This window comes from Polypterus senegalus, chromosome 10, assembly GCF_016835505.1.
Source record: "Polypterus senegalus isolate Bchr_013 chromosome 10, ASM1683550v1, whole genome shotgun sequence".
In the NCBI taxonomy this organism is placed as follows: domain Eukaryota; kingdom Metazoa; phylum Chordata; class Cladistia; order Polypteriformes; family Polypteridae; genus Polypterus; species Polypterus senegalus.
Genome location: NC_053163.1, coordinates 125,488,733 through 125,727,858, shown reverse-complemented (window position 1 = coordinate 125,727,858; position 239,126 = coordinate 125,488,733). Strand labels below are relative to the sequence as shown.

The 239,126-nt window shown below is 39.6% G+C and overlaps 2 protein-coding genes, 1 long non-coding RNA gene and 1 other non-coding gene across 8 annotated transcripts in view; 2 read left to right on the top strand and 2 right to left on the bottom strand.

The window, feature by feature from the left end:
• Positions 1–2,081: 2,081 nt before the first annotated feature.
• LOC120537529 (serine/threonine-protein kinase PAK 3) lies at positions 2,082–182,180 on the bottom strand. Of its 2 annotated transcripts, XM_039766538.1 has the most exons (16): positions 181,971–182,180; positions 158,930–158,971; positions 67,189–67,385; positions 58,296–58,396; positions 55,638–55,791; positions 52,072–52,109; positions 44,157–44,303; positions 41,708–41,885; positions 40,764–40,827; positions 37,550–37,598; positions 33,838–33,950; positions 30,886–31,003; positions 20,155–20,254; positions 14,014–14,210; positions 10,406–10,543; positions 2,082–2,734 (listed from the first exon to the last, which is right to left on the bottom strand). In XM_039766538.1, exons 3-16 carry the CDS (start codon positions 67,361–67,363, stop codon positions 2,645–2,647), a joined length of 1,662 nt encoding a protein of 553 aa, XP_039622472.1. In that variant the 5' UTR covers positions 67,364–67,385; positions 158,930–158,971; positions 181,971–182,180; the 3' UTR covers positions 2,082–2,644. The 2 variants fall into 2 exon arrangements, with proteins under 2 accessions (XP_039622472.1, XP_039622471.1); XM_039766537.1 differs by lacking the exon at positions 158,930–158,971.
• Positions 182,181–195,624: 13,444 nt separating this feature from the next.
• On the top strand, positions 195,625–195,788 carry LOC120538406. Its single transcript, XR_005635454.1, has one exon. It is a non-coding gene; the product is annotated as a U1 spliceosomal RNA (small nuclear RNA).
• A 9,402-nt stretch (positions 195,789–205,190) lies between these two features.
• LOC120536404 lies at positions 205,191–210,062 on the bottom strand. The gene is made up of 3 exons (XR_005635109.1): positions 209,868–210,062; positions 207,614–207,660; positions 205,191–205,240 (listed from the first exon to the last, which is right to left on the bottom strand). It is a non-coding gene; the product is annotated as an uncharacterized LOC120536404 (long non-coding RNA).
• A 9,020-nt stretch (positions 210,063–219,082) lies between these two features.
• Positions 219,083–239,126, top strand: part of kif4 (kinesin family member 4) — a 69,720-nt gene continuing 49,676 nt past the window's right edge. Inside the window, exons 1-9 of one of the 4 annotated variants that reach the window (XM_039766534.1) lie at positions 219,083–219,272; positions 222,922–223,054; positions 223,990–224,104; positions 225,784–225,974; positions 226,049–226,138; positions 226,657–226,823; positions 233,649–233,743; positions 233,833–233,952; positions 234,963–235,138. In XM_039766534.1, the coding sequence (XP_039622468.1) occupies positions 222,932–223,054; positions 223,990–224,104; positions 225,784–225,974; positions 226,049–226,138; positions 226,657–226,823; positions 233,649–233,743; positions 233,833–233,952; positions 234,963–235,138 (1,077 nt within the window). In that variant the 5' untranslated portion in view covers positions 219,083–219,272; positions 222,922–222,931. Of the gene's footprint in view, positions 219,368–222,921; positions 223,055–223,989; positions 224,105–225,783; positions 225,975–226,048; positions 226,139–226,656; positions 226,824–233,648; positions 233,744–233,832; positions 233,953–234,962; positions 235,139–239,126 lie in introns of all 4 variants that reach the window. The other 3 variants (XM_039766536.1, XM_039766533.1, XM_039766535.1) reach the window with 3 other exon arrangements.

The window sequence follows — 239,126 nt, the reverse complement described above, 5'->3', positions numbered from 1 at the left end:
TGAGGTGCTGGGTTTGTGTTCAGTGGCACCTAGGAGGGCAAAAGATGTCATGGGAAATGCCTCATGATATAAGGTTCAGGACATTCATATAAAAGTAATGTTTTCTGGCAAATTTGCAGGCCATTTTTTGCCATTAGATGGTTCAATGAATAATATTTTCAGGCTTTTCAAAAAGCATGGAGATAAAGGAATGAACATGAGCTCAGTTAAAAAAACAAAATGTAGGCTGAACTGGATTTCAGGTTTAAATGAACTCTTCATCATTCTCTTTGTCTTTTGCTTTCATGATTTGTTGTATCCTATACGATTAAATAAATAACACTTTTGAGAGACAGTGCAGTGATACGGGTGAGAGGATTTCTTGACTGAATCTAAAATTCAACTTTTCCTGACATTCTAGGCACCTAATTTGAAAATAAATATGATCAGGTCTACTATTACTTTTCTATTTGCCATCAACTAACACCCAACAAATAAGGTTACTTTTATTTTGCGTGGTATTTTTACCAGGCGATTCTCTTCTTAGATTTGCTTGCTCAAACAGAATCAAACTGTATTAATCTCTACACATACAAATACATTTAATTAAAGCACAATAAGGGGGAGTGTTTCCTTTTTAAGTGAAATTTCTGAAGATCATAGTTGCCACTCCATAAACTGCAATTTCAAAGAAATTTACTTTCTCTATAAACATGAAATAAAAGATGATTCTTAAAAATGAGCGCTTCCGTACCATTTTGTTCGTTAGGAAATGTATTCAGACTAATTAGGCTACAATCTCCCACCCACCCCACACCATTAGAAATGTTATAACAAAGTGCCCAGTGATATCTTAGAACATCATTTCAGATTTCAAAAAAGGCTGCGATCAGAAAATAAAAATTTGCTTAATTACAGACTACCTTGGCACAATTCCATAATATTTCAAACATTGAGCAAGCAGCTGGCCACCATTATCTCAACAGCTCAGTGCGGTAGAAGACAGAAGTTTTGTGTGCAGAGGGGTTGGTTCACCGACTTCCTATGAATCAAAAGTGCCTATCAAATTCTGCGCTTTTAATGGCCTAATTAGAATGATTAATTGCTGAGAATTGGGGCCACTGCCACTTTTTATGCTCACTCTAAATGTTCATCCTAACATCATAACATAATTCACTTATAAATCCAAACTAAGGATGGAGTAGAGAATACAAATGGGCAGCACCAAAGCGCCACATGGAATGCCAAATTATCACGGATCCCACATGAACATGAATTATGTAAAACTCACATTATAACACAAAGCATAAGCTTTTAAAAAATGTGACTTTCTTACGCTGTGGGTATCATCGTAGCAAAACCTCTAAACATGAGTAACAGAGTTACAGAGGCTTTGATCTATTATGCCATTAAAACTTTACGCATCTCCAGTTTCTTAATTGTTGAACAGACCAGATCCCTAGAATCCTAAGACAATCAATGTAAATACTAAAAAAACTCTCTTAAAGCATAAAAGGTTAAGGGAGCTTCCCAGGAAAAAGCAAAAGAAATTATCAGGGGATATGACATTTCAGATGTGAGAGACGAATATAAAGCTGCTGGTTCATGGAAAAACAAAGTAGACTAAGAGCCTCATTATCTGCCGAAGAACAGCAAATATTTGCCACACTCGAAACATCACTTCTTCCCTTGCGGTCCCAACACCACACATTTTCCCTAATATCTATAAAAGTTTTCCTTGTATTATATCTGCTTTATATGTACAGGAAGAAGTCAAACTCCATTCCCCAAAAGGTTGACTCCTGCTGCTAGATGGCTGATTTGAGCTCCCACCTGCATTTTGGAATGGTGGCCAGATCTACAAAGAGTGGATGATGTCTCCTTACGTCACACTGGCATCATTATTATTCAGTGAATATGAGCCCAGTGAACCCTGACATTTATGATGTCCAATTTCATAAATATAAACCAATCACTCTGGGCAGTCTCGCGCTTGGGGAACAAATTTTCAGTTTCTTATGGAGCACTTCTAGGCCATGTGACTAACTGAGGTCAGCTTCAGCAAGAAAAAATATATCACAGCAATAAGAAAAGTGACTTCGGAGACAGCAAACATAACTTTTACAGAAGTCACCACATTATGTAACGCGAGACATGACAATCACTCATCAAGAGCGTCACGTTCACCATTCGGCCGCAGCTGCTACAATGCACCAGAAAAAGAAGGCAAGTTAGTTCATTCATGTTCCATAAAGGCAAAATGTCTGGACGAACAGAACTTTGGGAGTAGGAAGTAAACCAAGGCTGCCATCATCTGCATCCACATCACAAGATCAAAGGACACCTCAAGTTCTTGGAGAAAAGTTTCGGCAAGTGAATGGCTGTAATAACGAGGATTTCTCCTCTTTCCTTTCACAAAATAAACGTTCAAGAGAAGACTTTAGGAACCATTTGGTTCATCCAACTCAATTGACTCTCAGGGAAGTGAGAAGTTCCATACATGATGTCCTATTAACAGAAGAGTGGACAAGGCAGTGCTCCGATTGTGTTCTCCTTATGTTGTCCAGTTGTCTTTCACTCCCATGAAATTGACAACATCAGGGTTCCGCCATAAGGCTGAGTGTTTTTCTGTCCGGTCAAAATTTCTTTTTTATTTTGTTTCTTGTTAGCGACTGCTATTTTTTATGGCTTCCTTTGCAGCGATAATCAGAGGTGTCAGGCTGGAGAGGGGCTTGGCTAACTTCAAGAATGGATGCTGAAAAAAAAAACAAGATCAAACTTTAGCAACAAACTATTGTCGTTAGAGTCTTTCCAGAATAATTAATCTGTAAAATCTACAATAAATGAGCAGGTGAAATGTCAGGAAGCTGAAAAGATTTTTAAAAGGCAAAACAGGAGAAACATGTAAAACAGAAAAGGGTCAAAACCAACAGATCGAAAAGTGCCGAAAAAACAAAGCCAAACAGTAAGATAATAATTGAGGTCAGAAGGACAAAACAAAAGTCAGGAAGCCAAGAGACTAATGCAGAAAGCAGGAAATGTTCACAAATAGTTTAGTAGTTTTTTTTTTTTCATATCTGCAGCAGAGATAAAGACACGGTGACGTGAGTGGCTATTTAAAACCCCTGCTGCAATTACCAGCGGGTGACACACTTGAAAGCCACACCCCTCTATGATATTAAGGGTTACCCTAGCAACAAGAACAAGCTGCGGCGCATTCAAGGTACATGAGACGCCTGCCGGGAGAAATAAAATTTAAAAATATAACAGCAGGGATGAAAAGACAGTAAAGAACAAACTGAAGGCAAACCAAAAGCAAGTCAAGTCAAGTCAAGTTTAGGATGTCACTGTGCATTGGAGAGATTCCGAAGGACTGGAAAATGGCAAATATCATCCCATTATATAAAAAGGGTGACAGGGCAGATCCAAGCAACTATAGGTCAGAAAGCTTAACATGCATCACAGGAAAATTAATGGAAGGAAGTATTAAGGATAAGATTGAGCAACACCTGGCAAGTACAGGAGTTATTCTGAACAGTCAGCATGGGTTCAGAAGAGGGAGGTCGTGTTTTACTAACATGCTGGAATTCTATGAGGAGGCAACAAAAGGATACGATCAAAGTGGAGCTTATGATATTATTTATCTGGACTTTCAGAAAGCATTTAATAAGTTGCCACAGGAGAGGTTGGGCATCAAACTAAAAGAAGTGGGAGTTCAGGGTGATGTTTTTAGATGGGTGCAGAATTGGCTCAGACACAGGAAGTAGAGGGTGATGGTGCGAGGAACCTTTTCAGAATTGGCTGATGTTAAGAGTGGTGTTCCACAGGGGTCAGTGCTAGGGCCGCTGCTTTTTTAATATATATATATATTTCTATCTAAATCATTTATATAAGTAACAAGCTGGTTAAGTTTGCAGATGATATCAAGATAGGTGGATTAGCTGATAATTTGGAATCTATTATATCATTACGGAAGGACTTGGATAGCATGCAGAACTGGGCAGATTTGTGGCAGATGAAATTTAATGTCAGTAAATGTAAAGTATTACACATAAGAAGTAAATATGTCAGGTTTAAATACACAATGGGCAGTCGGAAAATCGAGAGTACACCTTATGAGAAGGATTTAGGAGTCATAGTGGACTCTAAGCTATCGACTTCCTGACAGTGCTCAGAAGCCATTAAGAAGGCTAACAGAATGTCAGGTTATATAGCACGACGTGTGCAGTACAAGTCCAAGGAGGTTATGCTCAACCTTTATAATGCACTGGTGAGGCCTCATCTTGAGTACTGTGTGCAGTTTTGGTCTCCAGGCTACAAAAAGGACATAGCAGCACTAGAAAAGGTCCAGAGAAGAGCGACTAGGCTGATTCCAGGGCTACAGGGGTTGAACATGAGGAAAGATTAAAAGAGCTGAGCCTTTACAATTTAAGCAAAAGAAGATTAAGAGCTGACATGATTGAAGTTTTTAAAATTATGAAGGGAATTAGTCCAGTGGATTGAGATTGTTATCTTAAAATGAGTTCATCAAGAACACGGGGACACAGTTGGAAACTTGTTAAGAGTAAATTTCACACAAACATTAGGAAGTTTTTCTTTACACAAAGAACGATAGACACTTGGAATATGCCACCAAGTAGTGTGGTACACAGAAAGACTTTAGGGACTTTCAAAACTCGACTTTTTTTTCGAGGAAACAAGTAGATATGACTGGTGAGCTTTGTTGGGCTGAATGGCCTGTTCTCGTCTAGAGTTTTCTAATGTTCTAATGGTAACATGCGTTGCCGCACCCACCACATGGCAACCCCCCAGGCAGACACGCGGTCCAGTCCCACCCAGCTTGTAGTAGCAAGGTATTACATGGGGGACCCCTTGGCCTGGTCCAGCCACTCCGGTCCCCAGCAATGAGGATCCTACAAACCGGATCATCCTTGGGGAATCGCGCCACATGGCCGTAGTGCCATAACTGATGCTCCCTCACAATGCGGGTAATGTGACTCATTCAGGACTCCATGAGCAACCGCTCATTCCACACAAATTCAAACCAACGGTACCCAAGGATTTTCCGGAGAGACACAGTACCAAAGGATTCCAGTCTTCATCTCAGGTCACTGGATAGCATCCATGTCTTGCAACCATATAGCAAAACAGGAAGCAATAAGGGGCCTCATGCATAACGCATAAATCTGTGCTTTCACCAACTTCTACGTTCTTCCTCTCCATAAATCCTGGTTAGCGTGAAAAGTAGCGCACGTGCATGTGCATGCTGTCCCGCCCCAACTCCTCCCAGAATTAAGCCTCTTTGAATATGCAAATCAATATAAATAGCCCTTAAACTCAGCATTCTGTGAAAAGACAATGGTAAAAGCACAGGGGAAAACAGAAGAACTTCAGCAAATACCAAGTGGAGGCAACAAAAAAAGCACTATTTGTTGGTTTAAACAGTGGTATAAACAACAAAAGGAAGTTGATCAAGTGACACAGAGTGTCGGAGAAACTCGAAAGCTTAAGTTCACAAAGTCACACAGTGCCCGAAATAAGAAAAAAAGATGTCAGATATCAAAGCTGCCATGAAAAGGCGAGTGTTAGCCCACCGTCTAAGTGTCATATGAAAACTTATTAGGATACAGAGAAAAAAAAAAGGCACACAGTGAGAAAAAAGCACGAAATGTCAACTTTAATCTCGAAATTTCCACTTTAATCACACAGTTTATTTTGTCATTAAAGTAGAACATCATAAACTTAATTTTAAAATTATTTAATTTACTAGTTTCTCAAATCCCATCGTAACTAAAGTAGCACATCAAATGCTTTGTTTTGTATTTGGTTTTCTATGTGCTCTATGTGTGTGAATCACTACGTGTTTCTTGAATAGGCTTTGTCTCCGACAGGACACAGAATCCATTACATTCATGATATTACAGCTCTCTTAATAATTAAAATACTGAGATGTATACTTGATATCATTTTCATGATTATAGGAGTTAAAGCATGTTATTAAACATGAGTACACGGTGGCACAGTGATTGTTCATGTCTCACGCAAGATGCTTGCTGCACCGTGCAACCTTCGGTGAAACAATTTATTGCAGCAGTCCTGTCTCTTTCAAACATACTAACCTCCAATTCCTGTCCTTCCTTTTCTTTCTCCAAATACCCAATCGCCACACAATCAGGTCTGTAACAGACGTTAAGCCATCTGTAAGCTGAGAACGCTGATTCATCAAAACTTTTAAGGAACATTGAAATATCTTCGTAATACATGTTTAATTATTCTATCCATCTATCCTTCCAGTGTCGCGCCAGTCCCAGCAAGAATACAGCGTGAGGCAGGAACAATCTGTGAACGGAGGGCTGGCTCTTTGCTAGCACTGCGACACCGTGTCCTTACATGTTTAATTATTAACAATATAGATTATTTAAATGAAGTTAAAGTTTAATCTGTATAATATAATAAATATATTTTGCTGCATTTCATCTTAAAAATGATATTGTCATCATATGTAGATACGTGCTTTATAAAGTGGCTCAGGTTGTGCAATATTATAACTGTAATGCAAGTTTACAGTGAGGTAATTGTACTAATAAGTACAAAGAGTTCTACAAGGAGTACTTGATGGACTGATTGAGTACGTTTAGAGTTCTTGGGATGAAACTGTTTCTGAACTGCGAGGTCCGTGCAGGAAAGGCTCTGAAGCGTTTGCCTAATGAGAGCAGTTCAGTAGGAAGCATGGCTGAGGCAGCGTGTGCTTGATGTTGTATACTGATAATTCTCTTTCCGATCAGCTGCTGTACAGCTGTGATTCATACTCAGATGCAGTGATATAAATACTCCTAGTGGTACAGTGAGAGTAATATGGAAAAAGATGACCCGATGTGGCAACCCCTAACAGTTCAGCTGAAAGAAGAAGAAGAAGGTGCAGTGAGAGTAACAACGTTAAAGCAGCTATGGTATTTGGAATACTTTGGCTATTCCGTGGACCATTATATTGTTACAGGTTAATTACAATCAGATGCCTTAAACTAATAAATAATATGCAGTTAATTTCAGTGTATTTATAAAGCCGCGTCAGGGATGTGGATCTAAAAAAGAAAGGGAAACCACACTTGAGCAAAAATGCTGGGTGCCGCCAGTTTTCAAAACCGAGCAGAGAACTTGCGTACACCAGAGTTTTAGCTATTGTGAAAGCGCGCATGGCCTTACGCCAAGTTTAGGTTTTATACATTGTGATTTGAGCATGGAAACGGGAGTATGCAACATTTTTGTGTGTATGCATCATTTATACATGAGGCCCCAAGACTTGGACCTTTGTCCTTTTGCAGAGATATCCGGAGCGCCACACACCCCTTTCCAGCGACCTCTTGACCCCCCATGCTCTCCCAATCTGTCTACTGACTTCATAGGAAGACTCACCAGGGACATGAATATCACTGCCGAGGTAAGGAAACTTACAAAAGCAAGAAAGAGAAATAAAAAAACAACAACAGGCAAAACAAATCTACAATTCCAACAAAAAGTATAATTGAAATAAATATTCCTCTGTAAATTGTTGTTTTGTTATTTACAGTATACATTCACCAAAGAGCTAATCACCTGATGATCACCTTCAAACCCTTTAGAAAAGCAGACCTTTGTACCAACGACCGTATATGAGTGTTGCCTGTCTGCTCATTGGATGAGGGCTGCCTATAGACAGATTGAGAAGCTGTGATCCAAAACACAGGGGAGCACCTCATGTCGCAGGAAGGGTCTGGACCAATAGCTACATTCAGCAGGGATGTACCCTGCTTATACAGTATACCAAAGGAAGTGGCTCAGCCATAATGCTCAGTGCTTTTTCAATAGGCTACGTTCTAAATTTTGATTTTACATTGGTATATTCTAATTCAATTGATCAAACAGTGAAAAGGTGTTTGGTGTTAAAAAAATAATCTGTTTCATCATTTTCTGACCTGTTATGACCTGCCGGAAATGACAGGTCGTGAAATGATGTTGTGTTTAGTTGATGGTGAAGGCCTTAGACAGGTAACTAGCAACATATGTGAAAATGGTAAGAAAAGCAACAAAAAGAGTGCTGAAAAAGATAAGCATTGAAATCGTGATAAATGACAAGAGCAAAACGCAAAATGTACTAGATGACCACAGCAGTTACTGCTGATTCCTCAGTGCTAGAGAGACCAGACTTCAACCCCCTGCCCAGTCACTTGTTGGTGTTTCTTTAGAAAGCCCAGTTTCCTTCTACATCACGAGACATACATGCTAGTTGAATGGTTGATTCTAATCTTGTCTGGTATGGTTTTGTGACTGCGGTGGGCTGGCGCCCTGACCGGGGTTTGTTTCCTGCCTTGCGCGTGTTGGCTGGGATTGGCTCCAGCAGACCCCCGTGACCCTGTGTTAGGATATAGCGGGTTGGATAATGGATGGATGGAAGGATGGTTTTGTGAATGAGTGCGTCCTGTGATTGTCTTGTGTTGTCTGCTATCCAGACTCCATATTCTAGTATTGGATCCAGAATGCATTGGCTGGAATTTCCCTTAAGCCTCACTCAAGATTAAGCATTGGATCCCTTCAGGATGAGTGTGGTGGCACTGAATGCTTTGCTTTGATCTTTTCAACAACAAGCAATGCCAAATGTATTAGATTAGCGCCCTCTGGTGAGCAGCACTAAAACTGTCTTAGAGGTTCCTCTGCCTCCTGTCCACTTATTCACAGAAATTAAAATAATAGGAATCTTAACTGCTTTGGTAAGGTGTATTAAGACCCAGACTCCTCATTATGTAATTATATTTAATATTTTATATCAATTAATTTGTTTTATGTAACTTCCAATAGTAATTTATGCAATATTTGATACAAATTAACCAAACCAATGTATGAAGCACACTTTTACATCTGTGCTTTTACTCCTCAACTGTGTTCACACCAAGCGGTTTATCCCAAATTACTCCTTTAAAAGAATACTTACCCTGTGTACTTTTAGCAATGGCCAAAAAAAAGTAATTTGATGTTTTTATAGAGAATTGAGATAACAAACTTTCTGATAGCATGAATAATGGACCAAAAAAAGCAGTATAAAAATGTCACTGAAAAAATTCCCATGTTACTCGAGTCACACAATTCACATGACAAGTCATTCAGTCGTAGGGCCAGAATCGGAAAAGTGCATGTATTTTTTACTACAATATTGTTAATTGAATAACTCCAGAAAATGAAAGCAGAACACACAGAGAAAACACATTTTAGAATGGAACACAGGACTCTTGACCAATGAATGAGGGGGGAAATTCAATTCAAAAGTTCGATCCCACGTGTTTGCATTTCCTCTGCATGCACTGGTCTTATTTTCCTGAAGTTACCATTTCTGGCTGAAGTGTTCCTTTAGCATTTTACTGCATCTCTTTCAAATTTATCATTCTGAAATTAAATTTAACATTATAGATTTGCTCTTCCTAAACTCTCTGTAAAAATGATAGTAATTTCTAGATCCTAAATGGCCTTCTTTATTCAGAATACTGCTGTGATTAATGCAGATGATTGTTCTTATTGGTAACTTGGCAGATTACATCTATGAATTTTTCTTCCTACGTTCTACCATGTATTTGGGTTCTTCATTTCATATTTGTGTAATTTTTAGCTCCCCATATAATATTACAGTAACATCCTTGGCAAAGTCTATAAAGCTGATTACTGACACTACTTTTACGTTCTTCTATCCCAATGTTCATAGGTCTCCTCCTCAACCCTACCTCACATCACAGTGGTATCAGGCGCACTGTGTAGCTGTCTGAATTTGATGACCCTGGTCAGCGTGCAAACCTCTTACCCTGCGCCTTTGTCCAAGAACTTAATTGGTTGCTTATCCCTTCACAAATTCTAGTGCTGCTACATCGTTTTGCACCAAGAAACCAGATTTGTGCATTATATTCTAAATTTGGTCTCTTAGCACATTATTGAGTATAACTCCCCTTGATTTGTATCAAGATGTAACTTCAGAAGTTTGGACTTCTGGGCTGAGTATCTATATTCAAAAGGATTAGAAACATTATAGCATTTGAACTAATAAATAATAAGAGCAATAAATCAACACAACCACAAGAGACAACAGGGTCAGATTCAGAGAAAGAAAAAGACAGAAACCAGAATGAAGATGGACCACTAAACAGTCTTACATTACACTTCTTAAACTGAAATTGCCAAGCTTGTGTGAACTGCAGTTTTCGATTTGATATTATAACATACTGTATGAAAGAAGACATTAAAGAATTTACTAGTGCTGATATATTTCAGCTTAATTAATGCACTTTTTGCAAGAATTTCAAATAACTACTATTGATCAGTTATCTTTATGTCATTATGTTATAGATTAGATGAATGTAATCCTGCACTGCTAAAAAAAAAAAAATCTAAAACAAATTTTAAAAGTTACCTGTAATAGTTCTTTAGCAGCGCCTCTTCTGTCTACATCCATTTCCAAACAGCGGTTTAAAAAATCTCGAAAAACTGCTGATAGTCTTTCTGGGTTCTGCAGCTCTGGCGTCCCATTAGTAGCTATTAGATACAAGGCCTGAAAGATCAAAGGAATTATTATTATTATTATTATTATTATTATTATTATTAAGCATTAAAAAACAATTTTGGTACTTGGAGCAGGACAGGCTTGGCATGGTGGAATCATCCAAGTTCAAGGACTGGCTTCAGCACCAGTTCATCTGGGGCCTCATGTATAAACGGTGCATACGCACAAAAATGTTGCGTTAAGAACGTTTCCATGTTCAACTCACGATGTATAAAACCTAAACTTGGTGTAAAGCCACACACATTTCCATGGTAGCTCATACCCTGGCGTACGCAAGTTCTGCGCTCGGTTTTGCAGACTGGCGGCACCCTGCATCAAAGCAGTGCTACTGTTCGTGTGTTGGTTACCCTTTGTTTTTTAGATCCACATCCCTGACGCGGCTTTATAAATACACTGAAATTAACTGCATACTGTTTATTAGTTTAATGCATCTGATTGTGATTAACCTGTAACAATATAATGGCCCACAGAATGGTCAAACTATTCCAAATGCCATAACTGCTTTAGAGTTGTTACTCTCACTGCACCTTCTTCTTCTTCTTGTTTCAGCTGCTCCCGCCACATTGAATCATCTTTTTCCATATTACTCTCACTTTACCACTCGGAGTATTTATATCACTGTATCTGAGTGTGAACCACGCCTGTACAGCAGCTGATTGGAAAGAGAATTATCGGTATACAACATCTAGCACACGATGCCTCAGCCATGCTGTCTATTGAACTGCTCTCATATGGCAAACGCTTCAGAGCCTTTCCTTGCGGTTCAGAAACAGTTTCATCTCAAGAACTCTAAACACACTCAATCAATCCGTCAAGTGCTCCTTGTAGAACTGTTTGTACTTATAAGTACAATTACCTCACTGTAAAGTTGCGATACAGTTATAATATTGCACAACCTGAGCCACTTTATAAAGCGCGTATGTACATATGATGATGATATCATTTTTAAGATAAAATGCAGCAAAATATGTTTATTATATTATACAGATAAAACTTTAACTTCATTTAAATAATCTATATTGTTAATAATTAAACATATGAGGACACAGTGCCGCAGCGCTAGCAACAATCTGGCACTCCATTCACAGATTGTTCCTGCCTCGCTCTGTATTCTTCTAAACACTGCCAGGGATACCAGGGGCCATGACCCAGCCGGGACGTCATGAGGGACCGGATGTGGGTCTGTGCCCACCCTGGATCACGTGGGGGTTGCCTTCCGGGTTGCTCTGGGGGCCACGGGTACAGGGCATGGAAGCTCCACCCTGTAGGGGCCTGTGGTCACCGCCAGGAGGCGCCCCAATGCCTGGTCCTGGTGTGGCGGAAGTGCTGGGGGAAAGATTTAGGACGGCGCCCGGAGAGCAGCCAGGAGGACAGCCGGCACTTCCGCCACGCTGGGGCGTGGCCAGAGGAGGAATGTCGGGAACCATATAAAAGGGGTCGTCTTCATTCATTCGAGGCTGGAGTCGGGAAGAGGAAGGACGAAGCACAGAGGAGGTGTGGAGGCGGCCCGAAGAAAGGCATTGTGAGGCCAGGACTGTGAATTGGGGTTTGTGCACGTGACTGGGTCTGTGTGACCATTTAACTGGGTCTGTGTGACCATAACTATTGTTGTAAATATTGTAAATAAGCGTGTGGTGGTTTGAAAACAACATGTCCACCTGTCTGTGTCCAGGTCAACTTCCTCAACACTTACTATGAAGATATTTCAACATTCCTTAAAAGTTTTGAAGAATCGGCGTTCTAAGCTTACAGATGGCTTAACGTCTATTACAGAGCTGATTGTATGGCGCTTGGGTATTTGGAGAAAGAAAAGTAAGGACAGTAATTGGAGGTTAGTACGTTTGAAAGAGACAGTACTGCTACAATAAAGTATTTCATCGAAGGTCACGCATGGCGCAGCAAGCATCTTGCATGAGACATGAACAATCACTGCACCACTGTGTTCCCCTGTTTAATAACGTGCTTTAACTTCTAGCATCATGAAAATGATATCACGTATACATCTCATTATTTTAATTATTCAGAGAGCTGTAATATCACGAATGTAATGGATTCTGTGTACAGTCGGAGGAAGAGAAAGCCCGGAAAGCACGTAGTGATTCACACACATTGAACACATAAAAGATCAAATACAAAATAAAGAAATTAATGTGCTACTTTAGTTACGATGGGATTTAAGAAACTAGCAAATTAAACCATTTTAAGATGAAGTTTATGATGTTCTACTTTAATGAAAAAATAAACTATGTGATTAAAGTGGAAATTTCAAGATTAAAGTTGACATTTCGTGCTTTTTTCCCTGTACCCTAATAAGCTTTCATATGACACTCCGATGGTGGGCTATGACTCACCTTTTCACGGCAACTTATCTAACAACTTCTTTTTTATTTCGGGCACTGTGTGACTTTGTGATCTTGAGCTTTTGAGTTTCTCCGACACACTATGTCAACTTCCTTTTGTTGTTTATATCACTGTTTAAACCAAAAAATAGTATTCGCTGAAACTCTATTTTCCCTCGTGCTTTTGCCATTGCCTTTTCACAGAACACAAAACTTAAGTGCTATTTATATTGATTTGCATATTCAAAGAGGCACAATTCTGGGAGGAGTTGGGGTGGGGCAGCAGGCGTGTGCACGTGCGTTAATTTTCACACTGACTGGGATTTACGTAGCGGAAGAACGTGGAAGCTGGCAAACACAGAGATTTATGCGTCTGGATTTTTTTGTGTGTAAGCACATTTCCGCTTTTGTGCTTATGTCATGTTATAGTGCAAATTCTACACACATCGTTATGCATGAGGCCAATGGGCTCTCGGTTTATCACACAAGTTTCTTTTTGTTCATTCATTTTCCACCGCTTATCCAAGACTGACCAGTAAAGTCAAATTAAGCAATTTTTGGCTTTCTCTTTATTGACACCCAGAGTGAATGTCACAATTTCCACAGCCATTTATGAATTTATGATAGCATCCTAGGGAAAATAGTGTGGCCTGAGTATTTAATGAAAGAGACAGAGAAGATTGGTGGCCATTTGTGTGGGTGATATTGAGCTGCTTCTGAGACAGTCAGCCTCTGCAATAAAGTCCATGGGAGAGCCAGGATTTCCTTTGTGTTGCCATTTATATCTGATGCATTGCATTATCTTGCTTATCCCTCCCATTTTTTTTTATAAAAAAAACATTTCTAACATAATACTAAACTACTTTTCATTGTCACTAGGAGGTGCTGTTTCACAATGCAAAGTCAAATTTAACTATCCTGTTTACCATATTTAAATAGTTTTGAACTTCACTACATGTTTCCCTCTTTATCTTCTTTTGTGTAATACAAAAGTGAATATTATAGTTACATATTTCTGACAATAGGCAGTGGGTGACCCCAATGTTGTACTTAGTGTTTCCTTAAACTTTATATGGCAGTAATCTGAATTAAACCAGAAACATGAAGATATAATCTCACCCTGAGTGGATTTTCATTAAGATAAGGTGGCTCTCCTTCAATCATTTCTATTGCCATGATACCTAAAGACCACACATCAACCTTTGGTCCATACGCCTTTCGGGTAACCACTTCAGGGGCCATCCAATATGGTGTGCCCACCATAGTGCTGCGCTTACTCTGTTCAGGAGTAATTTGGGCACAGAAGCCAAAGTCGGCTGCAAAGAGATAGAAAATACATGTTAACAATATGCTTCTAGTAAAGTGAAATATTGTGTCATTGCACAATAGTTTGTCACTCACAAAATTAATTAAGCAAATACTCCATTAGGATATGTCATTGTTATGAGTTTTTTCCACATCACTTACCATACAGTTTGTTGCTATTGTCTGTTTAATGGTTAACATGGATTAAAAAAAATAAGGAGCTTGCTCTCCATTTCTGCTTCACAGCTCCATAAAACTGATTTCTTATTCTCAACTGATTTACTGCTTAAGTTAGCATCAGAATGCAACCAAATGTAAAGGTATAACCAGGAGAGGCATTGGCTCAAAAACAGAAGAATAACAAAGAAATCATCAAACCCAAATTGTAACCCAAGAAATCGCAATCGAAATACAAAAGTACAAGGTCAGGAGTTGAGAAGTCTATAAAGGTAATAATGATAATAAATCCATAACAGTACTCTACTTAGTTAGTGGATTTAGTAATTAGAATTAATTAGAAATTTGTAAAGTTTATATTTGTATATACCTGTGAACTTGTCAAAGGACTCGGTGCCTACATTCAGTGAGGAACACTAAATAAAAATACACTGAACTGAATTTAGTTGAATTCATAACAGATAAACACATTTGTATTTAGTAATTATAAGGACTCAGCAGTTACAAGACTCCTTGGACAATGTGCTTAAGTTTTTGGGGTCCCCTAATTCCTTGTGGCCACAATAGACTGGTGCCCACTTCAGGGCTTGTTTTCTGTATCTCAAGGCTGACAAGATATGATCAAATGCTTCACAACCCTAAAGAATCAGATCATTATTGGATATTTTGCTTTTGAAAATAATGGCAGAATGAGAGCATAGCTTTGCTATCAGGTTTGATTCCAAGCTGTAGTGTTTTTTAAACCATTCTTCTATTTATGATTTAATTCTTCTTTACTTTCTGATCAAATGCTGACGTGGCCTAACCTTATTACTGTCTTCTTCCTGATAGATAGATAGATAGATAGATAGATAGATAGATAGATAGATAGATAGATAGATAGATAGATACTTTATTAATCCCAAGGGAAAAGTCATAATTCATAGTCTGCCATCATCACATTTGTATTCCAAAGCCATGGGTGAAGAAGCCGTTTTGTGTAGAATTGGGACTTCAATATACCTCTAATACACATACCTTATTTGTTTTGCTTTGAGATTCAGGCATCCTTGGTATACTGTATACAGTAGAATGCCTGATGTAATTTTTGATTCTAACATATTGTGTAACACAGAATCACCTAATCAATATTATTTGAGTTATTTGAGTAGTACAGTTCTCTTTTGATTATTTAAATGATAAGAGTTCAAGTATCAATGTTAAGAAAAATCTGTCTGTCAATCTAGATATGACTGTAACGATTAACAGTATTTTTTAATATGTGAAATATGTGAGGAGTAGGAATGTACAGTAGTGTTGGAATCGAAGTGGAAGCATTATTTTGTAATATTTCAAGCAAATGTTTGAATTTATGTGTGGTGTATGAAGAACATACTAGGGGAGGAGTGCTGGTGAACTAAATTATATGTATCAGGTATTCATCTGATGTGCGGAGTAGGTGGAGTGTAGTGGGGCGTTGTGCTGGTGGTGAAGTAATTTATTTACAACAGATACAATCTGAATTTATGTGCAGTGTAGGAGGAGTGTACTGGGGTTTGATATTGGTAATGTATTAAAATTAATATTTAATTATACTGCACTAGCTATGTAAACCCATGCTATTTAAAAGCCCGGGGTCCTAGAAACTGTTGAAATCGTCAGAAAAAAAATTGAAATGTAGAGATGTCAGGTAATTGAAAGGAACTACTCTCTGCATATCTCTCTTAGGAGGTTTTGTTTTGCCAACATGCTCGAATCGCTTGTGCATTAGCAGCTAAGTGACTTTATCTTTCTTCTGAGGTTTCATTTTGTCAACGTGCTCGCCTCGCTTGTGTATTAGCGGTGTGAAGAAAAGTAAAAGGAATACCGTTTTGTCGATGTGTTTGCCTCACTTCTGTATTAGCGGCTAAGCGAGTGACTCTTTCTTCGGAGGTTTCATTTTGCTGACGTGCTTGCTTCGCTTGTGTATTAGTGGCTAAGCAAGTTTTCTGTTTTCTCTGAGGTGGAGAACTTACCCAGACTTCACCTCTCTCTTCCGGGACGGACAGACACACACACACACACTTCCACGCGTAGACGTCTATATATAAGATGTGTGGAGAACAAGACATCTTATTCATGAAATTCATTTGAAGGAAGAGAATATGTGTATATGTACTTATTTAGTGTTTGAAATTAATTTTCTTTACAATATGTATTAATTATATTTTGCTTAATATTTAATAGTTTTGTTCTTTTGTTGTTATTTAATTGAATAAAGATTGTTTAAAAAATCTACCTAAAAAATCTTTCTAAAAAGTGAATGCAATCATTCTTTAATTTATTAATCATCATACAAATACCTTACTGATGGCTTGTATTCATATTTTCTACTCTACACTTTGTTACCATGCTGGGTTCCCTTGGTCCCTGTGTCTAATCTGCTTGTTCTTCTTTTTCTCAGACTACTGTCATTTCCTCCCTCATCCCAAAGACTTGAAGTTTAGGTTAACCGTTGACTCCGAACTGGCGCAAGTGTGTGAGTGACCGTGCCTCACATGGCCCAATATGAGTGAGCTCTTGGTGTTAGAAATAAACGTAAATCATTTGTAAACTAGCAAAAAGGGAGAGTCTGGTTTCATTAAAGCAACATTATCTGTATTGCAAATCAATTTGTTAAAAACTGTGGACAAGTTCCAAGTGTGGTAACATGTAATCACTTTAAGATTGTGTTTCTTTTATTACACTCATTCTTGATGGTTCTTGCATGCATTTATTTGTTTGATCATAGATGACTTTTCTTGAAACTTATCTTTATCTGTATTCTAAATTTTGTTTTGCTTTTTTTTGTTTTTACTAATAATAATATGAAATAAGTCCTTTGTAGCCAAAGCAATACACTTATCCTCCTTTTTACCAAATTGGCTTGACAAGCCAAGGGTTGCTTTTAATGTAAACAGACCTGAACTTGAGACACTGGAAAACCTGATCCTCTCATTCGGTTTGCCAAGAGTGTTGTGAGCCTCCAAAAGAAGTAAAAAGTGCAGCACCAGAACATTTTAGTCCAGCGACTCAGTCAGGATATAATAAATGGACACCCTATTTTGGAGTACAGCTGAGGGAGGATTGCTATCTATGAACTCAAAATTTATGAAGCTACAGAGATCAGGTAGGGTTGGTGACAGGGAGCCTGGTATTGGTAATGGCTTTTCTTACTTTTGTGTTGTGCTTGGCTAATTATTAATATAAATTCGCTTACATCAAAGGAACATTTGCAAGAATCTGTGAACTCTTACTGAGGGGCACCTTGAGCTTGTTAAGCCAGACGCACATTGAGGTTTGGTATTTTTAGCAGTAACCTGTTTATGCACAACAACAATCTCTTCAAAATCTATTATCTTCTGAGATTGTGGTTTGATTGAATAAGCGGCTCCAGGAGAAATTTTGGGACTTAACATGAAAAGAGAAGTATCTATGTCCCTAAAAAAATACTTCCCTAAAAACAAGGCAAATGACAATTTCATTATTATGAACCAGGAATGTGTCCTTTCACAGATGGCTTGAAAAACTGAAGCTGCCATCACAATGGATTCACTCTTAATGTGAACGTCAATACTGAGCCTTAGTATTTATCACATTGACTGCTCAATCAGAAACAACATATCACATTGATGGTCCTGCAATGATTTTAGCAAAGCTCTGTGATTTCTGGGGGCCCATACTCCCACACATCTGCTCAGATTATGACCGGTACCATTCTGCTTTAGTACATGTTGTACGTTGTGCTTATATCTAATATTTATCAAACGTTATCTGACACAGTTGCATTTTCCCATTGATTTATCTACTAATCTGTGTCTACTGTTATTGCACCATGCACAATACCATTTTTGCATTTTTGATGTGGCTGCATTAGTGGGACTAACCTGCAATTGCTGAGCGCTTTGAGTAGTGAGAAAGGCGCTATATAAATGCAAAGAATTAATATTATTATTATTATTATTATTATTATTATTAACAAAATTCACTTTTCGTTGTTTTGTAATTTACAAAGGCAACTGGCTCTTGGCTCTGTGACTCTGTTCTATTGATGTCGGCTACCAACCCACACCATTTGTTCCCCTCTGCGGTATCATTCTTTTCAAGTTAAATGGGAAATGGTTCTTTGTACAACAAAGTAAGATAAGAGATGTGTCAGGTGTTTATGAAAGGAGGATTTATTGGCAGGTAAGAAGACCTTGGGATAAATAGTGGTAAAGGATTTACTGAGGTGCCACCAGATAAGAGTTTCTTATTAAACAGCGGTTCATTGATGTATTTGTGGCAGTCAGAGTACAAGAAGACATAATTAAACCTTGACAAGGTCAGAATACACCATAGGCAATGGAGAGGAACCAAAGGAGCAAGCAAGGAGGTTGTCAAAAACAAGCAAGGTTTCAAGCACGGAGAGGTCATAAAAATGACATGATCGTTAAAACAAAAGAGGGGCCAAGAACACAAACAGAGATATGGTATTTAAGGTGTTTCAGTGACATTTTTTCTTGTAGTAACAAACTCCGTCACCTGTTCAGGATGTCACTAAGCCTGCAAAAAATGCTGCTGCTGCTGCTGTGGAAAACATCCTGTGTTGTTTCAGCTCCAAAGTAGGCCGGTGACTCTTCACCTAATGACTAAAGACCAGAGGCACTTATGTAACACTTCATGAAGACCTTTAGGAAGCAAGTCCTGGAGTATAAGTGTCCTCTTATGAAGGAACACTTGGACACCACTGCAGTATGGCTATCGGACAAAGGTTGGAGTGTAAGATACAATTATATATCTGCTCCACAAGGCAGCACTGTGAGAATTAGGCTTTTTTGATTTCTCTAGTGCCTTCAATGCCATCCAGCCATACCTGTTAAGGGGTAAGCTCAGACATATGCAGGTGGATGAGCCTGTGGTGTCCATGATAATCGACTCTCTGTCTGGCAGACTGGAGTTTGGGAGACTCAAGAAAGGTGTATCTCATAGTTTGTTGTAATATTTATGTATTGATTGATTGACTGATTGAATCATTTATTGAGCATCTGTAAAAAGCCACATTTTCCCCTGGGGACAAATAAAGTGCTATCTATCTATCTATCTATCTATCTATCTATCTATCTATCTATCTATCTATCTATCTATCTATCTATCAGGAAGAAGACAGTAATAAGGTTAGGCCAAGTCAGCATTTGATCAGAAAGTAAAGAAGAATTAAATCATAAATAGAAGAATGGTTTAAAAAATGGACAATTATTTTTTTTTAAAAAGAAGAGAGTAAAAATAAAGGTGGTCGTTAAGCACAATCAGGGTTTGAAATTGTAAGAAGCTAAAAACGATACAGAATTGAACAAAAGCACAAAGAGCTCAGTCACTGAGTATCATCTGATTGACAGGAGCCTTCAAAATTACAAAAGGAGGTAGGTGAACACAAGAAGGGATGATGAGCGACAGACATTGGAAAGCATGTACAGTTGAAGAGCAAGGGAATGGGAGGGATACAATATATTGACAAGGGGAAAGCATGAAACACTTATAGCATGAAAAATGACATGCATTAAATAATGTTTGTGGAGCCACATCCTGCAAAACCCTTCATAGTTACAGTATGTACTACCTGAATATTCCAAGGTTGCTTTGAGTCTTTCAGCCATTATTTTGATTTGCAATGGAGCAAATACAACCCATTGTTTGCTGCAGTATTTTTAGCCTAATACAATTAATGTGTTGCTGGGACTTATCCTGATTAAGCAGAGTAATATAATAATATTTTGTATTCATTTTGGAAGCTTTACATACTTAATTTCACCGATCCATCCATTCCGAGGAGTATGTTGTCACTTTTGATGTCTCGATGGATCACTTGGTTGGAGTGCAGAAAGTCCAAGGCTTGAAGACACTGAAATGAACATAAGGTAAAGAAAATTAATTACAGATCTGCTAAATCTTATTCAGATCAGGCATCCCCCACCTACCTATCTAGACAGCAAAGAAGTAAAAGGACTCAATGTGAGGAAGCAGTCACTCAGAAATACTGAGATATGCTAACAGTTAGCAATCCTTCACTGTAGCAATCGATATGCAATGTATCACTGCTCTATTGTCTGTGGACGCAGCTATTTTGATATGAATATATATATATATATATATATATATATATATACAGTATATATATATACAGTATATATATATATATACAGTATATATATATATATATATATATATATATATATATATATATACACAGTGGTACCTCGGTATATGTCTGCTTTGGAATAAGTCCAACTTGGTATACGTCCTGTTTGGACACGAAAAATTTTGCTTGGTATGCGACCTTTGTTTGGAATACGACTCGCGTGCTACCCTTGTTTACCTCTGCCCACGAGCGTCAGTGCGCCAGATGCTAGCATTCAGTGAACAGCCTGCGCTATAACTCTCTGTGAATTTTCATGTGTGTGGTATAGCAGGTCCCCAGCTCCTGCAAAGGCCAGTATTAAAATAAATAATCACCACGTTCGCGGCTTGGTGAGGGGGCGTGGTGGCTCTGCAAGTGGTTAGTATTGGTTAGTATTGGGCTGAAGCGGTTCTCAGGGCGATTCGCGATGTGGGCGTTTCTCACCTAAGTGCACAGGTGACAGCCCATCTGCATTCGTGGTTGTTCCTGGGGCTGCTGATTTCAGCTGCCATGCCCTCTTGATAAACAGAAGCGTGAGTTGGCTAGAAGGGGAGGAAAAAGGAAGAAAGAAAGAAAGAAAGAAAGAAAGAAAGGACGGGAGGTTGTCTGCCTGAAGGTGTCTGCCTGTCTGTGTCCGGGTCATGTTCCACTATATATATATATAAGAAAGAAAGAAAGAAAGAAAGAAAGAAAGAAAGAAAGAAAGAAAGAAAGAAAGAAAGAAAGAATGGACGGGAGGTTGCAGGAGAAAGGAGGAAGCAGGAGATAGAGAGAGAGAGGGAGAACAAGCGCGAGCGCAGAGGCAGGCTCCCACTGCAGCTGAACAGGTAGCCTGGGTGTTGGGCCGACACCCTGGGAATAGTAGTAGTAGTCACTCCCGATGAGTGATCATGGAGCGGAATTGACCGAAAGGAGGTCGCTGTGGATCCCAAGTCGCTGTCAGGAGGAGCCTACCGGAGCAAGAGATCGGAGAGGTGACCTGAACAGCTGAAGTAGGCAGAGTGAAGGTCAGCTGCAAGTGGGGCGACTCCCCTGTTGAGAAGCCTTGTTTTGTTGATTGTTTTAATAAAAGCACTTTGCACTTTTTCACCATCCCGTACTTTGTTGTGCCTCACTGCTAAGCTTATCGGTAACATTGCCAACAGTGTAGGGTTCAAGGGCTCCCGGACCGCAGATGGGAGCATACAGCAAACCTGCATCATCACAATGTGATTTTGTGTTTTTTCACATAAATTTGAATTGATTGTTGAAAAGTATGAAGATGACATTTGTATCCGGGACATGGCTGCTGCATACCGTATGCCTGAGAATGAAGGTTATCTATTGTGAAAAACAAAGACATTATTAAAAAGTAAACTCAGGTTAAATTTTCATTTATTTCTTCTAATTGCTTTTGTATGTATGTATTTTAGTATTAAGCAGTGTTTAAATTTTATACAACCCCATAAATGTATAATATGCCAATAACAATAGGATTTTTTTTAATGGGAACAGATTAATCATTTTTCCATTATTTCTTATGGGAAAAATTTGTTTGGTATGCGTCCTGTTTGGTATAAGTCCAAGGACCTGGAAAAGATTAAGGACGTATACCGAGGTACCACTGTATATATATATATATATTGTTGAAGATGGCTGGGGTGGCGACCCGGCCGGGATGCCAAGGAAGACCGGAGGAGGGTTTACACTTTCCCCAGACCATGTGGGGGCGACTGCCCTGGTTCCTTTGGGGGCCATGGGTACAGAGTTTAGAAGCTCAAACTTGTAGGGGTCCGAGGTTTCCACCAGGGGGCGCCCCCATGCCTTTGGAGCCCTGGACCTCTGCACTTTCGCCACACCCTGAAGGACCAGGGGGAAGAGCAATGGGAACACCCGGAGTGCTTCCGGAAATACAGCCAGAACTTCTGCCACACTGGAACCCACCTGGAGCACATCCAGGTGCTATAAAAGGAATGCCTGAAGAGTGAAGGCATTTGTGTTGTGGCCAGGACTTTGGGGACTTTTGGGGACTGTGGAGCACTACTGTAAATAGTAGTATGTATAATAAACGTGTGTGGGGTGTCTGCCTGTCTGTGTCCGGGTCATGTTCCACTATATATATATATATATATATATATATATATATATATATATAGTGGCAGTAGGGGGCGCTAGTGCTCCCTTGAACCCTCAGGTATGACTCCAAACACCAGGTAAAAGTCCAAGACGTTTTATTATTTTCTTCAGTGCACCAAGCACCCTCCACACTACTCATATACAATAAACTCACTATAATAAACACAACACTCTCTCCTCCTCGCCCAGACACTTTGCTCCTCCACCTCCCAGCACAGCTCAGTGTCTGGACTGAGGCACTGTCCTTTTATAGTCCCTGACCCGGAGGTATTCCTGTCCCGACAGTCCATAGTTCCTTACTCCTTCCGGGTCAGGGCAATCAGTCCTTTTCTTTAACCCGGGAGCACGTTGTTCGTTCCTGTCACGTGACCATGACGTACTCCCGGGTCATAGGGCATAAAAGAGCCCATAAGCCCCCCCACAGCAACTCCTGATGGCCCCCAAGGTATCCAGCAGGGTTGTGTAAAAATACTACAAGGTCCATAATGCCCTGCTGGACCTCGGGGCATGATCCTGCTGTTGGGAGAGCTCCTCCTGGCGGCCTGGGGGTGCGGACCGGCATGGAAAGCCGGCAATCCTCCACAATATATATATATATATAGTGACGCATGAGCCCCTGTCTTCCACCCCAAAAACACAAGGCTGAGTCTCAGTACTTTGGCAAAGCCAGCTTTTATTCAACTTGAAACAGGAATAGCAGGGTTATTTATTACAGTGGGAGCTACCTTTCTCCTATACACAGACAGAGCAAAAAGGCATAGTCGGGGTCAGGTCAGTGGCCAAGTAATACTATTTCCTGGATCACCCATTTGCAACAGGCAATCTCGATCAGCTTGTAGTTGTTTCCAATGCTGCTGTGCTGCGAACCTGCGGTTGCCTCTGCAACTGACAAGCAGTCTTCTACAGAAGCGGCAGTTGTGCTTCGGTGTGTTGACCCATTGGGGGGGGCTAAAAGTGTTCAGAAACCCCTATATATATACGAGACAAGACTTTTTTGAAGAGATTTTTTCAAGTCCTGTGAGACGAGACTTTGGCCATGACATTTTTTCAACTTAGAATCTATGGTTCCATAACAATTAAAGTTACGACAAATTCAATTTTAAAAAAACCACAATTTGGCCAGGTGTATATTTATGATCACAGAAAAGCGATGCAACATAGAATCGAAAGAGTTAAATGATCCTTTACTCTTTCCTTTGTTTTTCCTCGATGGCGAAACAGGATGGTTGTATAATATGAAACACACAAAATTAGATAAATGAATAATACCCACACGATATTTAAGGTCAAAGTTAGAGATATGATCCAATGTATTTAACCCACTTCTGCCATCTCAACATCTATTGTAACATTACATTATTAATGCGTATATAAAAGTCAGATTTATACGTCTATTCTTTATTAAATTGAATCAAGCAAAACTTAGAAAGGAACATATGCAAGGTCTCGTTGATCACATTCACAATTCAAATATGGACCAGGGATTTTCATGAATTAAAAACAGATAAAGACACCTGAGGAATGAGGCATCACAGGGATAGGACATGCATGATCATTCTTAAATGTTTGTTGAGGTTAGTTTTCCAGCATTAAATATGGTACCAGCTGGTCCACAAACTTTTCTCCTCTTTATAAATATATACAGTATATGTTTTATCACAAAATCCTGTTAAATTTATACGTTTGCACAACAAAACAAAATGTGTGGATATATATCATAGCCACTGTAGATTCTGTTATTTAGTGGCAGGCATCACTTTTTCTATTTTTTTCACAAGAAATATAAACATCTTCTGCTGTACTGTATTAAACATGATGATATTTGCCACATTTTAGTAATGGATGTGGAGAAGATATGCTATACAGTAAGCATTCATTAATGCCGTGCTCATAATAGAACTTTTATTACTTGGGAACAAAAATAACTAACAATTTCAGCCTATAAATAATATAATAAGTACAACACTTTTAAAAGGATACACTTTGCTGACGTGCAAAAAAGTATTAAATATGATAGTTAATGTCTCTGTAAAGCAGTTTGTAAATCCCAAGTCCACATTACATTCCCGTATTTCACTGTAAACCCTGGCAGGTTAAGTGAAGAGCTGAAGATAGCAATAAGCAGGGGACAGAATCGTTATCGTTCTAATTGACAATACGTTATCTGAGCTGCTAGGCTACACTCAGCTATAAAAAAAGAAACAACAAAAAATAAAATAGAAAACCTGCAATTTCACAATAAACACAAAGTGTGGATGATAACTGTCCACCAAAGTGATTGTCTAAAAAGATGTCCCCTGCTGTTATGGAAATTAAAGCAATCAAGCCAGCCTTGTTTTAGCACTTAAACTGTGTCAGAAAAAAAATTTAACACGACATAGCAATTTGTAACAGAGAGCAGATGTAAGCACAGCAAGATGGCATGACTGAAGCAAATCGTGTGGCTCAAACTGTCAAGTCATGTCAGATTTTCATAACTGACATGATTTCTGCATTAATATTTCTTTTTAGTGAATACAACTGTCACGTGCGTGTGCATGGAGGACAGCATATGGGCTTTAGTAAATGTAATTGCCCACCGAGCGAAGGGTTGGTACTGCTTTCTGATCCTTTCTCTCTTCCTCCCTCTGCAGACCAGATGAATGATGACCCTACCATCACTGAGGTCTGTCTTCCTGAGCCCAGCCATTCCTACCATCTTCCTTCATAAACTCGCAAACCAGTTACTTACTTCTGTTCTATTTGGATTTGTGTCTGTAAAGACATCACTGCAACTAACTGCAAGTTAATTCTTCACAACTGTCAAATTATATGGGGCTACCAAGGTGGTATCCCAAATCTTTATCTGTGTTTTTGTGTCATTTAAAACAGCATTGGCAAACTTTTTTTCTTGATTAAAAAACCAAATTAACCCACTTCTATTAGCAGATGAGAACTGTACAGAATTTATATCAGAACAATTCAGTTTCTTTCTAGACAAATATATCCTCAGAGGTCTCTGCAGGAATACTCTGGGAAACTCTAAAGGCCTTCTTAAGAGGACAGATTATTTAATATCTTTCCCACAGAAATAAATTAGAAACCAATAAGGTATCAGAGCTAACCAGCGAAATTACTAGAATAGATCAAGAACATGCCAGGTGTCTAAGTGAAGCTCTTCATAGGAAAAGACAGGCTCTACATTCAGAGCTCAACCTCTTAACAACCAAAGAAACTCATTTTTAAATCAAGACATCATTACTATGAACATGGAGAGAAAGCTAATAAGCTCTTAGCTCAACAAATCCACAAGCAAGAAGTTCTCAATACAATGCCAGCAATCACCGACACGAACGGAGATAAAATCATTGACCATAAAAATATAATGCACACATTTAGAGACAACTATAAATCCTTATATTCTACTGAGTTCAAAGAAGACAAAACACAATCTAATGCATTTCTGGATACATTATAGATACCAAAAATAGATACTTTTATTGCAGAGGAACTGGATAAACCTCTGGTGCTATCAGAATTACTAGATGCTATAAAGTCACTTCATAGCGGGAAAGCAGCAGGCCCTGATGGCTACCTTGTCGAATTTTGTAAGAAATTATCCACTCAGCTAGCTCCCCTCTTAAAAGCAACATTTACAGAAGCTAGAGACAATCAAATTCTACCTCAAACTCTTCGTCAAGCATTAATCACCGTCTTTCCTAAACAAAACAAGGACTTTTTACAATGTGCATCATACAAGCCAATTTCACTTCTGAATAATGATGTTAAGATACTCTCCAAAGTCCTACCTAGAAGGATGGAGAAAGTGCTGCCTTCGGTAATATCACAAGATCAAACTGGATTTATTAAAGGCTGACACTTAGCTTCCAATCTCCGACACCTGTTTAATGTAATATATTCACCTACAAAGTCAAACACCCTGGAGTTATTATTATCGTTGGATGCAGAAAAAGCATTTGATATGATTGAATGAAACTACCTTTTCACTACATTAGAGAAATTTGGGTTTGGCCCGAATATTTATGCATGGATCAAACTACTGTATACCAATCCAGAAGCCTCAGTTTGTATTAACATTTGCTCAGACTACTTTAAACTACATGTAGACCATGGTAAAAGACAAGGATGCCCCTTGTCACCACTGCTATTTGCAATCGCCATTGAACCACTGGCAGTTCATTGTCGAAATGCTTATCAGATAAAGGGGATTATCAGAGAAGGTCTGGAACCGAAAATTTCTATATATATACGGATGATATGGTTTTGCATATATCAGACCCACAAAATACTGTGCCTTGCAGCACTTATAGAATTTCAAAAGATCTCTGGCCTCAGAATTAATTTGAATAAAGGTGTGCTCTTTCCAGTGAATTCTCAAGCATACAATATTAGATTGGACAGCTTCTCTTTTATTATTGCCGATCAGTTTAAATACCTACGGGTAAATATCACAAGTAAACATAAAGCTCTTTATCAACAAAATTTCGCCGTCTGCATGGAAAAAATTAAGCAAGACTTGCATAGATGGTCAACCCTCCATCTCACTCTAGCTGGAAGAATTAATGTTGTTAAGATGAATATCCTTCCTAAGCTTATTTTTTATTTCAAAACATTCCAATATACATCAATAAATCATTCTTTAAGCAATTAGATTCAACCATAACCTCATTTATTTGGAACAAACATCCACGTATTCAAAGAGCGACCATAACAAAGACCTAAGGCAGAAGGTGGCATGGCTCTACCTAACTTTCAGTTTTATTACTGGGCAGCAAACATACAAGCTATAAAAACCTGGACACAAATAGATGAACATACACAGGCTTGGTCCGCAATAGAAATAAAATCCTGCAGTACTTCTTTATATTCCCTGCTTTGTGCCCCAATAAATGCAAGTTATCGGCAATATACTAATAACCCAATTGTGCTTCACTCACTCAGAATATGGAATTAATGTAGAAAGTATTTTAAGATGGAGAATCTTTTATCTGTGGCATGAGAACCACCTTTTTCAACCCTCGCAAACATATGCAGTTTTTTATATCTGGAAAACATTTGGGATTGAATTGTTTAGAGATCTTTATATAGAAAACATTTTTGCATCCTATGAACAATTACATTCCAAATTTAAATTTCCAGCAATAAATTTCTTTCGCTATCTTCAAAGACATATCTATCTTCAGAAACTTTGTCAAACAGAACCTGCCCGATTTTCCCCATCTCCCACCTTCCTCTATGCTGGAACAAATATTGCTCAGTCTTGAGGACTCAGACAGCATTTCTGCAATATATAAAAATATTTTACAGTTCCTCCCTTTCAAAGATCCAAGAGGACAATGGGAAAAGGATCTCTCACTCAACATATCAGAAAAGGAGTGGAAGGTAGCAATGCAGTGAATTCATTCAAGCTCCATATGCGCAATGCATATAGTTATTCAACTCAAAATTATATATTGAGCACATCAGTCTCACTTAAAATTATCCAAAATGTTTCCAGGGCAAGATCCAACCTGTGAACATTGCAATCAAGCTCCGGCCTCACTGTGTCACGTGTTTTGGGCCTGCACCAAGTTAACATCATTCTGGAAAAAAAATTTTAAGTGCCTTTCAGACAGCCTTGGTGTCACAATCCCTCCTAACCCATTAACAGCTGTGTTTGGTGTTTTTCCAGATGGGCTTAAAGTGCAGAAGGACAAACAAACTGTGATTGCCTTTACTACACTGTTGGCAGGCAGATTTATTTTGCTAAACTGGAAGAATCCTAACTCTCCTCTTTTAAGTCAGTGGGTAACTGATATTTTATCCATCCATCCATTCATTATCCAACCCGCTATATCCTAACTACAGGGTGCAAGGCAGGAACCAATCCCGGGCAGGGCGCCAACCCACCTCAGGGCACACACCCACACTAGGGACAATTTAGGATCGCCAATCCACCTAACCTGCATGTCTTTGGACTGTGGGAGGAGCACATGGAGGAAACCCACGCAGACACGGGGATAACATGCAAACTCCATGCAGGGAGGAACCGGGAAGCAAACCCAGGTCTCTTTACTGCGAGGCAGCAGCACTACCACTGCACCACATGCCGCCCTCAAAACAATTTATGAAATACATTTAATAAATGTAAATATTACTTAGAGCTTCTATTTTGAAGGTTATTTTTATTTTATTTTCTGACTCCAATTTGCTTTGACAATGGGTGCCCACATTTTGTGGCATTTGTGTCAACTGTTTCTGTGGAGATTCTCCCTTGATGCACTAGGGCTGCACTAGTTGTGATGTCATCGGTGCACTGGTATAAAGATTCCCCCAAAACAGTCACCTCTATCAAAGATTGGACCAAACCTAATGACTCTCTTTACTTGATATTTTGATTATTGGTTATTAAAACAAAGCTCTGCCTTTTGTCTCTGATTTTTGGTTTATGATCTGACATTCTCTGTTTTGACTTTTGGTCTTGACCCTCGCTTTCCCTTGACATCACTCCCATTTTCTGAATTGACTGCAGTTAGTACACCCCCCTTCTTTTATGATTTTCTAGACCTTTACTTTTTAATTCCTAGTTCTTGAATGCGTTGCTTTTCTTCCTGACCTTTTATATAGACCTCTAAACCTGGAGGCACAACCAAGTTCTACAACAACTGGCAATTACCCTGAAAGCAAGGTGATCTTCCACCAATGCCCTCTCTCCCCCGATCACCAGATTTGTAAACACCATCCCCTTTGTAACACCAGGACAACCTCCAGTGAAACTGTCTACAAGAAAGGACCCGATTCTGCTGGGGACTGCCTGGGATTGGAAGATGTAGGTTGATGTAAACGAGAAGCTCAATTTTCTGTCAGAAATAATTAGGCTACATCCAGTCTTAGGCCAGACCTGATCTTGGGGTCAACCTTGCAGAAGTTCTTGTTTTAATGTTGTTAACTGTACCATAGGACACAGCAGTTGATGATGCATTTGAATGCAAAATTCTTAGGTATGCAAACATAGCAGCTGAGGCAGAACAACACGGATGGCGTACCCAAAAGGTCCCAGTAGAGGTAGGCTGTAGAGGGTTTGTAGCCACGTCAACAACAAGGCTTCTGAAGGAGATGGGAGTACGAGGAAAGGCCTTCAAACAAGCCATCAAGTCACTAGCTGCCACATGAAGCAGTAACTGGATTTGGCTGTGGAGAAAGAATCCAAACTGAGCTGAAAATGACAAGGAAGGGTCTAAAAATGGAGGGGACCGCACCTGGGACACCAGGTGTTGCTATTGAGCCCTATGGAGGTGTCATATCAACGAAACACCTGATGACCCCAATGAAACAATTATCCTATTCTCATTCAAGTCATCAAGAAAGTACCCAATATTGGGATTGTAATATCAAGTCCTATGCGCTTGATCTTGTTCTCATTTTGGTATTGTTGATAGATCTGGTGTCTTTTTGGTTTTGACCTCGGCTAGTTTTTTGACTTCTCATATCTCCTGGTTTTCTGATAAAAATCATACTGTCTCTTTACCAATCAGTAGATTTTGTTGTGATATATCACAATGCCATCCCTCACTTTACGCAGAGTTCACAGGATTCAAAGAGTTGGAGTTATCAGAAACCAGAAATCTTGAACACAAGGAAACTGGAAATGCCAGAAAGTGGACACTTGAGGATGGAAACCAACCTTTGTATGACAAATGAAAGGCAAGTTTGGATTTAAACAGTAATTGTATTAATAATGCAATGTACTAGTGGCAGAAGTCATCGTCAGAAGAATGGGCCATTGATATATACAGTATATACGATATGAAAAGCTGTATTGGCCACACTTTTTGGGACTCTGAAGGAGGCCATTTATCAAGACATACAGAATACACTTAGAGGGGAATAACAGCATCCAAATAGTAACACTGTCAGGGTCTCCCCAGGTTGGTGATAATCCTTCATAAACTCCAAGATGTGGTATAAGATTGATAATAAACACAAAGTCTGAGGAGGAATTATAATTCTTCTTAAGTAAAGAAAGAGAATCCAAAAGAGGAGTGAGAGATGAGGGACATGTCTTTTGTTTAACAATCCTTTCTTCCATGTAATTATGGAATTGGACATCTGTTTAGGAAAGCCAGTAGCACAGGCTTCTCTTTTTTTTTCCTTTTTTTAAATCTCAACTTTTATTAACCTGGGTGTGAGGTAAAAGCTCTTCATTTTTAAAGATGGTACCATGCCCATTCCAAAATCTTTAAGAAGAAATGTATTTTTACCTCTCTGCAGACTGCTGCAATCTGTCCTTCGTCCATGCATGTCTCCGTTACCACATCAGTGAGTGAGCCCCCTGCTAGGTACTCCATAACTACCCAAAGCTCGTCTCCAACCAGGTAGCTGCCAAATAGATCAAAGGACACAAACAGTAGTGACTTATCTATCAATATGTTCAAAATGAAAAGCGGTAATCTGTTCTGGCATGTGTAGACTCGACATTGGGTTCATTTTTAATTGTAGGGGGATACACTTACTCGGTGATTTGACAAGGACAGCTTCATTGTGAATGTAATGCTTTCACCAGGTTTGTGGAAATGTTCTGCACAGAAATTTCTTCAGGTTCAAATCCAGTTTTACAACACTAAATTCCCCTATTGAGAGTGCAAGAGTAGGCGTTTGGGTTTTTTACACTCAGTAATCTACCCTCCATTATGAATCATGGTCAATCTAGTTTATAGTCACTGGGAACCAAAACAGGAATCAGACTTGGATGGACCACTGACCTATCATGAAAACACAGACACTCCCTCATTCAGGACTAACTAATTTAAACTTCATATGGCATGTTGGGGAAAATCGGACAGATAAAAGGAGAGAAACAGAAAAATACCATGCTCCTTCATCCCACAGATTTATATTATATATTGGGCCTATTAAAAGTATTCATCCTCATGGAAGTTTTGACATTTTCTTGTCATAGAACACTGAATCACCAAGGATTTAATTTGGCTTTTTTGACGCTGATCAACAGAGAACGATGCTCTAATGGCAAAGTGAGAAGAGACTTCTGAAATATGGTCAGCATTAGTTGATAGCTGAAGTATTCTCCAACTTCAAGCCGGTATTTAGTAGACACACCTCTTGCTGCTACGTCAGCCTTGAAATCTGTGTGCTCAGGTCTCTATCAACTTTGCACTTCTGGACACTGCCATTTTCCCCAAATCTTCCTTGCAAAACTGCTCAGGCTCTGTCAGGCTGATTGAGAAGCCTGAGTGGACAGCCTTTACTAAGTCCGGCCATAAATTCCAAATTGGGATGAGAAGCTATTCCTGTGTAGCTTGGCTTTATGTCTGAGGTTATTGTCTTAAGGGAAAACAAATCTTTCTTGTAGACTGTATCATATTTTCTCCTTCTTTGGTTTCTGCTGCATTCGTTTTATCTTCAAAAGCCTTCCAGGGCCTTCTGCAAATCAGTATTGCCACAGGGTCAGGTTACCATCACCAATGTCTCAAGGTGGGGTTGGTGCGTTTTAGATATTCTACAGTTCTTTGCATATCCAAATATGACATTTAGTTGAAGACCAAAAAGCTCACATTTGGTCTCATCAGACCATAGATCCTTCCTTATGCTGACTTCATGGACCTGCATGTGCCTTCTGTCAGTCTCTGCCCATTTTTTTAACAGTGGTATTCTCTTTGCCGCACTCCCATGATGCTATGACTGGTGAACCACACAGGCAACAGTTGTTGTATGCACAGTCTCTCTAGTCTGAGCCGCTGCAGCTTGTAACTCCTTTAGAGTTCTCCTCACTCTCTGGGTGGTCTCCCTCACTTGTCTTTCTCTTGCTTGATTACTGTTTTTGTGGATGACCTACTGTAGCAGATTTATAGACATGCCATTATCTTTTCATTTTTAATGACGGATTTAACTGAACTCCAAGGGATATTCAGTGACTTGGATATTTTCATGTCTCCATCCTGACTTTTCACAGTTGCTTTAAGTGTTCCTTTCTCTTCATTGTGTATATTAAGCCACCATACTGACTCACCACAAGCTGGACCTTCCAGATAAGTAGACCTCCACTGAGCCAATTATGGCACTTCTACGGCCAACTTTCTATACCAGAGATTATTTATACCTATGCAATCAATTGTTTTGTGCTTTATATTTGTAATTAATTAAGACCAGGCATGTCCAACACTGGTGGGGTGCAGTGGCTGCAGGTTTTCATTCTAATCCTTTTCCTAATCAATGAGAAGTTTTCACTGTTAATTAACTCCTTTTCCCTTCATTTTAATAGCCCTGTTTTTAAGGATCCAGTCCACTGAATTGATTTGTTTCTTCATTAAATGGAATCCAAACTGAAATGAGATGTGAAACGAGCTAACAGATGACCAGCTAAATTAGAATGTCAAACTCCAGCCAATTTCACTCCAACCAGTTTCTTAATGAGAAGCCAATACTTGCTGTTAATTAAAGCCGTTATTGAATACCATAACTTGTTGCGGCTGATTTTCTAAGACCACTGTCAAGATGTTTTGGTGACCTGCAGACCAACATATCTGAGGCCTTCACCTTTCGGTTAGGTGGTCATTTGGCAGCTTGTTTTGTCTTTCATTATTGTGTGGCTGCTCATTAAGGAAAAAGAAACACCTAAGGGGCCTGAGTCATGTCAATTAAAACTAAGGCAAAAGAAGTTAACCAGCAGCAAAAACAGCTCACTAATTAAGAAGATGGTTAGAATGAAAACCTGCAGCCACTGTGGCCCTTCAGGACCGGAGTTGGGACACCCCAGATTTAGATAACTTAGCAGAGATCTGAAAATTGAAAAGAGCTTTTTTTCTGTTGATCAACATCAAAAGAGATTAATTAAATCCATTGGTATTCAATGTTGTATAACAGTAAAATATGAAAACATTCAAGGGCATGACAGGCACATATACAGTATATATATGGTGTGATGTAATGGTTAAGGCTTTGGACTTCAAACCCTGTTCTGGGTCTGTGTGACCCTGAGCATGTAACCTGACCTGCCTGTGCTCCAAAAAAAAAATATAACCAATTTTATCATAAATTTTGTAAGTTGCCTTGGATAAAGGCGTCAGCCAAATAAGTAAAGATGTACTTGTGTGAATGGAAAGCCTTTGAAAGAACGGGGAAGACTGAAGAGGCTAATAATGCAATGAAAAGTGTGACTCTGCAGTTAAAACCATACTCCAATAACAACATCTTACCTGTCTAAATAGTTGACGATGTTTGGGTTTTTATTTTCCCTCATCACAAGAATTTCATTAATTATCAGCTCTTTCTTCGGCTGTTGTTGGAGGTTCATCTGTTTTATAGCCACCTGAAATCAAATTGACATTAAAACGTTTCACTCACTCCTTTTCCAGATTCACTTTTTTATTCTTATTATGGTTAAAGATGTGGTTAAACACCATTTTAGTGTTAGGACACTGCTCAAAAACGATCTACCTCATTCAGTTCTTTCTCACTTTGTGCTATCAGAGTCATCCTAAAACACTGAACACATTTCTAAATTAGAGAATAGGCTGCAATAGTTTCAAGTAAATGGTGAGATCCAGTAGAAGCTAACAAAATATCAATTTTAATATTTCATTTTCTGTAAAATGTTGCCATTTTTAGAATTCACATAAAAATCCTTCACATATTTCAAACCCACAAGTTAATTTTGTCAAATGTGTCTTGTTCAAGTCAAGTTCAAGGGTTTTGCTCATCAGTTTTCCCAGGTCCCACCTCAAATGGCCCCCTATCATCGACATCCAAAGACTTTTCTGCTTGTTTACACCCTCCCTCTCACTATGCCCATGCACATTTACAGATTTTATTATTTTGTCATATACCTCCTGTGGTCTATGGCCGGCTTGCCATCCCGACCAATATCCCCAGGCCCCCAGATGGAGCCCTCCCTGCAGTATGGAGGTGCCCCGAAGACCAGCAGGGAATCATGGACAATGAAGTTTTTATCCACAACCCTGCTGGATACCAGAGGGGCCACAAGAGGGAGCTGCAGGGAGGGGCCAAGAGTCATATGTGCCCTATAACCAGGAAGTGCGTCATAGGCAGAGCGACGGCAGAAGTGATGTACTTCCGGGGTAAAGAAAAGGACTTGTACCTGACCCGGAAGTGATAAAGAATCACATGGACTGGGGATTGGGAACACTTCCGGGTCAGGGAATATAAAAGGACTGTGGGAGCTCCCAGACGGCAAGCTGAGTTGGGTGGTAGGAGGGCAACGCGTTTGGGAGTGGTGGAGGATTGATTACTGAGTATTGTATTGGTTTTGATTAATGAGTATTGTGGAGGAGAGGGTGCTTTGTGCACGGTACTGTATGAATAAAATCTACTTTTGGACTTTCGTCTGGTGTCTGGCGTATTGGACAGGGGTTCAAGGGAGCGATACTGCCCCCTATCTGTCACACTCCACATAAATGTTTAACTGGAGTGTACTCCCCCCATACCAAGGGTCATCCAATTTTCAGGTTTTCTTGTGACTTATCTTGCAAAACACAATAATAGATTTCAAGTTATGTCCTTTTTTGTGAAAACATTCAAGCAAATCTTGGACTTTAGTATCAAAGTCTCTTATGAGCGCTTCACTTATGTTAACATTGGCAAATTTTTTGTGAAGCTGTTTTGACATTTTCCATTAATAATAATAATTAAATACGTGTATATAGCACTTTTCTAACCTACTCAAAGCACTTTACATAGACAGGCACCACCAATGTGCAGCGTCCACCTTGATGATGCAATGTCATTCTTGCTGCAGTACTCTCACCACACATTAGTTACTAGATGGTAAAGGGGTGAGAGATACGGTCAGTTCAAGACAAGAGATAATTAGGGGCCAGAATGACCAGGCCATGGTGGGAATTTAGCCAGGACATCATGAAACATCCAGCTCTTTGTGATCATTTATGACCACAGAGAGTCAGGATCTTGGTTTTACATCTCATCCATTTTTATAGCACAGCGTCCCTGTCACTGCACTGGGGCATTGGTATCCACATACAGACCTAAAGGTGAGCGTCCCCTGATGGCCTCACCAACATTTGTTCCAGTAGCAACTCAAGCTTTGGTAGATGGTCTACTATCCAAGTACTGGTCAGGTCCACACATGCTTAGCTGTTCTGAAGTGCAGGTTGTATGGCTGCTATTCTGCTCCTGAAAGATGAGTCCTTAGAAACAAAGGGAGTCTCGACATGGGAGATTTCTGCATTGAATCAGTCAGGATGTCATCTCCATGACAGCTTCCGCTTCAGTCCCCAAGACTGACTTACTGTGTGACCCAGAAGAAGTCACTTATAGTATCCAACATGTTTTCTACAACACTGTATACATTTGTAACAACTCTCTGTATGTGCACAGTGCCTTGAGGTTGTGCTCACTATCAAATGGCACACGTGTTCTCTCTGCCTTTCTCTTTCTTTCACTTTATAATTTGACTACATTCCCTTCTTGAGAGATGAGCTTTCAACCTTCAGACATTCACATTCCAGACTTAGCTATCAACTGGCCTGAGGCAGACATGTCCAGATGACTTCTGTACTAACCCCTACTCTCTCTTCTGTTTCCTTTTCCGGTGTCCTTTTGGTGGTGGTGATGCTCCAACAATGATGGATGGATTAAAAGCCAGAAGTCTCTATGACCATCTACATCAAGTGACTCCATGAGAACCCTAACTACAAAGAGGACTATTTCATTTATGTTAGGTAGAATGCCCAGATGCAGATTTAATTTTTTTCTCCAGCCGTCTGGGTTTTTTTTTTTTCTGTCCACCCTGGCCATCGGACCTTTCTCCTTTTCTATGTTAACTAATACTGTCGATTTAAATTTCTTATTTTGTCTTTTATTTTTCTTTTCTTCATTATGTAAAGCACTTTGAGCTACTTTTTGTATGAAAATGTGCTATATAAATAAATGTTGTTCTCTCTGGAATTCATTGCAAGATACAAAGAGGACTTGCAAAGTCATAAATGGGAGAGATGGGCTGGCATCAGAGCTGGCAGGCCAGTATAATGGAAGGACAATAGGAGAGTGATCCACCAGTACAGAGGATCTCTTTGGACACCTGCAGGGCTACACAGCAGTTGTAGTTCTGACAGGCATCCCTTTTGGGGCTCTTGGGTACTGCTGGAGGGAGATGTTAGGAGGAGGTTCCCATGTCACGTGGATGTGTCGCCTAACCTGGAAGTGCAATACTGATGGTCCAGAAATACTCCTGAGTCCAGAGTAAAAGCAAGCCTCTCCACTTGAGCTGGGTGAGTTGGATGTGGAGGAGGAAAACATGAGATGGTAGGAAAAGGAGGAAGGACAGAAGCAGAGGGAATTATCGCTGATTTTGTATATTGTCAGCAATTTTTTGGCCTGTGTGTAAGGTACTGTGCTAAAAAACGAGCCTTTGGGACTAGAACGTGTGCCTTATTCTGTTGTGTTTGAGGTATGCGGTTTAAAACGCCCTCCAACGTGCCACAACATCCAAACTAATACAGCTGCCCCCCTTATATAAATTGTAGTCCCTATATTACTATTTAATGTTTCCCAGATTTCATTTTGTGATCTTGAATTAGTGGCCTGCCAGTTCCTCCTGACATCCCTCTTTATGTGGTGCCCCTCGAGGTTTGCCTTTAATTCCACCTTTTGCATTTACAGGCCATATTCACCCCCTGATGATCCCTGTCAACCAATAAGGTAGCTTGTGGAGGGATTCTCTATTCACCAGTATGGCCTTCTCCATCTTTAAAGTACTTCTCGATATTTGTCAATCCCTGAACCTCAATCAACCCCCAGTAGCACAAAAATATAGAATATATATGATTACAGCTGACTGCATAAAAACAAAACAAGCTTTACATAATAACTTCTCAACATAATAGTAACGCAACAGTAAAGTCCACTAGAAATTAACAAAACGCCACTTACCTCTTGTCCGGTGGCGATATCTATTGCAGTGTAAACAGTTCCTGATGCTCTAAAAAAAATATCAAAGGAACACTTTTTATTATTTCAAAAGATACAACCATTCATCCACCCATTTTCTGAATCTGCTTATTTTATCATCCATGGACACATGGAGGCAGAACTGATCCTGGTAGGGCTGGATAAGCAAAAAAAAAAAAAACAACCCTGGAGACGATGCCAGGCCATCTGCCTAAAGTAAACTTTTATTTTAATGTCTACTGCAAATCATTGTATATAGCTAGTACTGTGTTTCATTTCTTAGCAGCATCATAAAGTGCTATATATGCTGTCACGCACATGCGTTTGGGAGGCATCTTAAGGGCTCTGGTGATTGTAATAACCCGCCGAAGCAGGGGTTGGCGCTGTGTTCTAATACCTTCTCCCTTCCTCCCTCTGCAGAATGGAAGACTGACAGCCATTCTATTTCTGATGGCACTTCTGTGGTTTGCTCTCCTGGAAACCTCCCCTTCCTGCCTGGAATTCATATGATTGAAGATTTGGCTATTTGAAATCAGTTCTATATTGGACTCCTGTCTGAAAAGACAGCTTTTCACCTTTGTAAAAAGGATCATGTTGTTTTTATTTATTTACATTATATGGGGTCATTGATGCACCACCAAACCGTTTTCTATCTTTGCTTCTTTTCTTACAACGCTCACTGATCAAATCCTTACGACCACTATACTAATACTGGTTATAGGGTCTCCTTTTGCTCTCAAAACAGCCTCACTTCTTCATGGCATGGATTCCACAAGACATTGGAAACATTAATTTGAGATTCTGGTCCATGTTAACATGATTGCATCATGCAATTTCTGCAGATTTGTCAGCTGCACATTCATACTGCAAATCGTCTTTCCTACCTCATCCCAGAGGGGTTCTTTTGGATTTGGATTTGGTGACTGGGGAGACCTCTGAAGAACACTGAACTCACTCTCATGTTTGTGACGGCTTTTGCTTTGTGACATGCTGCATTATCTTTCAGGAAGTAGCCATTAGGAGATGGATAAATGGTGCCCATGAAGGGAAGCAAAATGGTCAACAACAATTCTAAAATAGGCTGTGGCATTCAAGTGATGACTGACTGGTATTAATGCGCCTAAAGCGTGCCAAGAAAACACTTCTCACACCAGTACACCACCATCACCACCAGCCTGGACTGTTAAAACATGAGGACTCAAAATTCTGACCTTACCATCTGTGTGCCTCAGCAGAAATCAAGCCTTTGGCTGTCCAGTTTTGGTGAGTCTGTGACCACTACACTGCACTGTTCTTGGCTGAAAGGAGTGAGACCCAACATCCATCTTAATGTTCTGACATGCTTTTCTGAGTGTTATCTGAGTTACCGTAGCCTTTCTGTCAGCTTGAGCTAGTCTGGCCATTCTCCTCTGACCTCTGGACTGTCACTCACTAAACTCTGGAAACTGTTATGTGTGGAAATACCAGGAGATTAGCAGAAACACTCAAACCAGCCTGACTGGCTCTGACAATCATGCCATGATCAACTTCACTGAGATCACATTTTTTCCCTATTCCGGTGTTTGATATGAATTTTAGCTGAAGCTCCTGACCTTCGTCTGTATGATTTTATGTAGTGCACTGCTGCTGTGTAATTGACTGATTAGATAAGAGCACGAAAAAGCAGGGAGCCTAATAATTTGTTCAGTGAGTGTATATGCAATATATGGCAAGTTACCTATGGTGAGAAAAATCATTAATTATTATTGGATATTTATCAAAAATATGTTCATCTTATTTCAAAATGCTTATTCCTTAGAGGATCACAGTGGAGTTGAAGAAACTAATCCTGGCAGCAAGAGATAATTTAATTAAAATGCAGGCCTAACCCATAACATCAACCAAACCATTGCCATCTACACAATCAGTCTGCCTCAATTCAGCGTCAGCATCAGAATAACTTGCGTATCTTGAAGATATAGGTTTATAGGTTGATAAGGTCATTTATTGTCATGTGTACAGGGTACAGGGACATTTTTACTTGCATGTGCTAATCAGTATACGACAGGCTGCCACTTTTCTGCATCACGATTAGTGCTGTAATTACTATTATATTCACATTTCCAAACCTCAGTGAAATTTTAAAGCATCACTGATCTTAAGAACAATGCATCCACTGCATTACACTTTTGTAACTCTGACGTTAGCAACCAAACAACGCATCGCATGTCAACAAAAAGTGGCCGTGCTCACATATACGGTAGTAACTGCCAGCATGTTCACAGTCAAGACCACAGACGACAACATTCCAGGCCTGCAAAGCTATTGATCGGTGAAAAGAATTTTGAGCAACACGATGAACGCTTTCACCACCATATTAGCATGAGAGTAAATGAGAGCAAATGAAGGAAAAAAACTGCCATGGATATAAGGGGTACAAGTCACATCCACACAGAGAGTGTCCAGTAGAAGTCACAATAACCCACTGAGCTGACCTCCGCATACTCAGTAGGTTCATTTAACATAAATAACCCCTTAACTTCAGTGTAACTCTTTAGGCTGGAAAAAAAAACAAAAACATTTGACATTGTCATGGATGGCTGGGGCCCATGCCTGACCGAGACGCCTCTGCCTTGGAAGGTCCAGAGGAGCAAGTGTGGACAGAACATCACTTCCCCTGGAATGCTAGATGACAGCCCCCCTGGATGGCAGCAGTACCTCAGACTCCCACAGGGCTTCATGGGATTTGGAGTTCATTACAGCCCTGTTGAGAAACGGGGGTGCCGTCAGGGTGTGCTGCAATTATTCCTGAGCCTGTGTGGGCAGTTCTTCCACCACACCCAGAAGCGCTGCCGGAAGTAGGTCAACATGCATCTGGAGCACTTCCGGGTGACCTATGTAAGGGACCAGCAGTCAGGTGTTAGTGGACGAGAGGAGTGATGGAGATAGAGAGAAGAGAAGAGGAGTAAGAATTGAGGTGTGTTTTGTGCTTTGAGGACTGTGTTGTGTGCTCATGGGAACGGGGAAGATGTTCCACAAGAGCAAGGAATAAATAAAAAACGTGTGTTTTTATAAGTGTGCCTCATGCGTCTGTCAGTGTCGGGTTAAGCGCTGGTATAGCGCCATCTGCTGTCACAACAGACACTGGCTCATTTTCCTTTCTAGATAAAGGACCCTAACGTGTTGGTTTTGGGAAAAACAAATAATTAAAACTCACCCTTGGCCAATCTTTTCAAAGCGTGTGTATTTCTTTTTGGGGTCACCAACGCTCACTATGCTTCCTGAAACAGAACATAAACAGGTTAAGCCAGAACAGTTTTACAAACAATGCAGTTGCTATTCATTTACATTACTCTTTTAACTATTTATTACAAAATAAAGAGAAAAAGAACCTGCCCCCAAACCACTTTGATCCTTTTAAAGAGAAGGGCCATAAAAGATGTCGGCAGCAGCTCAGAGACATTGTATTGATCCAATAGGCAGCAAAGTGTTGAGTGTTACAACACTGATGAGAGCAACATTTATAGATAAATTAGACAGACACCATTCTAGGTAAGCACTTCCCAGTTTTGGTTCTGTGCCCTTCCATCCTATTGGCTCTTACTGATCACTTCATAATAGACAGAATTAAAAGAAAAAGCAGGAATGATTTTGTTGAACAAGTAGTGCATAATGAATGCTGCATTGTGACAGACAAAGGTAGAAGTGATGTTCAGCATTTGTGCAGAATTCCAAGAGAAAATCAAGGAAAACATAGCTGCTCCAGCCATTGCTGATAATTAATAGGCATTTAGAAGTAACAGTAAGAGTTCTGTAATGTTTGGTTGTTTGTGTATTGTATCTGTGACAGGTGCTTAAATGTCTGAATGTTTCCTAATCTCAAGTTCACAGATGCTAGATTAAAAAAACCACACATCTGAACGATACGTAAGATTTCTGGTGATGTTTAAGCCCAACCAGGATAACCAAAAAGCAGAAAACAGACACAAGATGACCATGCAAACTCCATGCACACTGCTTGGGCCAGGATTTGAACTCCTGATTCTGGAGTACAAACACCTGCACCTCCATGTTTATTACATTCAAGGCTTCGCACAGATGTCTGGGCCTTTTAAAGAATTAAAGAAGAAGAAAGAAAACATTAAAAAATCATGAACTTACGTAATCGCTCTAGAATTTCTTCATCTGTCATCTTGGACTTTTTTCGTTGTCTGTCAGTGTGCCTGTATAAACTGCTCATTGTGCTCGTGTTCTGGGGCACTGAAGACACTGGTGAAGTTGTGACCTCTTTCACGGATGCAGGTGGGGTGGCAGGTTCAACAATGGAGCGGGTGTATATCTGGAAGAAAGACCAGCGCATTGCTGAAAAAAAACTGGCAAGCTCAACCCACCATTGGGGCTGTAAGCTAATTATAGAAACAGGGACATGTTGTATCTTTTCATCAAAAGCAGCAATGAAAGTATATAATATAAATAGTACACACAACATTTCCAAATAATAGATAGTCCTCAAGTCTTAAACTTTCAATTCTATAGACTAATGGTAAGAGTAAAGCAACTTCACCCAGGTCTTCGATCATCTTACCTCGTCAGAATGTCAGCCCAACTCAAAACTAACCCAGCATTCTTTGTTCTGTGCAGTACCGCGCTGGGGATCATAAGAACATAAGAATTTTTACAAATGACACGAGACCATTCAGTCCATCAGGCCCATTTGTTTAGCTAATAGCTAAGCTGTCCCAGTATCTCAATTTCTCATCCAGATTCCTCTCAAGCGTTGTCAAGGTTTCTTCTTACTACTTGTCACGGTAGGTTGTTCCAGATTCCCACAACTCTTTGAGTAAAGAAGTGCTTCCTGGCTTCAGTTTTAAATGCACTTCCTCTTAATCTCCACTGATGTCCTCAAGTACGTGATTCACCCTTAAGCTGAGGGAACTCTTCTGGATCTGCTTTATCAATGCCTTTGAAGATTTTAAATACCTTGATTAAGCCCCCATGCAGTCTCCTCTGCTCGAGTTTAATTCTAAGGGTCTGTCAGAGTAGCACTTGATACACCTGTTGTTCTCACCTGCACAGCTTCAAGTGCTATGTTTTTCTTGTACTGTGGTATATGAGAAACCCTCTGCTTTTTATCTTCCTACTCTTAAGTGGGTCTTTATATTAATTTATATTGCTTAAATCCATTTACAATTCATTCAATATATTTTTCATTTCCACCTAATGGCTTCATTAGGCTTTATTTGCCACATATCCCCCAAATCTAGAACCTTCTATTGACTGTCTTAACTTAGCTGCTTCATAGATATCAACTAATCCATCTAACTCAGTGTCTTCCGCAATTTTAACTTATTTGTAACTTATTCGTTGCATATTCCTCTTGGCAGCACCTGTGAACAGTCCCTAAAATGAAAATAAAGCTGAGGAGTCCAAAGGCATATAGCAGAAACACAAACAAACATACGGCCACATCAGGGTCCAAGCTCCTGGACAGGGTGGCTGGCTCACTTTCTTACCTCTTCATATCTCTACTGCACCTCCTGATGCTTCCACCTGTCATTTTCTTCTCCACTCTGGTCACTCTTCTTCCTGCTCTTACCAATACCAAACCTTCTGACTTTAAGCTCTAAGGCTTTAATGCTTTATCACTTCAAAAGGGGGGCTTTTAAGCCCAGGCCAGGCAACACTTCAAGGACAGGCCTATAGAATACTTCAAGGATCAGGAACTGCTGGGGTTAACCTCCTGGAACTCCTCCTAGCAACCCTTTAGCATGCTAGGACACTGGCATACAGTGGGCATTGTTGGGCTTGGGGGACTCCCAAACTACATCATGTGGTCCTCTGCTGTCCTCCATGTATATTTACAGTCTGTCACAGGAATAATTAACTAACTCCAGAGCATCATCCACTTTAGAGGAGCATCGCATCCCCTAATGGCAGTGGTGTTATGTCACAGACAGTATTGCTACTGCCAGTGCACTTACAGACAGGTCATCTTGTGTCAGAACTTCTGTCCTACCTACGTTTCAGTATTTAGCCCACAATTGTGTCCATGCTGGGCCCTCTGTTCAAATCTGTTTCTTATTTGATGTTAATTGCAAGTCTGCAGTTGACCATCATCTGCATAAGCAAATTATTCACCTTTTTTCAAGCCAATTACTCTATAATGCAGTCTGCGCACTGCACCCAGAATCCCTGCTGGTGACGATGATGTAGCTAATTATCTGTCCTGTCTTTGTCTGTCTTGCACTCACCATACTTGTAAGACTCAAGTACTTCTGTCAAAGTGTGGCAGTGAGAGGTGGACAGAAAATAAGGGAGCACCTCATTACGAGCCGCTTATTGGACTGTAGTAAGAAGTGTGTACTCAGTGAAGGGCGCAATACAAGAATACTTTGAACTGAATCAGATTAATTCAAAACTTATTTTTTCAGTCAATCAAATTTTCATACATTTAGGAAATCTAAATAGTTTTCATATTAGTCAACAATATTGTTTTGAAATATTCATGTTCTCATCGTCACCAGCAGCACTGGCAAAGAACACTTATTTTAAATTTTAGCACACAGCTGTCTTTAAATTGCCTCTAGAAAGTTTAACAGCATTTTTTTACCGATTTGGTGTGCTCAGGGCGTGGGGCGATAATGGGTGGTGGCTCATTATCATCATCATCTTCTTCTTCTTCATCATCATCTTCATCATCATCTTCTTCTTCTGACACTGGAGGAGCAAGGGGGGGCTCAGATGCTGTCTTTGTTCCCTGCACAAAAATGAATGGAGTTAGTGATTGTTGACTGACACCGTGAACTGACCACCAGAGGACGGCAAACAGTAAATCATCCATCCATTTTCTTAACACGCTTGCAGAAAAGCATATCAACGCTTTGAGAAGCAGAGCAGGAGAAGATACCAGTTCACTGGACTATTCATTCACACTCACTTGTTTCACATAAATGTGGAGTCATTGTTTAACCTAACCAGCACCTCTTTGAGATGAGGGAGGAGATCTGAGTTCCTGGAGAAAACCCACAAAGAGACACGGGCCGACCAAGCAATTGAATTCATATTCCTAGAGTTGTGAAAAAGCAGTGACCACTTTGCAATTATTAAAATATTCGAAAAAGTTTGACAGGAACAGGCTGTTCAGCCCAACAAAGCTTGCCAGTCGAGTTTTGAAGGTCTGTAAAGTCCTACTGTCTACCACACTACTTTTTAGTTTATTCCACATGTTTGTGGTTAGCTGTGTGAAGGAAAACCTCCTAATATTTGTGTGAAATTTATCTATAACAAGTTTCCAACTGTGTCCCCGTGTTCTTCATGAGCTCACTTTAAAATAACAATCTCGATCCACTGGATTAATTCCCTTTATAAATTTTAATACTTCAATTAGGTCAGCTCTTAGTCTTCTTATGCTTAAGCTGAAAAGGTTTAGTTCTTTTAATCTTTCCTCATAATTCATCCCCTGTTGCCCTGGAATGAGGCTATTTGCTCTTCTCTGGACCTTTTCTAGTACTGCTATGTCCTTTTTGTAGCCTGGAGACCAACACTGTACCCAGTACTCCAGATGAGGCCTCACCAGTGCAGTATGAAGGTTGAGCAGAACCTCCTTGGACTTGTACACCACACATCGTGCTATATAACCTGACATTCTGTTAGCCTTCTTAATGGCTTCTGAACACTGTTTGGAAGTTGATAGCTTAGAGTCCACTATGACTCCTAAATCCTTCTCATAAGGTGTACTCTCGATTTTCCAACCACCCATTGTGTATTCAAACCTAACATTTTTACTTCCTATGTGTAATACTTTACATTTACTGATATTCAATGTCATCTGCCATAAATCTGCCCAAGCCTGTATGCTATCCAAGTCCTTCTGTAATGATATAACAGATTCCAAATTATCTGCTAATCCACCTATCTTGGTATCATCTGCAAACTTAACCAGTGTGTTACTTATATTCCTATCTAAATCATTTATATATATTAAAAATAGCAGCGGCCCTAGCACTGAGCCCTGTGGAACACCACTCTTAACATCGGCCACACATTAGGGCGCTAGATGACCTAACATTGTGTTAGCCTTCTTAATGGCTTCTGAACACTGTCTGGAAGTCCACTACAACTCTTAAATCCTTCTCATAAGGTGTACTTTCAGATTTCAGACCTTCCATTGTGCATTCAAGTCTAACGTTTTTACTTCCTACGTGTAATACTTTATAGTTATTTAAATTTAATTTCATAATTGGGAGCTCCCTGCTTACAACATTTGTGCCCCTTCCTATTAATAAACCTTTACACTGTTGACCTTTAAAGTATGTTGAATGCTAGGAATTGTATCAAGTAAAATTTACACACTAGTTCTTTACCACTTACAAGTGAGTCGCCTGACAGTACTCAAATCCCATGCTTTCCTCCTAAGGAATGAACGCATATGCCCTCACTTTCTGCTAGTGCTAAGGCTTAACTCTATGAGTGCTATAAGGTGTTCTATCCCATTATTCTTTGTATGCGTTAACATCTTCCCATAGAGGAATTGCTGTTATCTTTTACTATTTGCCACTGCAACACCGGTTATTTACTTATACACCTGCTGGTTTCTGCATGTACTTTCTGCGGTTTTTGCCCAGCACCACAGATGTACAGTTTTGAATACAAGTAACCTTTCCTCACTATTTTCCAAACACTCCTGTGCAGGCAAAAAAAAAGGAAAAAAAAATCTTCCTAAGGAGTTCTCTATTAACCTTGCTGCGAGGAGACCACCTCTCATCCAGACATTGCGGGTTTGCAACTGATCAACAGTTCATCACAGTGCAATCTGTGAACTGAGATGCTTCGTGGTGTGAGTTGATAAGGATACACTTGATGACGAGGATGGGATTTACACTGTGGACAGGTGGAGTGTAGTGGCAGTGTTGTACAGAAAAGGTGGGGGCTGAGAGAGAGAGAGAGAGAGAGAGAGAGAGAGAGAGAGAGAGAGAGAGAGAGAGAGAGAGAGAGAGAGAGAGAGAGGGAGAGCTCAGCTGACATGACCAGGAAGTGACCTGCTCAGAGTTTAGAAATAGTCCCTGTAGGGGCCGAGATTAGTAGTTCTCCTATTATTATTAGCTGATGGTGCAATAGACTGCTTTTGAGCAAGATGCTGTGGGTTTGTGACTCTCCACCAGCAATTCACCGTATTGTGAACTGTAAACTGAGATGCTATGTGGTGTGAGTCCATGATGAGGTGGACAGGAGGCGTGTAATGTCAGTGTTGTGCAGCAAAATGAGGGGGCAGAGAAAGAGAGAGAGGGAGCTCAGCTAACATCACCTGGAAACGCTCCTCTTGCAGTGTTCAGAAATGGTCTCTGCAGGGCCTTGTGGGGCCAAGACTTTGAGTTCTCCTATTAGCTTACTTTGCAATGCGTTTCTGAGGCAGACATTGCAGGCTCGTGAATGACCACCAAGAGGTCACCATAGTGCAAACTGCAAACTGGAATGCTTTGTGGAGAGAGTCTACAGCAATACACTTAGCGATAACGGTAGGATTTGCACTAAGGACAGGTGGAGTGTGGTGGTATGTTTACGTAGAAGAAGTGGGAGCTGACATTGGCTGACAGTGCTCACAATGTTCAGAAGCATTCTCTATCCAACTAAGACAAGATGTTCTCCTATTAGCTCACGCTGTAAAAAGAACTGGCAATTGTACCACATTACATATCTGCAAACTAACACATTTTATGGTGCGAGTCCTCAGTAATACAGATGCATACATACCACTTGGAATCTAAATGAAAACATTCATTCCTATGTGCTCTTTCCATCTTTCATAACTGCAAATATCAGTTTCTCTGGATCTCCCATGATTCTTCCTGTCATTCATTTGGTGTCATGTTCTTTATTGTACTGTATTAAAGCCAGATACCCAATCACCAACCACATCAAAATGTACTGTTCACTTCAATTTCTCTTTGCCTTGAAAGAACTTTGTTTTAATGTCCAGTTTCTTCCCTAATTACTCAGACCAGCTGCAGCTTTTCTGATCAGCTGCCCATTTTTCCTATGTGGTTGCTGGGTTATGGCCATCCTGATGATAATGAAGGATTGTGTATGTTTTTCAGTCCTTGAGGGGTGTTTTCTTAAGCAACATGAGACCCCAAAGTATTTATGTTCTGTGAATCACAGTCAGAATCCACACATCATCACTGATAAAAAAGCCAGCTAATACTGTTTTCTAACCAAGTGATCATACAGCTACCATAAAACAACTACTTGTAAAGTTTTTATTTAATAAATATGGACTGATTGATACTTTTTTATTGTTTAAATATTGCCCCTAAGCTTAAATATGGTATAAATCTTGTTTTAACTGTCACAAAGCATAGCATAAAATTCTCTGAACTTTCTTAATGCCAGTCAGAAGCTGGCGACTATTCTAGTGGGAAACTTTCCTGGACAGGGCGCAAGGGCCTACACATCCTGACACTCACCAATCCACCTAATTAGTATATCTTAGAGGTATGTGGAAAGAAAACCCAGATAGATATGGGGAGAATATTCAGACTCTACATGGACAGCAAGCAGGCACAGCATTCAAGGCCAGGATGCAGAATCTGTGAGGTGGCAAAACTACCCGTAGTAACACGACTCTCAATCATAGCAGCCTTATTGTTTTCAACAGGCTATCTGGACAATACAATTGAGAGTTTAACAAATAATAGAAAGAAAGTTTAAATATTGGATAATATAAGGAATGACACCTGCTGCTCATATTCATATTCATCCTGGCGTGAGCGAGTGTTTGACTAGACAAGTACACCTGTCACACTGTAAAGCAGGAGCTTAGGAGGGAATGAAACCACCTGTGGACCAGCAGCCCAAAAGCTTGCTCAATCTTAATTTTCAGTATGAATGCAGACTGTTAAAGCATGACTTTATGATAAATTTGACCTTTTGGGTTTAAGCAGGAGGTGTCGGAAAGTAATTACCAGAATGATAATTTACTTGTGGCAGCCTGGAGCCTGTAAAGCTTCAGGCAGTGGCTATTATTGTTATCTCCTGAAGAAATGTGTTTTTGGAGCTCTGGTTTACTCATTTTTCAAGGCTGTCTCATATGTGAAGACGGAAAGCAGAATGTTGAGCCTTACATCACTGTCATTTGTTTCTCCTTAGAATACATGTGATATTCAGGCACTTTCAATGTTTGAAGCACATACACTCACCAGCCATCTTATTAGGTACACCTTGCTAGTACCGGGTTGGACCCCCTTCGGCCTTTAGAACTGCTGCAATTCTTCGTGGCATAAATTCAACAAGGTGCTGGAAACATTCCTCAGGGAGTTTGGTCCATATTGCCATGACAGAATCACGCGGTTGCTGTAGATTAGTTGGCTACACATCCATGATGTGAATCTCCAGTTTCACCACATCCCAAAGGTGCTCTATTGGAATGACATCTGGTGACTGTGGGGGCCATTTGAGTACAGTAAAACTCATTGTCATGTTTCAGAAACCAGTTTGAGATGATTTGAGGTTTGTGACATGGCGCGTTTTCCTGCTGGAAGCAGCCATCAGAAGATGGGTGCACTGCATTCATAAAGGGATGGACATGAGCAGCGACAATACTCAGGTAGGCTGTGGCATTTAATCAATGCTCACTTAGTACTGAGGAGCCCAAAGTGTGCCTGGAAAATATCCCTCACACTATTACACCACCACCACCACCAGCCTGAACCGCTGATACAAGGCAGGATGGATCCATGCTTTCATTATGTTGAAGTCAAATTCTGACCCTACCATCTTAATGTCACAGAAGAAATTGGGACTCATCAGATACCCCAGCATTTACCCAATCTTCTATTGTCCAATTTTGGTGAACCCATTCAAATTGTAGCCTCAGTTGCTTGTTCTTAGCTCACAGGAGTGGCACCCAGTGTGGACTCCTGCTGCTGTAGCCCATCTGCTTCAAGGTTTCACATGTTGTGCATTCAGAGATGTTCTTCTGCATACCTCGGTTGTAACGAGTGTTTATCTGGGTTACTGTTGCCTTTCTATCAGCTCAGACAAGTCTGGTTATTCTCCTCTGACTTCTGGCATCAACAAAGCATTTTCACCCAGAGAACTGCTGCTTACTGAATATTTTCCCTTTTTCAGACCATTCTCTGTAAACCCTAGAGATGGTTGTGTGTGAAAATCCCAGTAGATCAGCAGTTTCTGAAACACTCAGACCATCCTGTCTGGCACCAACAACCATACCATGTTCAAAGTCACTTAAATCGCCTTTTTTCCCCATTCTGATGCTAGCTTTGAACTTCAGCAGGTTGTCTTGACAATGTCTACAGGCCTAAATGCACTGAGTGGCTGCCATGTGATTGGCTGATTAGATATTTGTTAACAAGCAGTTGAACAGGTGGACCAAATAAAGTGGCCAGTGAGTGTAGCGTGACAATTTCTGTGAGAGGCTTACCAGGATGGTGGAGGCACAGTGTTTCAGGTTTACTTCAGTAGCTTGTGTACAAAAGGTATAGGGGATTTTGTATTTTAATGTAAAGGTGGACTTTGCTTTTTTAATGTAAAGGTGGGCTTTGCTATTTTTCAAAAAGGTTTATGATACAAATTTAACTCCATCTTATTTGTTGAAGATATATCATTAAACTTTATGTGCTAAACTTGTCCCTCAGTTAAGGCCTTTCCATTTATCCATTTTAATGGACACCAGGTGGCGTTCCAGCCAGTATGGTAGGTGCAAGGTCCCTTACCCAGCCACAGGACCAGTTTATTGGAAGGATAACTAATTACATGGACAATTTGTTCCCTGACACAATAGGTGGCAATCCTCGTGGACTACGGTGCCTGCACAGATACCCGCGGGGCAGGCTGGGAATTGTAGTCCAGCAGCGCTGTCCTGTGGTGTTCCATCGGGGCTGCCAGGGGGAACTGCAAGGACAAATTGTCCCCACTTCAAAGAACCTCCACCTGACCCAGAAGTATCTCCAGCCTTTACCGTCGTAACACCGGAGGTGCTCCCGGGTCTGGCATAAAAGAAGCCGCTTGACCTCATCCAGTTGGAGTTGGGAGAGGAGCTGGACAACACTCACCTGGAGGAATGGAAAGAGGGAGAGAGAGAGATAGAAGGAAGGAAGGAAGGAAGGAAAGGAAGAGAATAAAAGGAATTGTGCCTGTGCAGTGTTTGTACATCACTTGTACAGATATTTGTTAAAATAAATCATTATTTGAACTCATACTTGTATTTGTGTTGGTGTGTTGGAGGTTTTGGAGCCTTGGTGGCACTCCCTTGTGCACCAAGTGTGCACCAGGCAAGCGCAGAGGTGCCCCAAGGTTCACTGCTGGGTCATTTTCTCTTCTCTTTCCATACACGACCTTACTAGGCCCAGTCATCCAGTCCCATGGTTTCTCTCATTTGTGCTGTACTAATGATACGCAGCCGTATCTGATGTTCTGCCCAGAGGACCACATGGTACCAGCTAGAATCTCTGCGCTTCTCACTGAAATTGTAACCTAGGATGATGGAACATCATCTCCAGCTGAACCTGGTAAAGACAGGCTACTTGCTATTCCAGCTTGTCTGTCTGTTTAGCACCCCATCTCTGTTCAGCTTGGCACATTACCACTGACACCTGCCAGGTCTGCATGCAACCTTGGGGTTGTGATCGATGACCTTTTCTAACCATGTCACTTTTAGTCTCGCAAATTCACTATATGCAGCATCTACAAGATCAGACCATATCTGACAGAGTATGCAGCACAAATTCTGGTCTTTTCTTTGGTCTGATCACATCTAGACTACTGCAACTCTGCTGGCAGGAGTCATCAAGTGTCACCAAGATGATTCAAAAACCAACAGCATGTCTGGTTTTCAACCAGCCAAGGCTGGCACATGTCACTCCTCTTTTCAGATCATTACTTACACTTCCTATTGCAGCACACATGAAGTTCAAGGCCTTGATGCTTGCCTATAGAGTAGTCAAATGAATCAGCACCTATGTTAATGGGGACACTTGTGAGGTCTTGAACCTCTCAGGTGAACTGATGAGTGGCATCTGGTGATGCGACCTTTGCATGGCATCAAATCTCAATCCAGACTCCTTTCAAGTGTCCCTCCTAGCAGGCTTCCCACCTCCTCATGAACTGCTGACTCCCCAGTGTGTTTAAGAAGCTCCCTTGTTTGGTGAATTTCTATCTAACTGATTAGGAATTTGTAATCTAGGAAGTGTAATTAGCTTGTGTTTTGTGCTCAGCCCTTCACTTGTGATAATCATTTTCGTACCCTTGGTTAATGTTTACTCCATTATGTTGCATCTGTTAAGCATATAAATTTCGACATAAATATAAATGAGACTAAAACTCTGTGCTGCCGCAAAAGGCTTCCTTCCACCAGTGTTAAAAATCAGTCAATTCACTGAACTGTCTGTCTTCACTTACACATGACTCGTGCTATCAGTGATCACTGGATACTTCAGAACATTTGTATTTTTCTGTGTTACATAATTAAAGTGACAACAAGAGAGTAGTTGAGGAAAAACAGAACTTACCAGAGCATTGGACGCTATATAACCATGAGCTGACTTATCTGAAAAATAAGCAAATAATATTTATTACAAGTCATATACATGGATTTGGCATTGGCTGTATTTATTTATTGTAGTCATTGTAAAAGCAATAAGATAGGTCATTTACAAATTTCCAGTGAAACAATTGCATGTCCTGTCATCAAGTGGTACAGAAATGAAATATTGCAGTTTATTAAATGCTTGGAGCTGATGAGTACTGAAAGCCGTAATTATTTTATTACACAAGTCAACAGTTAGAGGGCTAAGGTTTAAACAAAATATACATTTATTTGCCTGAAGATCCTATTTTTGGTCAAGAAAAACAGGATGGAAATTCCATGACACATTTTATAACACAGCAGCCAAAGACTTTAAACAGATCTGCACAACTAGGTCTATAATGTTTCAAACACAGCTTGGACTGTTTCAGCCAGATTTTATGACCTCACGTAAATTTTCATTTTCACTTTGCGCAGCGTCCAGCACTACTGTCTGCAGAATGTCACTGCGTAACTTAGATGTTACAAGGTGTTCACTTTGAGAATTTATTTCTTTTAGAATTCATTTTTCTAAGCAAAAGTATACATAGCAATAAGGGTTTCTTTACGGCGAGTACATTTCTGTGCAGTTACCATTGCAGTATAACTCTTCCTGATCATTCTGAATATTTATTCCATGGTGCCACAACACTATTTTGTTTTGTGCTTGGACATTGCCATGTTATCATTGTCGTTAATGGTACCATGGTATGTGACCCCTTAAATACTGGCCTGGCGTTTCATTCCTATCCATACTCAAATGAGCGTAGTGCTAATTTTTTTCTCAAATTTCAGAATTTTTGGTTTTCCGACTGACTTTAATTTCTGATTAGCACTTAGGCTTTGCTGTAAAAGTTTTCATCTTCATGATTTGAACTTGTTTCTGGTTTTGACCAGGTTTCATCTCCTGCTCAGCCTTCGGGCAGAATATTACCAGCAATTAAGGCTCCTTCTTAACTTTACTGCTTTTATTGTTAAATTGTTGTTGCTACACCACAACTGGCAAATTGGAATTGAAGTGGTCTTAGCTTGAGCTGGATGTCCTCTTATCACTAAGATTTATTAGTTTTTATATGTTCTGCCACCAGTAATATCAATCTCTACACTTTGCAGTCTGAAAACCTCATAATCTTTACCTCTTCACTCATTAGAATGTCAGTCCTAAAGACGATTGGAGCGAAGAGTTCTAAAAGAGAAGCTTGGTGAATGATTTAACGCAATTCTAAAGCGGGGTGTGTGATATATGGCTGGCAGTTTATCCCGGCCAATACCCCCACGTCGCTAGATGGAGTCCTCCCTGCAACAAGAAGATGGCCCGAATTCCAGCAGGGCATCATGGACCATGGAGTCTGGCTTCACAGCTCTGCTGGATACCGTAGGGGCCACCAGAGGACGCTGCAGGGAGACATGAACATTGTTCACATTATAGCCCTGAAGGGCAGAAGAAAAGAAGTTTTCATCTGACCCGGAAGTGCTATGAAATCCCATGGACTGAGGGACAGAAGCACTTCCAGGTCAAGGAATATAAAAGGACTCTGGGAAAGCCCAACAGACTGAGCTGGAGTTGGGAGGAAGTGTGACGGAGCTGCTGGGTGGAGAGGAGGATTGTTTATTATTGTTATTATTATTGATTTATTATTGTGTATAGTGGAGGTGGAGGTGCTTTGTGCACAATCTTTATTTTACCTGGTGTCTGGACGTGTTGTCTGTGGGTTTCACGGGGCAACAGCGACCCCTGCTGTCACAGGTGAAATAAAAAGCAAAAGGATCTTCAATAGGGAAAAGCAAAATGATGTGCGCTAAATCCATCCATTTTCCAACCCGCTGAATCTGAACACAGGGCCACTGGTGTCTGCTGGAGCCAATCCCAGCCAACAAGGCAGAAACCAATCCCGGGCAGGGTGCCAACCCACAACAGGACACACACATACACACCCACACACCAAGGCCAATGTAGAATCGCCAATCCACCTAACCTGCATGTCTTTGGACTGTGGGAGGAATCCCACGCAGACACAGGGAGAACATGCAAACTCCACACAGGGAGGACCCAGGAAGTGAACCCAGGTCTCCTAACTGCGAGGCAGCAGCGCTACCCACTGCGCCACCGTGCCACCCGTGCACTAAATTAAATTATCAAATAGAGAAAATAAAATGCACTCTGCTTACATCAAAATTTGTGTTGTTTACAAGAAAAGGGCATATAGCACTTGTGTCGAAGTGTTTTCATGTATTCATTCTGCATGCATGTGTCTGTATGTCATGTAGAATTTAAAAAAAAAAGATATTTATTGAAAACAAATCACCAGAAGTGCATGAATTCTCAACTAGGCTAAGAAAATTGCAAAGTAATGGAGGTTGGGGGTTTTCGCACGCTATAGTTTACCTGTGAGGAAAACAGAGTAATGCGCACAATGGTGCGTTTTAAGGTGTTCATGTGGAAAATAGGCAGCATGTCACACTTTTATAAAACTTACTACTTTCATCTGCAGTAAAGAAAACAAGAGGCATAAACAGAACTGATCTTCCTGGTGGTGTGGTGTGGTGTAGAAAAGAACGCAGGTAAAGACAGAAATGTGAACAGGGCTTTAGGGATTAGTATCTATCCCACTTTAAAACCCTTTGTATGGGAAATCACCTGATAAATTCATGTTAATGTCACTTTTGCAAAATTGCATGGAAATCGAGACTGTTTCTCTCATCATTAATGCTCAAGAAGTCACATTACTGTTAGCAGACTCACATGGCCACCCATCTGCTTACTGACTGTGACTATACAGCTGCAGGGAGTCTCTGCATAGGGCGGATGCTGAACGAGTGTCATTATAGAATGACAAGGACAGAGGAAGGTGTCCTCATAATGGGATGTGTAGAGCACATAAGGGGTACCAGCGGATCACTCAATTGTAATGATTATGTCAACCTCATCACTTTGTGTTATACTCTACTATTACAGTTTTTTTTTCTTGTTTTTTGTTTCGTCTTATTACATTTTCTTGTATTAGGAATTTGTCAGTTTTCACATACCCCGAGCACAGGGTCAGCCATTGTACAACACCCCTAGAGAAAGTGCAGGTTATAAGGGCCTTCCTTAAGGGCCCAGTAATGTAGCATCTCCTTTGTCTGTAACAGGGATTCAAACTGGCAACCTTCTGGACACCACTGCGGATCCTTAGGCTCAGAGCCACCACTCCACCCAAACTCAATGTCTCTGGGAGTCTACTACCTTTTCAGAGAACTATTACTTTTGTGATCATTATTCATCTCATGGTAATATCAAGTGCTCCCTTGTAAACACACATCGGGTTTAGTATAAAAGTTATGTAAGACTTGTTTGATACAGAAATCCATTATAACACTCCTTGGCATGCTGTGGGCCACTTGCTTTGTCCTTTCCTCATAAATTGCCTTTGCCTTGATTGATGCAACAGACCAGTTAGTTTCTGAATTTGGGAATGGTAAAAACATGTTACAAAATATCCTGCACATAGACTCAAGCTCTATAGTTACCTCCAGAGGTAAAGCTCATGTATTTCTGATTATTCACAGTCTCTTTGGAATCGTAGAACTTGAGGACATCAAGCACAGCTTGGGGGTTCTTCTTCTGTTCCAGTTTTGTTATGTTGGATGTTTGAAGTAATCTGGCCCACTGTTCTGGAATCCCCTATTTGAAAATAACAAATAGTAATCATTTTATCTCCTATCTCTAATTTACTCTTATTTATTCTTCTATTCTCTTGAAATAAAGTACAATAATGGTTGTTGGACTAATTCAGTTATTAGGAAAAACTGGGCACATAATGAATGACAAGTTTCAGCTCTTCTGTATTAGCTATGTAATTGAAAAAATGAGTTATTGCATTAACAGATTAAGACCCCCACCAGGCTCCTGGGGGTCATACGCAGATTTTTATACTTTATGAACGTCACATATACAATTAAATGGAGGGTGGTCTCCCTCAGATATTTAATGGTGAGTTCACGCACTGCGGCTTTAGTTTATTTCAGACAACCAGCTTAAATTTCTTAAACTTCTTATTTCAGATAATATTTTAATGCTGGACACTTTTCACTTGATTCAGTCAGATGGAATAGAGGAGGCAAGAGGGGGACTGGACATGAGTGAATGAGTAATGGGAAAAAGTGAGCGCATTACAGTTTGAACTGAAATGTTTTATCCAGTAATTGAAACTGGATTTGTCCAAAGTACTACCTTGGGAGATAAGATACATCACCCTCATTAATGTTTATTGACTCAAGAACAGAAATTATTCACTATGTGCTACTCTGGCCTTAGAATGCTGTTGACTTAACTTGGGGGTTAGGGTTAGATCTGACCGTGCCTTACCGCCACCTACAGGCCTGTGATTAACACAGCAGCTCTCTTATTTAAGCCAGAAGTTCTTATGTGGGTGTTGGGTCATTCTTTGTTTGGCATAAATGTTATATATTATTTATTTATTTTATGTTATATAATAGTTTCTTGAACTTCTGTAAAGTTTTAACTTACCCTTGGAGACAAATCTGTTTATCTATCTATCTATCTATCTATCTATCTATCTATCTATCTATCTATCTATCTATCTATCTATCTATCACCCACTTACTGTGCAATGTTACATTTTTTGTCTAGAAACCTTAGCCTACAGTTTGTTGTTCATATGGGCCCCCGGTACTTATAGCTCTGCCCCTCCTCCATGACCTCCCCCAGTATGGTGACTGGTTTTTTGAGGCTTCTTGGCACACCAGCAGTCCACCACCAGTTCTAATAGACTTGCAGGTTGCTCTTCCCGCACCACAAGACAAAGTCTTTCACAGCCTTCCTGTACTCTGACTCGTCTCCATTATTAATGCAGTCTACAATGGAGGAGGTATCTGAAATACTCTAGGTGGCAAGTGCTGGTATTGTGCTGGAAGTCTGCTGTGTACTGAATAAACAGGAAAGATTACCGGACAGTTCCCTGAGGTACTCCAGTACTAGTACACCCCTATTTCTGACACACAGTCCCTCAGCCTTACAAACTGTTGTCTGTTGGTTATCCAGGAGGTTGTGGGGGCACCAAGATGCATAGCCTGGAGCTTTTTCCCAGTCAGTGATGCAGAATGGTGTTAAAAGCACTGGAAAAATCAAAGAACATTATCCTGACTGTGATGCTGGTTTTGTCCAATTGAGAGTAGGCGTATGTAGATCAGAGCATCCTCCATCTGTCTGATAGCCATACTGCAGAGGATTCAGATGTTCTGAAACCAGTGGTCATAGATGGGGTCATAACTGTTAAATGTTCAAGGACAAAGAATTGATTGACTCTCCTATATTCACATAACTCAGAGAATCAGAGATTCAACTTCTTGTTGGATTCTCGTTTTAAGTACCTTAGATCAAACTTTCTTGGGGAGGAAGTATGTTTGACTCCACTGTAACTGTGACACATGCTTTCGCTTCCCCTTTACAAAAATGGGTCCACAGTCCCAACCAGCCAACCTAAGAGTACTGGTCTCACCAAACGTCTTCTTCCTCTGGGCTCTTACTTACCAACACCATACCTGCTGCAAGTCTTCACTCACCAGTCCCTCAGTGTTACACCTAGAGACCATCCTGCTAGGATTTCGTGAAAGTGTTCTTTCATTATAATATTCACCAGTAGATTGTACAGTTTCCACAGTCACAAATGCTGGTGAAATTCTTTAAGATCTCTTCATGAATTCTTAGTCTCTGAGGCTTCTCCAGCTACTGCCCTAGAAGTCTAAGTGAAGTGACTACCAAGAGGTGAACAGTTATTTAAATGTGCGTCAGTAAATTCAGTACCAAGCGTTATGAACTCTGCCCAACAGTTGTTCAGCACTATGGCTGGTTTGGTCATTGTCTGAGTGGAAGGTTTACATTCTTCCAGAGTTTTGTGGGTTTGCTTCTCCCTCATAATGTGCTAGTATTGTATTTATTATTATCTCTAAAGTAGTCTGGCATAAGGGACCATGGGCATTCGAGTGCGCATTCAAAGTAGAAGTTTTGCTGAAGTAAGCTAGGCCTTCCTATGGGACTGCAATGGATAAAATGGTTAGTGAAGCTATTAGGGTCATGGATGCCATTTACTAAGTCTAATTTTAAAATGTAATGTATAATTAAACTAGCGTTTATATGTTAATTGAAAAAAAGTAAAAGGGACATACCGTGAACTCTCCTGTCACTGCATCAAATCCCACGTGAATAGTGTGCTCAAAATCAGAAGGAAGGGAAATCTCAGGGCGTTCTTTTTCTTTTTTCTTGTTTGCTACAGAAAATATACAGACGTTAACTCATTATTAAGAAATACGGCGTAAAGGTGCAACACCACAATACAAATGATAATGAAGGAAAAAAAGAAAAGCAGAAACAGTGAGCCTTCATTTTATAAAGGGTAAAGATTTCTCTTTATACAGCTGGCAACAAGGCCTATTTGTACAAATAAATAAATATGAAGTGAAGCATCTGAACTTGCTAATCTCCTTTGTTACTGTGCATAACTGACACAATAGTCTATTCTTAAACCCACTTAGTCCAGTTCAAGGTCAGAGGAGACCGGGGTGAGCCCAACACAGGACGCCAGTCCTACTATGCATAAGTGTCCTGTGAATATAATAAGCAAGCATAATTATTAACAAGTTGTAGATGCCCCAGAGGACGTGTAGACTTCCTGCCCAGGATGGAGGCAAATCACTTACCCAGCTGGGACGCCATAATGGAAGGTTGAAATAAGTGGGGGCAATACCCTGCTGAGATTCCCATCATGCCTGGGATGCTCAAAGACGTCAAGAACTAGCAGGAGAGCAATTCATCCCCCACCATTCTAGGTGACAGCGTCTCTCATGTAGGGTCCCAGTCTGGATACTCACAGGGCTGCATGGGAACGGAAGTCCAGAAGTGCAGCCTTGTAGGGTTCCCAGGGGGACAGTGGAGGGCACTATGTGACCTGCACCAGTGCAAACATAATGTTGTTCTGCTCAGATATGATTTTATAAGGATAGATTCGTCCTTTAACATAGATATTGGGAGCACCACACACTCCTTTCCAGTGACCTGTGACCCCCCATACTTTCCCAATCCGTCTACTGACTTCATAGGAAGAGTCACCAGAGACATGAATGTCACTGCCAAGGTAAGTAAACCTCTCAATAAGGGCAACACTCTTTCCACAGACAGACACACTGCTGATGGCTGTGCCCAAGAGGTCATTAAAGGCCTGGATGTTGGTTTTTATCCAGGACACTCGCAAGCCCAGGCACTCAGACTCCTCACTCAGTCTCTTGAGAGCCCCGATCAGAGCCTCCATTGACTCCACGAAGATCACAGCATCGTCAGAAAAGTCAAGATCTGTGAATCTTTCTGTTGGTGAAGAAAGATTTTGTAATTGGCTGCACCATTACTAACAAAACATAACCAGGAAAGCATTAGAACATTAGAACACTCTAGATGAGAACAGGCCATTCAACCCAACAAAGCTCGCCAGTCCTGTCCATTTAATTGCTCCAAGATAACATCAAGTCGAATTTTGAACATCCCTAAAGTCCTACTGTCTACCACACTACTGGGTGTCTTATTTCAGGTGTCTATGGTCCTCTGTGTGAAGCAAAACTTCCTATTTTTTCTCCAGCTGTCTGGAGTTTTTTTGTTTTTTCTGTCCCCCCTGGCCATTGAACCTTACTCTTATTCGATGTTAATTAATGTTGATTCATTTTGTTTTCTTATTGTGTCTTTTATTTTTCTATTCTTTATTATGTAAAGCACTTTGAGCTACTGTTTGTATGAAAATGTGCTATATAAATAAATGTTGTTGTTGTTGTTGTTGTTAATGTTTGTGTAATACTAGGGTGTTGTACCGTGTTAGCCATTATGAATGTAGAGAAAAGCCAAGCAAAATGACACATTTTATTGGCTAACTAAAAAGATTACAATATGCAAGCTTTCGAGGCAACTCAGGCCTCTTCTTCAGGCAAGATGTAATACAGAAACTGAAGTTCCCTTTGTTTATATCCACACACTAGGACAAGAAACAACATTGGTAAATCTTTAAATGAAAAATCTTAAATGTAAAAAATTAATAGATTCATTCAGGCTAAGATTCATTTAACAAGAGAGAGAAGAACAATGTATGGTTAAGATCTTTGGATAAGATAACTGTCCAACAAAGTCCTTTGAAGTTTGTGATGAGTTTTTCAATACAATGTGGGTCTGTAGACAGGTTGTCTGTGTCATTCTGAGAGATGCAAACAGTCCTCATACCTGGCTATAAACCTCTTGTCTTTATTCAAGACATGTTGTAATGTATTAAATTTTAGCATGAGTTTAACTTCCCATTCTGTTCTCTCTTGCTGCGTTTTGAAGTTGCCCATAAGCACTGTGACTTTAAAGTCCCTCTCACAGTGTCCATGGCTGTTGAAGTGGGCCACTACAGGAACATCTGTGTTTGTCCAGTTTCTCCCACATAGAGTGCAGTGTCAGGACATTTCATGCAGAGAATTAGGTAGACCACATTAGATGATCAGCAGGAAAATGATCCCTTTATGTGATGTTCAAGTCGGCAGTGTGGTATAACTATACGGTCTGTATTGTAGATGTGGGCACACGTTTTACATCTTTTCTGTAGTCAGGGAGATGTGCCATTTTCTGCTGGTTCACTTAGGGAGCTTCAGACAATTAGTTTCTGAAGGTTTGGTGGTTGTCTGTATGCCAGGAGGAAAGGTTTCATAGTTTGGTCATTGTTTAACATTGGCTGAAGTTTTTATATTTTTCGAAGTGTTTCAAGATGTGGGTTGTAGGTGACAACAAGGGGGATGCGGTTCTTGTTGTCTTTGTTTTTATATTCCAGAAGGTTGTCTCTGGGTATGGTAGTAGCTCTTATTTGAGTGTCTGTTGTTTTGGAGGTATAACCTTGTCTGATGAAATCTTGTCTGAGCTCCTGCAGTTGTTGATCCTGGTCTGTCGAGTCTGAGCAAATATGATTGTACCGTATTGCTTGACTGAAAATAATGGAGCGCCTTATATGCTTGGGGTGGAAGCTGCCACTTCTTAGGTAGGTCCGTCTGTCTGTTGGTTTGTGAAAAACAGAAGTTACAAGGGTGTTGTTTTTCAGTTGATCGGTGGTGTCAAGGAAGCTGACTTCTGTTTTTGAGTAATTCAGCTTTAGCTTTATGTTGGGGTGAAAAGAATTATATTCATTATGAAAATGGACAGGGTCCTTCTCACTGGCAGTCCAGATTATGAAGATGTCATCTATGTAACGGAGATACAACATTGGTTTACGATGCACATTGACATGAAATCTTCCTCCAATTTTGCTATAAATAGGTTTGCATAGTGAGGTGCAAACCGACAGCCCATTGCCCATTTGCTGCAAGTAGAAATCTTGTCCAAAAGAGAATATAGATTGTGTCAGAGTGAATTTGATCATTTCTATTACTGACTTAGTGGGTAAATCATGTTGTCTGAGGTATGTTTCTTAATGTTTGTGTGAAATTTACCCTTAACAAGTTTCCAACTGTGCCCCCATATTCTTTTTGAGCTCATTTTAAGTAATATTTTTAAGATAATAATATTAGCAAGATCGAGTTGACTGAGTTGCCAGAAGCAGAAGCACAAGGATTTTATTAAAGGAAAGGGCAAAGAACTCCAGATAAGTGTTTCAGAATATGTTGTCAGGGATGCCAGGGGCAACGACCCGGCCGGGACGCCGTGAGGGACCGGAAGAGGGTCAAAGCCCACCCTGGATCACGTGGGGGCCGCCTTCCTGGTTGTTCTGGGGGCCACGGGTACAGGGCATGGAAGCTGCACCCTGTAGGGGCCCGTGGTCACCGCCAGGAGGCACCCCAATGCCTTGGGGACCTGTTACCCCAGCACTTCCACCACACCAGGAAGATTTAGGACGGCACCCGGAGAGCTGCCAGGAGGACAGCCGGCATATCCACCACGCTGGGGCGTGGCCAAGGGAGGAATGCCGGGAACACCTGGTGCTCATCCGGGGACTGCATAAAAGGGGCCGTCTCCATTCATTCAGCGCTAGAGTCGGGTGGAAGTAGGACGAGGCAGAAGAGGAGTGTGGAGGCGGCCCGAAGAAAGGCATTGAGTGGCCAGGACTGTATATTGGGGTTTGTGGTGTGCACGGGACTGTGTCTGAGTGACATAATCTTTGTAAATAGTGTAAATAATAAACGTGTGGTGGTATTTAACAACATGTCCACCTGTCTGTGTCTGGGTCAGCTCCACAATGTCCATCTCTAGTGATGAGTAAAACAATTTGTGTGAATATGAATTTGCAGCCCAGTTCAATGTTTCGCTTTGCAAAAAAATGAGTAAAGCAAATGGTGTTTTGCTTCCAGCAGAATTTGTATCATTGTCACAATAAGAATGATTTATGGTTTCTATCTGAAAGGTTTTGCAAACATTAATTCTGAATGTGTCTGCTTGTTGTTTAGTTTTTAAGTAAAGATATCTGGTGAAAAAAAAGCTCAGTTTATTTTCTGTCATGTGTAGACATTTTGTTGAGCTACCAGATGTATTTCTGTTAGTACAAACTCCACTTGGCCAATTATAATGACAATCTTGGTGACAGCAATCCTAAAGATGCATCTGAGACAGAAAAGAAACTCGAACTTCCACAGCACTTGAAGCGTACCTGTCATCGAGATCTTCTGCAGGAATTTAAGAAACATGAAAGGTGGGTTGCTAGTTAATGGCGGAGCAGCCTCACATGTAGTGAATTTTTCTGTGGAGAAAACACAGTGATGTGCACCACGGTTTCATTTTTAGTGTTTCATCGTATGGAAAATATACAAAAAACGAAATGCACTTCCCTTCAGTGGTGTGAACAAGGGACACACAGAGATTTGATTTGAGAGGTGCGCTACAGATAACACGCATTACACGGCTGCGAAAAGTACAAGTGTCACAATCTGCTTGCAAATGTAATGTTTTCTTGATTTCCAGTTTAGGATTTCATTTTAAAATGTATTTCTGTAATTAGTTTTCAAAAATTCTCTCATTTTTAAGGTCCTAAAAATATTTTACATTTTTCTATGACGCCATTTTGTTTCTCTTAGATGTCACTATTTTGTGCAGTGTTGTTATAGCAGGTGCTATGGGTGACATCCTGGGTCTTGCTGCACACGTTATCAGGGGTCAAGGATATAAACGGCAGCTCCATGTACTTCCTGGTATGTGAGACTTGATAACAAACCTTTCCCTGTTGATGTGCACATGCATGTTTGATGTTCTAGTTCCCCAGAATCCTTGCTTTGGTTTTGTTTATGACAAAAAAGTATCTTAAAAGATAGGATGGATGTTTGGTTAAAGAATTTTAGTCTTGGCTTGTGGTAACCATTTTTCTTGTGAACATGCAATAGCTGTGTGAAAGTGTAAAAGAGGCTTTACCTTTTGATTTCCACCCATAGAAGCTTTAAAATCTCCAAAAAACTTTTTAGTGAGTTTCACATTTTACAAGTATGACACAAATTTTAGTGTCAGTTATGCAAAACTGTATGTACATTGAAACGTGCCTGTTTCGTTCATCACTGCTCTGTTTTCAGAAGAAGACGAGAAATGCCTCTCTGAGAACACACCCAAGATGGTCACCAAATGTACATCGCAGTTTGCCAGGCCCAGTAAGGTTATGAACAGTAAAGGGGCCGTCTCATGGGGTCAGCTGACCCTAGTGTGATATACTGTAAAAGGAGCCATTTGCTAAAGTCAGTCAGTTCACTTCCAGCACTTCATGGGAGCAGATCTCCACCCTGGCTCACCTAAAAGGGCCTTGTAAAAGGATCTTTTCCAGCCTGATAACCTGGAGAGAGATATATGGGGGCTTAATTTGTTTTGTTTTTGTATTCTTTTATAAAAGAAAACTCTCTTGAAAGAAGTCATAAATACCAGTACTCTAGATAACCTAGAAGAGCAGCTGCTTGTGCTTCATTTTTGCCTTCTCATTTTGACCTTAATAAAAGGCCTTTCTTTATCCTAGATATGGAAAACCAAGTGAAAGCCTGGTTGGTAGGACTCCCACCTGGACAGCATGTATCTTTGTAAGTGCAGTATTGCAGAATGTTTTCCCATTTACGTTACATTTTGCGTTTATGTTGTATTTCTGTGTTTTCATGCACTGGTCTCTTACATTGAACTGCACTCAATAAGAATAAATTGAACTGAAAGCGATTGAATTTAGAGCTGGCATCACACGCACAACATTATTAGATACCCCCTGTCATTATATTCTCTTGCGGCTGTAGCAGGCGCATCGCAGTTTTACAGCTTTACAGGATGGGCTGCCAGGTTCACATGGCTCAATTTACACATATTAGACCTGCAAATATGCTTTCACACTAACAGACAATTTTAGTCCCTTTTCTTGTAACAGTTCATATTGGAAAGACATAAAGAAGCAATAAACACCTAATAAAGCATTGAACTATACCCAGTCTTCCTAAATGTTTCTCTATTCATGCATTCATCCATCCATCCATTTTCTGAACCCATTTTCTCCATTAAAGAAAATGTCACCCATACTTGGGAGTGTGTGACCACCCAGGAATGAGAGGGCTTGGATGGACTTACACCAGCACACATGCTAGCTTAAGAAATGGTATTTTTTGTACCCAGTTTCTTATCCAAAATCCCTTGTTACTTTAAAGGTTTGCATTAGCGGTATAGTATTTTAAAAGCATCCACAGGGTGTCTGAGGATTATTGTGTGAAGGAACAAAGCCAGGAGCTGACTATTAAGATGAAAAACGAGGTCAGAACTAGCAGAGGGTCAAAGCTGGGGTAACAAGTTGGCATAGCTGAACTGAAATCAAAAGGACAAGCTAAAATTATAGTTCAAGGACAAAAAGGAGGCCGTAGAAACATTTTTTTTTAAATCCTACCACTAGGCAAATTTTGAAAAATTAAAAGATTCACAAAACCTGGAGTATCTGCTGAGAGATGTGTTTAGGCCACCCTATTTAGACATCACATCCTGTGACATCATTAATGAATGTAATCAAGTGACCAAATTCAAAATGCCAGTCAGTCTTTTTCAAATCCACTTAGTCCTGAACAGGGTCACAGCAGGGTGCTGGAGCCTATCCCAGTATAGAGTGCAAGGCAGAAACAATCCCTGGTCAGGGTGCCAGTCCTTCATAAGGCAAACACACACACACATACACTCTCCAACAACACACTAGGGCCATTTTAGTATCAACAGTCCACCTAAACTGCATGTTTTTTGGATTGTGGGATGAAGCCAGGGCACCCAGAGCAAACCCATCTAGACACGGGGAGAACATGCAAACTGCATGCAGGAAGGACCCGGGACATGAGCCCTGGTCTCCTCTCTGTGAGGCAAATTCAAAATGGAATTGTGGTAAGTATAAAAATAAAATGCTAGCAAAAATCTACTTTTTATTTTCAAACTAAATGTAACACTAATGTTACATTTTTAATCTATCTGTATGCATGTAAAATATGACCATATTAAACGTAGTGGTCTGTGCTATTCTTTACAGCCCAATGTGTACTGCTCTGAATGAGAAAAGCAGAAAAAGATTTTGAAAACGACCAGGAGATAAGACTTGACATGAGGGGCAGGCAAGATTCATAACCAGAAAGTCAATAACATGACTATAAATGTTATGCATTTACTGTACTTTGTGTGTTTAATGTTATATTGTTGCTCTTGTTCATTATGATTTATTGTTTTTCCTCAGTAATTTTTAGTTTCTTTGGTTCCATATGTGATTTTGTCATTGTGAAGTGTCATTTTATATGTTGTTATATTCCTTGTTCTTTATGGATGGGACCCAAGGAGGTGGGGCCACCCTGACATCACCATTCTTGGGTCCCTCCTCAGGCTATTTAAATTAGCGGAGAAGGCTCAGGAGTTGGGAATCATTCAGGTTTCTATCAGTATTGTGGTTACTTGTTGGAATTTCTTGGATTTTTGATAATGTTAGCAGGTAGCATTAGGGATCTGGCTGAAGTCAGATAAGCATCTGCTGGGCCGACCTGCTCTCTGTCTTGTTTTAGGCGGCCTGACACCTATTTTGTCTTAAAGGAAGCTCCAAATCATAATGGTCAAAGCCAAATACAAAACACCAAGTTGTTGTTAAAAACACAGAGCACTTAACAAAGAAAACTTTCACAAAATACACATGTGCAAATCTCTTCATTTGTCTCCAAAAACTGAGATAAATAAGAAGTGTTCATCATGCCCACAATTTCTGTGATGTCACTTCTGGGTTTGTTTACTCAGCAACATAACAACAACAGCTCCATACAATGGTAGCACTCACAATAAACAAAAAAACGTTATGGAGAAGAAAGCAAAATAGTTTAACTTTTTTACAATACTGTCTGGATGCAGACAGACTAATGTCAAATTCAGAACCATAGAGAGGCAAGTATAGTGGATGGACTGTATAATGGATGAAGCAACCGCTCCGGGATGGTTGATGTTTTCTTTCCCAGTTAGAAGGCCAAAAGAAGTGAGGAACAATGGGAGACTGTCAAGTAAAAAGGTCAAGAAAAAACTACAAATAATTACCAAATGAAGGATTAAGCCTCATTATCAAAGAGACTCAGGCCCCCTTTGACCACACTTTCCACAGTGTGATGTATTTGCTAACCTCTCATAACTCTAAGGCCAGTGGAGATGCACTGATGTGCCACACCACCGTTAGTCTTTCTTAAAGTCATTGTGGCCGGTTTAGACCCTCACTCCTCACTATCAGAATAAAGTAGGTTCAGCCCAAACCATCTTGAAGCGTTACAGCATTAAATCAGGTGAAAACAGTGAGAACAGAACAGTAGGATTTCTCCTGTTCTGATGTTTTGTATTTAACAAATTCAGTTAAACAATAATTTTACTGCTAGTAAATCAGAAAACAAATCTGCATTCAATGTTTTTACTTTAACAGACCAATATGTAAAATAAAACAATTCAGTTCTAAGATAACTGACCAGAACTGCAAAGACATCTCTTCCGCACTCCTGTTTTAAGTGTCAGTCATTCTGCTGTGGACTTTGAGCTGTACATCAAATATTAAATACAAGTGCTTACTTTTGTCACCACCTCCTGGGAAAATGGAGCGGAGTCTGGCTTTCTTATTTTTCTCTTCAGGTGCCATTGGAAGAGGCTTGGTGCTGTGATTGGATGCGGAAGAGTCTCGATTATTACTGTTCATTCTCAAGGGAGGGGCCGGCGGCTTCTCTTCAATATCGACACTATCAGACATCTTTAGTGGCGCTCACAGTATCCTGTTACAAGAAGGAGAAACACAGTGTATGTTAGTCCAGTGCCAAATTGTTTTTAAAAGCAGTCAAAGATTCTTTACAGCTTGTTTGATGCCTGGGCCAAACAAAAAACGCTTAAGGCAAACTACAGGGTCTGCTATGAATATCATTTGGTTGGTATAGGGACTAGGGGGTGGTGGAACTAAAATCATAAGGTTGTTGCTTGGAGCCAATTAAAAAATCTATCTATCTATCTATCTATCTATCTATCTATCTATCTATCTATCTATCTATCTATCTATCTAGATAGATAGATAGATAGATAGATAGATAGATAGATAGATGTAATTGACTGGCTGACTGACAAGAAATTCTTGGCTATTTGCAGGTAACCTAAGGAACATATCTCTCTATTTTAAAAGAAAAACTTGAGACAAGACTATTGCCAAGAGATTTTTTCAAGTCCCGCCCTCCTCTCAACCATTTTTCAACCAAACCCACGGTCTTCTCAGGTCTCATTCCTGTGATTGGTTTTGTTAGACACAGTTCCTGTGCTCTCAGCTCTTATAAATTTTTATGTTTTCCTCACTTTAAGTTCCAAATAAAAAAAGACTTATTATGTCCAAGTTTTATTGAAGAATTTCATTTCGAAGAGTTATCAACAGAAGAAATGAGTGCATGGGCCATCCTAGCACTGAGAAACTGCAAGTTTAAAAAGTATTTGCGTGTTAATTTCAAAGCCAAACAGAATGAAGACATATAACTTAACGGATGCAACATGAAACATAATTTTCTTTCAATTTACTACATTTTACTATTTTTTACTTTTTAATTACTTGCTGTAATGTAAAATAGTTTTATTATGCATATGCAGCAATTCCCATGAAAAATAACAATCTGTTTAAATTGTACATCTGCTTGCCCTTACGCGAGTGGCAGATACGCAAAGTGGCTAGCACATAGCACCCATCCAGGGGTTGGCAAGCGAAGCGAGCAGAGGGCAAACCCCCTAGTTTTTCAATAAAAAAAATCCAACCTCACCAAAAAGTTAATTAAATCATGAACAAAATCATCAATCCCCATATGTTATAGTCAGAAAGTGCCATCTTAGTGCTGGTCTGAAGCAGATCTAGAGTAGCACAGACAGGGCATGACCAACTGCAAGTCAGCAGTATTATGGTTCAGGTCCCAACTGTATCCTTTTCTTTTTTAACTTTTTATCTTATTTACAACTCACATACCAAAACAGATGTAATTGGATAAAGCTACATGTTTGAGTGGCTGACTGGTAAGAACTTCTTGCATATTAGCATAAAATCTAAAGCAAAGCAGTTTCAATTATGGATCAGTCTCAAGGCTCTGAGGCACACAAAGTCCAAAAAATTAATTTAATAGTGAAAAAAGTGTGATGATGCTTTGCATTTCATAGTCAGAAAGGACGATCTTAGTGCTGCTCTGCAACAGGTTCAGAACAGTGCAGAGGGCAGCATGTCTGGCTATAAGTCGACAACATCATGCTTCCAGTCCTGCCTCTATCCTGTATTTTTGGTTCTTAAACAAGATATATGTAAAAGAATAACAATCAAAACTACATAAGTGATACCAAAAAACGAATTGTTTATTATTATAAAATCTCATAGAAAAATGTTCTCCCACATATCCCACAAGATATGCACAGCGATCCGCCTTTACTTCTATCCTCTTCTTACACAGTATATTAAGATGTGCATTTATTTATATCATTTTATTGTCTGAAAGCATAACAAAATATTTTCATTTCCCTTGAACTTTCTAATGCCACCTTCTTTATTCTGTAATATTAAAGTGATTACATTCTCAATGTCCCTGAAGAAATCAGAACCTTTTCCATCTTTCTGTTTCCTGTATTGTTTTTTATTAGGTAATGTCTGGGTGTTTGAAATTATCACTCCAGTTATTAAGTATGTTATTATTATTCTAGAAATTTCTCATTTATGATATTTACTATCCTGATAACTATGTAATCCATTCCATAAAAAGTTAAATGATTTGCAGAATCCAAGCTTTAATTAATACTAGTATCTGCTGTATGTATTAGTCATGCGCTCTGACCTGTTGGGAACATCTCAGGACAACAGACATGAAGCACACCTGCACTCCACCCCAGTCCTTGGTTATATTTAAAGAAATGCTTTCTGACAGGGTTCCTCTTCAAATATTTTTTTTCTCCTCATCAAATATATATATATATATATATTGGAAAAGATGTTGACCAGAATATACAATAATTACAATAAACTTTAACTTGTCAAATTTTGTGAAATCATCATTCTGTCACAAAATGGCGTGGTGACCCCTAATGGTCAAATAAAAATGAGTACCTGTATACTCTATGCAAAAATCCCAAATTTTATTCATTTTGCATGACAAAAGAAGTCCACTGAGGCCTGACCTTCTCACTGTTGTAAAGCTTCATCACTCATGCAGCTCTGGGAATTTCCTTGCACATTTGATTAGGAGGCTGCCTGTTAAAATGACACTCGTATTGACCATTTTCTATTACATTCCACACCTGCCTTTGTTTCAGCTGTAGACTACACTCTTCTTCCTGCATCTTCTTTTTATCTTATTTCCTGCTAGTTCCTTTACTGTATATTTTACAGTTCATTTCCCTTATTATGTACACTACAATAGACATGTTCCTGTTTTTAATTTTCTTTATAATCTCTATGTTGAGATTTAGTAAAGCAGAGCAATAAAGTAATACAGTACATCACGTACACAATCCTGTATACTGTACTGTAAATTTCCATTGTTGGTGGACTCACTATCCAGTAAGGCAACTTCAGTTATTTCCATTGTAGAGCTCTTGAGTAGAATTTTTCACAAGGGCAAATAAGGGCAAAATTTAAACTAGATAAACAATAATAAATATATACGGTAACTCTGTCAACAGTTTTGTTGTAGACATATACAAAGAAATACAGTGAAAAATCAAGAGCTTTTATAAAATATGAATTATATGTACTGTATAGAAAATGTTTGTTGTAAGCAATCTCACTGAATTCTCTGAAACTCCCCATTATTGCACAATTGAAGGGAGTGCTGAGATGACACCCTTGCTGTGCACAATGATTTATAGCACAAATGTGAAAGTCTGTATTATTTGAACTCCCTAAGGTTTTATGGTTTGGGTTCACCAGTTTCTCCAACTATAATTTTTTAAACAAATCAAAACCTACAGTATGTGGTGTGGTAAACAATTAATCCCAGTCTATTAAAAGCTTTTTCTGTATCCTGAAATAAGAACATGTCGGGGTGTTTCAGTGTGGATGAATGTCTACCCTAAATAAATCATACTTTGTAGGGAGTGTGAAAATACAGGAAAGATGGTTAGAATGTGTAACTGCTTTAGCCAGAATATTTGGGTTGGTGTTTAGGAGAGAAATGGGTCAATATTATTCATAGTTTAAGAGTTTACTTAAAATAGTTTATTTACTTTGTTCTTTGATAAAAACTTGACAGATTGCTTTTTGTAGGACACACTTTACCAAAGTTTCTTGATTCACTAATAGAATTATTGATGAAAGTTTTAAAATAAAGTGTAAGTAAAATTCAGATGGGTGTCCATTTGGATTCATCCTGCATAGTTTTTACAATGCTAAGCTTGTGAAAGAATTACTAATTGAACTAATGTTGTTGGTATTTGATCTGGGAGTGCTGGCAGGTCACATCTTTTAAGGACAGTTTATTACTTACTGATTAATATCATACATTCTGATGATTCATATGATATCTACATGTCATTTTTGAACAAAAAAACACTAATATTATGAAATTTGGCCATTTCAAAAGAACCCTAGTTGTACACACTAGCTCAACACTTTCACCCCACAGGAAGTGGTTTCCTCTCAAAAGACAAAATCACAGTAAACTGTTCATGCCACTTGGTTGGTTTTGTTTTGATATACTTTTGTATTTATGTGAGAACTCACACTAGTGGATAGAAAACGTATCCTTACCTCAAGAAACACTAGGAATATACGATAAAAAGGCCATAACCCTTTTGTCGTCACAAATATGCATCAGAAATTTAGAAGGCAAAGAGGACGGAATCAATGAGTTTATTATCTGGTGGAGCTTCATGTTCTATTGCTCCATTATAAGTCTATCTATCTATCTATCTATCTATCTATCTATCTATCTATCTATCTATCTATCTATCTATCTATCAAATAGTACCTTTCCTATCTATCTATCTATCTATCTATCTATCTATCTATCTATCTATCTATCTATCTATCTATCTATCTATCTATCTATCTATCTATTTATCTTTCTTTCTTTCTTTTATACAGTACTTTTTGTACCTCTGTTATTTGTTTACCAACTGTTGACCCTATTTTGTGCTTTGTGGTTTCTTCCTCAAATGCACTTTATGCCTATTGCCACCAATCCACTCATCCAGTGTCCACACATACAGTATGATTCAATGATACGAGCTGGACTTTTCTGATGTCTTTAAAAATGTTGAACATCTGGATTAACTCCTTATGTAACCTTTTCTATTGAAGACTCCAGGGATTCAGCTCTCTCAGCCTGTCACACGCAGACATGCCCTTTAGTCCAGGAATGCCCTTCGTTGTTCCTCCCGGCATTTATTACTTGTACATTACACCTTGGGCACCGATCTTTAGTGACATGTCAATCACTGTGATTTCTGTAAGGCTGAGGATGACAGCTACCCCTGGAAACAGAGCAGGTTGACAGGACCTTGAATGGCTTTATTCACCAAGGGAATATTCATTAAGATAAATCCACATTATAAATGTCATAATAACAAATACATACTAAAAGGTTAATTGCAGCTGTTTTGTGAAAGGCAGAGAGAAACCTGGCATTCATTATGGACCTGTGACTGAGACAATCAGAGTTCCAACTTAGAAGTGACTTTTGTTTTGCTCACCTCAGATGCCATTATATTACACCCTTCTGTGCCTTTTCTTTTCAACTTTAAAGTGCCACCATTAAATGGGGTTACCACTGTGGTACCCCAACTCTCTGTTCTGACTCCTCTCTTTTGTTTTTACTATATTTACTGTATATATATGCACACCTTTACTTACCAAGGCAGCACCCCTCGGTGTCCATAGCACACTTTCAGTATTTTTAATCTTTTCTGTAATGGCAGAGGGGGACACCTTGGTGTCCATGGTGTGCTTTCAATACTATTAGACTTTGAGGATGGGGGGTGTCCAGGGCACACTGTGTCAATGTTGCACCTTCAGTATTATTAGACTTTGAGGATCATCCCCCACGCTGTCTGGATGGCACACCCCATACCTTCCATAAACGGCACCCCTCGGCTAATGGAGCCCTAGGAGGTTGTCTATGTCTCCTAATGGATTGACAGCCTCTGCAGAGAGGAGTACTGGCTGCCTGAAGCCTGCCCTTCCCTGCTGCCATCAGATCCGCATCTCCTGTGCTGCTCATGTGTACCATTTGCACAAAGTAACGGACTCACCTTAACTGCAGTGCACATGGCTAACTAAACATTTTACATTTTATAAGACTTACAGTGTTTTGATTTTAATGGATAAAAACATTGCACGTCTAAATCTTATTCTTTACAAACCTCTTTATTAAGAAGCTGTAGGTCACTATGACCAAAAGTATCAACCTAACTATCAGTACTTTGATTACAATTCATGGCATATCTAACTTCACTCCTTCTTAGTTAAATAATAAATTATCATCATGCCACATATTCCTTATAGATGTTTTATAAGTAAAGATTGCTGCTCTTCAAAGTATAACCTACAATATTTATTGATAATAAAGATAAACCCGGCCTCAATACGATCCTGAAGTATGAAAACCTATCACATCCCCAGATCAGGCAGGGTCATAAATAATAAATAATACACCTTCTTGAAAATGGTGGCCCCGTCAAAGGTTGATTGCAGCAACACCTAAGGAGACAAGAGGGAACTCTAAGAAGGCAGCTGGACAGCTCTCACCAACTGTGGAAAAGCCTTTCAAGTTTTTGGCAAATTGAAAAAATGACGTTGCCCCTATAATTAACGATCTCTAGATTTCATTTCTCCTGAGCTTCACGTAAACAATATTGCTTTTTTTTTTTTCACGAATCAACAACACCTGCCATTTAAATCATGCAGTCACAGCATTTAAATCACGTGATCGAAATCCGATGTTTTCATTGGTAGGCGGTCTTTCCTCATTGGTCAGTGGAGTTGCTTGGTTTTTGTTTTGCAGTATGTAAAATTCTGTGTACATGCTAGCATCTTCTGTCGTGCTATGACTGGAATGAAGAGATATTTGGCCATCACCACTACCTTCGGGAATGACTTAGTAACTCCAAAAACTAAAAAAACTCAATTTTGAAAAAAATATCAGTTACTAGGTTTTTCTATTGCATGTTGGAGCTTCCAAAATAGATCACTCACTACAGAAATGACCTTATTCTGGGGTAAAAAAAACAGCTCATCCTCACTGGCAGCGGGAAAAGATCCAGAATTCAGAGAGAAGGGGAGATAATGGAGAAGGGGCTTGTTTTGTGAGTGGGTCGTAGTTTAGGGTGTGTGGTTAAGTGGTCCAGCCATTCGACAAAACAGGCAGGGAGAAAGGACCTGTGTTAGGCTTTATTGTTTGCCTCTTTGTTTTTGTCTAAATAATTTGCCCCTTTGGTACCTCTTCCTGATATTTATTTTTTATAATGAACATATTTTTGTCATATTGTGGTCTCCCTGGTAGTAATGTAAGTTCAGTGTCCACCATTGTCCACAATATCAACCCACAGTCTGAATCTGCTTATTTGAATTTAAGACCCCAGCCTTTTATTTTACCACTGGTTGCCAGGCAGAACCCAACACTGGACGGAGTACTACTCTATTATGGGACCCCTACGCTCAGCTTTACTGAGTCACCAATTAAAGTAATCTGCTCGTCTTTGCAATTTGTGAAAAACGTGGAGTGCATGAAAAAATCTACAAAGAGACATGGAGAATATATTAACTCCACAGAGAAAAGCCAAGCAAAATGACACCTTTTATTGGCTAACTAAAAAGATTACAATATGCAAGCTTTCGAGGCAACTCAGGCCCCTTCTTCAGGCAAGATGTGTCATTTTGCTTGGCTTTTCTCTACATTCATAATGGCTAACATGGTACAACACCCTTAACTCCACTGAGACAGCCAGGAACTCTGGAAGTGTGGCGCAACAGCACTAATGATGGTGCTGCCCTTAAAATATGTCCAAATGACTCATTTCATTTAAACACATCAAATTCCAGGCAGTGTGATATAATAGCAGAGGCGCTGGACGGTAAAGCACAAGAGTTCCTCACCACTGACTCACCATGCGGCGCAAGCAAAGTGATTAGCCTTCCAGTATGCAGCTCTCTTTTAGAAAATCTGAAAAATGAGAATACACACGAAAAAAAAATAATAGGCAGTGGCCGCCATGTGCTCTGCATTGACTAAAACACGCACAAATCTGACTATCTGTGCGGCCTTCTCCAAAACCTGACTGGGCTACAATTGCAGAAATTCACAAACATGTCTACGCCGTGAGTCAGTGGAAATGGCGAGCACTGCAGTCAGCAACAATAGCAAGTGCTGCTTGAGCCTGCAAAGAGAAAGAGAGAAGGAAGCCGATCCAAACAATTCTTGTTTTTATTTAAGGAGCGGCTGGTCATTGATGATCTGCTCGTTTTCACTTACTACTCCTCCTCCTGCCATCCAGATTCACTGCCTGTTAAAGCAGATGGGTGCAGACAGTTGGGGATTAGCTAAGCACAATACAATGAATGTTGAATCCAAACCTGAATGAGAAGCCAGTCTGGCACACACACCCACACTCATTCATTCTGGTCCACTGTAGGCTCACTGCTCTCACTTAAAATGTTTTAAGATGATAGAAAGCTTTTCAATGTAAATTTACATGACAGAGCAATCTCAACCCACTTGATCGCAGTCAGAGTCAAAGGTGCTGGAGCCTATCCTGGCAGTAGAGGACAGGAAAACAGTGTGACATACAGCACATTCACACACACACGCCAATTTGGAACAATCAAAAGAGATGTACAATTTTATATAAATTACATTACACTGTTAGAACCGTGGTGAAGAAACAGGCAAATAAATGGCTTGTGACTGACATAAGCAAAGCGGCACCCATGCAGCAGGGAAGCAACAAGTGCAACACACCAACAGCGTGACAGGAAACAGACACAAAACATACAGTGGGATGCAAAAGTTTGGGCAACCTTGTTAATAGTCATTATTTTCCTGTATAAATCGTTGGTTGTTACGATAAAAAATGTCAGTTAAATATATCATATAGGAGACACACACAGTGATATTTGAGAAGTGAAATGAAGTTTATTGGATTTACAGAAAATGTGCAATAATTGTTCAAACAAAATCAGGCAGGTGCATAAATTTGGGCACCACAAAAAAGAAATGAAATCAATATTTAGTAGATCCGCCTTTTGCAGAAATTACAGCCTCTAAACACTTCCTGTAGGTTCCAATGAGAGTCTGGATTGTGGTTGAAGGTATTTTGGACCATTCCTCTTTATAAAACATCTCTAGTTCATTCAGGTTTGATGGCTTTCGAGCATGGACAGCTTTCTTTAACTCACACCACAGATTTTCAATTATATTCAAGTCTGGGGACTGAGATGGCCATTCCAGAACGTTGTACTTGTTCCTCTGCATGAATGCCTTAGTGGATTTTGAGCAGTGTTTCGGGTCGTTGTCTTGTTGAAAGATCCAGCCCGGCGCAGCTTCAGCTTTGTCACTGATTCCTGGACATTGGTCTCCAGAATCTGCTGATACTGAGTGGAATCCATGCGTCCCTCAACTTTGACAAGATTCCCAGTCCCTGCACTGGCCACACAGCCCACAGCATGATGGAACCACCACCATATTTTACTGTAGGTAGCAGGTGTTTTTCTTGGAATGCTGTGTTCTTTTTCCTCCATGCATAACACCCTTGTTATGCCCAAATAACTCAATTTTAGTTTCATCAGTCCACAGCACCTTATTCCAAAATGAAGCTGGCTTGTCCAAATGTGCTTGAGCATTCCTCAAGCGGCTCTGTTTGTGCTGGTGGCGGAGAAAAGGCTTCCTCTGCATCACTCTCGCATACAGCATCTCCTTGTGTAAAGTGCGCCGAATGGTTGAACGATGCACAGTGACTCCATCTGCTGCAAGATGATGTTGTAGGTCTTTGGTGCTGGTCTGTGGGTTGACTCTGACTGTTCTCACCATTCGTCGCTTCTGTCTATCTGAAATCTTTCTTGGTCTGCCACTTCGAGCCTTAACTTGAACTGAGCCTGTAGTCTTCCATTTCCTCAATATGTTCCTAACTGTGGAAACAGACAGTTTAAATCTCAGGGACAGCTTTCTGTATCCTTCCCCTAAACCATGATGGTGAACAATCTTTGTCTTCAGGTCATTTGAGAGTTGTTTTGTGACCCCCATGTTGCTACTCTTCAGAGAAAATTAAAGGAGGAGGGAAACTTACAATTGACCCCCTTAAATACTCTTTCTCATTATAGGATTCACCTGTGTATGTAGGTCAGGGGTCACTGAGCTTACCAAGCCAATTTGAGTTCCAATAATTAGTTCTAAAAGTTTTGGAATCAATAAAATGACAACGGTGCCCAAATTTATGCACCTGCCTGATTTTGTTTGAACAATTATTGCACACTTTCTGTAAATCCAATAAACTTCATTTCACTTCTCAAATATCACTGTGTGTGTCTCCTATATGATATATTTAACTGACATTTTTTATCGTAACAACCAACGATTTATACAGGAAAATAATGACTATTAACAAGGTTGCCCAAACTTTTGCATCCCACTGTATACCATATGTACTGAAACGCGAAAAATCGATCATAAAATCAAACCCCAACATATATGTCCATTCAAAAATACAACACTTAAATTTTATTTATTTTTTAACATCTTCTTGCCTTCTCCAATCTCACACCAGTTTCTCAGACACATTGAATTTTGTTGCAGCAGCGCAGTTACCAATTTCTTTTGCCACTCTTTAACAACTTTTAATTTAAAACAAGCTTCATATTTTCTTCTGATCGAGAGTTCCATCGTAGATAAGGGATGCTCTTACAATAAAGGTGTATGACGGTGTGAGATACAAAAAACACTAAACAGTGCAAACGTTGCTTCAGAATAGTTTGGGTATTACCGTGTGGTCACGTAGGCACAATACATCCATCCATTATCCAACCTGCTATATCCTAACTACAGGGTCATGGGGGTCTGCTGGAGCCAATCCCAGCCAACACAGGGCTCAAGGCAGAAAACAAACCCCGGGCAGGGCACCAGCCCACCGCAGGGTGCGCGCACACACACACGCACACACACACGCACACACACACACCAAGCACACACTATGGTCAATTTAGAATCGCCAATCCACCTAACCTGTATGTAAAAAAAAATGCAGTGTATTCCGTGGTTACTCTCTCAGGTGGGCATTAGCATTGCATAATCTCTTGGACCAATAGCGTGTTTTCCACATTCGACTTATACAACCGACATTATAAAATATGAAAAACTATACGGTAAAATCAAGCTCCAACTTATCTGCAGGAGAACTTATCCACAAGTATATATGGTAATTGTCAAATTAATACAAGTGTTCAAGGAGACAAAAACTGAAGAATCTCAGCGGTAGAGCTGTGGCCTCGCAGTAAGGAGACCCGGGTTCGCTTCCTGGGTCATCCCTGTGTGGAGTTTGCATGTTCTCCCCGTGTCTGCGTGGGTTTCCTCCGGGTGCTCCGGTTTCCTCCCACAGTCCAAAGACATGCAGGTTAGGTGGATTGGCAATCCTAAATTGTTCCTAGTGTGTGCTTGGTGTGTGTGTGCCCTGCAGTTGGCTGGCACCCTGCTCGGGGATTTGTTCCTGCCTTGCGCCCTGTGTTGGCTGGGATTGGCTCCAGCAGACCCCCGTGGCCCTGTGTTAGGATATAGCGGGTTGGATAATGACTGACTCACTGACTGACTGTAGGTCTTGACATTATCATCACCCAAACCAGATTTTAAGATGGGCATTTGAATTACTGTGTGTGGGCACTTGTGAAGAATCAAATTTACTTTTAATTAACATACCTGACATACCCCATGGCTAGACATCGGTTTTAGTAGATTTTCATTACATAGAATGGCCATACAAAGTATTTGGCCTCTTTGGGCAGGACAAGCCATTGCCACTGTATCAAGAGGCAAAAAGCAATTAACCAAAGAGGCGCATGCCAAAGGTGCGACAACCAAATTTGAACTGAAATTGGTAGAATACTTACCTAGTCTGACTTTTTCTTTTTTAACTTAACAATCATTTTAGAAGGATCCATAGAATTTGGTTTTCACTTTGAAATAAAGTTTTTCATGGTGATTAATAGTGTAAAATCCAAAACTGAAAGAATTAAGATTATTCACTATAACCTGATTAAATTAAAAGGGAAGTAAAGTTGGGGAGCATGCACTGGTACAATGCGTTGCCGCACCCACTACACGACGATACAACTTGGGATCCCAGTTGGCAACCCCCCAGGCAGACACACGGTCCAGTCCCACCCTCCGGAAATGACATCTGATGATATCTGCTGTAGCCAGGTGTTAGGTGGGTGACCCCTTGGCCTGGTCCAGTCACTCGGGTCCCCAACAATGAGGATCTTATGAGCCGGATCACCCTCTGGGCAACGTGCCACATGGCCGTAGTGTCGTAACTTACGCTCCCTCACAATGCAGGTAATGTGCCTCATTCGGGACTCCATGAGCAACCACTCCTTTGACACAAAGTTAAATCAACGGTACCCAAGGATTTTCCGGAGAGACACCGAAGTACCAAAGGAGTCCAGTCTTCATCTCAGTTCACTGGATAGCATCCATGTCTCGCAACCATATAGCAAGACAGGAAGCACCAGGACTCTAAAGACTTGGACCTTCGTCCTTTTGCAGAGATATTGGGAGCGCCACACACCCATTTCCAGAGACCTCATGACCCCCCATGCTCTCCCAATCCGTCTACTTACTTCATAGGAAGAGTCACCAGAGATATGAATGTCACTGCCAAGGTAAGTAAACCTCTCGACAAGGTCGACACTCTCTCCGCAGACAGACACACTGCTGATGGCTGTGCCCAAGAGGTCATTAAAGGCCTGGATGTTGTTTTTTATCCAGGACACTCGCAAACCCAGACACTCAGACTCCTCATTCAGTCTCTCGAGCGTCATTATCAGAGCCTCCATTGACTCTACGAAGATCACAGCATCGTCTGAAAAGTCAAGATCTGCGAATCTTTCTTCACCAACAGATGCCCCACAGCCGCTGGACCCCACGACTTTGCCCAACACCCAGTCCATACAAGCATTGAACAGAGTAGGAGCAGAACACACCCCTGACGAACCTCAGAGTCAACTGGGAAAAACACAGAGGTCCTGCCTCTACTCTGCACAGCAGTCACAGTACCAGTGTACAGGCCGGCCATGATAGCCAGCAACCTCGAGGGGATCCTGCAAACCCACAGGATGTCCCACAGGGCAGCTCAATCTACTGAGTCAAACGCTTTGTGAAAATAAAATAAGGGAAAGTAATGATAAAACCAAAATATGTTTTATCACAACTTTATTTATACAGGACAAAATACAAAGCACCTTTTTCTTGTTCTTGTCTCTCACCACTTACATCATCGCTCTCGAAAGAATTTAAACTATTATGATAGCATATCTCGTTCCATTTCACAGCATAATAAATATATTCTTAATGAAAATATACATATTCCCGTAGTCTCTTTTCATAATTCAGATCTTGCTCTTTTTAAAATATTGTGCCAATGTCGATTTTACCTACATTTATCTTTGATTAATGAGTATTTCCCAGTAAATGCCCTCTTTCCCATTCCCTCTTCCATCTCTCCTTACCAGCTGTGAATTCCCACTTCTCCATATCTGTCTTTGCTTTCACTTCTAGCTCCTTTTCCAAACTCTTTAGTACCCAACTGCACACCGTTTTTTGCTTTATCAGAATACACCTGGCATCCCATATCCTCTTCTCTGCCAGAGTGAAAATTATCCATATTAACTCTTTGAGGACTAAACATTTTTTTCCAAAAAACACAGTTTTCTGAAAAGCACACAAAGCAATGGTTTCACACAGAAATCAACATAAAATGTCTGTTGCTACATGTATTGGTTGCCTGGAATACAGGCTGTCTTCATGTGGCAGGAGACGGGGCAGCAGCGGCGGTCATAGTGCATCGCTATCTGGTCTGTACCTCTTGTCACTGATAAGTGGCGGTCCTCCCAGGTGAACATTGCCATAGGCACATCAGCTACACAAACCCACTCAGCACCATGACCAGCTGTTGCTAGTATCTCACATTCATTTTCAATCACTTTTCAAAATCAGAGTCTGATAAGTCAGAGTCTAATTCAGCAATAAAGAGCAAAACATCGCCCATGGAGTGTTTTGCTTTACATATTCGCTTTGATCTTGCCATTTTTGCCATTGTTTGCTCCTTTCAACTTGCGTGAGCGCAGGGAATCTCGGTCAAACCAATGAAGTTAGCATTCCTCCTAGCAATGAGAGTCCAACTAAAACATAACTGTGGGTTTTGCCACCGTTTACTGTTGATTACCACCGTCAAACCCTCCTTTTGACAAAAGTTGACATCCACCTTTGAAAGAGTTCAAAAAGTTTAATTTGAGTTCCTACCATTCCCCGCTAAACCCTCACGTCTCGAAATGAAATCGTAAGACAAATCAGCCAAATCCTTGACCTTTACCATTAATCCCTCGACATCAGCCCACCCTCCTTGTCCCCAGCTTCACTTCTGAAACACGTGTCTAACTGTTTTTACCTGTACACGGTCCCTGTCTAAAGACCCTCTCCCTACCACGTAATTTCCCCCAGACTATCATCCAATTTAAGTCCTTTAAAACATTTTCCAGCATATGTATGACTTACTAGCATAACACTTAGTGTCTGAAATTGACAAACTATGATTATGTAGTCCTGAATCATGAAGATGCCCATGGCTAACTGTTTTGATCTCATTGTATATTCTGAGAGCACATGACTTCCTGTCTCTCCTCTATGACTTAATGTCTTTTTCCCATGAATTATTATTGTTATCACAGAAGACACGGTAGCTCATCCTTTCATTTCCAGCAAAGAGACAGTAAGTTGAGAGGAGACGTCCTAGAAGGTGATTTTTCTTTCTCTCCTACCTGCATCTTTTTTCTGAACAAATGATGACACTCGGCTTGTCACCGTGAAGAATGCATTGAGGTGGCGCACACTTATTTAATGACTGCTCTTCTCAATTTCTCTTACCTGCTGACTCAGTGAAGTCCCCAAGGTACAAATACTTCCACATATTTGCATGTACAACATCAAGTGACAGCAATTTAGCACTGCATTCATATTGTAAAACACGGCACGTATCAAAAATAATATTTACCCCGTGTAACGTCTGTCAGCGCTCATTACCCATAAATGAATGGGCCATGCCTTACTTCTTTTCTAATAATGGCTTGATAGCGACATCTCGTAAAGTGAAGTTAGTCTGTGATTTTCTCCGAGCTCAAATATATTTATTTTCTCTTTAGAAGGAAAACTTGCTCTTTTTTTGTCTGGTTGGTGTGCCGTTTTCTAGCAAAAATCAATGAGACTGCTTGCTTTGGTTCAGGATCATTCATGTGAAAATCTGAAATGTTATCTGGTCGACTTGAAATTGAGGCCAATGAAGCTGATGTAATGGAAAGTTGTCTGGGTGACTAATGTGCAATGAAGGGGGTGACTTGATGGCGCAGTGACTTCTAAAGTACTTCATTGCAGCAGGTTTCTGTTACTATTAACATTTCATTAACCTCCATGTTTAATTTCATTTCATTTCTAGGAATGGTTTGCTCAAGACTTGGAATCTAGTGCACCCCATGTATTAGGTAGGTGCCATGAGAAAAGAGAGAGGAAAATCACAAACAGATATCGATAAGTAAATTCAATGAATGGTAAGGAGGCAGTCAGATTCTGAATGTTAGTAAAAAACAATCACATCCTGTCCAGGGTTGGCTCCCATCTTGTGTCCAGTGCTCACAAGATACGTATTGTTCTAAAGCAGATCTAAAATGGAGGAGTGTAGTGAAAAAATGAAGAAATGTATTAGTCTTGATACTTTTCCCTAACTGAAGAACCCCTTTGATATCAGCAGTCACTCTCTTTTCATTGTCTGTTTATTTTCCTGTGGTCCTCAAGTCCTCGGTTGGCTTGAGTCTTGTGTTTCAGTTTGGCTTCTTCAAGATGGGGTCCTAGGCTGTAGTCTAAGGTGCGCCTCTTTGTTGGACACCAAAACAAAAGCATCAGCACATCAAGCTCATGCCTTTATCCAAGGTGACTTACAGCGTCTGAGATACAATTTCTTGTACACTTCCAATTGGAGCACAGGCAGGTGACGTGACCTGATCAGGGTCACACAAGTGTTGTGGTGCCCCGTGCAATGGCACACAGAACTGTAACCAACCGACCAGGGGATGAGGGAATTGAGACACAGATGATAATGACTGTTAAAAAAAAAAAACAGAATTCTGATTTATTCTAGAAGTGCCGATAACTATTTATAGTAGTGTCTTGGAAAATACATACGGTACAATGCAAGAACATTAACAGAATCAAGAAAAATAAGTGCAGGTGCTACATACAATAATTACTTCAAAGCAAAATGTGATGAGAAAGCCCAACAAAATAAGCAATAAAGCCTTTTCTTCTTCTTTTCTTCTTCAATAAACAAATAACGAAGGGTGGGCAGAAAAATAATCAAAAGCAAAAAAGTGAAAAAATAAATATGCACAATGAGAATAATAAGATATGAGCACCCACAAGCACAGTTTACTTTCACCCAAAAACACGTTGTGGCAGCTCAGCCCGGCTGGGTCCCCCCACAGAGTGGAAGGATGGGAGAAGGCAACCTCTCTGGGACACTGTTTCCCCCCAAGACATTAGATGGCAGCTTCCCTGCAGTGTAGCGGTGCCCTGGATTCCCACCGGGCACCATGGGACATGTAGTTTTATACCACAGCCCTGCTTGGTACCGTGGGTGACGCCAGGGGACACTGCGAGAGAACCTGGGGGGGTCATATCTTCCCCATAGCCCGGAAATACAAAGTCACGAGGACGTTCACCCCAAAGTATTTTCCGGTCTGATTAAAGAACTTGAGTTCTCCTTCTGACCTGGAAGTGCTGGCAAGTCACGTGAAAGGAAGAACAGAAGCACTTCTGGGTCAAGGACTAATTAAAAGATTGTTGAAGACCCAGCAGGAGGCCAGAGTTGGGTGGAGGTGGACAAAGCTTGCTGGGAGGTGTGGAGGAGAACATCAAGAAAGAAAGAGAATTATTATTGTGTGCTTATTGTTTACTTGTCTGTTTATTGGTGGCTGTGGTGTTCAGGGCACTGTACAAGAAGAAAAGAATTAATAAATATCTTTTTGGTGCTTTTACCTGGTGTCCCGAATGGCTGTCTGTTGGGTTTAAGGGGCAGCAGTGACCCCTAGTATCCACAACACATATACAAATCAGAAGTAAGTTGTACTTACTATATTACATTTACAAACCTGAGCACTCTATTCTCTGCCCTACCAAGTCAACAGTAGAGAAGCATCTGCAAGCTCGAAGACCAGTCAAAAGTGACCTCCGGTGGTCTCAACTTTGGTTTTAGGCTTTTGCTTAGCCAATCATTTTTTACATCTTCCCCAAAAGCAAGCGATGTTGACTCAAGTTCCCTGTGTACTCCTCTGCTCAGGTGCAGTTTCACGATATCAAACCGTTACCTTTCCCCAGTAATTGCAAGTAAATCTTTTATTTTGACGGCATATTTTCTACTTGTAACGTCATTTATTTGTGTCAGCGTAGTGGAGGTGCGGAGGTCCACAGTTGGAGTCTATTGGGCTTGTTCAGCACTACACGGTGAACTTTCACCAAATTACTTTCTCTATACACGTATGTTCTGTCTGCCAGTCACCTCTTAAACTCAGCGCTCTACTCTTTCCTTCCAGCAGCGTCTTCGGGCACACTCTTTGCTGTCAGAGTGTTTCAATCTGAAAGCACTTCTATGGACAAAATCACAACATCGGGCACACATCTCTGCATAGCACCCATTCAAGCCCAGAGAATCCGTCTCACTCCCTGGCCTTCAAATTAGTGGGATGACTCGGAAGGGGACACCAGACTTTGTGCAGCTTTACCCCGCCACTGCATTCTCCCTCACTAGAGCACTTAAATAACAACTAAGTAACTTTTTCCTCTATTACTATTTAACTAAATATGATGGGCTATAATAAACACTACTTCTAAATTGCCTACGGACTTGGCTTATCTACAAGTGTCATTAGCAGGTGATGAACCCACAACTTCATGGCTTGAAGTCCAAAGCCTTAACTAATATGCCACACTGCCAACCAGTGACATTGGGAGGGTTATATGAGGTAATAGCTGTGCAGCAGTGGGCACTTCCCAAGGACTGTATCTTCCTCCTCTGCAATCTATAAACACAAATAATTAAACATTAAGAAAATGTATGCCTAATGCAGCTGGGGAGATGTTTGTGTAAGAAGATACCATCAATTCCCTTCCAAAAGTGGTGAATCTTGCTATCTAATGCACTCCTCTTGAAAGCCATCAGTTCAGTTAGAATCAAAAAACAGTGAGCAGGCAGCTTCTCCTAAAGCAGCACCACCCCGGCTCAAGTAAAAATACTGCAGCTCAGCTTCTGCGCCAGTTAACATGCGGAGAATTACTCAGGCAGCCAAATACCGTTGTGGAAAAGAGAAACGTGCTTTGACTTGGCAGCTTTAAGAGGCCTGCAAGGTGGGCATTCCTTGAAATTCAGTGCCTATAAGTGAGCATGGGAAAGGTGCTATATAACTAAAATGTATTATTGTCATCATCATCATTATTATTATTATTATTATTATTACTATTATTATTATTCACACCTTTGTTATACAACATTGAATTATTATGAATTTCATTTGGCTTTTTTTAACACTAATCAACAGAAGAAGACAGATCTATGCCAAGTGGTCATTAATTACAAATATAAAACACAATTGCATCGGAATTTGCCCCTTCAAGTCAGTTTTTAGTAGAGGTACCTCTGGCAGCCATGACAGCCTTGAGTCTGAGTGCACAGGTTTCTCTCTCACAATGAGCTTTACACATCTGGACACTGCACTTCATTACAAATCTTCTCAAGCTCTGTCAGGCTTCATAAAGCTCACATTGAACAGCTTTTTTTAAGTCCCTCCACAAATTCTCAGTTGGATTGTGATCTCAACGTTGTTAATATTATTGTTTTTAATCCATTCCTGTGTAGCTTTGACTTTCTGCTTCATGTTGTTATCTTGCTAGAAAGCAAATATTCTCTCAAGGTGCAGGCTTCTTACAGACGGCATGAGGATTTCTTAAATCCTTACGCTGGCTCCCGGTTAACTTTAGGGCAGATTTCAAAATCCTCCCTTTAACATATAGAGCATTAAATGACCAAGGTCCGGTTTACTTGTCTGAACTCATCATGACTTACAAACCAGAGTGCACATTAAGATCTCAAGATGCCGGTCTGCTTATGATTCCAAGGATTAATAAAATAACAGTGGGAGGTCAAGCTTTTAGTTACAGGGTCCCTAAACTGTGGAATGGTCTGCCTGCTACTTTAAGAGATGCCCCTTCGGTCTCAGCTTTTAAATCCTGGCTGAAGACTCACTACTTCAGTTTAGCACACCCTGACTAGAGCTGCTGATTAACTGTACAGACTGCATCTCTGTTGTTGGTCATTAGCACTAAAACATAAGTAACATGATACCTCTAATTTGTTACTAACCCTCACCTATTCTGTTTCTCTTCTCGGCACTCAAATGTGCCACTTGGTGTCACTGTCCACCCGCCAAGTTGTTTTGCCTGCCTAAGGTAAAGTCATCTCTGATGGAGTATTGCAGGAATCATCGAGTGGAGTGGTCCTTTCATTGGGTTGGCTGTGGAATGGGCAACTGGGAGAGGCAGCATGATGGCCGAGGTCTCTAGGACTCTGAACAAATCCAAATCATATTATGTGATATCATCTACTGTTAAATTCTGCTCTGTACTTGTACTATTTTAATTTTACTGTAAAATTGTATTGAGGATTACTTGTGTCCTCTTCTGTGTATTGTATTGTACTGACCCCCTTCTCTTTGACACCCACTGCATGTCCAACCTACCTGGAAAGGGGTCTCTCTTTGAACTGCCTTTCCCAAGGTTTCTTCCATTTTTCCCTACAAATGTTTTTTTGGGAGTTTTTCCTTGTTTTCTCAGTGAGTCAAGGCTGGGTGGTTGCCAGGAGGCAGGACCTGTTAAAGCTCATTGCGGTACTTCTTGTGTGATTTTGGGCTATACAAAAATAAATTGTATTGTATTGTATTATGTGTTTGTTTTATCTTGGTAGAGTAATATATATTGCTCTACTTTCCCCTATTGTATTATTAATATGTAGCCTTAGAATGCCTAATCTCACAGATTTACCACTGTATATAACTTATCCCCACCTTCCCTTCTATATCTATAACCTCAGGCAATTAGATGTAGTAAAAAGACAAGCAGGAGTTAAGTTACACATAAAATAATGTATTACTGATAATATTCATAAATAATAACAAAATGCAAAGTGCATTTGAATATTGGCAACCATACAACCTGATAAAATGGTGATGTGTAATTCAGGTGGCACACAGACTTGTAGTTACTTAATGTCTCTAGTTAAGGCATCATTGGTGCTCAGCTTTCAACCACATGTCTGTTCAATATGGCTGAAGCTGTGCTCCTGATTGTGTTGTCTTCAGTTCATGGTGTGATGGTCTTCTTCAGTTGTTAGCAAGAGAAAGATACTTCTACATCATCACAGGTTAGCAAGAGAGATGCTTCTTCATCATATGTTGGTTAGAGAGAGAGAGAATGTGGTTGAGCAAGCAAATTTATAGGTTTTCTGTCCAACTCCCTACAGCCAATAGGATATCATGGTATTTGAAGGCCTCTGAGACAAGCCAATTCCAAACAGCCATACCTCAGACCAATGGGTGAAAGAACATCTTATCTCCTGCCTCCCCAAGACCATATATTAATAATAAGTTAACCTGGCTTTGTGTGGGGAATGGGAGAAAAGACTAGCAAAGAAATGCTCATCAAACCGGTTTAAGACACATCCCCCAAATCCTGTCATAAAATTACAAAGAAAAGTCGTAAACTATGGGGGCAAACAAGAATGCTTTTCACCAAAGTAACACTAAATTACATTGCTTTGCCTAGATTACAAATAAAGACATACAAAACATTTATCAAGTTATATGCAAAATCTCACATCACAACAGTGTTTTTTTAAAAATATGCAGATGCAAGTTGGTCTCATCTGACTATAAGACCTTCTTCCAGCTATCTTCAGTCTCCCATGTGACTTCTTCTGAGGTGTCATGTACGTCTATCTCTTTGCCATTCTCTAATAAAGCTGTGACTGGTGAAGCCCCCTAGCAATAGTTGTTGTGCTTTCAGTGTTGCCAATCCCATCCACTGTAGCGTGTAACTCCTTAACATCTCTCAGAGGTCTCTTGGTAGCCTCCCTCACTAATCTTCTTCTTGTATATTCACTCAGGTTTTGTGGACATCCTGCTCTAAGCAGATTTAGATAGATAGATAGATAGATAGATAGATAGATAGATAGATAGATAGATAGATAGATAGATAGATAGATAGATAGATACTTTATTAATCCCAAGGGGAAATTCAAATAATTCACATTTACAGCTTTATTTAAGTGGATTCCAAAGGGATATTTGCTGGCTTGGATATTTTCTTGTCTCCATCCCCTGAGTTTTTATAGAGGAATGTTTTTCTGTTTTTATTGCTCAGGTTAGGCCATCATACTGACTCTCCACAAATTGGGCATCCTAGATAAGGGGCTAAAGCTTTATAATGCACTGGTGAGGCCTCATCTGGAGTACAGTGCAGTTTTGGTCTCCAGGCTACAAAAAGGACGTAGGAACGCTAAAAAAGTCCAGAGAAGAGCGACTAGGCTGATTCCGGGGCAACAGGGGTTGAATTATGAGGAAAGATTAAAAGAGCTGAGCCTTTCCAGTTTAAACAAAAGAAGATTAAGAGGTGACATGATTGAAGTGTTTAAAATTATGAAGGGAATTAGTCCAGTGGATCGAGACTTATATTTAAAAATGAGTTCATCAAGAACACGGGGACACAGTTGGAAACTTGTTAAGGGTAAATTTCGCACAAACATTAGGAAGGTTTTCTTTACCCAAAGAACAATAGACACTTGGAATAAGCTACCAAGTAGTGTGGTAGACAGTAAGACTTTATGGACTTTCATAACTTGATTTGATGTTATTTTGGAGGAATTAAGTGGATAGGACTGGCAAGCTTTGTTGGACTACATGGTCTGTTCCCATCTAAATCTTTCTAACGTTCAAATGTTTTAAAAAAAGGGCATTTATATTACAATCAATTGTAACTCCAGACAGTTGATTGCCACTGAACCGATTCTACCACAGTTGGCTTCCCCAGTGATGACTGAGGTGTGTCACATTAAAGGGGGTGAATTTGCATGTGATCAATTATTTGGTGTCTTGTATTTATAATTCATTTAGTTCACTTGGCAGAGTTCTGTTTTCACTTTGACATTAAAGAGTCTTTTTCTGTTGATCAGTGTCACATAAGCCAAATTATATTCACTGTGATTTAATGTTTTATAACAATAATGTGTGAAAACTTTCAAGGGGGTGAATTATTTTAATCGGCACTGTAAGTAGTGTAAAAGCGGTCAAGGAGAATTCGGCAAATTGTCAGGGTTAACAATTCCTGGATGGGAGGGTAAAATAATGGAAGATACAAGTGATGACCGCACACCATGACAATATGTTCCCCCAGGCTTCAGGGTAGCAGCACCTCTCTCTGGCTGCTCCAGTTTGGAGCCTCACAAGGATTGTCTGAGAATTTTTGCTTAGATATTTGCTCCAATGAGGACCTCCGAGGCTACTAGGGGGGGCTTTAGGGATGCTGACTCCCTGTCCTTTAGAGACTCAGTCTGACCTGGAGGTGCTTCCAAGCTATGCTCCTAGTATGTCAGGAGTACACATGGGTTATGACTGGGCCAGAGGAGAAATACATGGTGAAGACTGTGGTTTAAGAAGAAGAAAATGGGTTATACTGGCTGGAATCCATCTTAATGAAAGGATAAGCATCTGTGTGTCTGTCTTTGTGTCCGTCTGATTGCTATGTGTCTGTCATTCCAAAAGAAGGTGCATCACAAATATTAACACTGTTTTTTACGAATCCCATACCAAATGACATATAACAGAGAAATAGGTATTGCATGGGGGACTGTAAATGTTAACATAGATGTCTATGTCGATTACTTAAATTTCAACCCTTAGACCAGTAGCACAGCTAGATATTTAATAAAGATATCATTATCAATAAATCCTGGACTGGTGCAGTTGTATCCTAGGCCACAGGTGTGTAAGACCATCCCAACGTGACACAATAGATTAGAGAGGGTGGCCTGCTCTGTTCAGATAGGCAAGGTGGTCCTTGCCAGCAAAAAATAAGTGAAAATGACCTGAAGCAGTGACATGAGCTTTTTAAAATTTTAACTAATGAAAAAAATGTTTCAAAATGTTTGGATGAGTGTGTGAGTCGCATCACTGAAGTGCTGATAAAAACATAAGATGGCAACCTCATTTAAACCAGCTCAGGGTCCAGAGCCTATCCTGAGAAAATTAAAAGCAAGGCCAGAAGCAAGGTGGACAAGGTGCCAGCCCACCAACCTAAAGTGTACATCTTGGAGGATGTGGGAGGATAATCAAAGTATCCAGAGAAGGTGTAAACACCAAACACACAGCAACTCTGAACACTGGATCTGTGACCTACCAGCCATATCCAATGCTGAAGACATTTTCAGAACCTGTCACCCCCCAAAATAAGTGAGAGCTGGCGGAAGCGTTCAGTGCAAATGTGTTTGGGTCACTTTGTGACTCTTCAACCCCGGGAGTGAACTTGGCAACAATAATAAATATTTATAAAACAGCCAAAGCACCAGCCTGCCTCTCCAGAGTGGGAAAGATATTCACATTTAAAATTAGTCCTTAGCATTGACAGAGTATACAGCTTGCATTTTAATTCATATGCAAAGTAGCGAACAATTAAACATTTTTATTTTATAAGTAGCTAGCGTGCTTCCTTTAGGATTTACACAGTGCTTATGATACTTCACAGCCACTGCGCTCTCCTAAACTGTAACTTCTTGTATGAATTTGTGTGTATACATTAACATACTTTAGACATCACCGTCGTTCCTCTCAGTATAAGCTGTAACTTTGTAAACGTGGTGGCTTCCTGTCTTGGCTCATCACTGTGGAGATTTTCCAAATTGTGAAATGTCCGGCTGACTTTCATAATTATATCTAAAATTAAATTATCACTTATGACCTTGACCTTTAAAATGTAATTATCTGTCCTGTTAACAATACTTCTTCCGATCATTATTTAAATGCATTTGATCTGCTTAGGTAAAAAGCTTCAAATCCCTCAATCCACTTACTGAATCTACTTAAAGAAATACTCCATCCCAAAATGATATTTTTTATATATTGTATTTTATATATTACTTATGTACTTTGCACTGGTGGCTGAGAAAAAAAATGTATCTCATGTTTTTAGGCTGAATGGAGTGAAAAACGTTTATGATATAAGAGAAGCCAATAGTGACCAAGGCTGTGCAACTGCAAATAATGTGAAAAACATCCATGGAATTAAAAAACAAAAAAACAAATCTCAGTTCACTCGTGTCTCATAATCTACATGTCAGTAGCCCAGATTTATGCGCAAAACATCCAAAGTGCACGCATATTTGAGAAAGTATTGTTAAACAGTTACTTCTGGAATAATTTAAAGTGGGACCACATACAAATGATGAATAGCACAAGAAAAGATTATGTAAAAAAAAAAAAAATAATAATCTAATAGCGATAATAATATATACTCAAATTTCACATTATTCTTTTTATCATTTTAATTCAAAATAATACACTTATCCTGTAAAAGTGCGTTTTGCAGTGGTCATTGACAAAAGCCAAGCCACTAGGAAATGCAATACTTTGCTTATGGACAACTGTGTATAGCATGTTCACAAGTAAGCAGCTCCAGTGACCTAATAATATTATTACTTATTATCTGACTGACACTTTTATCCAAAGTGACTTACACAACATTTGAGATTCAATGAGTTACGTTTGTTTGGGTTTTTTTCCCCCAATTGGACCACAGACGGGTGAAATGACTGGCTTATGGTCACACAGTGTCAGCCTTTGAGGTCCAAAGCCTTAACTACTACACCACAATACCTGCCAATAATATAAAAAAATGTTGTATACAGAAAAGTAGTTCTTACCTAGTTACAAAGTTACAGATAATACTTCTGATACACTCAGTTAACCAAAGGCACTATAACTGAGGACCATTGCCTTATGAAATTTCCCATATATATATATATTGTGGTGGACAGCCGGGGCCCTTGCCTGGCCAGGGCACCTCTTCTGTATATGGCCCGGGGATTAGCATGGACTGATCAGTACCTCCCCCGGGACGCTAGATGACAGCCCCACTGGGTGGCAATAGTGCCCCAGATTCCAGCTGGGCTCCATGGGACATGAAGTTCTCTACAACCCTGTTGGGATTCGGGGGTGCCATTAGGGGTCACTGCAGTGGTTCCTGAGCCCATGTGTGTGGTCCTGCCACCACACCCGGAAGTGCAGCCAGAAATCTGTTATCAGCTTTCTTATCCAAGGGTCTCTTTATATTCAGTATTTTTGGTTTTGTTATCAGCTAAGAGAATGTAGCTGTGATCTTTTTGCCAAAAATGTAAAAAGTTGGCAAGGTATGTCTGGCCAACCAGATGGTAGGTGTTTTCCAAAGTCAAATGTTGCCACTTTATCTGATCGCTTTCAGCTCTGATGGGAGAGCATGGGGAGAAGAGCATGTGGCCGTGATATCTCTGCCAATAAGTATCTACACTCTAAAACACTCATAGCTGTGATCTCTCTCTCTCAAAAATGTCAAACGTTACTCTTTAACAATCTCTAGATGATAATGTCTGCTAAACAAACAGGTATCACTAGCTAAGTGGAGGCAAGGTACGCTACAACAAGAGGTAGAGTGATTCAAACAGAGTCTGTTGTGTGAGTGAGGATGGCCCCTCACACTCCTGACGTCACGCTTCCCCCTCCCCTCGGCCTACAGCCTGTCTTTTGGATTCGTACAAATAAATCGGTGCCGCCGCCAAAATCAACCGGAATGTTCAAGCAAATTATAGAAAAAAACCAGATCTATATCCATTAAGTAGTTCTCTCATGAAAGCGGACAGACATACAGACTTGGATTTTATATATATATATATATATATATATATATATATAGGGCGGCACGGTGGCGCTGCTGCCTCGCAGTTAGGAGACCTGGGTTCACTTCCCGGGTCCTCCCTGCGTGGAGTTTGCATGTTCTCCCTGTGTCTGCGTGGGTTTCCTCCGGGCGCTCCGGTTTCCTCCCACCATCCAAAGACATGCAGGTTAGGTGGGTTGGCGATTCTAATTTGGCCCTAGTGTGTGCTTGGTGTGTGGGTGTGTTTGTGTGTGTCCTGCGGTGGGTTGGCACCCTGCCCAGGATTGGTTCCTGCCTTGTGCCCTGTGTTGGCTGGGATTGGCTCCAGCAGACCCCCGTGAGCCTGTATTTGGATTCAGCGGGTTAGAAAATGGATGGATATATATATATATATATATACAGTATATAGTGATTTATGAGTTACTGTGTTGCACCCAAAAGATGAGGCTGAGTCTACAGACTTCAGGAAAACCAGCTTTATTCAACTTGAAACAGGAACAGCCAGCTTATTTATTGCAGCAACAGCTACCACTCTACTACACACAAACACATCAAACGGCCAGGGTTGGGGCCAAGTTACAATGTTCTCTGCATCACCCATCAGCCAACAGACGCATTGTGCATGGAGACAGTGAGCTTGCAGTTGCCTCTGCGATGCTATGAGCCTGTGGAGTGCTGTAAACCTACACAATTTCTGTCTAGGATCATATGGACAAGATAAATTACTTAGCAACCCAAAATTCTGACCATGGGAAACCCCCAGTGGGTTTGTTTTTCTTTACAGATTGCACACCAGTGCCACCTGCTGGCTCCCAGTAAATGAAACATTCAGAGTGAAGCCCGACTAGCAGACAAAACGACCAGAGTTTAACATTACCTACCAGGGCAACATGGTGTGCTGCTTCTATCTACTGTAATATAAAAAGGAGTACTGTGTACTTTTGCAGGGCCGTATTGGATTAGGCTTGATTGAGAGTGGAAGGGCAGCACAACACAGAAACAGGAGAATCAAAGGGTGGTTGTTTAACACCTGCTTTGCCAGCTTTTCTTCATAATGTAGGCACTACAAACTGCCCACCTTGAACTAAGAGCACAAGTCAGACATGACAGCATTTATGTTGTTTTCAACCCAGCAAAAGATTACCGCAATTTTGGAATCCAATCAGAATTTTGGACCCCAAAAAGAATATATCCTTGACTCATGAGAGCAGAGACATTGATAGAGAGGAAGTTTGGATGACAGATGGGACAGCTAGCAATAACAACATGGTCAACATTTAAATAACATATAAACCTTAGCTTTCTTTCTGTAACCCACTTAACAAATATAACTGGGCAACACTGAGCATTTCAGCTAGTATATACAGTATATAAAGAAAGAGATACATAAAAATCTGAAATATGCTTGTAGCTCCACAATTTGACAGTCAGTTTTATTTGTAAAGTGCCATTTAGGAAAGGAGAACTTGTGCTATTTCAAGGTAAAGACCGCATCTGAAAAGTGATACTTGATGATCACAGCATCAGAGAGTGGTGATTTATGTCAGCTTGAGGGAAAAAGCAATTGTTAAACCAGTCCATCAGTTGTTTATTGATTTATTTTCTTTAATCGTGCCTTTCCTAATTTAGTACCAGAGCATAATTTCATATAAAGCAATCAGTCAGCAGGACGGTATCATAGGAGGAAGCGCGCAGTTCAGTAAAGTAATTTTACATAGTGCCTCTCAAAGAGATTACTATCATAAAATTCTTAAGGAATCCAAAGTGATACCAAACCTGTCAACTGGTGTCTTCCCCAAGGAATTCCATCCCAAAGTACCCAAAAACTGCCAAGATAAAAATATCAGACATACTGTAAAGTCTCATTTTGTCACAATAAGAAGGCAGAGGAGTTGTGTAGTTTAATGACTTAGTATCAGTTAATCTCATACTAAGTTACTTTTGTAATCTTGCAGGAATTAACCACTAGTTCAGGGTGTCCCCCCTTACACACACACACTTAGCCCCTCTGGGCCAATTTTGAGCCATCAGTCAACCTCATATTAGAATAAGAGGAAAACTTGAGTACACGAAGTAAGACCCCCAAAGACACTCTGGGAACATTTAAACTCCACACAAGCCTTCTTAGAACTCAAAAGCAGCAACCCCTATGATACTGTGCTGCCAGTACTATATCTCTCTATTATAATAAAAAAAATCTTGGAAAGAGAGACGAGATGTGACCTTTTCAGAGAGATACTTTCATGTCCCACGAGATGAGACTTTGTGCCAAGAGATTTAACCAAGCCTGGGGCCGGAAATAAAATACAAAGAGTAGATGACAAAGTAGAACATTGTAAAGAATTCGAAAACACTGGCACGATACACATGCAGAGCAGGTAAGAGATAATGGAAGTACGAAAATTCTAAAGTCTCCAAAAAAGGATAGGAAAGATCGCGTTAGCGCAAACAAACGGAAATTATTACTCAGTGAAATAACGGAACAGCGAAAAGAGATCAAATATATTGTTTGGATTTAAACTTTAAGTCAGAGACTTGTAGATCATCTAATTTGTGTTGCCATCAGGGACAAATAGTGTTTCTTCCCAATGAACAGGCATATTGCCAAGAATTAAAAGACTTGTTGTTTGGTGAAAGTGAAATCCACATGCGCTGTCATGCTTGGGTCACAGAGTTGCACAGATGCACAGGAGATTTTAGAGACAGAAACGTTATTCAAACACTTCAAACAAACATAAGTCTCTTTCAGGAGTGAATTGACCTCCGTGTGTAGTTGGAGGGGACAGTTCCGTCTCTCAATTAAAAGAATAGAAAATCTTCCTCTTCATAGGGGCGTGCCTCAGGAGCGGGACCCCCAATGTTTGGACGTTTGGTGGAGAAGAGAGTCAAGGCAGTGAGAGAAAAGGATAGCTGCTGTACAGGCTTTTAAAAGTTCAAAGCGCCGTGTGAGCCAGCAGCTGATCGAGCAAAGAGGAGGTAAAAAAAAACTGGATTTGTTTCCCATTGTGTCACCATTTAAGAGGGGGCTTCGGAGGAGTGACCATGTCTCCTTGGGGTGCATTCAGCCCCCCCGCTTCACAACGGAAGCGTCAGAGATGCAAAGTGGCTGGCGCGTAGTGCAGGATTGATGTGGCAAGCAAAGCAAACAGGTGGCAAAGCCCCCTAGTTTATCAAAAAGAAAAGTTAATTCAGGTTTTGTCAGGTACAGTAACATGTTGCAACGCAATAATGTCTGGAGGTGTGGGGTGTACGGCAGCCTGCTACAATGTGCCCACTTCATTTATCATCATTTCACTGGGCATGAGTCATTTAGCTGTTCATGTCACCTATACATTGTCTGAGTCTATTTATTCCAGTTCATGATTACATGATGGTAGAACATATCCCAGCAGCGCCAGGCAGAAAGCTGGAACCAGCCCTGGACAGAGTACCAGTCTAATTTAGGGCACATTTATCAGTGCTGCTTTGAAATTGAATGGATACTGAAGCCACAGCCAGGTAGGAGATGACCTCAGCTCTACCAATGTGTCCATCCCTGATTTAAACCACGAATATTCGACACAGCTGGGGACCATAGAGAATGTGGATATCACTGGGCTGTAAATGCAGAGTTGTCTGGCAATGCCAACTACGGAGCCACCCTGATTTAATCTCAGGTATTCAACTCAGTGGGTGCAGGCCTACCTCCCTCTTGATGCCCATTGATTTTTGTGATTGGCTTAACTTGAGAACTTGAATCTGGTTATCTGCATTCTTTTTCCATCCTAATGGTAAATGTACAATTTCTTGAATTCTCACTTTGCTTCTTTCATGTATGGTATACTCAAAATGGTGCTAACTGTATGGCTGCCTCAAAAAAAATAGCATATCTAACTTTTTTCTGCATAGGAATTCCTGTTTGCTTTCACCTTTGCCATTCTTGAAGGGTGGGGACACTCACTAATGATAGGACTAGCTTGCTATATGAATAAGAAACTGCTCACCTGAATGCTCCCAATGCCGTTCACATTTCTGATGAATATCTGCTTGTTCTGGATTTTCTTTCCATGTCTCTTTGTTTCATAGGAATGGAAATTTACCAACGTGGTGTGCATTTCATCAGTTTCGGTTTGATGGCCAACTGCTTCTTTTGTTCCAACACCTTTGAAACAGAGCCTGTAACGTGATATGTGAATTTAACACTTTCACTACCATCAGGGTCATCAGGGGAGAGTGCTAAGAAAGTAGCAAGGATGGACGGCACTTTAATCAACCCTCTGGGAGACTGAATCCAGGAGAGGGGAAAAGGTCCTTAACTGGACAGGGGGCTCCAGGTGAATGGATGGGCATCCTGACCAAGAAAGAGGAAGGTTTCTTACCCAGCCGGGAAGCCCCAGGTGGTTGGGTGGCCATCTCAACCAAGAAAAAGGAAGGTTCCTTACCTCCAGGTGGATGGACAGGTGACCCGGCTGGATGTGTTTTCAGTACCTTTCCTGGCCAGGATAAAATGCAAGGACAGGGAAGGACTGTCTCTGGGTGCTGTGTATTCCTCTAATATGCTAGGGAGCAGCTTCCTTCTGGCAGTGCTCCCATTTATACTCCCACTAGGCATCTTGGGACATGTAGTCTCAGAAAAACAACCCTATCGGGGTGTGTGGGTGCTGCCAGAGGGAGCTATAAAAAAGGTGCCCACCTCAAAGGAGGTTCTGCCTGACCCAGAACTGTTGCCAGGTTGTAGTAATTTGACACTCCTGGGTCCTGAGATAAAAGGAGCCATCCGGCCTCATCAAGGTGAGCTAGAGTCGGGTGGAAGGTGGACAAAGCTTGCCTGGAGAAGCGACAGAGGATTTATTGTGGAAGAAAGTCCGTTAAAGGCATTGGATTTAAATTAATTGCTTTTCTTGAAGCCTTTTGACTGTGTGACTGCACTTGTGTTCTGGGTTTGAGGACCTGTAGTGCCCTCTAGTGTCCACACCTTGTATGTCATTATAGAGAATTTGTTCTTGCTTTTAGTGAAAAGGTTTTCAAGTTTTAAGCTTGTGGTATACGAGACCATCTTCTAACAGTGAACCCTTAGTGAAGGAGCACAACCAAGTGCATCCTGGGACTTAAAGACATGTCATAATGTGACAGACTCAAAAAAGTAAACCTATTTAGTCTTGAGCGGAACAGACTGCATGGGGATCAAATCCAGGTATTTAGAACCTCAAAAGCATTGATAAAGTAGGTCCAGCAACATTGTTCAGGTCAAGGGTGAATCACATACTTGGGGACATCAGTGGAGATTAAGGGGAAGGGCATTTAGGACTGAAGCCAAGAAGAACGTCTTTACACAAAGAGTCATTGGAATCTGGAAGAAACTACAGAGACATGATATTAAAAGAAGGAACCTTGACAACTTTTAAGAGGAATCTGGATTATGTTGGGAGAGTTTAGCTCAGGGGTGTCCAACACTGGTCCTAGTGGGCTGCAGTGGCAGCAGGTTTTCATTCCAATCCTTTTCCTAATCAGCAAACAGTTTTCACTGCTGATTAACTCTTTTTCCCTTCATTTTAATAGCCCCTTTTTATAAGAATTCAGTCCTCTGAATTGATTCGTTTCTTCCTTAAATGGCAGCCCAACTGAAATGAGATGTGAAACGAGCCAACAGATGACCAGCTAAACTGGAATGCCAAACTCCAGCCAGTTTCACTCCAACCAGTTTCTTAATGAGAAGCCAATTCTTGCTGTTAATTAAAGCTGTTATTGAATATCAGGACTTGTTGCTGCTCTCATTCTACCACAGCAGACTGTTGATTTTCAGTTTTTTCTAAGACCGCCGTCAAGACGTTCTGGTGACCTGAGCAGACCCACATGACCAAGACCTTCACCTTCCCTTATTTTCAGGTTAGCTGGTCATGTGGTGGCTTGTTTTGTGTCTCATTATTGTTTGGCTGCTCATTAAGGAAAAAGAAACAACTAAGGGGTCTGGGTCACGTCAACTAAAACTAAGGCAAAACAAGTTAATCAGCAATGAAAAAGGCTCACTAATTAAGAAGATGGTTAGAATGAAAACCTCCAACCATTGCAGCCCACCAGGACCAGAGTTGGACAGCCCTGGTTTAGTTATGAGTTAGTCACACAAGCCTGATGGACTGAATGGTCTCCTCTCATTTGTCACATTTCTTATGTTCTAAGGCAGGACATCGCCCTGAATCACAGTAGCCACTCACATTCACACCCAAACAGGGCCATGTAATCTAACCAGCATGTCACTGGATTGCAGGGGAGACCCCATGCAGACAATGGGAGAATGTGTGAACTCCACATAGAGAGCAACAAGGTGCAGAATTTGAACCTGAGATATTAAAATTGGGAGGCAGCAGTGCTAACCACTGTGTCCTTATAATTGCTTGACTGGTGAATGTGTCCTGAGAAGATGTGCTTACTTGTTGTGAAGAAGAACAAATAAACAATGAATCAAACAGCAGGAAGAGCTTTGGAGGGGTGAATTTTTCTTTCCTTTTCTTTACTTTTGTGACATCAAGCTGCCAGTCTGTTACACTTATTTCTGGGTCGGACACTTTTTTCAGCCCTTATCTAAGTCACTCTTCCTGTCCGCACTCCAGATGTTAGATGACAGCACTGTTTCGCTAATTATCATCTGTATTTAAAGAAACTCTTTTTACTTACCCGTCACTCATTTGCTGAGTTCACCCTGAGTCTGTCATTCTGATGCTTTCTTCATTCGTAATCTCTGATTTATTACTTTTCTCGTGTTGTTTGCTTTTGTTCCTGCACTTCCTTGAAGGTGTAATACCTTCTGATTATTTCCATGCATGTTCCAGTTTCTTGTCTTCAGATTCTCTTTATTTTTCATCAGTTTTCATCTTCTCTGCTTTTCAGAGGCAAGCACAGAGTACACAGACACTCAGATGAAGAGAAAAATGCTGAATATATGTTGATGACTCCCAATTAACGGCACAACCGCCCTCACCGAAATGCAAAGAAGCGGTAAATGGTAAGTCCTGAATTTAAACTTTGTTTTTGATCCCAGTTCTCTACCCCTGTAGAAGTTTTATAGTGATGTCAAGAATTGCAACAGCCCAGAAAGTTAACAAATGAATGAGTAAAGACACACTGGAGGGAAGAGAAAGTAAAATCTTTCAGAAGAACAGGATGGGTTTAGAAGGAAGTAGATGAGACATTTTGGATTTTGTTTCTCAAAGCAAGATCCCAAAGAGGAAGGAGCTGATATTTTTACTGCATGGATTCCCCTCACCGATCCCAAAGATGAGAAGGCTAAACCAGTGTCACATTATGCAACTTCTAGTCATTGGCTATGTCAGACTTGTTGACGGATTTTGCTGATCTAATGGCTGGACCGTGTCAATGTACATGACTGACAAATGCTGGGCATGCCAGATTTAGCAACCGTGTTGTGACCCTCTAGCCCAATCTTAATCTCCCCTTTGTGCCAAAAAGGCAATAAACTGGCACCTGAAAGAGTTGGCGCTGTATGAAGGATTAACAGGTGAGTTCAGTTTGTAATCTCTGTCCACTTTATTGTTTTTAATTCTATTTTGTTGTGGTACATTTCACGCGAGACATCAGACAGACAAGCGTCTCTTCTGTTTTCAAGGTCCAAAACACCCACACTCCTTATTCCTCGTCACTGCATTGTACTTCTGGGTGAGTGCTAATTGCCTGTCAACTCTCGTGCACACACACATGGCCCACCTCTATGACCTCTAAGAGTTTCATTTTGTTGGAGCAAGTAGCCAGGTATGTCACATTATGTGACCGGCTTAACGCATGCACTCTTTAAGATTATGTAAATGAAAGCTTGAAATGAAAATCACTGGAAAAGTCATCTAATGTGACATGGCTTTAAACTGACTAGAGACTCTGAACTGTCCCCAAATGACTTACTGTGGACGTGTGCATGAGTTTGCCATTGAGGAACTGTCACCCATTCTAGAAGGGGTTCATGCCTTTCGCTTAATACTGCTAAGATAGGCTCCAACTGCCCACCATCCTAAAACTCGATTTAGCGTCTTCAGTGAAGGGATGATTGTATGCTGCTCCCCAGCAGCTGAACAGACGCCACCTTTGATGCATTTAGACTCCTTAGGTTTTTTCCTTTCCTTTTCCTTCCTTTCCTTACCTGGATTTAAAAATTGAGTGACACCTGCAAATCATGTCAACTAAAACGCAAACATTCTTCACAGGTACCTGTCAGAATTTATGTGACGGTGACATTTCCAACTAGTTTGTTTTCCTGTCTGTTTGAACAAACCTGTCTTTATGTGTTGCTCATTATGTAATTAGTCATTTGTACAGTTTGTATCTGCATTTAATCTGAGGACTTGTCATGGCGCTTTGTGCCTGCACTCAGTGAAAATCCCAAGGGATCACAAAAATCACAACAATAGACTAAATTGAGTTGAATTTTCTTCACATGTTCCACCAATTCATATGTTGCAGTCTCTATATTTAGTTATTTAACATCTTTATTCAGACTCCGGCTCCGTCCACATGGAGGACGTTACCTTTTCGTTTTTAAAAATAAAACAACTTCCATCCATGCTAGCGTTTTCACATCGCTTACGAAAGTCTAAACTAAAACAACTGAACATGAGTATGATGTGCATGTTCTCCTTCAATGGACATGCACACATCTGCAGAAAAATCCTTGCAGAAATGTAATGAGCGGTAAATTATTTACTTTTGGAGTATGCTTGCAGCAAGCAAATTCTATCTACAAAACACATTTTAGATACCTGCAGGTAAGCAACACAACAAGTGCCATGGACAGCAACTCCTTTATGTCCGCCATGTTGGAATATCATTTTCTTCATCTGAGCATGAGATGTTGTAAAGTACCATTTAATAAGCACAAACAAATCAGAGGGTGAGTGGAGCCTGTGTCTTTTGAAAACTGTGTTGTCACCCACCCACACTACGATGCTGAGGCTGCATTTTCAGAAGTATTCGGTTCTGAAGAGCACTTTCACAAGTCTCCACTTTGAGGGAAGAAAATGCTTGAGTACTGTGGACAAAATGCGTAAATGGAGAACGTTCTGATCCAAATAAGTCCTCCTTGCCCACCCTGGATCCACCTTACTGTTATATTTCATACCTTTGTTGAACTCCCCCACAAACCATTGCTGCTATGTTATCCTTTCATTCATTTTTCAAGTTGATGAACCGGTCATGGTATGTCATTTTCTAATCCACTTAATCCAGATCAGCATTGCGTGATGGCTCTGGAGTCTGTCCCAGCCAGTATAGGGTGCAAGGCAGGAACACACTCTGGACAGGGTGCCAGTCCATCAAAGAGCGAACACATACACACACACCAAACATACACTAGGGACAATTTAGCATCATCAATCCACCTAACCTGCATGCTATTGGACTGTGTGAGGCAACTGGAGCCACCAATGGAAACCCACACTGACACGAGCAGAATGTGCAAACACTTGATAGATACTCGAATCTGGAACCAATGTAGAAAGCATTTTAAGATGGAGAAGCTTCTATCTGTGGCAACTCTGCAAGAGAACCACCTCTTTCAACCTTCGCAAATATATGCAGTTTTTAATATCTGGAAAAAAAATTGGAATTAACTTGCTTAGAGATCTTTATATAGACAACGTCTTTGCACCCTATGAACAATTACATTCTAAATTTAACATTCTAGCTACACATTTCTTTCACTATCTTCAAATCAGGAACTTTGTTAAACAGAACCTTCCAGATTTTCCTCATCTTGCACCCTCATCCACGCTGGAAAAAATATTGCTCAATCTCAAGGACTTAGACACCATCTCTACAATATATAAAATCATTTTACAATCCCTCCCTTTCAAAGATCCAAGAGGACACTGGGAAAAAGATCTCTCAATTAATATATCAGAAAAGGAGTGGAAAGTAGCAATGCAGAGAATTCACTCGAGCTCCATATGCACAAAGCATACAATTATACAACTTCAAATTATATATCGAACACATCTGTCTTGACTAAAATGTTTCCAGGGCATGATCCAACCTGCGAACATTGCAACCAAGTCCCAGCCTCACTGGGTCACATGTTCCGGGCCTGCACCAAATTAACATTATTCTGGACAAAAAATTTTAATTATGACAGCCTTAGACTCACAGTCCTTCCTAACCCATTAACAGCTGTGTTTTTGGGGTTCTTCCAGAGGGGCTTAAAGTGGAGAAAGACAAACAAACTGTGATTGCATTCACTACACTGTTGGCACGCAGACTCATTCTGATAAACTGGAAGAACCCAAACTCTCCTCTTTTAAGTCAGTGGGAAACCGATGTGTTATACTATTTGAAATTCGAAAAAATCAAATACTCAGTTAGAGGATCCGTACAGACTTTTTTCAAAACATGGCAGGATCTAATCAGTAATATTTTAAAATAAGTTCATAAAGCACAGAGAATTTATTAATTTAGGTATTTTTACAAGCCTTAAATTTTACGCCGTTCGGCTTGCTCTCTCTCTCAGGGGTGGGGATCGATCTGTTCTTAACTCAATTTTTCTTTTTGTAAAAACTTGATTGCTTTGTATGGATTGCAATAAAATTAATAAAAAAATAAAAAAGAATGTGCAAACTCTGTGCAGGGAGGACCCAGGATGTGAACTGAGTCTCCTTACTGCGAGGTGGCTAAGCACTATCCCTGTACGCCATGTTGCCATGATTAATCTGTCTATTCCAGGAGAGTCAGACACAAAGCAGAACCGACTCTGGAGAGGACATCAGTCTGTAGTAGATCATAGGACCCAACTTAAAAACACACATCTCATGGCAGGACAGGCCAGAGTACCCAGAGAGCTTCTATATTGACACAGGAACCCGTGGCAGGATTTAAACCCAGCCTCCAGAGTCTTGGGCCAGCAGCATAACCCATGTGCCACCACACAGCCCGCTGCTATGTTAGAGAAAGTCTGGTTTCCTCTGCAATCCCGAGGTGAGGGGGGCTTTGAGTCTTAATGCATGTTACATCACATTCAAGGTAGGAATGTGCAAATCTACGTACATCGTGCGAATAATCACCCTATTCTGAGAGGCAAAGATATTTCTTCAGTGATTGAGTCAGCAGAGTATACCAGCACTGATGTGTCTTACTTCATTTCAGGCCATTTAATTAGCATTTTCCTCAGGCATTGATTTATTGGAGATGGTTTCATTTTTTGCTGCCTGAACCGCATTTCACTCATTAGCGCTGGAGGTGTTACCGCTGAGGCTTACCTTCTGGAAATAATTTCCAAGCATTGCCGATTTTGTTTGTATTTTAATCCCACGTCACTGGATGCTTTCGACAGATTCACACTTGACAATTCTACAGGTCAGTTTGCAAGCAAATAATGAAAACCTTGGTGAACACATCTTACAAACCAGGCAGTTTAGTTAACCTTAGCATTGCTGGACCTGAAACTACACTACACTGTGACATAAAATAATGCTAGCGACACTTTGTTATCTAATAAATTCACAGGGGCTTAGGATATGATGAAGGGCCAGAGTAGTGCTGGAAGTGGCATAGCTCTAGGACTTTGCTTCAGACCCCAGCTGGTGTGTCTTCTATGTGATGTTTGTATATCCTTCCTGGCTCCTCTATGGATTCTGTTCTTCTGATACATACGGTATCATATAAGCTGCTCAGTATCTGCCTATTAGCTTGCCTTTTACTGGACTGGTAATCCATTCATCATTTTGCCTAGTGTATCTTACTACCAGAACAAACTCCAGTTAGAGGTCTCTAAATTTAAAAAATGTTACTCCTGCCCACATTCTGGGCTATACAAAAATAAATTGCATTGTATTGTATTCTGTAGTTTTCATCTCAGTCCTGTCTGCTGAAACAGGACCAACATCATCTCCACCTGTTCCTGTCTGCGTAAATAAAATCATGTGCTGTGCTGGCAGGTTTTAAGTCAGACCCCACAGACAAGCCCCTAAATATGCAGCATAAATTCAATAAACTGTTAGCCAGAGACCATATCTTACTGACAAAAATCCTGAAAAAGAAATCCACACTTTCTTTGTTGACTTTTAGGTCATGTGTCACTTTTGGAACTGCTGTGAATATCAGTGGCAAAAGTGCATGAATTAAGACTCAGACCTGAGATGGGTTACATATGGCTATTCTGCAGAAAAACTTTTAAACATCAGTTACAGCAGGTAACTTCTGGGTTCCGTTATCATCAATGGAAATGTAAAAAATATCTTGCATATCAAGGTTTAAGAGTGTTTCAAGGCAAGGGATACCATTTTAGCTGCTCCACCAGCACACACTAAGGTAGATACAGTGTCGGGGTGTGACAGGGGCGTGTCCAACAGTCTGCAATCTCATTGGCTGCTGGGTTGGCACATTCCACTTAAAGCAGCAAGGTGTATCTCAGCAATATTCAGACATAAGTAGCAAATTGGAAAATTATCAGTCTGTCTTAGGCGTTGGTCACACTACTTTGTTCTCATTTCAAAATGACATTTTTAAACCACATCTCTCTGTCCATACTATCATTTTCATATCATTTATGAAAATATCTCCATCCACACTAAAATGACTTAAAACACATATGACACAGATGTTTGCCTACACTGGGCATGTGCAAATTTGGAGAAAATCCCTGAAGGGATGGTAACTCTGTCGGCCACAGCAAAACTGTAGCAACCAGTAAATTATTTGCATTTTGCCAATGTATCAGCATTTAAATTACACAAAATGCAATTTAGGTGCATACAGATATGCAACACAACAAGCAACTCTTCTCTGGCAGCTTTGTTAGAATGTGGTTTTCATCCATGAAGGGTAACCAATCACATAATAAGATGTTGAAATGAGCAGGGCCCAATCAGTGAAGGACTGTGTACTAAGCACAAACCAATCAGAGTACAATTAGAGTATAAATTTTAAAAAATTGAATTTTTAACCATCTACATTACAATACTGAGGCTAAGATTTCAGACATATATGGGTCTGGAGAGCATTTTGAGAAATTGGGTTAAAAACACAAGGGTACTGTAGATGAACTACAAAAGTCATATCCATCCATCCATTTTCCAACCCGTTGAATCCGATCACAGGGTCACGGGGTTCTGCTGGAGCCAATCAAAAGTCATATCTGTGTTTTTAAATTAAAATGTAGTAGTGTGGACAGGACCCTAGCCCTGCAACTTACAGTAGTCCTTGAGCATTCGAGACATAAATCTAAAATGAATACCCCACTATAATAAGTTAAAACAGGTCCTGCCAGATTACCTCAAGGACAAAGGGAGTTTAGAAAGGAGGGATAACTGCTCTGTTTGAATGGTAATCAATACCTGAAACTGGGTACTGACTTGTATTGGTATATACTGTATGGCCTTCCACCCATTTCTTGTACTCTCTTTTCAAATTACAGCATCACAGCATCATTGGGTGCATGGCTGGAAACACTAGTCCATCATACCTGTGTGTACGCACTCATTTTTGTGTGTGTGGGGGGGTTGTTGTTTGCTTTTATTTATTCATTTATTAATAATATGTCAAATTTTTATTTCCCCTTGTGGAAAAATAAAGTATAATCTATCTATCTATCTATCTATCTATCTATCTATCTATCTATCTATCTATCTATCTATCTATCTATCTATCTATCATATAGTGCCTTTTATCTATCTATCTATTTTGATGGATGGCCAGCATTTCAGTCTGGCTGGGACGTCCCTCAACTGAAAGAAAGAGGAAGAATAGCCTTTTCAGGGCACTACATCCCCCGAGATGCTAGATGGCAGCTCCCCTGGACGTAAATGGTTCCCTGGATTCCTGCAGGGCAGCATGGGACATGGAGTCCATTTATTCAGCCCTGTTGGGTGCCGTGGGTGCCGCCAGGGGGAGCTCACCAAGAACTTGGGGACTATTCCTGTTACACTAACCCAGAAGTACTTTGGAGTCACGAGGACAGAAGCCCACAGTACTTCCGGGATACTTAAGGAAGGAGAATGCGGTGTTTGACCTGGAGAAGGAGTACTTCCGGGTCATGGACTATACAAGGACTGTGGGAAACCCAGCAGGTCAAGCCGAAGTTGGGAGGGAGTGTTACGGAGCTGCTGGGAGTGGAGAATTGGTTATTGTTTATTTGTATTATTGATTATTGTTTATTAGAGAATTGTGGTGTGTACGGTGCTTTGTGTACTATTATTGAAGAATATTATTAAAGAATTATTCTTGGTGTTTTAAACGTGTGTCCTGGACGTCTGTCTTGTGGGTTCAATGGGGCAACAGTGACCCCTAGTGTCCACACTATCTATCTATCTATCTATCTATCTATCTATCTATCTATCTATCTATCTGTCTATCTATCTATCCCAGAGGAGAGAGAGAGGTTAGGATACAGTGCATTGCCACACCCACCACATGACAAACCAACTCAGTATCCAGATTAGGACCCGAGTGTAGCCATGCAATGGGTGATACCTCAGCAACACACTAGTTCAGGTGGTGGCTGGAGTGTCAATTCTGCAACTAACCACCAAGTTTTTCCCTACATGCAGGGACCCTTTTGGCATTTATGAGATTCAAACCGGTAACCTTCCAATTGCCAGTGCAAATCCCTAGCCTCAAAGCCACCACTCCACCCTATCTATACCGGGCCAGCTTAAAAATGACAGTGACTCTGACACACATGTCTTTGGGATATAGGTAAAAAAAGGAGACATGGAAGAAATATGCATTGTCACACATGTGCTGTAAAATTTGCAAAATTCACACAAACAGTGGCCAGGCCCAGGTCCCAGTTAGCGACACAAGGGGCACGTTTCTGCTGCGTGAGGACCAGCAGATGGGCTGATGTTGTGGTGGGACTGTAAACAGTGTAAGGTATCCTTGTTTGAAATGTTGCTATCAGTGAGGCAATTCAAGGGTCTCCTATCTGAGTGGCTGTTAACATTCAAGTAGAAATGCACTTGCGTTCATCTAATTAGCCAAAATTATTGCAGATTTTGGATTAGACGTTATGTTAATATAAAGCAGATTCTATGGCTTTCCAGTTCCCAGCAGTGTCCTACAATAATCGAAGTTCTCTCAATGATTCTCTCTAGGGGGTGACATAATTATGCATTACCATCTTTAGCGTTGTGCTGAGCTTGGACGGGTACTGCAGACAAAGGAGGGTGCTACGTGTCGAAGGGTAAATCCTCCCAAGACTCTGATGATAGCAGAAATGTCTAACAGGAACGACACACAAAAAGAAATGAAATTCCTCAGAGGGCTGTGAGTCCTTAAATCAGGGAAAGTGTCCTTACAGGTACTGTACATACTGTGGGGCACAGAAGGAAGACAATGGCAAAGGGGGTCATTGGATAATGTGATGGAAGACCCCTAGTCTAATACGGTCCTGTACAGTGTGTTTCCTGAATGTTATGGCAGTCAACCTACCTGCAGGATGCCATGGTTCTTTAAAGGTGAACTGGAGCTTGGGGCTACAAAAGCACATTGGGTGACCAAGAGAGGTAGCAGGGGTTATTGAATACTCGTTATTTGTTCCTTTGTATTATCTTTATTGTACTTTATTAAGAATAAAAATGTCTCTTCTACTTGATTTTAGCTACCTTAGTATGTACTCTGCATTCAGAGCAGTGCAAGAGAACCCCATTTTCTTTCAAACGTGCCACGGCTTTGGAACCCGTTTTGACTTTCAGCTTCTGTGTGGCGTTGGCTGTAAATGACTGAATACGAGTGTGTATGTGAGTGTGTGATTAGTGGATATTAGTGCTCAATGTAGCCAAAACAGACCACCCAGTATCCTGTAACGTGTAGGCAAAAAGGTTGAATAACTGGATCTCAGCAAGGTGCAGATGAAGGCCTGTGTGCACTCCATGACATAACTCAGGGAATGAGCACCGAGAGAGGAGACAAGACCAGGGACAGCAAGCTCAGATGTGTCCTTCCCCATCCAGACAGTGGAAGAGAGGCAAGAGAATGTGGTGGCTTTCATTTTTGGGCAAGCAAACAAGCCAGCCAGACCATAAAGAGCAACCTACAGTTACAGAAGGCCCAAAGGGATGCAGCTTATTTTATTAGTCTTTTTATTGATCTTATCTGCGTCTTATCTTTTCTGTGTGCTTGCCTCATAAGGTGAAAAAAGAGATTAGATTTTTATCTGCTGTCTGGCTACTCTACAGAGGCATGCCAATGCTGCCAGCGGGCACCCTGCCACAGCAAGTAAAGTCACTTTGCTTTAAATAACACTGAAGCAGGAATTAAAGTAGACAAAACTGTATGTGCTGAATGGCCCCCGCTTATCTTTAATGTTAGTGAAAATGTGTTGCACAAGATGAAAGATTATACACATAAACCTTTATTTCTTTATTTGCTTTTTTTGGTGGACAGCATCCTACTCTCTGTGGTCTGTTTAACACCCCTGGGTAACATTGGGTGTGACTGATGAGGTCAATCCACCCAATCCTTGTATGATTTATTCCACTTATTCCAGGTCCAGAGCCTATCCCAACAGCACTGAGGTGGAGTCCAATTCATGTTTAGATGTAAAGTTCCCAAATAGAGTCTTAATATAATCCTTCTTAAGGATATTTTGCCGCAGAAATGGTGTATATAGGGTGGTCCAGATCTAATTATGGAATTTTCATTACGCTATAACTTATTAAGTTTATTACATTGAAAATCACCCGAAAAAACCCAGACCATCGAGAAGTGTGTGAACTGACGACATGAATAATCATTTTTCCGCCGAACTGGAATCGTCCCCGCATAAATCAAAGTCATCCAGACGATCTGGATCTGCATAATTAGATCTGGACCACCCTGAGGAAAATGGCCAGGTTTTAAATTGTCAGATAATATTTCATAGAGTATATTTTAGTTTGTCAGTTATTCATAGTGGAACTCATAATATTTCTACTATGTGGTAAAGAAAACAAGGATGCCATCTTAAAAGGTTAGATTGAATTAGATTACATAATTAGCAATAGATAAGAAGGAACTTCTTGCATGATCCAGCAAAACAGAAGCAACATAAAAACATAAAATACAAAGATATTGACTCAAAGTACAATATAAGACAACAGCATAAAAACGTTATTTTTACCACGGTTTACGGAAATTTTGCCCCCCACATCATTTTGCCTACATGATATTTCTCCCCTACCCCAGTAACTTCTAACAGCCACACCCAGACGTTTTGAGCGTTGGAAGTTTCTAGAAAAAATAAAGCGAATCATCGTTCTCCGCGTTCAAAACTGACTTTCTTAATTTAAACATTTTTGTAGCAAAATAATAAAAAAAAGCTAGCAATAGTGCATCACTTAAATGAAACGCTCTGTAAACATATATACATTTTTATTTCGATTAAACGAATCCAAAAGACTTTACAGTGGAACACGTTGATCTGTGAGTGGCATAAGAACACTACCTGAGTGAACCTTTTTATTTTCAATGTTGGGTAAGGTTTATTAAATTTTTCATTGCAATTATAGATACAGTATGTACATAAATACTGGGGCAAAACATAGTGGTGGCGAAATGTGTGGGAGGGAGTGTGAAAATTACCAGGGGTGAAATGTGCAGACGTCCATAAAGGGTTGTAATACAAATACAATAAATCAGTGTTTCATAAATTAGGGGTTATGAACCAAACTCTGAAGTGGAGTCGTGAATCACTACAGTACTGAATAACAAAGGGTCACAAACAGTTTGTGGAATAACTTGCAATGGGTCGCCGAGAGCAAACGGAAACTGCATTCCCAACCCCAGGACAATGGCTGGTGACGAGTCTCCAAGGTTCAAACCCCCCACTTCAAGGCCGATGACCGGCAGTGATTCTCTTAGTAGGATGGATCCCTTAAATGACGCTCTGTGGTAATCGCAGGTCCCAAAGACACATAAAAGGCAAAATTGAGTCGTTAGATAAAAAGGTTTAAGAGCTACTGCAATTAAAGAATAACTGTAGTAAATTGAAGTTTGTTTTTATTTCTGGAGTGAAATTAGGGATGTGGAGAGGAAAGCAGGAAGTAAAGAAGAAAGTGAATTAAGAAGATATTTGAACTGACTGAATCTTTTTAAATATGTAAAATGGAGGATTACATTAAGACTCCACTTGGGTTTTCACCTTTAAACATAAATTGGACTGTAACACAAAAGGAGCAATTCATAATAATAATAACTACACTTAGCGTTCTTCACCAGATAGCTGAACACAGCAGTGATATGAGGTGAGGCTCAAATAAGCATCCAGTTGCCTGCCAGTTCAACCAGATTCAAGTATTAAGTTAATGTCGTAAAACTTAGAGTGTTTAAAGACCCTCTTGTCTGGTGAATTTCAGTCTAATTACTGTTAGGTTTTGTAACTTGGGAACTGTAAAGCTAGCTTGCATTTTGTTTCTGAGCTCCTCAGTTGTGATAATCATTTTTGTACCCTTGTTCTATAACACTTGTTTTCCAAACAGTCCCCAGACTGATGTTTACTCACTTACTGTATGTTGACCTCTTTTGTAAGGATAAAAGCGTCTGTGTATGTATGCATCGCCAAGCACACCCAAATACGAGACGTCTTCAGGATATCAGAGAGGTAAGCAATACCACCCCAGGATAACAGGTAGTGCTCTAGCTTATGCAACGTTCTTTTCCATTTAGAGTTCAGAGGAACATCAGCCAGTAGATGAGTGACTGCACTTCTGAGTTCTCAGTGGCCAAGTCCTGCAAAACCACTCCTTTACTAACTAACTAACACCGGAAGTAGGCAGCCAATTATCAAGACTCAGCATGAGTAAGAGAAACTCTCAGGGGCACTTCTTTCTTTTCTTGCTACTTTAGTACCCTCATGTGCTAAATATTTTTTCATCTGACCTGATTAAGAGGAGGTCCCCTGGTTCTCAAAACCTTACTATTGTTTCTCCAACTCCTTATTCTTCACAGTAAGTATATATATATATATTTATACATTTATAGGGTTATTATTGTGACATGTATAGAGCTTGCATATGCTAATTAACATGCAACAAATAGCCACTCTCCAGAGCGGTGATCAGGTATGTGTCTGTATATCTCTCTATATATAAAATGTCTACTTAACGGATTTAGATTGGGTTTTTTTTCAATAATTTGCTTTAACATTCCGGATGATTTTGCGACTTCTCTCATTGCACTATCATAGTTCAGCAGCCACACCGATTTATTCGAGTGAATCCAAGAGACACGCAGTGGGCCGAGGGGAGGCGGAGGTGGCGGGACCTCAGGAGTAGAGAGCAGGGGTGGGGCCATCCTCACCCACGCGACAGCCTCTGTTCAAGTCGCCCTACGTCTCGCCCCATGTTAGAGCGTACCTTGCCTCCACTTAGCTAGTGATACCTATTTGTTCAGCAGACATTATCATCTAGAGATTCTTAAAGAGTAACGTTTGACGTTTTTGAGAGAGAGATCACAACTATGTGTGCTTTAAAGGGTACCTGCTTATTGGCAGAGATATCACGGGTATGTGCTTTTCTTCCCACGCAGGGGATGCTCTCCTGTCAGAGCTGAATGCGCTCAGATACAGTGGCAACGTTTGACATTAGGGCATACCTACCTTCCGCTTGGCCAAAGATACTGTGCCAACATTTTTACATTTTTGGCAAAGAGATCACGGCTACATTCTCTCCCCAATAGCAAAACCAAAAATATTGTATATCAAGACACACTCGGATAAAAAAGCTGTCAATATAAATTCTTGTCAATACAAATTATTAATTTTTTTTTATTTTTTTAATGATTTTCAAAGTTTGTCCTGTTTCACTACTACGTGAGCAGAGCCGCAGAGGACAGCTAGTATATATAATATATATAATATATATGGTGCCCCGAAGACCAGCAGGGAATCCTGGACAATGCAATTTCTATCCACAGCCCTGCTGGATACCATGGGGGCCGCTAGAGGACGCTGCAGGGAAGAACAAAGATTATTTGCCCTACACCCTGGAAGTACGTTCCAGTCACATGGACAAGAGGAATGACGTGCTTCCGGGGTGAAGAAAAAAAATTTTTATCTGACCCAGAAGTGTTCCTAGTCATGTGGACAGAGAGGGCAAAACACTTCCGGGTCAAGGACTATAAAGGACTGTGGGAAATCCTCAGACGTCGAGCTGAGCTGGGTGGAAGGGTGGCAAAGCGTCTGGGAGTGAAGGATTAGTTTATTGTAGTGTATTGTATAATTTATGAGTATTGTGGAGAGGAGGGCGCTTTGTGCACTGTGCAGTATAAATAAAGTCAACTTTTGGACTTTTAGCACGTGTCTGGTGTCTTGGACAAGGGTTCAAGGGAGCGATAGCACCCCCTATCTGTCACTATATATATATATATATATATATATATATATATATATATATATATATATATACTGTATACATGGGCTGGGCGGGCATCCTGGCCAGAAGAGGGAGCAGACCTGGAAGGACTGGAAAGGGTGGATGGACAGCCCATTAAAAAGAAAAGATATCGCTGGGATTTCTTTATTCCCCCAGCACGCAGGATGGCAGCAGCCCTAGTTATCAGTGCCCAGTAGGAATTCAGCAGGGCATGTTGGGAAATGTAGTCCGGCAGGGCAGCCCTGCTAGGGTCACAGGTTACAGCAAGAGGGCACTGCAGGGAGACAAGCTCCCTACTGTAATGGACTTCCATGTGACCCGGAAGTATTTTGATCAGGTAATTATTTATTCAATTGCTAAAATGGAGGCGTACATTTTAGCATTGGGATCTTCTCTCTGTCCACCCTGAATACCTGAATTTGAGAGTCTCATTAAAAGCCTTGACATAAAGCCCAGCTCAAAACATGTCGGTCAACTCAGCAAAACCATCATTTAATACCTACAAGTAACACTGTGGTCATCGAAAGTGACCCTTAATCACTGATAAGTGTCCTCACAACCATTTGGATTTTTATATGCAATCAGCTGACATGTACTGAACTCTTTGGATCTTCCCCACAATGACTTCTTCCTGAAAAGAATCTGATAATTACTTAACAAATGATTGCAGTAGACATTTTGCTCATGGAATAAATACTAAGTAACCGAGATCTTTTGGATTATTGTAACATTTTTTTCATATTATGTTTATCCATCCATCCTTTATCCAAGCCGCTACAGTATATCCTAACTACAGGGTCACGGGGGTCTGCTGGAGCCAATCCCAGCCAACAAGGCCAGAGCACCCAGAGGAAACCCACACAGGGAGGACCTGGGGAGCGAACCCAGATCACCTTACTGCGACGCAGCAGCGCCACCCCTGTGCCACTGTGCCGTCCTATACCATGTTTAATGTCAGAATATTTACTTTCATTTCTTAATGGTGATATGTTTGTTTTTAATTATGGATGTCTTTGAACATTGATTAGTGATTAGCTCCGAACTTACAAATACAGTGAAAATAAGTTCTCCTGTTTGTTTTTATAATTGATATAGAATATACAATAACTACTTTACTGTGGTGGGCTGGCGCCCTGCCCGGGGTTTGTTTTCTGCCTTGCGCCCTGTGTTGGCTGGGATTGGCTGCAGCAGACCCCCTTGACCCTGTAGTTAGGAAATAGTGGGTTGGATAATGGATGGAATACCTACTTTCTCTTCCTTCTATCTGTGTATGGCTGTGTATGGATGACATTTTAGATTTCACTAATTTGAATCTTATCAGATAAAGCTAAAAGTGCAATCAGGTATACACAAAATCATGTTATTTGTCCATTTTCGCATCCTTCTTTTGTGCGTGCAGTCGTTAGCACTATGTACCCATCCACCATGACACAGACGTGCAGTTCCAGGTAGTCTTCAATTAATTACTAGTAGGTAAGCTGGACATGAAGCAGGTGCTGCGAGCTAAGATGGAAATATGTATTGTTGTCAGTTAGCACATTGTTTTAATGACTAATTTTCGTAGAGTACAAATTACTTCATATAGCTCAAAAGACTTGGAGGCAGGTGAGAGATCATAAACTGGGTGCCAAGCCTGTGGATGACATGAGTCCTTATTTATATAGAGTGTTGCATCAAGCTAAAGTACAGAAATAAATAGCAGTACACTTTCATTTTTGGTTAGCATGCTCATAAGCACTTAAGGCATCCTTCATTGCACACACGTTGCCATGGTGACAGCTCCCATCACGACGTCTTGGATGCACCTTTGGAATGCCTCATTTATTGTGTGAATGTTCTTTCTCACCTCCTCCTGAAAAGAAAGTAAATCTGGAATTTCTTCCAGTTGCTCTGTAGGACTAGCTTGGGGACATAAATCTCAACCCAGTGTGCCCAACGAACATGACACATAATTCAAGCATGTCGCTTTCCACAGGGACGCCTCATTTACCGATGCTGCTTGATCATTAGGAATCTATTCAAATTCATAAAATGTGAGTGAGATTTTCCTTTTAAAAAAGGACATCTTGGTTGGCTAGAGCCAAGTACATCACAAATCAAGAATATCATGCTTGGCACTTCATTGAGCCAGGGCATAAACCTGACCTCCAAAGTGAAAAATGAAGATTCATTATACATAATAACATGCACAATGCCTGACATGAAGCATTGCCTGCAGGACGTAGCCTTAATCCTTTAGCAAATTTACAAAGCCCAAGGACATGAAAATTAATTATTTTGGAGAACACTTTGATCTTCATCTGTATTTTTATTTTACAGTGTATGTGAGGACTTGTTTGATGAGCACTACTTAGCCATGCAATCAATATTTGATTTATACATTGCTCTGAATAAATGAACAGTCGTGTCACCCCAGAGCGAGGCACCGGTGTTTGCGCTGCTCCCTCACAGACCCACATTTCTGAATTCAAAGTTCAGGTCACTGGCTATGTGGAGTTTCACCTTGTGCCCATGAGGATTGTTTTTCTGGATATTCTATTTTTGCATCTACATACCAACAACATGCAGTTACAGTGGATTCAGAAAGAATTCAGACCTCTTCACTTTCTGCACACTTTCTTGTGTTGTAGGTTTACTTTTAAATGGAAACATTTGCCAGCTTTCCTACTCAATCTAAACCACAAAACAGCCCATAATGAGAAAGAGAAAACATATTCCCAGAAAGGTTTGCAGATTAATTAAAAATCAAAAACTGAAATCTCTCATTCATGTAAGTATTCAGACCCTTTCCTGTGGCACTCCAAATTTAATTATCCTTGCAATGTTTCTACGTAAATCTTGACTGGAGTCAGCCTGTGGCACATTAAATTGATTGCGCATAGTTTAGTGGCTTTCTTTAGATAGTTTTAAACCATGTAGTTTAGGCAGATGTTTGGAACTACCAGGAGTCTACCAAGAGTTGGTTGTGGGGTAACACTGAGTAACCTGGCGAGAAGGACCTTTCTTAGGAAGGTGACCAAGAACTCAATGGTCACTCTAACAGAGCTTCAGATCTTCTCTGCTGAGATGGGAGAACCTTTGAGGGCAACAACCACTCCAGCAGCAGTCCATCAGTTTTTTTTTTTCCTTCTTCATTTGTGGGTGCCATGCAAGTGGCAGCCTTTTACATGTATGCTCTCTCTATTTGTCATCATCTTTTGGGACAACTTTCTTTTTTTTAGATTATGAACCAATTTATTTAATTATTATTAACTAGCTGAGTAAGTCCATGCTGTAAAAAGCCCAGGCTCCTAGAACCCATGGATTCTGGTACTTCAATCAATCAATCAATCAATCAATCACATCGGTTGTGTATTAGCAGCTAAGCGAGTTTCTCTCTCCTCGGAGGTTTCGTTTCGCCGATGTGCTCGCCTTACTTGTCTATCAGCGGCTAAGCGAGTTTCTCTCTCCTCGGAGGTTTCGTTTCACCGATGTGCTCGCCTCACTTGTCTATCAGCGGCTAAGCGAGTTTCTCTCTCCTCAGAGGTTTCATTTCACTGATGTGCTTGCCTCGCTTCTGTATTAGCAGCTAAACGAGTTTCTCTGTCCTCTGAGGTTTCGTTTCGCCGATGGGCTTGCGTCACTTGTGTATTAGCAGCTAAGCGAGTTTCTCTTTTCTCGGCGGATTCACTTTGGCGATGGAGTCGATTTCTTTCAGCTTCATGTTGTAGCCTCGCACATCCGGGCCAGACAGACAGACACATACACTTCCACACATAGATGTTTATATACTGTATAAGATGATAATTATGAGCTGTGGCTTCTGGCTTCTGCTACAGTTAATCTTAAATTAATTTGTAAATTAAAGATATGCTTCTGTCATCATAGACTCAGACCAGAGCAGTCATCCCATATCAACTGCTTTTTGGAAAAGGTGGGAACTTGAAAGTTATCAAAGCATGAACATAGAAGATTGGAAGAATCTGACAGCTACCTATGTCTAAAACATCAGAGAATGTAGGAGACTCTGAGCACATAAAGTGGGAAATATTAAATGTTCCCCTACTCAGCTGTTAGCTGTGAGATCACCGATGATTGTTGCGTTTTATATCACAGCTCGTCCAAAGATGGAACAAATATGGATCAAGGAAAAAAGTAAGGTGGAAAGGACTCAGAAGTCACCTGTCCCCATAAATATGGAATGTTTCATCGCTTTTAAATAAGTTGGATGAACTTTTATGTGTCATGGCAAGTCACAGACTGTTCCTGGTACTGTGGTATTTGTTAATTGTAGAGGACTAGCTCAAACACGTTTTGGATGCGATTTGCAGATGGAGTGGTGGCTCTGTGGCTAAAGAATCTCGATTGGTAACTTGAAGGTTGCAGTAGCAATCCCAGCAGTGATTGAAGGAGTGCTACTCTGTTGGACCCTCGAGCAAGGCCCTTAACCAATTGCTCCAGGAGTGCTATGCTCTGTCCCTAAAATTCTGAGTAAGCTGGGGTATGTGAAAAAGTGAATTTCCCCTTGGGGATTAATATAGTATACCAAAAAATAAACTAATGCAGGACAGTTTTCATTTGGTATGATCAGACAGAGTGATAAAAGCAGGAGAGGGTCTGAAGACTTTTGAAGGACATGCCAGCACATTACAATTAAAGCTGATATGTGTGATCCAGACTTTGAAAAATGAACTGAATTTGTCCACGTTACTGCCTAGGAGTGGTGGCATCATCCTGTTGATGTCTATTTCTAAACTCAGCAACAGAAAGATGAATAATTCTGAACCAACAACTAATGGCATGTTCCTTTTTTTGGACACAACAAGCTGGACGTGCTTTACTGAAATGTTAACATCTTCAAATGAACATCTGACCCAGCTTTTCTCAACCTTTAAGTATTTGCAACCCGAGTTTTCAAAACAGTTTTAATTGCGCCCCCCTAACATTTTTTGGAAATGTAGATGCATATTTTATTATACCTACTTAACTTTTATCAACATTTATCTAACTCTATATTTATTGTTCTAGTATCAGAATGTAGTTTAAGTTCATTTGTTTTCGTTTCAACAGATGTTTTTTCATATTTTTGATTCTTGTTTTCTTTTTTTCACATCTTCATGCCCCCCTTTTTGTTACTTTGCGCCCCCCTAGGGGGGCCCGCCCCACAGGTTGAGAACCACTGGTCTGACCATCTTACTGCCACCTATTTATTGATTGCACCAGTTCTCCAGTATCTAAATCAGAAGTTCTTATGTGTATTTAGGGTTTAATGTTTGCTTTATTATTTAATAGCTGTCCCTCCACGGCTCCACCCATGTAGTAGTGAAACAGGACAGTTAGGGGTTCTCCCTACTCCTGACGTTATGCTTTCTCCTCCTCTCAGCCCACAGCCTCTGTCTCAGATTAGTGCGAATATATCATTCCTGCAAGCAATCTATTATTCTTATCGCAATGAGAGAAGTTGAAAAATCAAGCAAATTATAGAAAAAAACCCGATCTGAATCCGTGAAGTAGTCCTCTCATTCACTAGCTAAACAGATATAAGATATGCCCCAAGAATGGAGCGTGAGTGAGGAGGGCGCCACCCCATGGCCTGCTGCATGTCTCTCGGATTCTTGCAAATAAAATGGTACCGCCAGCGAACAATGATACATAGCTCAATGAGGTCGCAAAATAAACCAGAATGTTCAAGCAAATTATAGAAAAAAAAACAATCTAAATCCATTAAGTAGTTCTGTCTTGAAAAGTGGGCAGACATACATACAAACAGACACTATGTATAGAGTGTGATATATGGCCGGCCAGTCATCCCAGGCAATAGCCCCGGGCCGCCAAGTGGAGCCCTCCCTGCAGAATGGAGGTGCCCCGAATGCCAGCAGGGAGTTATGGACAATGGAGTTTTTATCCACAGCCCTGCTGGATACCCGGGGGCCGCTAGAAGGTGCTGCGTTTTCCCTACAACCCGGAAGTGAGTCCTAGTCACATGGACAGAAGAAATGACGAGCTTCCGGGTTGAAGAAATGGAGTTTTTATCTGACCCGGAAGTGTTACTAGTCACATGGACAGAGAGAGAAACATTTCTGGGTCAAGGAATATAAAAAGGACTGTGGGAGATGCCAGGGTTGAGCTGAGTCAGGAGGAAGGGTGGCAGCATGTCTGGGAGTAGGAGGATTGATTATTGATTGGATTATTGTGATTTATATGAGTATTGTGGAGTGGGGGGTGCTTTGTGCACTGTTGTGTCCAAATAAAAATTATTATTGGACTTTTACCTGGTGTCTGGTGTCTGATCTGGGGGTTCAAGGGGGCGACAGGGCCCCCTATCTGTCACAAGAGATATAACATTTATAAATTTCGCTTTCTCTCTCTCGAACTTTGGTAAAGATATAATTTCCCCTTGGAGACAAATAAAGTATGTCTATCTATCTAAACAGCATTTAAAGGATTCTCTGGACTGATAAAACAAAGATTAAACTTTTTGAGCAGATCTCCAACCACAATGGCTGGCAAATACCAGGCACTGCTCGTCACCTGCCTAATATCACCTCTACGGTGAATTATGGTAGTGGCAGCATCATGTTGTGGGGTTGCTTCTCAGCAGTAGAGACAAGGAGCCTGGTCAAAATTGAGGGAAATGCTAATGTAGCCAAATACAGAGAGGTCCTTCAGGAAAACCTGCTCCAGAGTGCACATGATGTCCGACTGGGGTGGCAGTACACCTTTTTAACAGAATGACCAGAAACATACAGATAAGACAAGGATGGAATGGCTTTGGGACAAGTCTCTGACTGTCCTTGAGTGGTTCAGCAAGCGCCCAGACTTAAACCCCACAGAACATCTGTGGAGAATCCTGAATATGGCAGTTTACAGACAATCTAATGGACCCAAGAGGATCTGCCTGGAAGAATGGGATAAACTGCCCAAATGCAGTTTGCACAGCTTACTCTCCATAGAGACTTACCTAAGGAGACTCAAAGATGGGTTTCAATACTTATATGAATAAGAGATTTTATTTACAAACCTTTCTGTTTTCACTTTGTGATTATGGGTTATTGAATGTAGATTGATGGCACAAATAGGAAACTTATCCAATTTTAAAATTAAATCTACAACACAATGAAGTGTTCAGAAAGCAAAGGGGTCTAAATACTTTCTGAATGCCCTGTAAATAATTGCCCATTGTACATTTGTTTGATGTTGATGAATGTGCCTGCCATACCGTAGATTAATGTTCTTTCCATAGCTGCCTCTCGCCTTCAGATAGATTCTGATTCTTGTAAACCTGAGCTCGATTAAGTGGATTTATCAATGGCTGGATGGAATTGCTTTCTCCTGCCATATCAGTAATGGGCAAAAGGCAGCAACCAATACTTGGTGGGACAGCATGACTCTACATGTCACCCTCAAAGACTTACACACACACACACACACACTCACTCATAATGGAGATTTAGTCATCAGTTGTACGGCCTGCATGACTTTGAACTGAAGGAGAAATACACGGGGAGGCCGCCACAGCCTAAAATGCAACATGGAGCCCAAGCAATGTGAAATGGCGATGTTACTAAAGTCGAGTCATTCACCCTTCCTAATAAAATAAACTGCACAGTGAAAAAGCTTATGGAGCTAGAACGTTTGCTAGGAGTGGACCTGGAATTATGACCCCTTTAAAGGAAATGTCAGGAACAGACAAGATCTGAAAGTAAGAATGGGATTAAAGGGTTCATAATAACATACATGTTTATTTTATACAGTGCCTTTCTTTGATAGTGCCACCATAACACAGCAGCGTACAAGTATAGAGTGTGAGTACAGTTAATTATGGTTATTTTTGCAGCTGAATCATCTGGGTGACTTGTTTAGGGTCACATATGAGTCTGAGGCAGGAGCCCTGATGCTCCGTTTTAGCTCCCCTTCTGACACTCCCCTGTTCTTGGTTGTGCATTCGATTTACAAAGAATTTAATTATATTCTCTCCTTTGACACACACTTTGTGAAAGTACTTACAGCAATACTGTAATCGTTGTGTTATTTAAGATAGAGATCAATTTATTCAATTAATGTTTAAAGTAAGTGATCAATCATTTTTTTAATTTTTATTGCATCTTTCACAGAGAAAGCAATCACAAAGTGCTTTGTAATGCATATAACATTCAGGAGTGAGCATAAGCAAAGCAGTAAAGTGGTAAATAATAAAGAGCAAACAGAGGTTGTGCCTCCCATGAAGCTTAAGGCACTCGATTGACAATGTGGGGGTTGGGGTATCCCGCAAAGTGCAAAGCACTGTGAGGAAATGCTAGACGATCAATGATCAAGGGGTTTGGGGGATTGGAGACCCCCAGGACCAAATGGTACCAGTGCTCCACTGAGCAATGAAACACAGCTGATGAGCTGCACCACACAGTTAAAATTGCTGCGCTACTGCCAGGACCGCAAGCAGGAGAGGTGGACTGAGTGTAAGCATCCAGTTTAGTCTCCCTTATATTCCCCGCCCAACAGCAAAAATGTCAATTAAACATTGAAATCAGTGACATTTCATGACCAGGTCTGGAACAGAAATTACTCTAGACTTCGCCCTTCTGTACAGGCAATTGTAAGGTCCAAATTCCGTTCTCTTAAAAAGAGTAATTCGCCTTTACAAACCCACAAGAACGCACATTTCTACGGCTCATTCCGGTGACAACAGTGTGTACAATGCTCTCATAGAACAGGCACACTAACTAATAAATGACCTCCAAATGATGGCACACTGTAAGTCACTGATTGCACAATGATAAACTTGGACAATGTACCTCAGTCAGTTTTGGTGCATCATGACCCAACATTCTTGTTTGTCGCTCCCCATTTTGCACTGGGGTAATGAGATCCACACAGAGACCATTAGGTAACACTAAATGCACAAACAGTGTGTGCCATGTAAAGTGTTTATTGCAGGTTAACACTATTTAGTATGATGTTTTGCATCACACTTTACAAAATCTGTTGTGGCGAAAAATTCATCATCAGAAGGCTTTTTACCTAAAAATAAAGGCTATTAGGACTCGGGATAGACAGACAGAGTTTTAAAGCTTTATTGCAATAAAACAACACAAAAATAACAAGGACTCAATCCAATACGGCCAATCTGTGCTGAGCCCCGAACATTTCAGCAATCAAAGTTTTTATAACAATTTCTTATCATTTTGACCTCGTTCGATTAGCTCATTCAGCACCTGGCTATACTGTCTATTGTTCACTCTAGTTTCTGTTTTGCTTATTCTTGATTGGTTCTTCAACTGGGCAGATGTTCTTTATTCCATATTTGGTCTTTCATGGTGTCACTTCCTTCTCTAGCCTTTCAAGCTATGCTATAATGGTGGCCTAAAGCTAAGCTTTAATTAAAAAGAAATATAGTATATGCTTTCATTTAATCATTGTTTGGCATGCTTGATTTGTCTTAATTTCTACACTAAAGTTAATTTCTAATATATTCTTCTAATATTTTTGCTAATGTCTAAATTTACTAAGGTTTTCTTTCATGCATTACATCAGTGTGACCTTGCTTACAGCAAAAGCCTTTTGTTGCCTTTCTGCTGATTTATCAACCCAGCTGGTTTCGTTACGTGCCTTCCAGAGCCATCTTCTTTGTGGTATCGTTCCTTTAGCTTCCTAGCCTTGGACACAGGTGTTCTCAACCTCTTATCCTGTTCTAGCTGGTTTCTGTACGTCATTTTTTGTTCTTTTTCCTGTACGTTCTCACACTAGTCATTTCTGCTGTAAGCTTAAAAATAATGTAATATAACTGATTTTTTAGTTAACTATTTGCTTGACCTATCTTATTTGCTTAACATTTTAATTTATGCTTAATCTAATGTTTTCGAAGCTTTTAATTACTTTTATGGCTCTTTATGTTAATTTGCTATTCTCTATGCTAATATAAACATTTTCCTTCTACAAATCACAAATATAACTGAACTAGTTTGTGTTTGTCTGTTTGTGGTTCTTTCTGAGCTTGTGCTTTGTGAAAATGCTGCACTTGTTAACCCATTGAAATATATTAATCTTAACTTTTCTTATTTTTATTGTAAATATCATTTTACACCTGTCGGGTTCTAACCCCCGGAAGACATCAGGATAAGGGAGGGATAAATGCTTGGAAAGATCTGACGTGTTGCCTCCTGCTGGTCACACAGATGCAGCTCCACTCTGCAGGTAGATTGCTGCCAAATGTCCATGTGTGATCGTCACACATTTCATGAGCATCTCACTCCGTACACCCCTTATAGAGATTCATCACGCCTGTTCTGTGTTCTCCATGCCTTTTTAAGAATAAACACAGAGCTTACTTTTCCATTCAAGCAGCGTAAAGCAATTTCAGTCAAATGTTCATGTAGTAGGATTACCAAATGTTGCATTAATGCTGGTTATAGTACCATTTCAAAAATGTGATACTTACTTTTTTAGTAAACCACACAGCACTACTTTAGTGTCTGCTGTCTCACATTATGATTAATTTCACAGTCACAAATGTTCTCCATATGTCCATATTGAAGACTGGCCACACTTTGGGTCATCTTCTAGAGACATCCTGCCATAAAGCAATTCTGCAGCCAATCTCAAGGCTGTGGTTTATTAGTCGTGGTACAGAGTGGCTAGTGGGAATGAACTTCTGAAGAGGTTTTATTCTCTAGTTTTAGTAAAATAACAATGGAACAATACTTGATTTTGTGATTTCCCACAGAAACAGTAAACCTACACTATAAACTATGCCAGAATCATGTAATGCACAATTTTAGCAGACCTGGCCACTCACAAGATCAGAATTGCACAGTGACCCTTTCAAATATAATCACAAAACTTTTTGACCCCCTCATTCTTGTTATTTGCACACACTTGCACCTTTTAAAAATATATAGAGAGAAATAAAGGCTATGAGAGAAAAGGGCAATCATCATCTGTAACAGAATAACAGCAACAACAGCTCGAGATATTCAAACAATGAGATTCATTCAATCAAAGAGACAGTGAAAGAATGGACAAAAAGAATAAAATAGCAGAATAAACCCAGATGAATCTCACTGCACGGGCCTACACATCAGATGAGATGTTCTGATCGTTTACTTCAGGGGTGGGCAAAGTCAGTCCTGGAGGGTCGCAGTTTCTGGAGGTTTTTGTTCAAACCCAGTTGCTTAATTAGTAAATAATTCTTGCCAATAATTTAATGTCATGGCTTGTTAGTGCTCTAACTCTGCTATGTCAGGTCATTCTCATATCCTAGATTTTCTTCCCCATTCTAAGGATATCATCCAAATGATTTGAAGGTGGAGGAGTAATTCTCAGTCCTTCACTTTTTTCTCTTCACTTTCCTTCCAAGTATTTAATTAAACCCAATAGTGTATGATAAATACACACAGGTGTAAATGGAGACAAGCTAAATGGAGAAATGCTGCTCTCTTTTGTCATTTACATCTTATTGCTAATAAGGAACAATTAAAAACTGAGAATACAGCTGTTTAAGGCTAAATAAGCCATAAGTGTCCAAAATCTTAATGAGCGAGACAACTAAAATGGAGCAGAAGTGTTACTTGAGCAATCCGTGCTTCTTATTAAGCAGTTGGATTGGAGCAAAAACCTGCAGCCACCGCGGCTCTCCGGGAATGACTTTGCCCACCTCTGGTTTATTTACTTACAAAAAAAAGACGTCAAGCACTGCATCAATCTCCAATCATAGAATAATTTTTAAAAAACTCCTTTGGCAAGTCGAAGCGTCCGTTGTGAACATTTCACTGTCAAAGCAGCAAGGGTTTTGCAGATCATTCGGGAGGCTGCTTTTTTAAACATAATGGTATTCAAACACGACATCTGGACTATCGTGGTGTGGCCTTATACTACAGAAACCTCTGGTAATCTGATCAATATGGCCAAATGCCTCCAGGCACCGTAGGCTTTGATAGGTTTTTTTCAGGGGCAACCCAGGTAATTGTAGGAGGACCTCTCATGGGGGCCAGCGGCCTGACCTTCCTGACATACAGCTGACTGATTATCTCAATTGGATTAGCGATAATTTCATTAACACAATACACGGAAATAAAATGTGAAATCCGCAAAATGATGTAACAACATATTTAAAGCACAAGCCGTCCATTGCACACAGTCTTAAATTGCTTTACCCTGCTTTTTCATGTTTTGCTAATTAATCAGCTCCATTCTCCCTGCACATGTCTTACAAATTTCAGTATGCATCAGTCACATTACACCTGCTTGTATTTCTTTAGGAATGTTGCTTTCTACCTACTGGATATCTGGAAAAAAAACCTTACTGATATTTGCAGCAAGATAAGATAAACTATAAAATAAAAGAAATGAAAAGGAAAAAGTCCTCCTAACCTGTCATTTTAAACAAATGAAATTGAACATTAAAGCAGCAAGAAAGCAGAGAAATGCCCAGCAGACCACAAGTTGTCTTTTCTCGAGAGCCTGTGTTATTGAAAATGAAGCAAAACGGTTCACTGGGGAGAAATGATGGACTTAAATGTTGGGTTTCAATATATACCAGCAGTTCATCTGGATTAGCCACTTTTTAATGAATCAATCTTTGTTTTATATAGCACCATTAAGAGTACTGAACATTACAATGTACATTCCAGGACTGACAAAATTACAAAACATTAACAAATGTAAGAATAGACAGTATAATATTGGGAAAAATAAAAGCTGTTATTAGTTATTATGGATGTTAGCCTTTACAAAACCTGCCTCTGATGTATTATAATAAAAGTGAGTACAACCACATGACGGCCTCTACCTATAACCCCAATGAAGGAGCTGCCACAAAAGCTTATTGCAGAGCCGACAAGGCCTGACGTTGCTCTTCTAATTCTAGGTGGACTACCTATCCAATCAGACTAAATACTAAAATTCCAGAGGGTTGGATTATGACTAGTAAAATGGACAGTAGGGGGAAATCAGCTCATAACCAGGGAAAAGCAAGGAGTCCGAATATTGAGCAAGAAAGCAGAGAATACTAAATGACAAATCCAAAATGCAAAACAAGAATCAAGAACAAGAAAACAAACCTAACCACATTTACATGTATTTGCTTGGCAGACGCTTTTATCCAAAGTGACTTACAAAAGAGGTAAACACAGTCGAGTAACATTAGGCTGGGGCCTGTTTGTTCAGCAAGTTTAGTAGGACAGGTAACAGAAGTTAATTGCCACAAGTGAAAAGATGTACAGCAATAACTAATAAGTTTACAATCATAGATTAACAATCGATAAAGCAATTTAATGTAATGTAAATATAACAACAAATCTATCAACATTATAAAAGAGTAAAGTTATTTTTTCAATTGATTCTTAAATACATTGAGGAAATCAGCAATTTGGATGGAGGTGGGACTTGATACCACTACGCTGGCAGACCTGAATGAGCCACAAGGAGCACAGCACCTTACCAGTGTCTCCATATACTTAGGTGCTGACCTTTTGACTGCTCTGTAGGCCAGCATCATGGATTTGAACTTAATGTGTGCTGCTACAGGGAGCCAATATCGCGACCTGAAGAAAGGAGTGACATGTTTCCATCTGAACTGGTTAAATACAAGACGGGCCGCTGCATTCTGGTCCATCTGCAGTGGTTTCATAACAAATGCAGGTGAATTGCAATAGTCCAGAAGTGAAAAGACCAGAAGTTGTGCTGCATACTCGGTCAGCAAAGGTCTGATCTTTTGAACTATAAACAGTCTGTTGGTTTCCATGTATGTTAATCAGTTTCAACTTTGTTTTTTTGTGTGCTTTAACAAATCTGTATATTTACATGTACTAAATTTGTATTAGTGGCACGGTGGCGCAGTGGTAGTGCTTTCTGCCACACAGCATGGAGGCTTGGGTTCGCTTCCTGTATCCTCCCTGTGTGAAGTTTGCATGTTCTCCGCCTGTCTGTATGGGTTTCCTCCCACAATTCAAAGACATGCAGGTTAGGTGCATTGGCTTTTTTAAATTGTCCTTGGTGTGTTTGTAAGTGCCCTGTGGTGGGCTGGTGCCCTGCCTGGGGTTTGCTTCCTGCCTTGCACCCTGGGATTGGCTCCAGCAGACCCCCAAGACCCTGTAGTTAGGATATAATGGATGGATAATTCTGTATTAAAGAATCAAAAACATTTTACTTGAATTTTAAAATTTTGTCAAGGTGGCCTGAGCTGAACTGAAGGAAAGAGCACTATACAAAAATAATGTGAATTGGACTGAAAAGCGCCTTTTTGTTTCCTGATAACTAGACAAAAAATAATGAAAGAATTGTTGTAAATGTCAATTTGACGCAGTACGTGGATGCCAGGGCTTGTGAGCCTCTATCTTATATAGGTGGGCCAAAATGGCATATTCTTCCCTGAATCTCTGCCAGGTATAATGGAAATGGAGGAACAGAATTAGGATCCAGGTCATCCACAATATGTCACATGACTGACAGAAAGCAGTGACCATAAACAATATGCTTGAGACATTAAAAGACTGCCTCAGAGTGGCATCAACCATGTAAATGTAACATTTAACATGTTTTATACATGTATTTTAATGTATTCTTCATTTTTTATTATGCGGATTCTGTTTGATGGTTTATTAATAATTTTGATTTGATTTTGTTTCTTTCCTTCGTTTTTTTTGACATAGTAGGATGTGTCATTTGACTGTGATTTTGGCATCAATGATGACACAGGAGGTGACAGTGTAACTATGGAAGCGTTCTTGTATGCATTATCTCCCAGTGGATTCATGCCTTGAAAATTAAAACTCTATAAAGTGATAGCTTCTATACCAAGTGGGCTGTAGTGTCAGGTGTCATTTTTGAACTTCTTTTCACTTTCAACTTTCGATTCTCAATTTGCCTGCATAGTTTGCATATCAGGTCTGTCAGTTCTCTTGACTTTGACCTTTACTTTCCCTTCCTATGATTTTTCGCACACCTTTGTCATCTTCTGGTTATACGTTTCTCTTCTCACAGTAATCCTCCTCAATAATAATAATCTTATATATATAAAAGGTACAAAAATGTGTGTTGAGCTTACAGCAGAACCACTGAGGAAAAAATACAATGGTGAAATGAAGCAGTATGCAAAAATAAAGTGAAACATTAGCAAGAATACATGAAATAATTGCGATAAGCAGTAATGAAGTCTGTCAATCCAAACAGAAATCAGAAGATCTGGTAACCCATTCGCTGTGGTTCTGATTTTCTTGGCTTTGTATTATTTCTACAACTACATCAGAGTGGACATCTGGCTATTGCTTTCAACCATTCAGATTGAAGTGAGCTCCTGACCCATGTGCTGTACACTTCTAACTGGGTTATTTTGTTCTTAATCGAGTCACTGAATTATTTGGGCTTTGTGATCCATCCACCACTTTGTGAGTCCACCCTCAAGATAAAGCTGAGCTCTGTGAGGAAGAGTCATTTCAGTATGGAAGAGTTTACAATGGCTGCTCTTTCTTTAAGATAGTAAAGTCCCACCCACGCCTACAGAAATGTTTCTTTGCTGCTGGCTTCTAAGTTCTAAGAGCAGTACTTGACCTCCTCTCCTGCTCAATGTCATTGCACTCTACTTTGGAGAGTCAAGAATATTTACTGTAAGGTGGTTGACCTGCCCTCTAGTGTTCTGAAGCAGTACTGTAAGCTATCAGCCAAGACATCATAACTTCTACTTTCTAGTGGCAAGGTTTACCAACCCCTAGTAGTCCCTGTGTGTTCACCATGGTGTGCCGAGGAACCGTCTTATAGTCAGTAGACATGATCACTTCTCTTCTTTGACTCTTCACATCTGTAATCTAATGCCACCTCTGCTCCTGAAAACTCCATGTGGATTTCACCCTATAATTTGACTGTAACAAAAAATGAGCTAAAATACAATGATCATCATCTGGATCCTAATACTGCTCCTCCATTTCCATTATAGCTGGCAGAGATTTAGGGGAGAATATGCCTTTAGACCTGAAGCTGCAAGATCGGCCAAAATATGCAGCAGAACGTCTGGGTCAGTTTTGGTCTTGTCAAGTCTTGACTACTGCAGCTCTCTACTGGCAGGACTACCGGAATGTGCTACCAAGCCGCTGCAGATGATTCAGATGAGTCATGTATTCAACCTGCCGAGACGGACACATGACACTCCTCTTCTTATACTGACTCAATGTAGCAGTAGGCATTAAGTTCAGAATTTGGATGCTTGGCTACAGAGTAGTCAGTGGGTCAGTATCAGTGTATATGGAAACACTCGTGAGGTCCAAAGCTTCTTCTCACTCACTCAGACCTGCTAATGAAAGACATGAGAGGTGCCATCAGTTCTCAATCCAGACTCTTTTCATGTGTAGATCAGAGGTGACTGACCTCCAGCCAAATTGCTGACTCCCTCACTGTGTTTAAGAAGCGTTTCTTAAGTGTTTAAGAAGACTGTCATGTTCTGTGAATATCTGTCTGATTGATAATGGCTTTGTTAGTCTCTTGTAACTAAGGACAGATTAGCTAGTCTTGTATTTTGTTTGATTTAAAGCTCCTCACTTGTGATGATGCTCATTTTTCTTTGTGATCAACTTTTTCTTAAATAAAGACAAAATACCCTGCTCTGTAACACTTGTTCTCAAACAGTCCCCCAGACTGAGGTTTATTTGATTATATTGACCTCTTTGTTAAGCTGCTTTGGTGAAAGCTAAGCAAATAAATGTAAATGTAAACCCCAAATTGGCTTCCTACTGTCGTTCCCCAGGCTAAGTGTGAGATCTTGTGTCAGTCACTTCACCAAAGAACTTGTACTTTTAGCTTACTACATTTTGTCGGGTAGTGGTTCCATGAACGACAAGATATACATTTAACTTTCACTGAGAAATGAATGTAATAATTCGGCTTTTGCTTGAAGAGGTTCTTTTCATTTAAAAAAAGGCAGATGGTAACATAAGCAATCAGACTGCTAAGGGAATGTCTTTTGTCTTTACCTCCCATTCACCAGCAGCTCTCAACAGGGGCTTAATGAAGTCAATAAATTATTTCTGTAAGCTCTTTATTGTGGAAAGACACTGAGGGCCTGATTGTTGGTTAAGCCATCCGAAGGTTGAAGCGGAACACTGACTGCTCCTTGCAGAGTCCGCTCCATTCATCAATAATATATAGTAATTGCACGTCTAGCACTTCATGCTGGGGTCATTGGCATGCAGGGAGTCACACACTAACATCAGAAGGGTGAAAGTCAATCTGCTCCCTTTGGCTGTTATTCTTCATATTCTCCACAAAGGTCATGACCAATCTCAAAATGATGCTGCCAAGGATCACAGTCAGCGGGTTTAACTACACTGGACGTGCTCCATTGCCGAATCCTCCCTAAGAATGGTCTTAAATGGAAACTCCTTGAATGACAGTCCACCCTGGTCACCATTAACGTAACCTTTTCTTTTCTGTATGTTTCTTTGTACTTGTTAATTTAGGTTTACAGAAGTCTTTCCCAAAGTCTGTTCATAGAGCTCCTTTGGTCCAAGTGTTCAAATCCATACAACCTCTTTTGATAACCCGCTTATCCAGATCAGATTTATATGCAACCAGGTTAATACTTGCAGTAAGGGTCTCAAGTTGGGAGCCAATTTCATTTTCACTCTGTTTTCTTTGTGCTACTTTTTCTGACAATTTGTGCTGAATTGACATACTGACTGCTCAGGAAGGTGCTATATATTAGGTCTGCCCTCAGCACTTTGGAACTAAATAATATGTGTCACACACGAATGAGTAGGGGGAAGCCATTGGGCTCGACAGAGCATAGAAAACCGCAGAAGGGGACTACTAGACACTGTGCTAACGCATTTCTGTCTTTCTCAGCAGGAAAAACGAAGAGACGAAACCCAACAAAACATAAACAGACGACTTACCAACAACGCACTTCCGCATCAGTCTACAGTCCCTCAGCATGACTTCATGTCCGATCCCTTGTTGATGTCCTCCCGTCCAACTTCCCATGCTGACATCACCTTCATCATCCCACTCCTCCATCACCCTCATTTCCTTTATGACTGTACTTCTTCCGGTTTCACTCCATAAAAGCTCCCTCTGGAAACTGTTTCTCTGTCTAACATGTACTTTGCATGCATACGACCAGTACTTCAGTGCTACTGCTTGGCTGCTGAGCTGTACACACTATATGGGGATGGTTTCCCCAACCTTTAATTGATTCTCTGTGTCTTCTTATACTTCACACATGCAAGCAGATGAAATGGTTGTGGATGACAGAAGGTATCACTGCCAGCACTGGGATCACCAGTAGTGTGCCATTATCTTGACACCAAATATTTTTTCGTCCATCAGCTTAAAAAATGTAATCTACCACAATCAGTGCTGGCCCCATTTTCAATCACTGATTCCATCCTTAGTTCCTCCATAACATGTGCTCTCCAAACATATAAAAAGCAATGGGTTATTCAGGCAACAGAAAGGACCGTTGGCCTTGAGCTGCATTGTGGTAATGTGAGGTCCACAGCTGATTGGTGTCTTCTAAATAAATTTGTGTCTTCAGTGGGGGTATGGTAGCTGGGTGAGAGTGGATCCCATGCGAGATGCGGGCGCAGATGGCCCTGCACTTAGTGCACAGGTGTAGGATCGCCGGTAACCCTAACTGGCGATGGGGGCTGCTGATTGCCATAGCTGTACCACATCCCATTTTATAAAGGGAAACATGAGTGCAGGAAGGAAAAAAGAGAAGGGCAGAAAAGAATCAAAAAAAGACCAACTGGAAGAAAGAAGGAGGTGAAGAGAGAGAAAAAGTTAGGAGCGAGGATGACATCTGGTGTATGTGAGAGTAAGAAAGACAGAGAAGGCAGACAGCTGGGTGGAGGTCCTTTGGAGTGTGTGAGGCACAGCTGCTAAGTGACCTGGGAGCTGGAGGGGCCAAAGCGCTCCTCGGTTGTAGCGGCTCACCAGAGTGAGGCAGTGTGGCTACACGGGAAGGGGAGGCTGAGAGAGCCATTCTCTCAGGGACACAAGCCTGGCACCAGGAGTGACTGTCAGGTGGCCCCGCCTCTTGGGGAACCACCCACAAAACACATTGAAAATAACAAAAGCAGGTTATAGGGAAAACCATAAAGAACTCAAACATGAACAAACGAGACAAAACATGAATTTGAAGAACCCCAGCCAGGGGAGGAACTTTGGCGAGACATGACAGTCATGTACTCTCTGCCTGTTTAGCAATTCTGATTCCCAGCTTGGAGATTCCAAACTTCAGCAAATACCACTAAAGTGTTCACTGGTCACACTGGTGTTTGTGTGCTGAGTGCCTCAGAAATGCAAAGTGTAAGATGTCAGCACAAGTATGAGAGATGGCAGCATGGGACAAATCATGTAGTAGACAACCCAGCAACAGGCACAGATGTCTACCCTCCTGGCAAGGGAGAGGAAAGGCTGCCCTTTAAGGGCAACTAAAAGGTAAGCGTGGCACCAAGGGCCGCTAGAATAAGTCCAGGTCTGGTGTCCTAGGGGCAAACATCCTGAAATGGTGAGGTTTACCAACCCCTAGCACTGTGTCAGGGGAGATTAAGTGAGGGATCAACTGGTTGGGACAAAGCAAATCTAAAGTGAATATAGGAAAAGGAATAACTGACTGATTGAATGAATGCCTGGCAATAGGCAGTGTGCCGTCCCTGAAGAGTTGAAGAGGTTAGCATTGTCAATAAGAATGTTGCTTCTTGTTTTATTAGTGAGTGAATCGTTTCATAGGCAATACACCATGTGCTGTCACTATACTCTTGAATTGGATGGTATGCATGGCTTCATAAGCCCATTATTTCATTTTGGTAGATGGAAAGATGTATGTGTTGATTGATTGATTGATTGATTGATTGATTGATTGATTGATAAACAGCGTACTGCCTCTGCACTATTAAAGAGGGTAGCAGTGCTCTTTCTTGCTTTTGAAGTGTCAGAGGCATCATTCTAGAATACGCAAGTGGCTGTTAGTGAGCAGGCTTCCATTCAGGCAATCAGACAGCATGTCCAACTTTCTTGTCATTTATTGTGTATAATATTGCCTAGTGCTAATGTTCCCCTCATCTCCTGCTCTTAAATTCTGACTTTGATTTTTTTTTTCTTTTGAGGTTAGTGTATTATTTGTCATTGGCTGTCTGCTTTGTCCCTTTGCAGATGAACTTGACTCTGCTGGAAATATAACAAACTATTTTACTTCTTTCTCTTCCTCTTCATCTTTCCCCATTTCTGTCTTGGGTTTTATAAGTGCCCACTTGCCTTTCCTGACACCAAACTCTCCCCATTTATGTGGGATTGGGACTGGCTCCAAAATATAGCAAACTATTAATAATAATAAATGTCATAAATACATAACATTGTCAGTCCTGTTTAACATATTAATATAATAGGTTAGGTTAGGTTAGGTACACTTTATTATCCCAGAGACACAGTAATAGTATAATACTATGTTAAACACTGTATAATACTCTCTCCACTATTTATTCATTCATGATGTGTATTTTTAATGTGAGGCCTGTGCCCCTTTACAGCAGAAAGACAAATGTTCTGTGTAGAGACCACCTCCAAGCGCACATGTCAGCAGACCCCAAGACAGTGCACAGATGTCGACCTCACGTGACATATTGTGATCACTGCTGTTTCAGACATGGCGATGATTAGCAAGTTTCTGTTGTTTAATTTATAGCAGCTCAGTTTGAATTCAACACCACAAAGCTATGCCAAAGCAAAAGAAAGGTTCATCATTCTGCTAATATCATAGGTGACATACCAAAGTACCTGAAAGAGTTGCTGCTGGTAAAAAATTTATGGATACGTCCTGCCTAAGAGTAAGCCTGCAGTGATGCACAAAAGAGATTTTGTAAGGCTGTGACTGAAGTCTTTTGGGAAAGACTCAGATCAAGAAATAATCTCTTTAGCCGGGACCAATTTGGAGATTTCCATGACTTTACAACCTTCAAACCTCTAAATCATTAAAGATAAATGCACTCATGACATAAAAAATAAACTTCCTTGGCACTACTGCCCTAGCAGTAAAAATTGTCATCACATGCAACATTCGATCAATGAATCCAAAACTTAATTGGCACTAGACTGGCAGAGCACTAAGATTAACAAAGAGGCATTTTACCAATCACAACCTGAATTCATTTGTAGTCTGTGGGATAGAAAGAGGCCCAAACTGGACAGGGAGTCAAAAGAAACTCAAATAGAAAGATATTAAGCTTATGAAAAAATATGCATTGGTTGTATTTTAGAATTATATTCTGTGAAGGAGTAGGCGATACATATGCTGTGATGCTGTGCACATTTTTCACAAGGGGGCATGAGCCTACTAATACAGGGCTACCAGTGTACTGTACACAACTCAGGATTGTAATGGGAGTTGGAGCCTCCAGGAGGCAGCATTTTGGGGGAGAAGTAGGAGTTCTGTTGTCACCACTGATCTTCAGATTACAATAGTCCACATTTAGTGATAAGCAGCCTTTGTGTTGAAGGCAGTGGAACACATGGAGTCTTATTCAGCAAAGTTGGAGCCAGATTTATTGCTTTTAATAAAGTACCTAATGAACAAGATCAAGTACTACAAAGGCTGAGAAAGATCATTTAGAAGAGGCTGCAGACTACAGAGGGAATAAGAGAAGAACACGGAAACAACCTACTAGATGGGATCCAGAGAGAATAAGGGTAACATTAGGGGCCATTATAGTCTGACCTGGATGTCATTTAGGACATGCTAAGAGATTAGTATTGTCTCTGACCCAGAGGTGCCTATTTAGGTCTAATGACTCCTCCATCCAGAGTCTTTGAGGTGAGCTGATGAATGTGTGTGAGGATGCTTCTCTTACCTCTTTATTAGGTCTGCCTGTAGCATGACAGTAAAAGAATAATGAATGCATGATACACCTGGGGATACCCCTGTCATTGAGCCTCAGAATTCTAAAATAACCCATGTCCTCTGTGTCAGTGACTGAGAAAGGGCAGAGTCGTCACCCAGCCAAGGCTTTGCTCATTAAAACAAACTAATAAGAAGGCCCTTATCAGATCCACAGCTGCAAGACATCCATCATGCACTCTGAAATGTCATCCTTCCTGTACCTATGAAACCAATAAACAGTGTGTGTCGCTGCCCTTCTGAACTAAAAGGGTACGTTTCTATTAAAAGTCTCATTCACCCACGCGTGCACACCCACACACTTTTCCTTGGCACTTTGATTGGCATGGCAGCATCCCTGATGTAGGCTGAAGCAGCTGCTTGAGATTCAAAGGGAACTGTTCATGGTGCTGAAATGAGCAATTATGCTTGACGCCATGCTGCAGAGCTCTAAATTGGTTAGGAAATGCTAATGGCATTGTACTCACTCTGAAAGGCACTATATGAAGTAAATCAGGGACAGACTTGGTAATATTGCTGTAGTTATCTTTTGCTCTTAATTGTCTGGTGTAGAATGAAAAAAATAAAATGACAACACAAATTAAACCTGGGATTTTGTGATTGTTTAGAATGAGAAAGCACTTTCAATGTTTAATGAAGTCAGAATGTCTTGTACCGAGTTAATCGTTTGACAGCTCTTGCCCAGAATTCACAAAATGCATATAATTTGTTTACTATCTTTACATTAAATTGCTCTAACATGCTGTGGGAAGCACCTGTTCTCTCAAGATGCACACAGTGAACTGGATGCATTCCACCAGAGAATGTGCCACAGTTCAGTGCACACGTAGACACACAAGCCATACTGGGTACACACCTGGATTCCGGTTTTGTTTTACATCATCTCTCTGTTTTTTAAATGAGTTAATCTGATAGGGATTGTAGGGAGCTGGAGCCTATCTAAATACACACACAAGCATAGGAGACCATTTTAAATCTATCAGCCCACTTAATAGTGTGTTTATGGGGAAAGCTAACAATCCTGAATGGAACCCAAACTTCAAATAAGAGACGTCAAGCAGAATCTTAATACTATTATGTCTCCCTTTATTATATTATATTATATTATATTATATTATATTATATTATATTATATTATATTATATTATATTATATTATATTATATTATATTATATTATATTATCTGCGGTGGGCTGGCGTCCTGCCCTGGGTTTGTTCCTGCCTTGTGCCCTGTGTTGGCTAGGATTGGCTTCAGCAGATCCCCGTGACTCTGTAGCTAGAATACAGCGAGTTGGATAATGGATGGATGGATGGATGTTATATTATATTATATTATATTATATTATATTATATTATATTATATTATATTATATTATATTATATTATATTATATTGTTTTCTGCAAAGCTGTCATAGGTGTCAGCCTCCCATGGCCCTGAGCTGAATAAAAGGGTTTTGAGAATATTATATTATATTATATTATATTATATTATATTATATTATATTATATTATATTATTCATTCATCCATCCATCCATCAAAAGCAACAATGTATGTAAACTCTGCAAAATGAATAAATGACCAGTGTTTTCTTCTGATTTACTGGTAACACAATATTCATTTTTTTTAAGTATACTATAATCTGTCTTCATGGCCTTGAGCTAATGAATAATTGGCGCTACAGAGTAGACTGGTGGATTTATTAAGTTATTCATTTTTCCAACACTGGGCTACAGAGACTAACAGATTCTGTATTTCCTCATTTTGTTTGATTGCATTCACTGAAACAGAGATCAATTACTCCTCAGCAATAACTTTTAGATAAACCTGTGGCCTTTGCCATTATGGAGACTATTACTAAAGTAATTTCATCCTAATGTGTTAACCTTCGAAACAGAATGCCAGTGGGATCTGGAATTTTCCAGGAAGCTTGAATGTGTGTCTAGAAAGGAATATTAAGACAGGATTCTTTATGTTAATGGCTGTAATTTATTCTAAGTATGCTTTAACGCAATATCATGGTGCTTTTTTCTTATTTTATGCAGTTTCACACCCAGTTGGGCTAATTTTTTAAATCTATTGTATGTGACAAAAAGGCTTGGGCATGACTTTTCATTTTGGACTATTTTTCTTGAAATTGTGCACAATTCTGCAAAGACTAGACGTGTATTTGCATTTCCATGCCCCTTTAGCTCTTTTTCCTCAGTGAAATGTTACTTAACACCACTCATTTACAGTTTAAAACCTGTCAGTTTGAAAGAGAGTTTCAGTTCATTCATCCAATGGCCTATCAGTCACAGCTACTGCCATCCAGTCATCGATCAAATTGAACGATGCAGTTGGGGTCCCCCATTACAGCTGAGAGAAAAGCACAAATGGGTGTCCAAACCAGGAATGCAGAGGCGAGGAGAACAACCATAAAGAAAGTACTGCATTTTAAGTCTACTATTTTTAGAGCACCTTTTATAAAAATGTGGTAAAAATATAAAAATATTTACTAATAGGAAAAAAAAAAACATGTATTACAAGATATGAGAAAATAATCCCAATCAGAAACAACCGATTGCTTCTGTTCTTTAAAGCAATATGAAGGTTAAAGCCTGCAGCGTAGTTAGCAATACAGTAATTCTTTCTTATTTAACAGCAACATTTAACACAACATTAAACCATTAAATACATTTATGCATTTGGAACCATCTTTTTTTTTTAAAAAATGGATGCATCATGTGTGAACAAACTGTGTTTTGGTTCACTATGATGTTTGAATTTGTATTGCTTGGGCTTAGTGGTGTCATGTCTTTCTGACAAAGAAAAAAAATAAACAGATATTTTCTTGATGAAAAAAAGAAGGTACGAGACGTACCTGATGAAGGCTATACAGCCGAAACTTTGGGTCTCTTATCTTTGTTTCTTTTCTTTTTTTTTTCCTGTGCTGATGTACACGGACACGGCCATTCACTGTGTGCTATGTTGTGTCATCCGAAAGAAAATAAAAATGCAGCACACACAAAGCCAATACGCTCTCATCATAGTTTTTTTTCCTACCGTTCATCATATTTAAAGAAATCCATTTAAAAGCTTCACCCTGTAAGTTGTACCCTCAGATGTTATCCACTGGGGAAAAATACTCTCAGAATGTAACTATCCAGTTTGGTCTTCTCATGCAAATGAGGGAGCAATTGTCCAATCGGTGGCTAGCTTGAAATGGCCTAATCAATATTGGGCTAGATGTTGTAGGACTGGACTGTGATTGGGCTGTAAAGAGCTTGTCAATTCTGGCCATCTTGTCATCCATCCGCTCAGTTTCAGAAGATGCTTACTCCATTACAGATCAGCAGGGAAAAAGAGACAATTCCAAAATAACAAATTAACAAACAAAAAAAAAAACCCAAATGGCGTTTTTGTTTTGTTTTAAACACATGAAAGGTGCTATATATATGTGCTTCTGCACAGCAAAATCCCCAGTGTAAACTTCACTGTCATAGTGAGAAGAAAATCTTAAAAGTGTTTAAATGGAAGCACTGCTTTCTTATAAACACCCTTAAAGTGTTAATTTCCCACTGGCGATCTTGCTGTGTGCAAACCAGACTGTAAATATGACGCATTATGAACACAGCGCTTCTTCTGTAGCTTTTAAGCTAACTGACATTTGCAAATCTCCAGTACTGTGATATGTCTATATTGTTAAAATGACACTATAGCATCATGAATAAATCATTCATGGAAAAAAATAATATGCCCTGTCAGCAGGATGAGGTTGCATTTAAATATTAAAAAAATAATACAGAAGGCAATGAATGCCATAATTCAAAAGCAGCCATCCGTTCATTTTGTGAGTCCACCTTATCCGTTACTCAGAGAGCCGAAGCCTAAGCTGGCAGCAGCAGGGACCGCACACTGCAAACATAAGCACTTGTTTTCTCCTCCAAAATGTAAATCTGTAATATTTTAGCCACGACATTTTATTAAAGGCAGATGAATAGCTTTAGTTCTCCCTGCTTGCCACCTTGTCTGCCAGTCTGAAAGGCCTTCAGAGACTGTGGGACACAGATTGCCGCTTGCCTCCGTTTCTATTGTTCTCGATTCAGCACCTTTCAAACAGCTGAAGATGTCTAACCTGATTTACTGCTTTTGTTTTGCCTCCCCAGTCCTGGGAATAGCTGCGCCAACTGTTAAAACTAAGGCTGCCTATTCCAGCTCTTGGCTATGCTTGTCATCTTTTCACACTTTTCATTTCTCCAAAGGAAATCATGAGAAAGCCTGGCTCGTTTCACTCTTATTTCACCAATTCTTAGAGGTGAGTTGTTGCTTTAAGCTGTTCCTGTTTGCACTTGTCACATCTCCTTTGTTATGCTTTGGCACTTTCTTCCTCTGCCATTGAATGAGCGCTGCCCAGTTTTATGAAGAAATTACCTGACGGCTATGACCGTTCGAGGAGTGCGGAGACAAAACAAAAAAACAGACAGATGGGCAAACAGACCGAGGAACAGAATTGTACAAAAATATGTAGCAAGAGGCGGGCTTGCATCTCACTGCCCGACACAAAGGTGCCCCAGGAAGAACACAAGTGGTTCAGTCGCCTAGCAACTCCAGTTCTGGTGATGGATGCTGAAAGTCGTACATGATCATTGATTTGATGCTCGAGGAGTGATCTGACGTGCATTACTGAAATCGGGTTGCATTATGATGACAAGCCATTTAATATGATTCTGTGTCATCTAATATGGGGACAACAAGCCAGAGGAGCTACTCACAGAGATCACAGGCATACTGAAAACATCCTGACTAAGGGAGAACAACAATAAGACCTTTGGGTGATCAACATTTGTCAAGCAAAGCCTAAAAACTGGCTCTAAGGTCAGGAGGTAGAAGATCACTGGATATACAGGGTGCGGAGTGTCGCGCAAGTGCAAAAGGATTGGCGGGACAAAAATGCCACCAGAATGGCATATGACAGTCGTGTTTAACAGTCCACGTCCGTTGTGAGTCTTTAGGAAGAGCATTCAGGTGAGGGACTGCCAGTGCAGTCAGGCCAGAGTGATGTCACTGAAAATAATCAAGACACTGCCATCCCAAAGAGACAGCAGGCTGCCTGGAGGTTGCCGTAAAGCCCTGGTAAGAAGGAACATTATCACTTCGGCATGTCCACACATCTATAGAATTTGATAGGACACTCCTGGCTGAGTTTAAAGACTACACCCAGAAGTAAAACTTTACGTTTAAAAGAATGGTAGATGAGAAGGTGAACAGTGACAAGCAAGAAGGAACTGAGGCTAGAAGAGAAACTGATTACAACTAGGGTCAAAACTGGAAATGCAAAAACAGTAAACATCTTGAACAACAATACTTTATCATTTAATGATATTATTCATCAGCAATAACGTTTTAGAATAAGCATTTATATTGGGGGAAAGGATTCTCTTCCCTCTTTTCTACTCTTAAACTTTTACTCTGGCTGCTGGCCTTCCGCTCTTTCTCTTGGGTGGAGGTTGAAATGAATAGAATTTAGTCGTGTTAACTTTGACTTGATTGTATGGAATGTTACTTGTTTTTAATAAAATCATTAAAAAATGAAATTATTCATCAAATAAAGAATAAAAAAACAAAATTAGGGAAATCAATAATAAAAGTAGTCAAAAGTATTCAATTAAAGAAGCAGTCAAAAGGAAAAAAAGAAACAAACTCATAGAATAAACAACAAAAAAAAAACTCTGAAAGCAAAGAAGAGATCTCCATAATCAAAAAATCCAAACTCAAAATCTTCAAACATAAAGCAATCATTTCAGACTACTAAATTACCCTAAAATATCCACAAAGAGTGCAATCCTAAAGCAGGAGAACCACAAAAGAAAGTCGAAAAGCATGCATGGTGCAGCACTGAGGCTAAGGCAGTGTTATGTTTCAGCCAGGATTTCTTCCTTGCTTTACGTGGATTTTATGTTTGGTTGTTATTCTACTTAAATTTGAATTACTGTTTCTTATGTGTTTATTTCAATTAGTTTCATTTTTTTATTATTTACTACTGTTGTACTGTATGTTTAAATGTTCTGTCAATATTTGTGTTTTGTGGATGGAGCCCCAGGAGGTCGGGCCACCCTGACATCATTGCTGCTGGGTCCTCCCTTACCCTTTATATTGAAGTGAGAGGGAGGGCACCCAACACTGGAACATTGACTTGGAGGAGTTTATTGCAAGTTTTTCTTTCTTTCAAATTTTCTGGTCTATTTGGTTAATTATAAAAAAAAATAATTGGCCGCAATGATGCAACTTCACTCTCAAAGAGCTAAGAAAAAAATGACTTTCTCCTCCCTGTGCAAAATGCTTTTTTCACCCGGCACTCTCTTTTGCTGTAATTGTGAGAATTAGTCCACAGGTGTCACACTTAAGAAAAGAAAATTATTTTTCATTATTTAGTTTCTACACAATGGAGATGTGGCTAAGCAGATGAGAAAATTAACAGACGGATCTTTAAACTGGCACCTCAAAGGAATGCTTCGCACGTACACACTCTTCAAACCATCGAATGAAGGCTTAACACTTGTGCTAAACTGCGCTATAAAATGCTAACAACATCTTTTGGGATAAGTGATGTGCACATTCAAAAAGTATCTCTTACAGTCAAGGCCCTTGGTGTGTCATAATTTTAAAAGATGTGCAAATTTATTAAAAATCAAAAACCGAAATCTCACATTCATATAATATTCAGACCCTTAATTCGGTATTTGGTAGAAGCCCATTTTGGCAGCAATTACATTTTTGAATCTTCTTGAATAAGTTTCTACAAGCTAAGGATACATGAATTTGGGCACTTTATCCCATTCTTCTTGGTCTGATCCCCTCAAGCTCTGCTACGTCGATAGGAAGCATCTGTAAGCTGCCATCTTCAGGGCTCTCCACAGATATTCTATGGAGGTTTTAGTCTGAACTTTGGCTGGGCTACTCAAGGACACTCAGAGACTTGAAGCCACTTCATTATTGTCTTGGCTGTATGCTCCAGGCCATTGCCGTGCTGAAAGGTAAAGCATCACCCCAGTCAGTGGCGTAGCTAGGGGGGGCAAGGTGGGACATCTGTCCCCGGGCGCAGCATCCTGGGGGCACCAAATTGATGTTACGAAATTTTAGAATGAAATGTTTTCCATTCGTAAATACACTAAAAAGTAAATAAAAAACATTTGCATACTCAGTCCATCACTCCATCAGTATGAGGAGATCTTTTTCCTTGTTTTTTGTCTCTTTCTGATTTCGAAGCACGTATTAGTTCTATATACCCAGCAGACAATAATTTATCCCCTCCACTACTCTAACATGCTTGACTCCCACCCAGAAACATTTCTGACGTTATTAAACAGGTCACGCGACTGACATGAGGCATTAGTGTATCATTGTCTAAGTTGTTGCAAACGCCATTTCTGTGTGCCATGTCATCCATGGCACAGGAAAGATTGTCAGCCTTGGCTTTGCTGAGTGTGGAGCGGGAGGTTACCGACAGCATACATTTTGATGAATTAATCGATAAATTTGCAGCAGCAAAGGCTAGGAAAATTTCTCTTTGAAGTTAATAATTACATTTAAAGCATTATACATCAAACTATTTTTTTTACTTTATACTAACTTCATTTTCAGGTTATTATATTATTATATCCAATGTAATGTTTAAGTTTTTGCAATGTTATATTTGAATAATATTTTAGAATAATTATATTTTCGAACTACCATTGTTGTCTTAATTATTTTACTTCATTCTGTCTTTAGAAATTTAGCAAAACCTTGAAAATATACGCATAAAAGTGCTTTAAAAAATTATAATATTTAAAAATGTACAACTATTTAAAATAAAAAATATGAATTTTTTTTCTTAAAATACTATTATTTTAAATATATTTTTAAAAATTTTCTATCCCTTCCTCATTGCATTTTGGCAAACAGGAGGGGGCGCAAAACCCTAGCTACGCCTCGGCTGTGGTCACTCTGGAGAAGGTTTTCTTGAAGGTTCTCTCTGTATCTGGCTGCTATCATCCTTGCCTCAGTTCTGACCAGTCTCCCGGTCTGTTATGTTGAGAATCACCCCATAGCAGGATGCTGCCACCACCATGTTTCACCATTGGTATTAGGCAGGTGATGAGCAATGCCAGGTCTTCACTACACATAGTACTTGAAGTTCTATCCAAAGTGTTTAGATTTTGTCTCATCAGACCAGAGAATCTTTTTCCTCCATTAAACTGTCATATGCCTTTTACTTCCATCTAGTCTCTCTGTCATAAATGCCTAATTAATGGAGAGCTGCTGAGATGTTCATCCTCCCAATAGGTTCTCCCATCTCAGCACAGGACTTCTGAAGCTTTGTTAGAGTGACCATTGGGTTCTTTGTCACCTCTATGACCAAGACCACTTTTGCTGGGTTACTCAGTTTGGGCCAGACGGCCAACTCTTGGAACAGTTCTGGTGGTTCCAAAGTTCTTCCATTTCACAATCATTAAGGCCACTGTGCTTCTGGCAATACTCAAAGCTTTTGAAATGCTTTTATCCCCTTGGCCTGACCACAATTTGATGTTTCTTTGAGGTCTACAGGGAGTTCCTTGTACTTCACTCCACCCATTCCATCCTGCCTGCACTCTCTTTTTCACCTCTCTTCCACAATCCCCATTACTCTGTACTGATTGATGGTCAAAAATGACAAATGCATCCATTTAAAATCAATTCTCCAACACAATAAATGGTCCCAAAGATGAAGGGCATTGAATACTTCCTGAATCCTCTGTACATGATGAAGAAAAATGTAAGTAAGTAAAAACAAAAAAAAAAAGTTAAAAGCGGGAAGCACCATCACATTTAATCTAATAATTTAACCTAACACGATTTATTATTATTATATCCATCTATGAGTGGCTCTCATGAACTCTTTATTTCTAACAGAAGTACCAAAAAGTACACCACTACAGATTTAACTCATATCTGGTTCTTGTCTTTTGTAGAAGTTGCAGGAAATTCACTCATTAAGTCTGTGAATGATTACTCATATGCATTAGTGAATATATAGCTCAAGAAAACTTTCTCTATTTTTCTTCTGAACTTGCATTATTTATTTGGTGGGGTTTTCAGTCTTTTTCCACGATATGAGGCTCAAGGCAAGAACAAACCCAGACAGTGTGCTACTTAATGGCCACATAAGCACACTCAATCTCAAACTTACTCATACCAGGTTAATACGGTGCCAATAATTGGCCTAACATGCAAGCCTACAAGGTGTGATGGATGGCCGGGGATCGTGCCCTGTCGGGAAGTCTGGGAGAGCAGGGGACCAAGGAAAGGGCAAGCCATTCCCCGGGACATGAAAGGATAGCCACCCTGGGTTACATCAGGGCCACGAGCATGGGGTTGTAACGGTCAAGCCTGTTAGGTTACATGGCCACCACCAGGGGCCGCTGGGATAATTCCAGAGCCATGGTCTGCAGCACTTCCACCTCAACCGGAAGAGCTGCCAGAAGAGGAGCCAGATTTAAAATGCAGTGCAGTGGAGTGCTGCCGGGACTTAACTGAGGAATACCTGGAGGTAAAATGGGCCGCCTCACTCCACTCAGAGAGCCAGAGTCGGGTGGAAGAGGACGGAGCTTGCGAGTGAGCAGTGGAGAAGGCGGTGAAGAGAAGAGAAGAGAGAAGAAAGACAAAAGAGGTAAGGACTGAGTTATTGAGAATATGCGGGTTTACATTGTGTGTTGCTGGAAAAAGAAAATAAAACGGGTGTGTTTTGAGGACATTCTGAGTCCATCTGTTTGTGTGCAGGGGTTAAACACCACAAATAATTAGGAAGAAACTCCGAGTACTCAGAGAATACAATAAGAATTCATGGGGAGAACTTTAAACTCCATGAATATGGTGACATGGGTCATCTCCTGAAACTGCGAGCTAGCTGCACTAACCACTGCGATGCCTCCTTATAATAATACAGACAAGGATGGTGCAGTGGTTAGCACTACTGCCTCACAGCTCCAGGGTTCTGGGTGAAAATCCAAGATACTCACTATGTCTGAAGTGTCCATAAGAATTTTACTAACAGATAAGAGACATGTGCTTTAGGTGGTGTGGTGTGGGTAGTGGCACTTGTGTGTGTGCTGTCATTGGCGGGTACCCAATTCCATGTTATTCCTGGGTTGTCCTGTAAGCTGCCAGGATAGTCTCAGGTCCCCTGCATTTAGAAAATGGCAAGCTGGAGGAATAATGCAATGGAGAGTACAATGTCTAATTTTACATGGTGCTGGAGGGCTGAAATGGGACAAGCCCACAACAAAGACACTATCAGTCTCAACTAGTTACTTAATAATAATAATAATAATAATAATAATAATAATAAATTTTAGTTATATTGCGCTTTATATTTAACAATCTCAAAGTGCTACAAAATAAGAATAAATTAACAAACAAGATAATCTATAAAAATAATTTAACAAAATGCCTTTCTAAAAAGATACGTTTTTAGGTTTTGTTTGAAAGCATCGGTCGACTGTGGGGCTCTCAGGTAATCAGGGAGAGAATTCCACAGCCTCTGTGCCACAGAAAAAAAGGCCCTATCACCCATACTGCTAAGCTTAGTTCTGGGAACTTGAAGAGTGTTAGTATGCACAGAGCGGAGGGCGCGTGAGGGACTATGAGGGATAAGGAGTTCCTGTAAATACAGGGGAGCAGATCCATAGATGCACTGATGGGTAAGGAGGGAAACCTTGTACTCAATTCTAAGTAGTACAGGGAGACAGTGAAGGGTTTTCAAGATAGGAGTGATGTGGCTATGCTTTCGCACCCTCATCAGGATCCTGGCAGCGCTGTTCTGAATGTACTGGAGTCTCTGGATACTCTTGCCAGGAATCCCAAAGTTTACCTTTGACTCAACTGACCAAGATGGTTATTGTTCTGCACCCTGTGTGGGACGTGAACCTGAGAAACATAGTGGGGAGAGTCAGCTATGCAAAAAGTACCTGGTTAAATGTGTAAAGAGTTGCAATACGAAACTGAAAGCTTTTACTTGCATAATTTATTGGCCTTTATATTTTCTATGACTCATGTTTGCAATCTGTACTTCAATTGGCTTTCCATTTTCTAGTTTTCATTTCTTGCTGAAGGTCCTGCCTCAATTACCACCTTGTATTTAGTATACTTTTTTATTGTACATTTTTTGCAAGTGTTTCATTACTATTTTATTCATCACGTTGATTTCTTGTTCATAAGACCAGTGTCATCATCATGTAGGAGCTTCATATTCACCAAGGTCATGCTTATAGCTAATCCCAGAGCGTTACTCCATGGTGCACGCTGAGCCCACTCTTCCCTTCTGTCATCCTTTCCTTGTTTTCTTTTCTCTTCTCCTTACAAGCCCATTTCTCCAAAGAGTTGGATTTCTTTTGTGCAAACCAAACTCATTGCTGGATAAAGATTGTGGATTTGAGGAGAGCACGTCTTCATGAGCAAGCTGCACCAAGCAAAGGCCTTCAGGATGTTTAAAGAGCACAGATTTGTTGTGTTTTTAAACATTTTCTTTAAAGCTTTTTAAAACTTATCTCATCCTCTAACTCACTTATTGCAGTGGGACAGAGCCTATAGTAGCAACATGGGAAACAAAGCAGGAATCCACCCTGGGCAGGGCGCTAGGCCTACTCAAATATACACACACAGATAACAGTCAAAATGTCAACCAGGAAAGCAGGTATTTGAGGATATTTGAAGAAAACCAGAATATTGAGAAGAAATGCAGAGGGACAAATGTATAAACGACACAGAGACAACAACCAGAATCAGGATTTAAACCCACTGGGCAGCAGTGCTATCCACTGCCCAACTTTTTTTCAAACTTGCTTTCAAAATTCACGACAAATCAAACCTACTCTTTTTTTCTGCCTTGCTGTCTACTTGTAGCTGCTCCTCCGCAAGCCTGCTTTTTGACCCACATTCCACCAGGCCTGAATTTTAACTAAAAATTAGCCACTACTGAGTCAGCATGTAACAATGAATCTGCGCTTTACTATCTGTGGTCTTAATGTGAAATATCCAATTATACAGTTTTCTAATTTACATTTTAAATTCAGTTTAATGTCTGTTTTAGAATGCTAATTGTTACAGAATATACAGTACATGTGACATTTGCTTGGGTAGTGTAGTTCAATCAGTATTCATTTTTTCACTGTGGTCCGTGCATTTAATAAGCTTTGCAGTCATACAAACAACCTGCACATGAAATATAATTCTTTCACCTGCATTGCTTGCTTTTCCTTTTTGTTGTGTATTCTTTGTAATGGATGTTCCGGTATCCCAGTGCAGCAGTCAAGATGGACTCCTTTTCATTTCCTAACCAGGAAGCCAACATAATGAATTGTACAGAATGGAAGAGAAACAGCACTGGCATCCTAGCAGCCATAGATGGGAATCACATGCCCAACTAGGATGCCAAAGAACAAAATTGATGGATGACCGGGAGAAGTGATGGGATATGCAGGCCGTTCCCTCATACACTGCATGACGCCATCCCTTATGGTATGAACACCCACAAGTCGTAGTCCCGTTAACACTGTCTTGTTGACTTCCATGGAAGCTGTAGGTAAGTGAAGGCTCAGGTTCCATCTGACCCGCAAATGCTTTCCTGTAACAAGCAGTTGGTACCAGAAGTCCTTCTGGATTGGAGCCTAAAAGGAAGCCCTCCTCTATACCCAAAGATTGGGAGTCGGGAGAGGAGATGGGACAACACTCACCTGGGAGAAGTGGAAGAGAGAAAGAGACTAAGGATTGTGCAGTGTGAAAAGAAGCCCATTAAAGGTACACTGTTCAATAAATACTTGTTTTGACCCCGAGGACTTATGTCTGGGATTTGAGGCTTGGTGGTGCCTAATCGGCATATACCATAAACTGATTTGTGTTTTTTTATTAAATGTTAAGTTCTGTGTTTTTAAACATTCTTCTTTATCATGGTGGCATACATTATATTGGTCTGACACTCAAGTAAGAACGTGACTGTCCCCTGTGCACATGACAACCAGACTACTGCTACTGCTAGAATGAAGTTAACAATGCAGTCTGCTTACAATGCATTCTTGCTTTTTGTCGTGATTGTGAAATATACCATTTGTAACACATCATTTAATCAAGCTAACTTTACAAGTACACATGCGTTTCTACATATGCAGTATATAGTCTTTATAGCTCTGATGTAAAATTTTAAATTTTTTCAGAAGCGGTAATCCAACTGAAACTAAGCATGAGAGGGCCTGACCAGTACTTGGATGGGAGATGAACCTGGAAAAGCTTGGGTTGTTGCTAGAAGAGTAGTTGGAGAGGCCAGCAGGGGGCGCTTACCCTGTGGTGTGAGTGTGGATCCCAATGCCCCAGTGCAGTGACAGGGTCACTGCACTGAAAACACTGGTATTGTCCTTTGGATGAGATGTAAAACTCAGGTCCTGACACTATGTGGTCATAAAAGATCCCTGGGTATCCTTCGTTATGAAGAGGGTGTATCCCAATGTCCTGGCTAAATTGGCCATTATGGCCTCGTCTTTCTGACCCCCTAATCATTCCCTGTCTCTATTTGGCTAACTATCACTTTCACTTCTTCACCACCTAACAGCTAATGCGTGTTGAGCATACTGGCGCAAAATGGCTGCCGTCACATCATCCTGGTGGATGCTACACATTAGTGGTGGTTGAAGTGGCTCCCCACTTACTGAAGCGCATTGAGTAGCGAGAAAAGTACTTTATGAATGTAAAGAATTATTACGATTATTATTATGAAAACATACTATTCATCAGTGTGATAAAATGTTAATTATTGATTTCATCTGCCTATAAGACAATAATAATAATAATAATAATACTAATTCCTTACATTTATATTGCACTTTTCTCACTACTCAAAGTGCCATTTGAGAAACATTTAGGAATCATTGAGTTCACTACATGTATACAGTTAAGTTTGATTCTTACAGTTACTGTAAAGTGTGCATTGCAGAGTCCAGCCAAGTCATTTTCAGCTCTCAATACTGCATATGTTATGTAACATAAGGTGGACAGGCTTTTATTCTTATGTTCAAGCAAGGGCGCACCTCTAACTAATGCCTTTTTTCATTTCTTTTGTCATGTATGTTATGTCTAAAGTATTTTTATGTGTTTTCATTAATTATGTACATTTAGTTAATATTGCATTGTTCATCCTTGAAATTATTTGCAGCTGGGTGGAATAAAGGAGTAGCCTACAGTATATTTTAGTCATCAGGTAATGAAAACCTTTTAATACTCATAGTGATTGCTGAGCTTAAAATGTTACATACAGTATTAATTTTTCTGATCTCTTGGAAGCCCAGGTGTCAGCAGGCTTTTCATAATTAAAATCACATGAATGTGGTCCGTCCGAAATAATCAGAATTCAGTTATCAAACAGGTTTTTATCCTTTTTCACATTCAGCTGTGCTCACAGGTATGATCGGTCCAACAGCAGCAAGCTTAGCTACATTTCAAAAAGGCTCTTTCTGTTTAGAATTTTAGCAGTATTTGCTTTGGATTTAGATTTTTGTACGATTGCTCTTTAATCATTTTTGTTTCAATGGCCCATTCTTGCGTAGTCCAGACATATTTTACAACTGGAGGGCGGCCATTTTTAGAGTAATAATCAAAAAGAACCTCAGCAGCCTCACTTTGATGACAACGTTCAGCACTTGAAAAGGAGGAAATGATTGGCATATCAGGAAATCTTCCATCGAGGTGTTCAACAATTATGCTTATGTACTTATCTAAAATTTTAGCTTTGAATGTAATAACAATAGGAGGAGGAGGTTAGGAGCACGCACTGATACAGCGCATTACCGCACCCACCACGTGACAAACCAACTCAGGATCCAGATTAGGACCCCAGTGCTGCCATGCTATGGGTGACACCTCAGCACCACACTAGTTCAGATGGAGTGGAACAGTGTGAGGTTTTTTATGGTGGCTGGAGTGCCAATTCTGCCACCAACCCCCAAGTTTTTTGCTGCAGGTTGGAGGGCCTATTTGCAGGGCTGGATGCAGATTAACGTCATACCCAGGATGGAGCAATTGCAGGTTAAGGGCCTTGCTCAATAGCACGCGAATAATTAGTGTGCAAAACTGACTATTCATCTGAAGGTCAGTAAGTCAGTCATTGTCCAGCCTGCTATATCCAAACACGGGGTCACAGGAACCAATCCCAGGGCGCAAGGCGGGAACAAACCTGGGCAGGGCACACTCATACACACACACCAAGGACAATTTAGGATTGCCAAAGCACCTAACCTGCATGTTTTTGGACTGTGGGAGGAAACTGGAGCACCCAGATGAAACCCACGCAGACACGGGGAGAACATGCAAACTCCACACAGGGAGGACCCGGGAAGCAAACTCGGGTCTCATAACTGCGAGGCAGCAGCGCTACTACTGCACCATCATGCTGCCCTTCAGCTGAAGGTGCTAGGAGTTATCTTACTTCTGGTAATTTTTCAGATATTTTGTGTCAATTGTTGGGATCATTTATTATTTTTGGGCCATTTTGACTGTTATTTAGGGTCATGTATGTTCACCGTCATTATGAGTGCCCATTGTTAGTGTGTTTTTAGTTTTTATGGGTGTGTCATTGAAGGTCATTACTTTGATTTCAGTGTTACAGCATAAAATGTCAATCCTTCTTTATGCGAGCTGTGGATGAACCATTTTTTAAGTCGTGCTTCTGAAAATCTTTGTGTGGCATATCTCTTGTGTACTGATCTTTGTTATTTCTTTTTGACTCTGAGGTTGTCCTCCATTTTGGCTTGTTGCACAGCTTTCTTTGATGTTTCCTGCTCTGACCCCTTGTTTGTTTTTGTACATTCTTCTTCTGATTATTCTCTGATCATTTGTAGTCATAACAGGAGGGTGTTGATTACATTTTTTTAAGTGTCTACTAGGAGTGTCTTTCACTTCCATGATGGATAGTTTTGTGGCTGGTAAGATTGGCTCTATTGGTGTTAAGTTAACAGAACAGTCTAGATGTGAACAGGCTGCTCAGCCAAACAAAGCTCGCCAGGCCTATCCACTTAATTCTTCCAAAAGAACATCATGTCGAGTTTTCAAAGTGCCTAGAGTTTTACTGTCTACTACACTACTTGGTAACTTATCCCTTGTGTCTTTGGTTCTCTGTGTAAAGTAAAACCTCATAATTTTTTTATGAAATTTACCCTTACATTTCCAACTGTAAACCCGGTTATCTTGATGAACTCATTTTAAAGTACCAGTCTTGATCCACTGGACTAATTCCTTTCATAATTTTAACCACTTCAATCACATCTAATCTTAATCTTTTTTTGCTTAAACTGTATAGGCTCAGCTCTTTTAATCTTTCCTCATAACTTATCCCCTGTAGCCCTGGAATCAGCCTAGTCGCTCTTCTCTGGACTTTTTCCAGCATTGCTATGTCCTTTTTTGCTGCCTGAAGACCAAATTTGTCCGGAAGAGGACGGAGCTGGAGAGAGGACTGGAGGCGGCCAGAAGAAGGGCAAGAGAGATTGTGAGAGGCCCGGACTTTGGGGGATCGGTGCTGGAGGCACTGGGTTTGTGCACTGACTTTTGTACATAATTGTAAATAAACGTGTGTGTGGTGGAAAAATCGATGTCCGCCTGTCTGTGTCCGGGTCAAGTTCACAAATGATGTTATGCAACTTCCATGACTCAGTGTTGCCCCCCTACAGGCTGGTGTGGTAGACTACAGTCCTGATTACACTAAACTGGAGTCACACACGTGCAAATGCAGACAGTTTAAGGGCTCAGATATTTGTACTATTCCTCCAGCAAGCCAAGGGGTGCTGTCGACTAATGCCTTTTCTTTCCTCTCTCTGAATAATGACAACCATGACACCTCTGGCATCACTTCCAGGTTTCCACCCACCTGAATTTGCCTCTTCCTGCCCAGGACCTTTATCTCCGGAAGCAAAGCCATCTTGAGTCAGTCTTATGGAGACTCAGGCCGTTTTGACATTTTTTTCTTTCCTAGCGTGCTATACCACATGTTTCATTTTGGTTGTCCCTCATGGTGCCCTAAAGATTTGTAATCTCTGTTTGTCACTGGCTCAAATGGTTTGACAGTAGGTTATGCATACAGCTCATTTTTTTTCCTTGAGAATTACCAGATTATCAGAAAGTATTTTATTAAATATCTTTATGTTGATGTATAAATTTAAAACTTAAAACTTGTTAAAAGTCAAATGTTTCTTAAGGATTGGCACATATGAAACAATATGTAGATATGCTTAGGTCCCCCTTGATAGAAAATGTGCATTACAGTTTTTTGTTTTTTTTACACCTACTTTGAGGAGCATACAAGGAAGATTAAATTAATTGACAAACAGGGAGACATGATAAAAGTGATTAAATTATTGAGGGAATTAGTATGTTGGATCCTTGCTGTTACTTTAAAATATATTCTTCAACAAGAACATGGGGACACAGATTGAAACTTGTTAACGGGAAATTTTTTATAAATGTTACAAATTTGTTTCCATGAACATATGGCATACATTACCAAGTAGTGTGGTAGAAAGTAGGACTTTAGGGACCTTCCAATCTTGACTTGATTATCCTTCAGTGTTTAATGTAAATTCATTTTTAGTTACTGATGCTGGTATTAAGGGTAGCATTAATTAGCACAGTGTGATTTCACAGTTATACAAAGTATTTCCATCTGTGTGCCGTGTCTGTGTTGGCCAGCTGTGCCTATAAAGTGTTTGGACTACCAACTGCAAAGCTTTAGGAGTTTAGAGGTCAGAGGGGTGCGCCAGAAGCAGGACTGACTACAGATTAGGAATAGAATCGACCCAAATGTGTTGGCAACTTTTAAAACAGGAGCCATGACACAAGTGGATGCTAAGAGTTAGAAGATAATAAAATATTTAAATTATGTAACATTGTCAGCAACAAACAGTAACAAACCCAAAAACAGAGAAAAAGTGAAAGATTCAGAGCTGAAGACATCATCATATATATATACAGAGCACAGTCCTTCAATCCATGCTGAGGAGTCTACTTTACTTCTTTGTTTTCCCATCTGTCAGGAAACTGTTGTGTAACAGGCATTGCCTAGCAACATCATAGGATGGGCGGGGCAGAGAAAGGCAACACACAAGAGGAAGGATCAGTGAAGGGTTCTGAACTTTAGCATGGGTATGGAAATGGAAAATGTCTTTACTTAACTTTAATTGATTTATTAACAACTAGAAGCAAAAGAACACTTAGGAAGATTAGACTAAGAAGTTCAAAAAAAGAGAAAAGACCAATAAATATACAAAAGAGAAAGGGAAAAGGTATTAAGAAGTCCAAAAATACTAAAGCCCAATCTTACAAAAAAACTCAAACATAAACCAAACTGGGCGGGACATCTTCATAGTTAGGAGACCCGGGTTCTCTTCCTGACCCGGGTTCACTTCCCAGGTCCTTCCTGCGTGGAGTTTGCATGTTCTCCCCGTGTCTGCGTGGGTTTCCTCCGGGCTCTCCGGTTTCCTCCCACAGTCCAAAGACACGCAGGTTAGGTGGATTGGCAATTCTAAATTGGCCCTAGTGTGTGCTTGGTGTGTGGATGTGTTTGTGTGTGTGCCTTGCGGTGGGTTGGCACGCTGCCCGGGATTGGTTCCTGCCTTGTGCCCTATGTTAGCTGGGATTGGCTCCAGCAGATCCCCGTGACCCTGTGTTCAGATTCAGCGGGTTGGAAAATGGATGGAGGATGGATGGTTCTATTCCCGGGTCCTCCCTGTGTGGAGTTTGCATGTTCTCCCCGTGTCTGCGTGGGTTTCCTAAGGGTGTTCCGGTTTCCTCCCAACAGTCCAAAGACATGCAGATTAGGTGTATAGGCGATACTAAATTGTCCCTATGGTGTGCTTGGTGTGTGTGTGTGTGTGTCCTGTGGTGGGCTGGCGCCCTGCCCAGGATTTGTTCCTGCCTTGCGCCCTGTGTTGGCTGGGATTGGATCCAGCAGACCCCCATGACTGACATAAACCAAACTTATAAAACAGCCAAATTACATCTAGTCCTAAAATATATAAAAGCCAAAAAATATCAAATTGTAAATTACTTATGATAAAAAATTAACAAAAAGTAACTACAACCTGAAAAGAAAGAGGCAGACAGGAGCCAGCTACAATGAGGGTCAAGCAGTCACTATAGGTCATGCTGGGCCCAAAAATGATATGCCTTAATATGATACTTGACCCACTGGGCTGGCAACTTTGATCAGCTGATTAAGGCCGATCCTCCAGCTAGGACATTGGACATCTCTGGGTCCACTCATTGTTGAGGACCTTAGTGGCTGGACCAGGCCAAAAGGACACCCACGTAACACCTGGCTGCGGCAGATAGAGGGTCATTTCCGAAGGGTGGGACTGGACTGCATGTCTGCCTGGAGGGTTGCCAACGAGGATCCCTAGCTGTTTTGTTATGTGGTGGGTACCCCATTTTTGCCCTTGATGATGAGTCTATTTAGTCTCCCAGAAGCCGTTTGGTTTTCCTAACATAATCGGAGCAACTGAAAGCACTCTTAGCAATAAGGGCACACAGCAAGAATGACGCTGCTTTTGTTAACTGTGATCAGTGAAATGTCATCAACACACAAGTCATCTTCAATTTCAAGATGAGACAAACAGTGTGGCTCAGTGGCCTGGCTCAACCCATAGTTCATTTATTTTGAGGCAAAGTAGCATTGGTAGGCAAGTTACTCAGAGTGCTACTGTACAGTATGTGATGGCTGGTTTGTTAGTATGGCAACTGGCTGAACTCTAAGTGTTTCATATAGCCGCCGATACTATTTATTGTAACAGCAATCATGTCATTACATATGCCAGGTGATAATGGCTACCTGCTCAGACACTGGCTCCTTACGCCTTTCCCTGACACCACACTTTAATGCTATGCAGTACTGTTGAAGTGTGAAATGTTGTTGTATAAGTTGATAATTATTTTGTATGTCTTTATTTGTATGTTAGAAAAAGCAATGTAATATTAGTGTTTCACTGGTGAGAAGCTTTCACATTTAAAGAACCCCCAAATCCCCCCACCGCAGTGTTTAGTACTGAGTCTGTCATTTTATGACAAAGTGCCTAAAACCAGTTTGGTAAGTGATTCTCTGCAGGACATTCTCCCTCAATCAACCTCCACAGGAAAGCCAAACTACCTGGCTGGCCAGCTTCACTCAACAAAAGGGCAGGTGTAAAAATAAGCTAGTAACTCGGGGATGTGTCGCACCAGAATTTTGTTGATCTAAAGCTATCTGTTTGGTTTCGAATCAGAAGACATTCTGTACCACGACACCCTGTTGGTGTAAGAATTTGGACAGAGATTGTATAAATTTGCTTGCTTTACTCCTCCCTCTCTCTCTTATACCATCGCCATGAAGAAGCATCTCTCTGTCACTCCATTGCCATGAGGAGCACAACTCAGCAGCCATATTGAGACAGGCATGTGGCCTGTCCTGAAGAAAGCTAGAGAGATTTAAAATAACTACAAGTCTGTGTGCCACCTGAAACTACGCATCAGCATTTATCAGGTTGTATGATTGCCAGTATTCACATGTACTATGCTTATTGTTATTATTATCAATAATACATTATTTAAAGCTGTAACTTAACTCCTGCTTGTCTTTTACTCTATGTAATTGCCCGAGGTTATAGATGTAGAATAGAAGGTGGGAAGAAGTTATAAAGTACAATACTTTATAAACAGTGGTGAGTCTATGGCAGGGGTTCTCAAACTCGGTCCTGGTGGACGCCTGTGGCTGCAGGTTTTTGTTCCAACCAGCCTCTGTTTTTAATTGGACTCCTGGGCTAATTAAGTGAACTGTTGTTTCCCAGATTCCCTGTTTTGGGAACAATACAGAAATTAGAAAAATAAGTTTGGTAAAAAAAAGTATTAAAATGTACTAAGCAGTTATATGTATTTCTTTCTTTCTAACAGTATTTTCATCTTGATTGTCATTCTACTTTTCTAGGTGTTCTAATTGTTTAGTCAATCCGTTATTTACTACTTTGTGGGGCTGACGCTAAAGTAGTTGCAGCCTTTCACGATTGAGTGTTGTTTGCTTGGGTTTCTGCTCTGCTTGATTTTAATTGTCATTATTAAGATTCAATGAAGGGAGCAAACTGCACAGAAAAAGGGCAAAATATAATAAAAAGAGAGTTAAGCATTTAAATCCATAGCAAAAACTGAAATATTTCTTAAGTTTCTTATAAATGTAAAAATTATGCTGCTGTGCTTTTCTGAATGGAGAATAAAAGATAAATAATACCAGCTAATTAAATGAGATCAGTGCTATCAGGTGTTGTCACTGATTAGGAATCTGGTTGGAACAAAAACCTGCAGTCACAGGGGTCCCCCAGGACCGAGTTTGAGAACCCCTGTTCTATGGGATTTTAGGCTTTCTGACAACAGCTATACAATAAAGAATACAAAAGGGGAAAGTAGAGTAATATAGAACTCTACTAAGACAAAACACGTACACACCATAGGACTCCTCAAATGCAGGCGAGATGCAGGTGCCGGTGTCTTCTGGATGCATCAAGGTGGAGGCAACTCTACCAGCCAATGAAGGTCTGCAGCTTCCTGAATATGTATGAGATTGATTAGCATAATCCATATATGGCTGTTTCAGGGTGGCAACAGGGAGAAATTTGAGGAATTTTCACGCATGTACATATACAAGATGATTATGGCTATTAATGGGTAAATTGTGTGCTTTTATATTGTGGGCAGGTTTTATAAATTGGTTAAATTAACTAAATTAACAAAATAAAAAGAAAACATGATAATTACATGGATTACAAAAGAGAGGAAGCTTAATGAAATATTATTTAAAAAAAAAAAAAGCAAACAGAAAGAAATTAACACAAGAAGGCACAAACCTAAAGTCAGGGCCAGAGTGCCCACAAAGCCACGACAACAGTATGTGACTCAACATGTAGTCCTGGCTGGGGTTCAGCATATTTTGTGGTGATCCTGCCCTTGGTCCTCATGTTGCTCAGCCAGAATATTTAACACACTTTTCTACACAATGAATGAGCATCCACCTGCTAGAGGACATTCTTCACATGACAGTACTTGACTGAATAGTTCTTGGATACCTACTGTATCTAAATAGTTTCTTATTGATTGATCATGGATCACCCAGAGAGAGAGATAGATGACCTAGGCTTGTTAGCGCTTGCCAAATTTAACTTTAGAGTGGCACCCAAATGGGTGGTGCAGTGGTTAGCACTTCAACCCCACAAATGCAGCACACTGGGTTCACACCCCACACCTGGTTGTCTTTCTGTGTGGTGTTTGCACATTCTCCTTGCTTTTGCTCCAGTTTTTAGCCCACATTCCCAAAGACATATGTGATCAGTTATTTGGCAATTCTAAATTAGATCTGGGTTGGCGTTTGCACAAGCAGACCCTTTGATGCCTTGTGCCCAATGCTGTCAAGCTAGTCTCCAGCCCACTTCAAGGCAGGAATGGATTAAATGGGTTTGAGAATGTTATGCTAATAGATCCCAGATGTTTCTTTTCTCTACAATTTGCATGACAATAAAGTGTTTGTTCTCCTCTCTTTTACTATACTTACCCTTCATTACATTTCATGGATTTATAACTCCCATGACTAATTACTGTTTGCATGTTTACTGATTACTTTAGAGTTAGATTATTATACAGTTTGTAATAGGCTGCTGTCCCATCCAGGGCAGGTTCCTGCTTTGAGTTGGATTATGCAAGTTTGAAAATTTAATACCATATTACTGGTTTGTACAGGATTCTGAAGTATCTGTTGTGGAAAACCTACATATCTTTTTTCCCGATTGAACATTTTGATGATGTGAGGATTAAAGGAGCACGGGAGAGACAGAGTCGATCCCAAATGTTTTGTTGTGGACTCACACACACACACCATGAGCCATATGATGAGTTCTCAGATTTGCACTGGCAGTGGCCAGCTATGACCCGCCATGTCTGGATATCAATGGCTCATGGAAGCAGTTTCTCATCAGCTTGAGCTAAAGGATTATTTGATTCAACATTCTATTCTTGATAAGTTTCAGTCAGGTTTTAGAACAAACCATATTACTGGTTAAAGTAGTGAATGATTTGAGGGTTAATGTGGACAGAGACCGTTTACCTGTTCTTCTTCTCTTAGACACGGAATGTAATATTTGACACCAAAGACCACAGGATTCTTATAAATCACCTTAGACAATGGGTGGGCCTCTCTGGCAGTGTCTTCAATTGGTTTCTCTTACTTAACAGACAGAAAATTCTTTGTTAGTTGTGGCGATTGTATTTCAGAGACTTATGATATTTTATATGGTATACCACAAGGATCTGCCCTGGGTCTGTTGCTATTTTCTATCTACATGCTTCCATTAGGTCAGATTATCTCAAAGCACAAGGTAAGCTACCACAGCTATGCTGATGGCACAAAACTGTATTTATCAACAGCGCCTGATGACCCTGATGCTCTTGGCATTCTGATCCAATGTCTTAGCAGTATTTCTGATTGGATGAGATTGATGAAAAAATTTCTCAGACTAAATAAGGAGAAAACAGAAATCTTGGTGATTTCTTAGATAAAGTGAGAGTATTATAAATAAACTTGATCCCCAGGCTTAAAAGTCAAGAGAGGAGGTACAAAATTTAGGGGTAAGTATTGACTCTGAAGTGAACTTTAAATCACATAATAACCAGATTTTGAGGACTGCATTTTTTCACTTAAGGAATATAGCAAAATTTAGACCTCTTATAAATTTACAAGACACTGTTAATTTAAACAGTGACCGAGTCACAAAATGGAACTTAGAGTTCCAGAAACCACAACTGCAGCATAAAGCCCTGCTGCTAAAAGTAGATTCAAATATTTTACTAACCTGCTTAACCTACTGTGGGATCTCGAGGAACTGGAGCTTATCCTGGCAAAAGGAAACACAAAAATGGAGTAAGGTCAGGGTTGGACACATGTCCAACGCTGGGCACACTGTGGCTAGTTAGAGGCACCACTTAACCTAACATGAGTGTCTCTGGGTGGTGAGTGAAATATTTTTAATCCACACAGAAAGTGACCAGACCAGAAACAAAATTCAAATTCCTGGAGCTGTTAGGTAAAAGTATTAACCACCAAACCAACCAGCTGTGAAAAATGTTACACACAAATAAAAATGGAATTAAAAAAAAGACTGGACTAATGCTGGTTGACAAGAGAATGATTTTAGGATTTTAGACTGGGATTGTAATATCAGAATGGAATGCATTAGGGTTAGTTCAGCCTCATATACGGTACATAAGCTGTTATCACAACCCCATTTGATGCAGCGCATTTCTGTCAGTTTTATTCACTCCAGTCACACACCTTTGTACCCTCTTTGTTTATCCCCCAGATGTTTCTGTAACATTGTGAATGACAGAATATTGGACTTTAGCCTGGTTTCCAGCCTAATTTGTAAGCCAAGGCTGCTAGAGAGCAGCCACAATTGGTAAATGAACCTAATGTGGAGAGTTAGGCCAGCAGAGGATGACTACAGATTTTAGATTACATTCGGAAACAACATCTGGGGTTTGAAAAAAGCTGTCAGTACATTGCTTTCGTTCCCGAAGTGTGATTTGCTAGCTACTACCACCTTTGGCGATGCCTAAAGGCAAACTCGTTTATTTTTCAGTTTGGAATTCTATTAGGTATTGCACATTGCAAAATAAGGCTGCTGAACTTCTTTCAACTCCCAAAGCAAACAAGCAAGGAAAGAGCTGGAAAAGAATATTGAGGAACATCCATATTAATCACTTGTTTATGATGAGCAATCTGTGCAAAATTTTTAATCGTTAATGTCAATAGAACAGCCAAAATCCTACCTAAAATATTTGCATTGTCTGCAAATCATGGCAAATATAAGTATTTGTGCCACCCCATTCAATGATCATCCTCTTTAATAAAACCCTTGTGTGCATCCAATGTTCGTGTGTGTGCCTTCGGGAGAAGTGCGCATGCGCGGGGCCACACAGCACGTGTTCAGTCTCTTCCTGTGCATTCCCTGTGCAGAGAGAGAGACAGACACACACACACAGGCCCGCGCGACACACACACACACACAGGCGAGAGACAGACAGACACACACACAGACACAGAGGCGTGCGCTTAAGAGACACACACACGAGTCACACACGAGTCACACACGAGTCACACACGCACACACGAGACGCACACGCGAGACACACACACACACACAGGCGAGAGACAGACAGACACACACAGACACAGAGGCGTGCGCTTAAGAGACACACACATGAGAGACACACACAAAGGCACGCAAGAGAGAGACACACACAGGCGCGCATGCATTGTTGCAATGTTACTTTTCTTGGTTGTTTATTAAATTACAGATTTTTCAAATGTTCATTTTTTCCCCTGTGCTTAAAACTCATTAAAAAAAGAGTTTTTAGCGAGCGGTCATAAGGCTATAGCGCAAATTCTTGCAGTGTTAGTTTTCTCTGTTGTTCAAGGTTTTCTTAGTGTTAGTCAATGTTTTTACATTTAGTTTACTATTGCGCTGTGCTTTCTATGGTATAGTTAACTATATTTGTGCTTAAAAACTTAAAAAAATATATATTTACATACAGTTCATACGGTCTGGAACGGATTAATTGTATTTACATACAATCCTATGGGGGAAATTACTTCGGTTCACGACCAAATTGGGTTACAACCAGAGTTTTGTAACTAATTATGGTCGTGAGCCAAGGTTCCACTGTATTACTTTCAGACAAAATTACAAGCATTTTATGCAAATACAAACCAGTATTACTGAGAGAGAATTAAAGGCACACAATACAGTGACGCATATTACAGCCACATACAAGGTCCCTTGCCATTTAATATAGACTGTTCATACAAATGTTTATGCACTACTGTTCTAGCGCCGATTATTTTAACAGGCTTAATGTCTAGTACAGAAATAATAAAAGAGAAATCTTAATCAATCAGATCTCAGGTTTTCATTCAATGTTCCTGGATCCACAGTTTTTCTCTTTCTTGCCTTTTTCATGTTCCCTTGTAATTGTTAATCATTTTAAATTCATCAGACATCAGTCCCAAAGTCATGGACATTAGAATGGATTTACACCCCCAACCCTTTGCAGCTACATCAGCCTCCACTCTTCTGGGATGGCTTTCCACACGTTTTGAAAATGAGGTCAGCTATTGATGCTGGATAAGAAGATCTGACTTGCAATCAGCATTCCAGTTCATCTCAAAGGTGTCCAACGAGGTTGAGGTCAGGACTCTGTGCAGGCCACTCCTGATCCACCATGTCTTTATGGACCGGGCTTTGTGCAGAGGGGCACTGCCATGCTGGATCATAAAAGGGCCTTCCGCATACTGTTGCCAGGAAGGGCGCTATTGTCTGAAATGTCTTTGTATGCTATAGCATTAGCAATACTCTTCACTGGAACCAACGGGCCTTGCCCAAACTCTGAAAAACAACACACCATTATCCTTCATGCACCAAACTTTACGGTAGGCATTATGTAGTCTAGAAAGTCACATTCTCCTGGCATCTGTCAAACGCAGATTCATCCATCAGACTGCCAGATACTGAAGTGCGATTCATCACTCCAGAGAACACGTTTTTACTACTCAAGAGTCCCATGGCACATTTACACCAACCCAGCTGACGCTTGACACTGCACATAGTGATCTTAAGCCTGTGTGCAGGTGCGCAGACATGGAAACTTATTTGACGAAGCTCCCAATGCACAGTTGTTGTGCTGATGTTGTTTCCAGAGGAAGCTTGGAACTCCGTTGTGAGTGACGTAACAGAGGACAGGCAATTTTTATACTAACAAAGTCCGGCTCCGCTCTGTGAGTTTGTGTGGTCTACCACTTCATGGCGGAGGTGTTGCTGCTCCTAGCCACGTCCACTTCACAATAATAGTACTTACAGTTGACTGGGGCAGATCTAGCAGAGCAGAAATGTCACATACTGACTTGTGGCAAAGGATGCATCCTATGACGGAGCCACATTTGTAGTCACTGAGCTCTTCAGTACAACCCACGCTACTTCCAGGGTTTGTCAATGGAGATGCATGGCTGTGTGTTGTTAGCAATGAAACACTTGAACTCAGTCATTTGAAGGGATGTTCCCATAATTTATTCATAGAGTGTACATGAAGACAGTGAGTGAAAATCATAGGAAAACTCAGTCTGTTCCTTTAGGATTTGTATTACAGACTTTTCTTTTAATTAGTTTGAATTACTGTTCTCTATTTCTGGCTTGAATCATATCTTATCCTTGCATGATTTAGGTTTTGCTGTGTAATTTTTGTATTAGTTCTCCCTTTTGAGCTTCTCTTTTTGTCTTTCCTCTAGTTTTCTTTATTAGTTGTTTTATTTATGATAGAATTTTATTTCCATCCTGTTTTCTCGGCTCTTTGTTAATGTAGTTCTTCCTTCAGTTGTTTATTTGTAGTTTGTTCTGTCTTTCATTACTGAACAATGGATTAATATGTAGTGGAGGTTTTGGTTTTAGGAAGGTTTTGTGGATTTTCCCTTTTAACTTCACAAAATTTACAACGTAGGTTTCATGTGATGATGGGTTGGAGTTGCCTAGTATTTTTTAACCAACTAATTCAGTTTTGGGTCAGGGGGTCTGTGACTATCCTGGCAACACTGAGGACAAAATGGGAACCGACTCTTGTCAGCACACACACAGATATCAAAATCCACACTCACTCACACCAGGCCACTTTGGAGTTACTAATTAATTTAACACGTGTTTGTGTGGAGCAAAACTCACATGGATGGGGCAGCAGTGAGACAGTAGTGCCAAACAATGAAACATGTGACAGTGTGATGTCTACTAAGAAAAAAATACACATCTCTCAACTATAAAAAAAATCTCAGCAGGGAGACCAGGAAGACAAGACGTGATCTTCTCAGAAGACAATTTGACATCCCGCGAGAAACACTTTAACGTCACGCGAGACAAGGCAGCTCGCCAGCAGGAGCTGCAGCAAGCCAGCAGATGATCTGGACACATCCTACACCCTTCACAACGTGAGCGGCAGAGATGCGAAGTGGCAAAAGGACAGCTGTTGTACAGGCTTTTAAATGATCAACACGCAGCGCGGCAAGCAGAACACGCACCTCGGCAGCAGCAGCACAAAGCTAGTAGCTGATCCGTCCGCTTCTCCTTAGCGTGCATTCAGCTCCCCCCCTTCACAACACGAGCGGGAGAGACGCAAGGAGGCAGGAGCGTAACGCGCCTCCGGGGGTGTGAGCGAAGCGATCGAGACCTGATCATCTCGGAGAGACACTTTAACAACACACAAGACATTACAACCATAGGAAGCAAAACCTGTGAGATGACTTTTGTACATCACGCCCTACTTACAAACAATTTAAAACAAGTTTATGGACATCTAACTTAGCAGTTGTTGGAATGCTTTTGGCAGACACACTTCATGTGCTCCCAGCTCTTAAAACAATGACAAGCAGAACATGCAGCTCGCCAGCAGCAGCTGCAGCAAGCCAGCAGATGATCTGGGCACATCCTCCACCCTTCACAACGTGAGCGGCAGAGACGCAAAGTGGCAAAAGGACAGCTGCTGCACAGGCTTTTAAATGATCAACGCAAAGCGCAACAAGCAGAACACGCAGCTCGCCATCAGCAGCAGCAAGACAGTAGCTGAACCGACTGAATCTCTTTAGTGTGCGTTCAGCCCCCCTTTCACAACACAAGCAGCGTTATACATCCCGCAAGACATGGATGTAACCACATCCAGGGCAGGAAATAAAGGACAAATATTGTTTTTACAAAAGTTTTAAAGTAAAAGTGAAAATAATGCATATGTAACAATTCCCATGAAAATAACAATCTTGTTTATCCAGTAAACCAAACCCAGGGGTGGGCGAGCGAAGCAAGTATGAGGCAGAGCTCCCTAGTAACTTAATAAATATTAATAGCTCAATATGTATTTCTACACATGTTTTCAATACTAATTAGGTTTGGAAAGCTTCCAACTGACAGGGAAGAGAATCGATAAGATAACTCAGGATGCATGTATCGCTAAAATCATGAATCCATTGATTTTTCATCTTATTTCATATAATAATACCATTAGCAGCTAGAGATGAACAATAGGTAATAATTAATAAGTCACTGTAGTCTGTAAGTATATATGTGCTTGACTGTGTGTTGAGCTGGACATGATCTGAGTCACAGTTGGCCCAGGACTGGAATCAAGCCATAAGATGTTCTGCTAAAGATTATGCTGTACTGACAATATCCCTTCATGCAGTCATGTCAGTAGTACTAACTCAATAATAGATGAACAGTTATCAATATTAATGCAGAAATATAGCTTGCTACAGCAAAAAAAAACCTGTGTCAGTGGGATCCAGATAATGACACCTGATGAAAGCATGATGTTGCTACACAGTTTGAAAGAAAAAGGAAAACAGAGCTTTCAATCTAAATATTTGAGGTGTAATTTTCCAGCAAGCCAAACTATGCATGACATGTACAGGTGGGAAGGTGATCACACGAGAAGGCAGGCTGACCATTTGCATCATTATGATCAGTTTGGACATCTCAATCAAGTGTTTAGTCAGACTAGCATTTGATTTCTTGAAAATATGGTTTGCTTTTAAGACAAAGGACTACATTGTCACCTTGTCACATTTGGACAAATGGAAAAAATGACATTCCTACGGGCAGTGTCTAGGATAACTCTCCTGCATCCCAGAGGAAGACACATACAGTAGCAGATCACATAGCACATCACTAGAGTCTCTGCTAAGATCTTTATTGTCTTCCGTCAGCTGTTTTCATTTGAAGTGCAAGCCAACAAGCAAAGTTCTTACTTTATTTAGCACTAGACTTAACATCTCAGCTCTGGGTATTGAGCAAGTGGATTCACTGGTTTCAGCACAACTACCATTTTTAAAGAGTACATTTCAAAGTAGCACATTAGAAATGCCATTTCTAAGTCCTTGAAAGTCAGTCTCATATGGTCCAGCAGTACATAAGCTGGGAATCATTACTGTGTGCATTGCACCACTGGGGTTGACCATGGCCTCTTCCATATTGGACAGACTGAGCTACTCGTGAGTCCCTGTTGTGGTGTGAAATTTTGCATAAAAGTTGAGGGATGTCTTTACTTGTAACTTAGACAAAGCAATGCAATATTAGTATTATATTTAGCAAACACACACACACACAATCCAAGGACTATTTCAGGATAGTGAATTTTACGACAGGGTTGGGGGACGTGCCTAAAACAAGTTTGCCATGTGATTCTCTGCAGGACTCTCTCAGTCAACTCCCAAAGAAAAGTCTAGCTGGCAAGCTTCAGCTCAATACATGGTTTTGGGGGCAGTTGTGAAGGTATTCTGTCCCCCATTGGTCTGAAGTATGGCTGTTTGGAACTGGCTTGTATCAGAAGCCTTTAACACTTAAACTGCCACATACTTGGAGGTTAATGCACCCCTAGATGCCAAATACTTTTTTGCTGCACTTTTTAAGTAAACATCACGATTCACCAAGAAAAGGTGAAATTTTAATGGAACACGTATTTTTTCATGCAAATAGCATCACACTTACTGCAACACTGGTAATTTTACACACTGCCAATGATCTGTAAAAACTATTTAAAAACTACTGGAACAATATGTACAAGGTGCAACTGACGCCATTGATGAGATTCAGTAAATCACCGAGCCAGCTGTGCTTGACCTGGCAGCACACAAGCACACAGAGGTAAATGCTGATGCTGGCAGGCTAGTTTAGCGCAGCGGCTGAATCCCAGGGACAGTGATGCTGCAGTGTTGCAGGGGCCAGCTGTGGTCACGGGCTGGCTGCTCAACGAATGTATGGGCTGGCAAATTGCACTGGGAACCAATTTTAGCCGTTTGTGGCATTCAATGAATGTACGTAGCCAAATGTATGTCGCCAAATATACTCAGCTCCGCTGTGCTGGTAATTTGCATTGGAAATTGACTGTAGCCGGTTCTGGTGGTTTAAGAGTTAAGTACCATGACGCCCTATTGGCTGTAGGGTGTGGACAGAGAATCTCTAAATTTGCTTGCTTTACATCAAGGCTCTCTCTCACTTACAAACATCTGATGAAGGCGCATCTCACACAGCATGAACTGAAAAGGACAACACAATGAAGTGCACAAGTAAGCTTGAACGTATTGGCGTCTTGTGAAAATATGAGCTGTAAAATATGCATTTGAAGAAAACATTATGTGTCTCACTCCGCCAAAAGGACTACCATTAACAGGAGAGGCAGATTTCAGTACTCAAAGCACCTGAACCAACAAATCTGCCTAACAGCACCAGTAGATGCACAGATGAGGCTGCACAACATCTAAACTCTATTTGCTGTTGTTATGTCACATAGTCATGGAATAGTTCAAATGACAGAAAGAAATCATAGCAGACAGAGGCACTTCTCAAACATGTGGAGCCCAGTAGCTGTGGTGGTCTATGTGTGTGTGTGTATGTCTGTCTCTACTGTCTCATTACTACTGTCACACACGTGTGCATGGAAGGCAGCTAAAAGTGAACGATGTCACTTCTGGTTCTCTCCCCGAGGACGTCACTTCCTGTTCCTGTCTGATTACATAATTTCCTGTTTCCCACTATATAACCGCCGTGTTTGCCTGTTTGCTTTGTTCTTGTTCTGGACTGAAATCTGTAACATTGAACCACAGCTTTCACTATTTTTGGCAGCCAAATTCAAGTATACAGGCAGCTGCCTCCAAACCTCTTTCTGTGTGATGTAACTGAATCTTAATAACAAATCTGTATGTAGTGTAATAGATTTCACTACATACAGATTTGTTATTAAGATTCAGTTACATTGTGCTCCTGAGCTTCTATATGGTAAACAGCAATTTTAGCATTATATTTTCTCTCAACATCGAGTCTTTTGTTCAGCATTCAGTCTGTTGCCCTCACTTGTGGAAACAAGAGAGGAGAATGTTAGCTTCAGTGCATCCTCTTGTCCTGGAGCAGCACTACATACTTCTGATAAGCCTGAAGAGTGGTCCACAGACAAACTTGTGTGACAACATCAGGTTGTCCCCAGATGTGTATTCTCATTTGAGAATCACGTCTGGCTCCATGACACAAAAAAGATGGAGACTCACATGAACACAAGGAGAACATGCCAACTCCATGCAAATTAGTATTTTTTTAATGTTTTTAATAATTTGTTTCAGTTTTCTATTAATATAGTTTTACTTTTCCTTTGAAGTCTTTCATTTAATTTAGTTGTTTATACTGGCATAACTTTCTCACCCTACAGGCAATTTGATGAAGCAATTGAAAAGACTAATAAAATGTTCTAAAAAACTACTATATATTATTTAAGGATGTCCTTTGCAAACTGCAAAAGACAGTGAGGCACCCATTCACTAATGTTTCTGAACTAGCTTAGTCCAAAGCCAGGTCAGGTGGGCCAGGATAAATCCTAGCAATGTTTGGCACAAGGCAGGGATAACTTGGACAATTCAGCACAGGATCCAACACTAAAATGCATTAGTGGACCTGACATCCTGTGTACAGTCCTGGTTACCGTACAACAGGAAAGACAAAGCAGCATTCAGCATTCTGCAATGACAAGCAGCCAAGTGCATCTGGACCAGAAGGACAAGTCCTACTTGGTCAGCATAAACAAAGTGAACATCTCCAGTCCTGAGCAGAAAAGAGAAGAGATGAGAAGAGAAGAGAATATGAGGACCTAAACTATCCATTTTCTTTCCCATTTATTCTAAATATTGAGGTTAAAGTGAGCTCCAACTGTCAGGACCTTATCCAGCTCTTAAAATTCTGAACAGTTTTGAAAAAAGTTGATACAACAGAAATCATTCAATCAGATAGTGAATCAACTACATGAAGATATCACTGAAAATTTAGGAGAAGTGCATTCAAGTCATTGATCAGGATATAATACTACTGTAGGTCAGTTTAGGAATAACATAATCCAAGAAGCTTGATGGACTGAATCTTCTGTTGCTCAAGAACCCTTTAAGAAATATTGCCCTTTTGGTGAGGTATGCTAAAATTATATGAACGCAGTTGAAGGAAATACTAAACATGAAGATGCATGTGAGGAATGCTTAGGTATCTTTAGAAAACTATTTAAATACTAGCCATGTGCGCCCAACTACGTTGCGTATTAAAGTTGTTTGTGAAGGGCTCCCTGTTTAAACGCAGCTGCCAGTTGTGAACTGGGCCCTTCGTCGGACAGCATTATGATTTTTTATAAGGAAAACAAAATTACAAAAGAAAACCCTTGGATATTGATTCAATAGGAACGGCCTACTTGGAATCACTGTCCGAATAGTAATTAGGTGGTGGTGTAGGAGCATTTCTGCTTCTGTCCGTTCACAGTCCGTCTCGTTTTCACGACGCTATTGTTTCCTCTCACGATGTCTTCTCAACCTTTCTCCAGTCTCGCAGGTTGCTTTGTGGCAATCCAAAGAGTGAGGCAATATACACGGAGCAATGGTTATAAAAGGGGGAAACATAGGTATCCAGGCTCTTTAAAGCATAAATAGGGATCACTTCACTGACATGTGAGCAAGCCACGGTACAACTGTGAGACGCACAGCACTCGCCGGCTACAATGTAACAATAATAATTTCCGGAACGTGCCGTTACGTTGTCATTCATTTTACCCACTGTCTTTCTTTCATTCATATGTTACTTAGGCACGTAACTTTTATCTTCGGCAATCTCATTCTCTAACCAGGCCTCAGGAGCTAACCAGCGTAACACTGTCCACCACCCCTTTCGTTATTCTGGCACATTGTTGACATCCGTGAGTAACAACAACGTACTAAACTGGAAGGTGGTCTATGCATGCGTGGAATTCGCGGACAAACAAAGATCAAGATCTAAATGAAGATCTCTTTAGTTAATTTAAAGCACAACAATTTGTTTAGTTTGAATGTCTGTGTTTTGCAGTGTGACTGGAGCACTACAATCGTCAGTAGTATAAGCCTGGAGGAGATTCTTAATGCAATGCCTATGTTTTAGCTGTCTCTCTACTGCCATCTAGTGCTTCTTCTTCTAATTCATTCGCGGACAAACAAAGATCAAGATCCAAATGAAGATTAGATATATAGATGTTTTAAGCAACATACTACTTTGAATATTTTGTCATTCTATTTAATTTTACAGAATATTTGTTTATTTTGTTCAAGACACATTGTTGATATTACATATTTAAAACATTTATGGGAGGAACAAATTTCATATTTAGTTTCTGTCCATTTTACAAATTAAAGGAAAAGAAAAATAAGGCTAAATGACCTGATTTGATGCATTGGTTTAGTACTGTGGCCTCACCAATGGTTTGTCCAGGGATCGATCACTGCAACTGGCCACTGACACCATAGATCAGGGGTCTCCAATTCCAGTCCTAGAGGGCCCCAGTGGTTGCAGGTTCTTCTTTTGAATTAATTTTAATTGACTTGCTCTTGAAGATTCAGACTGCTTAATTGTTTCTATTTCCTTAATTATCAGCCAAACAATAACTAGATACAAAATGAGCCAAAACATGACCAGTAAACTGTGTCCATCATATAATATCTGAAAATAAAGAAAGGTGAAGGTCTCAGGAATGTTGATCTGCTCAGGTCCCCAAAACACTTTAGCAGTGCTCTTAGAAAAGAAGAAAATTCAGAAATGTCTGCAATTGCACAACGAGAGTAGCAACAAGCCATGAGATTAAAGAATGGGTTTAACTAACAGCAAGAATCTGTGCCTAATTAAACAACTGGTTGGAGTGAACTTAGTTGGATTTTGAGGTCCTGACTTAGTTGGTCTTCTGTTGGCTTCCTCACTTCACATTTCATTTCTGTTTGGGTGCCATTTAAGGAAAGAAATGAAGCAATTCAGAAGAAATTCACGGGAACAAATCTTAAAAAAGTCAATGAACATTAATTCAAAAGAAGTTAATTAGCAGTAAAAACAGGTCACTAATTAAGAAAACCTGCAGCCTCTGGGGCCCTCCAGGACCGGAGTTGAGATTGCTAATCCTTCCCATGAGTACATGGGTTTTCCTCTTCTGGCAATTCCTTTTTCCACCCACTTCCCAAACATGTGCAGGTTAGGTTAACTGGTAATTATAATGTGGCCCACATTAGTGACACTCAGTGTTTGTGTGAGAGGGTCCAGTAACAAACTAGCATTTTATTCAGCTTATGTTTGATGGCGCTGGGATAGGACTGTCCCCCACCACCACAAGCCCAAATTGCATTAAACAAGTTTTAAAACATTATGTTTAGATAATGACTGGTTAAGGACAGTGTTATTCAATACAACTTTTCCTGTGATTTCACTTATAAAATCTGAAGATGATTGTAGACCAGTCACAGTATGTATCCGTTACCATCAGGTGTGTAGGGTGACACTCCTACTGACTCTGCAGTTCTCTGTGACAAAATCAAACTGAGGGACTCTTGTTATCCACAAGAGTTAACAGCCAATGAACACTTAACTGGAAGTACAACACAAAGAATGCCCACAAAAGTGAAGAACAATGACAGCTGCAGGGAAGTAAGAAATCAACTGTTTTGGACTGCAAAATGAAGAGAGGCTCAACAAACTTTGGAGCCAGCAGGTTTCTGTTTGATATTTCAGGTTTGTCACATCACAGGAGAGTTTGTTTGTTGTCCATTTTCTTTGTGTGCTTTCATGAAGCTCCTGCTCTTATTTCAGTGTGCTCTGTTTTAATTGATTGCCAAAATGAAGCAACCTTGTGCTTCTTTCACGAAATTATAACAAGATTGGGAATCGTGTTGAAAAGTCGAGAGGGAACTGTGTAACCCACGGGTGTCGAACACCAGGCCTGGAGGGCCACAGTGGCTGCAGGTTTTCATTCTAACCATCTTCTTCATTAGTGACCAGTTTTTGCTGCTAATTAACTTCTTTTGCTTTAGTTTTAATTAACTTGACTCAGTTTGTCTAAAAACTTGCCCCTTAGTTGTCTCTATTTTAGTTAGCAGCCAAACAGTAATGAGCCACCACATGACCAGTTCACCTGTGCCCATCACACAATATATGAAAATAAAGAAAAGTGAAGGTCTCGGTAAGGTTGATCTCTCAGGTCACCAAAACATTTTGACGAACAGAAAATCAACAGTTTTGGAAATGTCTGCTGTGGCAGAATGAGAGCAGCAACAGGCCACAAAATTAAATTATGGGCTAAATTAACAGCAAGAATCAGCTTCTCATTAATATTTTGGTTGGAGTTTGAAATCCCAGTTTAGCTGCTCATCTGTTGCCTCGTTTCACGTCTCATTTCTGTTTGGCTGCCATTTCATGAAGAAACAAATCAATTCAGAGGACTGAATCTTTAAACCCAGGGCTATTAAAATGAAGGAAAAAGGAGTTAATTAGCAGCGAAAACTGATTAGGAATAGGGTCAGAATAAAAACCTGCAGCCACTGCGGCCCTCCAGGCCTGGAGTTTGACACCCCTGGTGTAACTGGTCACACCCCATGCAATTCCTAGTGTTATAATTTGACACCATGAAAGACAACAAGATTCAACAAGCAATGTGATTAAATTTGACATGTTATCCATGTAGACATAATGCCGAGTCCTCTGGTGTGATGGTCTATAGCATTTATTGCAAGCATGCAGATGAAAAAATACAGTATTCTTGACCACAGATTTTACACAAAGTTACTTTAATTAAAGTCATTTTGTATGCCTAGCTGGTTACCATTTTGGAGGTTCAGCATCTCAGGTTAGGGAAGCTGAGTGACTGACTAGTTCTAATTAATTTTACAGGGAGCCCACAAAATTCATACTGTGGAGTTACCTGGGCTACTACTGTATTATTACTGTCAGTGCGATGTTCCAAAAAAAGCATGTGGTATGAAGTCCTAACAGATGCCAGCTCAATCCTAAAAAAGAATCTATGCAGCAAACCTGTGTTAAACCCGCAAAGGCCTCCATCATTCACATTGTTGTACATAGTCAAAAATGAGTATCAGCCACAATATAAATAAGCTACCATTGAGAACAAACATAATGCTACAGTACGGAAAACAGATGAAAAAGAAGAAAGAGAAAATATGAAAAACCCAAGGAGCTACAGCATCCACAAAGTAGCTAGTGCTTAAACGTTGAGCAAAAGACACAAAAGAAGGATTACTACTAACAATAGTAGCTGGACAGAAACACCTGTAGGATAGCAGTCTTTCTTGCTTATACAGGCCCAAAGAGCTGACAGGTTAAGACCCCTTATATAGGAAAAGGGAGGCTGTTGTATATCACGTACCAATGCACTCTCTCCACACACTCATTAAGTGAGTGCTCACACATGCCCACCACTTGCACAAGAGCAGACATCACCAAGGTGACGTTACGACGTCACAACCACCTTGGAGCTTCAGAAAGCAGAGGACTACCAGAGGGAAAAAACAGTATTAGGAAAACAACAAAAAGATTAAGAAAAAATAATAATAATTCTGAGAACAATGTACAAATTTGTTGACTTGGCCACATAACCTGAGAGTTTTCTGACTGATGACATTAAGTTTTCTGAAGTGGAAAAAAACTTTCCAGACAACAATTCTGTATTGACAGTGGAAAGACTGTAATGTCTTTCCTCATACTTACTTTATTATACAGTATATTGAGTTTTTCATCCAGCAAAACAAAACCTTTAACATTCAGTATATACAGCTCCGTGTTTCAAACAACCATCGATCTTTAGAATCTGCTTTGTCTATTAAAGTGTCACAGGTACCATAGCTTATCTAAGCAGAATCAGGATGAGCTTTCACCCTATCATAAGCTACACTCATCAAGGCACACACTCACTTTATGCCTGGAGATGTGAGGCAGCTGGACTAACCTCTATGTCGCTTATAATATTTTCAGTAAAGTAGATATTTGTTAAATTAGACTTTCAAACAGATGTGCTAGTCTCTCTGTCAGTCTGTCTGTCTTTCCTTTCCTATTAGACAATTCTATACACTAATTAACCCGATCTCTCTTTATGTTTTTATTATTCTCAGTTCCCTTTCTTCATTTCAAACAACACAGCTAATCCGGCTCTTGTTCCCAGTAATGTGGTCAAGCCAGTTTTCTCTCTTTTCGATCTCTATTCAGTTACGTTGGTCTCTTTTTTCCCAGTACTTCCTAATTTTCAACCCAAACCTGTTCCACGTCTTCCCTTTTTTGAGATTGGTGCCTCTACTCGGCCGTTTTCATTGTTTCTGCATTCAGGAAAGTTGGTAACCTTTAAAGTTATTCACAGCTGCCTCACTATGAGGTTCTATTAATGATAAATTAAACCAGTCATTTGATGACCTTAATGCATTGCTTATTTGATCTTCTTCATAGCAATATTTTAACTTATTTTTACACTTGCTATTATATTTTTTTCCTTATATGTGTCTTTGGAGGGTAGGATATTAGCGCAGCAGTTATCATTATGTACCCCACTGTACTCAAGCCCTGATTCTGCACCTCCTAGCTTTGATCATGAAGGTGTCTTCTGAAGCCACAGTCCATAGACATGCTGATACCTAGATTGGCAACACGAAAATGGCCTGGGGAAAGTTAGTTTGAGTATATCTTGTTGATGGGTGGAAGGTTAAAATTGACATTGCAGGAGCCTGGGGGCACTACATATCAGGGACTGCCATTTGGAGTCTAAGAAAAAGAGGAAAGATTGCCCTGAATAGAATTGCACAAGTTGTCTTTCTAGTGTAATGTGTACTGCAATAATCCACCAAGGGTGATGAAGTTTGTGTGTCTACAGTTAAGCCAGTAGGGTGTTCAGGGTTACAGAAGGGGCTTCTCAGCAGAATTCTAGCCTAGTGTACAGGGGCCAAATGTTGACCCACGCCTGATGTGGATGCTTTTTTTGGGGTAGGACCAGGAATGACCACAGAAGAGAAAATTAAGCCACCTCTACTCTGGCTGGCAAACTGGTGAGCTTCAAGCCAGGAGGGTAGGCACGGGCAAGAGCTCAACTCACAAGAAAGGCAAGAGGTAAGGTCAAAGAGGCACAAGTGTCTCATGGGATTTCAATTTAGAGACAAAATGCATTTCTCCATTAACCTGAGTGTATTAATTGTGGACACAGTTCTACATTTGTCTACTGCCTGGGCTATAGTAATCCATATTACTAGGAAAAACTTAGGTGCCATTCTTAAAATGTTTTCATCCATGATGATTTGTCATGGCTCAGTGCCGTCGAGACAGCACCAGTCAGTGTCATTTTTGCATCACAGATTTCAGCTTAACATTTCCTGTTTTAGTATCCAGACTACTTGATTCAGCAACCACAAACTGTTCTTCTACATCAGCTGGCTAGTCATTCTCACTTAAATCAGTAAAACGTGGGATGATCATCTGCTCCATACTGTCACTCAGGTCTATGTAATGCACATAGTGAGTGTAATACAAACTGCATCCATAGAAACTACTGTACCAACTGATTTGTGAGCTACTCCATCTCACCATTACCAAATTCATTTCATCCATTCTAGGATTGCAGGGCCCAGAGCCAGTCCCAGCAGCAGAGGGCATGAGGCTGAAGCCATCCTTAGACTGAATCCCAGTCTTAATTATTGATTTCTTTCAAAAGTATGAGATATGCATTGTGACAGATAGGGGGCGTTGTTGCCCCTTGAACCCTCAGACAACACGTACAGACACCAGATAAAAGTCCCAATAATGAATTTATTAATATAATACTGTGCACAAAGCACCTCAACCTCCACTATTCTCAATAATAAATCAATAAACAATCCTCCACTTCCAGCAGCTCAGTCACCCTTCCTCCCAACGGCTCTCCTGTTGGGATCTCCCACAGTCCTTTTATAGTCCTTGACCCGGAAGTGTTTCTGCCCCTCAGTTCACGTGATTTTATAACACTTCCGGATCAGGAGAAAACTCCTTCTTTTCTTCAGCCTGGAAGTATTTCATCTCTCCCGTCCCCGTGACTTCTTCTGGGATATATGGAAAATATAAATTACTGTGCCTCCCTGCAGTGTCCCCAGGTGGCCCCCACGGTATCCAGCAGGGCTGTTAAGTAAAATTCCAATGTTCATGATGCCCTGCTGGAACTCTGGGCCCCTCCATGTTGCAGGGAGGACTCCATCTAGGGGTACTGGCCGGGATCAACTGCCGGCCATACATCACAACATACATACATACTACAGCAACCATCCACAGATTATCTGAATCTCTTTTTCCAATACAGCCAATATCGTAGAATTTCAAGGCAGAAACCGGCCTAGTCAATTGCAGGACATGCACACACACCCTTAATTCAAAGCCACCAGTCCATCTAAGCCTTTGACTCTTTGACAACACAGTCTCCTTAAGAAACCCAATGCAGGCATGGGACGAATGTGCAAACTCCACATGTAAGAAGGAACAGGAACTGTGCCCTTGCCAACCAATTACATTAAATGGCACTTGATAATGTGAAAGAGACCAGATTTAATGACCTTAGGCAATGTAGCACTCACATTATGCTAGAAATTAATGACATATAAGTACTTCAATGGAAGCAATCAAAAAATAATGTTACACAAAATATTTTAAAATTTCAAATGACCCAACCATTATAGGCATAGAGGATAAAACAGGTCCACACCTAGCAATATTCCCCAGTCCATTTCTGGGTAAGGAACCATAAAACAAAGGAACTATTTAATGACCAGCCACTCTATCGTATTCCTCAAGCGATAGGAGCAAAGGATGGGCATTTTGAGCTGGAACATACTATATACATGAGAAGCACTGCCCACTGTGTGACCAATATGAAATTACTTTCTTACGTTCTTAATTTCAGTTAGTATGGATGGATGCTCAATTAGCAAACGGTGGCAAGGGGGACTACTTCAGCAACATGGTACAATGTAGGTAAGACTCACAGAAAGTCTCTAAAAGACAGGAGTGGTCTTGAATATGTTAGTGTGGAGGAAGCATAGAGACAGCTATGAGGCAGTAGAAACTTTATATGTGCCATTTGGCCCAGATGGGTGGGAGATGGGGCATGGCATATGAGAGAGAGAGACAAAAGAAAAAGAGAAAGAGCAAGAAGTGTACCCTGATTGGTAGCACTTGATGTTTCCCTAGGACACTAGGTGGTATGCAGCTCATCACTGGGCAAATCCTCCTAACACTCTGTCAAAAGAGACAATGAAGATGTGGGAGGAGTGATGGGTCTGTTAGATGGGATGGCACATTCAACTGTCCAGGAAAACAATTAAATTGTTTTTTGCCTCTGTTAATTTTATAATTTGAGCTATATGTGTGTTATCCTTTTCTTGAATATGTATATTATAGACCAACATCATAACCTTTTATTCCTGGGTGTAGTACTGGCTACTGAGATTTATCTTAAGAACTTCCTCCAATGCTTTGTAGCTTTTCAGAGAGGGGATCCTGAGTCACCAAAAGCTCAAGACAATGGACCACAGTACCTTATAAGGTGGCTTTAAATGTCTTACTGTCACCTGGATGGTTTCATAGTGATTATAAAGCTGAGAATGAAGACAACTAGAAGATATCCAGATCAGTTTCCATCTATCCATCTATTCAATTTCCACTAACCCAGTTTCTGGGGTACACTGGTGGAGCTTTTGCCAGAAGCATCAGAAGTGTCTCTAGACAGGAAGTGAATGAATTAATTCATTTCAAGTAAATGTTTAAATTTATTGTTATTTGGACGCACTGTAGAGAAATTCTTACATGCTTGATTCCCACCAATTAGTGGCATCAATGCAATACCAACAAAAGACAAGGAGTACACCACCATTTCTTAAATACAACATCATATAATAGCTATATTCTGACACTACTATCTCCACCCAAGCAGAGCTCCACTCCTCCACAAAAACAACAAGATATATGCTTATCTAGGATGTTTTAAATATGGTAAACTATGTTTAAATTGGTTAATTAAGGATGGCGTGATAGGGTAGATATAAGAAACAACCATGCAGTTGTTAGTATGAGGGCTGTTTAATAACCTTATGACCTGAGGTTTAAAGCTGTCCCTGAACCTTGTGGTGCGATTTCTAATGGTACAATTCTAATTCTGTACAATCTGGCTGAATGAAGAAGGGTCGACTATTGACTGTACCAGATGGCTGAGGTCTTTAATAAATACTGTTCACATTTCTAAGGCAGCACATTATTTGTGTCCTGGACAGAAGGGAGCTGTGTGCCGGTAATATTCTGAAATGACTTTTCATGAGAAAATCCATGTAGACATTTTTAAAAGAGTTGGAGTATTGTATACATACTGACATTATGTAATTTACCCAGTTTAGTGCAATTCTTATACATACACACGTTAAACTCCCCAGCAGCACTAGGCATGAGACAGGAAGCAATCTCCAGGATGAGAACAGGGCACGTCACCTACACTGAGGTCACTTTACAGTCACTAATTAACTTAATCCATGTGCTTTGATGGTTTTGAGGACAAAACCCACACACACCTAGAGAACAGGAAAATGGATGAATGGATGGATGTTGTCTGCAATTTGACTTCTTTATGTAGTGATCTTGCATTTCTTCACTAGTGATGGTCTATTTCCAGAATGAACAGTTTTGTTTATTTACAAGATAAACTGAATCATCTGATTTTTAAATATCATATGTCATGCATTTCCATGACCTAAACCCTGCTAGGCTTCCGCAAATCGAGTGAAAAACTTTCTGTATAAAAACTCCAGGACTGCAAGGCATCATTTTATCCAGACAAAGGGAAATGTGTTTCTAGTTGACAATGATGCATTTTAGCTGACTGTACTTCAAAACCCTCTCAACATTTCTGAAGTGCTTCAATGATTATTCGTAATAGATGGATGAATCTGAAAACACAGCTAACACCAGTGATGTAAATAAATGAATAACTTGAATTCTGATTTGGTGGTGAACAATGTTCTTTCTATAAATCATGCCCTAAGGGATAGAATTTTGAATTAATCAATTAAAAATTGTGAGCATGACCTTTACTGATGTTATTTTACACCAGTCATGAATGGGTCCCTCGTTCACTGATGACCCCCAAAGCTCTTGAATATTACATTCCACGGTCCCCTGTGAAAGACAGACTTCCCTTGACAGTTTGTAGTCTCACCTCTGAAATGTTCTTATTTGTTATTTGTTCTAGGCTTCACTGGTAGCACTTCTAAAAACTCCTGCTTTTATCATTCATATGACGTTAAAATGTGGGCTAATTTGCATGGTCAACAACTGAAGGGCTAAAAAAAGGAAAATTCATTAATTAAAATCACATACTGAATACTAAAATGCAAGCATGCTCATAGTAATTTATCATAATAATAAATAAGAATATAAAACAAACATAAGAAGTTCAGTAAATGAGAAGGGAACATTCAGTCCATCAAGCTAATCTTATGAACCAAGTGTTGTTGTAATATCTCTTTCAGATAAACTATATACTTTGTCAAAGATTCTGTTTTAACTACATGGTAGTTTTTCAGGTTCCCGTGACCCTTTGAGTGAGGAGGTGCTTCCTGGCTTGTCTTAAATACACTTTATTTCCACAGGACCCCCCAAGTACAAGATTTACTTTTAAATCTGATCATCTTTATCAAAACCTTAAAGGAGTCTTAAGACTTGGATTAGATCCCCACCCAGACTGCACAGTCTTCTTTACTCAAGACTAAAAGGTTTAGTTCCCTGAGCCTGTCATGGTAGGACACATCCTTTAGTCTGAGGATGAACTTGGGTGCTTTCTCTCAATTGAGCCTTTTCAGAAGTGCGGGAACCAAAACTGCAAACAGATGTGGCCACCTTAGTCTCAGTATAAAACCCTTTGATTTCTATTCAACAGTTTTTACAATGTAACCTAACATTTTATTTGTCTTTTCAATTCAATTGATCATCTAGATGATGAGAATGTTGCATCAGTGTATTAATGAAGCTCCCCTAGCTTGCATGCAGCACTTAAAATGTATTTTCAAAGTATTTATCCAGTTTTGAAGATTGTCCAGGTCTTTTTGAATTCTTTTTGAGTCTTTTCTGTTTCTTCAGCATTGGTATCCCAACAAATTTCACAAGTTTACTAGTTATAGCTGAGTCACTGTCATTAATATAAATCAGTAATAGTAAAAGCCCAAGGACAGACCCCTGAGGATCTCCACTGCTGGCCTCACCCCATTCTCCATGTGGTTGTCTATAACCTGTCATCGATATTTCTGAACAATGTATTTCTGTCCATGGCATTCATCATTTAGACACAAGACTCTAATTCCACTTTCTCTAACTGTGTGGATTTTTTTAACACTCCGTATAAAAGCATTTTATTAACTCATTCATAGAGTGCAGTCATTCAGCTGCTCAAGGCAAGGCATGTGAAAACCCACGAGCACTCATTTAAGGTGCAACTCACAATGTTTATTTTTGAATAATAAGGCCTGAGGTGGGACAGTAAGCACATGACATTCAGTTAAGGAAGCATTTTGTCTATTGATTTCAGCCTTTTATGGTTGCATTTTTGATCTTTACAAAATGAAGGATACATTAAATTTAACTGCAACATAAAGTATACTCTCATGTGTGAATCCCCGAAGAAACAGTCTAAACAACTAACATACACACCAAGCACATTAGAAGCATTTGAAGCAAATACCATTCTGAAAGATAAAGAAAAACCTTCAGCATGTGAATTATACACCTGACAAAAGCTTAACAGCCACACTGTATTTCTAACCTTGTTAAAATTTTTAATTTTGTTGGCAATGTGTGCTGACTGACATCTTCTTTTTTACCGCTGGTTACTGAACCCACCTAATATCAAAATCAGAATCAGAATCTGAAAAAAACTTTATTAATCCCAAAGGAAATTGCTTATGTTACAACTTAACAACAGACAATGGACATGTTACACTAAGAGCAAGTATAAAGTAATCATGTAAATATATCCATCCATTATCCAACCCGCTATATCCTAACTACAGGGTCACGGGGGTCTGCTGGAGCCAATCCCAGCCAACACAGGGCGCAAGGCAGGAAACAAACCCCGGGCAGGGTACCAGCCCAACGCAGGGCACACACACACCCACACTAGGGACAATTTAGGATCGCCAATGCACCTAACCTGCATGTCTTTGGACTGTGGGAGGAAACCCACACAGACACGGGGACAACATGCAAACTCCACGCAGGGAGGACCGGGCAGGAGAGCTACCCGCTGCGCCACCGTGCCGCCCATGTAAATATAAATAAAGTATAATAAATGTAGGTATCAAACTAGAGTGCAGAGTGTTGCATCTTAAGTTATATTGCACATTCTGAGAACAAATAAGGTTATTCTCATGTGAAGAGAAGACAATTTATTGCACAAGAACAGATAGTATGTTGCACGTTTCAGGTACTTGAAAAATGTACGTGGATATCCAATAAAGAAAAAGGATGATAGTTTAAAGTGTGGGTGAATGAACAGAAAATAATGTTTATGGGGAACATAGCTCATTTTTTTTGTAATGAGCTCACTGAAAGAACCAACTATAGATGGGATAACCCCATATATTCCTCCATCTATTACATTTATCATTTTCTGAAATGGCGTGATCCAAGGTGGAGCTAATCCAAACAGGACTGGGCGAAAGGCAGAAACTATCCCAGAAAGGGATGCCAGTTCATCACAGAAGACTCTCATGCACACCCACCCACACACACACATATGCTGGGACAGAGATTAGCCTCGTAATGATAGGGTGTAAAATACACAGCTGAAACTCAGGCACAGAGACTATGTGCAAACTCCACATGCATAAAGTCAATTTTACTTTAAAAGAGTACCTATACAGTATGAATAAGTCAAATTATTATGCAAACATATTCTATTGTACAACAGTTTTAAACATGATTAGCACCTTTTATAGTAAAATCAGTCACTGAGCAATGAAAAAGGAAACACAGTAAGGCATTTTTAAATATATATATATATACATACACAGCAGATATATGAATGTATAACGTGTGTCTCTCTCTTCACTCTTTAAAGACAGGCCCATGATCACAGCTTATAGTCTGTTTTTCCATTTCCACACTCACTGCGTAAATAAGCTATTTCTGGCTAAACGGGTATAACGCCCTTCATCCAATTAGATTCACCCTCACTCTTCTCTCGGTGCATCCAGTAACTAACCCTCAAATCTGAAGTACATTTAAAAAAAATCTGTATAATTAATATATGTTCAAGGCAGGCTTGTAGCCACAGAATTATTCAACACAAAACCCTGCAGTCAACATCAGGGCTAGAAGTTAACAAAGCCAGTGACAAAAAGCATTTTCTTTATAATAGGTGCCTCATTCTTATATGATCATGCTTATGTACCCCCAGTGACATCTCCTCAGCAGTCAGGATCCACTACAGTGTCCGTTCCTTTGAAAACCCCCAGTGCTACCAAAAGCAACCCACTCACTGTTCATTCATCAATGTACAAGGCCTCAAGAAAGAAACAGGACTGAGCCCCTCAGTGTTGTTACAAAGAGATGGCCTCTCAACTCCTCCTCCAAAAATGAATAATCAAAGAAATGAATAAATCAAACTGTGCATTTGGCATTCTGAGACGAAGATTAAAGAAGGTCTTCCTTCATTTTGATTCACGGAAACCATGAAAGAGCTGATTGGTAACCGTGCTGCACCTGTGCCGGCCCTGAGAATTGATAAAAGGGGGAATCAAATAAAAAAAAGAAAAACACCAGCGCTTTGGTTTAAAGCAAAGCATCTCAAAAGCATCAAAATGCTGTGGTTTATTTGTACTTCCACAGAGACAGAACACACGCATCAATGCCTGAGCCCATTTTGCAAGGCACACCAGAGCATTTCCCATTGCCACAAATAAAGAGGAACTTACTGATCCACAAGACATGCAAGCATTACCTGAATGACATCTGGTCATTATTTTCCTGTTTCTTTTGGTCCCAAGGTTCCGACCGATTGTTGCCAGTTGTAAAACCCTAACGACAGTCCATCTGCACACTTGCCATTCTGTTTGCAGACCGGCTCTTGACCCCAACCCTTGGCTATTCGGCAGCTTGGATGCTTCACTGGCTCCTTGCTGTTCCTGAGCCCATGATGTCATCCCTGCAGCCCAGCCCATTGGCTGAACAATAAACATCAGAATAATGCCAAGAGCAAGCAGGGAGACCAGACAGGATTAATCTTATGTTTCACTCACAGACTGCTGGCAAGTAAACATAGATGAGGAAGGGAGTTTTTAAAGATTAGGAATTGAAAACAGTACAAACTAACACTTTCAGGAACATGAAGAAGTTAGTATTATTATTTTAACACAACATACCATTCTCAAGTTTATATATCCAATGCATAATTATTATTATTATTATTATTATAATATTTAAACATTTTCTTTATGGGGCATATAATAACACTTCTTTATTAAAAGAAGGAAGAAGGGAAGTTGTGAAAATAGGAATTGTCTCCTTCTATGACAATAAAAGGTCCTGAGCAGGGAAAAACAACAACATCCACACAGTTACAGTCTTTCTCGTGTCAAAACATGGCTTTGATATGTATACCATGAAGAAACTGGGTGCTTTTGTACAGCAAGGGAAATAAATATATCAGTAACTTTAAACTCAGGATAACCTTGATTACACACTAAAGCTATTTATTGTAGCATAGTAGTACAGTATTTAAAAGTAAAATATTTTGGTCACATACAGAGATATGCCAGGCTTGTGGGATAAGGTACTGATGTTTGGAAACTAAGAAGTAAAGGGGTAAAGACTAAAACAGAAAACAGGATGAGTGGATACAAACGATGCGAGTCACAGAACTCTAAGACATCTTCCCTGATAAAAAAAGACAATCAGGTCACCATAATTTATAAATCCTGTAATGGAATTCTTAGCTGGCAAAGGGGTTCTGGGGCAAGTGCACAACCAAGATGGCACAAGGTAGAGAACAGTCCACTTGACAGTTTCCAGACAGGTGGGAGAGACAGTCATACAGGCCACTAGGGGGCAGTGCACTGTGGACAGTATGTCTATTACATGATCACAATAGTAATAAGCCGGTGCACCAAAATAACAGAAATAATACAGACAAAAAAAAAGAGAAAGAAAATGCTAAAGGGTAAGGTAGGCAACCCGACTACTGGTAGGGACATTTGTTTAAGTTTTGTTCATTTTATACTTTGATTTCCCCTTCTGTGTATACCTCCCTGGTTCATTTTTTTCTAATACAAATGTCATATTTTTATATATTTTACCTTTGTTTACCTGTGTTGTTCTGGGTGTGAAGTGCTGCCAGAAAAGACACCTCTTATTTCACTGACTAAATAATAAATATAATAAACCCCATACTTTCATTTTTTTAAGTTCCTTTTTAAATTCCAGAATCATGGAGAGTCAGATGATATCTCTGTAACATTGGGCCTGCATAGACTAGCGATCCAATTAGCCTTAAATGCCTGAACAAGGATCCACCCCATATCATCTGTATGAATACAACAGTAAGCCTCAAAAAACAATGACTATACCAAACAAAAAACTTAAGATCTCTACGTAAAACCTGTTTTACTCAAAGGTGATATGATGATAAGGCCACCAATTATATAATATCTTTTTAATTCATAATGCAATACATCTCTGTTACTGTAACTTTCCACAGTGTCAGTACAGCCCCAGAGCATATATTGCTGTTTGCTGAAGTATATAATCAGAAGCTCTTTTTGAGTACCTGTAACTGAAACCAAAGTACTTGGAGAAATTCCAAATGGACACAAGGAAAAAGTGCAAAATCCTCACCATGTCAGGGCAAGGAGATGTAAGGCTGCAGTAATAACTATTGCACTACCAAGGCAATCTACAAAAATCTATCAAGCTACAAAAATATATCTGTTCTACACTGTGCAACAGTCACAGTCCTTATCAGCACAAAGGTAACTGTATGATTTTAAAAAACATTGACATTTTTACAGTACATAAAGTATCCTGTGCTAATCAGGGGGTCCTGTTAATGTTCCTTTGCTGGCTTAACACCTAAATCTTACTCTGGTGCTAAAGAATCTTCTTATATAATATGCTACTGTGGCTGTCTATTTGTCTGTCCAGGATTTTAAATCACCTGTAGTTTGTAAACCGTTTGAACTATTGCCCTGAAATTTGGTACACATATACTACATGGTGTCTAATATCCACTTTCGGGGTGATGATTGATCTCCAAGGTTTTTCCTCCTTTTATTTTTATTTTACGTTATTGTAGAATCAACTCTCAGCAGCGGGCAGCAGGGCGGCCTTGAGGCACATGCGTACAGGCGCCGTTGTCAACCCTACCACCTTCGCCATTACTTCCTCTATCTCTTCATATCTTAAATCATTCTTGAGGCAGATCAAAGACTTAAGTGCTAGCTTAATTGAAAAATTAAGGAAAACGTACTAACTAATTACAACACAAACACTGACTTAATCAGTTTTAATATGAAAAGATGCCGACGAAAGAAAAGAAGAAGCGGGCCGCTAGGGTGGAGAAAACAAGAGCTGTTCAGGAAGTAGCAAGCGCATCAACCTCAGAGCAAACGAATACTAAATGTACTCGAGAAAGAGGATGAAAGCTAGAATTACTCAAGTCAAGTGTATTTAGTGCACGTTGTCGTGCAGTACGCCGTTACTGGTATAAAATAAATTAGGTATGTAGAATACCATCACTTATATCTTACACAGGAGAATCTCATCGTGTACGGGCAAGCAATCTCTAAAGTCACACTACCTTGTACTTCAGACCAACATTACATGAAAAGCCACTCTTCAGGAGACATACGTACTTAAACCCTGTGGATAATGGTAAAATTAATCTTATTAGGGACCCTTAGTAACCCCCATGGCATTAACCCCAAGTGTCTCATGGGCTCAGAATTTTGTGTAAAAATGGTTAGAAATGAGTGTCTTTCAGGTTGATGTGTTAAGATCCAAATGTAAAGTGTAAACCCAAAGAACACTTGGGGCAGTACTCTGGTGGCATCTAGTGGATAAAATAACATTATGCTGCACAAAAGCATGAACATTGCTCTGCATTTTGTCACTCTAAGGTAACTCTTCAGTTTTCATGAGTGGAGTGGAACCTTCAACCAAAATTCAATGGTGTGTAGAAGAGAACTTGTAAAGCCAGTTTTAGAGCAAACTGAAACAGAACCATTAGTTGAATCACGCGATAGTGATGACACTGTGAATTAGTCATCAAACCTCAACACTCATAGCGAAACCAAAGAATATGGCATGGTACAACCGAACCACCGTGATACTCTTGGTGACTTCAGTCATGTAAAGTTGCAGTGGGGTGAAATATCATTGTGGCAAAAAAAGCAAAATGATTGCAATCAACTTTTTAGGCAAAAAAAATGTTAGCCTCATAAATTGCAGAGACTGTCAATGTTCTTGTCAGGGTATTTGTGGAAGTCATTAAGCCTTGTGGTGTCATAGCCTACAATAACACAATGAACATATCTGACATTCTACCCTCTCATGTGTAAGCAACATAAAAATATTATAAGAAAATGTGCAACAAAATACACTTCTACTGCCCCAATTGCAACATGGGATCGGTATTGGTGGTTGTTTCAAAATATATCACACGAAGGACGCATACTAAATTTGTATCTGTGCAGCAGTGGACACTAGACATATATTTCTGAATGTATTTATGTTGATGTTTTGGTATTTATATGCCCCAGTTACACATAATAAAATTTTTTCTTGTTGAAAAAAAATTTTATGTTTTTCGCTCATTTATTCTGAAGGTAAGCATAATGCTAAGGAGGCTACAGATCTTATCAAGGATTTGGGTAATTCTGAAAGAAAAACAGTGTTCTACTACAGCTTTAACAGTGTTGGTGTCAGGGCATCACTTTCTGCTATCCACCATCTTCCATCTTCAACATCTCTGAAACTAAGGTATGTACTATCAACTGCAAGGGGGCCTTCATTTACACTTTTTCTCTGAAGGTTTTTCTATGCCTTTTTTCTTGAGCCCTGTCAAGGCTTATCAAAGGATGTGCACCCCTTGTCTGTTGAATGTCCCTAGACTGTGAGGAGCTAGCCACTGCCTGCTTCAACACTTTAACACAAACATAATAATCGGCACTGAGTGATTAATAACATCCCAATATCCTTTTACAGTTTATTTTCAGGGATTACCCGCAATTTTGATTTTCATGCTTTCAGGAGATCCAAAGGGTAAATTGGGGGTTGGGGGCAGATCACACCCCAGGACCCTAACATTTTTCACCTTGTGACCACTGGAGGACAATTAGCCAACCAGAACAGTCTTTCATTCCAGTTTCAGTCTCAGGTGTGGTGAAGCCATTCATTTAAGCAATAACAAAGGTACATCATACAAGTTTTAACTAAGGAAATTAAAAATCTCAGTTATTCCAAGTTTCCAGGGTTGGCCTCTGTAAACAAACAATGTAGTCCCTTCATTTTAAATATTCTAGCCTGTGCCTCCCACAATAGATCTGGGACCCTCTTACGTATGCTGATTTTATGTCTTCGGTCTGTATCTCAGGTGGAATACTGTCCTTGGAATTGCCTGAAGTAGAACTGATCCTCACTGACTCTGTGCTGCCTCTTTATGGGGCAGTATTCCAATTCTTGACCTCACTGAGCTGGCCAGATTCCTCAGAACTTCTGGTTGTATCCTTCCTTTGACACTTCCGCTGAACTCCTAAAAAGAGAGAAGAATGTGCTTTGAGATATACAGTAGTTCTCTGTCCTTTTCCTAATTAATTTTCGCCATATTCCCAGTCTAGTCCATACATAGAGGTGGAATGAACTGTGACAGCATAAATCACTGATCCAGTCATTCTCTGTAACAATATAAATCACTTCATTCATTTATTCTCAAAACTAATTTTTTCTCTCTTTACTATACCGTTCCTCTCATTTTACTATACAAATAGATTGATTAATCCAATTTAAGGTTATTGGAGGTTAGAGTCTATCTTGCCAGCACTGGGGATAAGGGAGGAAAGAGCCCTGGTCATCTGTCCATCACAGAGCTCTCGTATGCACACAGCCACATAGTGCAAATTTAGAATCTCCAATGAACTTAACAAGGGCCTGTTTGGTAATGTGGGAAAAAACATGAAAAACAAGCTAGGTACATAAGACACTTGATCAGTGAGGTGGCAACACTACCCACTGTGCCGTTAAGCCAATAAAAATCAAGGAGACTTGAAATTAACTTAACAAAAAGAACAGTAAATACATTTATTATAACTGAAGATAAAGAAACATATACAAAAATAGAAATAAAACAAACAAGCACCTGTATTTATGGGTTGCACTATCCATTATTCATTTTTATGCCACATTATACTAAAAAACGCAAGTCATAATGAAGTTTCTTGTGACCTTGGCATAATGAGGGGCTTGTGTGGGTCAGTAATCCTTAGTTATGCAGTGTAACAAACTGGTCTAAGGCAAGAAGTCAAGGAGTTATCCAAAATAAGACTCTCATTAAAGTTTTAAATATATCTATTTAAATCTTGCCCTGAATAAGAACAAGAGGAGTCAATTCCAGCTTAAAGGTGATGTTCTTTCCGGGTCCTCCCTGCGTGAAGTTTGCATGTTCTGTGTGGGTGTGTTTGTGTGTGTCCTGCTGGGTTGGCACCCTGCCCAGGATTGGTTCCTGCCTTGTGCCCTGTGTTGGCTGGGATTGGCTCCAGCAGACCCCCGTGACCCAGTGTTTGGATTCAGCGGGTTGGAAAATGGATGGATGGAGAGAACGCTCCATTAGTACCTGCCATAGGGAACAGCCTACTAAAAGAGTGACCCATAATTAGATTTGGGATATGCTGGAGAGTGTTGCTGGAAATAGTAGGTTTGCCCAATCAGCTCAGCATTGTGTCATTGTGATCCTCCTTTGAAGAATAGGTTAATAATGTTATGAAGAAATTCATGTACAGCAGACTAAAAAATTGATGCTATGAATATGAAAAATATTCCTACATACTACTTTGTGCCAACACCTATTCAATGACTATATCATATATCATACTTCTATGTATTTTCTGATTGCCATATTCTATTTGAGGTAACAGGGCGCCATGACATATCCTAGAAGAAGTAGTAGGGAAGCACCTAACATACACTCCATCCAAGCCAGTTTAAAGTTTCCAATTAACCTGACAGCATAACATCTCAATATGGAAGGAAGTCAATATGAACATTACAAAGCATGCAACAACAAAATGGCCAGCAATAAAATGGAGGCCAAATGTTTTGAAGTTGCAGTGCTACCTTTTGGGCCACAGTACCTACTGTATTGTACAAAATGACAAAGACAAAAGAAAAAGAGTTGGGGCAATGACCCAGTATATTATAAATGCAAAATAATAAAGACTCTTCAGCAAAGATTAATGTCCCTTAGGACACGGGTTTTAGATTAGGCTGCTAGACATGTTGATGCTTCCTGTTAAGTACAGGCCAGGCCGGAAGAGGTCGATGCAATGGGCCAGACACTGTAAGTGACATCAGAGGCGGTCATCCCATCTGTAGAGGGAAGAAGAAAAGAGGAGAGGAGTTAGTATACTCTGCCACCTTGTGGATCGGCATTGAATTACCACCACTAGAGCCTTTAAGCCAACTCTAAGGCACAAGTAACACTATTCTAACCAATTAAATACAGTACTATTCTTAAAACAGTTGTATCCAATTCAGAATATTCTGTAAATGTATAGTAAAAATAGAAATAATTTAATATCCACCTATTTTATGAAAATATTTTATCCGCTTCAGTCTCCCACATAGGTATAGTCAACTCTGGATGAGGAACATCACTGAGCTCTCTTCTAAACAAACACACCCTCACTTTTATGCATATAAGCATGACTTAAACTTGCCATTTAACCGAAGCACACATTGTTATGTGGAAGAAACCAAAATACCTTAAAGGAGAACTTAGAAAAACTGGAAAAAGTGTAAACTCCACATACTCAGGAATCAGGCCATGAAATCCAGGTCCCTGGAGCTCCAAGATAACAGGATAGTTTAACTATTGGTTTAAAAAATATAAGCTGTTATGACAATAATCTGTTCAGGATGTTCTAATGGCAAACCATTTAACAAAGAGTTCAACAAAAATTTTGATTGCCTCTCTAATCAACATTAAATCTGATTTGGCCACCTGTAAAAGCCCTACAAGGTTGCTTAGATGAACGGTAATATCCCAATGAAACAACAATGACCGGAGATACTGTATATTCAAAAATCCCATCTGATTTCATGTCCGTCAATTGTGGAAAAAGCCCACATGAAAGTGGGTGTAGTATGAAAAATTGAAAAAAGAAATTACATAGCATAAAACAGCAAATTATGGAAAACTGAGGGAATTCTAAAAAGTCCAGATATATTCTGGTTAGTTTTTTTTCTTTTTTGTAGTTGTTTTCATAAGGACAGATATTTTATTGGGGTTTTAAACAATAATTGGGTTATAACAATTATTTGTAGAGAATGATTTTGAGCGATTCTTACTTTCTTATGAAGTTTAGATGCCTGCTTAGCGTCTGCGCCTTTACAACAAATAGCAGAATCACTATTACAAAGATTTTATTAATTTGGTCATAGTACTGCATTATAAATACACAATTATGACTTGCTCAGCCATAATAAATTACATTTTACCTTTTTTTTTTATAAATATTTCCATTCCTGGAATAAAAAAAAATCTATGAGATATCCACTGACATCCATTCATGTTTTGAAATGGTTTACTCCAAACGTTTGACAGGGTGCCATAGCCTAATGTTGCTGGCATCAAGATTAAAGGACAAATGCACCACAAAGTAGATTTGCCTACATCTGTTTTAAATCCATAACTAAAAATTCAAACTAAAGTTAGGCTGTACAGTAAAAGCAATACACAAATTTGTCTTTGGTAAGAAATTTACAACCATTTAGTGAACTCCTTTCACCTGCATCCAACTCCAGAAACAGTGGGCACAAGGCAGCAACCAACTATACCACTTAATTACAGAGCACAAGCACACACAGACACACGTGAACAATGATTTAAAGACACCAATCAATGTATATCTTTGGGATGTCAGAGAAAACTACACATATTTGAAAACTGTGACGTGGCTAGGAACTGAACTCTGGTCCCTTATTTGTACATTGTTCTTTGTCTGGCTTCTCATCTTAGACCATTTTGCCATGGGTAACCATGGCATAAACAATGACACACACAAACCCATGAAAAACAATCCACTAAAGTCCCACAAAATTAAGAATAATTTACACAGTTCTGTACAGAAATAAAGAGCCGAAGTATAATCCCGCAACAGTCAGATCAGATTACAGAGAGCTAAATGGGCAGTAGAGCCTCTGAATCAGGCATCAGGTCTGCCAGTGTCTACTTTTGGAGAGGGGGCTCAAAAGAGACATACAAAATATTTAGCTTTATAAGACTTAGTAAACACTGCCCCCTCACTAGAAAACGTGGCTAGAGAAGATCTGATGAGATGAAAAGATGCAGTAAACATTGACTGCACCCAAGAATTTTCACGTACATAACGTTTCATGTCTCTTGTGGTTCTCTTGGATTATTTTATCTTTTCATCATTTAATAAACACTCCGACGGAAGGTGCAAATTGGGTGTATAGGATTATTCATTGTTATGTTAACCTCAGTCTTTTCATTGCACATTCATTGCTGTTTGAAAGCAATTTTCAAAATTTTAATATAAAAATGTTTGAAAGAAAGCTAGAGAGTATAGGCTTTTACTTAATTTTACTTTACAGGCTAATTGTGAACAAAAAATAAGGAATTTAATTAATCATATAAAGTCCAGTATTCAACATAAGAAATGGCATCCTGGTCCAAATGCAAATGGGGTCCATGTTGAGTAATTGCAGGAACTGAACAAACTATAACAAAATCTATCCTTTGTAAGCAAAAAGACAGGGCCACCATTACAAAGTTTTGCCAAGGAAACATATCAAATGGTCCCACTGGTAAAGACGAGAGGGTCGGGGTCCAATGTGTGTGTCCTTGCCCACTGTGCATGATAACTTTAGAGTCCAGTCACTATCTGAAGACAGTGAATAAAATCAAAAAAATCTGGAGTGTTCTCCACTCGACTTTCTCGTATACACAGACATTATATAATGATTGTATGAATATGTCATCTTGTGAAACAAAACATGTACCTATTCAAACTTCAAGTTTATTTGATAGTTCTTTTACCTGATTAAAAAAAATTTCCAGTGACGGTGTTATTTTGTGTTTGTACCATGTGATTTCTTTGCATAGTTGATGAGTTAAATAACAGTTAAAATAATATGTGAAAAGTAGTTAATAGATTGTTATTAAATAAGATGAATGGTTAAATATTCCCAAACTTATATATTATTCTAGGGCTGTCTTTAACTCTTTCATTCTGCTTATATGAAAAATCAGAATGTAAAGATGTATGCAACTGATTAATTTTCTTCTGTCTTTGCAAAGCTGTTTGCTTTTTAACTCTCATTTTCAAAAAAAAAAAATTAACATAGGTAATAAAAAAAGTTCAGGCATCCAATAAATATGGAAAATGAGAAGAAATGTCAATTAATTCAAACAGTACAAAATTGATGAAAAATCAAAACATATATGACAAAGAAGTAAATGCGTAGCCCAAAATCAGAAAGGCACGGAATGTAAATTTCAAAATTTTTAATTTTAAAGAATATCTATACTTAAATAAAAATGATCTCTTACTGGAAAATTATAAAACAATGATTTCATTGCTTATAATATAATTTATTAAATTAGTTCAAACAATCACCAAAATTTCTTTTGTTGATAAAATAACATGTAACAATAAAAACAATTAACTTACCAACTGTTAGTGTTCATATTTAGCCAATCATATGTGATAAGTATTGAACACAAATACTTACTAACGCTAAGTTTGCATAATTTCACCAATGAATTAATAACCTTCCGTGGAAATTAAGAGCCAATACAATGAAGAAAATTTCGCAAACACTGTTAAATCACTAACAGTACTGTATATCAAGCGCAAAACCAAAAAAACAAAAAAAAAAAGTACATTTCAAAAAATGGAACACAATTTGCCTTAAGAAAGACAGTAACAAGCACCTAAATGTCAAAATATGATAAGTTGCTTAACAGATAAACCTGCTTCAACAACATCACAGAAACAACAGTCAAGAAAGAATATTGAAATGTTGTCAGTCAATCAAAGTGGTGAGGTAAATTCTAGAAAATCTCTAATTCTGGGTAAAAAAGGTAGACACAAATGTGATGCCTATAAAAACGTCAATCCTAAGAGGCAATAAACGTTTATCATACTAGATGTGTTGCATTGATCCATAACAAATGTCGGAAGTATACTTCCATATACAAACCATAGTTACTTTGGTAAGGGCTTTGATGAGTGCCAATTTGCCAGTTTTTTGTAAAGCACCACATGTAAAGCATAAAAAAATCTGAATTGTTCTCCACTCAGCTTTCCTTATACCTGTTCAGGTAAAGTAGACACCACTTCCAGTTGTCTGATTATAATGAAACTTCATATCTCAGTGTTTCTTACAAAATTTCAATACTTATCTTTGTTAATAATGCAAGTTTATATGGCAAAGAACTACTTCCGGTAATCTGATCAAATTGAAATTTCAAATCTGATTGTTTTTTGTGGTCAGTAATATACCACTTCTAGTCACCTGATTAAGGTAAAATTTGATATCTAACAATAATTTAAATTAATTATTTCTATTTATGTAATGGTAGTAATACATATGTAATGTAATGTAATACATATGTAAGCACTGGTACCTGTTAAGATATCATTTCCGGTTATCTGATTAAGGTGAAATTCTATATGTATGTGTTTCTTACCCTAACTAATGACAATATAACATTTACATTATTTTTCTCTTCTTATAATGCAATTTCACTGAAAACTACTATACGAAATTTCAATCATGTGTTAGTTAAACTATGTACCAGTTTATTTGAAAATTTTAAAATGTGTTCAAGTAAAGTACCACTTCCAGTTGCCCAAAAGTTGGTAGAAAACTAACATTTTGATATAACACCCATATGCCAAATTTCATTTATCTAGCTCAAAGTGTTCTCAAGTTATGGAGTTTCTGTACATGCACACAGACACACACACAATGACATAATTACAAATATGGTCAAAATGTGTTCAGTACCACATGAAACAAGCTAGGCTTCTTCCTTTAAAATATGGAAAACCTCCCACAAATCTTCCTTTCATTCCTCCAACCCCTTCTTCTTCAGCTCCATTTGCCCTTAGATAAATGACATAGGTCCAATAGCATTGACTATTGTACAGACTATCCTCTCTGGCTTGGCTAAGAGTTTTGAAAGCGCGTCTATACAAGACTGTTTTCAAGTGTGTATTGAAGCCTGCTGTATGCTTATACAAATGTATTTTTATCCTCTGGCAACAGTGTGTTCTGTATAACAGTACATCTTTACAATGTGAGAGAGAAGTAAAAAAAAACACTTGTTGACTTACCTCTGAAGAAAAATCTTCATGACTTTATTTCAGATTGCTTCATACTGCACAAGATTGCTCTGCCAGGAAGGAAATGCTAAGGGCAAAGTGGCACAGGATAGAGTTACAGCCCAATGAGGCATGTGAAGAGAAAGAGAAATCCACATTTTCTACCCCTACATGATAGAGTGGATAGACAGGTGGCTCCAGGTGTCAGTGAAAAGGATAAACTGAAAAAGAATGACCTACTGTGAAGCAGAGAGACAGAGACAAGGAAACTAGTGCAAAAAGTCTTTAAAAATTCCTATGTGATATTAGATGAAAGGCAACCCAGTACATACTGTAGTAAGAGTACTTCACACACTAGCCTAAATTTTCTAATTTGTCTCAAAAATATCATCTCATGTTAATAGCCACAGAAGTCTCACCATTCAGCCATGCCAATCATCAAATAAGGTAGGATGTTATTGGCTCAGTTATCTCAGTAATCATATCTGTGTAGAAGCACTTATTTCTAATATATCAAGTTCTTCTCATTCCATTAGTATGGCAACAACTGAAAAATTCTCCCCTTTGTTTAAATTGTTTTCAAATAATCTGAAATTTGTTTTATTCTAGCTGACCCTATAGCTGACAAGTCAAGTCAAGCGGCTTTCTTGTCATATCATCCACACGCAGTATTACAGTGTGCAGTGGCAAGAAATAACATTTCTTAGGAATGCAGTGCAGCATATATATAAACACCGGACAAATGCAGGACAGGTAAAGGGATATACTATATTACAAATAAATAAATACATACATACACAAATAAATAATAGGTAAGTGAATAGGTTATGGTGGCACGGTGGCGCAGTGGGTAGCACTGCTGTCACACTGTTAGGAGACCTGGGTTCGCTTCCCGGGTCCTCCCTGTGTGGAGTTTGCATGTTCTCCCCGTGTCTGCATGGGTTTCTTCCAGGTGCTCCTGTTTCCTCCCATAGTCCAAAGACATGCAGGTTAGGTGCATTGGCGATTCTAAATTGGCCCTAATATGTGCTTGGTGTGTGTGTGTGTGCGTGCCCTGCGGTGGGCTGGCACCCTGCCCAGGGTTTGTTTCCTGCCTTGCCATGTGTTGGCTGGGATCGGCTCCAGCAGACCCCCCGTGACCCTGTAGTTAGGATATAGCGGGTTGGATAATGGATGGATGAATAGGTAATTAATTTCAAATTATTAGATAGTAATAATTTAAAATAAATAAATAATAACAGCAACTAGTAATACAAAACAACAGTAGTAACAAGTGTATCAAATGTACTGCATACCAGTAAGCTATTAGGAGCAGAACCTGGCAGAACTGGTTTAAATCTTACAGTACTTTATGCCAGATGGAAGGGGGACAAAGATACTATGGGTGGGATGGGAGTGGTCCTTCACAATGCTTTAGGCTTTGCAGATTCAACACTTTACAAAGATGTTTATATGACACTATAATACATTTGTTTTCCTGTAGTACCCAATAAACACTACTCAGAGACTCTGACTTCCAGCAATAATAATTGATTCAACAGTACAATCTCAAGGAATCCTAAAATACTCATCGTTGTGTTCTTAAATTTTACTTCTTCATTTCCAAGTCCTCAATACAATTCATTAAGAAGGAATGTTAGAAAATATTTTGACCAATCAGTCTAACATAGCTCAGCAAACTTCACCCAACTATTGCAAAACACCATCATGTCAAGTATTGATGGTCTATAAAATAAGCATTACTTTCTACAAGCCTGCTTGGTACTTTCTTTCACATATCTATGGTTTTCTAAGTAAACAAAAACTTTCTAACATTTATGCAAACTTCACTCTTAACCATCTCTCATCTGTTATCTCCCATGTTCATGTTGAAGACCTCTGCTGGAATACACTGTTGTAATTCCCTTCACTATCCTGAACTCTTCAATTATGTTGCCTCTTAATTTCCATTTGCTTAAACTGAAAATATTGAATTCCTTCAATCTTTCATCATAGCTCATACCTTTTAATTCGGTAATCAGTCTAGTCTAGATACTTACCTGGCAGGGGAGATACCATGATCACTAAGGTGGTTCTCCCAGGGCGAGGCTCATCCATTGCACTCCGTGTGTGCTGACCCCTTCGATTTCCTCAAATGCGGAAAACTCGAATGCATAATTTGTGGTAGTGGGGGACTGCATTCGCGTTCTCCCCTGATTAATTTTTGTGAATTTCCCCTTGGGATTAATAAAGTATCTATCTATCTATCTATCTATGGACTTTCTCTGGTTACTCCTATGTATTTTTGTATTATAAGGTTTAAAACTGTACACAGTGCTCCAGATGAGGCCTCACTAGTGTATTATATAATTTAAGCATAATTTTCCTTAACTTGTACTCCACCCATCGTGATATATGACCTAACATCCTATTAGCCTTCTTAATTGCTACTGTAAACTGTCTTAATGTGGCCGGAGACAAGTCCACTACATCTGCTATGTTCTTCTCATAAGATGTACTTTCAAGCTTTAGAGCACCCCATTGTGTATACAAATGTAAGAGTTTTTTCTTCCTCTGTATAACACTTAACATCCACTTACATTGAATTTTACCTACTTCATATTCACCCTTCTCTGAATTCTATACAAGTTCATTTTTTATGATTTAGCTTACCCTATGATATCTGCTGTTCCACCTAGTTCATTATAAATTTTAAAAAGAGCAGCAGCTCCAGGAATGAGGGACCCCACTTATAACACCACACAACCCTTTGCTGTCTGCATGTATGATGGTTTTGTACCTATCTACGCACTGTGCCTTGAACGACACTTGTCGTACTTTTTACTGCCATTCAGATACCTGTTGATAATCCTAAATATAAGATATGCACTGACAAATTTGACTTACCAGACTTCATTCTCCAAGAATTAGTCTTACATTACAATCATTAGCCATATGTCAAGATTTATACCTCGTAAAGATTGTTTGCATTGTTTTGGATATTACTTCCTCGTCTGAGTTTAACTTTCTTTCAAATCCTGGAAAACATCATCCAGAGTCTGCATCACACATTGGGTGCTATTGGTACCTCTCCTTTGTTGAACCAATGAGGCACATTTGTCAATTTTTCGATTTAGCGAGCACCCTTTAACTTTAGAAATAATTGGTTCAAATAATCCCTAAATTTTTGCTTTAAAAATAAAGAAAAGACTCTTGCTTTTGCATAAGATAAAAGTATAGTTTTTAAAGAATTTCAGGTTACAGGCGAAAGCAATCTCTTTCTTGTTTTGCAACATTACAACATTTCCTTCTTCAATCAATGCCTGCTTATATTTAGGTTTTAATTTCTAGTATGCATACTCTGCCCCTCACAAAATTAATAAAATAGTGTAAGAATTCAATGTTTCCTTTTTGAAATAAAATTCTAATTGGTGAGATCTTTCTTTTTGGAAACTTATTCCGATTGTTGCACTTTCCAGTACCTTGTATCCCAGGAATGCATACAAATAATCACACATCCATATTCAAACCTACTTAACTTAATTTTTGGGTTGAGAAGGAACTAAAGCCTATTCCAAAAGCATTATTCACAAGGAAAGTCCATTGCTCATACATGCACACAAGTCCTCAGTCACACTAGGCCAATTTATAATTTATCATTCAGTCTAACACATGAAAAACAAAAACATGAAGAGAAAATAAGATAGTGACTAAAGTAGGATTTACTGTAAATGTTTTCTCCTGGAGATGTTCGACAGCAGTGATAACCATTACACCAACGTATCACCCAAAATCGCATTTGGTAATCTAATTTTTACAGCTACTGCACAGCAGCTATTATTCCTTTATTGCCAATAACAATCACTACATTTCAATTAATCACTGTGTTAGCTCTAGAAAATGGCCCACTAATATACTTAAATATTACTCAAATTAAAATTATTGATCCACAAGCTGCACTAGCTCTGAAATCATCATATTCTAATCCACAGATTACATTAACTGATCCTTTCAAATTAAATTTTAATTGTGCCGTCATGTATTCCCATATCTCTCTAAATGATTTTCTGATCACAATTATTTCCCCTTATTTCTTCCTCACTGATCCCTATATCCCAATTACAGGTTTTAGATTCTCAACTAAATCTCAACCAGTGACATTCAAATAGCTATTGATTTCACATTTCAAGTACTGACTTTATAGCACTTACTCTTCAGAATTCAGCTACCTAACAGTTCAGATATTTTGCCAGCCCTGCAACTAGCATCGGAATTGGAATGTAACCAAAATGCAGTGGGCTCTTGTGTATGTCCTTCCATTCATTATCAGCACTCATTATTATATTATTAATTAGCAGCATAAAACATTTAAGATGAGATTGTGTTTCCTGCTACTAACTGAAAAACATAGCAATACGATACTAAGAGCTGAATAAAGCTGCCAGTAATTTTAGATGTGGGCATTTTAAACCCTAGAAAAGTCATTCAACAATGCATCCAGGCAGAGACAGGCAGCTTCTCAGCTGGTCTGTGTCATTTATGAAAACTAGGGTAAGCGGAGACTTCAAGCAGAGCATTGTCTCTGTTTGCCCTAATTTGCCTATGATGTCATGCTTTCTGTAGCTTACCTGTGATTGGCTGGCCTAGCCAGCATCTGCTTGGATCTCAAGGCCGGTTGCTTGCCTGAAGTAGAGACCTATCACATCAGCTTTGAATCAGGGCTGGTTGTCGTGACAACACTTATAATGTCAGTTCCTCTTCGGAGACTAATAAGCTTGTTCGTGAATCGTGTTCACTTATAGGGAATTATACAGTTAGGACGTGCTGTGCAATATATCTCACGTAGCTGTTTAAGTGCCATGAGGGAACCTTTGTGGGTTTATGTACAGAAGGAGGCTGCAGGTGCAAACAAAACCAAACATAGAGAAAAAAACATGTTTTTAGGCTTCTTCACACTGGACACTTAAACAAATTAAAATCTTTAACATTTCTTAACACATGCATTTCTTATGTATAATGTTTTGTGATGGAAGCATAACAGGTAAATGGAGTACATTTAATGCATTTGTATTCTTTTTGTTAATTATCTTGTCAAGCTTGGTGGCAAAGATGCTAAATAAAAAATTGAGTTAAATATCTTTTATTGTAACTTGAATTGGCTATAAAGATCTTTGTGGTAATGCTCATTATGAAAAACTTTATGCTAAACAACTAAAAGCTTTAATGAAATGATCTTTTACTCTAGTGCTTTATTTATTAGTATTTGGTAAAGTCACTTGATTTGGTAAAGTCACAAAATGTATTGTGAAACTACTTTTTATTAAAGATCATATATATATATATATATATATATATATATATATATATATATATATATATATATATATATATATTAATTTAAATATGTTTAAAATGTTACTATTTAAATTATACAGTCAAGCGCTTTGAGATATATAAAAATAAAGACTGAGTACAGTTATATCCTGTTCCTTGTACCATAACTTTTAGTCTATAATCTTAATTTCAGGGCATGAAAGGGGTCACTATGAAAAGAGTTACTTAATATTTAATGAATAGATTTAAGCATATTGCCATGTAGCACATAATGTCTTTAATTAATGCTCAATATGCAATAAAAAAAAAGTTAAACATACATTAATATTCTGGATCTGCTTTCTTGATTACAGGTTAATAGCTAGCTTCCTATGCTGGCAGCACTGAACGCAAGGCAACAACCAACCCTGGTCAAGACTTAAGCCTATAACGAGTCACGTTCACACACACACAAATACACATTTACTTACCTAGATAATTTAAAGCTGTCAATGAACTTAAAGTACATGCTGTTTAAAGTAAGCTCAAGTGCCAGAAGAAAATCTACAGGAACACTGAGAAAACATGGACGGTAACAGAGCCAGGTATCAAAGCTAGGCTCCAGGGGCTCTGAAGAAATAGTATTAACAACTATACTACTACAAACGCCCAAATATCAAACTTCTCTAAGTAATTTTTCATACTGTACTATGGTTGTAAAGCATTTTAGTGTTCTCTAATAAAGATGCAATATAAAATAAAACAAAGAGTTTATTATGTTGTAAATTGAACCGTGTCATGAAGCTCCCTGTGATACCACTCCTTACAAAAGGCACTAAAACTTAAGTTTAAAAGTCAAGAAATTAACTGGGTTTATTTAGCTTTCACTATGTGATAGTACTTATAGTAAAAGGGACTACATACAAATTAAATTAATGATCACTAAAATCTTGTACAACACTGCAATGTGAATTGTGTGGTAAAATGATAGAAAGAATATGAATGGGCCGATATTATCTAAAATAAAGACTGATTAGTTCAAATGAAGTATTGTACTAATAAAACATAAAAAATGATTTTATGAGAAAAGGCTTGCTAATCTGTATTTTATCACACTTTCGTAAAATATCAGAAAGCTGACATATGAAGGCACCCAGAGCTCTATTGTATGCTACACTAGTTGGTGACTTATTTCCCTGGGTGAAAAAAACACTTTCTATTGTCTGTGCAAAATTTACTCTAAATCATTTTTGTTCTGTGTCCCCATATTCTTGTTGAAAAATAAATTTTATACTTACAGCTGGCATCTAACATGTTTATTCTCTTTGCAATTACAAACACTTTGAACATGTCACTTCCTAATCTTCATGGGTTTAAGATGAACAGATTCAACTTCATCATTCTTGCTTCACAGCTCATATCTTACAGCGCTGGAATTAGTCTTGTCACTCTTCTCTGGATGTTCTCTAGCTCTTTGTTAATGAATCTGTAGGGGAAAAGAGAAAAATAGTTGGAGACCAAGAAATTCTCCTTTTTCATATAATGAATTTAAAATGTAAGGAAAGAAATGTACAAGTGTGTTGCCAGCAGCCAATATGCTATTCTTTGCATTCACATATGACCTCATCGTTTTTCTTTTTATTATTCTATGCTTTCAGTTATATAGTTCTCAGATTATTGTGAAAGGTCCAGGGCCCTTTTAAGGGTATACGGAAAGTCAGAGTTGGTTGTAGGTCACAGATGCATAGCTTGTGCAGTTTGAAGCACCACTCCAACTGAACCAAACCCGCTCTTTTTGTACTATGGAGATCAAGAATACACAAAATATTCCAGATCAGACCTTACAAGTGCATTATATAGTGTTTCACACATGTACTTAGGAGGCAGTCAACAAGCCCAAAGGTGAGTGAAACATCGCGAGACGAAGGGTTGACATGCGGTACTAACCTTTCTTTCTCATTCAGTAACCTCTCTTTTGAGAAACAAGAAAATTCTGTAGTCAAGAGTTGCTTTTTCCAACTTTGTCTATTAGGTAAGATCAATCCTTTTTTATCTTCTAAAGATCTTGAGAAAGCTACTCATGCTTTTATTTTTTCTTGCCTCAATTATTGCAGTTCGCTGTATTCTGGGATTAACAAATCTCTGATACACAGGTTACAGCTGGTTCAAAATGCTGCCGCTCGCTTTCTGGTTGGGGCAAGAAAGTATGACTCTGTTTCTCCTATTTTAGCTTCTTTACACTGGCTGCCTGTCAGTTTTCAAATTGATTTTAAAATCTTGCTGCTAGTTTTTAAATCTTTACATGGGCTTGCTCTTGCCTATTTATCTGAACTGTGTGTTTTACACCAGCCATCCAGAGTGCTTAGATCTTCTGGTCAGTTGTCTCTTGTTGTCCCTCGTACCAAATGTGAAACCAAAGGGGACAGGGCCTTTACAGCTGCTGCCCCTCGCTTGTGGAACTCTTTACCTCATCACATAAAGGAGTCATCTACAATTGAACTGTTCAAAACAAGATTAAAAACTCACTTCTTTTCACTTGCATTCCTCTTTGTGATCATATAACATTACTTCTATTTATTTATTTTCTATCTTATTTTATGTTCATATATTTTATTACTATTTATGTTTTATTGTTTATTGTTTTTGTTTTTTTTCTTTTATTCTATTATTGTAAAGCACTTTGGCCGCAGCATTACTATGTTGTTTTAAATGTGCTATATAAATAAATTGACATTGACATTGACATTCTCATCAGACAAAAAGAAGAAAAGTAATCACTTACTTCCGGGTGTCAAGATGGCCGCCAAGACGTCACTCCCAGCACCTACAAATGACGATACCTCCGGCGCTTCCAAATGACACTACCACCGACTCAATTTGATGATACCACTTCTGGTCCACTTTTGATGACGTCGTATCTGTCCCACAGCTTTGGAGTCATCTCCTTCCAAATCACTTCCTGTCTCCATTTTGTCCTCTGTATATAAACACCATTTTTTCATGTATATATTGTCATCTGCTATACATGGTTTTGATCACTGCAAAAAGTCTTTGCATTTTTTTTCTTGTCCTATGGACATTATACGGGGACGGCCCCCAAACCTTTTTCATTGTGGCAATCCATTCTATTTTAAGGAAAAATCTATTACAATAGATTAAAAATTACCTTCTCTCACTTGTAGTTAATATAGTGTGAGTACTATATATTGTAGCATCTCATCAGTCTTCTTAATCCCTTCTGTACGTTTCTCTTCTTCTCGAGTCAAACCAAATGTTTCATCTGCCATTCCAATGATGAGCACAGGCTATGGCTCTGTTGGTGGTCGCAGTAAGGTCCTCCATAGTGCATGGTTTGTCCAGGAATCAGCAGATCAGGAGGTGTTCCATGGTCTGTCTTTCCCCACAGTCACACAGGGAGCTGTCATCAGAGTATCCCCACTTGGTCATGTTGACTTTGGAACTGCCAGTCCTGGTGCGCAGGCAGTTAAGGCTTTTCCATGTTGGCCAGTCTAGATCGCCACCAGCGGGTAGATCATGGTCACAGTAGGAGCGTTCTTGTTGCGACCCCTGTCACATTTTATATAAATCTGCGATCCTGCTGCACACCTTAAACAAATAAAGTTCTGTACACTGTCTGAATTAGATTAGGTTAGATTAGATAAGATAAACTTTAATAATCCCAAGGGGAAATTTAGATACATACGGCAGCAGAAATATAAAAAACAAAGGTACAGACTCACAGAACAAATACTGTGATACAATTAACCAATAGATAGTGTGACCTGTTGGGGGCATAACAGCACCCTAAACACCCAGACACAACTAAGTCACATAAAGAATAATTATATTACAGAAAATACCACATTATGGGTTTCTCTCCAAACAGCATAGTTCCAGTAATAATTTCCTTTCTTATTCTTTATTTCTCATCCTCCTCCGTTTTTCTTCAGGGAGTTTTGTCCACCACCTACAGACTCTGACTCACTGGGTGAAGTACAGCAGCTTCCTTTATGCCGGATTCTGGAGTACTTCCAGTCCTACCACATTGCATTCAGGAAGCACTTCTGGGCCAAGAAGAACCTCCTCATGACAGGACAGCCACCCTTCAGCTTTCTCCACTGAGACCGCTTCCTGGGGCCATGTGTTCTCCCAGTACACTAGGTCAGGGGTCCTCAATCACGGTCCTGGAGGACTGCAATGGCTGCAGGTTTTTGCTCCAACCCAGCTGCTTAATAAGAAGCACTTATTCCTCAAGTTACACTTCTGCTTCACTTCTGTTGTCTCGCTCGTTAAGAGTTTGAACCCTTATTGCGTATTTTATTTTTAAACAGCTGCATTCTTGGTTTTTAATTGCTCCTAATTAGCAATGACATGCAAATGACAAAAGAGACCAGCATTTCTCCATTTAGCTTGTTACCATTTACACCTGTGTGTATTTATCATGCACTATTGGGTTTAATTAAATACTTGGAAGGAAAGTGAAGGACTGAGAATTGCTCATCCATTTTAACCTTCAAATCATTTGGTTGATATCCTTAGAAAGGGGAAGAAAATCTAGGGTATGAGAATGACTTGACATGGCAGAGTTAAAGCAGTAACAAGCCATGAAATTAAATTATTGGCAAGAATTGCTTTCTAATTAAGCAACTGGGCTAGAACAAAAACCTGCAGCCACTGTGGCCCTCCAGGACTGTGATTGAGGACCCTGCGCTAGGTGATGGTATCTCACTGATATAGCTCCCGGGTGGACTACTACAGGGCAACCTACTAACACTGCTACTACACCTAGTGTATTGGGACAACATATGACACTGGGAGTCAGTCTCTTTCCAGCCTTCCTTTAGAATGGCCTCTGGATCAGAAAAGGTATCATTAACCAACCCGGTCAGGATGCCTGTCCAACCTTCTCCTTCCGTTATAAAGGCCTACAGGCAAGGTGAGGAACTATCCACCCTGGTTGCGATGTCAGCCATTCTGTGTTGTTTATGACAATAGATAGATAAATAAATATTTTGCAAGAATTGCAAAATGACCTTAAGAGTATCAGCATTTTGTCTGGGACGACAGGAGGAGACAAAAAAAGATCCCCAGAGGTGCTTCTTATTCCACTGTGGATGTATGAACTTGTGGCTAAAAGTGCTCCATGAGAGCTACAACTGGGGGAGATTTTTCACGATGGCATTCAATTTTGCTATCATTCTTTTTCCGCAACAACTTCCAGTGTGTCCAGGGTTAGCCCTGTGATGGAGGAGGCTTTCCTGATAAGTTTGTTCAGCGACTGTGTGTCTATTGAACTCAAGTTGCTTCCCCAGAAGACCATAAGGACAATATGGACTGTATCTCATACAGCTTTCTTAAAAGGCGTACCTTTGATTTTTAGATCCTGTATTGTCCAATTATATTAAACAATTTCACTTCCTATGTGTAATACTTTAAATTTGCTTACATTAAACTCAGCTGACACATATATTCGGAATTCTGCTCAGATCAAGCTATAATGATTCTTCTGATTCTACAATACCCAACAATCTCCCAAGTTTAGTGTCATCCTCAAATCTGACCATACTGTTAGTTATTTTGTTCATTGAGATCACTTACATAATTTAAAAAGAAGAATGGCACCAGTACTGAGACACTTCAATTTTGACATCACCTATTTTATAAACAGTTTCTCAAACCATGACCCGTTGCTTTTCTGTGTTTTCTGTCTACACCCTGTGCCTGATCTTCTCAGTTATGGATTCCTTTGTAACGGTTGATAAAATTGCACCCCCCTTCCCTTAGATCATTTGAAACAGCAAGGATTTTAATCACCAGGATATTGCTTGAGGTCAAACAGAGCAGCTTTGCTCTTCTAGAAGAGTCTCAAGGGGATCAACAGAACAGTGGAAGGGAGTGATCAACTAGCAAAACTCAGCCCAGTGAACCATCAAATTAGAACAATAAAAATAACAGCAGTATTCCAGCCAACTATTTTTATGTATCTCTTTTGAAGAATGTTTCTTTAATTTATGAAGGACTCTGAGGAAGACGGGTCTAATTTGTACAGTAAGTGATCCAAGGTAGGAAATCACTCTGAATGGGATGTCAGAGTGCACACTGCATGTATGCATATTCTGACATGTGCACAGAAGGGCATCTTAGCAGTCAATCAACCTGACAAATTGTCTTTGAACTGTTGAAGAATACCCCTGTGAAAATGATGAAACCATGATTGACCTTATGATACCATTCACTGTAATCAAAATAATTCTTTAATTAAAGATCCTCTGAAGTATGTGTAGAAACAAAACAGGCAGTACCTGCAGAACAGAACATCTGCTCATCAATCCACGCATTTTCTCACTTGCTGTTCCTAGTTACAGTTTGAGGGATACAAAATACACACTAGGAATGAAACTGAGCCACTTAGGATGTCAGATTGTTTTCAGATCAAATCAACAGTGTGGCAGAAACATTATGACTTTGTTGTATACTAACCCTTATTAGTTTCAGGTTTATGGCAGCATATTGCATTATATAAGAAAAGGAATCTCTCAGCCACTGTAAAAATCATCTATTTACCTTGTGAGGACCTCAAGCATGTATTGTACAGATGAAGCAGTGAAATGAAAACCTGCCTAAAAATGCTATGACACCATGTTCAATTAACTTTGATGTGAGCATCTGACTATGTGGAGTTTGTACATTCTGCCTCTGTTCTTGTATTTAGATGTACTCTCACTTCCCAAAGACATTTATGATAGATATTGGCAATTGGAATCCTATAAGGAATGTGACAGACTGTCTTCTCAATTAGGATGGGCTGTGTCCTGGACCAGTAGTTTAAATCAACAATTTTGATGCAATACTTGTTTTTTCTGCACATTTATTTCACGAAGATTATGTGTTTTGCCTGAAATGCATGTGACTTCAGTATTGTCACAAAATGTGTATCAACATGTTTCAGAATTAACTTAGACTACAATGCAGTGGTGAGTTTTAGTACTACAAGCATACACCACTATATGACCAAAAGTATGTGGTCACCCCTCCAAATGACTGTTTACGTGTTTCTACCACACCCATTTTTACAGGTGCATAACATCAAGCACATAGCCATGCAATCTCCATTGACAAACACTGGAAGTACTGAAGAGTTCATTGACCTTAAATGTGGCACTGTCATTGGATGCCACCTTTAGCAGCTCCAGTCAACCGTAAGTGCTGCTATTGTGAATTGGAAACATTTTTGAGTGACAACAGCACTGTCATGAAATGGTGCACCGCACAAATTCACTGAGTACTGAAGAGCACAGCATGACCTATCCTCTATTGCATCACTCACTGCAAAGTTCCAAACTGATTCTGGAAGCAACATCGGCATAAGAACTGTGCATCAGAAGCAGTATGAAATGGGCTTCCATGGCTGAGCAGCTGCATGCAAGCCTAGGATTACTAAGCAGAATACCAAGTTTTCACTGAAGTGGTGCAAAGCGTGCCATGACTGGACACTGGAACAGTGGAAATGTGTTCACTGCAGGGGCATTTCTAGGATTTGATGGTATTAGGGTCTTATGCTCCTCTAGCTAAACAGATATAAAATCGAAGAATTGGGTGGGCAGAATAGTTCATACACTTACATAAAATACATAAAAATTGAGCCTCTGAAGAAAAAAATCGAATGTAAGAAATTAACCAACCTTGAACAGGGTGCTATTTCATCAAAGGGCACACTCACTCATTCAGGCACACAAAAACACAACACCAATTTAGACTTACTAAATAATCTAACCCAAGTTTGGGATGTAACATGAAAACCCCATCAGAAAAATCCACACAGACATGGGGAGCGCATACAAACTCCACATAGACAGCAACAACACAAAACTCTAAACCCAGATTTCAGGAGCTGTAAGGCAGCAATAGTAATGATACCGCTGTGAACACTAGTGGGCTCTACAATGGACTGGCATTTGTTCTGGGGTGCTTCCAAGCAACCATTACTGATGGGATAGGCACTAACTCCCCACAGTCCTCAATTGGATTAAGTGATTTGGAGAATGTTATATTATGCTATGTAGTTTGCAGGATCAAAAAGAGGAAATTTGTGAAATGGCATTGCAACCAACCTTTGAATAACTTGTGGCTTTTTAGATATGGAACTGAAAGGCTCTGATGATAATAAGTGCCTTCTGATGGGCTCCACTTTATGAAACCTTGATAAATTATGCTTTACCAACATTTAAAAAAAAATTAACTTTCTATAATCTTAATTTTCTACTCTTAAATTTAAAGTAAATTGCCACCCATAAAGGAATCAATTCACAGGTAAATGAATATTCAAATAGTGACAGCACAATCTATACTGACAATGCTATTTAAAACCTGTAGTCAGGTAGCAAAGGATTATGGGTGTATGTTTCCAAGGAGAAAGGACTTGACTAAAGTTTTAAGTGGTTTTGAATGCAGCATGGCAGGAGACATCAAACACATCACCAGAAATGCGTCGAACACAACGAACACGCTGCGATTTACAGACATGATTTACATGACAGTGTCTTACATAGCCACCAGCAAAAAACATTCACCCAACGGCAGTCCTGTGGTTAGAAGCAGACCAACTGATAAAAGGAACTTATATACTGGCTGACAAAACATGTAAAGTAACAGGCAGGCTATAATAATTCAAGTTAAAAATCAATACAACATTAGTGTCAAAAGAAGCATATCAGAAAGTGGAGCTTACCGAGTGTGGTGCAGTATAACAGCTGGCAACCCAACCAAGTTCCACACCTGTCAATAACAAATAAAATAATATTGCAGTGGGTTAAGAAACACAAATGCTGGACACCAAAAATCTGAAAAACATTGACATGGGAACTGAATATGAGTTTCTCTTAAGCCACATTAAGAAACAAGATATGGCATAAACCCCATAAGCCAGTTGTCAACAACAACTCAGAGATGTGTTGCCTGTGTGATGGTGTTAGTGAGGATACATTGCATGTTTTGTTACATTAAAAAAAAACAGATCAATGTCTGAATATCGCATAATAACTAAACTTCACTGCTGACCAAGTACATCATTTGTACCTTTTGGTAGAATAATAATCCATAGATCAAGGACAGTAAAATAATAGACTAGATTCAGGAATTTAAAAGTTAATTAAATTTACTGGCCTACGCAAATCTTTAACCCATTTACTAGTATCTCTGAGTTAACTAGTCCACGGCTAGTCACTCCATCATCCCTGAGGCTACGCACGTCCAGTGAACATCAGCGAGCTGCAGAGGGAAGCTGTATTCACAGCAGAGCTGAATGCAGGCTTTCAGAAAGCGTGTGAAGAATAAAGCAATTTGTCATGTTTTAATTGTGAGAGTCATTTAGTAATGGCCAGTGACTGCATTACTGATTCTAGTTCAAGTAATAATGAAGCATATGATGGTGATGATTTTGCATAAATGGTAAACTCTGGCACCCCCTCTGAATGTATACAGTGCAACAAGAACTTTGAGCAACTTTCAGATCTGACATACTTCAATGTCCAAAGTGCAAGGCTGATGCATCAAGCACAGATTATCCACTTAAGAATTTTAGCCTGTTCATAAGTGCCAGCATATTAGATGTAATTGTGACTGAGTACAACGCACATGGACAGCAACTCATCAGCACTGCAAATCAAAATGCTTGTGTGGTCTTATGTCAGGTATACAGAGCTGCTGGTTTTGTTGCTATTTACCGTATATAATAATTTCAAAAGCCTTGTGCTAAAGTGTACTGATAAACAAAACCTTTATTTGAAACACACTTATGGGCCATTTTAGATAAGGATCACAGGTAAAAAACATTTCAATTACTTGTCAGGTGTTTGCGCTTTATTGACAACTGTCACTTCTCACAGTAGCATGAGGTCCATTTTGAAACTAAAATCAGTCTCTACACTTTACAAACCCGATGAGAATGTTGTGGTGGACAAATCATAAAGCAATAAAGCAATACAAACTGGACCTCTTACAGTTACTGATCTGGTCATATCTCTGTTGAACAAATAAAGTTTATTGGTATAGCTGGACAAAAATGGCCAGAGTCTGCAAAATAGTGAAAAACTAAACCTGATGATGCATATTTATTTTTATTTTATTATTTTAATACATCTTTTTTATACATTTTTTGTTTCACCTTAACAACAGAAAAGATCTCATATGGTGAAAATAACTACTGCCAGATAAATGATTTTAAATATTTTTCCCTCCCTCTCTCCTTCTGACTTTCTGTCGCACAACAGATAGCTGAAATGGATCAGACTGTCTTTGTTTTTAATATTTGCCATGGCATACTGTGCTCTGACGGGTATCAAGTATAATTCAGATCATTGGCATTGCATACTCTGTCCCCCTGTTTTTCTGTCATTGTGGGTTTTGATAGATAGATAGATAGATAGATAGATAGATAGATAGATAGATAGATAGATAGATAGATAGATAGATAGATAGATAGATAGATAGATAGATAGATAGATAGATAGATGATGCTATACATACCCCTGTTGCATACTTTTATACAACTTACTGTTCTTATGCAGCACCTATTCGAGTTAATGCAACTCCTAATCTTTGACATGACCTACTAGTTTTTCCATAGTATTCCCCCAGGAAACCAAGGTTGGGCTTCAACAATGGGGCAAGCCTACAATCATACTAGGCTAATTCAGTGTTGCCAGTTAAGTTAACCTGCACATTTCTGCATGTGAAAGCTCTTAATTCACGGCGTTTGGCCCAGTAACATGAAGTCATTACTACTGAGCAGTGATGAATCAATAGAATTTTATTTGTCCCCAAGGGAAAATGCTTTTTTTACAGAAACTCAATAAAAAATGCATATGTATTATACAGTGCTCAAAAAATAAAGGGAATACTTAGTCATCACAGTCTAACACCAAGTCAATTAAGCTTCAGGAATATCAGTCTGTACAGTTTGGTCAAAAATAAGTTATGCAGACCTGTAGCCAGCGGCGATTCTGTTGGGCTCCGGCAGTGCTCCTCCTGTTCCTCCACGCTCAAAGGAGCAGATATCGGACCTGCTGCTGGGTTGATGCCCTTCTATGGCCCGGTCCAGCTCTCCTTCTGTAATGGCCTGTCTCCTGGTATCTCCTCCAATGTCTTGAGACTGTGCTATGAGACACTGCAAACCTTATTTTGATGGCAGATGGAGGAGCTGAACCACCTGTGCAACCTGAATTAGCTGCAGGTAACACCTCATGCTACCAGTAGTGAAAATGACACTAGCAAAACACAAAACTAAAGAAGACACACTTCTGATAAATAATTTGTTGGCTTCAATGTTAGTATGTCATAGAAGGGTGTGCAGCAATGCTCATGATGGCTGTCAGTTTTGTCTTCATTTTCTCCTTTGCTGCTACCCCCAGGATGTCGAAAATGTGTCCCACAACTGACCCTTCCTCTTGAATTAGCTTATTGATTCAGTAATCCTCTTTTGAAGTGATTGTATGACCTAGCACACTACAGCATAGAAAACTGCATATGCCATCAGAGTTAGAGAATGTGTAAAGGATGTCATTACCCACATTAAAGGTGTGTGTTCTGCCCTTTTTTTAAATAGTTCCGCTGTGTTATGAAACCAGTCCAGCCTGTCATTTTAATGGATCCTAATGGAGGCAATGCACAACCTCTACATCCACTTCCCACATAATGTTAGCGCATACAGTCTTTTTGGCATGGCAAAAGACAATAACCAGATCCTTAGTATTGCTGATGTTATGTGACAGACAATTCTTTCTACACCAAGAAACAGTTTTCCACTTGACTCCTATACTCTGTGTCATCCCTTTTATCAATACACCCCATATGTGCAGCATCATTAACGAAAGTTCACGACCGCATCACCCAGTAAACTGACACAAAAGACTATCCCCGAACCCCCAAAATTCTGATTGGCCTCTGTCACTATAATCTACTTGGCTGATGTCAGAGGGATCATCGAGCGGCTATTCCCGTCTGCCAGATTAAATAGAACCCCAATTCCAATGAAGTTGGGACGTTGTGTAAACCGTAAATAAAAACAAACTACAATGATTTGCAAATCCTTTTCAACCTATATTCAAATAGCAAAATTCCCGCGCTTCGCAGCGGAGAAGTAGTGTGTTGAAGAAGCAATGAAAAAGAAAAGGAAACATTTTGAAAATAACGTAACATGATTGTCAATGTAATTGTTTTGTCACTGTTGTGAGTGATGAGTGTTGCTGTCATATATATATATATATATATATATATATATATATATATATATATATATATATTTTACACACACACACACATAAACATATACATATACACATATATACACATACACATATATACATACATATATATCTACATATATACACATACATATAAATACACACATACATACATACACACACATATATACACACACATATATATATATATTCATACACACACACATATATAAACATATATATACATATACATACATATCTACATATATACACACACAGCTATTTCGTATCAGTGCAATACGCTGCTTGTTAAAACGGATAACTCCCGCTCTTACGTGCAAGTCTGCGTGGATATTATACCATACCATACCATATTTATTTGTTGAGCGCTTAAAAACACAGCATTACAACTGACCAAAGCGCTGTACAGTTACAACAAGCAGGACTAAAAGCAAAATATTAAAAATAAACATTAAGAGAGAATTAAAACAGAGATACTAAAAACAGGTCAAGGGACCAAATAAAATAGAGAAAATAGCAAAAGGCAAGTGGAAAATGAAACAGGTTAAGAATTAAAAGCCAATGTGAAGAAGTGCGTTTTGAATGTGGCGACTGAAGCGGCTTGCCTAACCACTAAGGGCAGGGAGTTCCAGAGCCTGGGTGCACAGACGGAGAAAGCCCTTTCACCACGAGCTTTAAAACGTGCCTTGGGAACGGTTAGGAGCAGCTGATCTGTGGATCTAAGAACACGAGGGGGATTGTGACAATGGAGCAAGACACTCAAATAGGCGGGGCTAGACCGTTTAATGCCTTATAGGTTAGGAGGAGAATCTTAAAATCGATTCTGAATCTAACCGGCAGCCAGTGTAGGGTTTTCAAAATCGGTGAAATGTGTTGGATTCTGCTACTTCCAGTTAGAAGCCTTGCAGCCGCATTTTGAGCCAGTTGGAGTCTAGAAAGCGTGGCTTTACTGATACCAAAAAGGCAGGAATTAGAGTAGTCAAGCCGGGACGTAATGAATGCATGAATTACTGATTCCAGGAGGTGGTTAGAAAGAATAGGCTTGAGTTTGGCGATTCGCCTTAGATGGAAAAAGCAGGATTTTACTGTGCTGTTGACTTGAGCATCCATTTTCAGGAACGTATCCATTTTGATTCCAAGATTGGAGACAGACGAAGTTACTGGAATGGGAAGAGAAACGAGGCCAAGGGGTGGAACCTGTTTGCAGTCGGGACTAAAAACAATGACCTCGGTTTTTGAATCGTTCAGGTGAAGGAAGTTTACAGCATATGAACTATCGTATTTGTTCAAGTTCTATTTAAATTTTAAATAGAAGGAATTTTTATTTAGTCGACAGAAATATCTTTGGTAGGAATGGTAAAAACAGACAGGAATATTATTCGTGAAGAAATCAACTCAAACCTTAAACAACTTATAATATTTTGCTCTCCATAAAAATATATCCTGTCTAAATTATACACGTTAGAAATAAAGTAAACATTAAAAGAACAAACATTCAAATTTCTTTACTCTTATGTAATTTTATATAAAAAATAAACTTAGATTTTAAATATCCCAAAAGATTTTGCTCTCCATAAAAATATATCCTGTCAAAATTATACAAATTCAAATATGAACATGCTGCATAACAAAACCTGGAAATATAAATAAAATGTGTTCCTTTCAGCAATAACAAATCAAATCATTCAGTTGTCTTTGCTCATATGTCATTTTAGAGCTGGACGCCTGGCATCTTTTTTTGGCAACAAGTTCGTTTCTGTTTGGTGTGAGGTTCTGTGTTGTGGAGATTCTCAGGATGGATTGCAGGTGCTCATCAGTGAGGCGACTCCTGTGTGCTGTTTTGTTAGTCTTTATCACTGAGAAGAGCTTCTCACACAGATATGTGCTACCAAACATGCACAAGGTTCGAGCCATGTAGACGGACTTTTTTTGTTCTTCAAAGTCACCAAAGCGCCGTGCAAACTCAGTGCGCTCAGTTTATCAGCAAAGTGCGTATTTGGGAACACCATAGTGACGACTTGGTTTAACATTACTTGGCAACAGGGAAAGTTGCACTGGTGCATTTGTGTCTCCCATAAAAGCAACTTCACTTGAAATCACTTTGTGATTGTGCACGGCTAAAACGTCCGCTGAAGTGTCAGATTCTTATTTAATTCTTCTGCTTTCTGTATCTTCTGCATTGCATTCAGGTCTTTCAGCCTCACTGATGAGCACCTGCAATCCATCCTGAGAATCTCCACAACACAGAACTCCCTGATGTTTTGTCTCATAGTGCCGTCTTAGATTAAATTCTGTAATTACAGCCACATTAGCTCCACAAATGAGACACACGGGTTCAGTAAACATATACTCAGCCTCCCATCGGTTTTTAAAGGCTCTATTTTCAGAATCAACTTTTCTCTTCAGCATCGTGTGAGCTAGCTTCGCAATAACTTGCAGCATCATAAGCTAGACTTGATTAACGCGGTAAGTGTTCGGCAAGGCAGCTGAAGCGCTGCATTATGGGATCTGTAGTTTATTGTGTTACCAGCGCTTCATATACCGGGCCATTAATAACAATAATACAGTATATAAAATGATCTCGGGCTGGATATAATTACACGCGGGCGGATGTGGCCCGCGGCCCTTGAGTTTGACACATATGGACTAAATAGAACTTGAAAAGATATATTTTTTCAAATGTGATCGCGCAATTCAGATAGAGTTGACGCGCTACAGCCTGCATGCCTCAATAAGTCATCCTCCCCTCGCTCTTACTTTTTTACCGTTCATCTAATGAATACACTGAGTATGGCTTTACCAAAACAATCATTGATGGCGAATAAAGTATCCATTATTCGAGTATGTAGATCGGGATATATATATACATATATATATACCCGCGCGTATCGAGAAGTAGTGTGTTAAAAAGCTAGAAAAGAAAAGGGAACATTTTAAAAATAATGTAACATGACTGTCAATATACAGTATTTGTTTTGTGAGTGTTACTGAGTGTTGCTGTCATCAAGGATTTGATTATCATTATTTCTTTCAATCAGGTTCGTATTTGTAGGATGTGTTGTGTTCAAGTTACATTCCGTGTTTGTCAATCGTTGTAAAGATGACAGGTTTCATTCATCGATTCGTTTCTTACTGCATCAATAAACAGCTCGTCTTCTTCTTTATCTGAGACCTGACACACTGCATGCACGGGTTTTTACACTGTCTTCCTTTAGCGGGACATTGACTTTTTCCACCGTGTGCTTTGTTTCCACAGTAGCTGCATTTATGAATATGCTTATCAGGCGCTTCATATTTTTGCTGCCTTTTCAATTGTGTAATTCGGTTTTGTTCAGCTCTCTTTGGAACTGTTGCTTTTATCTGTGCACTCGTCAGTTCACGTGAGCCGCTCGGTGTACATGCATCGAAGTTCCCCAGTTGTGCTGGTGCCATCTCGTGCTATGTCCATGGCTGTATTTAATGTTACCTTAGTCCTGGCACTTAAAACTTTCTCTCGCAGTTTCGCTGAGTTTGTGTCAAACACCACGCTGACCATCTCATCTTCCTCTCCATAAGCACAGTCCTTAACCCGTGAATATTTAGTGGGAGTTTGCTATTGGATTGCCGCTGACGGACGGCCTTATATGGGCAGGCACTAAATTACAAGCGCCAGCGGCAGCCTGTCTATGAACTTAATTTAAAGTGTAGGTTTACATCGTGCTTTGTTTCCGAAGTAGCAGAACTCATGAATATGGTTGTATATGTCACTTTCGCTCGCTTCTTATTGTTTCGCTGCCTTCTCAATTATATAATGCATGTTTTCTTCAGCGCTTTTTGGAGGTCTTCCTGATTTTCTATGTACTGCGTGATTACGTGTGAGGCGTGATGATGTCACATGAAACTCCGCCCCCACGGCGTTGAAGCTCATCTCCATTACAGTAAATGGAGAAAAACAGCTTCCAGTTATGACCATTACGCGTAGAATTTCGAATGAAACCTGCCCAACTTTTGTAAGGAAGCTGTAAGGAATGAACCTGCCAAATTTCAGCCTTCCACCCACACGGGAAGTTGGAGAATTAGTGATGAGTGAGTGAGTGAGTGAGTGAGTGAGTGAGTGAGTGAGGGCTTTGCCTTTTATTAGTATAGATTGAATACACTACGAAGACAAGATATCGAATGTTCAAACTGATAAACTTTATTATTGTTTTGCAAATCTTCACTCATTTTGAATTTGATTGCTGTAACACGTTCCAAAAAAGCCGGGGCAGGAGCAGCAAAAGACTGGGAAAGCTGAGGAATGTTCAAAAAAACACCTGTTTTGAACATTCCACAGGTGAACAAGTTAATTGGAAACAGGTGTTTGTCATGATTGGGTATAAAAGGAGCATCCCCAAAAGGCTCAGTTGTTCACAAGCAAGGATGGGGCGAGGTTCACCATTTTGTGAACAACTGCGTGGGCAAATAGTCCAGCAGTTTAAGAACAACATTTCTCAACTTACAATTGCAAGGAATCTAGGGATTTCATCATCTACTTTCCATAATATCATCAAAAGATTCAGAGAATCTGGAGAAATCTCTGCACGTAAGCGGCAAGGCCGAATACCAACACAGGATGCCCGTGACCTTTGATCCCTCAGGCAGCACTGCATTAAAAACCGACATCATTCTGTAAAGGATATTAGCACGTGGGCTCAGGAATACTTCAGAAAACCATTGTCAGTTAACACAGTTCGTTGCTGCATCTAAAAGTGCAAGTTAAAACTCTACCATGCAAAGCGAAAGCCATATATCAACAACACCCAGAAACGCTGCTGGCTTCTCTGAGTCCAAGCTCATCTGAGATGGACTGACGCAAAGTGGAAAAGTGTGCAGTGGTCTGACGAGTCCACATTTCAAATTGTTTTTTGAAATCATGGACATCGTGTCCTCTAGGCCAAAGAGGAAAAGGACCATCCAGATTGTTATCAACGCAAAGTTCAAAAGCCAGCATCTGTGATGTTATTGGGGTGTGTTAGTGCCCATGGCATGGGTAACTTGCACAGCTGTGAAGGCATCATTAATGCTGAAAGGTACATACAGGTTTTGGAGCAACATATGCTGCCATCCAAGCGACGTCTTTTTCAGGGACGTCCCTGCTTATTTCAGCAGGACAATGCAAAGCCACATTCCGCATGTGTTACAACAACGTTGCTTTGTAGTTAAAGAGTGCGGGTACTAGACTGGCCTGCCTGCAGTCCAGACCTGTCTCCCATTGAAAATGTGTGGCGCATTATGAAGTGCAAAATACGACAACGGAGACCCCGGACTGTTGAGCAACTGAAGTTGTACATCAAGCAAGAATGGAAAAAGAATTCCACCTACACAGCTTCAACAATTAGTGTCCTCAGTTCCCAAACTCTTATTGAGTGTTGTTAAAAGGAAAGGTGATATAACACAGTGGTAAACATGCCCCTGCCCCAGCTTTTTTGGAACGTGTTGCAGGCATCAAATTTAAAATGAGTGAAGATTTGCAAAATAACAATAAAGTTTATCAGTTTGAACATTCGATATCTTGTCTTTGTAGTGTATGAATAGTAATTTTCTCAAGTTAAATAAAGAGAAAACTGAAATCTTAGTGATCAGCAATAATGGATACAATGAGGCTATTAGAAATAAACTCGATACATTAGGATTAAAAGTCAAGACGGAGGTAAAAAGCTTAGGGGTAATTGTTGACTGTAATCTGAATTTTAAATCACATATTAATCAGATCATTAGGACAGCATTTTTTCACTTAAGAAACATAAGTAAAGTAAGACCGCTTATATCACTGAAAGATGTTGAGAAATTAGTTCACACGCTTTGTTTTCAGTCGACTAGATTACTGTAACGCACTCCTCTCAGGACTACCCAAAAAAGATATAAATCGTTTGCAACGAGTGCAGAATGCAGCTGCTAGAATCCTAACTAGGAAAAGAAAATCCGAACACATTTCTCCAGTTTTAATGTCACTACACTGGTTACCTGTGTCATTCAGAATTGACTTTAAAATTCTGCTTATGGTTTATAAAGCCTTAAATAATCTTCTATATCTTATATATCGGAATGTCTGACACCTTATATTCCAAATCGTAACCTCAGATCCTCAAATGAGTGTCTCCTTAGAATTCCAAGAACAAAACTTAAAAGAAGTGGTGAGGCGGCCTTCTGCTGTTATGCACCTAAAATCTGGAATAGCCTGCCAATAGGAATTCGCCAGGCTGATACAGTAGAGCACTTTAAAACACTGCTGAAAACACATTACTTTAACATGGCCTTTTTATAACTTCATTTTAATCTTAATTTAACTTAATCCTGATACTCTATATGTTCAATTTCCTCAAAATAACTATCCATGGTGGCTCTAAAATCGGTACTGACCCCTACTCTCTTTTCTGTTTCTTTTTCCGGTTTCTTTGTGGTGGTGGCCTGAGCCACCTCCACCTACTCAAAGCTTCATGATGCTCCAACAATGATGGACGGATTTAAAGGCAGAAGTCTACGTGACCATCATCATCATCAAGCCCTTCCGTGAGAATCCTAAATCCAAAGAGGACTGTTTCATTTATGTTAGGTAGAATGCCCAGAGGGGACTGGGCGGTCTCATGGTCTGGAATCCCTACAGATTTTATTTTTTCTCCAGCCGTCTGGAGTTTTTTTTGTTTTTTCTGTCCCCTGGCCATTGAACCTTACTCTTATTCGATGTTAATTAATGTTGATTTATTTTGTTTTATAATTGTGTCTTTCATTTTTCTATTCTTTAATATGTAAAGCACTTTGAGCTACTGTTTGTATGAAAATGTGCTATATAAACAAATGTTGTTGTTGTTATTCAATTGAATATAGGTTGAAAAGGATTTGCAAATCATTGTATTCTGTTTTTATTTATGTTTTACACAACGTCTCAACTTCATTGGAATTGGGGTTGTATGGAGAGATCTGAAAGCTGTCTGCTCGCTTTAAATGGTTTCGGTAACTGTTTGACAATTTCTGATTTCCAGTAATGGTATTGCCACCTATTGATCAATTCACAGCAACTGCGCTCTTTCAAATCAGAGCGTATCCGTTCTTTAATTCTGATTCTGGTTAAAAATGAACTCCGAAACGCTCTGTTGATGACACATGCGTAGCCGGAGACTGTACTGCTTACTTTTAATAACAGAGACAAAAGGCAATTCAAAAAAGGTGCATCAGAGAAGCCGTCCTTAAAATGTGAGCAAGGTGTGATCAGCAAAAAAATATACAGGGCGAGTCAAAATTATGCTAACATTAATGGTACTGCCATGTATATACATATATACAATTTTTGTGGACAATTTATGTGCCACCTATGGTACATGTGTTGAACATGATGCCGAACACGTTGAGACATTCCTGTAAATCATCTTTCGCATATGAAGCATGCTTTGAGAATAAATTGTTTCCGCAATTCAAATGTTAACATAATTGTGACTCACCCTGTATATACATATAAATAACAGGGCGTGGTGTCAAAAGTGAACAGTAGCCACGCCTTTTCACCAATAAGAATATTTAATACTTCAAACATAAACTCAATATTTGTCTATTAAATCCTTTTTACTTGACTCGCTGTATTTGCAGTACCGTCATTTCTAATATAATACAGATTCAGAAATTAATGTATAATTATAATTAAAATACGATTTCTTAAATTCTGAACAAAGGGCGGTTAAATACATTGTACTGACCACTGTATACATCAGCTGTTACTTTACGAAAACAATCACGTCAAGGTTCTTGTCATAATGAACGAACCCAGTCAATGCATACTGTTCAGGTAATATGCTTTTACAAAACGCCTGCGCACACGAGTACCTGGCTGCAGGAGGGGCCCCGCCCCTTACCGGAAGTACGTATTCTTTAGGGTGGGACGTTGCCAGGATTCGCTCCCTTGCTTGGAAGGTGGGCGGAATGGGTCACAGTGTGATTGGCCGTCGAGCTGGAAGCTGAATATTTGAAACTAGCGGGCCGTTGAAGCAGAAGAAAGAAGGCGCTCCCACATAAGGCGCCTTAATAGGAGTCTAATTCGGTAAAGGGGCAAAAAAATAACACAAAATAATAGTGGCTTGTTTTTGTCAATTTCGGGAAACGTGCTGTGCGGAGTACCTGGTACGTTATCTGAAGTTCGTACCTCCACGGAAATTTTAACTTTTTTTCCAGACGGGCCTTTTCGAGTCCAAGTTCTTAAGGAAAACGGTTTCTGGGTGAGCGATCGCTTTATTGATGACATTGTGAGCACGAACCTGAATGATAAGTGTAGCGAAATGATGTGAACTGGATTATTTCTTCTTGTACATGCTTTTCTTGTGATGTTATTTTTCAGGGACTGCATTTTCACGTTAAAGGAGTGTCATTAATCGACTTGTCTAAATGCACAGTTCTGACTGAGAACTTGTTCATCGCGGCTATGAGCGGTACCTTGCCTGTTGTTGTTAAAAGAATAATTTTTGACTTGCTTTATTTTGAAACGTTTTCACTTAACCCTTTTTATGTGATCTTGTTTTTTATGTGAGTTTGTTTTTTTGGGAATGATTTGTTTTGATGACCGAGGTGCTCTTCGGGAGTTTGTTATAGACAACTCACATTTTGTACTGCTAAGCGGGCCGAATTCTTTTTTGAAAAGAATAGCACACTACAGCATAGAAAACTGCATATGCCATCAGAGTTAGAGAATGTGTAAAGGATGTCATTACTCACATTAAAGGTGTGTGTTCTGCCCTTTCTTAGTTCAGCTATGTTATGAGACCAGTCCAGCCTGTCAGTTTAATGGACCCTAAAGTACTTGAGACAATGCACAGCATCCACATCCACTTCCCACATAATGTTAGCACTTTTGTACTGCTAAGCTGGCCGAATTCTTTTTTTGTATGGAAATAACTTATTTCCCAGTTATTAATATAATCATGTCAAAGCAAGAACTTGGAGCATTTAAATATGCAGTCTCTATTCTTAATGTCTGTTTAGCGCAGCTGTCATTGTTAAAAGCATGTTTTCTCTACCGAATGAATCTCTAGGTGTTTTGTGAAGGTGTGTGTTTATTAGAATTCTTTTGGATTTTGTAAGGACACCTCAAAAAAAAAAAAGTATTAGTATTTAAGGGTGTGTGTGTGTAGTATGATGCCATTTTATTTTTGCGTGTACAGTATGTTAAATATTTGGCAAGTTGAAAAGTATATCTCAAATGGTTCCTAAATTTTAAAAATTTGTCATTGAGCTGAAAAATCTTACAAAACCATCGACTTTTGACTTAATAGTGATGAATAGATTTCTACCCTGAATAAATTCAGACAAGGGTAAGGGCTGGATTAATGTTTGTGAATACTGTACACCAACCATCCATTCATTATTCAACCCGCTATATCCTAACTACAGGGTCACAAGGGTCGGCTGGAGCCAAACCCAGCCAACACAGGGCGCAAGGCAGGAAACAAACCCCGGGCAGGGCGCACACACACCAAGCACACACTAGGGACAATTTAGAATCACCAATGCACCTAAAATGTATGTCTTTAGACCATGGGAGGAAACCGGAGCATGGAAAGCAAAAATCAGAGCTGGGGGGAAGAAAATGTCTTAATTTTCACAATGGCTAATATTATCCATTTGTCCGTTTTCAGTGTTAAACAATATACTGTTTTGAAAAAGCGTGTTTTTTTTTTTTTGTTTTGTTTTTTAGTACTATTCTGTTTTGGGTTGCATTCAAGTGATTTTTGTGATTAATCATTTACTTGCTGGATTGTTTAAACAGTATACGATAGGCTGTATGTATATATATGTGTGTGTATGTGTGTGTGTGTGTGTGTATATATATATATATATATATATATATATATACACACACACACACACTCTGGTGTTTCAACTGTTTAAAATGATACATTTTTGACACTTTTCCAAATGTGAATGGAGAAAGCCTTAAAGGAATACTCATCCCAAGATATTACTAACCTCCCAAAATTACAAAGAACTTGTACACCTGCATGCCCTTTTATTGGTTGAAAGTTTGGCTTTAAACGCAAAAAATAGAATTCTCTTCAATGTCCTTCCCTCTTAAGTTCTACAGGTTTTCTTTTAAGAAGTGCTTTAACAATATTTTTAGCAAAATTATAAGTATTTTGCTCATTGTGAACTTAGAAGTGAATAATTGGATTATGTCACACAAGTAATATGGATTTTTTTTTTCCACTTGGATGTTTTAGTCCTGTATGCTGTTTAGCATTAAATCCCATTCTATTAGAAACTTTATCTCTATTAATATTTGTTAACAGTCACCCCAAACAACATTGGGTAAGTCACAGGAAAAAAAAGATTGGTTTTTGTTGGATTGTTCCTTTAAAACATATTATGTGGCCATTTTTGACCATGGGTCACCTCATTAGATTTCTGCGGTTGTTTTAAGAGTGATTTGATTGCTTAGTATACTCGCTCCCCTTTAGGATTAAGTCAAATTAGTTGTTGTTTTATACCCCTCACATCCACACACACACGCACATGTCCATCCACACTCCCAATTCACCCAATCTGAGCATGTCTGAGGTTTTGAATGGAAATTCCATGCTCACTTGAGGAGAAAGTACATCGACAATGAACGGATGTAAGGTTTAAACCCAGGATGCTAGACCTTTAAAGCAGCAGCAACCATGTTGAGATGTAGTTTGAGTTTACCCATCTATAAAGTTTGCTAATGCTGTTGTCTCTCTTGCTAATACTGTTGTCTCTCTTTTTCACCAAACTTTACGTAACTTTGCAATAAATCACCTGGATAATGTTTGGCACTCCAGTAGGTCTCAGAAACTGTCAATTGGGGGTGAAAACTTTGCAAAAGTAAGCACCACTAATTCATAATTAGCTTTCTATTGGTCTTCAAGTTGGGTGTTTACATCGGGCTTAAATGCTGCCAGTCATATCTTCAGGTTTTTGCGATTAACCTGAACGGTTCAATTTATTTATTTTCAAATCACAGATATGCACATTTCAAGCATTTTGGTCAAAAACATTGTTACCCTAAATGGCTTCATTCACATGGCTGGTTTCACAATGGTCTCTGTGAACAGACTTCCAGTTATGTATCCTTATTGCAGGGAAATTTTCAACATTTTTTGATATAATCAATTACTTCCAGTTTGTTTTTGTTCATCATAAATGTACTTTAGACATTGAAGACATGTTTTTTGTTTTGGCTTTCACTTTTTAAATAAGGAAATAGTGTCTGTGATGATTCACAAAAATAGATAAGCGTTTAGGTTTTTTGTTTTGTTTTTTGTTTTGTTTTTTTAAATCAAGTAAACATTATACATAGCATGTGAAGGTTTGTTTTTGACATTTGAATACATTTTTCTAGGAAGTTGAGATCATAGAGTTTAGCAGATAGCCATACAATAACTCCACCAGAGCAGGGAAAAGAAGCTAAACATAATTTATTCCAAACTTTGGTAAGAGGTGTTATATACTTGATTTGTTTTTGTTTTTTTTTTTTTTGATACAAACAAAAATTTTGGGGTTAACCATTGTAAACTTTAAAAACAAAATGATGCCATTCTGTCCTTTACTGATGACCTGAAAATAGTTCTGGCACATCATGTAAGTGGTGCTAATGGGTAGAATGACTTGCATTATCCATATTAATGTATTGTACCAAGACAAACCATATCTGATTTAATGTGGCAGTGACACCCATTACTTTATAGTATATAAATGGTATGCGCAAGATTGTTTTGCTACTTTTTTGTGTTTGATTTGTGACATTTTCCTTCCACAGAATTTCCAGAATGGTGAAGGAGGAAGAAAAAATTATTCCCGTCAGGGTGGCATTGCGTTGTCGACCCCTAGTGCCCAAAGAAATTGATGAAGGCTGTCTATCCTGCCTTACATTTGTGCCTGGAGAGCCACAGGTAACACTGGTCCACCTTTGTTAATTAGTGAGGACATTTGTTAAATGTGCTTTTTCTGTATTGCTTCTCAGTGTCTCCAAATTATTTTGTTTTTGATAACTTTTGTATGAACACAGTAGTGCAGTGCTTACTGTTTCTGTTTTACAAAAGTACTGTTTTGGCTTTCATTACTGTGTATTAAATGTTCAAAGGCATGCCTGTTAGGCTAATTGATAATTCTAAATTTGCTCCATGTGGTTTTGTGGGAAGGTACTCCTAAGTGAATGGCACGTTGTCCAAGATTGGTTCCTGTCCTGCACTTGAGACTACCAGAAAACATTATGATCTCACTATGATACTGAACTAAATGAGCAAGAGTGTTTTGTTACAACCTTTATTTTACAGTATGTAGAATAAATGTAGCTGTTGACGGTCCAAAGCATACATAAGTATAATTTGTACTTTTTCAATTATGCAACAATGTGTGTACTGTACATTAACCCTCATGTTTTGTTACTTATTGTTTGGGGTCCTAGAGGCCAAATGCCTTTATTTAAAATTTATTTTACACATATTTCTCAAACGCTGCCTAAGTGTTGCAGCAAATTGTTTGAATCTCCTTTACAGTGGATGCAATAGGTCATGATATGAGGGGAGAATGTTCCCAGTTCTTAATGTGGTTTTTCAGATGTAACCTATGGTAACTTCCACATTAAAACTCTTTGTTTGTCTGGCTCAGAGAATATAACCACACTTGGAGTCGCTTATTTATGTCATGTTGCTTTTTACATTTTAAAATGTAAACTGAAAATACTAAAATGTTGGGGTGATTGTGCCGTTCCTGTATTTTCTATTGCACTCTTAGATAGAAGTTGTAAGATTGTTTTTGAGGTTGGGTTGCTTTTATTTGGTTAGTGGAGGATAAACCATTGTTTTTTTTTTTTCTGCCTTTGCAGGTGATTGTTGGAAATAATAAACCTTTTACTTATGACTATGTATATGATCCAATGACTGAACAGGAGGAAGTGTTTAACACTTCAGTTGTACCGCTTCTGACTGGCCTGTTCAAAGGTAATTAAGAGCATCTTTTGCTTCTCTGATAGCACTTTAACAATGTCTACTTCTAGTGTTAATATTTGGGAAAGTTTTTTTTTTTTTTTTTCTTATTTAATAAGCAGCACTACTAACAATGTATAGTCCCGTCAAACATTAACAGGCTACAATACTTGGTAAGTTGGTCCATGTATTTAAATATGATTTGTGTTGTAAAACACTGCTTAATATTTGTGTGAAATATTCTTTTAACAGTCTTTAGTTTGTATCTTTTTATCCTTGTTGAATAACTGGTTTCCTCTTCCTTTAATCAATTTTGTAATTTTAACACATATGCTATATTTCCATTTAGGCGATGCTTGCTTAAGAATTCATTTCCTTGATTCTTTCAATTTAGTCTGCAGTCCTGGAGAAATGCTAATACCTCTAATTCAGACATGCTTGCATTATCTAAAAACTACAGGCTTTAGATAAAAAAATTTAAAGGGGTAAATTGGTAACTTGAATTCATGGTTATTCAGGTAGCAAGGTTTATAGCTAGTCTAAAAACTACTCTGTGCAGAATGCCAGCCCATTACAAGGTTAGTTCATGCTTATGTCCACACTTATATACAAGACTAATTTGTACTCGACAGTTAACCTAATCAGCATGTCTTTAGAGATGTTCGGGAAGTTCCAACCAGACACCAGAGCATTCACACTCTGCAGGATTTGAATGCCTTGTATTCATCAGTTGTCGGCTCTAGCCATTGTCCTTTTAATAATATTATTAAAAGCTGTAAAATAATAAGGTAGGATAATCCAAAGCCTTCCAGGGTTTTCCTGCTCGCCTTAAATTTACTAGAAAACATTGCATCATAATTTATTTAACATTATACTGCAAAATGTGCTCAACTTGTGTGTTAGTTTCATAATTGATTGTGCATATGCCCTGTTAATAATATACTTTTGCTTCATAGAAACATGCATGTAGGACAGCAGCCCATCAAAGAGTGAAAACACATGCACCCCGTTATATATCGGGGGTCAATTTAGGATCTCCAAGCTGACTAACCTGCATATCTATGGACTGTGGGAGGAAACTCATGCAAATAGGAGAATGTGCAAACTCCCCATGTGGAGCACCCAGTAATGGAGCTCCTCTCTCCTTGTTGCAAGGCAACAGCACTTTCATTGTGGCAACATACCACCATGGTCTCAAATATTGGCTGAACCCCTGCTTCAAACTTGTGGCCTAGCCCAGAGCTAAATCTAGATAATGTGCATGTAATGCTATGTAGATGATGTACATGCTTGAAATCAGTTTCTGCAGTTAAAAAATTATAACTGGGATCAGTAATATTTGGCACCTTTTTCGCCATACAGATGCAAACTTTGCTACACTTTTTTGCTTGCCCATGTAATCTTTTTATTGGCTGAAATCTTGATTTTATTTATTTTTTTATGGTTTTAAAACATAAATTGCATGACTCAAGTAATGTGATAATATATCCCGGCATAACAGGTAGTTCCCACCCTGAATAACAAAATAATGTGCCTAAATTGTGAAATTATATTCTTACAGAAATATCATAACATCCACATGATTACATTCTTCTTACTATTTGCGAAATACAGACAAAATTACAGTGCATCCTAATTGGTTTTTATATATATTTTTTTTTCTTAGTTGAATTGTTTCTCTCTTTACCCTTTAGGTTATAATGCAACGGTGCTGGCATATGGACAGACTGGGTCAGGAAAAACCTTTTCTATGGGAGGTACATACACTTCAGCCCAAGAAAATGAACCTTCTGTAGGAGTTATCCCCAGAGTGATCAAAAGGCTATTCCAAGAAAAGTCAAAGAGGCAAGACTGTGAGACCACATTCAGTGTTTCCTATCTAGAGGTAAGGGACTGTTATTTGCAGTCATTTAGTAACTCATTTTAGTTTCATGCTGAAACTTTATATGTATATTTCAGATTTATAATGAAGAAATTTTAGATCTCTTATGTACTGCCAAGGATAAGCCAAGCATTAATATTCGGGAGGATCCTAAGGAAGGCATAAAGGTATTTATATAATGGTGTAGGTGAGCTGTGGTGTGTGCATGTGTGTATTGTATACAGTTTTATGTATAATTTTATTTTTTAATTAAATACCTGACATTTAAGCAACAGTATTAAAAATAGGTCAAGCCTTATGTTCTAGACTACCTGGTATAAACAATACCTGGCAAAGTTCTGACACCTCTTCTAATTTCAAAATAGTATTTGAGGCCATCTTCACAGGTCTTTGTAATTCTGGGCAACTTCATTTAGAATTTTCTAGTATCTGAAATGCTTTCCACAACTGTGCTTGGAGCAAAGGATATTTGTACAGTATTATATTAAATGCCTTACTGAATATAGCGGGTTGGATGATGGATGGATGGAAAATGCCTTGCTGCTTGCTTATTGATGATTTTCATTGCAAAAGATATTTATGCGAAATTTACTTTTTTTTTTTTTTTTGCTTCACTTCGATTTTTGACCTCTTCCAGTTGATTTTTTTTTTTTTTATATAACTATTCCATTGTACTTTTCCTTAGATTGTTGGGTTGACAGAAAAAGATGTGTGTAGTGCTCCTGAAATGGTGGGTTGCTTGGAACAGGGAAATGCTGCTCGCACAGTTGCTTCCACTGCCATGAATTCTGCATCTTCACGCTCCCATGCAATATTTACTATTACTATTGAACTGAGAAAAGAACAGGACAAGTAAGTGTATATACTCCATTTCCATATTTACTTTGGTTATCCATTGATTCTGTTTTTCAAAGCACATCAACACTGCTAAATGTACCAATGAACTAGTTTAAAACTGGTTTGATTTGCTGTAGAAAAATACTGTATATGGTCTCTGTAGGACTTTATAAATTAAAAATTTATATTTTAAAATTAAAAAAATTTGCCAATTTAGTGCATATCAAGATCTGGGATGAAAGAACTAGGTGCAGTGCTATATACAGTATGTGAATATAGAGGACCTTGCAAGCAGCCACTGAGTCATACAGTGCTTTTGTGAATTATCTGTACATTACTTTGACGAAGGTATATACATGTTTTTTTTTTTTTAAATAAGTAATATGCAATAATGTGTTAAATTAATATCTTAGCTATAATGGAATTAATACTAGAATGTTTATTCACACTTTTTTCCTGTAGTTCAGTACTGACATCTATATATGTACTGGCTTTAGATGGTCCTGTTTACCATTTTGTGAGCTTCCTTTTTGATAGAAAAAATACGCTATCAGTTTTAGGGGGTGTGTGTGTGTGTATAGAATGAAAATGAGAATGAAAGACATTTTCTTTTTCATCTATTCAAATCAAAGGCTACCCCAAGACATTAATTAAACAATACCTATGCCGGACTCGCCACAGACCTCGGTCAAATAGTTGACTCCAACTTGGACCCCCCACTACATGTACCACACCCTCCCTTATTATTGTGGCGTGTCAGAAAGTACAGTACATGTCCTGTCCAGATCTGGGATCAAGAGAGTGCACAAACCAGTAACACTTTACGGACTGTCCTTTTCTGTGCTAAAAACAAAACGTCAACCACGGAGACAAACGCATCATGCCTGGCGGTATATGTGGGTCAAGTGTCTAAAAGACTCGCAACATGTATACAGGAACATCGCAGTACGGTCGCTGATTTACACACCGGACACATTTAAGTGGGACACTGAAAGTAAAATTCAGCTATATATTGCCTTTGATTCCTGCATGTCTAATAATTTTCCTCTGACTTTTTCCCTTTGTGCATCTCTAGCTACAAATATGAAAACTGTATCATTTGCTCATTCGTATATCTATTTTAAAGGAAAATCTTGAGACGAGAGTATTACCAAGAGATTTTTTCAAGTCCCCCTCCTTTTAACCATTTCCAACCATGCCCATGGTCGTCCTCATCTCTCATTTGTGTAAATGCTTTTCTCAGACACAGTTCTGCACTGTTAGCTCTTATAAATTTTTATCTTTCCTCACTTTAAGTTTCCAATAAATAAGACTTGTATCCAAATCTTATGGGAGAATTTCATCCTAAAGGGTTATCAACAGAAGAAACGAGTATGCGGGCAATCCTAGCACAGAGAAACGAAGTCAAATGAATTGACGCAAAAACTGTCTGTCCAGCCCGGAAGTGCGAGGCTACAGTATGAAGCTGAAAGAAAGCAACTCTGTCGCCATAGTGAAACTGCCAAGGAAAGACAAAACGAGAGAGAAACTCGCCTAGCCGCTGGTAGACAAGGGGGGCGAGCACATCCACAAAATGAAACCACTGACTTGTGCGTCTCAATTTTTTTTTTTTTTTCCCCTCAGTTTCTAGGAGTCTGCGCTTTTTACAGTGCAGAGTGTGAATGCAAAGACTAATTAAGTTTAATGGTACTTGTGTGTTATAATCCAGCCACGGGGACAGGCAAGACAAAAAAATTTATTTTTTACATTCCTTTAGTTACAAAACGAAAACAAGAATATGTAAAATTAGATTTTTTGATTACTTTTTTTTTTACATAACTTCTATTGTGATGTTTCTAATGTCATTAAGTATAACGTTGAAAGAGTCATCGATGTTGAGCTTAGTTCTCCACAGGAATTCATACAATAGAGAAGCGCCTTCTGGGTTGAGTAGTGTGGTTATAACGCACGAGTGCCAGTTTAACTTTGGTAGGGCAAATTTTGAGCAGATGTTGCAAAGTCTAAGAAGGATAGTGATGGATAAGCTTTTAAATGTAGAGACAGTCGAGGGGCAGTGGAACAGGTATAAAAGTATGCATGTAATGCAGGACAGGTACATTCATAAATTTGGAATAAATAGGAAATTTAAAAAAAAACTCTGCAAAGGGTTAATAAAGAGTTCAAAAAGAAGCTGCAAAGGAAAAAAAACAGCTGTTTAAGGCGTATAAGACTAATAACTCCCAAGGTGAATCATAGGATGTATGAGAACATGATGGCATCCATTAAAAAGAATATCAGGAAAGCTAAAAGACAGATTGAGAGGAATATAACAGAAGGTGAAAGATAACCCAAAGAGATTGTTTCAGTAGTAAAAGAACAGTCGAGGAGGTGAAGTGCATTAGGAATAGTAAATGAGAATTGAAAAAAAATACGGACAGTGAAATAGCGGGCGCTGTAAACTTGCATTTTTCTGAGGTCTTCACAAGTGAGGAAGTGGGACTACTGAGGAGGTTCTGAGTGATTTAGAAATCGTAGTGGGAGAAGTCCTCATCAGATTAAAGAGGCTGAAATCAAACAAATCACTAGGACCAGATAATATTTGCCCTCAAGTTCTTAAGGAGGCTAGAGACTACATACGAGCCTTTGACAAATATTTTTAGGAAGACATTGCATACTGGAGAGATTCTGAAGAACTGGAAAATGGCAAATATCCTGTTATCTAAAAAGGGTGACCAGGCAGATCAAAGTAATTATAGGCCAGTAAGCTTAACTTGCATCACAGGAAAATTAATGGAAAGAATTAGTAAAGATTGAAAAACACTTGTATTTTCCATATGCCATAGTCAGCATGGGTTCAGAAGAAGAAGGTCGTGTTTTAAGAGCATGCTGGAATTCTATGAGGAAGCAACAAAATGATATGATCAAAGAGGAACGTGATATTATTTATCTTGACTTTTTCAGAAAGCATTTGATTAGGTGACATATGAGAAATTGGGCAGCAAACTAAAAGATGTAGGAGTTCAGGGTAATGTTTGTAGATGTGTGCAGAATTGGCTCAGACACTGGAAGCAGGGGGTTATGGTGTGAGGAACCTTATCAGAATTGGCCGATGTTAAGAGTGGTCCACAGAGGTCAGTGCTAGGGCCACTGCTATTTTTAATATATATAAATTATTTGGGTAGAAATAGAAGTAACAAGCTGGTTACGTTTGCAGATGATACCAAGATGGAATTGGTGGATTGACAGATAATTTGAAATCTGTTAAATCATTACAGAAGGATTTGGACAGCATACAGGCTAAGGCAAATTTGTGGTGGATGAAATTTAATGTCAGTAAATGTAAAGTATTATACATAGGGAGTATTAGGTTTTAGGTATTGGGGGATCTGAAAATCGAGAGTACACCTTATGAGAAGGATTTATGAGTCACAGTGGACTCTACGCCATCAACTTCCAGATGTGTTCAGAAGCCGTTAAGAGGACAAACAGAATGTTAGGTTATATAGTAGGATGTGCAGAGTACAAGACCAAGGAGTTTATGCTCAAGCTTTATAATTCACTGGTGAGGCCTCATCTGTAGTGCCGGGTGCAGTTTTGGTCTCCAGGCTACAAAAAGGACACGGCAGCGCTATAAAAGGTTCAGAGAAGTGTGGCCAGGCTCATTCCAGTGCTACAGGGGATGAATTATGAAGAAAGATTAAAAGAGCTGAACCTTTTCATTTTAAGCAAAAGAATATGAAGGGGTGACATGATTGAAGTGTTTAAAATTATGAAGGGAATTAGTACAGTGGCTCGAGACTGTTATTTTAACACAGACACAGATGGAAACAGAAGAGTAAATTTTCACACAAACATTTAGGTGTGTTTTTTTTAAATAGAAGAATTAAGTGGATAGGACTGGCAAGCTTTGTTGGGGTGAATGGTCTATTCTCGTCTAGATTGTTCTAATTTTCTAATTTTATATGTGTATACGTGTGTGTGTGTATATACATATGTATGTTTATTTGAGTGTGTGTATTTATTTATTGGTAAGCTTCATGTGAAATTGAGCTTACAATTGTAAACCATAACAAAAAAGACAATACAGTACACACCCAAAATTCGCAGGGGTTATGTTCCTAGAGCGCCTACAAATTGTGAATAACCGCGAATTTTGGATGTGGTTAAAAAAAAAAAGCCTATTTTTATAGCTTAAACCCTAAATATGCCCCCAAAACACTTTAATTAAATTTCATATTCCGCTTAATACATTATCTAAAATTAAAGAATGTAAAGGTTAACCTGTATACTGCACTGCTATGTCTCCCGCAGTGCTAGAATGTAAAATACCAATGTTACCGCTATATGTACTATAACTTATGCAAGTGCGTTTTCATTGCCAGAAGCCTTAGAAGGTGCAGGGCTTTTCGGTGGCATCTTGGGGTTTTAACCCTTAAACTGCCACATACATGAGGGTTAATGCATCCCTGGACGCCAAATACTTTTTTGCTACACTTTTTAAGTAAACTTCGCAATTGACAAAGAAAAAGTTAAATTTTAATGGAATACTTTTTTTTTATGCAAAGAGCATCACAATTACTGTAACACTGATCATTTTACACACTGCTAATGAACTGTAAAAACAATTTAAAAAAAACTACTGGAACAATATGTACAAGGTGCAACTGACGCCATGGATGAAATTCAGTAAATCACCGAGCCAACTGCCCTTGAACTGGCTGCATGCAAGCACACAGAGGTAAGTGCTGATGCTCGCAGGCTAGTCTAGTGCAGCGGCTCAATCCCAGGGACAGTGAGGCTACAGTGCAGGATGTCACGCTTGGGTCATAGAATTGCACAGACAGGAACTTTATTCAAACACTTCAAACAAAAGTAAAATGAGCTCAGTATGTAGTTAGTTCTCGATTAAAAAAAATAGACAAACATCATAGGGGAGCATAACGTGAGCAGGACCCCCATCAGGAAGAGAGGATGTCTGGGGAGGAGAGAGAAACAAAGCAATCGGCCAAAAAGGTCAGGTGCTGTTCAGGCTTTTAAGTAAGCGTTGCGCAAGAAGCATATGCGATAGAGCAGCCGCAAGTAAGGGAGCAATGTGAAGATAGTCTATCAGCGGTTTTTGAGGAGCGTCCGTGTCTTCTAGGGGTGCGTTCAGTCCCCCTGCTCACAAGGGGCTGGCAGTGGTCATGAGCTGGCTGCACAATGAATGTACGGCACTGACCGATCAGCTCCTGCGTGCTCGCAAATTGCACTGGGAAACAGCTATAGCTGGTTGTGGCGGTTTAAGGGTTAAGAGGAACAAAATGGAAAACAATAGATCACTCAGCTGGAGATTGATCACAGTCAATCAGCAAGCAAGGAAAAATGAATAACATCGTAGTGATCCGGTGCCGCTAAGATTCACACCGTTGAGAAGACGGTGATTTATTTATTTTTATGGTGGAGATTCCAGGGGCTCTGCATCGGTCTGTCGTGGTGAAAAAGGAGCTGAGCCGTAAGGCAAAGCTCTCAATTTACCAGTCGATCTACCTTCCTACCCTCACCTATGGTCATGAGCTATGGGTAGTGACCGAAAGAACGAGATCGCGAATACAAGCGGCTGAAATGAGTTTCCTCCGCAGGGTGTCTGGGCTTTCCCTTAAAGATAGGGTGAGAAGCTCAGTCATCCGGGAGGGGCTCAGAGTAGAGCCGCTGCTCCTCCGCATCGAGAGGAGTCAGATGAGGTGGCTCGGGCATCTGATCAGGATGCCTCCTGGACGCCTCCCTGGTGAGGTGTTCCGGGCACGTCCAACCGGGAAGAGGCCCCGGGGAAGACCCAGGACACGCTGAAGGGACTATGTCTCCCGGCTAGCCTGGGAACGCCTTGGGATTCTCCCGGAAGAGCTGGAAGAAGAGGCCGGGGAGAGGGAAGTCTGGGCCTCTCTGCTTAAGCTGCTGCGCCTGCAACCCGACCTCGGATAAGCGGAAGAGAATGGATGGATGGATTCCAGGGATGCACCCAGTCTTGGCCCAACCCGCATGCACTTACAAACAGAGACAAAAACGAAGCAAACCGGAAATCAAACAGCAAATAAAGAATGTAAAGAAAACATGAAATAAATAAAAATGATACCACCCCGTTACCCTTACGGCGACTACACATTAAATGCAACAAAGCCCAAACAAAACACACACAGTAAATCATGAAAAACGGCAACATATGAAATGTAATGATGAAAATCGTTCAGAGATCCTCCTGTTGAATGGGAATGTAAAGAAAGTCCTACCGCTAGTTCCTGAAATGGTGAAGACGGGTTCAGGAGCGCTCCTTTCTTTGCAGGATGGCCATGAATCCTCTTACAGTCCTCATGTACGCAGGCAGACAATCCAGACGCCAGCCACGAAACGATCCAGGACAAAATGAATAAGTACAGGTAACCCAACAGAAGGTAGACAGACAAGCACTTGAAACACAAATTACAAAAAAATGGGTTTTTTTTGTTGTTTTTTTTTTGCATTTGGTCACCGGCCCCCTTTTTAAAAGCCACGCTGACATCCTTTGACCCCCAACAGCCCCATATCTTTTATCTGCGGTTTCAGCTAACAACTATTAGATAGGTTCTAAGGAAAAATCTGCGAATAACTAAGGCCACGAACTCTGAACCGCAACTTTGTGGGGGTCTACTGTAGTTGCATAACTATGGTTTTAAGGAAAATTAAGAAAATCTGTTTTAATTGAGATATACAGCTGTGATACTTTCCCATCATTGAAATGAATTTGATTCTTTATACTGTGAATTAAAAACAGTATTGTATTAGTTTAATATTTTAAATTAAAATAAATACAGTACTTGTTTAACTTTGTTTAATTTGGATTTACTACAGAAGTATTATATGCCGCTCCAAGCTGCACTTAGTGGATCTGGCTGGTTCAGAGAGACAAAAGAAAACAAAAGCGGAAGGAGATCGTTTAAAAGAAGGTAGAAGCAAATTTGAAGTCCTTTAAGTTTGAACTTGCAATGTACTTAATTTATTAATTTGTTTTTTTCCCTTTACTGGTGCTTTTCAGGCATTAATATCAACCGTGGTTTGCTGTCATTGGGGAATGTGATCAGTGCTCTTGGTGATGAAAGTAAAAAAGGAAGTTTTGTGCCTTACAGAGATTCTAAACTAACTCGTCTATTACAAGGTACACTTTCTTAGGTCTTTATAAATGTGAATTAAGGTGCATGAGGTGGTGATATGAAATATTTGCAAGATGCCTAATTACCAACAGAATATTAATTATTTTATGTGAGTGTATAAACTGAGCTTTTAGTCTGTGTGGAAGATTTCTTCATATGACAGTATTTACCCAGTACTTAAGAAGCAGAGCAATAGTAGAATAGTTTTTGTACGCATTTAAATGGGTGTTTATTACTCTTTTTTCAGATTATTCCTTGTTTAACAAATGTGGCCTTCAAAGTCTTTGTAAGTTAGTTGGTAACATTCACAAGCAACCACATCAATGACCAAAAAAAAGTTTTCCCCATTCCTTATTTGAATTTATAAAAATCACCCCTGTAAGCAGCTTGAGAAACTTTATTTGCCCCTAAATTTTGACAATTTTATGTCTTATAATAAAGGGATACGTTATATTTTTGCCACTAGAAGAATAAGTATATGATGAACAGTAGAATGTAATATGGAAATGAGAGATTGCCAATAAAGGCTGGAAAGAACAGATGAGAATGATTGGGTGAATGTGTGAAGTGTCACAGGAGTGAAAGGAATATGAATGTTGAGTTAAGAGAAAGATTAGGCAGCAATAGATTTTGTGCATTGGAGAAACTCATTATGGTGTTTGACGTGGTGCGAAAGGCAGAAGATGATTTCAGAGGTGTATAATGGTGGAGGGATAAATTGCTGAAGGAGGAAGAAGATGATGACATAGTTTGGTGGTGTTGTATATGAAGTGCAACAAAGTTTAACATGGCTTTGAAACCACATTTTATTGTGAAAGATTATGACAAAAAATGTTTTACTAATGTTACTAAGAATTTTGCATGGCAGTACAGTTTACATATTTGTCCCAAGTGTAAGGTGAGACAACTGCATGGCAGCTACTTTTTGCAAACTTACAATATGACTATAATTAATTTTTTTTCTCTCTCTCTCTCTCTCTCTCTCTCTCTCTCTCTCTCTCTCTCTCTCAAATAGATTCACTAGGTGGTAATAGCCACACCTTAATGATTGCATGTGTGAGTCCTGCAGATTCAAATATGGAGGAGACCATTAACACCATGCGTTACGCAGATCGAGCAAGAAAAATCAAAAATAAGCCAGTTGTTAATGTTGATCCTCGAGCTGCAGAAATGCAGCGTCTAAAGCAGCAGGTATTATAAGCCTTTTATTCTTGTTTGGAATTTTATTTCACTTTTGTCAGCTTTACTTGAATTTTAATTGCTTTATTTACATTTCTTATTTGATTGTGCGTGTGTGTGTATATGTATGTATAAATGTATGTGTATATATGTATATGTATATACACTATTATATAGATATAGATATACAGTATAGATATATATAGAGAAATATAGATAGATAGATATACTGTAGAGAGAGAGAGATATAAATAAAATAAAAGAAACGTCCCTTTTTCAGGACTGTGTATTTCAAAAATGTTTTAAAAATCCAAATAACTTTACAGATCTTCATTGTAAAGGGTTTAAACAATGTTTTCCATGCATGTTCAATTAACCATACTCAATTAACATGCACCTGTGGAATGGTCGTTAAGACCTTAACAGCTCACAGAAAGTAGGCATTTAAGGTCACAGTTCTAAAAATGCAGGACACTAAAGAGACTTGTCTACCGACTGTGAAAAACACCCAAAGAAAGAGGCCCAGGGTCCCTTTCTTATCTGCGTGAACGTGCATTAGGCATGCTGCAGGGAGGCATGAGGACTGCTGATGTGGCTAGGGCAATAAATTGCCATGTCCGCACTGTGAGACGCCTAAGACAGCGCTACAGGGAGACAGGAAGGACAGCTGATCATCCTCGCAGTGGAAGAGCCCGGATCTCAATCCCATTGAGCATGTCTGGGACCTGTTGGATCGCAGGGTGAAGGCTAGGGTCATTCCCCCCATAAATGTCCAGGAACTTGCAGGTGCCTTGGTGGAAGAGTGGGGTAACATCTCACAGCAAGAACTGACAAATCTGGTCCAGTCCATGAGGAGGAGATGCACTGCAGTACTTCAAGCAGCTGGTGGCCACACCAGATACTGACTGGCACTTTTGATTTTGAGCCTCCCTTCATTCATGGATAAATTGTGAAACATTTTTAGTTTATGTCTTATGGTGTTGACTCTTTTAGTGTTCATACAAATATTTACACATTAAGTTTACTGAAAGTCGGAGGACGTTTCTTTTTTTGCTGAGTATATATATATAAAATACACACACACACACACACACACAGTGCATCCGGGAAATATTTTTCCACATTTTGTTACAGCCTTATTCCAAAATGTATTAAATTTATTTTTTTCCTCAGAATTCTACACACAACACCCCATAATGACAATGTGAAAAAAGTTTACTTGAGGTTTTTGCAAATTTATTAAAAATAAAAAAAACCTGAGAAATTACATATTCATAAGTATTCACAGCCTTTGTCATGAAGCTCAAAATTGAACTCGGGTGCATCCTGCTTCCCCTGATCATCCTTGATGTTTCTGCAGCTTAATTGAAGTCCACCTATGGTAAATTCAGTTCATTGGACACAATTTGGAAAGGCACACTCCTGTCTATATAAGGTCCCACAGTTGACAGTTCATGTCAGAGCTCAAACCAAGCATGAAGTCAAAGGAATTGTCTGTAGACCGCCGAGACAGGATTGTCTCAGGGCACAAATCTGGGGAAGGTTACAGAACGATTTCTGTTGCTTTGAAGGTCCCAATGAGCACAGTGGCCTCCATCATCCGTAAGTGGAAGAAGTTCGAAACCACCAGGACTCTTCCTAGAGCTGGCCGGCCATCTAAACTGAGCGATTAGGGGAGAAGGGCCTTAGTTGGGTAGGTGACCAAGAACCCGATGATCACTCTGTCAGAGGTCCTCTGTGGAGAGAGGAGAGCCTTCCAGAAGGACAACCATCTCTGCAGCAATCTATCAATCAGGCCTGTATGGTAGAGTGGCCAGATGGAAGCCACTCCTTAGTAAAAGGCACATGGCAGCCCGCCTGGAGTTTGCCAAAAGGTACCTGAAAGACTCTCAGACCATGAGAAACAAAATTCTCTGGTCTGATGAGACAAAAATTGAACTCTTTGGTGTGAATGCCAGACGTCACGTTTGGAGGAAACCAGGCACCACTCATCACCAGGCCAATACCATCCCTACAGTGAAGCATGGTGGTGGCAGCATCATGCTGTAGGGATGTTTTTCAGCGGCAGGAACTGGGAGACTACTCAGGATAAAGGGAAAGATGACTGCAGCAATGTACAGAGACATTCTGGAAGAAAACCTGCTCCAGAGCGCTCTTGAGCTCAGACTGGGGCGACGGTTCATCTTTCAGCAGGACAACGACCCTAAGCACACATCCAAGATATCAAATGAGTGGCTTCAGGACAACTTTGTGAATGTCCTTGAGTGGCCCAGACTTGAATCCAATTAAACATATCTGGAGAGAACTTAAAATTGCTGTGCAATCTGTGGGCTATGTTGTGTTAAATGTGTGCTTTCAGTCTTGAATCTGGTATTCAAAAACATTAAAAAATTGAATGATTGAATGCATTTTTTGTAGATTTGTGAAAATGTGTAGGTTTGTTTTAATTATTCAGCTTAGCTTTAACCCTTTACGGGCCATACAGAAATCATGTTAATTTTTTTGCTGTGATTCTAATTTCTGAATTCTGAATTTTCCAGGATAATCCTTCTAAACCTGCATATGCAGATTTTATCAAAAAAAGTTTCACAATAACATAATAGTTAGTTGGTTAGGGTATTAAAAGTTAAGGTATTAAACATTGTTGGTAGGCAGTCTTTTTTTAGCTGAGGTGTGGTATTTTTGAGATTGTTTTTCCCCAAAAAAATTATAATTTAAGCAGTGGCGTTTTTATTTATTTATTTATTTTTTTGGTCAACATTACCAAGAATGCCATTACTATTCAATTTACATCAGGCATTTATGTATACTGGACATCTGCTTTAGTGGGGCAGATTTTGATTACAAGGAAGGTCTTTTGAACATCCAGTAGGTATGGAATTTTTGGAGAACTGTAAATCTCCACCAACTTAGAGATGCTGTGATATTTAAGATTTCCCTCAAAGGTACACCTTTTGCCTTGCAGTCTGACTTAATCTTTAAAACCTCTAGTGTAATTTTATTCACCTTTTCTTGCCTGTGAGCTCTTGCAGCAGGCATGTTAAAAGATAAGTTTGGTATCTTTCAATTCAAAGTTATTTATTCACAATCACAGCATATACTTATTTATTTTCTACATGTACGAGGGGATACCCAAAAATATAATAGGGAAAAAAAATTGTTTTAATGATTTTTACTTACAGAAACTTTAGTCTACTTCAAAGTACTCTCCATGTGAATGAATGCATTTATCCAAACTGCTTTCCCACAGTTGGAAAAAATTTTGGAATCTCTTAAGGGGAACATTGTCCAATGCCTGCAGCGATTTTTCTTTAACTTCCTCCATGGTACAAAAATTGCTTTCCTTTTTGAATTCTTTTTTCATATGCGGGAACAAGAAAAGTGACATTTCCCCTCGTCTGAAACTCAAAAACCACCCGTAGACCTGTATTTTACTTAAAAGCGTCCTCTTTAAAAGCAGTTTTCAAGCATCACTTCAGTTTCAGCAGCTGGATCCTATCACAAGGAACAGCGAGTCGATGTTAAATTTTGTTTTCTTTTAGTATTTACGGATTGATTGGTATTGGTAATATTTCTCCCTCAAAAGCACTGTTACAAGTTCTTTTATTACCATGTTCTCCGCAAGAGCAACTCCTCATGTGTTTAAAAATATTTGATCAATGGTTTGTGGCACATCTGTGTTATGGCTATATAATGCATTCTGCTTTTTTAATTTTCTCAGGTTTTTTCTTTTTTTTTATCGTGCATTAGATTTCTCTTGAAGTAAAGTTGCTGTTATGATTTTTAACCAGTGACTTTGTGTCTATTCACCATGTGAGTTCTTCTGAGATGTAGGTACCCAGGAACATAAGAGATTCTGTCCATTCTGTCACTGTTTATATACAGGGGCCAGGGGTCATTCTGTTTCTTCCTGAAATTGGTAATCATTGCAAGCCTTGGCAAAACATAGCTGCTGAAAAAACAGACTTCCTGATGCAAATGTAGGATAATAAACAAAATA

What these genes read in the sequence shown, in the direction of transcription:
- LOC120537529 (XM_039766538.1), bottom strand. Translation starts at nt 67,363, where the DNA reads ATGTCTGATAGTGTCGATATTGAAGAGAAGCCGCCGGCCCCTCCCTTG. An exon ending in ATCGTCAACTATTTAGACAG is followed by an intron (nt 31,004 to 33,837) that starts GTAAGATGTTGT and finishes TCTATTTGGCAG; the next exon opens with CTACCTGGTTGGAGACGAGC. An exon ending in TTAATGAAAATCCACTCAGG is followed by an intron (nt 10,544 to 14,013) that starts GTGAGATTATAT and finishes TTGATCTTTCAG; the next exon opens with GCCTTGTATCTAATAGCTAC.